The following is a 288358-nucleotide window of genomic DNA, read 5'->3' on the forward strand; positions in this document are numbered from 1 at the left end:
TTTATAAAGACGGACACAGAGAATTCATTAAGAACCATGCCCACATCTCCCACCTCCACAGGTAGGAAGAAGGAGGAGAGGCAATCTAAACTAAAGGATATAGTTATAAAGGGGCTAACACTCTCTGCCTCTTCCTTTGCTCTAATATAATCCTTGATTTCTATCATTAACAATGGTTGGAACAATTAACTGAGGTTCTGTCAAAGCTTACTCACATTCTTTATCTGTGTCTCTCTGTCCCAGAGAGATGGTGAAGAAACTATTGATGTGTTTCGTTCAGTTAAGTTTGATGTCAATGTTTCCCCAGGATGTTGACGCTGGGTGATTCAGTGATGGGATAATGCTTTGAATGCCAAGGGGAGGTGGTTGGATTCTCTCTTGTTGCAGATGGTCATTGCCTGGCACTTGTGTGACGTGAATGTTACTTGTCACTGGTCGGCCCAAGCCTGAATGTTGTCTGGGTCTTGGTGCATGTGGCTCTGGATTGCTTCATTATCTGAGGCAAAATACTGTGGATGCTGGAAATCTGGAAAGCATCGAGCTGAATCACTAACTCTGTTTCTCTCTCCACAGATGCTGCTTGACCTGCTCAGTATTTAAATCACTTTCTGCTGGGATCTCAGCTGAAGATGGTTGGGCTGAGGACACTACCCTGATAAACTCCTGCAGTGATGTCCTGGGACTGAGATGATTGACTTCCAACAACCAAAACCATCTTCCTTTGTGCTCGGTATGATTCCAACCAGTGGAGAGATTTCCCCCGATTCCCACTGACTTCAGTTTTACTCGGGCTCCTCGGTGTCACACTCGGTCAAACACTGCCTTAATGTTAAGGTCAGTCTCTCTTCCCAGTAGCAGACAGGAGTGAATCGTTCCCTTTGACCCTTTGTACACTGAAGAAGCTGTGTTTCTTCACAGCCTGATACAGGACTGTACACGGCCGATTAATGTAGCCCATCAAATACTCTCAGAGCAGCTTCAGCACAGCTTAGGAACAGAGTACAGTTCCTTCAACATTCTCTCTCTGTCTCTCCCTCCTGCTATCTCTGACACTAGGACCGAGACAGAGGGAGAGAGGGTTAGTTATGAAGGCAGAGAGAGGGCTGTAGAGAGGGACAAAGTTGGAGAGAGAGAGGTTGTTGAGGTGGATGAAAAGGATAATGTAAGATATATTAATTTGATGTAATCCTTCACTGCTGTGTACACAAACATATAAGAGATAGATATGGAGAGAAAAAAAACATCAGGAGAGGGGGAAATGCAGACAATGTTGGGGCCCAGGCGTATACGTTTGATGATCCAGAAGGAATAGCCTCCATTTTAAACATCCAGCAAGCTATTCCACTGTGGGAGCCATCACACCCAAACAGGCATAGACACAAACACAAACACACAGAAATACCCACACAATGATATGGTTTGTGGAAATTTCATGCTGGCTTATTGGTTAATTTTTAAATCTGTGATTGATAGATTCTTGTTAACCAAAGGTATTTAGAGATAAGGGGCAAAGGCAGGATATATGGTGTAAGTTACATCACAGATCAGCCAAGATCACATTGGATGCCGGAACAGGATTGTGGGGTTAAATTGCATCCTCCTCTTCCGATATCCCCTGTTAAATATCCTTCTTTCTCTTTTAGTCACCCTGTCAGTCTATGTCTCTCTGTTTCTCTCTTTCTGTCTCTCTCTGTCTGTCTCTATCGGACAGTGTAGAGTGAGATTCACTCTGTATCCACCCCATGATGTTCCTGCCCTGGGAGTGTGTGATGGGACAGTGTAGAGGGAAATTTACTCTGTGTCAAACCCAACATTGTGCTTAGCTTGGGAATGTTTAATGGGACAGTGTAGCTGGAGATTTACTCTGTATCCCTGGAATTTCGAAGGCTCAGGTGTGATTTGATGATTGTTTTCAAGATAATAAGGGAAACTGATGGGGTAGACAGAGAGTAACAATTCCCACTGGCTGCAGAGTCTAGAACATGGGGGCATAGTCTAAAAATATAAACCTAGTCTAAAAACCTTTCAGGAGTGAAATGAAGAAACACTTCAACACACCAGGTGTGGTATCAGTTTGGAACTCTCTTCCACAAACAGCAATTGATGCTGAGATACTTGTTAATTTTTAAATCTGAGTTTGATAGATTTTTGTTAACCAAAGGTATTAAGGGGCAAAGATAGGTACATGGAGTTAGATCACACATCAGCCATGAGCTCATTGAATGACAGAACAAGGTTGAGGGGCCAAATGGCCTCCTCCTCTTCCTCTGTCCTACGCCCAATATCCTGCGATCACGCTCTGTGTCTTGGTCTCTGTCTCCCTCTTTGTCTCTCTTTCTGTCTGTCTGTCTGTCTCTCTCTCTCTCCTCTCATCTGTGGAAATCCACACACATCAGTCAGCCATTTTAGGTTCATTTTCAGTGGCCATTTTATGTTCCCACAACACTGGGACATTTATCGCTGTCTATCCCAAACCATCTCTCTTTGTAGTCTATTTGTGTTCTCCTCACAGCTTATTGTCCCACCTAACCTAGTATCTCTCTCCTTTGCTCCGTCTCACTCACGCACTCTCCCCCATCTCTCTCCCCCCCCCATTTCTCTCTCCCCCCATTTCTCTCTTTCCCCCCCACCCCTCCGCAATCTCTCTTTCAGTGTCCTGTTATCACATCCTTTATTATAGATTCGACCATTTTCCCAATGACTGATGTTAGACGAACAGGTCTTTAGTTCCCTATTTTCTCCCTCCTTCCTTTTGTAAATAGTGGGGTTACATTTGCTACCTTCTAATCTGCCTCTCTCACTCTGCCTCTCTCACACTGCCTCTCTCACAATGCCTCTGTCCCTCGCTATCTGTCTTTCCCCCTCTCTCTCTCTCTATCTCTCCCTCTCTGTCTTTTTCCCTCTCTCGCTCTATCTCTCCCTCTCTCTCTCTCTACCTCTGTCCACGACTCAATTTGTGCCTCCCTCACACCATCGCTCCCTCTCTCTCTGTCTCTCTCTATCTTTCTGTCTGCCTCTCTCTCTCTCTCTCTCTGCCTCACTCTCTTTCTGCGTCTCTCTCTCTCTCTGTCTCTCTCTCTCTCTCTCTGCCTCTCTCTCTCTCTCTCTGTCACTCCCTCTCTCTCTTTCGCTGCCTCTGTCCACGTCTGAGTTTGTGTCGACTCCACACCATCTCTCCCTCCCTCTCTCCCTCCCTCTCTCTCTCTCTTTCTCCCTCTCTCCCTCCCTCTCTCTCTCTGTCTCTGTCTCAGAGTTACAGCTCAGATGATTAACCTCTTTATCCATGTGTTATGAACACGGGACTTTGTCTCTCTCCCATTTTCTCGGATGTTGCCAGGACTGGAGAATTGTAGCTATGAGGATAGGCAGGGATTGTTGTCCTTGGAAAAGAGAAGGCTGAGGGGAGATCTGATTGAAATGTACAAAATGTTGAGGGTCCTGGATAGAGTGGAGGTGAAGGGCAGAGAACCATAGCAGAAAGGTCAGTGACGAGGGGGCATAGATTTAAAGTGATTGGTAGAAAAATTAGAGGGGAGTTGAGGAAAATCTTTTTCTCCCAGAGGGTCACGATGGTCTGGAACTCACTGCCTGAAAGGGTAGTTGAGGCAGAGATCCTCAACTCATTCAGAAGGAATCTGGATAGGCACCTCAAGTGCGGTAAGCTGCAGGGCTCCAACCAAATGCTGGAAGGTGGGATTAGAATCGGTTGATCGTTTTTCGGCTGGCACAGAGAGGATGGGCCAAGTGGCCGCTTTCTGTGCCTTAAAATTTCTATGTTGCCCTCGCCAACTCTATTTTTCCCTCTGTTACCCTCTGAATCCCAGTCTCTCCCTCTCTGTTACCCTCTGAATCCCAGTCTCTCCCTCTCTGTTACCCTCTGAATCCCAGTCTTTCCTGCTCTGTTACCCTCTGAATCTCAGTCTCTCCCTCTCTGTTACCCTCTGAATCCCAGACTCTCCCTCTCTGTTACCTTGTGAATCCCAGTCTTTTCCTCTCTGTTATCCTCTGAATCTTAGTCTCTCCCCCTCTGTTACCCTCTGTATCCCAGCCTCTCCCTCTCTATTACACTCTGAATCCCAGTCTCTCCCTTTCTGTTACCCTCTGAATCCCATTCTTTCCTGCTCTGTTACCCTCTGAATCTCAGTCTCTCCCTCTCTGTTACCCTGTGAATCCCAGTCTTTCCCTCTCTGTTACCCTCTGAATCCCAGTCTCTCCCTTTCTGTTAACATCTGAATCCCAGTCTTGCCCTCTCTGTTACCTTGTGAATCCCAGTCTCGCCCTCTCTGTTACCCTCTGAATCCCATTCTTTCCTGCTCTGTTTCCCTCTGAATCCGAGTCTCTCTATCTCTGTTACCCTGTGAATCCCAGTCTCGCCCTCTCTGTTACACTCTGAATCCCAGTCTCTCCCTCTCTGTTACTCTCTGAATCCCAGTCTCTCCCTCTCTGTTACCCTCTGAATCCCAGTCTCTCCCTCTCTGTTACCCTGTGAATCCCAGACTCTCCCTCTCTGTTACCTGACCAGAGCTTTATAAATGTTCAGCACACCCTCTCTGCTTTTGTACTCACTGTGTACAGTGTAAATTGTTGTACAGTGGTATTCCCCAGGGGTTTTGATTAGGACCACTGATCGTTTTGATATATGAATGAATTAGACTTGGGTTTACAGGGCATAACTTCAACATTGTGTCATTTAGTTTAGTTTAGTTTCGAGATACAGCACTGAAACAGGCCCTTCGGCCCACCAAGTCTGTGCCGAGCATCAACCATCCATTTATACTAATCCTACACTAATTCCACATTACTACCACATCCCCACATTTCCCGACCACCTACCTATACTTGGGGCAATTTATAAAGGCCAATTAACCTGTCAACCAGCAAGTCTTTGGGATGTGGGAGGAAACCGGAGCACCCGGAGGAAACCCACGCAGACACAGGGAGAACTTGCAAACTCCACACAGGCAGTACCCAGAATTGAACCCGGGTCGCTGGAGGTCTGAGGCTGCGGTGCTAACCACTGCACCACTGTGCCACCCAATGTAATTTGCAATGTAATAAACAGGGAAGGGAATAGGAGTAGACTTCAGGAGGATAGAGGCAGTCTGGTGAAATGGTCAGACACATAGCAGGTTAACTTCAATGCTGAGAAATGTCAAATGATGCATTTAGGAAGGAAGACTGAGGAGAAGCGATATAAACTAAATGGTACAATGTTAAAATGGGTGCAGGGACAGAGAGATCTGGAATTTCATTTGTGTCACTTTTTACATCTAAAAGATTCAATTTGGGGCTTGCAATCTCTAAGTTGAATTTAGCTTCATTTAGTCAGCAAGCTATTCCACTGTGGGAACCATCACACCCTCATGATATTGTTTGTGGAAATTTCATGCTGGCTTATTGGTTAACTTTTAAACCTGTGATTGATAGATTCTTGTCAAACAAATGTATTAAGAGATAAGGGGCAAAGGTAGGATATATGGTGTAAGTTTGATCACAGATCAGCCATGATCTCATTGAATGCCGGGACGATGGTGTGGGGTTAAATTGCATCCTCCTCTTCCAATATCCCCTGTGAAATATCCTTCTTTCTCTCTCAGTCACCCTGTCAGTCTATGTCTCTCTGTTTCTCTCTTTCTGCCTCTCTCTCCATGTCTCTATCGGACAGTGTAGAGTGAGATTCACTCTGTATCCACCCCATGATGTTCCTGTCCTGGGACTGTTGGACGGGACAGTGTAGAAGGAGCAATACTCTGTATCTAATCCATGCTGTACCTGTCTGGGGAATGTTGATGGGAGAGTGGAAACAGAGAGGTCTGGGACCAGGGTCCTCATGGGGAGGACTTAATGGTGCCTCCTAATTGACCAGTTAGCAATATTGGTGCTCCAGGGATGAAAGGGACATTGGCTGAGTGGATACGACATTGGCTGAGAGAGTGGACAATGGTTGTTTCAGACTGGAGGGAGGTATACAGTGGAGGTTTATATTAGGACCACTGATCTTTTTGATATATACTAATGACTTGGACTTGTGTTTACAGGGCATAACTTCAATGTTTGCCAATGTTTGTGTCATCTGCAATGTAATAAACAGGGAATGGACTAGAAGCAGACTTCAGGAGGAGAGAGGCAGTCTGGTGAAATGGAACACACAAGAACAAATGAATTAGGAGCAGGAGTAGGCCATTCGGCCCCTCGAGCCTGCTCTGCCATTCAATGGCTGATCTGATTGTGAACTCAACTCCACTTTCCTGTCTGTGTCCCATAACCCTTGACTCCCTAATTGATCAAAAATCTATCGAACTCAGCCTTGAATATATTCAATGATCCAGCCTCCACTGCTCTCTGGGGAAGAGAATTCCACAGACTAACCACCCTCTGAGAGAAACACATTTCTCCTCATCTCAGTCTTAAATGGGAGAGCCCTCATTTTAAACTGTGTCCCCTCGTTCTAGACTCCCCGACAAGGGGAAACATCCTCTCAGCATCTACCCTGTCCAGTCCCCTCGGGACCTGAGATGTTTCACTCAGATCACCTCTCATTCTTCTAAACTCCAGTGGGTATAGACCCAACCTGTTCAACCTTTCCTCATAAGATAACCCCTTCATCCCAGGAATCAGCCCAGTGAACCTTCTCTGAACTACTTCGAATGCAATTATAGAATTTCTTCAGTAAGGAGGCCAAAAGTGTCCACATTCCTGCAGACGTCGTCTAACTTATGCCCTGTACAGCTGTAACAACACTTCCCTACTTTGATATTCTATTCACCTTGCAATAAACAACAACATTCCATTTGCCTTCCTAATCACTCGCTGTAGCTACACGGTAACATTTTGTGATTCATGTACCAGGACACCCAGATCCCTCTGTACCGTACAGTTCTGCAGTCTCTCTCCATTTCAATAATATACTGATTTTTATTCTTCCTGCTAAAGTGGACAAGCTCACATTTTCCCACATTGTACTCCATCTGCCAATTTTTTGCTCACTCACTTAACCTTTGGAAATCTCTTTGTCGACACTTTATGTCCTCTTGACAGCTTACTATCCAACCTATCATTGGACAGACACAGGGCAGGTTAACTTCAATGCTGAGAAATGTGAAGTGATGCATTTTGGAAGGAAGACTGAGTGATATAAACTAAATGGTACAATGTTAGAATGGGTGACAGGACAGAGAGATCTGGGATTTCATCAATGTTACCTGTTCTACCCAAAAGCTCAATTTGGGGCTTGGAATCTGTGAGTTGAATTTAGCTTCATCCTGAAAAGTGTTACCAAACGTGTTGGGAAATGTGTCAAAAGCTGTTTCCATTCAGACATTCCTGCATTGTGGAAGTGTGAGCTATCTTTGCAGAGACAGGAAATAGAGTTGTTTGAATGGACCTGCAGGTTTTAGTTGATGCAATAAGGTGAGAATTTGAATTGTGTCCCTTCCAGATACACAGAATTGAAGGTATTTACAGAACACCACATGAAGTAGTTTACCAATGTCTGACAAACTTCAAAGACTTCAAACACATGGAAGAAGAGGAGAAGGGAACAATATACAAAACCTCAGTCAGTCAGACAACAGCAGGAGGAAAATGAATCTCTTTTTATGGGTTTTAATTTGAAGGCCTGAGCTGATGATTGAAAAAGTAGGAGTTCAAATCCCACACTGGGCTGTTGTGAATTTGAATTCTCTTTTTTCTAAAAATAAGCATAAATCTGGAATTAAAAAACTTCTAGGTTGGAATGATTCACTCCTGTCTACTAGTGCAAAGCCCGTGTGTGTCTCAGTTTAGCTGTATTTATTAACGATTTAAGATGATGTGGTAGAATGCAACATACCCAAGTTTACCAATGACACAAAAATAGGCAGCATTGTAAGCTGTGTAGCTGGAAGCAGAACAATGCAAAGAGATATCTGAAGTGAATGGGCAAAACTGTGGTAGATAGATTTCAATGTCAGTTAAAAAGACTAGAACAGAGTATTTTATAAATGGTGAAAAGATAGAAACACTGGAGGTTCAAAGAGACTTGAGGGGTCCATGTCCATTTGAGTGCAGTGTAGATTTACCAGAATGATAACTGGACTCCAAGGGTTAAATTACGAGGTGATATTACACAAACTGGGGATTTATTCCCTGGAATTTAGGAGGATCAAGGTGATTTGATCAAAGATGTTGAGATATTAAGGGGTCCTGATGGGGTAGTTTGCGAGAAACTATTTCTGCAGCTTTGGAATATAGGAACAGGAGTAGGCCATTCAGCCCACCTAGCCGGCTCCGCCATTCAATACTATCATGGCTGATCATCCACTTCAATGTGTTTTTCCCAGACTATCCTCATATCCCTTTATGTCATTGGTATTCAGCAATCTGTCAATCTCTGCTTTAAACATACTCAATGACTGAGCTTCCACAGCCCTCTGGGATAGAGAATTCCTAAGATTCACAACCCTCTGAGTAATGACATTTCTCCTCATCTCTGTCCCAAGTGGCTTCCCCCTTATTTTGAAATTGTGTCCCCTGGTTCTAGACTCCTCAACCAGGAGAAACATCTTACCGACATCTACCCTGTCTATCTATAATGTTACCCCAGGGTCCCCACACAGCCTGTCTCCCCGTCCCCCTGCTTCTAAAGTGTCTCAGGGTCTCCTGGCACTTTCTATCTCTCTGCTTCTGTCTCTATCCCTCACTATCTCTCTGTTCTCTCTCCATTTCTATCTCTCCCTATCTCTGTGTTACTCTACCTCTGTTCCTCTCTCTCTGTCTATCACTCTCTCCCACCATGTTGGTTATCATTGGGGGTTGAGTTAAATCACAGACAAAATAAACACTTCACCTGTCTGCCCCGGAATAAATAGCAAAATGTGTGGATATTTTATGTCTGTATTCAGACAATATAGACAGGAGTGTATATTATATGATGGGATGCTGCAAATCGATTTACACTAGTACTGTCGGAAAAACAACTTAAAAAGAATTATTCACAAGTCTAGTCCAACTTAACGAAAGATTTGACCCGATAAGGTAATAAATGCCAAAAGTCTGGAGTTTTTTGGAAAACGTTAAGCTTTACTCTGTCTGGCTTTCAGAAATTAAACATGACACATGCACTGCAAGATTAAAGATTATACATAGGTTAGGTTACATAGAATTTTGGAAGGACTAACAAGGCTAGGGAATATCCAATGAATGGTAGGATCATAGGAAGTACCGAGTGTCAGAGGGATCTTGGTGTACTTGTCCATAGATCACTGAAGGCTGCAGCGCAGGTAGACAAGGTGGTTAGGAAGGTATATGGGATACTTGCCTTTATTAGTTGAGGCATAGAATATAAGAACAGGGGAGGTTATGATGGAGCTATATAAAACACTGGTTAGGCCACAGCTGGAGTACTGTGTACAGTTCTGGGCACCACACTATAGGAAGGATGTGATTGCACTGGAGAGGATGCAGAGGAGATTGACCAGGATGTTGCCTGGGCTGGAGCATTTCAGCTATGAAGAGAGACTGAAAAGGCTGGAGTTGTTTTCCTCAGAGCAGAGAAGGCTGAGGGGGGACCTGATTGAGGTGTACAAAATTATGAGGGGCATTGATAGGTTAGATAGGAAGAAACTTTTTCCCTTAGCGGAGGGGTCAATAACCAGGGGGCATAGATTGAAGGTAAGGGGCAGGAGGTTTAGAGGGGATTTGAGGAAAAGATTTTTCTCCTGGAAGGTTATTGGGTGATTTGATGAAGGTTTACAAAATAATAAGGGAAACTGATAGGGTGGACTGAGAGTAAATATTCCCTTTGGCTGCAGAGTCAGGAACTTGGGGCATAGTCTAAAAATATAAACAGTGGCCACTTTGACTTCATCCCATCGTGTCGTATGTACATTCTCACATATAGCAGGTATAGCAGCACATATATAACAGGATAGCAGGTATAACTGTAGTCATAGTATTCAGCTGAAAATTGATCAGTTACATTGTTATTTCAGTCCATATTTACAGTACACACGGTACCTTACTGTTGTAATAAAGTCATATAGTGTCTATTCATCCCACTGGGGCAAAATGTCACTGGCTCAACATTCTCACCAAATACTAAAGCATTCCACAATGCAAGACTCACAAATTCAACACAAGTTTCCTTTTCTGAGTCTCGCTGGTCTGTTCTGATTCTCTGAGGGATTACTGATGCTTATCCTCCACATGAGCAGTCGTCCTAATCCCGTGTGCCTGTCCTGCTCCCAAACCCGGCATCCGCTTACATTAAGGCAAGTGATACAGGAGCGTCTCAGTGACTGAGGCAGGTGAGTCTTGAGGCTGAGCCGGGCACAGTGAGTGACCCGGGTTAATCCGACACTCGAGGGACAGTTTAAACGGAGCTATACTCTGTATCTAACCTGTGCTGTACCTTCTCTGAGATTGTTTGATGGGGCAGTGCAGACGAGGAGAGTTATTCCTTACCCATTTTAAATATAGAGAAGTGAATATCCAAGAGATTGTTTTAAATGTGATGAGGGTTTCTGCCTCTACCATCCTTTAGAGTCATCGAGAGACACAGCACTTATACAGGCCCTTCGGCCCACCCAGTCTGTGCCGGCCATCAACCACCCATTTTATACTAATCCTTTCAGGCAGAGAGTTCCAGACACCCACCAGCCACTGGGTGAAGAAACTATTGATGTGTTTCGTTCTGTTAAGTTTGATGTCAATGTTTCCCCAGGATGTTGACGCTGGGTGATTCAGCGATGGGATAATGCTTTGAATGCCAAGGGGAGGTGGTTGGATTCTCTCTTGTTGCAGATGGTCATTGCCTGGCACTTGTGTGACGTGAATGTTACTTGCCACTGGTCGGCCCAAACCTGAATGTTGTCCGGGTCTTGGTGCATGTGGCTATGGATTGCTTCATTATCTGAGGCAAAATACTGTGGATGCTGGAAATCTGGAAAGCATCGAGCTGAATCACTAACTCTGTTTCTCTCTCCACAGATGCTGCTTGACCTGCTCAGTATTTCCAGTATTTTCTCCTGGGATCTCAGCTGAAGATGGTTGAGCCTCGGACATTACCCTGAGGAACTCCTGCAGTGATGTCCTGGGACTGAGATGATTGACCTCCAACAACCACAACCATCTTCCTTTGTGCTCGGGAAGAGTCCAACCAGCGGATTCCCACTGACTTCAGTTTTACTCGGGCTCCTCGATGTCACACTCGGTCAAACGCTGCCTTGATGTTAAGGTCAGTCTCTCTTCCCAGTAGCAGACAGGAGTGAATCGTTCCCTTTGACCCGTTGTACACTGAACAAGCTGTGTTTCTTCACAGCCTGATACAGGACTGTACACGGCCGATTAATGTAGCCCATCAAACACTCCCAGAGCAGGTTGAGCACAGTTTAGGAACAGAGTACAGTTCCTTCAACATTCTCTCTCTGTCTCTCCCTCCTGCTATCTCTGACATTAGGAGAGAGACAGAGGGAGAGAGGGTTAGTTATGAAGGCAGAGGGAGGGCTGAAGAGAGGGACAACGTTGGAGAGAGAGAGATTGTTGAGGTGGATGAAAAGGATAATGTAAGATATATTAATTTGATGTAATCTTTCACTGCTGTGTACACAAACAGAAAGAGATAGATTTGGCAGAAAAACACATCGGCAGAGAGGGAAATGTAGATGAAGTTGGGGCACAGGCAGATACATTTGATGATCCAGAAGGAACAGCCTCCATTTTAAACATCCAGCAAGCTATTCCACTGTGGGAGCCATCACACCCTCATGATATTTGATGTGCAAATTTCTTGCTGGCATATTGGTTAATTTTTAAATCTGTGATTGATAGATTCTTGTTTACCAAAGGTATTAAGAGATAAGGGGCAAAGGCAGGATATATGGTGTAAGTTACATCACAGATCAGCCAAGATCACATTGGATGCCGGAACAGGATTGTGGGGTTAAATTGCATCCTCCTCTTCCGATATCCCCTGTTAAATATCCTTCTTTCTCTTTTAGTCACCCTGTCAGTCTATTTCTCTCTGTTTCTCTCTTTCTCTCTCTCTCTCTGTCTCTATCGGACAGTGTAGAGTGAGATTCACTCTGTATCCACCCCATGATGTTCCTGCCCTGGGAGTGTGTGATGGGACAGTGTAGAGGGAAATTCACTCTGTGTCAAACCCAGCATTGTGCTTAGCTTGGGAATGTTTAATGGGACAGTGTAGCTGGAGATTTACTCTGTATCCCTGGAATTTTGAAGGCTCAGGTGTGATTTGATGATTGTTTTCAAGATAATAAGGGAAACTGATGGGGTAGACAGAGAGTAACAATTCCCACTGGCTGCAGAGTCTAGAACATGGGGGCATAGTCTAAAAATATAAACCGAGTCTAAAAACCTTTCAGGAGTGAAATGAAGAAACACTTCAACACACCAGGTGTGGTATCAGTTTGGAACTCTCTTCCACAAACAGCAATTGATGCTGAGACACTTGTTAATTTTTAAATCTGAGTTTGATAGATTTTTATGAAACCTCTCTGTCACTCCCTCTCTCTTCTCCCATCTCTGCCTCTCTCTGTCTCTCCATCTGCCTTTCCATCTCTGTTGCTCTCACTCTCTCCTTCTCTCCCTGTCTCTCTCTCTCTCTCTCTCTGTCTCTCCATCAGTCTCCCCACCCATCACTCCCTCTCTCTCCTCCTATCTCTGCTTCTCTCTCTATCCCTCCATCTGTCCGTCCCTCCCTGTCACTCCATCTCTCTCTGTCTCTCACTCTGTCCCTCCATCTGTTTTTCCCTCCCTCTGTCACTCCCTCTCTCTCCTTCTATCTCTCTCTCTCTGTCGCTCTATCCCTCCATCTATCCTTCCCTCCCTGTCACTCCATCTCTCTCCTTCTCTCTTTGTCTCTATCTCCGTCTCTCCATCTGTCTTTCCCTTCCTGTCGCTCCCTCTCTCTCCTTCTATCTCTGTCTCTCACTCTCTGTCTCTTCATCTGCCTTCCCAACCCCCTGACAATCCCTCTCTCTCCTTCCATCTCTGTCTCTGCATCTCTCTCTGCCTCTCTCTCTGCCTCTCTCTCTGTCTCTCTCTCTTTCCCTCCATCTGCCTTTCCCTCTCTGTCACGCCCACTCTTTCCGTCTTTCTCTGTCTCTCTCTCTCTCTATCCATCCATCTGTCCTTCCCTCCCTGTCACTCCTTCTCTCTCTGTCTCTCTCTCTGTCCCTCCATCTGTCTTTCTCTCCATGACACTGCCTCACTCTCCTTCTATCTCTGTCTTTCTCTCTGTCTCTCCATCTGTCTTTCCCTCTCTGTCTCTCCGTCTCTCTTCTATCTCTGTCTCTGCCTCTCTCCTTCGATCTCTGTCTCTGCCTCTCTCTCTGTCTCTCTCTCTGTCCCTCCATCTATCCTTCCCTCCCTGTCACTCCATCTCTCTCCTTCTCTCTCTGTCTCTCACTCTTTCCCTCCATCTGTCTTTCCCTCTCTGTCTCTCCGTCTCTCTTCTTCTATCTCTGTCTCTGCCTCTCTCTCTGTTTCTCTCTCTGTCCCTCCATCTGTCTTTCCCTCTCTGTCTCTCCCACTCTCTCCGTTTCTCTCTGTCTCTCTCTCTGTCCCTTCATCTCTCTCCTTCTATCTCTGTCTGTCTCTCACTGTCCCTCCATCTGTCTTTCCCTCTCTGTCTCTCCATCTCTCTCCTCTCTCGGTCTCTTTCTTTGCTCCTCCATCTGTCTTTCCCTCTCTGTCTCTCCCTCTCTCTCCTTCTCTCTCTGTCTCTCTCTCTGTCCCGCCATCTGTCCATCAGGCTCCTCGATGCCGCACTCGGTCAAACGCTGCCTTGATGTTCAGGTCAGTCTCTCTTCCCAGTCGCAGACAGGAGTGAATCGTTCCCTTTGACCTGTTGTGTACTGAACAAGCTGTGTTTCTTCACAGCCTGATACAGGACTGTACACGGGCGATTAATGTAGCCCATCAAACACTCCCAGAGCAGGTTCAGCACAGCTTAGGAACAGAGTATAGTTCCTTCAACATTCTCTCTCTGTCTCTCCCTCCTGCTATCTCTGACACTAGGACAGAGACAGAGGGAGAGAGGGTTAGTTATGAAGGCAGAGAGAGGGCTGTAGAGAGGGACAAAGTTGGAGAGAGAGAGATTGTTGAGGTGGATGAAAAGGATAATGTAAGAGATTTTAATTTGATGTAATCCTTCACTGCTGTGGACACAAACATATAAGAGATAGATATGGAGAGAAAAAAACATCGGGAGAGGGGGAAATGTCGATGATGTTGGGGCCCAGGCAGATACTTTTGATGATCCAGAAGAAATAGCCTCCATTTTAAACATCCAGTAAGCTATTCCACTGTGGGAGCCATCACACTCTCATGATATTGTTTGTGGAAATTTCATGCTGGATTACTGGTTAATTTTTAAACCTGTGATTGATAGATTCTTGTTAAACAAAGATAGTAAGAGATAAGGGGCAAAGGCAGGATATATGGTGTAAGATAGATCACAGATCAGCCCTGATCTCATTGAATGCCGGAACAGGGTTGTGGGGTTAAATTACATCCAATATCCGATGTTAAATATCCTTCTTTCTCTGTCAGTCACCCTGTCAGTCTATGTCTCTCTGTCTAAACTAAATGGTACAATGTTAAAATGGGTGAAGGAACAGAGAATCCTTCCCCATCCAGGAGCTGACAGTGTCTCTCTCTCTCTCTCTCTCTCTCTCGACCCCCTCTCTCACTCCCCCCTTTTTACTGTCTCTCTTTCTCTTTCAATCTGATTCTGACTTTTCTCGGAATCCTTCTTGGTTGACCAGTACCCTGAAATGTTTCAGTCTCACTGTGACAAGGAACAAGCCACATTTCTGTGGTATTTTCGATATCTTAATGATTCAATTTGGAGCTTGGATTGTGTCAGGTAAATGTGGTTTCTCATTCGGACATTTCTGCATTGTGGAACTGTCAGTTATCTGTGCAGGGACAGGATATCGGGGTGTCTGAATGGAGTTGAAGATTTTGGTTGCTTGAATAGGGTGTGAATTAGATTGTGGATTGTGTCCCTGAAGGTATTTAAGCCGATGACCTGAGAGAATGAAGTGGTTTACCAATGTCTGAATAACATCAAAGTCTTCAAACACATGAAAGAACAAGATTGGAAACAATACACAAAAGCTGAGACAGTCAGGTCACAACAGGAGGAAGGTGAATGTCTTTTACAGTTTGTAATCTGAAAGCCTGAGGTAATGACTGAAAAAGTCGGAGTTCAAATCCCACATTGGGCTCTTGTGAATTTGAATTTCTCTGAAAATAAAAAATAACTCTGGAATAATAAATCCTCCAGGATGAAATGATTCAATCTCACTGCTCTGACACTGATTTACCTTCAAGTAGCGTTTTCCAGTCCACCTTTTCTAAATCGCCTTCCACCGGCCCAGCTTCATTCCCTAAAACTAAGTGTCAAACTGACCCATCTCTTGTTGACCTTGCTACGTACTGGCCTAAAAAACTTCCCCTGAATGTATATTTAGAATTCTGTATCCTTGATACCTTTTACACTAGTCTCAGATATCAATGCACCAGTTAGGTCTGCACTAGACCCTGTCTCTGTTTATATTACACATGGACCTGTCTCTGCTATAAAAATGGTTTAAAAAGTGGAGAGCAAACCCTCCAATTTATACACTAGATCCGAAGAAATAGGAGCAGGAGTAGGCCATTCAGCCCCTTGAGCCTGTTCTGTCAGTCAATATGATCATGATTGATCTGATAGTGACTTTAACTCCATTTTCCTGCCTGCCCCCCCATAACCCTTGACTCCCTTGTAAATTCATTGACCCAACCTCCACTGCTCTCTGGGGAAGAGAATTCCAAAGCCTAACCAACCTCTGGGAGAAAGAAGTCTTCCTTAGCTCAGTCTTAAATGGCAGACCCTTTATTTTTAAACGGTGCCCCCTAGTTCAAGACTCCTCCACAAGGGAAACATCCTCCCAACATCCGCCCTGTCAAGTCCCCTCAGAATCTTGTATGTTTCAATAAGATCGCCTCTCATTCTTCTAAACTCCAATAAGTATAGGCCCAACCTGTTCAACTATTCCTCATAAGATAACCCCTTCATCCCAGGAATCAGCCAAGTGAACCTTCTCTGAACTGATTCCAATACATCCAGGCCTGACCATTTATTCACTTTCAAAGATGCTAAACACCTTAATATTTCCCTCTCACCCTGTTTATCCCATCCAATATTTCACACTCCTCCTCTTTAACTACAATGTCTGCATTGTTCCCCCTCTTTTATAAAGACGGAGACAAAGTATTCATTAAGAACCATGCCCACATCTCCCACCTCCATACACACATTCCCTTTTTGGTCCCTGAAACTCTATCCTTAGTTATCCTCTTGCTCTTCATGTATTTATAAAACATCTTTGTGCTTTCCTTGATTTTACTTGGTAATATTATTTTCCGACTATCTTTTTGCTTTCCTAATTTGATTTTTAATTTCACCCCTGCACTTTCTTCACTCCTCTCGGCTTTCTGTGGTATTGAGCTCTCGGTATCTGACATAAGTTTCCCTTTTGTGCCTTATTCTACCTGGTTTGATTCTTGCTATCTAAGGGGCTCTAGATTTGGGAGTCTCACCCTGTTTGTCTTTGTGGGAAAATATTTGTTCTCAACCCTCTCAGGGAGTCGAGGGTTCTGCAGAGCAGGCCTGAAAGAGGAGTTGAGTGTTGGGACAGATCAGTCATGATCTTATTGAATGGCAGGGCAGGCTCGAGGGGCTGAATGGCCTACTCCTGCTCCTACTTCTTGTGTTCTTGTGTCCAGTTCAATATCTCCTTTAGTGACTTGGTGCCAAATTGTTATTATTTTTTATTCATTTGTTGGATGTGTTCATTACTGGCTATGCCAGCATTTTATTGCCCATCACCAATTGCCGTTGAACCTTCTTGAACCACTGCAGTCCATGTGGGGTAGGTACACCCACAGTGCTGTTAGGAAGTGAGATCCAGGATTTTGACCTAGTGACAGTGAAGGAATGGTGATATAGTTCCAAGTCAGGATGGTGTGAGACTGGAAGGGAAACTTGCAGGTGGTGGTGTTCCCATATGTGTTTCCTGTTTGTTTGCTCTCTCTCCCCCTCATTATTTCTAGACCTCCCTGTCCCTCTCTGTCATGGGAACCTAAGAACAGAAGGAAGTGGGTGCAGGAACAGAGAGACCTGGGGATGTCTGTGCACAAATTGAAGGTGGCAGAGCTAGTTAAGAAAGTGATTAAAAGGCATATGGGATCCTAGGCTTTGTAACTGGAGGCTGAGAGTATAAAAGCAAGGAGGTTATGATGAAGCTTTATAAAACACTGCTTCATCCTCATCTAGTATTGTGTCCAATTCTGGACACCGTACTTTAGGAAGGATGGGGAGGCATTAGAGAGGATGCAGAAAAGATTCACGAGCAAGGTTCCAGGGATGAGGGACTTGAGTTGCGTGGATAGATTGGAGAAGCTGGGGTTGTTCTCTGTGTCTTTCTCTGTCTTCCTCTCTCTATCTCTCCCTCCTGCTATCTCTGACACGAGGAGAGAGACAGAGGGAGAGGGGGTTAGTTATGAAGCGAGGAGAAAAAGACCAACAAATTCAGCAACCATTTCGGTGGGAGAAAAGCCAATAACAATCACAAGCTGATGGAGGGACGGGAAATCATTTACGAAGGGACAGAGTATCTGATCACACCCGGGATGGTGTAATCGATGCCGACAAAGCCCCATTTCAGCCTGCAATATGAAAAGGAGGGAGGGAGAGCTGAGAGGGAATGAGTTAATTTTGACTGAGTTAATGAGGGGGCAATGGCGTCCTGCGCCTCCCACAATGCCCCGCGAGTGGGAACGGCCCCTTTCTGCGGTACAGGCCGCGCTGCACTCTGGGAGGAGGCTCCGCACATGCGCATCTCCACAAGCGCGTTAACCGCCGCTTTTTTATATTCTCCCCCCGGCTCAGACATTCAACTTTCCTCCATTGAGATCGACAGCTGAAGCCGCTTCTCCTTTTCCTTTCAGCTGCTGTTTGCGGAAAGAAGAGGCCGGCGGGTGACGTCACGCAAACATGGCGGCTGAGGACACCTCCCTCCCGCCAGGGCGTCGGTGAGGTCTCATTGGCTGCCTCGCCCCACGTGTCTGGAGGTCAAGGGGTCAAAAGCTGCCTGCAGCCTCCGCGCAGCCGCGGTTTGGGCGACTTGTAACCCCGCCCCTGGGGTGGGGGAGGGGGGTCAGCACCAGACTCTTAAAGGGACCCTGCACCACCAGAACTGTCCCAAACTCTTAAAGGGACCCAACATGGACAGAAAGTGCAAGAGACTTGGAGAGCAAGTAATAGAGAGGGAAATAGAAAAGAGAGAGTGATGGGGAGAGAGAGAGAGGAAGAACTGAGCTTGAAAGAATCATAGAGAGATGGAGAGACCGAGAGAAAATAGGTGAGAGGGAGGGAGTGAGAGAGCAAGAGAAATGGAGGGAGAATCTCCTCAATTGGACAGAGATGGAGAGAGAGTGATAGAGAGATGTGAAGAGAGATCAAGGAGAAAGGAAGGTGGAGAGTGAGGGAGAGGTGGAGTTTGAGAGTGAGGAAACAGATAAATGGAAAGATAAAGGTGAGGAGAGAGTAACAGAGCAGAAGAGAGAGAGAAAGAGAGATGGAGAGAGAGAGAGAGTGGGAAGGAAAATGAGAAATTAGAGGAAAAGAGCAGACACAGGTTGTACAGAAAGTGTGAAAAATGAATGAGAGATAGAGTGTCCGTCAGAGAGAGAGGGAAAGTCTGGGATATATGTGGGCAGAGAGAGAGGCAGATCGTGTGTGTGTGAGAGAGAGAGAGAGACATCAGCACACGTTCACAGGAAAGAAAGTCTCGCCATGTCAAACAGTCATTTAATTGGATGCACAATCAGACAAAAGTAACTTTATCCCCGGGAGAATGAGTGGAGTCAGACATATAAAAACAGATTGCAGGTTAATGCCCAGATAAGCTTGATTAAAGATTAAAAGTTGCAGAGAGAAATCACCCAGTAATCCTAGTTGCAACCCATTGGACTCAATACAATGGTCCAAAAATATTATCACTGCCAATCAAACAATTTCATCAGCTCAACAGCAAACAGTGAAATGATCCACAAACTGCAGTGTTCAATGATTCAAGGAAGATTACAGAGCATGAGAGAGAACATAAAGACAGACACAGAGTATTTGTTTAGCTTCTCTGCCATTGTCCTATGATGAGAGGCTGAGTAAATAGGACCTGTATTCTCTGCAGTTTAGAAGAATGAGAGGTGATCTCATTGAAACATATCAGATTCTAAAGGGACTGGATAGGGTCGACACTGAGAGATTATTTCCGCTGGTCGGGAAATGAAAGTCTCCCTTATCCCTTCCTAACCAGCTTATCCACCTGTCCTGTCAGCCTCAGGAATCAGTGAGCATTCACTCCAAGGTCCCGCTGTTCACAGACACAGAGATAATGTTGGAGACAGTCATGTTGTTGGTTAGATCAAAATTGCAAATGACAAATGTGATCATAGTTTGATGTAATTCTGTGTACACAGAGGTACAAGAAATAGGTGTAGAGTGTGAAACACCAGGAGAGAGGGAGGAATATAGATGGAGAGAGGGTAACAGTGAGAAAGGGAGAGATATGCATGGAGAGAGAAGTGGAGAGCTACTCTTACTGGTAATCTCTCTCCATCTCCGTCTTCCCCTCTCTCTTACTCACTCAATCAATCACTAGTTCCCCTCTCTGCTACTCTCTCCTTGTTTATTTCTCTCTCTGTGCCCTCTTAATCTCAATCTCTCACTGTGTCATACCTTCCAGGATGCTGCACACAGCTTTGCGGGAACACTGACCGACACTCTCCATCCCAATTTCGTCCTCTTTCTCTCTGCTGATCTCTCCCCATTGCTATCCTTCCCTCTCCCTGTTCTTCCCTCTCTATATCTATCCCTGTCTTTCTCACTGTTACTCTCTCCATCTGGATGGAGGAGGAGAAAGAGAGGCATATCTCACTCTCTCCCTCTATCTGTCTCTCCCCCCTCTATCTCCCTCTCCCCCTCTATCCCCCACACCCCCTCTATCTCACACACAGCCTCTATCCCACACACCCCCTCTATCTCACTCTTCCCCTCTATCTCACTCTCCCCCTCTATCTCACTCGTCCCCTCTATCTGTCTTTCCCTCCACTATCTCACACACCCCCAATATCTCCCTCTCCCCCTCTATCTCACTCTCCCCCTCTATCTCACTCTCCCCCTCGATCTCACTCTTCCCCTCTATCTCACTCTCGCCCTCTATCTCACTCTCTCCCTCTATCTGTCTCTCCCCCTCTATCTCCCTCTCTCCCGCTCTCTCTCCCTCTCCCCCCCTATCTCCCCCTCCCCCTCTATCTCCCACTCCCCCTCGATTTGTCTCTCGCCCTCTATCTCACACACCCCCAATATGTCCCTCTCCCCCTATATCTCCCTCTCCCCCCTCTCTCTCCCTCTGCCCCCCTATATCTCCCTCTCCCCGTCTCTCTACCTCTGCCCCTCTCTCTCCCTCTGCCCCTCACTCTCCCTCTGCCCCTCTATCTCACTCCCCCCTCTATCTCACTCGTCCCCTCTATCTGTCTCTCCCCCCAATCTCTCACAGACCCCCAATATCTCCCTCTCCCCCTATATCTCCCTCTCCCCCCTCTCTCTCCCTCTGCCCCCCTATATCTCCCTCTCCCCGTCTCTCTCCCTCTGCCCGTCTCTCTCCCTCTGCCCCCTCTCTCCCTCTGCACCTCTATCTCACTCTGCCCCTCTATCTCACTCTCCCCCTGTATCTCACTCTCCCCCTCTATCTGTCTGTCTCTCGCTCTATCTGTCTGTCTCTCCATCTATCTGTCTGTCTCTCTCCCTCTATCTCCCTCTCTCCCTCTATCTGCCTCTCCCCCTCTATCTCACACACCCCCTCTATCTCAATCTTCCCCTCTATCTCAATCTTCCCCTCTATCTCACTCTTCCCCTCTATCTCACTCTCCCTCTCTCTCTCACTCTCCCCCTCTATCTCACTCTCCCCCTCTATCTCACTCTCCCCCTCGATCTCCCTCTCCCTCTCTCTCTGTCTCTCTCACTGCCTCTCTCTCTACCTCTTCCTGTCTCTCTCTCTCTGTTTCTCTCACTCTTTGTGTCTCTCTGTCTGTTGCTCTCTCTCTGTCGCTCCTCTCTCTATCTGTCCATGACTCTGTTTGTGTCTCTCTCACACCATTTCTCTCTCTCTGTCTCTATCTCTCTCTCTGTGTCTCAGTTTCCCCAATCTCTCACCATAGGACAGTCCCGTCATCCCGGGAACAAGTCTGGTGAACCTTCATTGCACTCCCTCTCTGGCAATAATATCCTTCCTAAGGTAAGGGGACCAAAACTGCACACAGTACTCCAGGTGTGGTCTAACCAAGGTTCTATGTGATTGAAGCAAGACTTCACTACTCCTGTACTCAAATCCTCTTGTGATAAAGACTAACATCCCATTAGCCTTCTGAATTGCATTCTGCACCTGCATGTTAGTTTTCAGTGACTTATTGACGGGGACACCCAGGTCGCTTTGTACATCTACGCTTTCTAATCTCTTACCATTTAATAAATACTCAATTCCACCATCCCGGGTGTGATCAGATACTCTGTCCCTTCGTAAACCATTTCCTGTCCCTCCAACAGCTTGTGCCACTGCCCTATTTATCGGTGTGTTTTCCCCTTCTGATGATGTTGAATTTGTTAGTGGCTTTTCTCCTACTGAAGTTGTTGTATTTGTTAGGTTTTTTTATCCTTGGGAAGCTGTTCTTTTCCTGTTGAAATTGTTGCATTTGTTGGTGTTTTTTTCTCCTGTTGAGGTTGTTGTTGCATTTGTTGGTGTTTTTTCCCCCTGCTGAGATTGTTGTTGCCTTTGTCGGTGTTTTTTCTCATGTTGAAGTTGTTGTTGCATTTGTTGGTGTTTTTCCTCCTGTTGAGGTTGTTGTTGCATTTGTCGGTGGTTTTTTTCTCATGTTGAAGTTGTTGTTGCATTTGTTGGTGTTTTTTTCTCCTGTTGAGGTTGTTGTTGCATTTGTCGGTGGTTTTTTTTCTCCTGTTGAAGTTGTTGTTGCATTTGTTGGTGTTTTTCCTCCTGTTGAGGTTGTTGCGGAATTGATTTGGAAAACACATTTGCTAACACTTTTCGGGATGAGAAGCTACATTCAACTGAACCCCAGGACCCGTTTCTCTGTCACGTTTAAAGCACTAACCTTGCATTAGTGAGGAGTCAGTCTCTGAAATAAATGTCCCAGTGCTGCTGTAACATAAAATGGCCACCGTGAACAAACCTAAAATGGCTGACTGATGTTCTGAGAGAGGAGGGAACGAGAGACAGACAGACAGACAGAAAGAAAGACAATCTGTAACCTCATGGCCCGGCATATCCCCCACTCTACCATTACCATCAAGCCAGGAGACCAACTCCGGTTCAGTGAAGTGTGCAGGAGGGCATGCCAGGAGCAGCACCAGGCATACCTCAAAATGAGGTGTCAACCTGGTGAAGCTACAACCCAGGACTATCTGCGTGCCAAACTGCGTAAGCAGCATGCGATAGACAGAGCTAAGCGATCCCATAACCAACGGATCAGATCTAAGCTCTGCAATCCTGCCACATCCAGAGAAAAGGAGTGATCAGCATGAAGAGACTGCTGGAGATTTATGTTCCTGGTAATCTCTCCATCTCTATCTCTCCTTCCTCTGTCTTTTACTCTCTCAAGCCCTGTCTCAACTCTCTGTTCCTCTTTATCCATGTGTTACGAACACTGGACTTTGTCTTTCTCCCATCTTCACTCTTCATCTCTACTTCTCCCTCTGTTACCCTCTGAATCCCAGTCTCTCCCTCTCCGTTACCCTCTGAATCCCAGTCTCTCCCTCTCCGTTATCCTCTGAATCCCAGTCTCTCCCTCTCCGTTACCTTCTGAATCCCAGTCTCTCCCTCTCTGTTAGCCTCTGAATCCCAGTCTCTCCCTCTCCGTTATCCTCTGAATCCCAGTCTCTCCCTCTCCATTACCCTCTGAATCCCAGTCTCTCCCTCTCTGTTAACCTCTGAATCCCAGTCTCTCCCTCTCTGTTACCCTCTGAATCCCAGTCTCTCCCTCTCTGTTAGCCTCTGAATCCCAGTCTCTCCCTCTCCATTACCCTCTGAATCACAGTCTCTCCCTCTCCGTTATCCTCTGAATCACAGTCTCTTCATCTCTGATACCCTCTGAATCCCAGTCTCTCCCTCTCTGTTACCCTCTGAATCCCAGTCTCTCCCTCTCCGTTACCCTCTGAATCACAGACTCTCCCTGTCCGTTACCCTCTGAATCCCAGTCTCTCCCTCTCTGTTACCCTCTGAATCCCAGTCTCTCCCTCTCTGTTACCCTCTGAATCCAAGTCTCTCCCTCTCTGTTACCCTCTGAATCCCGATCTCTCCCTCTCTGTTACCCTCTGAATCCCAGTCTCTCCCTCTCTGTCTCTCTCTCCCTCCCTCTCTGTTTCTTTCTCTCTCGCTGTCTCTCTCTGTCTCTCAGTGTCTCTCCCTCTCTCTCTCTGCCTCTGTCCATGCCTCTGTCTCTCTCACACCATCTCGCCCTCCCTCTCTCTGTCTCTCCCTCTCTCTGCCTCTCCATCTCTCTCTCTCGCTCTACTTCTTTTACTTTGTCTCTCCCTATCTTTCTTTCTCACCCTCTGTCCATGACTCTGTTTACATCGCTCTCTCTCTCTCTCTCTCTCTGTCTCTTTCCATGACTCCATTTGTGCCTCCCTTAGACCATCTCTCCCACTCACTCTGTCTCTCCCTCTCTCTCTCTGTATCTCCCTCTTCCTCTCTGTCTCTCCCTCTCCCTCTCTGTATCTCCCTCTCCCTCTCTGTCTCTCCCTCTCCCTCTCTGTATCTGCTTTCTCTCTCTGTCTCTCCCTCTCTCTGCCTCCATCTCTCTCTCTCTCTCCTTCTTTTACTTTGTCTCTCCCTATCTCTCTTTCTCACCCTCTGTCCATGACTCTGTTTACATCTCTCTCATTCTCTGTCTCTGCCTATCTCTCTCTCTCTCTCTTTCCATGACTCCATTTGTGCCTCCCTTACACCATCTCTCCCACTCTCTCTGTCTCTCTGTCTCTCTCTCTCTGTATCTCGCTCTCTCTGTCTCTCTCTCTTTCCCTTCACCTGTCTTTCCCTCTCTGTCACTCCTCCTCTCTCCTTCTCTCTCTGTCTCTCACTTTGTCTCTCCATCTGTCTTTCCCTCTCTGTCTCTCCTCCTCTCTCCTATCTCTGTCTCTCTCTCTCTATCCCTCCATCTTTCCTTCCCTCCCTGTCACTCCATCTCTCTACTCTCTCTCTGTCTCTCACTTTGTCCCTCCATCGGGCATTCCCTTCCTGACACTCCCTCTCTCTCCCTCTCTCTCTCTGTCTCTGCCACTCTCTCTGTCTCCAGCTCTGTCCCTCCATCTGTCTTTCCCTCTCTGTCTCTCCGTCTCACTCCTTCTATCTCTCTCACTCTCGCTCTCTGTCTGTCTCTCTCTCTGTCCCTCCATCTGTCTTTCCTTCTCTGTCTCTCCCTCTCTCTCCTTCTATCTCTGTCTCTCCATCTGTCTTTCCTTCATTGTCTGTCCCTCTCTCTCCTTCTCTCTCTGCCTCTCTCTCTGCCTCTCTCTCTCTGTCCCTCCATCTGTCTTTCACTGTCTGTCACTCCCTCTCTCTCCTTCTATCTCTGTCTCTGTCTCTCTGTCTGTCCCTCTGTCTGTCTTTCCCTCTCTGTCACTACCTCACTCTCCTATCTCTGTCTCTCTCTCTCCATCGCTCCATCTGTCTTTCCCTCTCTGTCTCTCCACACTCTCCTTCTATCTCTGTCTCTCTCGCTCTCTGTCTTTCCATCTGTCATTCCCTCCCTGTCCCTCCCTCTCTCTCCTTCCATCGCTGCCTCTCTCTCTGTCTCTCCAACTGCCTTACCCTCTCTGTCTCTCCCACTCATCCTTCTCTCTCTGTCTCTGCCTCTCTCTATCCCTCCATCTGTCCTTCCCTCCCTGTCATTCCATCTCTCTCCTTCTCTCTGTTTCTCACTCTGTCCCTCCATCGGTCTTTCCCTCTCTGTCACTCCCTCTCTCCTTCCCTCTGTCTCTCCCTCTCTCTCCTTCTCTCTCACTCTGTCCCTCCATCTGTCTTCCCCCCCCCTCACTCCCTCTCGCTCCTTCTATCTCTGTCTCTGCCACTCTCTCTGTCCCGCCATCTGTCTTTCCCTCTCTGTCACTCCCTCTCTCTCCAACTATCTCTGTCTCTGCCACTCTGTCTGTCTCTCTCTCTGTCCCTCCATCTGTCTTTCCTTCTCTGTCTCTCCCACTCTCTCCTTCGATCTCTGTCACTCCCGCTCTCTGTCTGTCTCTCTCTCTGTCCCTCCATCTGTCTTTCCTTCTCTGTCTCTCCCTTTCTCTCCTTCTATCTCTGTCTCTCCATCTGTCTTTCCCTCTCTGTCTCTCCATCTCTCTCCTTTCATCTCTGTCTCTCTCTGTGTCCCTCCATCTGTCTTTCCCCCCCTGTCACTCCCTCTCTCTCCTTCTATCACTGTCTCTGTCTCTCTGTCTGTCCCTCTGACTGTCTTTCCCTCTCCGACACTCACTCACTCTCCTATCTCTGTCTCTCTCTCACTATCCCTCCATCTGTCCTTCCCCCCATGTCACTCCCTCTCTCTCCGTCTATCTCAGTTTCTGCCTCTTCCTCTCTCTCTCTCTCTCTCTCTCTCTCTCTGTCCCTCCATCTGTCTTTCCCTTTCTGTCACTCCCTCTCTCTCCTTCTATCTCTGTCTCTCTCTCTCTATCCCTCCATCTGTCCCTCCCTCCCTGTCATTCCATCTCTCTCCTTCTCTCTCTGTCCCTCACTTTGTCCCTCCATCTGTCCTTCCCTCCCTGTCACGCCATCTCTCTCCTTCGCTCACTCTCCCTCACTTTGTCCCTCCATCAGTCTTTCCCTCTCTGTTGCTCCCTCGCTCTCCTTCTATCTCTGTCTCTCTCTCTGTTCCACCATTTGTCTTTCCCTCTCTGTCACTCCCACTCTCCTTCTCTCTGTCTCTCCCTCTCCCTCCTTCACTTTCTCGCCGTCCCTCCATCTGTCTTTCCCATCATGTCACTCCCTCTCGCTCCTTCTATCTCAGTCTCTCTCTCAATCCCTCCATCTGTCTTTCCTTGCTGTCACTCCCTCTCTCTCCTTCTATCTCTGACCCTCTCTCTCTCTGTCCATCTGTCCTTCCCTCTCTGTCTCTCCCTCTCTCTCCTTCTCTCTCTGTCTCTCACTTTGTCCCTCCATCTGTCTTTCCCTCTCTGTTGCTCCCTCTCTCTCCTTCTATCTCTGTCTCTCTGTCTGTTCCACCATTTGTCTTTCCCTCTCTGTCACTCCCACTCTCTTTCTCTCTGTCTCTCCCTCTCCCTCCTTCTCTCTCTCTCTATCCCTCCATCTGTCTTTCCCCCAATGTAACTCCCTCTCTCTCCTTCTATCTTTGTCTCTGCCTCTTCCTCTGTCTCTCTCTCTCTCTCGCTGTCCCTCCATCTGTCTTTCCCTCCCTGTCACTCCATCTCTCTCCTTCGCTCTCTCTCCCTCACTTTGTCCCTCCATCAGTCTTTCCCTCTCTGACACTCCCTCTCTCTCCTTCTATCTCTGTATCTCTCTCTGTCCCTCCATCTGTTTTTCCCTCTGTCAGCACCATTCTCCTTCTCTGTCTCTCCCTCTCTCTCACTCTGTCCCTCCATCCGTCTTTCCCTCCCTGTCACTCCCTCGCTCTCCTGTCTCTATCTTTCTCCCTGTCTTTCCATCTGTATTTCCCTCCCTATCACTCCCTCTCACTCGTTCCATCTCTGCCTCTCTCCCTGTCCCTCCATCTGTCTTCCCACACCCCACCCATCACCCCATCTCTCTCCTTCTATCTCTGTCTCTATCTCTCTATCCCTCCATATGTCTTTCCCTCCCTGACACTCCCTCTCACTCCTCTCTCTGTCTCTCTCTCTGTCTCTCCATCTGTCTTTCCCTCTCTGTCTGTCCCTTTCTCTCCTTCCATCTCTGCCTCTCTCTCTCTCTCTGCCCATCCATCTGTCTTTACCTCTCTGTCTCTCCCTCTCTCTCCATCTATCTCTGTCTCTCTCTCGCTCTGTCCCTCCAACTGCCTTTCCTTCTCTGTCTCATCCACACTCTCCTTCTCTCTCTTTCTCTGCCTCTCCCTCTGTCTCTCTCTCTCTCTGTCCCTCTATCTGCCTTTCCCTCCCAGTCACTCCCTCTCTCTCCTTCCATCTCTGCCCCTCTCTCTCTCTGTCCCTCCAACTGCCTTTCCCTCTCTGTCTCATCCACACTCTCCTTCTCTCTCTTTCTCTGCCTCTCCCTCTGTCTCTCTGTCTCTCTGTCTCTGTCCCTCTATCTGCCTTTCCCTCCCAGTCACTCCCTCTCTCTCCTTCTATCTCTTTCTCTCTCACTGTCCCTCCATTTGTCTTTCCCTCTCTGTTGCTCCCTCTCTCTCCTTCTATCTCTGCCTCTCTCTGTTCCACCATTTGTCTTTCCCTCTCTGTCACTCCCACTCTCCTTCTCTCTATCTCTCCCTCTCCCTCCACTTTCTCGCCGTCCCTCCATCTGTCTTTCCCCCCATGTCACTCCCTCTCGCTCCTTCTATCTCAGTCTCTCTCTCTGTCCCTCCATTTGTCTTTCCCTCTCTGTTGCTCCCTCTCTCTCCTTCTATCTCTGTCTCTCTCTCTGTTCCACCATTTGTCTTACCCTCTCTGTCAATCCCACTCTCCTTCTCTCTATCTCTCCCTCTCCCTCCTTCACTTTCTCACCGTCCCTCCATCTGTGTTTCCCCCCATGTCACTCCCTCTCTCTCCTTCTATCTCTGACCCTCTCTCTCTCCGTCCGTCTGTCCTTCCCTCCCTGTCTCTCCATCTCTCTCCTTTTATCTCTATCTCTCCATCTGTCTGTCCCTCTCTGTCTCTCCCTCTCTCTCCTACTCTCTCTGTCTCTCACTTTGTCCCTCCGTCTGTCTTTCCCTCCCTGTCACTCCCTCTCTCTCCTTCTATCTCTGTCTTTCTCTCTGTCTCTCCATCTGTCTTTCCCTCCCCATCACTCCCTCTCTCTCCTTCCATCTCTGTCTCTCCATCTGTCTTTCCCTCCCTGTCACTCCCTCTCTCTCCTTCCATCTCTGCCTCTCTCTGTTTCTCTGTCTCTCCAACTGCCTTTCCCTCTCTGTTTCTCCCAATCTCTCCTTCTCTCTCTGTCTCTGTCTCTGTCCCTCCATCTGTCTTTCCCTCTCTGTCTCACCCTCTCTCTCCTTCTCTCTCTGTCCCTCCATCTGTCTTTCCCTCCCAGTCTCTCCCTCTCTCTCCTTCCATCTCTGTCTCTCCATCTGTCTTTCCCTTCCTGACATTCCCTCTCCCTCCTTCCATCTATGCCACTCTCTCTCTCGCTCTGTCTCTCCAACTGCCTTTCCCTCTCTGTCTCTCCCAATCTCTCCTTCTCTCTTTGTCTCTGTCTCTCTCTCTGTCTCTCTCTCTCTGTCCCTCCATCTGTCTTTCCCTCTCTGTCTCTCCCTCTCTCTCCTTCAATCTCTGTCTCTCTCTCTCTCTATCTCTCCATCTCTCTTTCCCTCCCAGTCACTCCCTCTCACTCTTTCAATCTCTGTCTCTTCCTCTCTCTCCTTCTATCACTGTCTCTCTCACTGTCTTTCCATCTGTCCTTCCCTCCCTGTCACTCCCTCTCTCTCCTTCCATCTCTGCCTCTCTCTCTTTTTCTGTCTCTCCAACTGCCTTTCCCTCTCCGTCTCTCCCAATCTCTCCTTCTCTCTCTGCCTCTGCATCTCTCTCTGTCCCTCCATCTGCCTTTCCCTCTCTGACTCTCCCTCTCTCTCCTTCTATCTCTGTCTCTCTCTGTCAATCCCTCCATCTGTCCATCCGTCCTTCCCTGCCTGACACTCCCTCTCTCTCCTTCTCTCTCTGTCTCTCTCTCTGTCCCTCCATCTGTCTTTCCCTCCCTGTCACTCCCTCTGTCTCCTTCTATCTCTGTCTCTCTCTCTCTATCTCTCCATCTCTCTTTCCCTCCAAGTCACTCCCTCTCACTCTTTCTGTCTCTCCCTCTCTCTCCTTCTATCACTGTCTCTCTCACTGTCTTTCCATCTGTCCTTCCCTCCCTGACACTCCCTCTCTCTCCTTCTCTCTCTGTCTCTCTCTCTGTCCATCCATTTGTCTTTCCCTCCCTGTCTCTCCCTCTGTCTCCTTCCATCTCTGCACCTCTCTCTGTCTCTCCATCTGTCTTTCCCTCTCTGTCTCTCCCTCTCTCTCCTTCTACCACTGTCACCCTCTCTCTGTCTTTCCATCTGTCATTCCCTCCCTGTCACTCCCTATCTCTCCTTCCATCTCTGCCCCTCTCTCTCTCTCTGTCTCCAACTGCCTTTCCCTCTCTGTCTCTCCCAATCTCTCCTTCTCTCTCTGTCTCTGCCTCTCTCTCTGTCTCTCTCTCTGTCCCTCCATCTGTCTTTCCCTCTCTGTCTCTCTCTCTCTATCTCTCCATCTCTCTTTCCCTCCCAGTCACTCCCTCTCTCTCCTTCAATCTCTGTCTCTCCCTCTCTCTCCTTCTATCACTGTCTCTCCATCTGTCTCTCCATCTGTCTTTCCCTCCCCGTCACTCCCTCTCTCTCCTTCTTTCACTGTCTCTCTCCCTCTGTCTTTCCATCTGTCTTTCCCTCCCTGTCTCTCCCTCTCTCTCCTTCCATCTCTGCCTCTCTCTCTCTCTCTGTCCCTCCATCTGCCTTTCCCTCTCTGTCTCTCCCAATCTCTCCTTCTCTCTCGTTCTCTGCCTATCTGTCTCTCTCTCTGTCCCTCCATCTGCCTTTCCCTCTCTGTCTCTCCCTCTCCCTCCTTCTATCTCTGTCTGTCACTCTCAATCCCTCCAGCTGTCCATCCGTCCTTCCCTCCCTGACACTCCCTCTCTCTCCTTCTCTCTCTGTCTCTCCAAATGCCTTTCCTCTCTATCTCTCCCAAACTCTCCTTCTCTCTCTCTCTCTGCCTCTCTCTCTGTCTCTCTCTCTCTATCTCTCCATCTCTCTTTCCCTCCCAGTCACTCCCTCTCACTCTTTCAATCTCTGTCTCTTCCTCTCTCTCCTTCCATCTCTGCCTCTCTCTGTTTCTCTGTCTCTCCAACTGCCTTTCCCTCTCTGTTTCTCCCAATCTCTCCTTCTCTCTCTGTCTCTGCCTCTCTCTCTGTCTCTGTCTCTGTCCCTCCATCTGTCTTTCCCTCTCTGTCTCACCCTCTCTCTCCTTCTCTCTCTGTCCCTCCATCTGTCTTTCCCTCCCAGTCTCTCCCTCTCTCTCCTTCCATCTCTGTCTCTCCATCTGTCTTTCCCTTCCTGACATTCCCTCTCCCTCCTTCCATCTATGCCACTCTCTCTCTCGCTCTGTCTCTCCAACTGCCTTTCCCTCTCTGTCTCTCCCAATCTCTCCTTCTCTCTTTGTCTCTGTCTCTCTCTCTGTCTCTCTCTCTCTGTCCCACCATCTGTCTTTCCCTCTCTGTCTCTCCCTCTCTCTCCTTCAATCTCTGTCTCTCTCTCTCTCTATCTCTCCATCTCTCTTTCCCTCCCAGTCACTCCCTCTCACTCTTTCAATCTCTGTCTCTTCCTCTCTCTCCTTCTATCACTGTCTCTCTCACTGTCTTTCCATCTGTCCTTCCCTCCCTGTCACTCCCTCTCTCTCCTTCCATCTCTGCCTCTCTCTCTTTTTCTGTCTCTCCAACTGCCTTTCCCTCTCTGTCTCTCCCAATCTCTCCTTCTCTCTCTGCCTCTGCATCTCTCTCTGTCCCTCCATCTGTCTTTCCCTCTCTGACTCTCCCTCTCTCTCCTTCTATCTCTGTCTCTCTCTGTCAATCCCTCCATCTGTCCATCCGTCCTTCCCTGCCTGACACTCCCTCTCTCTCCTTCTCTCTCTGTCTCTCTCTCTGTCCCTCCATCTGTCTTTCCCTCCCTGTCACTCCCTCTGTCTCCTTCTATCTCTGTCTCTCTCTCTCTATCTCTCCATCTCTCTTTCCCTCCAAGTCACTCCCTCTCACTCTTTCTGTCTCTCCCTCTCTCTCCTTCTATCACTGTCTCTCTCACTATCTTTCCATCTGTCCTTCCCTCCCTGACACTCCCTCTCTCTCCTTCTCTCTCTGTCTCTCTCTCTGTCCATCCATTTGTCTTTCCCTCCCTGTCTCTCCCTCTGTCTCCTTCCATCTCTGCACCTCTCTCTGTCTCTCCATCTGTCTTTCCCTCTCTGTCTCTCCCTCTCTCTCCTTCTACCACTGTCTCCCTCTCTCTGTCTTTCCATCTGTCATTCCCTCCCTGTCACTCCCTATCTCTCCTTCCATCTCTGCCCCTCTCTCTCTCTCTGTCTCCAACTGCCTTTCCCTCTCTGTCTCTCCCAATCTCTCCTTCTCTCTCTGTCTCTGCCTCTCTCTCTGTCTCTCTCTCTGTCCCTCCATCTGTCTTTCCCTCTCTGTCTCTCTCTCTCTATCTCTCCATCTCTCTTTCCCTCCCAGTCACTCCCTCTCTCTCCTTCAATCTCTGTCTCTCCCTCTCTCTCCTTCTATCACTGTCTCTCCATCTGTCTCTCCATCTGTCTTTCCCTCCCCGTCACTCCCTCTCTCTCCTTCTTTCACTGTCTCTCTCCCTCTGTCTTTCCATCTGTCTTTCCCTCCCTGTCTCTCCCTCTCTCTCCTTCCATCTCTGCCTCTCTCTCTCTCTCTGTCCCTCCATCTGCCTTTCCCTCTCTGTCTCTCCCAATCTCTCCTTCTCTCTCGTTCTCTGCCTATCTGTCTCTCTCTCTGTCCCTCCATCTGCCTTTCCCTCTCTGTCTCTCCCTCTCCCTCCTTCTATCTCTGTCTGTCACTCTCAATCCCTCCAGCTGTCCATCCGTCCTTCCCTCCCTGACAGTCCCTCTCTCTCCTTCTCTCTCTGTCTCTCCAAATGCCTTTCCTCTCTATCTCTCCCAAACTCTCCTTCTCTCTCTCTCTCTGCCTCTCTCTCTGTCTCTCTCTCTCTATCTCTCCATCTCTCTTTCCCTCCCAGTCACTCCCTCTCACTCTTTCAATCTCTGTCTCTTCCTCTCTCTCCTTCTATCACTGTCTCTCTCACTGTCTTTCCATCTGTCCTTCCCTCCCTGTCACTCCCTCTCTCTCCTTCCATCTCTGCCTCTCTATCTTTTTCTGTCTCTCCAACTGCCTTTCCCTCTCTGTCTCTCCCAATCTCTCCTTCTCTCTCTGCCTCTGCATCTCTCTCTGTCCCTCCATCTGTCTTTCCCTCCCAGTCACTCCCTCTCTCTCCTTCAATCTCGGTCTCTCCCTCTCTATCCTTCTATCACAGTCTCTCCCTCTCTGTCTTTCCATCTGTCTTTCCGTCCCTGTCACTCCCCCTCTCTCCTTCCATCTCTGCCCCTCTCTCTTTCTCTCTGTCTCTCCAACTGCCTTTCCCTCTCTGTCTCTCTCTCTGTCTCTCTCTCTGTCCCTCCATCTGTCTTTCCCTCTCTCTCTCCCTCTCTCTCCTTCTGTCTCTGTCTCTCTCTCTCTCCATCCCTCCATCTGTCCATCGGTCCTTCCCTTCCTGTCACTCCATCTCTCTCCTTCTCTCTCTGTCTCTCTCTTGGTCTCTCCATCTGTCTTCCCACCCAGCCCCATCACTCCATCTCTCTCCTTCTATCTCTGTCTCTCTCTCTCTCTATCCCTCCATCTGCCCTTCCTTCACTGTCACTCCATCTCTCTCCTCTCTCTGTCTCTCACTTTGTCCCTCCATCTGTCTTTCCCTCTCTGTCACTCCCCCCCTCTCCTTCTATCTCTGTCTCTATCTCTGCTATCACTGACACAAGGAGAGAGACAGAGGGACGGAGGGTTAGATATGAAGGCATAGAGAGGGCTGTTGAGAGAGACAAACGTGGAGAGAGAGAGAGATTGTTGAGTTGGATGAAGAGGATAATGTAAGATATATTAACTTGATTTAATCCTTCACTGCTGTGTACACAAACATATTTGAGATAGGTATGGAGAGAAAAAAAACATCGGGAGAGGGAGGAATGCAGATGAAGTTGGGGCCCAGGCGGACACTTTTGATGTTCCAGAAGGAATAGCCTCCATTTTAAATATTCAGCCAGCTATTCCACTGTGGGAACCATCATACCCTCATGATATTGTTTGTGGAAATTTCATGCTGGCTTATTGGTTAATTTTTAAACCTGTGATTGATAGATTCTTGTTAACCAAAGGTATTAAGAGATAAGGAGCAAAGGTAGGATATATGGTGTAAGTTTGATCACAGATCAGCCATGATCTCATTGAATGCAGGAACAGAGAGGCAGTCTGGTGAAATGGAACACACAAGAACAAATGAATTAGGAGCAGGAGTAGGCCATTCGGCCCCTCGAGCCTGCTCTGCCATTCAATGGCTGATCTGATTGTGAACTCAACTCCACTTTCCTGTCTGTGTCCCATAACCCTTGACTCCCTAATTCATCAAAAATCTATCGAACTCAGCCTTGAATATATTCAATGATCCAGCCTCAACTGCTCTCTGGGGAAGAGAATTCAACAGACTGACCCCCCTCTGAGAGAAACACATTTCTCCTCAGCTCAATTTTAAATGGAACGTCCCTAATTTTTAAACTGTGTCCCCTAGTTCTAGTCTCCCCAACAAGGGGAAACATCCTCTCAGCATCCACCCTGTCCAGTCCCCTCGGGACCTGAGATGTTTCACTCAGATCACCTCTCATTCTTCTAAACTCCAGTGGGTATAGACCCAACCTGTTCAACCTTTCCTCATAAGATAACCCCTTAATCCCAGGAATCAGCCCAGTGAACCTTCTCTGAACTACTTCGAATGCAATTATAGAATTTCTTCAGTAAGGAGACCAAAAGTGTCCACAATCCTGCAGACGTCGTCTAACTTATGCCCTGTACAGCTGTAACAACACTTCCCTACTTTGATATTCTATTCACCTTGCAATAAACAACAACATTCCATTTGCCTTCCTAATCACTCGCTGTAGCTACACGGTAACATTTTGTGATTCATGTACCAGGACACCCAGATCCCTCTGTACCGTCCAGTTCTGCAGTCTCTCTCCATTTCAATGATATACTGATTTTTATTCCTCCTGCGAAAGTGGACAAGCTCACATTTTCCCACATTGTACTCCATCTGCCAATTTTTTGCTGACTCTTTGGAGACACTTTATGTCCTCTTGACAGCTTACTATCCAACCTATCATTGGACAGACACAGGGCAGGTTAACTTCAATGCTGAGAAATGTGAAGTGATGCATTTTGGAAGGAAGACTGAGTGATATAAACTAAATGGTACAATGTTAGAATGGGTGACAGGACAGAGAGATCTGGGATTTCATCAATGTTCCCTGTTCTACCCAAAAGCTCAATTTGGGGCTTGGAATCTGTGAGTTGAATTTAGCTTCATCCTGAAAAGTGTTAGCAAACGTGTTGGGAAATGTGTCAAAAGCTGTTTCCATTCAGACATTCCTGCATTGTGGAAGTGTGAGCTCTCTTTGCAGAGACAGGAAATAGAGTTGTTTGAATGGACCTGCAGGTTTTGGTTGATGCAATAAGGTGAGAATTTGAATTGTGTCCCTTCCAGATACACAGAATTGAAGGTATTTACAGAACACCACATGAAGTAGTTTACCAATGTCTGACAAACTTCAAAGACTTCAAACACATGGAAGAAGAGGAGAAGGGAACAATATACAAAACCTCAGTCAGTCAGACAACAGCAGGAGGAAAATGAATCTCTTTTTATGGGTTTTAATTTGAAGGCCTGAGCTGATGATTGAAAAAGTAGGAGTTCAAATCCCACGCTGGGCTGTTGTGAATTTGAATTTTGTTTTTTCTAAAAATAAACATAAATCTGGAATTAAAAAACCTCGAGGATGGAATGATTCACTCCTGTCTACTAGTGCAAAGCCCGTGTGTGTCTCAGTTTTGCTGTATTTATTAACGATTTAAGATGATGTGGTAGAATGCAACATACCCAAGTTTACCAATGACACAAAAATAGGCAGCATTGTAAGCAGTGTAGCTGGAAGCAGAACAATGCAAAGAGATATCTGAAGTGAATGGTTAAAACTGTGGTAGATAGATTTCCATGTCAGTAAAAAAGACCAGAACAGAGTACTTTATAAATGGTGAAAAGATAGAAACACTGGAGGTTCAAAGAGACTTGAGGGGTCCGTGTCCATTTGAGTGCAGTGTAGATTTACCAGAATGATAACTGGACTCCAAGGGTTAAATTACAAGGTGACATTACACAAACTGGGGGATTTATTACCTGGAATTTAGGAGGTTCAAGGTGATTTGATCAAAGTTGTTGAGATATTAAGGGGAACTGATGGGGAGGTTTGCGAGAAACTATTTCGGCAGCTTTGGAATATATGAACAGGAGTAGGCCATTCAGCCCATCTAGCCTGCTCCGCCATTCAATACGATCATGGCTGATCATCCACTTCAATGTGTTTTTCCCAGACTATCCTCATATCCCTTTATGTCATTGGTATTCAGCAATCTGTCAATCTCTGCTTTAAACATACTCAATGACTGAGCTTCCACAGCCCTCTGGGATAGAGAATTCCTAAGATTCACAACCCTCTGAGTAATGACATTTCTCCTCATCTCTGTCCCAAGTGGCTTCCCCCTTATTTTGAAATTGTGTCCCCTGGTTCTAGACTCCTCAACCAGGAGAAACATCTTACCTACATCTACCCTGTCTATCTGTAACGTTACCCCAGGGTCTCCACAAAGCCTGTCTCCCCGTCCCCCTGCTTCTAAAGTGTCTCAGGGTCTCCTGGCACTTTCTATCTCTCTGCTTCTGTCTCTATTCCTCAGTATCTCTCTGTTGCTCTACCTCTGTTCCTCTCTCTCTGTCTATCACTCTCTCCCACCATGTTGGTTATCATTGGGGGTTGAGTTAAATCACAGACAAAATAAACACTTCACCTGTCTGCCCCGGAATAAATAGCAAAATTTGTGGATATTTTATGTCTGTATTCAGACAATATAGACAGGAGTGTATATTATATGATGGGATGCTGCAAATCGATTTACACTGGTACTGTTGGAAAAACAACTTAAAAAGAATTATTCACAAGTCTAGTCCAATTTAACGAAAGATTTGACCCGATAAGGTAATAAATGCCAAAAGTCTGGAGTTTTTTGGAAAACGTTAAGCTTTACTCTGTCTGGCTTTCAGAAATTAAACATGACACATGCACTGCAAGATTAAAGATTATACATAGGTGAGGTTACATAGAATTTTGGAAGGACTAACAAGGCTAGGGAATATCCAATGAATGGTAGGATCATAGGAAGTACCGAGTGTCAGAGGGATCTTGGTGTACTTGTCCATAGATCACTGAAGGCTGCAGCGCAGGTAGACAAGGTGGTTAGGAAGGTATATGGGATACTTGCCTTTATTAGTTGAGGCATAGAATATAAGAACAGGGAGGTTATGATGGAGCTGTATAAAACACTGGTTAGGCCACAGCTGGAGTACTGTGTACAGTTCTGGGCACCACACTATAGGAAGGATGTGATTGCACTGGAGAGGATGCAGAGGAGATTGACCAGGATGTTGCCTGGGCTGGAGCATTTCAGCTATGAAGAGAGACTGAAAAGGCTGGAGTTGTTTTCCTTAGAGCAGAGAAGGCTGAGGGGGGACCTGATTGAGGTGTACAAAATTATGAGGGGCATTGATAGGTTAGATAGGAAGAAACTTTTTCCCTCAGTGGAGGGGTCAATAACCAGGGGGCATAGATTGAAGGCAAGGGGCAGGAGGTTTAGAGGGGATTTGAGGAAAAGATTTTTCTCCTGGAAGGTTATTGGGTGCTTTGATGAAGGTTTACAAAATAATAAGGGAAACTGATAGGGTGGACTGAGAGTAAATATTCCCTTTGGCTGCAGAGTCAGGAACTTGGGGTATAGTCAAAAATATAAACAGTGGCCACTTTGACTTCATCCCATCGTGTCGTATGTACATTCTCACATATAGCAGGTATAGCAGCACATATATAACAGGATAACAGGTATAACTGTAGTTATAGTATTCAGCTGAAAATTGATCAGTTACATTGTTATTTCAGTCCATATTTACAGTACACACGGTACCTTACTGTTGTAATCAAGTCATATAGTGTCTATTCATCCCACTGGGGCAAAATGTCACTGGCTCAACATTCTCACCAAATACTAAAGCATTCCACAATGCAAGACTCACAAATTCAACACAAGTTTCCTTTTCTGAGTCTCGCTGGTCTGTTCTGATTCTCTGAGGGATTACTGATGCTTATCCTCCACATGAGCAGTCGTCCTAATCCCGTGTGCCTGTCCTGCTCCCAAACCCGGCATCTGCTTACATTAAGGCAAGTGATACAGGAGCGTCTCAGTGACTGAGGCAGGTGAGTCTTGAGGCTGAGCCGGGCACAGTGAGTGACCCGGGTTAATCCGACACTCCAGGGACAGTTTAAACTGAACTGTACTCTGTATCTGACCCGTGCTGTACCTTCTCTGAGATTGTTCGATGGGGCAGTGCAGACAAGGAGACTCTGATCGGGTGGACTCTCTTCCACAAACAGCAATTGATGCTGAGACACTTGTAAATTTTTAAATCTGAGACTGATAGATTTTTTTAACCAGCGGTATTAAGAGATAAGGGGCAAAGGTGGGATATATGGTGTTAGTTAGATCACAGATCAGCCCTGATCTCACTGAATGCTGGAACAGGGTCGAGGGGTTAAATTGCCTCCTCACCTTCCTATGTCTGATGTTAAATATCCTTCTTTCACTCTCAGACACCCTGTCTGTCTGTGTCTCCCTCTATTTCTCTCATTCTCTCTCTCTCTCTGTCTGTTTCGGACAGTGCAGAGTGAGATTCACTCTGTATCCACCCCATGATGTTCCTGTCCTGGGACTGTTGGATGGGACAGTGTAGAAGGAGCATTACTCTGTATCTAATCCATGCTGTACCTGTCTGGGGAATGTTGTTGGGAGAGTGGAAACAGAGAGGTCTGGGACCAGGGTCCTCATGGGGAGGACTTAATGGTGCCTCCCAATTGACCAGTTAGCAATGTTGGTGCTCCAGGGATGAAAGGGACATTGGCTGAGTGGGTACGACATTGGCTGAGAGAGTGGACAATGGTTGTTTCAGACTGGAGGGAGGTATACAGTGGAGGTTTATATTAGGACCACTGATCTTTTTGATATATACTAATGATTTGGGCTTGTGTTTACAGGGCATAACTTCAATGTTTGCCAATGTTTGTGACATCTGCAATGTAATAAAAGGAAAGGGACGAGTAGCAGACTTCAGGAGGATAGAGGCAGTCTGGTGAAATGGAACACACAAGAACAAATGAATTAGGAGCAGGAGTAGGCCATTCGGCCCTTCGAGCCTGCTCTGCCATTCAATGGCTGATCTGATTGTGAACTCAACTCCACTTTCCTGTCTGTGTCCCATAACCCTTGACTCCCTAATTGATCAAAAATCTATCGAACTCAGCCTTGAATATATTCAATGATCCAGCCTCCACTGCTCTCTGGGGAAGAGAATTCCACAGACTAACCACCCTCTGAGAGAAAAACATTTCTCCTCATCTCAGTCTTAAATGGGAGAGCCCTCATTTTAAACTGTGTCCCCTCGTTCTAGACTCCCCGACAAGGGGAAACATCCTCTCAGCATCCACCCTGTCCAGTCCCCCTCAGGACCTGAGATGTTTCACTCAGATCACCTCTCATTCTTCTAAACTCCAGTGGGTATGGACCCAACCTGTTCAACCTTTCCTCATAAGATAACCCCTTCATCCCAGGAATCAGCCCAGTGAACCTTCTCTGAACTACTTCGAATGCAATTATATAATTTCTTCAGTAAGGAGACCAAAAGTGTCCACAATCCTGCAGACGTCGTCTAACTTATGCCCTGTACAGCTGGAACAACACTTCCCTACTTTGATATTCTATTCACCTTGCAATAAACAACAACATTCCATTTGACTTCCTAATCACTCGCTGTAGCTACACGGTAACATTTTGTGATTCATGTACCAGGACACCCAGATCCCTCTGTACCGTACAGTTCTGCAGTCTCTCTCCATTTCAATAATATACTGATTTTTATTCTTCCTGCTAAAGTGGACAACCTCACATTTTCCCACATTGTACTCCATCTGACAATTTTTTGCTCACTCACTTAACCTATGGAAATCTCTTTGCAGACACTTTATGTCCTCTTGACAGCTTACTATCCAACCTATCATTGGACAGACACAGGGCAGGTTAACTTCAATGCTGAGAAATGTGAAGTGATGCATTTTGGAAGGGAGACTGAGTGATATAAACTAAATGGTACAATGTTAGAATGGGTGACAGGACAGAGAGATTTGGGATTTCATCAATGTTCCCTGTTCTACCCAAAAGATCAATTTGGGGCTTGGAATCTGTGAGTTGAATTTAGCTTCATCCTGAAAAGTGTTAGCAAACGTGTTGGGAAATGTGTCAAAAGCTGTTTCCATTCAGACATTCCTGCATTGTGGAAGTGTGAGCTATCTTTGCAGAGACAGGAAATAGAGTTGTTTGAATGGACCTGCAGGTTTTGGTTGATGCAATAAGGTGAGAATTTGAATTGTGTCCCTTCCAGATACACAGAATTGAAGGTATTTACAGAACACCACATGAAGTAGTTTACCAATGTCTGACAAACTTCAAAGACTTCAAACACATGGAAGAGGAGGAGAAGGGAACAATATACAAAACCTCAGTCAGTCAGACAACAGCAGGAGGAAAATGAATCTCTTTTTATGGGTTTTAATTTGAAGGCCTGAGCTGATGATTGAAAAAGTAGGAGTTCAAATCCCACGCTGGGCTGTTGTGAATTTGAATTTTGTTTTTTCTAAAAATAAACATAAATCTGGAATTAAAAAACCTCAAGGATGGAATGATTCACTCCTGTCTACTCGTGCAAAGCCCGTGTGTTTCTCAGTTTTGCTGTATTTATTAACGATTTAAGATGATGTGGTAGAATGCAACATACCCAAGTTAACCAATGACACAAAAATAGGCAGCATTGTAAGCAGTGTAGCTGGAAGCAGAACAATGCAAAGAGATATCTGAAGTGAATGGTTAAAACTGTGGTGATAGATTTCAATGTCAGTTAAAAAGACGAGAACAGAGTACTTTATAAATGGTGTAAAGATAGAAACACTCGAGGTCCAAAGAGAGTTGAGGGGTCCGTGTCCATTTGAGTGCAGTGTAGATTTACCAGAATGATAACTGGACTCCAAGGGTTAAATTACAAGGTGATATTACACAAACTGGGGATTTATTGCCTGGAATTTAGGAGGATCAAGGTGATTTGATCAAAGATGTTGAGATAGTAAGGGGAACTGATGGGGTAGTTTGCGAGAAACTATTTCTGCAGCTTTGGAATATATGAACAGGAGTAGGCCATTCAGCCCATCGAGCCTGCTCCGCCATTCAATACTATCATGGCTGATCATCCACTTCAATGTGTTTTTCCCAGACTATCCTCATATCCCTTTATGTCATTGGTATTCAGCAATCTGTCAATCTCTGCTTTAAACATACTCAATGACTGAGCTTCCACAGCCCTCTGGGATAGAGAATTCCGAAGATTCACAACCCTCTGAGTAATGACATTTCTCCTCATCTCTGTCCCAAGTGGCTTCCCCCTTATTTTGAAATTGTGTCCCCTGTTTCTAGACTCCTCAACCATGAGAAACATCTTACCTACATCTACCCTGTCTATCTATAATGTTACCCCAGGGTCCCCACACAGCCTGTCTCCCCGTCCCCCTGCTTCTAAAGTGTCTCAGGGTCTCCTGGCACTTTCTATCTCTCTGCTTCTTTCTCTATCCCTCACTATCTCTCTGTTCTCTCTCCATTTCTATCTCTCCCTATCTCTCTGTTACTCTACCTCTGTTCCTCTCTCTCTGTCTATCACTCTCTCCCACCATGTTGGTTATCATTGGGGGTTGAGTTAAATCACAGACAAAATAAACACTTCACCTGTCTGCCCCGGAATAAATAGCAAAATTTGTGGATATTTTATGTCTGTATTCAGACAATATCGACAGGAGTGTATATTATATGATGGGATGCTGCAAATCGATTTACACTAGTACTGTCGGAAAAACAACTTAAAAAGAATTATTCACAAGTCTAGTCCAACTTAACGAAAGATTTGACCCGATAAGGTAATAAATGCCAAAAGTCTGGAGTTTTTTGGAGTACGTTAAGCTTTACTCTGTCTGGCTTTCAGAAATTAAACATTACACATGCACTGCAAGATTAAAGATTATACATAGGTTAGGTTACACAGAATTTTGGAAGGACTAACAAGGCTAGGGAATATCCAATGAATGGTAGGATCATAAGAAGTACCGAGTGTCAGAGGGATCTTGGTGTACTTGTCCATAGATCACTGAAGGCTGCAGCGCAGGTAGACAAGGTGGTTAGGAAGGTATATGGGATACTTGCCTTTATTAGTTGAGGCATAGAATATAAGAACAGGGAGGTTATGATGGAGCTGTATAAAACACTGGTTAGGCCACAGCTGGAGTACTGTGTACAGTTCTGGGCACCACACTATAGGAAGGATGTGATTGCACTGGAGAGGATGCAGAGGAGATTGACCAGGATGTTGCCTGGGCTGGAGCATTTCAGCTATGAAGAGAGACTGAAAAGGCTGGAGTTGTTTTCCTCAGAGCAGAGAAGGCTGAGGGGGGACCTGATTGAGGTGTACAAAATTATGAGGGGCATTGATAGGTTAGATAGGAAGAAACTTTTTCCCTTAGCAGAGGGGTCAATAACCAGGGGGCATAGATTGAAGTTGAGGGGCAGGAGGTTTAGAGGGGATTTGAGGAAAAGATTCTTCTCCTGGAAGGTTATTGGATGATTTGATGAAGGTTTACAAAATAATAAGGGAAACTGATAGGGTGGACTGAGAGTAAATATTCCCTTTGGCTGCAGAGTCAGGAACTTGGGGCATAGTCAAAAATATAAACAGTGGCCACTTTGACTTCATCCCATCGTGTCGTATGTACATTCTCACATATAGCAGGTATAGCAGCACATATATAACAGGATAGCAGGTATAACTGTAGTTATAGTATTCAGCTGAAAATTGATCAGTTACATTGTTATTTCAGTCCATATTTACAGTACACACGGTACCTTACTGTTGTAATCAAGTCATATAGTGTCTATTCATCCCACTGGGGCAAAATGTCACTGGCTCAACATTCTCACCAAATACTAAAGCATTCCACAATGCAAGACTCACAAATTCAACACAAGTTTCCTTTTCTGAGTCTCGCTGGTCTGTTCTGATTCTCTGAGGGATTACTGATGCTTATCCTCCACATGAGCAGTCGTCCTAATCCCGTGTGCCTGTCCTGCTCCCAAACCCGGCATCCACTAACATTAAGGCAAGTGATACAGGAGCGTCTCAGTGACTGAGGCAGGTGAGTCTTGAGGCTGAGCCGGGCACAGTGAGTGACCCGGGTTAATCCGACACTCCAGGGACAGTTTAAACGGAGCTTTACTCTGTATCTAATCCGTGCTGTACCTTCTCTGAGATTGTTTGATGGGGCAGTGCAGACGAGGAGAGTTATTCCTTACCCATTTTAAATATCGAGAAGTGAATATCCAAGAGATTGTTTTGAATGTGATGAGGGTTTCTGCCTCTACCATCCTTTAGAGTCATAGAGAGATACAGCACTTATACAGGCCCTTCGGCCCGCCCAGTCTGTGCCGGCCATCAACCACCCATTTTATACTAATCCTTTCAGGCAGTGAGTTCCAGACACCCACCAGCCACTGGGTGAAGAAACTATTGATGTGTTTCGTTCTGTTAAGTTTGATGTCAATGTTTCCCCAGGATGTTGATGCTGGGTGATTCAGTGATGGGATAATGCTTTGAATGCCAAGGGGAGGTGGTTGGATTCTCTCTTGTTGAAGATGGTCATTGCCTGGCACTTGTGTGACGTGAATGTTACTTGCCACTGGTCGGCCCAAGTCTGAATGTTGTCCGGGTCTTGGTGCATGTGGCTCTGGATTGCTTCATTATCTGAGGCAAAATACTGTGGATGCTGGAAATCTGGAAAGCATCGAGCTGAATCACTAACTCTGTTTTTCTCTCCACAGATGCTGCTTGACCTGCTCAGTATTTCCAGTATTCTCTCCTGTGATCTCAGCTGAAGATGGTTGAGCCTCGGTCACTACCCTGAGGAACTCCTGCAGTGATGTCCTGGGACTGAGATGATTTACCTCCAACAACCACAACCATCTTCTTTGTGCTCGGTATGACTCGAACCAGCGGATTCCCACTGACTTCAGTTTTACTCGGCTCCTCGATGTCACACTCAGTCAAACGCTGCCTTGATGTTAAGGTCAGTCTCTCTTCCCAGCAGCAGACAGGAGTGAATCATTCCCTTTGACCCGTTGTACACTGAACAAGCTGTGTTTCTTCACAGCCTGATACAGGACTGTACACGGCCGATTAATGTAGCCCATCAAACACTCCCAGAGCAGCTTCAGCACAGCTTAGGAATAGAGGATAGTTCCTTCAACTTTCTTTCTCTGTCTTCCTCTCTCTGTCTCTCCCTCCTGCGATCTCTGACACGAGGAGAGAGACAGAGGGAGAGAGGGTTAGATATGCAGAAAGAGGGAGTGCTGTGGAGAGGGACAAGGTTGGAGAGAGAGAGATTGCGGGGTCGATTGAAAGGGAGAATGTAAGAGAAATTAATTTGATGTAATCCTTCACTGCTGTGTGCACAAACATTTAAGAGATAGGTATGGAGACGGAAACATCGGGAGATATCTCTGTCTCTCTCTCTGTCTCTCCATCTGTCTTTCGCTCTCTGTCTCTCCCACTCTCTCCTTCTCTCTCTGTCTCTCTCTCTGTCCCTCCATCTGACTTTCCCTCTCTGTCTCTCCATCTCTCTCCTATCTTTGTTTCTCTCTCTGTCCTTCCGTCTGTATTTCTCTCCCTGTCAATCCCATTCTCTCCTTACATCTCTGCCTCTCTCTCTCTCTCGCTCTCTGTCTCTCCATCTGTCTATCCCTCCCTGTCAATCGCTCTCTCCCATTCTATCTCTGCCTCTCTCTCTGTCTCTCTCTCTCGGTCTCTCTCTCTCTCTGTCCCTCCATCTGTCTTTCCCTGTCTGTTTCTCCCTTTCTCTCCTTCCATCTCTGCCTCTCTCTCTCTCTGTCCCTCCATCTGTCTTTCCCTCTCTGTCTCTCACTCTCTCGCCTTCTCTCTCTGTCTCTCTCTCTCTGTCTTTCCATCTGTCGTTCCCTCTCTGTCTCTCCCTCTCTTTCCTTATCTCTCTGTCTCTCTCTCTCTCTCTCTCTCTCCATCTACCTTCCCCACCCCATGTCACTCCCTCTCTCTCCTTCTAACTCTATCTCTGCCTTTCTCTCTGTCTCTCTCTCTGTCCCATCATCTGTCCTTCCCTCCCTGTCACTCCATCTCTCTCCTTCTCTCTCTGTCTCTCACTTTGTCCCTCCATCTGTATTTCCCTTCCTGAAACTCCCTCTCTCTCCTCTCTCTGTCTCTCTCTCTCAATCCCTCCATCTGTCCTTCCCTCCCTGTCAATCCGTCTCTCTCCTTCCCTCTCTGTCTCTCACTTTGTCCCTCCATCTGTCTTTCCCTTCCTGACACTCCCTCTCACTACTTCTATCTCTGTCTCTGCCACTCTCTCTGTCTCTCTCTCTTGTCCCTCCATCAGTCTTTCCCTCTCTGTCTCTCCATCTCTCTCCTTCTCTCTCTGTCCCTCCATCTGTCTTTCCCTTCCTGACACTCCCTCTCACTACTTCTATCTCTGTCTCTGCCACTCTCTCTGTCTCTCTCTCTTGTCCCTCCATCTGTCTTTCCCTCCCTATCACTCCCTCTCTCTCCTTCCATCTCTACTTCTCTCTCTCTGTCCCTCCATCAGTCTTCCCACCCCCCCCCCCCCCCGTCACACCATCTCTCTCCTTCTCTCCCTGTCTCTCTCTCTCTGTCACTCCATCTGTCTTTCCCTCCCTGTCACTCACTCTCTCTCCTTCTATCTCTGTCTTTCTCTCTGTCTCTCCATCTGTCTTTCCCTCCCTATCACTCTCTCTCTCTCCTTCCATCTCTGCCTCTCTCTCTCTGTCCCTCCATCTGTCTTCCCACCCCCACCCCCATCATTCCATCTCTCTCCTAACTCTGTTCCTCTCTCTGTATCCCACCATCTGTCCTTCCCTTTATGTCACTCCATCTCTCTCCCTGTCTATCTCTCTCTGTCCCTCCATCTGTCTATCCCTCTCTGTCTCTCCCTCTCCCTCCTTCTATCTCTGTCTCTCTCTGTCTTTCCATCTGTATTTCCCTCCCTGTCACTCCCTCCCTCTCCTTCCATCTCTGCCTCTCTCTCTCTCTCTCTCTGTCTCTCTCTCCAACTGCCTTTCCCTCTCTGTCTCTCCCACTCTCTCCTTCTTTCTCTCTCTGCCTCTCTCTCTGTCCCACCATCAGTCTTTCCCTCTCTGTCACTCCCTCTCTCTCCTTCTATCTCTGTCTTTCTCTGTCCCTCCATCTGTCTTTCCTTCTCTGTCTCTCCCTCTCTCTATCTCTGTCTCTCTCTCTCTGTCTCTCGATCTGTCTTTCCCTCCCTGTCACTACCTCTCTCTCCTTTCCTCTCTGTCTCTCTCTCTATCCCTCCATCTGTCATTCCCTCCGTCACTCCATCTCTCTCCTTCTCTCTCTGTCTCTCACTCTGTCCCTCCATCTGTCTTTCCCTCCCTGTCGCTCCCTCTCTCTCATTCTCTTTCTGTCTCTCTCTCTGTCCCTCTGTCTGTCTTTCCCTCTATGACACTCCCTCTCACTCCTTCTATCTCTGTCTCTCTCTCTGTCCCTCTATCTGTCTTTCCCTGTCTGTTTCTCCCTTTCTCTCCTTCCATCTCTGCCTCTCTCTCTCTCTCTGTCCCTCCATCTGTCTTTCCCTCTCTGTCTCTCACTCTCTCGCCTTCTCTCTCTGTCTCTCTCTCTCTGTCTTTCCATCTGTCGTTCCCTCTCTGTCTCTCCCTCTCTTTCCATCTCTCTCTGTCTCTCTCTCTCTCTCTGTCTCTCCATCTATCTTCCCCACCCCCTGTCACTCCCTCTCTCTCCTTCTATCTCTATCTCTGCCTTTCTCTCTGTCTCTCTCTCTGTCCCACCATCTGTCTTTCCCTGTGCTGTCACTCCCTCTCTCTCCTTCTATCTCTGTCTCTCTCTCTCTCTCTCTATCCCTCCATCTGTCCTTCCCTCCCTGTCACTCCATCTCTCTCCTGTTCTCTCTGTCTCTCACTTCGTCCCTCCATCTGTCTTTCCCTTCCTGACACTCCCTCTCTCTCCTTCTCTCTCTGTCTCTCTCTCTCTCTATCCCTCCATCTGTCCTTCCCTCCCTGTCACTCCGTCTCTCTCCTTCTCTCTCTGTCTTTCACTTTGTCCCTCCATCTGTCTTTCCCTTCCTGACACTCCCTCTCACTACTTCTATCTCTGTCTCTGCCACTCTCTCTGTCTCTCTCTCTTGTCCCTCCATCAGTCTTTCCATCTCTGTCTCTCCATCTCTCTCCTTCTCTATCTGTCTCTCTCTCTCTGTCCCTCCATCTGTCTTTCCCTCCCTGTCACTCCCTCTCTCTCCTTCTATCTCTGTCTTTCTCTCTGTCTCTCCATCTGTCTTTCCCTCCCGATCACTCCCTCCCTCTCCTTCCATCTCTGCCTCTCTCTCTCTCTGTCCCTCCATCTGTCTCGCCACCCCCACCCCCATCATTCCATCTCTCTCCTATCTCTGTTCCTCTCTCTGTATCCCACCATCTGTCTTTCCCTCCATGTCACTCCATCTGTCTCCCTGTCTCTCTCTCTGTGTCCTTCCATCTGTCTTTCCCTCTCTGTCTCTCCCTCTCCCTCCTTCTATCTCTGTCTCTCTCTGTCTTTCCATCTGTATTTCCCTCCCTGTCACTCCCTCCCTCTCCTTCCATCTCTGCCTCTCTCTCTCTCTGTCTCTCTCTCCAACTACCTTTCCCTCTCTGTCTCTCCCACTCTCTCCTTCTTTCTCTCTCTGCCTCTCTCTCTGCCTCTCTCTCTGTCCCTCCATCTGTCTTTCCCTCTCTGTCAATCCCTCTCTCTCCTTCTGTCTCTGTCTCTCTCTGTCCCTCCATCTGTCTTTCCCTCTCTGTCAATCCCCCTCTCTCCTTCTGTCTCTGTCTTTCTCTGTCGCTCCATCTGTCTTTACTTCTCTGTCTCTCCCTCTTTCTATCTCTGCCTCTCTCCCTCTGTCTCTCGATCTGTCTTTCCCTCCCTGTCACTCCATCTCTCTCCTTCTCTCTCAGTCTCTAACTCTATCCCTCCATCTGTCTTTCCCTCTCTGACACTCCCTCTCTCTCCTTCTATCTCTGTATCTCTCTCCGTCCCTCCATCTGTCTTTTCTTCCCTGTCTCTCCCTCTCTCACCTTCCCTCTCTGTCTCTCCCTCTCTCTCCTTCCATCTCTGTCTCTCTCTCTGTCTCTCCATCTGTCTTTTCTTCTCTGTCTCTCCCTCTTTCTATCTCTGCCTCTCTCCCTCTGTCTCTCGATCTGTCTTTCCCTCCCTGTCACTCCATCTCTCTCCTTCTCTCTCAGTCTCTAACTCTATCCCTCCATCTGTCTTTCCCTCTCTGACACTCCCTCTCTCTCCTTCTATCTCTGTATCTCTCTCCGTCCCTCCATCTGTCTTTTCTTCCCTGTCTCTCCCTCTCTCACCTTCTCTCTCTGTCTCTCCCTCTCTCTCCTTCTCTCTCTGTCTCTGTCTCTCTCTCTGTCCCTCCATCTGTCCATCAGGCTCCTCGATGTCACACTCGGTCAAACACTGCCTTGATGTTAAGGTCAGTCTCTCTTCCCAGTAGCAGACAGGAGTGAATCGTTCCCTTTGACCCGTTGTACACTGAACAAGCTGTGCTTCTTCACAGCCTGATACAGGACTGTACACGGCCGATTAATGTAGCCCATCAAACACTCCCAGAGCAGGTTCAGCACAGCTTAGGAACAGAGTACAGTTCCTTCAACATTCTCTCTCTGTCTCTCCCTCCTGCTATCTCTGACACTAGGACCGAGACAGAGGGAGAGAGGGTTAGATATGAAGGCAGAGAGAGGGCTGTAGAGAGGGACAAAGTTGGAGAGAGAGAGGTTGTTGAGGTGGATGAAAAGGATAATGTAAGATATATTAATTTAATGTAATCCTTCACTGCTGTGGACACAAACATATAAGAGATAGATATGGAGAGAAAAAAAACATGGGGAGAGGGGGAAATGTCGATGATGTTGGGGCCCAGGCAGATACTTTTGATGATCCAGAAGAAATAGCCTCCATTTTAAACATCCAGTAAGCTATTCCACTGTGGGAGCCATCACACCCTCATGATATTGTTTGTGGAAATTTCATGCTGGATTATTGGTTAATTTTTAAACCTGTGATTGATAGATTCTTGTTAAACAAAGATAGTAAGAGATAAGGGGCAAAGGCAGGATATATGGTGTAAGATAGATCACAGATCAGCCCTGATCTCATTGAATGCCGGAACAGGGTTGTGGGGTTAAATTACATCCAATATCCGATGTTAAATATCCTTCTTTCTCTGTCAGTCACCCTGTCAGTCTATGTCTCTCTGTCTAAACTAAATGGTACAATGTTAAAATGGGTGAAGGAACAGAGAATCCTTCCCCATCCAGGAGCTGACAGTGTCTCTCTCTCTCTCTCTCTCTCTCTCTACCCCCTCTCTCACTCCCCCCTTTTTGCTGTCTCTCTTCCTCTTTCAATCCTGATCCTGACTTTTCTCGGAATCCTTCTTGGTTGAATAGTACCCTGAAATGTTTCAGTCTCACTGTTACAAGGAACAAGTCACATTTCTGTGGTATTTTCGATATCTTAATGATTCAATTTGGAGCTTGGATTGTGTCAGGTAAATGTGGTTTCTCATTCAGACATTTCTGCATTGTGGAACTGTCAGTTATCTGTGCAGGGACAGGATATCGGGGTGTCTGAATGGAGTTGAAGATTTTGGTTGCTTGAATAGGGTGTGAATTAGATTGTGGATTGTGTCCCTGAAGGTATTTAAGCCGATGACCTGAGAGAATGAAGTGGTTTACCAATGTCTGAATAACATCAAAGTCTTCAAACACATGAAAGAACAAGATTGGAGACAATACACAAAAGCTGAGACAGTCAGGTCACAACAGGAGGAAGGTGAATGTCTTTTACAGTTTGTAATCTGAAAGCCTGAGCTAATGACTGAAAAAGTCGGAGTTCAAATCCCACATTGGGCTCTTGTGAATTTGAATTTCTCTGAAAATAAAAAATAACTCTGGAGTAATAAATCCTCCAGGATGAAATGATTCAATCTCACTGCTCTGACACCGATTTACCTTCAAGTACCGTTTTCCAGTCCACCTTTTCTAAATCACCTTCCACCGGCCCAGCTTCATTCCCTAAAACTAAGTGTCAAACTGACCCATCTCTTGTTGACCTTGCTACGTACTGGCCTAAAAAAACTTCCCCTGAATGTATATTTAGAATTCTGTATCCTTGATACCTTTTACACTAGTCTCAGATATCAATGCACTAGTTAGGTCTGCACTAGACCCTGTCTCTGTTTATATTACACATGGACCTGTCTCTTCTATAAAAATGGTTTAAAAAGTGGAGAGCAAACCCTCCAATTTATACACTCGATCTGAAGAAATAGGAGCAGGAGTAGGCCATTCAGCCTCTTGAGCCTGTTCTGTCAGTCAATACGATCATGATTGATCTGATAGTGACTTTCACTCCATTTTCCTGCCTGCCCCCCCATAACCCTTGACTCCCTTGTAAATTCATTGACCCAACCTCCACTGCTCTCTGGGGAAGAGAATTCCAAAGCCTAACCAACCTCTGGGAGAAAGAAGTCTTCCTCAGCTCAGTCTTAAATGGCAGACCCTTTATTTTTAAACGGTGCCCCCGAGTTCAAGACTCCTCCACAAGGGAAACATCCTCCCAACATCCGCCCTGTCAAGTCCCCTCAGAATCTTGTATGTTTCAATAAGATCACCTCTCATTCTTCTAAACTCCAATGAGTATAGGCCCAACCTGTTCAACTATTCCTCATGAGATAACCCCTTCATCCCAGGAATCAGCCTAGTGAACCTTCTCTGAACTGATTCCAATGCATCCAGGCCTGACCATTTATTCACTTTCAAAGATGCTAAACACCTTAATATTTCCCTCTCACCCTGTTTATCCCATCCAATATTTCACACTCCTCCTCTTTAACTACAATGTCTGCATTGTTCCCCCTCTTTTATAAAGACGGAGACAAAGTATTCATTAAGAACCGTGCCCACATTTCCCACCTCCATACACACATTCCCTTTTTGGTCCCTAATACTCTATCCTTAGTTATCCTCTTGCTCTTCATGTATTTATAAAACATCTTTGTGCTTTCCTTGATTTTACTTGGTAATATTATTTTCCGACTATCTTTTTGCTTTCCTAATTTTCTTTTTAATTTCACCCCTGCACTTTCTTCACTCCTCTCGGCTTTCTGTGGTATTGAGCTCTCGGTATCTGACATAAGCTTCCCTTTTGTGCCTTATTCTACCTGGTTTGATTCTTGCTTTCTAAGGGGCTCTAGATTTGGGAGTCTCACCCTGTTTGTCTTTGTGGGAAAATATTTGTTCTCAACTATGGATTGCTTCATTATCTGAGGCAAAATACTGTGGATGCTGGAAATCTGGAAAGCATCGAGCTGAATCACTAACTCTGTTTCTCCCCCCAGAGATGCTGCTTGACCTGCTCAGTATTTCCAGCATTCTCTCCTGGGATCTCAGCTGAAGATGGTTGAGCCTCGGACACTACCCTGAGGAACTCCTGCAGTGATGTCCTGGGACTGAGATGATTGACCTCCAACAACCACAACCATCTTCCTTTGTGCTCGGTATGTGTCCAACCAGCGGATTCCCACTGACTTCAGTTTTACTCGGGCTCCTCGATGTCACACTCGGTCAAACACTGCCTTAATGTTAAGGTCAGTCTCTCTTCCCAGTAGCAGACAGGAGTGAATCGTTCCCTTTGACCCGTTGTACACTGAACTTGCTCTGTTTCTTCACAGCCTGATACAGGACTGTACACGGCCCATTAATGTAGCCCATCAAACACTCCCAGAGCAGCTTCAGCACAGCTTAGGAACAGAGTACAGTTCCGTCAACATTCTCTCTCTGTCTCTCCCTCCTGCTATCTCTGACACTAGGAGAGAGACAGAGGGAGAGAGGGTTAGATATGAAGGCAGAGAGAGTGCTGTAGAGAGGGACAAAGTTGGAGAGAGAGAGGTTGTTGAGGTGGATGAAAAGGATAATGTAAGATATATTAATTTGATGTAATCCTTCACTGCTGTGGACACAAACATATTAGAGATAGATATGGAGAGAAAAAAACATCGGGAGAGTGGGAAATGCAGACAATGTTGGGGCCCAGGCGGATAATGTTGATGATCCAGAAGGAACAGTCTCCATTTTAAACATCCAGCAAGCTATTCCACTGTGGGAGCCATCACACCCAAACAGACATAGACACACACACAAATACACAGAAATACCCACACAATGATATTGTTTGTGCAAATTTCATGCTGGCTTATTGGTTAATTTTTAAATCTGTGATTGATAGATTCTTGTTAACCAAAGGTATTAAGAGATAAGGGGCAAAGGCAGGATATATGGTGTAAGTTACATCACAGATCAGCCAAGATCTCATTGGATGCCGGAACAGGATTGTGGGGTTAAATTGCATCCTCCTCTTCCAATATCCCCTGTGAAGTATCCTTCCATCTCTTTTAGTTACCCTGTCAGTCTATGTCTCTCTGTTTCTCTCTTTCTGTCTCTCTCTGTGTCTCTATCGGACAGTGCAGAGTGAGATTCACTCTGTATCCACCCCATGATGTTCCTGCCCTGGGAGTGTGTGATGGGACAGTGCAGAGGGAAATTTACTCTGTGTCAAACCCAACATTGTGCTTGGCTTGGGAATGTTTAATGGGACAGTGTAGCTGGAGCTTTACTCTGTATCCCTGGAATTTTGAAGGCTCAGGTGTGATTTGATGATTGTTTTCAAGGTGATAAGGGAAACTGATGGGGTAGACAGAGAGTAACAATTCCCACTGGCTGCAGAGTCTAGAACATGGGGGCATAGTCTAAAAATATAAACCTAGTCTAAAAACCTTTCAGGAGTGAAATGAAGAAACACTTCAACACACCAGGTGTGGTATCAGTTTGGAACTGTCTTCCACAAACAGAAATTGATGCAGAGACACTTGTTAATTTTTAAATCTGAGTTTGATAGATTTTTGTTGACCAAAGGTATTAAGGGTCAAAGATAGGTACATGGAGTGAGATCACACATCAGCCATGAGCTCCTTGAATGACAGAACAGGGTTGAGGGGCCAAATGGCCTCCTCCTCTTCCTCTGTCCGACGACAAATATCCTGCGATCACGCTCTGTGTCTTGGTCACTGTCTCCCTCTTTGTCTCTCTTTCTGTCTGTCTGTCTGTCTCTCTCTCTCTCCTCTCATCTGTGGAAATCCACACACATCAGTCAGCCATTTTAGGTTCATTTTCAGTGGCCATTTTATGTTCCCACAACACTGGGACATTTATCGCTGTCTATCCCAAACCATCTCTCTTTGTAGTCTATTTGTGTTCTCCTCACAGCTTATTGTCCCACCTAACCTAGTATCTCTCTCCTTTGCTCCGTCTCACTCACGCACTCTCCCCCCTCTCTCTCCCCCCCCCATTTCTCTCTCCCCCCACCCCCTGCAATCTCTCTTTAAGTGTCCTGTTATCACATCCTTTATTATAGATTCGACCATTTTCCTATTGACTGATGTTTGACGAACAGGTCTTTAGTTCCCCATTTTCTCTTTCTTTCCTTTTGTAAATAGTGGAGTTACATTTGCTACCTTCTAATCTGCCTCTCTCACTCTGCCTCTCTCACACTGCCTCTGTCCCTCCCTATCTGTCTTTCCCACCCCCTCTCTCTCTCTATCTCTCCCTCTCTCTCTTTTTCTCTCTCTCGCTCGATCTCTACCTCTCTCTCTCTACCTCTGTCCACGTCTCAATTTGTGCCTCCCTCACACCATCTCTCCCTCTCTCTGTCTCTCTCTAGCTCTCTGTCTGCCTCTCTATGTCTGCCTCTCTGTGTCGTCTTCTCTCTCTGTGCCTCTCTCTCTCTATCTCTCCCTCTCTCTCTTTCACTGCCTCTGTCCACGTCTGAGTTTGTGTCGACTCCACACCATCTCTCCCTCCCCCTCTCTCTCTCTTTCTCCCTCTCTCCCTCTCTCTCTGTCTCGATCTCAGAGTTACAGCTCAGATGATTAACCTCTTTATCCATGTGTTATGAACACGGGACTTTGTCTCTCTCCCATTTTCTAGGATGTTGCCAGGACTGGAGAATTGCAGCTATGAGGATAGGCAGGGGTTGTTGTCCTTGGAACAGAGAAGGCCCTCTCCAACTATCTCTGTCTCTGCCACTCTCTCTGTCTTTCTCTCTGTCCCTTCATCTGTCTTTCCCTCTCTGTCACTCCTCCTCTCTCCTTCGATCTCTGTCTCGCTCTCTCTGTCCCTCCATCTTTACTTCCCTCCCTGTCACTACATCTCTCTCCTTCTCTCTCTGTCTCTCACTTTGTCCCTCCATCTGGCTTTCCCTTCCTAACACTCCCTCTCTCTCCTTCTCTCTCTGTCTCTGCCACTCTCTCTGTCTCTCTCTCTCTGTCCCTCCATCTGTCTTTCCCTCTCTGTCTCTCCGTCTCACTCCTTCTATCTCTGTCACTCCCGCTCTCTCTCTGTCTCTCTCTCTCTGTCCCTCCATCTGTCTTTCCTTCTCTGTCTCTCCCTCTCTCTCCTTCTATCTCTGCCTCTCCATCTGCCTTTCCCTCTCTGTCTCTCCCTCTCTCTCCTTCTCTCTCTGTCTCTCTCTCTGTCTCTCTCTCTCTGTCCCTCCATCTGTCTTTCCCTCTCTGTCTCTCCCTCTCTCTCCTTCTCTCTCTGCCTCTCTCTCTGTCTCTCTCTCTGTCCCTCCATCTGTCCTTCCCTCCCTGTAACTCCATCTCTCTCCCTGTCTCTCTCTGTCTGTCCCTCCATCTGTCTTTCCCTTTCTTTCTCTCCACACTCTCCTTCTATCTCTGTCTCTCTCGCTCTCTGTCTTTCCATCAGTCTTTCCCTTCCTGTCACTCCCTCTCTCTCCTTCCATCGATGCCTCTCTCACTCTCTGTCTCTCCATTTGCCTTTCCCTCTCTGTCGCTCCCATTCTCTCCTTCTCTCTCTGTCTCTGCCTCTCTTTATCCCTCCATCTGTCCTTCCCTCCCTGTCACTCCATCTCTCTCCTTCTCTTTATCTCTCACTCTGTCCTTCCATCTGTCTTCCCCTCTCTGCCACACCCTCTCTCGCCTTCTCTCTCTGTCTCTGCCACTCTCTCTGTCTCTCTCTCTGTCCCTCCATCGGTCTTTCCCTCTCTGTCACTCCCTCTCTCCTTCTCTCTTTCTCTCCCTCTCTCTCCTTCTCTCTCTCTCTATCCCTCCATCTGACCTTCCCTCCCTGTCACTCCATCTCTCTCCTTCTCTCTCCATCTCTCACTTTGTCCCTCCATCTGGCTTTCCCTCTCTGTCGCTGCCTCTCCTTCCTTCTATCTCTGTCTGCAAATCTGTCTTTCCCTCTCTGACACTCCCTCTCTCTCCATCTCTCTCTGTCTCTGCCACTCTTTCTGTCTCACTCTCTGTACCTCCATCAGTCTTTCCATCTCTGTCACTCCCTCTCTCCTTCTCTCTGTCTCTCCCTCTCTCTCCTTCTCTCTCTCTCTGTCCCTCCATCTGTCTTCCCACACCCGTCACTCCCTCTCTCTCTGTCTCTCTCTCTATCCCTCCATCTGACCTGCCCTCCCTGTCACTCCATCTCTCTCTGTCTCTCACTGTGTCCCTCCATCTGTCTTTCCCTCTCTGTCTCTCCCTCTCTCTCCTTCTATCTCTGTCTGTCCATCTGTCTTTCCCTCTCTGTCTCTCCATCTCTCCTTCTCTCTGTCTCTGCCTCTCTCTCTGTCTCTCTCTCTGTCCCTCCATCTGTCTTTCCCTCTCTTGCAGTCCCTCTCTCTCCTTCTATCTCTGTCTCTCACTTTGTCCCTCCTTCTGTCTTTCCCTCTCTGTCACCCTCTCTCTCCTTCTCTCTCTCTCTCTGTCCCTCCATCTGTCTTTCCCTCCCTGTCAATCCCTCTCTCTCCTTACATCTCTATCTCGTCCTCTCTCTCTGTCTCTCTCTCTGTCCCTCCATCTGTCTTTCCCTCCCTGTCACTCTATCTCTCTCCTTCTCTCTCTGTCTCTCACTCTGTTCCTCCATTTGTCTTTTCCTCCCTGTCATTGCCTCTCTCTCCTTCTCTCTCTCTCTGTCCCTCGATCTGTCTTTCCCTCCCTCCCTGACACTCCCTCTCACTCCTTCTCTCTCTGTCTCTCTCTCTGCTATCACTGACACTAGGAGAGCGACAGAGGGAGGGAGGGTTAGATATGACGGCATGGAGAGGGCTGTAGTGAGGGACAAATGTGGAGAGAGAGAGATTGTTGAGGTGGATGAAGAGGATAATGTAAGATATATTAATTTGATGAAATCCTTCACTGCTGTGTACACAAACATATAAGAGATAGGTATGGAGAGAAAACAAACATCGGGAGAGGGAGGAATGCAGATGAAGTTGGGTCCAGGCAGACACTTTTGATGATCCAGAAAGAATAGCCTCCATTTTAAATATTCTGTTAGCTATTCCACTGTGGTAGCCATCACACCCTCGTGACATTGTTTGTGGAAATTTCATGCTGGCTTATTGGTTAATTTTTAAACCTGTGATTGATAGATTCTTGTTAACCAAATGTATTAAGAGATAAGGGGCAAAGGTGGGATATATGGTGTAAGTTTGATCACAGATCAGCCATGATCTCATTGAATGCCGGGACGGAGGTGTGGGGTTAAATTGCATCCTCCTCTTCCAATATCCCCTGTTAAATATACTTCTTTCTCTGTCAGTCACCCTGTCAGTCTATGTCTCTCTGTTTCTCTTTTTCTCTCTCTCTCTCTGTCTGTTTCAGACAGTGTAGAGTGAGATTCACTCTGTATCCACCCCATGATGTTCCTGTCCTGGGAGTGTTGGACGGGACAGTGCAGAAGGAGCATTACTCTGTATCTAATCCATGCTGTACCTGTCTGGGGAATGTTGTTGGGAGAGTGGAAACAGAGAGGCCTGGGACCAGGGTCCTCATGGGGAGGACTTAATGGTGCCTCCTAATTGACCAGTTAGCAATATTGGTGCTCCAGGGATGAAAGGGACATTGGCTGAGTGGATACGACATTGGCTGAGAGAGTGGACAATGGTTGTTTCAGACTGGAGGGAGGTATACAGTGGAGGTTTATATTAGGACCACTGATCTTTTTGATATATACTAATGACTTGGACTTGTGTTTACAGGGCATAACTTCAATGTTTGCCAATGTTTGTGTCATCTGCAATGTAATAAACAGGGAAGGGACTAGTAGCAGACTTCAGGAGGATAGAGGCAGTCTGGTGAAATGGAACACACAAGAACAAATGAATTAGGAGCAGGAGTAGGCCATTCGGCCCCTTGAGCCTGCTCTGCCATTCAATGGCTGATCTGATAGTGAACTCAACTCCACTTTCCTGTCTGTGTCCCATAACCCTTGACTCACTAATTGATCAAAAATCTATCGAACTCAGCCTTGAATATATTCAATGATCCAGCCTCCACTGGTCTCTGGGGAAGAGAATTCCACAGACTAACCACCCTCTGAGAGAAAAACATTTCTCCTCATCTCAGTCTTCAATGGGAGAGCCCTCATTTTAAACTGTGTCCCCTCGTTCTAGACTCCCCGACAAGGGGAAACATCCTCTCAGCATCCACCCTGTCCAGTCCCCTCGGGACCTGAGATGTTTCACACAGATCACCTCTCATTCTTCTAAACTCCAGTGGGTATAGACCCAACCTGTTCAACCTTTCCTCATAACATAACCCCTTCATCCCAGGAATCAGCCCAGTGAACCTTCTCTGAACTACTTCGAATGCAATTATATAATTTCTTCAGTAAGGAGACCAAAAGTGTCCACAATCCTGCAGACGTCGTCTAACTTATGCCCTGTACAGCTGTAACAACACTTCCCTACTTTGATATTCTATTCACCTTGCAATAAACAACAACATTCCATTTGCCTTCCTAATCACTCGCTGTAGCTACACGGTAACATTTTGTGATTCATGTACCAGGACACCCAGATCCCTCTGTACCGTACAGTTCTGCAGTCTCTCTCCATTTCAATAATATACTGATTTTTATTCCTCCTGCTAAAGTGGACAAGCTCACATTTTCCCACATTGTACTCCATCTGACAATGTTTTGCTCACTCACTTAACCTATGGAAATCTCTTTGCAGACACTTTATGTCCTCTTGACAGCTTACTATCCAACCTATCATTGGACAGACACAGGGCAGGTTAACTTCAATGCTGAGAAATGTGAAGTGATGCATTTTGGAAGGAAGACTAAGTGATATAAACTAAATGGTACAATGTTAGAATGGGTGACAGGACAGAGAGATCTGGGATTTCATCAATGTTCCCTGTTCTACCCAAAAGCTCAATTTGGGGCTTGGAATCTGTGAGTTGAATTTAGCTTCATCCTGAAAAGTGTTCGCAAACGTGTTGGGAAATGTGTCAAAAGCTGTTTCCATTCAGACATTCCTGCATTGTGGAAGTGTGAGCTGTCTTTGCAGAGACAGGAAATAGAGTTGTTTGAATGGACCTGCAGGTTTTAGTTGATGCAATAAGGTGAGAATTTGAATTGTGTCCCTTCCAGATACACAGAATTGAAGGTATTTACAGAACACCACATGAAGTAGTTTACCAATGTCTGACAAACTTCAAAGACTTCAAACACATGGAAGAAGAGGAGAAGGGAACAATATACAAAACCTCAGTCAGTCAGACAACAGCAGGAGGAAAATGAATCTCATTTTATGGGTTTTAATTTGAAGGCCTGAGCTGATGATTGAAAAAGTAGGAGTTCAAATCCCACACTGGGCTGTTGTGAATTTGAATTCTCTTTTTTCTAAAAATAAGCATAAATCTGGAATTAAAAAACCTCAAGGATGGAATGATTCACTCCTGTCTACTAGTGCAAAGCCCGTGTGTGTCTCAGTTTTGCTGTATTTATTAACGATTTAAGATGATGTGGTAGAATGCAACATACCCAAGTTTACCAATGACACAAAAATAGGCAGCATTGTAAGCAGTGTAGCTGGAAGCAGAACAATGCAAAGAGATATCTGAAGTGAATGGTTAAAACTGTGGTAGATAGATTTCAATGTCAGTAAAAAAGACCAGAACAGAGTACTTTATAAATGGTGAAAAGCTAGAAATACTGGAGGTTCAAAGAGACTTTGGGGGGTCCATGTCCATTTGAGTGCAGTGTAGATTTACCAGAATAATAACTGGACTCCAAGGGTTAAATTACGAGGTGATATTACACAAACTAGGGATTTATTGCCTGGAATTTAGGAGGATCAAGGTGAATTGTTCAAAGGTGTTGAGATATTAAGGGGAACTGATGGGGTAGTTTGGGAGAAACTATTTCAGCAGCTTGGGAACATAGGAACAGCAGTAGGCCATTCAGCCCATCGAGCCTGCTCCGTCATTCAATACGATCATGGCTGATCATCCACTTCAATGCCTTTTTCCCAGACTGAGTTTCCACAGCCCACTGGAGTAGAGAATTCCAAAGCTTCACAACCCTCTGAGCAAAGACATTTCTCCCCATCTCTGACCTAAGTGGCTTCCCCCTTATTTTGAAATTGTGTCCCCTGGTTCTAGACTCCCGAACCAAAGGAGACATCTTACCTGCATCTAACCTGTCTATCCCTTTAAGTATTTAGTATGTTTCAATAAGATCACCTCTCATTCTTCTAAACTCCAATGAGTTTAGGCCCACCCTATTCAACCATTCCTCATAAGACAACCCCTTCATCCCAGGAATCAGCCGAGTGAACCTTCGCTGAACTGGTTCCAATGCATCCAGGCCTGACCATTTATCCACTTTGAAAGTTGCCAAAAACCTTAATATTTCCCTCTCACCCTGTTTATCCCATCCAATATTTCACACTCCTCCTCTTTAACTACAATATCTGCATCGCTCCCCCTCTTTTATAAAGAGGGAGACAAAGTATTCATTAAGAACCATGCCCACATCTCCCACCTCCACACACACATTCCCTTTTTGGTCCCTAATACTCTATCCTTAATTATCCTCTTGCTCTTCATTTATTTATAAAACATCTTTGTGATTTCTTTGATTTAATGGTAATATAATTTTCCGGCCATTTCTTTGCTCTCCTAATTTGATTTTTAATTTCACCCTTGTACTTTCTCCACTCATCTCGGCCTCTGTGGTATTGAGCTCTCGGTATCCGACATAAGCTTCCCTCTTGTGCCTTATCGTACCCGGTTTGATCCTTGACATCCAAGGGGCTCTAGATTTGGGAGTCCCACCCTGCTTGACTTTGTCTGAACATATTTGATCTCAACCCTCAGTAACTCTCACTGCTCTGACACTGATTGACCTTCAAGTAGCTGTTTCCAGTCCACTTTGCTAAAATCCCCCATCTCTGGATCCACCATCCCCTCTGCTCCCTACAATGGACTCTCACATCCTTCTGAAAGTGTGGTCACCAGAATTGGATGCAGTATTCTGGTCGAGGCCTAACCAGAGGTTTATAAACATTCAGCATAACTTTCATGCTTTTGTACTCAAAATCTCTATTTATGAAGCCTGAGATCCCATATGCTTTGCTGACTACTTTCTCAATATGTCCTGCCACCTTCAAAGATGTATGTACATGTATCCCCAGGTCTCTCTGTCCCTGCACACTCCCTAGAACTGGGCCATTAAGTCTATATTCCCTCTCCCTATCCCTTCTGCCCATCTCACATTTCCCTGTATTAAATTCCTTCTGCCACTTGTCTGCCCATCCCGCTCACCTATCTATGTCCTGTTGTAGTCGATTGGTGTCACCCTCACTGTTTGCATCTCCTCCAAGTTCGTTAACGGCAAATATTAAAATTTTACAAGAAGCACTGACTTTTGGGGAACACTGTTGTCTACCATCTTCCAGTCTGAAAAACAACCATTTACCACAACTCCCTGTTTTCTGTCCTTTCACCAATTTTTGATCCAAGCTGACACTGGCCCTCCTATCCCACGAGCCTCAGTTTTGTTAACCAGATTTTTCTGTGCCACTTTGTCAAACGCTTTCTTCAAATCCATATAAAATCCATTGCATTCCCTTCATCAACCTTCTCTGTTACTTCATCAAATTCTTGCTGGCTTTCCCTAATGAACTCAAACCTCTCCAAGTGCCTGTTGATTTTTTTCTCTTTCAATGATTTCTCCAATTCTCCTTTTGAAAGCTACTATTGAATCTGTCTCCACCACGATCAGACATTGCATTTCAAATCTGAAGCACTTGTGTGGAAAAAAAATCCTTTCCCTCATGTCACCAATGTTTGTTTTTGCCGATCACCTTCAATCTGTGCTCTCTGGTTATCAATCCTTCAGCCATTGGAAACACTTTCTCTTTGTTTCCTCCATCGAAAGCTTTCATGATTTTATACACCTCGATCAAATCTCCTTTTAATCTTCTCTGCTCTAAGGAGAACAAGCCCAGTTTCTCCAGTCTATCAGTGTAACTGTAATAATCTCATCCAGGAACCGTTCCAGTAAATCTCTTCTGTACATTCACCAAAGCCTCCATGTCTTTCCTAAAGTGTGGTTCCAGAATTGGACACAATACTGCAGCCGAGGACAAACTATTATTTTATAAATGTTTAGCATCACTTCCTGACTTTTACACTCTATACCTGTTTATAAAGCTCAGGATCCCATCGGCTTTATTAACCCATCAACAAAGGGGGAAATTCTACCAGAACAATTGATCAGTTCCCTTGGACATGAATCCGTGAGTCGTTCCAAGGCTGGCGGGAGAGTTTAGAGAGAACCCCAAACTGGTCATTTTTTGAAGCAGAAAACCATCAATGCATTGGCAGGGATATTAATAAAGCCCTTCGGAAGACAGGAGGAGGCCATTCGTCCCCTCGAGACTGTCCTGCCCATTCATTCAGGTCATGGCTGATTTGCTCCTTATCCACATCGAGCTGTCTCTGCTCCGAAAACATTAATACCCTTTCCGAACAAATCTCTACCGACAATCAGGAATTAATGTCACTGCCTGTTAATACTGGGGAATTCCTTCCCTAAACCTCTCCGTCTCTCTATCTCTCATTCCGGCTTAAAGACATTCCTTAAAACTAACCTCTTTGACCAAACATTTGGTCATCACACTTAATCTCAACTTCTGTGGGTTTGGTGTCAGATTTTGTTTTAGAATGCACCCTGTGCAACGTCTTTGGGACTTTTTATTCCTCACCTTCTCCTTCACTCCGTCTCTCTCTCTCTCTCTCTCTCTCTCCCCCTTCCCCCCCCCATCTCCCCCTCTCGCTCTCTCTTCATCCCCCCACCCCCCTCTCTCTTTTTCTCCCCCTCACCCCCTCTTTCCCTCTCTCTCTCTTTATACCCCCTGCCCCTCTCTCTCTCTCTCTCTTTCTCCCCCTCACCCCCTGTCTCTCTCTCTATCTCTTTGAAAAATTCAGCGATGGGATAATGCTTTGAATGCCAAGGGGAGGTGGTTGGATTCTCTCTTGTTGCAGATGGTCATTGCCTGGCACTTGTGTGACGTGAATGTTACTTGTCACTGGTCGGTCCAAACCTGAATGTTGTCTGGGTCTTGGTGCATGTGGCTATGGATTGCTTCATTATCTGAGGCAAAATACTGTGGATGCTGGAAATCTGGAAAGCATCGAGCTGAATCACTAACTCTGTTTCTCTCTCCACAGATGCTGCTTGACCTGCTCAGTATTTAAAGCACTTTCTGCTGGGATCTCAGTTGAAGATGGCTGGGCTGAGGACACTACCCTGATAAACTCCTGCAGTGATGTCCTGGGACTGAGATGATTGACCTCCAACAACCAAAACCATCTTCCTTTGTGCTCGGTATGATTCCAACCAGTGGAGAGATTCCCCCCGATTCCCACTGACTTCAGTTTTACTCGGGTTCCTCGATGTCACACTCGGTCAAACGCTGCCTTGATGTTAAGGTCAGTCTCTCTTCCCAGTAGCAGACAGGAGTGAATCGTTCCCTTTGACCCGTTGTACACTGAACATGCTCTGCTTCTTCACAGCCTGATACAGGACTGTACACGGCCGATTAATGTAGCCCATCAAACACTCCCAGAGCAGCTTCAGCACAGCTTAGGAACAGAGTACAGTTCCTTCAACATTCTCTCTCTGTCTCTCCCTCCTGCTATCTCTGACACGAGGAGAGAGACAGAGGGAGAGAGGGTTAGATATGAAGGCAGAGAGAGGGCTGTAGAGAGGGACAAAGTTGGAGAGAGAGAGATTGTTGAGGTGGATGAAAAGGATAATGTAAGATATATTAATTTGATGTAATCCTTCACTGCTGTGGACACAAACATATAAGAGTTAGATATGGAGAGAAAAAAACATCAGGAGATGGGGAAATGTAGTTGAAGTTGGGGCCCAGGCAGATACGTTTGATGATCCAGAAGGAACAGTCTCCATTTTAAACATCCAGCAAGCTATTCCACTGTGGGAGCCATCACACCCTCATGATATTTGTTGCGCAAATTTCTTGCTGGCATATTGGTTACTTTTTAAATCTGTGATTGATAGATTCTTGTTAACCAAAGGTATTAAGAGATAAAGGGCAAAGGCAGGATATATGGTGTAAATTACATCACAGATCAGCCAAGATCACATTGGATGCCGGAACAGGATTGTGGGGTTGAATTGCATCCTCCTCTTCCAATATCCCCTGTTAAATATCCTTCTATCTCTTTTAGTCACCCTGTCAGTCTATGTCTCTCTGTTTCTCTCTGTCTGTCTCCATCGGACAGTGTAGAGTGAGATTCACTCTGTATCCACCCCATGATGTTCCTGCCCTGGGAGTGTGTGATGGGACAGTGCAGAGGGAAATTTACTCTGTGTCAAACCCAACATTGTGCTTGGCTTGGGAATATTTAATGGGACAGTGTAGCTGGAGATTTACTCTGTATCCCTGGAATTTTGAAGGCTCAGGTGTGATTTGATGATTGTTTTCAAGATAATAAGGGAAACTGATGGGGTAGACAGAGAGTAACAATTCCCACTGGCTGCAGAGTCTAGAACATGGGGGCATAGTCTAAAAATATAAACCTAGTCTAAAAACCTTTCAGGAGTGAAATGAAGAAACACTTCAACACACCAGGTGTGGTATCACTTTGGAACTCTCTTCCACAAACAGCAATTGATGCTGAGACACTTGTTAATTTTTAAATCTGAGTTTGATAGATTTTTGTTAACCAAAGGTATTAAGGGACAAAGATAGGTACATGGAGTTAGATCACACATCAGCCATGAGCTCATTGAATGACAGAACAGGGTTGAGGGGCCAAATGGCCTCCTCCTCTTCCTCTGTCCTACGCCCAATATCCTGCGATCACTCTCTGTGTCTTGGTCTCTGTCTCCCTCTTTGTCTCTCTTTCTGTCTGTCTGTCTCTCTCTCTCTCCTCTCATCTGTGGAAATCCACACACATCAGTCAGCCATTTTAGGTTCATTTTCAGTGGCCATTTTATGTTCCCACAACACTGGGACATTTATCGCTGTCTATCCCAAACCATCTCTCTTTGTAGTCTATTTGTGTCCTCCTCACAGCTTATTGTCCCACCTAACCTAGTATCTCTCTCCTTTGCTCCGTCTCACTCACGCACTCTCCCCCCTCTCTCCCCCCCCCATTTCTCTCTCCCCCCATTTCTCTCTCCCCCCATTTCTCTCTTTCCCCCCCACCCCCCCGCAATCTCTCTTTAAGTGTCCTGTTATCACATCCTTTATTATAGATTCGAGCATTTTCCCAATGACTGATGTTAGACGAACAGGTCTTTAGTTCCCTATTTTCTCCCTCCTTCCTTTTGTAAATAGTGGGGTTACATTTGCTACCTTCTAATCTGACTCTCTCACTCTGCCTCCCTCACACTGCCTCTGTCCCTCGCTATCTGTCTTACCCCCCTCTCTCTCTCGCTATCTCTCCCTCTCTCTCTTTTTCTCTCTCTCGCTCGATCTCTCCCTCTCTCTACCTCTGTCCACGTCTCAATTTGTGCCTCCCTCACACCATCTCTCCCTCTCTCTGTCTCTCTCTCGCTCTCTGTCTGCCTCTCTATGTCTGCCTCTCTGTGTCGTCTTCTCTCTCTGTGCCTCTCTCACTCTCTATCTGTCTCTCCCCCAGCTCTCTCTGTCTGTCTCTCACTCTCTCTCTTTCTCAACCTCTGTCCATGTCTCAATTTGTGCCTCCCTCACACCATCGCTCCCTCTCTCTGTCTCTCTCTAGCTCTCTGTCTGCCTCTCTGTGTCGGCCTCTCTGTGTCTCCTTCTCTCTCTGTGCCTCTCTCACTCTCTATCTGTCTCTCCCCCAGCACTCTCTCTGTGTCTCTCCCTGTCTCTCTTTCTCAACCTCTGTCCATGTCTCAATTTGTGCCTCCCTCACACCATCGCTCCCTCTCTCTGTCTCTCTCTAGCTCTCTGTCTGCCTCTCTCTCCCTTTCTCTGCCTCCCTGTCTCTGCCTCCCTCTCTCTGCCTCCCTCTCTCTGCCTCTCTCTCTCTGTCTCTCTCTCTCTGTCTCTCTCTCTCTGCCTCTCTCTCTCTGCTTCTCTCTCTCCGTCTCACCCTCTCTCTCTCTCTGTCTCTCTCTGCATCTCTCTCTCTGCATCTCTCTCTCTCTCTGCCTCTCTCTCTCTCTGCCTCTCTCTCTCTATCTCTCCCTCTCTCTCTTTCACTGCCTCTGTCCACGTCTCAGTTTGTGTCTCCCCCACACCATCTCTCCCTCCCTCTCTCCCTCCCCCTCTCTCTCTCTTTCTCCATCTCTCCCTCCCTGTCTCTCTCCCTCTCTCTCTCTCTTTCTCCCTCTCTCCCTCCCTCTCTCTCTCTCTTTCTCCCTCTCTCCCTCCCCCTCTCTCTCTCTTTCTCCATCTCTCCCTCCCTCTCTCCCTCCCTCTCTCTCTCTCTTTCTCCCTCTCTCCCTCCCTCTCTCCCTCCCTCTCTCTCTCTCTTTCTCCCTCTCTCCCTCCCTCTCTCTCTCTGTCTCTGTCTCAGAGTTACAGCTCAGATGATTAACCTCTTTATCCATGTGTTATGAACACGGGACTTTGTCTCTCTCCCATTTTCCAGGATGTTGCCAGGACTGGAGAATTGTAGCTATGAGGATAGGCAGGGGTTGTTGTCCTTGGAACAGAGAAGGCTGAGGGGAGATCTGATTGAAATGTACAAAATGTTGAGGGTCCTGGATAGAGTGGAGGTGAAGGGCAGAGAACCATAGCAGAAAGGTCAGTGACGAGGGGGCATAGATTTAAAGTGATTGGTCGAAAAATTAGAGGGGAGTTGAGGAAAATCTTTTTCACCCAGAGGGTCGCGATGGTCTGGAACTCACTGCCTGAAAGGGTAGTTGAGGCAGAGACCCTCAACTCATTCAGAAGGAGTCTGGATAGACACCTCAAGTGCGGTAAGCTGCAGTGCTCGGACCAAATGCTGGAAGGTGGGATGATCGTTTTTCGGCTGGCACAGAGAGGATGGGTGAAGTGGCCGCTTTCTGTGCCTTAAAATTTCTATGTTGCCCTCGCCAACTCTATTTTACCCTCTGTTACCCTCTGAATCCCAGTCTCTCCCTCTCTGTTACCCTCTGAATCCCAGTCTCTCCCTCTCTGTTACCATCTGAATTCCAGTCTCTCCCTCTCTGTTACCCTCTGAATCCCTGTCTCTCCTTCTCTCTCTGTCTCTCACTCTGTCCCTCCATCTGTCTTTCCCTCTCTGTCTCTCCGTCTCTCTCCTTCTATCTCTGTCTCTCTCTCTCTGTCTCTCCATCTGTCTTTCCCTCCCTGACTCTCCCTCTCTCTCCGTCTGTCTCTGCTTCTCTCTCTCTCTGTCTCTCCAACTGCCTTTGCCTCTGTTTCTCTCCCACTCCCTCCTTCTCTCTCTGTCTCTCCCTCTCTCTCTATCTCTCTGTCTCTCCATCTGTCTTTCCCTCCCTGACACTCCCTCTCTGTCCTTCAATCTCTGTCTCTCTCTCTATCCCTCTATCCCTCCATCTGTCCTTCCCTCCCTGTCTCTCCATCTCTCTCCTTCTATCTCTGTCTCTCTCTCTTTCCCTCCATCTGTCTTTCCCTCTCTGTCGCTCCCTCTCTCTCCTTCTATCTCTGTCTCTCTGTCTCTGTCCCTCCATCTGTCTTTCCCTCCCTGACACTCCCTCTCCCTCCTTCTATTGCTGTCTCTCTCTCTATCCCTCTATCCCTCCATCTGTCCTTCCCTCCCTGTCTCTCCTTCTCTCCCTCTCTTTCTCTCTGTCTCTCCATCTGTCTTTCCCTCCCTATCACTCCCTTCCTCTCCTTCCATCTCTGCCTCTCTCTCTCTGTCTCTCCATCTGTCTTTCCCTCTCTGCCTCTCCCTCTCTCTCCTTCTATCTCTGTCTCTCTCTCTGTCTTTCCATCTGTCTTTCCCTCCCTGTCACTCCCTCTCTCTCCTTCTATCTCTGTCTCTCTCTCTCAGTCCTTCCATCTGTCTTTCCCTCCCTGCCACTCCCTCTCCCTCCTTCCATTACTGCCTCTCTCTCTCTCAATCTTTCCATCTGTCTTTCCCTCCATGTCACTCCCTCTCTCTCCTTCTATCTCTGTCTCTCTGTCTCTGTCCCTCCATCTGTCTTTCCCTCCCTGACACTCCCTCTCCCTCCTTCTATTGCTGTCTCTCTCTCTATCCCTCTATCCCTCCATCTGTCCTTCCCTCCCTGTCTCTCCTTCTCTCCCTCTCTTTCTCTCTGTCTCTCCATCTGTCTTTCCCTCCCTATCACTCCCTTCCTCTCCTTCCATCTCTGCCTCTCTCTCTCTGTCTCTCCATCTGTCTTTCCCTCTCTGCCTCTCCCTCTCTCTCCTTCTATCTCTGTCTCTCTCTCTGTCTTTCCATCTGTCTTTCCCTCCCTGTCACTCCCTCTCTCTCCTTCTATCTCTGTCTCTCTCTCTCAGTCCTTCCATCTGTCTTTCCCTCCCTGCCACTCCCTCTCCCTCCTTCCATTACTGCCTCTCTCTCTCTCAATCTTTCCATCTGTCTTTCCCTCCATGTCACTCCCTCTCTCTCCTTCTATCTCTGTCTCTCGCTCTCTGTCTCTCCATCTGTCCTTCCCTCCCTGTCACTCCATTTCTCTCCTTCTATCTCTGTCTCTCTCTCCCAGTCTTTCCATCTGTCTTTCCCTCCCTGTCACTCCCTCTCTCTCCTTCTATCTCTGTCTCTCTCTCTCTCAGTTTTTCCATCTGTCTTTCCCTCCCTGCCACTCCCTCCCCCTCCTTCCATCTCTGCCTCTCTCTCTCTCAATCTTTCCATCTGTCTTTCCCTCCATGTCACTCCCTCTCTCTCCTTCTATCTCTGTCTCTCGCTCTCTGTCTCTCCATCTGTCCTTCCCTCCCTGTCACTCCATTTCTCTCCTTCTATCTCTGTCTCTCTCTCCCAGTCTTTCCATCTGTCTTTCCCTCCATGTCACTCCCTCTCCCTCCTTCCATCTCTGCCTCTCTCTCTCTCAATCTTTCCATCTGTCTTTCCCTCCATGTCACTCCCTCTCTCTCCTTCTATCTCTGTCTCTCGCTCTCTGTCTCTCCATCTGTCCTTCCCTCCCTGTCACTCCATTTCTCTCCTTCCATCTCTGCCTCTCTCTCTCTTAGTCTTTCCATCTGTCTTTCCCTCCATGTCACTCCCTCTCTCTCCATCTATCTCTGTCTCTCTCTCTCTCAGTCTTTCCATCTGTCTTTCCCTCCCTGTCACTCCCTTTCTCTCCTTCCATCTCTGTCTCTCGCTCTCAGTCTTTCCATCTGTCCTTCCCGCCCTGTCACTACCTCTCTGTCCTTCTATCTCGTTCTATCTCACTCTGTCCCTCCATCTGTCTTTCCCTCCCTGTCACTCCATCTCTCTCCACTCTCTGTCCCTCACTCTGTCCCTCCATCTGTCTCTCCTTCTGTCTTTCCCTCCCTGTCACTCCCTCTCTCTCCTTCTATCTCTGTCTCTCGCTCTCTGTCTCTCCATCTGTCCTTCCCTCCCTGTCACTCCATCTCTCTCCTCTCTCTGTCTCTCACTCTGTCCCTCCATCTGTCATTCCCTCCCTGTCACTCCATCTCTCTCCTTCCATCTCTGCGTCTCTCTCTCTCTCTGTCTCTCCAACTGCCTTTCCCTCTCTGGTTGACTAACAGGAAGCAGAGAGTGGGGATAAATGAGTGCTATTCTGGCTGGCAATCAGTCACGAGTGGTGTGCCTCAGGGATCGGTGTTGGGACCACAATTATTTACAATTTATATCGATGATTTGGAGTTGGGGACCACGTGTAGGGTGTTAAAGTTTGCAGATGACACTAAGATGAGTGGCAGAGCAAAGTGTGCAGATGACTGTGAAACTTTGCAGAGGAACATAGATACATTGAGTGAGTGGGCAAAGGTCTGGCAGATGGAATACAATGTTAATAAATGTGAAGTTATTCATTTCGGTAGGAGTAACAGTAAAAAGGATTATTACTTGAATGGTAAAAAGTTGCAGCATGCTGCTATGCAGAGGGACCTGGGTGTCCTTGTGCATGAATCGCAAAAGGTTGGTCTGCAGGTACAGCAAGTAATTAGGAAGGCAAATGGAATTTTGTCCTTCATTGCTAAAGGGATTGAGTTTAAAAGCAGAGAGGTTATGTTGCAGCTGTATAAGGTACTGGTGAGGCCGCACCTGGAGTACTGTGTGCAGTTTTGGTCCCCTTACTTGAGAAAGGATGTACTGGCACTGGAGAGGGTGCAGAGGAGGTTCACTAGGTTGATTCCAGAGTTGAGGGGGTTGGCTTATGAGGAGAGACTGAGTAGATTGGGATTATATTCATTGGAGTTCAGAAGAATGAGGGGGGATCTTATAGAAACTGAAATTGAGATATTATAGAAATTGAAATATTCTTCTGTCACTCTCTGTCCCTTGGGCAGTCTGTTTGTGTGTGTGTCTGTGCATGTCGGTCTCTGTGTCTGTGTGTCTGTGCATGTCGGTCTCTGTGTCTGTGTGTCTGTGCATGTCGGTCTGTGTGTGTGGTTCTCTGTGTGTGTGTTTCTCTGTGTGTGGGTGTGTGTCTGTCTGAGTCTATGCCTGTTTCTCTCTCCTCTCTCAGAACCTCAGTAAAACTCCACATACATCAATTTGCTATTTTAATTTGGCTGCTTTTGGTGATACCACAACTGCAGAGGGTGCACTTCCTTCTGCAGGCTGGTAGGAAACCCATATCCCGCTCTTTAACAGCATATTCTGTCTGCTTTGTATACTAAATTGATTAATCCCTAATAATTGATCAAATCTGACATTGATTACTGTTTGAAAGTCTCCAGGTTTACTTTCCTCCCAGGGCTGATTAAAAGTTCGAGTTTCCCTCAGTGTTTTGGAAATATCAAACCCTGATCCCACACCCAGTAAAGTATTTTACATGATGGGACGCTGCAAATGTTGTTATACTCAGTGCGCACGGTCCCTTCATGTTGTAATAAGATGTTATAATCTGTATTCAGATAACTCTCATGCCACAGGGGCAAAATTTCACTGGGTCAACATTCTGACCAAACACTAAAACATTACAGAAAGCGAGGCTCACAAATTCAACACAAGTTTCCTTTTCTGTGTCTCGCTGGTCTGTTCTGATTTTCTGTTGGGTGACATCAGCCTAGATTTTGTGTTCAGACCTGAACCCACAAACGTATAACTCAGAGGCAGGATTATTACCCACTGAGCTACAGCTGGCTCCAATGTTCCCAGAAAATTTAGTTGTTGTGCACGGCAAGTTTTTTTTGACCCATGTGCAGTCCCTTTAAATTTTTAAGAATCTTCGAAGACGTGTGTTATTTATCACGGAACAGGACCTGCGTGGTACCTTCCAGGCTGCTGCACACAGCTTTGCAGGAACACTGACCGACACTCTCCATCCCAATCTCTTCCTCTCTGGTAATCTCTCCCCATTGCTATCCTTCCCTCTCTCTGTTCTTCTCTCTCTATATCTATCCCTGTCTTTCTCACTGTTACACTCTCCATCTGGATGGAGGAGGAGAAAGAGAGGCATATATAGAGGCAGCTTTACTCGGTATCTAACCCCACACTGTACCTGTCCTGCGAGTGTTTTATAGAACAGAGAGGACAGAGATTTGCTCTGTAGATAACTCCATTCTGTACTTGGCTTGGCAGCATTTGAAGGGACAGTTCAGATGGAGCTTTACTCTGTGTCCCTGGAATTTTGAAGTGTAAGGGGTGTTTAGTTCAGTTTAGTTTAGAGATACAGCACTGAAACAGGCCCTTCGGCCCACCGAGTCTGTGCTGACCATCAACCACCCATTTATACTAATCCTACACTAATTCCATATTCCTACCACATCCCCACCTGTCCCCATATTTCCCTACAACCTACCTATACTAGGGGCAATTGCTGATGGCCAATTTACCTATCAACCTGCAAGTCTTTGGCATGTGGGAGGAAACCGGAGCACCTGGTGGAAACCCACGCAGACACAGGCAGAACTTGCAAACTCCACACAGGGAGTACCCAGAATTGAACCCGGGTCACTGGAGCTGTGAGGCTGCGGTGCTAACCACTGCGCCACTGTGCTGGGTGAATTGATCAAAGTTTACAAGACAATACTGGAAACTGATGGGGTAGATAGAGAGAAACTCTTCTCAATGGTTGGAGGAGTCTCGGACGAGGGGCACAGTCGAAAAATCGAACATTAGTCGAAGACCCTTTCAAGGGTGAAATTTATTAACACTTCTACACACAAAGGATGGTGGAATTTTGGAATTGTCTTCCACAAATGACCCCTCCCTATCTCTGCAATCTCCTCCAGCTCCACAATCCACCAATATCTGCCATCCTCTAATTCTGACCTCTTGAACATCCCCAATTTGAATCGTTCCACCATTGGTGGCCGTGCCTTCAAGCTGCCAAGGCCCTAACTCTGGAATTCCTTTCCGAAACCTCTCCATCTCACTAACTCTCTTTCCTCTTTGAAGATTCTCCCTCAAACCAACCTCTGACCAAGTTTTTGGTCATCTGGTCTAATATCTCCTGAAGTGACTCGGTGTCAAATTTTTATTTTCTTGATTCATTTGTTGGATGTGTGTGTTAGTGGCCAGGACAGCATTTATTGCCCATTCATAATTGCCCTTGAGAAGGTGGTGTTGAGCCTCCTTCTTGAACCGCTGCAGTCCATGTGGGGTAGGTACACCCACAGTGCTGTTAGGAAGGGAGATCCAGGATTTTGACCCAGTCACAGTGAAGGAGCAGTGATATAGTTCCAAGTCAGGATGGTGAGTGACTTCAGGGAAACTTGCAGGTGGTGGTGTTCCCATACGTGTTTCCTGTTTGTTTGCTCTCTCTCCCCCTCATTATTTCTAGACCTCCCTGTCCTTCTGTCCCTCTCTGTCATGGGAACCTAAGAACAGAAGGGAGTGGGTGCAGGAACAGAGAGACCTGGGGATGTCTGTGCACAAACTGAAGGTGGCAGAGCTAGTTGAGAAAGTGGTTAAAAGGCATATGGGATGCTAGGCTTTGTAAATGGAGGCTTAGAGTATAAAAGCAAGGAGGTTATGATGAAGCTTTATAAAACACTGCTTCATCCTCAACTAGTATTGTGTCCAATTCTGGACACCGTACTTTCGGAAGGATGTGGAGGCTTTAGAGAGGATGTAGAAAAGATTCACGAGCAAGGTTCCAGGGATGAGGGACTTCAGTTATGTGGATAGATTGGAGAAACTGGTGTTGTTCTCCATGGAGAAGAGAAACTTGAGATGAGATTTGACAGAGGTGTTCAAAATCATGAGGGGTCCTGACAGAGTAGATGTAGGAGTAGGAATGCAGTACATAGGACATTCCAGACCCATATCTGTTCAGTGTTTACTTAAACAAGCGAATTGACCATTTAATATTTTTAACTTACTTAACCCTTGTGTTCCCACAAAGATCAAGCTAGTAAATTCAACAGTGGCCACTTTGACTTCATCCCATCGTGTCTTATGTACATTCTGACAGGATTGCAGGTATAACTGTAGTCTTAAAATTCAGCTGAAAATTGATCATTTACATTGTTATTTCAGTCCATATTTACAGTACACACGGTACCTTACTGTTGTAATAAAGTCATATAGTGTCTATTCATCCCACTGGGGCAAAATGTCACTGGTTCAACATTCTCACCAAATACTAAAGCATTCCACAATGCAAGACTCACAAATTCAACACAAGTTTCCTTTTCTGAGTCTCGCTGGTCTGTTCTGATTCTCTGAGGGATTACTGATGCTTATCCTCCACATGAGCAGTCGTCCTAATCCCGTGTGCCTGTCCTGCTCCCAAACCCGGCATCCGCTTACATTAAGGCAAGTGATACAGGAGCGTCTCAGTGACTGAGGCAGGTGAGTCTTGAGGCTGAGCCGGGCACAGTGAGTGACCCGGGTTAATCCGACACTCCAGGGAATGTTTAAACGGAGCTTTACTCTCTATCTAAGCCATGCTGCACCTTCTCTGAGAGTGTTCGATGGGGCAGTGTAGACGAGGAGAGTTATTCCTTACCCATTTTAAACATGGAGAAGTGAATATCCAAGAGATTGTTTTAAATGTGATGAGGGTTTCTGCCTCTACCACCCTTTCAGGCAGAGAGTTCCAGACACCCACCAGCCACTGGGTGAAGAAACTATTGATGTGTTTCGTTCTGTTAAGTTTGATGTCAATATTTCCCCAGGATGTGGACGCTGGGGGATTCAGTGATGGGATAATGCTTTGAATGCCAAGGGGAGGTGGTTGGATTCTCTCTTGTTGCAGATGGTCATTGCCTGGCACTTGTGTGACGTGAATGTTCCTTCCCACTGGTCGGCCCAAACCTGAATGTTGTCCGGGTCTTGGTGCATGTGGCTATGGATTGCTTCATTATGATTAGAGAGATACAGCACTGAAACAGGCCCTTCGGCCCACCGAGTCTGTGCCGACCATCAACCACCCATTTATACTAATCCTACATTCCTACCAAACATCCCCATCTGTCCCTATATTTCCCTACCACCTACCTACACTAGTGACAATTTATAATGGCCAATTTACCTACCAACCTGCAAGTCTTTTTGGCTTGTGGGAGGAAACCGGAGCACCCGGAGAAAACCCACGCAGACACAGGGAGAACTTGCAAACTCCACACAGGCAGTGCCCAGAATCGAACCCGGGTCCCTGGAGCTGTGAGGCTGCAGTGCTAACCACTGCGCCACTGTGAGGCAAAATACTGTGGATGCTGGAAATCTGGAAAGCATCGAGCTGAATCACTAACTCTGTTTTTCTCTCCACAGATGCTGCCTGACCTGCTCAGTATTTAAAGCACTTTCTGCTGGGATCTCAGCTGAAGATGGTTGGGCTGAGGACACTACCCTGAGGAACTCCTGCAGTGAAGGCCTGGGACTGAGATGATTGACTTCCAACAACCAAAACCATCTTCCTTTGTGCTCGGTATGATTCCAACCAGTGGAGAGATTTCCCCCGATTCCCACTGACTTCAGTTTTACTCGGGTTCCTCGATACCACACTCGGTCAAACGCTGCCTTGATGTTAAGGTCAGTCTCACTTCCCAGTAGCAGACAGGAGTGAATCATTCCCTTTGACCCGTTGTACACTGAACAAGCTGTGCTTCTTCACAGCCTGATACAGGACTGTACACGGCCGATTAATGTAGCCCATCAAACACTCCCAGAGCAGGTTCAGCACAGCTTAGGAACAGAGTACAGTTCCTTCAACATTCTCTCTCTGTCTCTCCCTCCTGCTATGTCTGACACGAGGAGAGAGACTGAGGGAGAGAGGGTTAGTTATGAAGGCAGAGAGAGGGCTGTAGAGAGGGACAAAGTTGGAGAGAGAGAGATTGTTGAGGTGGATGAAAAGGATAATGTAAGATATATTAATTTGATGTAATCCTTCACTGCTGTGTACACACACATATGAGAGATAGATATGGAGAGAAAGAAACATCAGGAGAGGGGGAAATGCAGACAATGTTGGGACCCAGGCGTATACGTTTGATGATCCAGAAGGAATAGCCTCCATTTTAAACATCCAGCAAGCTATTCCACTGTGGGAGCCATCACACCCAAACAGACATAGACACACACACAAACACACAGAAATACCCACACAATGATATTGGTTGTGCAAATTTCATGCTGGCTTATTGGTTAATTTTTAAATCTGTGATTGATAGATTCTTGTTAACCAAAGGTATTAAGAGATAAGGGGCAAAGGCAGGATATATGGTGTAAGTTACATCACAGATCAGCCAAGATCACATTGGATGCCGGAACAGGATTGTGGGGTTAAATTGCATCCTCCTCTTCCAATATCCCCTGTTAAATATCCTTCTTTCTCTTTTAGTCACCCTGTCAGTCCATGTCTCTCTGTTTCTCTCTTTCTGTCTCTATCGGACAGTGTAGAGTGAGATTCACTCTGTATCCACCCCATGATGTTCCTGCCCTGGGAGTGTGTGATGGGACAGTGTAGAGGGAAATTTACTCTGTGTCAAACCCAACATTGTGCTTAGCTTGGGAATATTTAATGGGACAGTGTAGCTGGAGATTTACTCTGTATCCCTGGAATTTTGAAGGCTCAGGTGTGATTTGATGATGGTTTTCAAGATAATAAGGGAAACTGATAGGGTAGACAGAGAGTAACAATTCCCACTGGCTGCAGAGTCTAGAACATGGGGGCATAGTCTAAAAATATAAACCTAGTCTAAAAACCTTTCAGGAGTGAAATGAAGAAACACTTCAACACACCAGGTGTGGTATCAGTTTGGAACTCTCTTCCACAAACAGCAATTGATGCTGAGACACTTGTTAATTTTTAAATCTGAGTTTGATAGATTTTTGTTAACCAAAGGTATTAAGGGGCAAAGATAGGTACATGGAGTTAGATCACACATCAGCCATGAGCTCCTTGAATTACAGAACAGGGTTGAGGGGCCAAATGGCCTCCTCCTCTTCCTCTGTCCTACGCCCAATATCCTGCGATCACGCTCTGTGTCTTGGCCTCTGTCTCCCTCTTTGTCTCTCTTTCTGTCTGTCTGTCTGTCTCTCTCTCTCTCCTCTCATCTGTGGAAATCCACACACATCAGTCAGCCATTTTAGGTTCATTTTCAGTGGCCATTTTATGTTACCACAACACTGGGACATTTATCGCTGTCTATCCCAAACCATCTCTCTTTGTCGTCTATTTGTGTCCTCCTCACAGCTTATTGTCCCACCTAACCTAGTATCTCTCTCCTTTGCTCCGTCTCACTCACACACTCTCCCTCATCTCTCTCACCCCCCTCCATTTCTCTCTCCCCCCATTTCTCTCTCCCCCCACCCCCTGCAATGTCTCTTTAAGTGTCCTGTTATCACATCCTTTATTATAGATTCGATCATTTTCCCTATGACTGATGTTAGACGAACAGGTCTTTAGTTCCCCATTTTTTCTCTCCTTCCTTTTGTAAATAGTGGGGTTACATTTGCTACCTTCTCATCTGTCTCTCTCACACTGCCTCTCTCACAATGCCTCTGTCCCTCGCTATCTGTCTTACCCCCCTCTCTCTCTCGCTATCTATACCTCTCTGTCTTTTTCTCTCTCTCGCTCTATCTCTCCCTCTCTCTCTCTACCTCTGTCCACGTCTCAATTTGTGCCTCCCTCACACCAGCGCTCCCCCTCTCTCTCTGTCTCTCTCTATCTTTCTGTCTGCCTCTCTCTCTCTCTCTGCCTCTCTCTCTCTCTGTCTCTCTCTCTCTCTCTCTGCCTCTCTCTCTCTCTCTCTCTGTCACTCCCTCTCTCTCTTTCGCTGCCTCTGTCCACGTCTGAGTTTGTGTCGACTCCACACCATCTCTCCCTCCCTCTCTCCCTCCCTCTCTCCCTCACTCCCTCCCTCTCTCCCTCCCTCTCTCCCTCCCTCTCTCCCTCCCTCTCTCTCTCTCTTTCTCCCTCTCTCCCTCCCTCTCTGTCTCTGTCTCAGAGTTACAGCTCAGATGATTAACCTCTTTATCCATGTGTTATGAACACGGGACTTTGTCTCTCTCCCATTTTCTAGGATGTTGCCAGGACTGGAGAATTGTAGCGATGAGGATAGGCAGGGGTTGTTGTCCTTGGAAAAGCGAAGGCTGAGGGGAGATCTGATTGAAATGTACAAAATGTTGAGGGTCCTGGATAGAGTGGAGGTGAAGGGCAGAGAACCATAGCAGAATGGTCAGTGACGAGGGGGCATAGATTTAAAGTGATTGGCAGAAAAATTAGAGGGGAGTTGAGGAAAATCTTTTTCACCCAGGGGGTCGCGATGGTCTGGAACTCACTGCCTGAAAGGGTAGTTGAGGCAGAGACCCTCAACTCATTCAGAAGGAGTCTGGATAGACACCTCAAGTGCGGTAAGCTGCAGGGCTCAGACCAAATGCTGGAAGGTGGGATGAGAATCGGTTGATCGTTTTTCGGCTGGCACAGAGAGGATGGGCCAAGTGGCCTCTTTCTGTGCCTTAAAATTTCTATGTTGCCCTCGCCAACTCTATTTTTCCCTCTGTTACCCTCTGAATCCCAGTCTCTCCCTCTCTGTTACCCTCTGAATCCCAGTCTTTCCTGCTCTGTTACCCTCTGAATCCCAGTATCTCCCTCTCTGTTACCCTCTGAATCTCAGTCTCTCCCTCTCTGTTACCCTCTGAATCCCAGTCTCTCCCTCTCTGTTACTCTCTGAATCCCAGTCTCTCCCTCTCTGTTACCCTCTGAATCCCAGTCTCTCCCTCTCTGTTACCCTCTGAATCCCAGTCTTTCCTGCTCTGTTACCCTCTGAATCCCAGACTCTCCCTCTCTGTTACCCTCTGAATCCCAGTCTTTCCTGCTCTGTTACCCTCTGAATCCCAGACTCTCCCTCTCTGTTACCCTCTGAATCTCAGTCTCTCCCTCTCTGTTACCCTCTGAATCCCAGTCTCTCCCTCTCTGTTACTCTCTGAATCCCAGTCTCTCCCTCTCTGTTACTCTCTGAATCCCAGTCTCTCCCTCTCTGTTACCCTCTGAATCCCAGTCTCTCCCTCTCTGTTACCCTCTGAATCTCAGTCTCTCCCTCTCTGTTACCCTCTGAATCCCAGTCTCTCCCTCTCTGTTACTCTCTGAATCCCAGTCTCTCCCTCTCTGTTACCCTCTGAATCCCAATCTCTCCCTCTCTGTTACCCTCTGAATCCCAGTCTTTCCTGCTCTGTTACCCTCTGAATCCCAGACTCTCCCTCTCTGTTACCCTCTGAATCCCAGTCTCTCCCTCTCTGTTACCCTCTGAATCCCAGTCTTTCCTGCTCTGTTACCCTCTGAATCCCAGACTCTCCCTCTCTGTTACCCTCTGAATCCCAGTCTCTCCCTCTCTGTTACCCTCTGAATCCCAGTCTCTCCCGCTCTGTTATCCTCTGAATCCCAGTCTCTCCCTCTCTGTTACCCTCTGAATCCCAGACTCTCCCTCTCTGTTACCCTCTGAATCCCAGACTCCCCCTCTCTTTTACCCTCTGAATTCCAGTCTCTCCCTCTCTGTTACCCTCTGAATCCCAGTCTCTCCCTCTATGTTTCCCTCTGAATCCCAGTCTCTTCCTCTCTGTTACCCTCTGAATCCAAGTCTCTCCCTCTCTGTTACCCTCTGAATCGCAGTCTCTCCCTCTCTTTCTCTCTCTCATTCCCTGTCTGTTTCTTTCTCTCTCGCAGTCTCTCTCTGTCTCTCAGTGTCTCTCCCTCTCTCTCTCTCTGCCTCTGTCCACACCTCTGTCTCTCTCACACCATCTTGCCCTCCCTCTCTCTGTCTCTCCCTCTCTCTGCCTCTCCATCTCACTCTCTCTCTCTCCTTTTATTTTGTCTCTCCCTATCTCCCTTTCTCACCCTCTGTCCATGACTCTGTTTGCATCTCTCTCATTCTCTGTCTCTGCCTATCTCCCTCTCTCTCTCTCTCTGTCTCTGTCCATGACTCCATTTGTGCCTCCCTTACACCATCTCTCCCACTCTCTCTGTCTCTCTCTCTGCCCCTCCATCTGTCTTTCCCTCTCTGTCACTCCTCCTCTCTCCTTCTATCTCTGTCTCTCTCTCTCTATCCCTCCATCTTTCCTTCCCTCCCTGTCACTCCATCTCTCTCCTTCTCTCTCTGTCTCTCACTTTGTCCCTGTATCTGGCTTTCCCTTCCTGACACTCCCTCTCTCTCCTTCGCTTTCTGTCTCTGCCACTCTCTCTGTCTCCCTCTCTGTCTCTCCGTCTCTCTCCTGCTATCTCTGTCACTCCCGCTCTCTCTCTGTCTCTGTCTCTGTCCAACCATCTGTCTTTCCTTCTCTGTCTCTCCCTCTCTCTCCTTCTCTCTCTGCCTCTCTCTCTGCCTCTCTCTCTGTCCCTCCATCTGTCTTTTACTCTCTGTCACTCCCTCTCTCTCCTTCCATCTCTGTCTCTCTCTCTGTCCCTCCATCTGTCTCCCCCCCCCCCCGTCACTCCCTCTCTCGCCTTCTATCTCTGTCTCTGTCTCTGTCTCTCTGTCTGTCCCTCAGTCTGTCTTTCCCTCTCTGTCACTCCCTCACTCTCCTATCTCTGTCTCTCTCTCTCTATCCCTCCATCTGTCCTTCCCTCCCTGTGACACCATTTCTCTCCCTGTCTCTCTCTCTGTCCCTCCAACTGTCTTTCCCTCTCTGTCTCTCCACACTCTCCTTCTATCTCTGCCTCTCTCTCTCTCTGTCTCTCCAACTGCCTTTCCCTCTCTGTCTCTCCCACCCTCTCCTTCTCTCTCAGTCTCTGCCTCTCTCTATCCCTCCATCTGTCCTTCCCTCCCTGCCACTCCATCTCTCTCCTTCTCTCTCTCTCTCTGTCCCTCCATCTGTCTTCCACCCCCCATCACTCCCTCTCTCTCCTTCTCTCTCTCTCTATCCCTCCATCTGACCTTCCCTCCCTGTCACTCCATCTCTCTCCTTCTCTCTCCGTCTCTCACTTTGTCCCTCCATCTATCTTTCCCTCTCTGTCTCTCCCTCTCACTCCTTCTATCTCTGTCTCTCACTGTGTTCCTCCATCTGTCTTTCCCTCTCTGTCTCTCCCTCTCTCTACTTCTCTCTGTCTCTGCCTCTCTCTCTGTCTCTCTCTCTGCCCCTCCATCGGTCTTTCCCTCTGTCTCTCCTTCTATCTCTGTCTGTCCATCTGTCTTTCCCTCTCTGTCTCTCCCTCTCTCTACTTATCTCTGTCTCTGCCTCTCTCTCTGCCCCTCCATAGGTCTTTCCCTCTCTGTCACTCCCTCTCTCCTTCTCTCTGTCACTCCCTCTCTCTCCTACTCTCTCTCTCTGTCCCTCCATCTGTCTTCCCCCCGTCACTCCCTCTCTCTCCGTCTCCCTCTCTCTATCCCTCCATCTGACCTTCCCTCCCTGTCACTCCATCTCTCTCCTTCTCTCTGTGTCTCTCACTTTGTCCCTCCATCTTTCTTTCCCTCTCTGTCTCTCCCTCTCACGCCTACTCTCTCTGTCTCTCACTGTGTCCCTCCATCTGTCTTTCCCTCTCTGTCTCTCCCTCTCTCTCCTTCTATCTCTGTCTGTCCATCTGTCTTTCCCTCTCTGTCTCTCCCTCTCTCTCCTACTCTCTGTTTCTGCCTCTCTCTCTGTCTCTCTCTGTCTCTGACCCTCCATCTGTCTTTCCCTCACTTGCACTCCCTGTCTCTCTCCTTCTATCTCTGTCTCTCTCTTTGTCCCTCCATCTGTCTTTCCCTCCCTGTCAATCCCTCTCTCTCCTTACATCTCTGCCTCACTCTCTCTGTCCCTCCATCTGTCTTTCCCTCTCTGGCTCTCCGTCTCTCTCCTTCTCTCACTGTCTCTGCCTCTCTCTCTGTCCCTCCATCTGTCTTTCCCTCCCTGACACTCCCTCTCACTCCTTCTCTCTCTGTCTCTCTCTCTGCTATCACTGACACTAGGAGAACGACAGAGGGAGGGAGGGTTCGATATGACGGCATAGGGAGGGCTGCAGTGAGGGACTAACGTGGAGAGAGAGAGATTGTTGAGGTGGATGAAGAGGATAATGTAAGATATATTAATTTGATGAAATCCTTCACTGCTGTGTACACAAACATATTTGAGATAGGTATGGAGAGAAAATCCATGCTGTACCTGTCTGGGGAATGTTGATGGGAGAGTGGAAACAGAGAGGTCTGGGACCAGGGTCCTCATGGGGAGGACTTAATGGTGCCTCCTAATTGACCAGTTAGCAATGTTGGTGCTCCAGGGATGAAAGGGACATTGGCTGAGTGGATACGACATTGGCTGAGAGAGTGGACAATGGTTGTTTCAGACTGGAGGGAGGTATACAGTGGAGGTTTATATTAGGATCACTGATCTTTTTGATATATACTAATGACTTGGACTTGTGTTTACAGGGCATAACTTCAATGTTTGCCAATGTTTGTGACATCTGCAATGTAATAAACCGGGAAGGGACTAGTAGCAGACTTCAGGAGGATAGAGGCAGTCTGGTGAAATGGAACACACAAGAACAAATGAATTAGGAGCAGGAGTAGGCCATTCGGCCCCTCGAGCCTGCTCTGCCATTCAATGGCTGATCTGATTGTGAACTCAACTCCACTTTCCTGTCTGTGTCCCATAACCCTTGACTCCCTAATTGATCAAAAATCTATCTAACTCAGCCTTGAATATATTCAATGATCCAGCCTCAACTGCTCTCTGGGGAAGAGAATTCCACAGACTGACCCCCCTCTGAGAGAAACACATTTCTCCTCATCTCAGTTTTAAATGGAATGTCCCTAATTTTTAAACTGTGTCCCCTAGTTCTAGTCTCCCCAACAAGGGGAAACATCCTCTCAGCATCCACCCTGTCCAGTCCCCTCGGGACCTGAGATGTTTCACTCAGATCACCTCTCATTCTTCTAAACTCCAGTGGGTATAGACCCAACCTGTTCAACCTTTCCTCATAAGATAACCCCTTCATCCCAGGAATCAGCCCCGTGAACCTTCTCTGAACTACTTCGAATGCAATGAAATAATTTCTTCAGTAAGGAGACCAAAAGTGTCCACAATCCTGCAGACGTCGTCTAACTTATGCCTTGTACAGCTGTAACAACACTTCCCTACTTTGATATTCTATTCACCTTGCAATAAACAACAATATTCCATTTGCCTTCCTAATCACTCGCTGTAGCTACACGGTAACATTTTGTGATTCATGTACCAGGACACCCAGATCCCTCTGTACCGTACAGTTCTGCAGTCTCTCTCCATTTCAATAATATACTGATTTTTATTCTTCCTGCTAAAGTGGACAAGCTCACATTTTCCCACATTGTACTCCATCTGACAATTTTTTGCTCACTCACTTAACCTATGGAAATCTCTTTGTAGACACTTTATGTCCTCTTGACAGCTTACTATCCAACCTATCATTGGACAGACACAGGGCAGGTTAACTTCAATGCTGAGAAATGTGAAGTGATGCATTTTGGAAGGAAGACTGAGTGATATAAACTAAATGGTACAATGTTAGAATGGGTGACAGGACAGAGAGATCTGGGATTTCATCAAGGTTTACCTGTTCTACCCAAAAGCTCAATTTGGGGCTTGGAATCTGTGAGTTGAATTTAGCTTCATCCTGAAAAGTGTTAGCAAACGTGTTGGGAAATGTGTCAAAAGCTGTTTCCATTCAGACATTCCTGCATTGTGGAAGTGTGAGCTCTCTTTGCAGAGACAGGAAATAGAGTTGTTTGAATGGACCTGCAGGTTTTAGTTGATGCAATAAGGTGAGAATTTGAATTGTGTCCCTTCCAGATACACAGAATTGAAGGTATTTACAGAACACCACATGAAGTAGTTTACCAATGTCTGACAAAGTTCAAAGACTTCAAACACATGGAAGAAGAGGAGAAGGGAACAATATACAAAACCTCAGTCAGTCAGACAACAGCAGGAGGAAAATGAATCTCTTTTTATGGGTTTTAATTTGAAGGCCTGAGCTGATGATTGAAAAAGTAGGAGTTCAAATCCCACGCTGGGCTGTTGTGAATTTGAATTTTGTTTTTTCTAAAAATAAACATAAATCTGGAATTAAAAAGCCTCTGGGATGGAATGATTCACTCCTGTCTACTAGTGCAAATCCCGTGTGTGTCTCAGTTTTGCTGTATTTATTAACGATTTAAGATGATGTGGTAGAATGCAACATACCCAAGTTTACCAATGACACAAAAATAGGCAGCATTGTAAGCAGTGTAGCTGGAAGCAGAACAATGCAAAGAGATATCTGAAGTGAATGGTTAAAACTGTGGTAGATAGATTTCCATGTCAGTAAAAAAGACCAGAACAGAGTACTTTATAAATGGTGAAAAGATAGAAACACTGGAGGTTCAAAGAGACTTGAGGGGTCCATGTCCATTTGAGTGCAGTGTAGATTTACCAGAATGATAACTGGACTCCAAGGGTTAAATTACAAGGTGATATTACACAAACTGGTAATAATTCCCTGGAATTTAGGAGGATCAAGGTGATTTGATCTAAGTTGTTGAGATATTAAGGGGAACTGATGAGGTAGTTTGCGAGAAACTATTTCGGCAGCTTTGGAATATATGAACAGGAGTAGGCCATTCAGCCCATCGAGCCTGCTCCGCCATTCAAGACGATCATGGCTGATCATCCACTTCAATGTGTTTTACCCAGACTAGCCTCATATCCCTTTATGTCATTGGTATTCAGCAATCTGTCAATCTCTGCTTTAAACATACTCAATGACTGAGATTCCACAGCCCTCTGGGGTAGAGAATTCCTAAGATTCACAACCCTCTGAGTAATGACATTTCTCCTCATCTCTGTCCCAAGTGGCTTCCCCCTTATTTTGAAATTGTGTCCCCTGGTTCTAGACTCCTCAACCAGGAGAAACATCTTACCTACATCTACCCTGTCTATCTATAATGTTACCCCAGGGTCTCCACACAGCCTGTCTCCCCGTCCCCCTGCTTCTAAAGTGTCTCAGGGTCTCCTGGCACTTTCTATCTCTCTGCTTCTGTCTCTTTCCCTCACTATCTCTCTGTTCTCTCTCCATTTCTATCTCTCCCTATCTCTCTGTTACTCTCCCTCTGTTCCTCTCTCTCTGTCTATCACTCTCTCCCACCATGTTGGTTATCATTGGGGGTTGAGTTAAATCACAGACAAAATAAACACTTCACCTGTCTGCCCCAGAATAAATAGCAAAATGTGTGGATATTTTATGTCTGTATTCAGACAATATAGACAGGAGTGTATATTATATGATGGGATGCTGCAAATCGATTTACACTAGTACTGTCGGAAAAACGACTTAAAAAGAATTATTCACAAGTCTAGTCCAACTTAACGACAGATTTGACCCGATAAGGTAATAAATGCCAAAAGTCTGGAGTTTTTTGGAGTACGTTAAGCTTTACTCTGTCTGGCTTTCAGAAATTAAACATTACACATGCACTGCAAGATTAAAGATTATACATAGGTTAGGTTACATAGAATTTTGGAAGGACTAACAAGGCTAGGGAATATCCAATGAATGGTAGGATCATAGGAAGTACCGAGTGTCAGAGGGATCTTGGTGTACTTGTCCATAGATCACTGAAGGCTGCAGCGCAGGTAGACAAGGTGGTGAGGAAGGTATATAGGATACTTGCCTTTATTAGTTGAGGCATAGAATATAAGAACAGGGAGGTTATGATGGAGCTGTATAAAACACTGGTTAGGCCACAGCTGGAGTACTGTGTACAGTTCTGGGCACCACACTATAGGAAGGATGTGATTGCACTGGAGAGGATGCAGAGGAGATTGACCAGGATGTTGCCTGGGCTGGAGCATTTCAGCTATGAAGAGAGACTGAAAAGGCTGGAGTTGTTTTCCTCAGAGCAGAGAAGGCTGAGGGGGGACCTGATTGAGGTGTACAAAATTATGAGGGGCATTGATAGGTTAGATAGGAAGAAACTTTTTCCCTCAGTGGAGGGGTCAATAACCAGGGGGCATAGATTGAAGGCAAGGGGCAGGAGGTTTAGAGGGGATTTGAGGAAAAGATTTTTCTCCTGGAAGGTTATTGGATGCTTTGATGAAGGTTTACAAAATAATAAGGGAAACTGATAGGGTGGACTGAGAGTAAATATTCCCTTTGGCTGCAGAGTCAGGAACTTGGGGTATAGTCAAAAATATAAACAGTGGCCACTTTGACTTCATCCCATCGTGTCGTATGTACATTCTCACATATAGCAGGTATAGCAGCACATATATAACAGGATAGCAGGTATAACTGTAGTCATAGAATTCAGCTGAAAATTGATCAGTTACATTGTTATTTCAGTCCATATTTACAGTACACACGGTACCTTACTGTTGTAATCAAGTCATATAGTGTCTATTCATCCCACTGGGGCAAAATGTCACTGGCTCAACATTCTCACCAAATACTAAAGCATTCCACTATGCAAGACTCACAAATTCAACACAAGTTTCCTTTTCTGAGTCTCGCTGGTCTGTTCTGATTCTCTGAGGGATTACTGATGCTTATCCTCCACATGAGCAGTCGTCCTAATCCCGTGTGCCTGTCCTGCTCCCAAACCCGGCATCCGCTTACATTAAGGCAAGTGATACAGGAGCGTCTCAGTGACTGAGGCAGGTTAGTCTTGAGGCTGAGCCGGGCACAGTGAGTGACCCGGGTTAATCCGACACTCCAGGGACAGTTTAAACTGAACTGTACTCTGTATCTGACCCGTGCTGTACCTTCTCTGAGATTGTTCGATGGGGCAGTGCAGACAAGGAGACTCTGATAGGGTGGACTCTCTTCCACAGACAGCAATTGATGCTGAGACACTTGTAAATTTTTAAATCTGAGACTGATAGATTTTTTTAACCAGCGGTATTAAGAGATAAGGGGCAAAGGTGGGATATATGGTGTTAGTTAGATCACAGATCAGCCCTGATCTCACTGAATGCTGGAACAGGGTCGAGGGGTTAAATTGCCTCCTCACCTTCCTATGTCTGATGTTAAATATCCTTCTTTCACTCTCAGACACCCTGTCTGTCTGTGTCTCCCTCTATTTCTCTCATTCTCTCTCTCTCTCTGTCTCTATCGGACAGTGTAGAGTGAGATTCACTCTGTATCCACCCCATGATGTTCCTGTCCTGGGACTGTTGGATGGGACAGTGTAGAAGGAGCATTACTCTGTATCTAATCCATGCTGTACCTGTCTGGGGAATGTTGTTGGGAGAGTGGAAACAGAGAGGTCTGGGACCAGGGTCCTCATGGGGAGGACTTAATGGTGCCTCCTAATTGACCAGTTAGCAATATTGGTGCTCCAGGGATGAAAGGGACATTGGCTGAGTGGATACGACATTGGCTGAGAGAGTGGACAATGGTTGTTTCAGACTGGAGGGAGGTATACAGTGGAGGTTTATATTAGGACCACTGCTCTTTTTGATATATACTAATGACTTGGACTTGTGTTTACAGGGCATAACTTCAATGTTTGCCAATGTTTGTGACATCTGCAATGTAATAAACCGGGAAGGGACTAGTAGCAGAATTCAGGAGGATAGAGGCAGTCTGGTGAAATGGAACACACAAGAACAAATGAATTAGGAGCAGGAGTAGGCCATTCGGCCCCTCGAGCCTGCTCTGTCAGTCAATATGATCATGATTGATCTGATAGTGACTTTAACTCCATTTTCCTGCCTGCCCTCCATAACCCTTGACTCCCTTGTAAATTCATTGACCCAACCTCCACTGCTCTCTGGGGAAGAGAATTCCAAAGCCTAACCAACCTCTGGGAGAAAGAAGTCTTCCTTAGCTCAGTCTTAAATGGCAGACCCTTTATTTTTCAACGGTGCCCCCTCGTTCAAGACTCCTCCACAAGGGAAACATCCTCCCAACATCCGCCCTGTCAAGTCCCCTCAGAATCTTGTATGTTTCAATAAGATCACCTCTCATTCTTCTAAACTCCAATGAGTATAGGCCCAACCTGTTCAACTATTCCTTATGAGATAACCCCTTCATCCCAGGAATCAGCCTAGTGAACCTTCTCTGAACTGATTCCAATGCATCCAGGCCTGACCATTTATTCACTTTCAAAGATGCTAAACACCTTAATATTTCCCTCTCACCCTGTTTATCCCATCCAATATTTCACACTCCTCCTCTTTAACTACAATGTCTGCATAGTTCCCCCTCTTTTATAAAGACGGAGACAAAGTATTCATTAAGAACCATGCCCACATCTCCCACCTCCATACACACATTCCCTTTTTGGTCCCTAATACTCTATCCTTAGTTATCCTCTTGCTCTTCATGTATTTATAAAACATCTTTGTGCTTTCCTTGATTTTACTTGGTAATATTATTTTCCGACTATCTTTTTGCTTTCCTAATTTTCTTTTTAATTTCACCCCTGCACTTTCTTCACTCCTCTCGGCTTTCTGTGGTATTGAGCTCTCGGTATCTGACATAAGCTTCCCTTTTGTGCCTTATTCTACCTGGTTTGATTCTTGCTATCTAAGGGGCTCTAGATTTGGGAGTCTCACCCTGCTTGTCTTTGTGGGAAAATATTTGTTCTCAACCCTCTCAGGGAGTCGAGGGTTCTGCAGAGCAGGCCTGAAAGAGGAGTTGAGTGTTGATACAGATCAGTCATGATCTTATTGAATGGCAGGGCAGGCTCGAGGGGCTGAATGGCTTACTCCTGCTCCTACTTCTTGTGTTCTTGTGTCCAGTTCAATATCTCCTTTAGTGACTTGGTGCCAAATTGTTATTATGTTTTATTCATTTGTTGGATGTGTTCATTACTGGCTATGCCAGCATTTTATTGCCCATCACCAATTGCCGTTGAACCTTCTTGAACCGCTGCAGTCCATGTGGGGTAGGTACACCCACAGTGCTGTTAGGAAGTGAGATCCAGGATTTTGACCTGGTGACAGTGAAGGAATGGTGATATAGTTCCAAGTCAGGATGGTGTGAGACTGGAAGGGAAACTTGCAGGTGGTGGTGTTCCCATATGTGTTTCCTGCTTGTTTGCTCTCTCTCCCCCTCCTTCTTTCTAGACCTCCCTGTCCTCCTGTCCCTCTCTGTGATGGGAACCTAAGAACAGAAGGGAGTGGGTGCAGGAACAGAGAGACCTGGGGATGTCTGTGCACAAATTGAAGGTGGCAGAGCTAGTTGAGAAAGTGGTTAAAAGGCATATGGGATCCTCGGCTTTGTAAATGGAGGCTGAGAGTATAAAAGCAAGGAGGTTATGATGAAGCTTTATAAAACACTGCTTCATCCTCAACTAGTATTGTGTCCAATTCTGGACACCGTACTTTCAGAAGGATGTGGGGGCATTAGAGAGGATGCAGAAAAGATTCACGAGCAAGGTTCCAGGGATGAGGGACTTCAGTTACGTGGATAGATTGGAGAAACTGGTGTTGTTCTCCACAGAGAAGAGAAACTTGAGATTAGATTTGACAGAGGTGTTCAAAATCATGAGGGGTCCTGACAGAGTAGATGTAGGAGTAGGAATGCAGCACATAGGACATTCCAGACCCATTTCTGTTCAGTGTTTACTTAAACAAGCGAATTGACCATTTAATATTTTTAACTTACTTAACCCTTGTGTTCCCACAAAGATCAAGCTGGTAAATTCAACAGTGGTCACTTTGACTTCATCCCATCGTGTCTTATGTACATTCTGACAGGATTGCAGGTATAACTGTAGTTATAAAATTCAGCTGAAAATTGATCAGTTACATTGTTATTTCAGTCCATATTTACAGTACACACGGTACCTTACTGTTGTAATCAAGTCATATAGTGTCTATTCATCCCACTGGGGCAAAATGTCACTGGCTCAACATTCTCACCAAATACTAAAGCATTCCACAATGCAAGACTCACAAATTCAACACAAGTTTCCTTTTCTGAGTCTCGCTGGTCTGTTCTGATTCTCTGAGGGATTACTGATGCTTATCCTCCACATGAGCAGTCGTCCTAATCCCGTGTGCCTGTCCTGCTCCCAAACCCAGCATCCACTTATGTTAAGGCAAGTGATACAGGAGCGTCTCAGTGACTGAGGCAGGTGAGTCTTGAGGCTGAGCCGGGGGCAGTGAGTGACCCGGGTTAATCCGACACTCCAGGGAATGTTTTAACGGAGCTTTACTCTCTATCTAAGCCATGCTGTACCTTCTCTGAGAGTGTTCGATGGGGCAGTGTAGAAGAGGAGAGTTATTCCTTACCCATTTTAAACATGGAGAAGTGAATATCCAAGAGATTGTTTTAAATGTGATGAGGGTTTCTGCCTCTACCACCCTTTCAGGCAGAGAGTTCCAGACACCCACCAGCCACTGGGTGAAGAAACTATTGATGTGTTTCGTTCAGTTAAGTTTGATGTCAATGTTTGCCCAGGATGTTGATGCTGGGGGATTCAGCGATGGGATAATGCTTTGAATGCCAAGGGGAGGTGGTTGGATTCTCTCTTGTTGCAGATGGTCATTGCCTGGCACTTGTGTGACGTGAATGTTACTTGTCACTGGTCGGCCCAAGCCCGAATGTTGTCCGGGTCTTGGTGCATGTGGCTCTGGATTGCTTCATTATCTGAGGCAAAATACTGCGGATGCTGGAAATCTGGAAAGCATCGAGCTGAATCACTAACTCTGTTTTTCTCTCCACAGATGCTGCCTGACCTGCTCAGTATTTAAAGCACTTTCTGCTGGGATCTCAGCTGAAGATGGTTGCGCTGAGGACACTACCCTGATAAACTCCTGCAATGAAGGCCTGGGACTGAGATGATTGACTTCCAACAACCAAAACCATCTTCCTTTGTGCTCGGTATGATTCCAACCAGTGGAGAGATTTCCCACGATTCCCACTGACTTCAGTTTTACTCGGGCTCCTCGATACCACACTCGGTCAAACGCTGCCTTGATGTTAAGGTCAGTCTCTCTTCCCAGTAGCAGACAGGAGTGAATCGTTCCCTTTGACCCGTTGTACACTGAACAAGCTGTGTTTCTTCACAGCCTGATACAGGACTGTACACGGCCGATTAATGTAGCCCATCAAACACTCCCAGAGCAGGTTCAGCACAGCTTAGGAACAGAGTACAGTTCCTTCAACATTCTCTCTCTGTCTCTCCCTCCTGCTATCTCTGACATTAGGAGAGAGACAGAGGGAGAGAGGGTTAGATATGAAGGCAGAGAGAGGGCTGTAGAGAGGGACAAAGTTGGAGAGAGAGAGAGATTGTTGAGGTGGATGAAAAGGATAATGTAAGATATATTAATTTGATGTAATCCTTCACTGCTGTGTACACACACATAGAAGAGATAGATATGGAGAGAAAAAAAACATCAGGAGAGGGGGAAATGCAGACAATGTTGGGGCCCAGGCGGATACGTTTGATGATCCAGAAGGAATAGCCTCCATTTTAAACATCCAGCAAGCTATTCCACTGTGGGAGCCATCACACCCAAACAGGCATAGACACACACACAAACACACAGAAATACCCACACAATGATATTGTTTGTGCAAATTTCATGCTGACTTATTGGTTAATTTTTAAATCTGTGATTGATAGATTCTTGTTAACCAAAGGTATTAAGAGATAAGGGGCAAAGGCAGGATATATGGTGTAAGTTACATCACAGATCAGCCAAGATCACATTGGATGCCGGAACAGGATTGTGGGGTTAAATTGCATCCTCCTCTTCCAGTATCCCCTGTTAAATATCCTTCTTTCTCTTTTAGTCACCCTGTCAGTCTATGTCTCTCTGTTTCTCTCTCTCTGTCTCTATCGGACAGTGCAGAGTGAGATTCACTCTGTATCCACCCCATGATGTTCCTGCCCTGGGAGTGTGTGATGGGACAGTGTAGAGGGAAATTTACTCTGTGTCAAACCCAACATTGTGCTTGACTTGGGAATATTTAATGGGACAGTGTAGTTGGAGATTTACTCTGTATCCCTGGAATTTTGAAGGCTCAGGTGTGATTTGATGATTGTTTTCAAGATAATAAGGGAAACTGATGGGGTAGACAGAGAGTAACAATTCCCACTGGCTGCAGAGTCTAGAACATGGGGGCATAGTCTAAAAATATAAACCTAGTCTAAAAACCTATCAGGAGTGAAATGAAGAAACACTTCACACACCAGGTGTGGTATCAGTTTGGAACTCTCTTCCACAAACAGCAATTGATGCTGAGACACTTGTTAATTTTTAAATCTGAGTTTGATAGATTTTTGTTCACCAAAGGTATTAAGGGGCAAAGATAGGTACATGGAGTTAGATCACACATCAGCCATGAGCTCATTGAATGACAGAACAGGGTTGAGGGGCCAAATGGCCTCCTCCTCTTCCTCTGTCCTACGCCCAATATCCTGCGATCACTCTCTGTGTCTTGGTCTCTGTCTCCCTCTTTGTCTCTCTTTCTGTCTGTCTGTCTGTCTCTCTCTCTCTCCTCTCATCTGTGGAAATCCACACACATCAGTCAGCCATTTTAGGTTCATTTTCAGTGGCCATTTTATGTTCCCACAACACTGGGACATTTATCGCTGTCTATCCCAAACCATCTCTCTTTGTAGTCTATTTGTGTTCTCCACACAGCTTATTGTCACTCCTAACCTAGTATCTCTCTCCTTTGCTCTGTCTCACTCACGCACTCTCCCCCCTCTCTCTCCCCCCCATTTCTCTCTCCCCCCATTTCTCTCTTTCCCCCCCACACCCCCGCAATCTCTCTTTAAGTGTCCTGTTATCACATCCTTTATTATAGATTCGACCATTTTCCCTATGACTGATGTTAGACGAACAGGTCTTTAGTTCCCTATTTTCTCCCTCCTTCCTTTTGTAAATAGTGGGGTTACATTTGCTACCTTCTAATCTGACTCTCTCACTCTGCCTCTCTCACACTGCCTCTGTCCCTCGCTATCTGACTTTCCCCCCTCTCTCTCTCTCTATCTCTCCCTCTCTCTCTCTCTACCTCTGTCCATGACTCAATTTGTGCCTCCCTCACACCAGCGCTCCCTCTCTCTCTGTCTCTCTCTATCTTTCTGTCTGCCTCTCTCTCTCTCTCTGCCTCTCTCTCTCTCTCTGCCTCTCTCTCTCTCTGCCTCTCTCTCTCTCTCTCTGCCTCTCTCTCTCTCTCTCTCTGTCACTCCCTCTCTCTCTTTCGCTGCCTCTGTCCACGTCTGAGTTTGTGTCGACCCCACACCATCTCTCCCTCCCTCTCTCCCTCCCTCTCTCTCTCTCTTTCTCCCTCTCTCCCTCCCTCTCTCTCTCTGTCTCCCTCTCAGAGTTACAGCTCAGATGATTAACCTCTTTATCCATGTGTTATGAACACGGGACTTTGTCTCTCTCCCATTTTCTAGGATGTTGCCAGGACTGGAGAATTGTAGCTATGAGGATAGGCAGGGGTTGTTGTCCTTGGAACAGAGAAGGCTGAGGGGAGATCTGATTGAAATGTACAAAATGTTGAGGGTCCTGGATAGAGTGGAGGTGAAGGGCAGAGAACCATAGCAGAAAGGTCAGTGACGAGGGGGCATAGATTTAAAGTGATTGGCAGAAAAATTAGAGGGGAGTTGAGGAAAATCTTTTTCACCCAGAGGGTCGCGATGGTCTGGAACTCACTGCCTGAAAGGATAGTTGAGGCAGAGACCCTCAACTCATTCAGAAGGAGTCTGGATAGACACCTCAAGTGCGGTAAGCTGCAGGGCTCCAACCAAATGCTGGAAGGTGGGATTAGAATCGGTTGAACGTTTTTCGGCTGGCACAAAGAGGATGGGCCAAGTGGCCTCTTTCTGTGTCTTAAAATTTCTATGTTGCCCTCGCCAACTCTATTTTTCCCTCTGTTATCCTCTGAATCCCAGTCTCTCCCTCTCTGTTACCCTCTGAATCCCAGTCTTTCCTGCTCTGTTACCCTCTGAATCCCAGTCTCTCCCTATCTGTTACCCTCTGAATCCCAGACTATCCCTCTGTTACCCTCTGAATCCCAGGAGCTCCCTCTCTGTTACCCTCTGAATCCCAGTCTCTCCCTCTCTGTTCCCCTCTGAATCCCAGACTCTCCCTCTCTGTTCCCCTCTGAATCCCAGTCTCTCCCTCTCTGTTACCCTCTGAATCCCAGTCTTTCCCTCTCTGTTACCCTCTGAATCCCAGTCTCTCCCTCTCTGTTACCCTCTGAATCCCAGTCTCTCCCTCTCCGTTACCCTCTGAATCCCAGACTCTCCCTCTCCGTTACCCTCTGAGTCCCAGTCTCTCCCTCTCCGTTACCCTCTGAGTCCCAGTCTCTCCCTCTCTGTTACCCTCTGAATCCCATTCTCTCCCTCTCCGTTACCCTCTGAATCCCAGTCTCTCCCTCTCTGTTACCCCCTGAATTGCAGTCTCTCCCTCTCTGTTACCCTCTGAATCCAAGTCTCTCCCTCTCTGTTACCCTCTGAATCCCAGACTCTCCCTCTCTGTTACCCTCTGAATCCCAGTCTCTCCCTCTCTGTCTCTCTCTCCCTCCCTCTCTGTTTCTTTCTCTCTCGCTGTCTCTCTCTGTCTCTCAGTGTCTCTCCCTCTCTCTCTCTCTGCCTCTGTCCACACCTCTGTCTCTCTCACACCATCTCGCCCTCCCTCTCTCTGTCTATCCCTCTCTCTGCCTCTCCATCTCTCTCTCTCTCTCTCCTTTTACTTTGTCTCTCCCTATCTCCCTTTCTCACCCTCTGTCCATGACTCTGTTTACATCTCTCTCATTCTCTGTCTCTGCCTATCTCTCTTTCTCTCTCTCTCTCTCTCTGTCCATGACTCCATTTGTGCCTCCCTTACACCATCTCTCCCACTCTCTCTCTCTCTCTCTCTGTCCCTCCATCTGTCTTTCCCTCCCTGTCACTCCCTCCCTCTCTGTCTCTCTCTCTGTCCCTCCATCTGTCTTTCCCTCTCTGACACTCCCTCTCACTCCTTCTCTCTCTGTCTCTCTCTCTGCTATCACTGACACCATGAGAGCGACAGAGGGAGGGAGTGTTAGATATGACGGCATGGAGAGGGCTGCAGTGAGGGACAAACGTGGAGAGAGAGAGATTGTTGAGGTGGATGAAGAGGATAATGTAAGATATATTAATTGGATGAAATCCTTCACTGCTGTGTACACAAACATATTTGAGATAGGTATGGAGAGAAAACGAACATCGGGAGAGGGGGAAATGCAGATGAAGTTGGGGCCCAGGCAGACACTTTTGATGATCCAGAAGGAATAGCCTCCATTTTAAATATTCAGTAAGCTATTCCACTGTGGTAGCCATCACACCCTCATGATATTGTTTGTGGAAATTTCATGCTGGCTTATTGGCTAATTTTTAAACCTGTGATTGATAGATTCTTGTTAACCAAATGTATTAAGAGATAAGGAGCAAAGGTAGGATATATGGTGCAAGTTAGATCACAGATCAGCCATGATCTCATTGGATGCCGGAATAGAGTTGTGGGGTTAAATTGCATCCTCCTCTTCCAAAATCCCCTGTGAAATATCCTTCTTTCTCTGTCAGTCACCCTGTCTGTCTATGTCTCTCTGTTTCTCTCTTTCTCTCTCTCTCTCTGTCTCTATCGGACAGTGTAGAGTGAGATTCACTCTGTATCCACCCCATGATGTTCCTGTCCTGGGACTGTTGGATGGGACAGTGTAGAAGGAGCATTACTCTGTATCTCATCCATGCTGTACCTGTCTGGGGAATGTTGATGGGAGAGTGGAAACAGAGAGGTCTGGGACCAGGGTCCTCATGGGGAGGACTTAATGGTGCCTCCTAATTGACCAGTTAGCAATATTGGTGCTCCAGGGATGAAAGGGACATTGGCTGAGTGGATACGACATTGGCTGAGAGAGTGGACAATGGTTGTTTCAGACTGGAGGGAGGTATACAGTGGAGGTTTATATTAGGATCACTGATCTTTTTGATATATACTAATGACTTGGACTTGTGTTTGCAGGGCATAACTTCAATGTTAGCCAATGTTTGTGACATCTGCAATGTAATAAACCGGGAAGGGACTAGTAGCAGACTTCAGGAGAAAGAGGCAGTCTGGTGAAATGGAACACACAAGAACAAATGAATTAGGAGCAGGAGTAGGCCATTCGGCCCCTCGAGCCTGCTCTGCCATTCAATGGCTGATCTGATAGTGAACTCAACTCCACTTTCCTGTCTGTGTCCCATAACCCTTGACTCCCTAATTGATCAAAAATCTATCGAACTCAGCCTTGAATATATTCAATGATCCAGCCTCCACTGCTCTCTGGGGAAGAGAATTCCACAGACTGACCCCCCTCTGAGAGAAACACATTTCTCCTCATCTCAGTTTTAAATGGAACGTCCCTAATTTTTAAACTGTGTCCCCCAGTTCTAGTCTCCCCAACAAGTGAAAACATCCTCTCAGCATCCACCCTGTCCAGTCCCCTCGGGACCTGAGATGTTTCACTCAGATCACCTCTCATTCTTCTAAACTCCAGTGGGTATAGACCCAACCTGTTCAACCTTTCCTCATAAGATAACCCCTTCATCCCAGGAATCAGCCCCGTGAACCTTCTCTGAACTACTTCGAATGCAATTATATAATTTCTTCAGTAAGGAGACCAAAAGTGTCCACAATCCTGCAGACGTCGTCTAACTTATGCCCTGTACAGCTGGAACAACACTTCCCTACTTTGATATTCTATTCACCTTGCAATAAACAACAACATTCCATTTGCCTTCCTAATCACTCGCTGTAGCTACACGGAAACATTTTGTGATTCATGTACCAGGACACCCAGATCCCTCTGTACCGTACAGTTCTGCAGTCTCTCTCCATTTCAATAATATACTGATTTTTATTCTTCCTGCTAAAGTGGACAAGCTCACATTTTCCCACATTGTACTCCATCTGCCAATGTTTTGCTCACTCACATAACCTATGGAAATCTCTTTGCAGACACTTTATGTCCTCTTGACAGCTTACTATCCAACCTATCATTGGACAGACACAGGGCAGGTTAACTTCAATGCTGAGAAATGTGAAGTGATGCATTTTGGAAGGAAGACTGAGTGATATAAACTAAATGGTACAATGTTAGAATGGGTGACAGGACAGAGAGATCTGGGATTTCATCAATGTTACCTGTTCTACCCAAAAGCTCAATTTGGGGCTTGGAATCTGTGAGTTGAATTTAGCTTCATCCTGAAAAGTGTTAGCAAACGTGTTGGGAAATGTGTCAAAAGCTGTTTCCATTCAGACATTCCTGCATTGTGGAAGTGTGAGCTATCTTTGCAGAGACAGGAAATAGAGTTGTTTGAATGGACCTGCAGGTTTTGGTTGATGCAATAAGGTGAGAATTTGAATTGTGTCCCTTCCAGATACACAGAATTGAAGGTATTTACAGAACACCACATGAAGTAGTTTACCAATGTCTGACAAACTTCAAAGACTTCAAACACATGGAAGAAGAGGCGAAGGGAACAATATACAAAACCTGAGACCGTCAGACAACAGCAGTAGGAAAATGAATCTCTTTTTATGGGTTTTAATTTGAAGGCCTGAGCTGATGATTGAAAAATTAGGAGTTCAAATCCCACGCTGGGCTGTTGTGAATTTGAATTGTGTTTTTTCTAAAAATAAACATAAATCTGGAATTAAAAAACCTCTGGGATGGAATGATTCACTCCTGTCTACTAGTGCAAAGCCCGTGTGTGTCTCAGTTTTGCTGTATTTATTAACGATTTAAGATGATGTGGTAGAATGCAACATACCCAAGTTTACCAATGACACAAAAATAGGCAGCATTGTAAGCAGTGTAGCTGGAAGCAGAACAATGCAAAGAGATATCTGAAGTGAATGGTTAAAACTGTGGTAGATAGATTTCAATGTCAGTAAAAAAGACTAGAACAGAGTACTTTATAAATGGTGAAAAGATAGAAACACTGGAGGTTCAAAGAGACTTGAGGGGTCCGTGTCCATTTGAGTGCAGTGTAGATTTACCAGAATGATAACTGGACTCCAAGGGTTAAATTACAAGGTGATATTACACAAACTGGGAATAATTCCCTGGAATTTAGGAGGATCAAGGTGATTTGATCAAAGTTGTTGAGATATTAAGGGGAACTGATGGGGTAGTTTGAGAGAAACTATTTCTGCAGCTTTGGAATATATGAACAGGAGTAGGCCATTCAGCCCATCGAGCCTGCTCCGCCATTCAATACTATCATGGCTGATCATCCACTTCAATGTGTTTTTCCCAGACTATCCTCATATCCCTTTATGTCATTGGTATTCAGCAATCTGTCAATCTCTGCTTTAAACATACTCAATGACTGAGCTTCCACAGCCCTCTGGGATAGAGAATTCCTAAGATTCACAACCATCTGAGTATTGAAATTTCTCCTCATCTCTGTCCCAAGTGGCTTCCCCCTTATTTTGAAATTGTGTCCCCTGGTTCTAGACTCCCGAACCAAAGGAGACATCTTACCTACATCTAACCTGTCTATCCCTTTAAGTATTTAGTATGTTTCAATAAGATCACCTCTCATTCTTCTAAACTCCAATGAGTATCGGCCCAACCTGTTCAACCATTCCTCATAAGACAACCCCTTCATCCCAGGAATCAGCCGAGTGAACCTTCTCTGAAGTGGTTCCAATGCATCCAGGCCTGACCATTTATCCACTTTGAAAGTTGCCGAACACCTTAATATTTCCCTCTCACTCTGTTTATCCCATCCAATATTTCACACTCCTCCTCTTTAACTACAATATCTGTATCGTTCCCACTCTTTTATAAAGAGGGAGACAATGTATTCATTAAGAACCATGCCCACATCTCCCACCTCCACACACACATTCCCTTTTTGGTCCCTAATACTCTATCCTTAATTATCCTCTTGCTCTTCATGTATTTATAAAACATCTTTGTGATTTCTTTGATTTAATGGTAATATTATTTTCCGGCCATTTCTTTGCTCTCCTAATTTGATTTTTAATTTCACCCTTGTACTTTCTCCACTCATCTCGGCCTCTGTGGTATTGAGCTCTCGGTATCCGACATAAGCTTCCCTCTTGTGCCTTATCGTACCCGGTTTGATCCTTGACATCCAAGGAGCTCTAGATTTCGGAGTACCACCCTGTTTGTCTTTGTGTGAACATATTTGACATATACCCACAATACAGGACTGGGCAGATAATGGGGATTGTTTCTGAGGTTGTGTTTGGGGATTTTTACTGACATCAGTGTGGATTTTAAAGTGTGTCTCCCCTTCCCTCACATCTAAAGTCTCTCAGTGTTGTTGTTGTGTGTTGACAGCTTTTCCAGTGTCCAGTCCCTTTCAACTTTTAATAAAATCTGTGGAACACAAATAAATGTAAAGTTTCTCCCACAAGCTGTTTTGTCCTCCCTCTTTCACTGTCTTTCTCTGTCACTGCCCTATCTCTCTCTCTGTCTCTCTCAGGACTGGGCAGACACTGGGGATTGTTACTGAGGTTCTGTTGGTCATTTTTACTGACATCCGTGTGGATTGTAAAATCTGTGTGTGTGTGTGTGTGTGTGTGTGTGTGTGTGTGTGTCTGTGTGTGTGTCTCTGTGTGTGTCTGTGTCTGTGTGTGTGTGTGTGTCTCTGTGTGTCTCTGTGTGTGTGTGTGTGTGTGTCTGTGTGTGTGTCTCTGTGTGTGTCTGTGTCTGTGTGTGTGTGTGTGTCTCTGTGTGTGTCTGTGTGTGTGTCTCTGTGTGTGTGTGTGTGTCTCTGTCTGTCCCTTCATGTATGTGTCTGTGTGTGTCTGGATGTGTGTGTGTGAGAGAGAGATAATCAGGGTCACCTCACTCCATCTCTGTCTCTCCTCCTCTCTCTGTTTCTCCTTCTCTCTCCCTCTCTCAATCCGCCTCTCTCATAGAAACAGAGAAAATAGGAGCAGGAGCAGGCCATTCGGCCCTTTGGGCCTGCTCCGTCTTTCAATAAAGATCATGACCGATGGTCTAATTCAGTACCCTGTTCCACTTTCTCCCCATACCCCTTGATCCCTTTGACATTAAGAAATATATCTCTCTCCTCCATGAATATATTTAATGACTTGGCCTCCACTGCCTTCTGCGGTAGAGAATTCCACATGTTCACCACCCTCTACCCCATCCATCTCTCCCCCTCTATCTCCGTCTCCACCCTCTATCTCCGTCTCCACCCTCTATCTCCGTCTCCACCCTCTATCTCCCTCTCCCCCTCTATCTCCCTCTCCCCCTCTATCTGCGTCTCCATCCTCTATCTGCGTCTCCATCCTCTATCTCCGTCTCCACCCTCTATCTCCCTCTCCCCCTCTATCTCCCTCTCCCCCTCTATCTGCGTCTCCATCCTCTATCTCCGTCTCCACCCTCTATCTCCCTCTCCCCCCTCTATCTCCCTCACACCCTCTATCTCCCTCTCCCCCTCTATCTCCCAATCCCCCTCTATCTCCCTCACCCGCTCACTCTCCCTCACCCCCCCTCTATCTCCCTCTCCCCCTCTATCTCCCTCTGCCCCTTTATCTCCCTCTCCCTCTCTATCTCACACATCTCCTCGATCTCACACATCCCCTCGATCTCACTCTTCCCCTCTATCTCACTCTTCCCCTCTATCTCACTCTCCCCCTCTATCTCACTCTCCCCTCTATCTCACTCTTCACCTCTATCTCACTCTCTCCCTCTATCTCACTCTCTCCCTCTATCTGTCTCTCCCCCCTCTATCTCCCTCTCCCCCTCTATCTCCCTCTCTCCCTCTATCTGTCTCTCCCCCCTCTATCTCCCTCTCCCCCTCTATCTCCCTCTCCCCCTCTATCTCCCTCTCCCCCTCTATCTCCCTCTCTCCCTCTATCTGTCTCTCCCCCCTCTATCTCCCTCTCCCCCTCTATCTCCCTCTCCCCCTCTATCTCCCTCTCCCCCTCTATCTCCCTCTCCCCCTCTATCTCCCTCTCTCCCTCTATCTGTCTCTCCCCCCTCTATCTCACACACACCCTCTATCTCCCTCTCCCCCTCTATCTCCCTCTCCCCCTCTATCTCACACACACCCTCTATCTCCCTCTCCCCCTCTATCTCACACACACCCTCTATCTCACACACCCCCTCTATCTCACTCTTCCCCTCTATCTCACTCTCGCCCTCTATCTGTCTCTCCCCCTCTATCTCCCTCTCTCCCTCTCCCACTCTCTCTCCCTCTCCCCCCTATCTCCCTCTCCCCCTCTATCTCCCACTCCCCCTCAATCTGTCTCTCGCCCTCTATCTCACACACCCCAAATATCTCCCTCTCCCCCTACATCTCCCTCTCCCCCCTCTGCCCCCTATATCTCCCTCTCCCCGTCTCTCTCCCTCTGCCCCTCTCTCTCCCTCTGCCCCTCTCTCTCCCTTTACCCCTCTATCTCACTCCCCCCTCTATCTCACTCGTCCCCTCTATCTGTCTCTCCCCCCTCTCTCTCCCTCTGCCCCTCTATCTCACTCTGCCCCTCTATCTCACTCTCCCCCTACATCTCCCTCTCCCCCCTCTGCCCCCTATATCTCCCTCTCCCCGTCTCTCTCCCTCTGCCCGTCTCTCTCCCTCTGCCCGTCTCTCTCCCTCTGCCCGTCTCTCTCACTCTCCCCCTCTATCTCACTCTCCCCCTCTATCTCACTCTCCCCCTCTATCTGTCTGTCTCTCCCTCTATCTGTCTGTCTCTCCATCTATCTGTCTGTCTCTCTCCCTCTATCTGTCTCTCTCCCTCTATCTGTTTCTCCCCCCTCTATCTCACTCTCCCCCTCCTCCTGACACTCACTCTCTCTCCATCTACCTCTGTCTCTGCCACTCTCTCTGTCTCTCTCTCTGTCCCTCCTTCTGTCTTTCCCTCTCTATCTCTATGTCTTTCTCCTTCTATCTCTCTCTCTGTCGCTCTATCTTAATCTCTCTCTCTCTGCCCCTCCATCTGCCTTTTCCTCTCTGTCTCTCCCTCTCTCTCCTTCTATCTGTGTGTCTCTCTCTCTGTCTCTCCATCTGTCTTTCCCTTTCTGTCTCTCCCTCTCTCTCCATCTCTCTGTCTCTGCCTCTCTCTCTGTCCCTCCATCTGTCTTTCCCTCTCGGTCACTACCTCTCTCTCCTTCTATCTCTGTCTCGCTCTCTGTTCCTCCAAATGTCTTTCGCTCTCTGCCAATCCCTCTCTCCTTCTCTCTGTCTATCCCTCTCTCTCCTTCTCTCTCTCTCGGTCCCTCCATCTGTATTCCCCCCCCCCCCAACCACCTGTCACTCCCTCTCTCTCCTATCTATGTCTCTCGCTCTCTATCCCTCCATCTATCCTTCCCTCTCTGTCACTCCATCTCTCTCCTTCTCTCCCTTTCTCTCCCTTACTCTCTCTCTCTGTCTTTCCATCTGTCTTTCTCTCCCTGTCACTCCCTCTCTCTCCGTCCATCTCTGCCTCTCTCTATCTCTGTCTCTCCATCTGTCTTTCCCTCTCTATGTCTGTCCATCGATCTCCTCTCTCTCTCTGTCCCTCCATTTGTCGTTCCCTCTCTGTCACTTCCTCTCTCTCCTTCTATCTCTGCCTCTCACTCTCTGTCCCTCCATCTGTCTTTCCCTCTCTGTCTCTCCATATCTCTCCTTCTATCTCTGTCTCTCCATCTGTCTTTCCCTTTCTATCACTCCGTCTCTCTCTCCTTCCATCTCTGCCTCTCTCTGTCTCTCCATCAGTCTTTCCCTTTCTGTCACTCCCTCTATGTCCTTCTATCTCTCTCTCTCTCTCTCTCTATCCCTCCATCAGTCCTTCCCTCCCTGTCACTCCATCACTCTCTCTGTCTCTCAGTCTGTCCCTCTATCTGTCTTAGCCTCCCTGACACTCCCTCTCTCTCCTTCTATCTCTGTATCTCTCTGTCTCTCCATCTGTTTTTCCCTCTAACCCCTCTCTCCTTCTCTGTCACTCCCTCTCTCTCCTTCTCTCTCACTCTGTCCCTCCATCCGTCTTTCCCACCCTGTCACTCCCACTCTCTCCTATCTCTGTCTTTCTCTCTGTCTTTCCTTGTGAATTTCCCTCCCTATCACTCCCTCTCACTCGTTCTATCCCTGCCTCTCTCCCTGTCCCTCCATCTGTCTTCCCACACCCCACCCATCACTCCGTCTCTCTCCTTCTATCTCTGTCTCTATCTCTCCATCAGTCCTTCCCTCCCTGTCACTCCATCACTCTCTCTGTCTCTCAGTCTGTCCCTCTATCTGTCTTAGCCTCCCTGACACTCCCTCTCTCTCCTTCTATCTCTGTATCTCTCTGTCTCTCCATCTGTTTTTCCCTCTAACCCCTCTCTCCTTCTCTGTCACTCCCTCTCTCTCCTTCTCTCTCACTCGGTCCCTCCATCCGTCTTTCAATCCCTGTCACTCCCACTCTCTCCTATCTCTGTCTTTCTCTCCGTCTTTCCATTTGAATTTCCCTCCCTATCTCTCCCTCTCACTCGTTCTATCCCTGCCTCTCTCCCTGTCCCTCCATCTGTCTTCCCACACCCCACCCATCACTCCGTCTCTCTCCTTCTATCTCTGTCTCTATCTCTCTATCCCTCCATCTGTCCTTCCCTCCCTGTGACTCCATTTCTCTCCCTTTCTCTCTCTCTCTCTCTCTCTCTCTGTCCCACCAAATGTCTTTCCCTCTCTGTCTCTCCCTCTCTCTCCTTCCATCTCTGCCTCTCTCTCTCTGTCCATCCATCTGTCTTTACCTCTCTGTCTCTCCCTCTCTCTCCATCTATCTCTGTCTCTCTCTCTCTGTCTTTCCGTATGTCTTTCCCTTCCTGTCACTCCCTCTCTCTCCTTCCATCTCTGCCTCTCTCTCTCTCTGTCCCTCCATCTGCCTTTCCCTCTCTGTTGCTCCCTCTCTCTCCTTCTATCTCTGTCTCTCTCTCTGTTCCACCATTTGTCTTACCCTCTCTGTCACTCCCACTCTCCTCCTCTCTATCTCTCCCTCTCCCTCCTTCACTTTCTCACCGTCCCTCCATCTGTCTTTCCCCCCGTGTCACTCCCTCTCTCTCCTTCTATCTCTGACCCTCTCTCTCTCCGTCCGTCTGTCATTCCCTCCCTGTCTCTCCATCTCTCTCCTTTTATCTCTATCTCTCCATCTTTCTGTCCCTCTCTGTCTCTCCCTATCTCTCCTTCTCTCTCTGTCTCTCACTTTGTCCCTCTGTCTGTCTTTCCCTCCCTGTCACTCCCTCTCTCTCCTTCTATCGCTGTCTTTCTCTCTGTCTCTCCATCTGTCTTTCCCTCCCCATCACTCCCTCTCTCTCCTTCCATCTCTGTCTCTCCAACTGCCTTTCCCTCTCTGTCTCACACTCTCTCTCCTGCTATCTCTGTCTCTCTCTCTCAATCCCTCCATCTGTCCATCTGTCCTTCCCTCCCTGACACTCCCTCTCTCTCCTTCTCTCCCTGTCCCTCCATCTGTCTTTCCCTCCCAGTCTCTCCCCCTCTCTCCTTCTATCACTGTCTCTCTCTCTCTGTCTTTCCATCTGTCTTTCCCTTCCTGACATTCCCTCTCCCTCCTTCCATCTCTGCCACTCTCTCTCTCGCTCTGTCTCTCCAACTGCCTTTCCCTCTCTGTCTCTCCCAATCTCTCCTTCTCTCTTTGTCTCTGCCTCGCTCTCTGTCCCTCCATCTGTCTTTCCCTCTCTGTCTCTCCCCTCTCTGCTTCCATCTCTGTCTCTCTCTCTCTATCTCTCCATCTCTCTTTCCCTCCCAGTCACTCCCTCTCACTCTTTCAATCTCTGTCTCCCCCTCTCTCTCCTTCTATCACTGTCTCTCTCACTGTCTTTCCATCTGTCCTTCCCTCCCTGTCACTCCCTCTCTCTCCTTCCATCTCTGCCTCTCTCTCTTTTTCTGTCTCTCCAACTGCCTTTCCCTCTCTGTCTCTCCCAATCTCTCCTTCTCTCTCTGTCTCTGCCTCTCTCTCTGTCCCTCCATCTGTCTTTCCCTCTCTGTCTCTCCCTCTCTCTCCTTCTATCTCTGTCTCTCTCTGTCAATCCCTCCATCTGTCCATCCGTCCTTCCCTGCCTGACACTCCATCTCTCTCCTTCTCTCTCTGTCTCTCTCTCTGTCCGTCCATCTGTCTTTCCCTCGCTGTCACTCCCTCTGTCTCCTTCCATCTCTGCCTCTCTCTCTATCTGTCTTTCCCTCTCTGTCTCTCCCTCTCTCTTCTTCTACCACTGTCTCTCTTTCTCTCTTTGAATCTGTCATTCCCTCCCTGTCACTCCCTCTCTCTCCTTCCATCTCTGCCCCTCTCTCTCTCTCTGTCTCCAACTGCCTTTCCCTCTCTGTCTCTCCCTCTCTCTCCTTCTATCTCTGTCTCTCTCTCTCTATCTCTCCATCTCTCTTTCCCTCCCAGTCACTCCCTCTCACTCTTTCAATCTCTGTCTCTCCCTCTCTCTCCTTCTATCACTGTCTCTCTCACTGTCTTTCCATCTGTCCTTGCCTCCCTGTCACTCCCTCTCTCTCCTTCCATCTCTGCCCCTCTCTCTCTCTCTGTCTCCAACTGCCTTTCCCTCTCTGTCTCTCCCTCTCTCTCCTTCTATCTCTGTCTCTCTCTCTCTATCTCTCCATCTCTCTTTCCCTCCCAGTCACTCCCTCTCACTCTTTCAATCTCTGTCTCTCCCTCTCTCTCCTTCTATCACTGTCTCTCTCACTGTCTTTCCATCTGTCCTTGCCTCCCTGTCACTCCCTCTCTCTCCTTCCATCTCTGCCTCTCTCTCTTTCTCTGTCTCTCCAACTGCCTTTCCCTCTCTGTCTCTCCCTCTCTCTCCTTCTATCTCTTTCTCTCTCTCTCAATCCCTCCATCTGTCAATCCATCCTTCCATGCCTGACACTCCCTCTCTCTCCTTCTCTCTCTGTCTCTCTCTCTGTCCATCCATCTGTCTTTCCCTCCCTGTCTCTCCCTCTGTCTCCTTCCATCTCTGCCCCTCTCTCTCTCTCTCCATCTGTCTTTCCCTCCCTGTCACTCCCTCTCTCTCCTTCCATCTCTGCCCCTCTCTCTCTTTCTGTCTCCAACTGCCTTTCCCTCTCTGTCTCTCCCAATCTCTCCTTCTGTCTCTGTCTCTGCCTCTCTCTCTGTCTCTCTCTCTGTCCCTCCATCTGTCTTTCCCTCTCTGTCTCTCTCTCTCTATCTCTCCATCTCTCTTTCCCTCCCAGTCACTCCCTCTCTCTCCTTCAATCTCTGTCTCTCCCTCTCTCTCCTTCTATCACTGTCTCTCCATCTGTCTTTCCCTCCCCATCACTCCCTCTCTGTACTTCCATCTCTGCCTCTCTCGCTGTCTCTCCATCTGTCTTTCCCTCTCTGTCTCTCCCTCTCTCTCCTTCTTTCACTGTCTCTCTCCCTCTGTCTTTCCATCTGTCTTCCCCTCCCTGTCACTCCCTCATTCTCCTTCCATCTCTGCCTCTCTCTCTCTCTCTCTGTCCCTCCATCTGCCTTTCCCTCTCTGCCTCTCCCAATCTTTCCTTCTCTCTCTGTCTCTGCCTCTCTCTCTGTCCCTCCATCTGTCTTTCCCTCTCTGTCTCTCCCTCTCTCTCCTTCCATCTCTTTCTCTCTCTGTCAATCCCTCCATCTGTCCATCCATCCTTCCCTGCCTGACACTCCCTCTCTCTCCTTCTGATCTGTCTCTCTCTCTGTCCATCCATCTGTCTTTCCCTCCCTGTCTCTCCCTCTGTCTCCTTCCATCTCTGCACCTCTCTCTGTCTCTCCATCTGCCTTTCCCTCTCTGTCTCTCCCTCTCTCTCCTTCTACCACTGTCTCCCTCTCTCTGTCTTTCCATCTGTCATTCCCTCCCTGTCACTCCCTCTCTCCTTCCATCTCTGCCCCTCGCTCTCTCTCTGTCTCCAACTGCCTTTCCCTCTCTGTCTCTCCCAACCTCTCCTTTTCTCTCTGTCTCTGTCTCTCTCTCTGTCCCTCCATCTGTCTTTCCCTCTCTGTCTCTCTCTCTCTATCTCTCCATCTCTCTTTCCCTCCCAGTCACTCCCTCTCTCTCCTTCAATCTCTGTCACTCCCTCTCTCTCCTTCCATCACTGTCTCTCCATCTGTCTCTCCATCTGTCTTTCCCTCCCCATCACTCCCTCTCGCTACTTCCATCTCTGCCTCTCTCGCTGTCTCTCCATCTGTCTTTCCATATCTGTCTCACCCTCTCTCTACTTCTTTCACTGTCTCTCTCCCTCTGTCTTTCCATCTGTCTTTCCCTCCCTGTCACTCCCTCACTCTCCCTCCATCTCTCTGTCTCTCTCTCTCTGTCCCTCCATCTGCCTTTCCCTCTCTGTCTCTCCCAATCTCTCCTCCTCTCTCGTTCTCTGCCTATCAGTCTCTCTCTCTGTCCCTCCATCTGCCTTTCCCTCTCTGTCTCTCCCAATCTCTCCTTCTCTCTCGTTCTCTGCCTATCAGTCTCTCTCTCTGTCCCTCCATCTGCCTTTCCCTCTCTGTCTCTCCCTCTCTCTCCTTCTATCTCTGTCTCTCTCTTTCAATCCCTCCAGCTGTCCATCCGTCCTTCCCTCCCTGACAGTCCCTCTCTCTCCTTCTCTCTCTTTCTCTCCAAATGCCTTTCCCTCTCTGTCTCTCCCAAACACTCCTTCTCTCTCTCTCTCTCTGCCTCTCTCTCTGTCTCTCTCTCTGTCCCTCCATCTGTCTTTGCCTCTCTGTCTCTCCCTCTCTCTCCTTCTATCACTGTCTCTCCCTCTCTGTCTTTCCATCTGTCTTTCCCTCCTTGTCACTCCCCCTCTCTCCTTCCATCTCTGCCCCTCTCTCTTTCTCTCTGTCTCTCCAACTGCCTTTCCCTCTCTGTCTCTCCCAATCTCTCCTTCTCTCTCTCTCTCTGTCTCTCTCTCTGTCTCTCTCTCTGTCCCTCCATCTGTCTTTCCCTCTCTGTCTCTCCCTCTCTCTCCTTCTGTCTCTGTCTCTCTCTCTCTCCATCCCTCCACCTGTCCATCGGTCCTTCCCTTCCTGTCACTCCATCTCTCTCCATCTCTCTCTGTCTCTCTCTTGGTCTCTCCATCTGTCTTCCCACCCACCCCCATCACTCCATCTCTCTCCTTCTATCTCTGTCTCTCTCTCTCTCTATCCCTCCATCTGTCCTTCCTTCACTGTCACTCCATCTCTCTCCTCTCTCTGTCTCTCACTCTGTCCCTCCATCTGTCTTTCCCTCTCTGTCACTCCCTCCCTCTCCTTCTATCTCTGTCACTCCCTCTCTGTCTTTCTATTTCTATCTCTGTCTCTCTCTCTCTGTCTCTCCATCTGTCCTTCCCTCACTGTCACTCCATCTCTCTCCTCTCTCTTTCTCTCACTCTGCCCCTCCATCTGTCTTTCCCTCTCTGTCACTCCCTCCCTCTCCTTCTATCTCTGTCTCTCTCTCTGCTATCACTGACACTGGGAGAGAGACAGAGGGACGGAGGGTTAGATATGAAGGCGTAGAGAGGGACAAACTTGGAGAGAGAGAGAGAATGTTGAGTTGGATGAAGAGGATAATGTAAGATATATTAACTTGATTTAATCCTTCACTGCTGTGTACACAAACATATTTGAGATAGGTATGGAGAGAAAACGAACATCGGGAGAGGGAGGAATGCAGATGAAGTTGGGGCCCAGGCGGACACTTTTGATGATCCAGAAGGAATAGCCTCCATTATAAATATTCAGCCAGCTATTCCACTGTGGGAACCATCACACCCTCATGATATTGTTTGCGGAAATTTCATGCTGGCTTATTGGTTAATTTTTAAACCTGTGATTGATAGATTCTTGTTAACCAAAGGTATTAAGAGATAAAGGGCAAAGGTGGGATATATGGTGTTAGTTAGATCACAGATCAGCCCTGATCTCACTGAATGCTGGAACAGGGTCGAGGGGTTAAATTGCCTCCTCATCTTCCTATGTCTGATGTTAAATATCCTTCTTTCACTCTCAGACACCCTGTCTGTCTGTGTCTCCCTCTATTTCTCTCATTCTCTCTCTCTCTCTGTCTGTTTCGGACAGTGCAGAGTGAGATTCACTCTGTATCCACCCCATGATGTTCCTGTCCTGGGACTGTTGGATGGGACAGTGTGGAAGGAAATTTACTCTGTGTCAAACCCAACATTGTGCTTGGCTTGGGAATATTTAATGGGACAGTGTAGCTGGAGATTTACTCTGTATCCCTGGAATTTTGAAGGCTCAGGTGTGATTTGATGATTGTTTTCAAGATAATAAGGGAAACTGATGGGGTAGACAGAGAGTAACAATTCCCACTGGCTGCAGAGTCTAGAACATGGGGGCATAGTCTAAAAATATAAACCTAGTCTAAAAACCTTTCAGGAGTGAAATGAAGAAACACTTCAACACACCAGGTGTGGTATCACTTTGGAACTCTCTTCCACAAACAGCAATTGATGCTGAGACACTTGTTAATTTTTAAATCTGAGTTTGATAGATTTTTGTTAACCAAAGGTATTAAGGGGCAAAGATAGGTACATGGAGTTAGATCACACATCAGCCATGAGCTCATGGAATGACAGAACAGGGTTGAGGGGCCAAATGGCCTCCTCCTCTTCCTCTGTCCTACGACAAATATCCTGCGATCACTCTCTGTGTCTTGGTCTCTGTCTCCCTCTTTGTCTCTCTTTCTGTCTGTCTGTCTGTCTCTCTCTCTCTCCTCTCATCTGTGGAAATCCACACACATCAGTCAGCCATTTTAGGTTCATTTTCAGTGGCCATTTTATGTTACCACAACACTGGGACATTTATCGCTGTCTATCCCAAACCATCTCTCTTTGTAGTCTATTTGTGTTCTCCTCACAGCTTATTGTCCCACCGAACCTAGTATCTCTCTCCTTTGCTCCGTCTCACTCACGCACTCTCCCCCCTCTCTCTCCCCCCCCATTTCTCTCTCCCCCCATTTCTCTCTTCCCCCCCACCCCCCCCCCCCCCCCGCAATCTCTCTTTAAGTGTCCTGTTATCACATCCTTTATTATAGATTTGACCATTTTCCCTATGACTGATGTTAGACGAACAGGTCTTTAGTTCCCTATTTTCTCCCTCCTTCCTTTTGTAAATAGTGGGGTTACATTTGCTCCCTTCTAATCTGACTCTCTCACTCTGCCTCTCTCACACTGCCTCTGTCCCTCGCTATCTGACTTTCCCCCCTCTCTCTCTCTCTATCTCTCCCTCTCTGTCTTTTTCTCTCTCTCGCTCTATCTCTCCCTCTCTCTCTCTCTACCTCTGTCCACGTCTCAATTTGTGCCTCCCTCACACCGTCACTCCCTCTCTCTCTGTCTCTCTCTATCTTTCTGTCTGCCTCTCTCTCTCTCTCTGCCTCTCTCTCTCTCTGCCTCTCTCTCTCTCTCTCTCTCTGTCACTCGCTCTCTCTCTTTCGCTGCCTCTGTCCACGTCTGAGTTTGTGTCGACTCCACACCATCTCTCCCTCCCTCTCTCCCTACCTCTCTCTCTCTCTTTCTCCCTCTCTCCCTCCCTCTCTCTCTCTGTCTCTGTCTCAGAGTTACAGCTCAGATGATTAACCTCTTTATCCATGTGTTATGAACACGGGACTTTGTCTCTCTCCCATTTTCTAGGATATTGCCAGGACTGGAGAATTGTAGCTGTGAGGATAGGCAGGGGTTGTTGTCCTTGGAAAAGAGAAGGCCGAGGGGAGATCTGATTGAAATGTACAAAATGTTGAGGGTCCTGGATAGAGTGGAGGTGAAGGGCAGAGAACCATAGCAGAAAGGTCAGTGACGAGGGGGCATAGATTTAAAGTGATTGGCAGAAAAATTAGAGGGGAGTTGAGGAAAATCTTTTTCACCCAGAGGGTCGCGATGGTCTGGAACTCACTGCCTGAAAGGGTAGTTGAGGCAGAGACCCTCAACTCATTCAGAAGGAGTCTAGATAGGCACCTCAAGTGGGGTAAGCTGCAGAGCTCAGACCAAATGCTGGAAGGTGGGATTAGAATAGGTTGATCGTTTTTCGGCTGTCACAGAGAGGATGGGCCAAGTGGCCGCTTTCTGTGCCTTAAAATTTCTATGTTGCCCTCGCCAACTCTATTTTTCCCTCTGTTACCCTCTGAATCCCAGTCTCTCCCTCTCTGTTACTCTCTGAATCCCAGTCTCTCCCTCTCTGTTACCCTCTGAATCCCAGTCTCTCCCTCTCTGTTACTCTCTGAATCCCAGTCTCTCCCTCTCTGTTACCCTCTGAATCCCAGTCTCTCCCTCTCTGTTACTCTCTGAATCCCAGTCTCTCCCTCTCTGTTCCCCTCTGAATTCCAGTCTCTCCCTCTCTGTTACCCTCTGCATTCTAGTCTCTCCCTCTCTGTTGCCCTCTGAATCCCAGTCTCACCCTCTCTGTTACCCTCTGAATCCCAGTCTCTCCCTCTCCGTTACCCTCTGAATCCCAGTCCCTCCCTCTCTGTTACCCTCTGAATCCCAGACTCTCCCTCTCTGTTACCCTCTGAATTCCAGTCTCTCCCTCTCTGTTACCCTCTGCATTCTAGTCTCTCCCTCTCTGTTGCCCTCTGAATCCCAGTCTCACCCTCTCTGTTACCCTCTGAATCCCAGTCTCTCCCTCTCCGTTACCCTCTGAATCCCAGTCTCACCCTCTCTGTTACCCTCTGAATCCCAGTCTCTCCCTCTCTGTTACCCTCTGAATCCCAGACTCTCCCTCTCTGTTACCCTCTGAATTCCAGTCTCTCCCTCTCTGTTACCCTCTGCATTCTAGTCTCTCCCTCTCTGTTGCCCTCTGAATCCCAGTCTCACCCTCTCTGTTACCCTCTGAATCCCAGTCTCTCCCTCTCCGTTACCCTCTGAATCCCAGTCTCACCCTCTCTGTTACCCTCTGAATCCCAGTCTCTCCCTCTCCGTTACCCTCTGAATCCCATTCTCTCCCCCTCTGTTACTCTCTGAATCCCAGTCTCTCCCTCCATGTTTCCCTCTGAATCCCAGAATCTCCCTCTCTGTTACCCTGTGAATCCCAGTCTCTCCCTCTCTCTTACCCTCTGAGTCCCAGACTCTCCCTCTCCGTTACCCTGTGAATCCCAGACTCTCCCTCTCTGTTACCGTCTGAATCCCAGTCTCTCCCTCTCCGTTACCCTCTGAATCCCAGTCTCTCCCTCTCTGTTACCTGACCAGAGCTTTATAAATGTTCAGCGCACCCTCTCGGCTTTTGTACTCACTGTACACAGTGTAAATTGTGGTATTCCCCAGGGGTTTTGATTAGGACCACTGATCTTATTGATATATCAATGACTTAGACTGGGGTAAACAGGGCATAACTTCAACATTGTGCCATTTGCAATGTAATAAACAGTGAAGGGAATAGGAGTAGACTTCAGGAGGATAGAGGCAGTCTGGTGAAATGGTCAGACACATAGCAGGTTAACTTCAATGCTGAGAAATGTCAAATGATGCATTTAGGAAGGAAGACTGAGGAGAAGCGATATAAACTAAATGGTACAATGTTAAAATGGGTGCAGGGACAGAGAGATCTGGGATTTCATTTGTGTCACTTTTTACATCTAAAAGATTCAATTTGGGGCTTGCAATCTCTAAGTTGAATTTAGCTTCATCCTGAAAAGTGTTAGCAAACGTGTTGGGAAATGTGTCAAAAGCTGTTTCCATTCAGACATTCCTGCATTGTGGAAGTGTGAGTTATCTTTGCAGAGACAGGAAATAGAGTTGTTTGAATGGACCTGCAGGTTTTAGTTGATGCAATAAGGTGAGAATTTGAATTGTGTCCCTTCCAGATACACAGAATTGAAGGTATTTACAGAACACCACATGAAGTAGTTTACCAATGTCTGACAAACTTCAAAGACTTCAAACACATGGAAGAAGAGGAGAAGGGAACAATATACAAAACCTCAGTCAGTCAGACAACAGCAGGAGGAAAATGAATCTCTTTTTATGGGTTTTAATTTGAAGGCCTGAGCTGATGATTGAAAAAGTAGGAGTTCAAATCCCACACTGGGCTGTTGTGAATTTGAATTCTATTTTTTCTTTAAAAAAACATAAATCTGGAATTAAAAAACCTCTAGGTTGGAATGATTCACTCCTGTCTACTAGTGCAAAGCCTGTGTGTGTCTCAGTTTGCTGTATTTATTAATGATTTAAGATGATGTGGTAGAATGCAACATACCCAAGTTTACCAATGACACAAAAATAGGCAGCATTGTAAGCAGTGTAGCTGGAAGCAGAACATTGCAAAGAGATATTAATATCTTAAATAAATGGGCAAAACTGTGGTAGTTAGATTTCAATGTCAGCAAAAAAAGACTAGAACAGAGTACTTTATAAATGGTGAAAAGATAGAAACACTGGAGGTTGAAAGAGACTTTGGGGGGGTCCATGTCCATTTGAGTGCAGTGTAGATTTACCAGAATGATAACTGGACTCCAAGGGTTAAATTAGAAGGTGACATTACACAAACTAGGGATATATTGCCTGGAATTTAGGAGGATCAAGGTAATTTGTTCAAAGCTGTTGAGATATTAAGGGGAACTGATGGGGTAGTTTGGGAGAAACTATTTCAGCAGCTTGGGAACATAGGAACAGGAGTAGGCCATTCAGCCCATCGAGCCTGCTCCGCCATTCAATACGATCCTGGCTGATCATCCACTTCAATGCCTTTTTCCCAGACTGAGTTTCCACAGCCCACTGGAGTAGAGAATTCCAAAGATTCACAACCCTCTGAGTAAAAATCCGCCACTCCAGGCTAAAGGTGGTAGTAGTTTGGAACGTGTCTTCTGCACGCAAACATTGATGCAAAATCAATTGTCATTTTTAAATCGAAGGTTGATCTCATCAAATGCCTTTTGAAAATTGAAATATTCTTCTTTCGCTCTCTGTCCCTGAGTCACTCTGTTTCTGTGTGTGTTTCTCTGTGTGTGTGTGTGTGTTTCTGTGTGTGTTTCTGTGTTTGTGTGTGTGTTTCTGTGTGTGTGTGTGTGTTTCTGTGTGTGTGTGTTTCTGTGTGTGTGTGTTTCTGTGTGTGTGTTTCTGTGTGTTTCTGTGTGTCTGTGTGTTTCTGTGTGTGTGTGTTTCTGTCTGTTTCTGTCTGTGTGTGTGTGTGTGTCTGTGTGTTTCTGTCTGTGTGTTTCTGTGTGTGTGTGTTTCTGTGTGTGTTTCTGTCTGTGTGTGTGTTTCTGTCTGTGTGTGTGTCTCTGTGTGTGTGTGTGTGTCTATGTCTGTTTCTCTCTCCTCTCTCAGACCCTTTGTAAAGCTCCACATACATCAGTTTGCCATTTGAAGTCAGCTTCTTTTGGTTTCACCGCATCTGCAGAGGTTACACTTCCTTATGCAGGCTGGTAAAAAACATGTATTCCGCAGTTGGCTCCAATGTTCCCGTGAAACTTTAGATGTTGTGCGTGCCCAGTTTTTTTAACGTGAGCTGTCCCTTGAAATCTTTGAAGAATCTTTGAAGACGTGTGCTATTTATTGTGGAACAGGATCTGCGTGGGACCTTTGAGGCTGCTGCACGCAGATTTGCAGGAACATTGACCAACACTCTCCATCCCAATCTCTTCCTCTTTCTCTCTGGTACTCTCTCCCCATTGCAATCCTTCCCTCTCTCTCTTATTCTCCATATCTATCCCTGTTCTTTCTCACTGTTACTCTCTCCATCTGGATGGAGGAGGAGAAAGAGAGGCATATACAGAGGCAGCTTTACTCTGTATCAAACCCCACAGTGTACCTGCCCCCTAGATCTAGACTTCCCCACAAGGGGAACATCCTCCCAGCATCCGCCCTGTAAAGTCCCCTCAGAATCTTGTATGTTTCAATAAGATCACCTCTCATTCTTCTGAACTCCAATGAGTGTAGGCCCAACCTGTTCCACCATTCCTCAAAGATAACCCCTTCATCCCAGGAATCAGCCGAGTGAATCTTCTCTGAACTGATTCCAATGCATCCAGGCCTGACCATTTATCCACTTTCAAAGCTGCCAAACGCCTTCATATTTCCCCTCTCACTCTGTTTATCCCATCCAATATTTCACACTCCTCCTCTTTAACTACAATCTCTGTATCGTTCCCACTCTTTTATAAAGACGGACACAGAGAATTCATTAAGAACCATGCCCACATCTCCCACCTCCACAGGTAGGAAGAAGGAGGAGAGGCAATCTAAACTAAAGGATATAGTTCTAAAGGGGCTAACATTCTCTGCCTCTTCCTTTGCTCTAATATAATCCTTGATTTCTATCATTAACAATGGTTGGAACAATTAACTGAGGTTCTGTCAAAGCTTACTCACATTCTTTATCTGTGTCTCTCTGTCCCAGAGAGATGGTGAAGAAACTATTGATGTGTTTCGTTCTGTTAAGTTTGATGTCAATGTTTCCCCAGGATGTTGACGCTGGGTGATTCAGTGATGGGATAATGCTTTGAATGCCAAGGGGAGGTGGTTGGATTCTCTCATGTTGCAGATGGTCATTGCCTGGCACTTGTGTGACGTGAATGTTACTTGTCACTGGTCGGCCCAAACCTGAATGTTGTCTGGGTCTTGGTGCATGTGGCTCTGGATTGCTTCATTATCTGAGGCAAAATACTGTGGATGCTGGAAATCTGGAAAGCATCGAGCTGAATCACTAACTCTGTTTCTCTCTCCACAGATGCTGCCTGACCTGCTCAGTATTTCCAGCACTTCCTGCTGGGATTTCATTATCTGAGGAGGTGTGAATGGAACTGAACACTGTGCAATCAACAGTGAACATCCCTACTTCTGACCTTACGATGGAGGGCAGGTCATTGAGGAAGCAGCTGAAGATGGATGGGCCGAGGACACTACCCTGAGGAACTCCTGCAGTGATGTCCGGGGACTGAGATGATTGACTTCCAACAACCACAACCATCTTCCTTTGTGCTCGGTATGAGTCCAACCAGCGGATTCCCACTGACTTCAGTTTTACTCGGGCTCCTCGATGTCACACTCGTTCAAACACTGCCTTGATGATAAGGTCAGTCTCTCTTCCCAGTAGCAGACAGGAGTGAATCATTCCCTTTGACCCGTTGTACACTGAACAAGCTGTGTTTCTTCACAGCCTGATACAGGACTGTACACGGCCGATTAATGTAGCCCATCAAACACTCCCAGAGCAGGTTCAGCACAGCTTAGGAACAGAGTACAGTTCCTTCAACATTCTCTCTCTGTCTCTCCCTCCTGCTATGTCTGACACGAGGAGAGAGACAGAGGGAGAGAGGGTTAGTTATGAAGGCAGAGAGAGGGCTGTAGAGAGGGACAAAGTTGGAGAGAGAGAGATTGTTGAGGTGGATGAAAAGGATAATGTAAGATATATTAATTTGATGTAATCCTTCACTGCTGTGTACACAAACAGAAAGAGATAGATATGGCAGAAAAACACATCGGCAGAGAGGGTAATGTAGATGAAGTTGGGGCACAGGCAGATACATTTGATGATCCAGAAGGAACAGCCTCCATTTTAAACATCCAGTAAGCTATTCCACTGTGGGAGCCATCACACCCTCATGTTATTTGTTGTGCAAATTTCTTGCTGGCATATTGGTTAATTTTTAAAGCTGTGATTGATAGATTCTTGTTAACCAAAGGTATTAAGAGATAAGGGGCAAAGGCAGGATATATGGTGTAAGTTACATCACAGATCAGCCAAGATCACATTGGATGCCGGAACAGAGTTGTGGGGTTAAATTGCATCCTCCTCTTCCAATATCCCCTGTTAAATATCCTTCTTTCTCTTTTAGTCACCCTGTCAGTCTATGTCTCTCTGTCTCTCTCTCTCTGTCTCTATCGGACAGTGTAGAGTGAGATTCACTCTGTATCCACCCCATGATGTTCCTGCCCTGGGAGTGTGTGATGGGGCAGCGTAGAGGGAAATTTACTCTGTGTCAAACCCAACATTGTGCTTGACTTGGGAATATTTAATGGGACAGTGTAGCTGGAGATTTACCCTTTATCCCTGGAATTTTGAAGGCTCAGGTGTGATTTGATGATTGTTTTCAAGGTAATAAGGGAAACTGATGGGGTAGACAGAGAGTAACAATTCCCACTGGCTGCAGAGTCTAGAACATGGGGGCATAGTCTAAAAATATAAACCTAGTCTAAAAACCTTTCAGGAGTGAAATGAAGAAACACTTCAACACACCAGGTGTGGTATCAGTTTGGAACTCTCTTCCACAAACAGCAATTGATGCTGAGACACTTGTTAATTTTTAAATCTGAGTTTGATAGATTTTTATGAAACCTCTCTGTCACTCCCTCTCTCTTCTCCCATCTCTGCCTCTCTCTGTCTCTCCATCTGCCTTTCCATCTCTGTTGCTCTCACTCTCTCCTTCTCTCTCTGTCTCTCTCTCTCTCTCTCTCTCTGTCTCTCCATCAGTCTCCCCACCCATCACTCCCTCTCTCTCCTCCTATCTCTGCTTCTCTCTCTATCCCTCCATCTGTCCGTCCCTCCCTGTCACTCCATCTCTCTCTGTCTCTCACTCTGTTCCTCCATCTGTTTTTCCCTCCCTCTGTCACTCCCTCTCTCTCCTTCTATCTCTCTCTCTCTGTCGCTCTATCCCTCCATCTATCCTTCCCTCCCTGTCACTCCATCTCTCTCCTTCTCTCTTTGTCTCTATCTCCGTCTCTCCATCTGTCTTTCCCTTCCTGTCGCTCCCTCTCTCTCATTCTATCTCTGTCTCTCACTCTCTGTCTCTTCATCTGCCTTCCCAACCCCCTGACAATCCCTCTCTCTCCTTCCATCTCTGTCTCTGCATCTCTCTCTGCCTCTCTCTCTGCCTCTCTCTCTTTCCCTCCATCTGCCTTTCCCTCTCTGTCACGCCCACTCTCTCCGTCTTTCTCTGTCTCTCTCTCTCTCTATCCATCCATCTGTCCTTCCCTCTCTGTCACTCCTTCTCTCTCTGTCTCTCTCTCTCTCTGTCCCTCCATCTGTCTTTCTCTCCATGACACTCCCTCACTCTCCTTCTATCTCTGTCTTTCTCTCTGTCTCTCCATCTGTCTTTCCCTCTCTGTCTCTCCGTCTCTCTTCTTCTATCTCTGTCTCTGCCTCTCTCCTTCTATCTCTGTCTCTGCCTCTCTCTCTGTCTCTCTCTCTGTCCCTCCATCTATCCTTCCCTCCCTGTCACTCCATCTCTCTCCTTCTCTCTCTGTCTCTCACTCTCTCCCTCCTTCTGTCTTTCCCTCTCTGTCTCTCCGTCTCTCTTCTTCTATCTCTGTCTCTGCCTCTCTCTCTGTTTCTCTCTCTGTCCCTCCATCTGTCTTTCCCTCTCTGTCTCTCCCTCTCTCTCCGTCTCTCTCTGTCTCTCTCTCTGTCCCTCCATCTGTCAAAGAACAAAGAACAGTACAGCACAGGAACAGGCCATTAGGCCCTCCAAGACTGCGCCGATCTTGATGCCTGCCGAAACTAAAACCTTCTGCACTTCCGGGGTCCGTATCCCTCTATTCCCATCCTATTCATGTATTTGTCAAGATGTCTCTTAAACATCTCTATGGTCCCTGCTTCCACCACCTCCCCCGGCAACACGTTCCAGGCACTCACCACCCTCTGTGTAAGGAACTTGCCTCGCACATCCCCTCTAAACTTTGCCCCCTCTCACCTTAAACCTCTGTCCCCTAGTAACTGACTCTTCCACCCTGGGAAAAAGCTTCTGACTATCCACTCTGTCCATGCCACTTATAACTTTGTAAACCTCTATCATGTCGCCCCTCCACCTCCGTCGTTCCAGTGAAAACAATCCGAGTTTATCCAACCTCTCCTCATCGCTAATGCCCTCCAGACCAGGCAACATCCTGGTAAACCTCTTCTGTACCCTCTCCAAAGTCTCCACGTCCTTCTGGTAGTGTGACGACCAGAATTCTAAGTGTGGCCTAACTAAAGTTCTGTACAGCTTCAACATGACTTGCCTATTTATATACGCTGTGCCCTGACCGATGAAGGCAAGCATGCTGTATGCCTTCTTGACTACCTTATCCACCTGTTTTTCCCTACTTGACACTCCCTCTCTCTCCTTCTATCGCTGTCTCTCTCTCTCTGTCTCCCATCTGTCTTTCCCTCCCTGTCACTCCCTCTCTCTCCTTCTATCTCTGTCTCTGTTCTATCCCTCCATCTGACCTTCCCTCCCAGTTACTCCATCTCTCTCCTTCTCTCTCTGTCTCTCTCTCTGTCCCTCCATCTGTCTTTCCCTCCCTGACAATCCCTCTCTCTCCTTCTATCTCTGTCTGCCTCTCACTCTGTCCCTCCATCTCTCTTTTCCTCTCTGTCTCTCCATCTCTCTCCTTCTATCTCTGTCTGCCTCTCACTCTGTCCCTCCATCCGTCTTTCCTTCTCTGTCTCTCCGTCTCTCTCCTTCTCTCTCTCTCTCTCTGCCTCTCTCTCTGTCTCTCTCCCTCTGTCTCTCTCTCTCTGTCCCTCCATCTCTTTCCCTCTCTGTCTCTCCCTCTCTCTCCTTCTATCTCTGTCTCGCCATCTGTCTTTCCCTCTCTGTCTCTCCCTCTCTCTCCTTCTCTCTCTGTCTCTCTCTCTCTCTCTGTCCCTCCATCTGTCCATCAGGCTCCTCGATGTCACACTCGGTCAAACGCTGCCTTGATGTTCAGGTCAGTCTCTCTTCCCAGTAGCAGACAGGAGTGAATCGTTCCCTTTGACCCGTTGTACACTGAACAAGCTGTGTTTCTTCACAGCCTGATACAGGACTGTACACGGCCGATTAATGTAGCCCATCAAACACTCCCAGAGCAGGTTCAGCACAGCTTAGGAACAGAGTACAGTTCCTTCAACATTCTCTCTCTGTCTCTCCCTCCTGCTATCTCTGACACTAGGACCGAGACAGAGGGAGAGAGGGTTAGTTATGAAGGCAGAGAGAGGGCTGTAGAGAGGGACAAAGTTGGAGAGAGAGAGGTTGTTGAGGTGGATGAAAAGGATAATGTAAGATATTTTAATTTGATGTAATCCTTCACTGCTGTGGACACAAACATATAAGAGATAGATATGGAGAGAAAAAAACATGGGAAGAGGGGGAAATGTCGATGATGTTGGGGCCCAGGCAGATACTTTTGATGATCCAGAAGAAATAGCCTCCATTTTAAACATCCAGTAAGCTATTCCACTGTGGGAGCCATCACACCCTCATGATATTGTTTGTGGAAATTTCATGCTGGATTATTGGTTAATTTTTAAACCTGTGATTGATAGATTCTTGTTAAACAAAGATAGTAAGAGATAAGGGGCAAAGGCAGGATATATGGTGTAAGATAGATCACAGATCAGCCCTGATCTCATTGAATGCCGGAACAGGGTTGTGGGGTTAAATTACATCCAATATCCGATGTTAAATATCCTTCTTTCTCTGTCAGTCACCCTGTCAGTCTATGTCTCTCTGTCTAAACTAAATGGTACAATGTTAAAATGGGTGAAGGAACAGAGAATCCTTCCCCATCCAGGAGCTGACAGTGTCTCTCTCTCTCTCTCTCTCTCTCTCTCTCTCTCTACCCCCTCTCTCACTCACCCCTTTTTGCTGTCTCTCTTCCTCTTTCAATCCTGATCCTGACTTTTCTCGGAATCCTTCTTGGTTGAATAGTACCCTGAAATGTTTCAGTCTCACTGTTACAAGGAACAAGTCACATTTCTGTGGTATTTTCGATATCTTAATGATTCAATTTGGAGCTTGGATTGTGTCAGGTAAATGTGGTTTCTCATTCAGACATTTCTGCATTGTGGAACTGTCAGTTATCTGTGCAGGGACAGGATATCGGGGTGTCTGAATGGAGTTGAAGATTTTGGTTGCTTGAATAGGGTGTGAATTAGATTGTGGATCGTGTCCCTGAAGGTATTTAAGCCGATGACCTGAGAGAATGAAGTGGTTTACCAATGTCTGAATAACATCAAAGTCTTCAAACACATGAAAGAACAAGATTGGAGACAATACACAAAAGCTGAGACAGTCAGGTCACAACAGGAGGAAGGTGAATGTCTTTTACAGTTTGTAATCTGAAAGCCTGAGGTAATGACTGAAAAAGTCGGAGTTCAAATCCCACATTGGGCTCTTGTGAATTTGAATTTCTCTGAAAATAAAAAATAACTCTGGAGTAATAAATCCTCCAGGATGAAATGATTCAATCTCACTGCTCTGACACTGATTTACCTTCAAGTACCGTTTTCCAGTCCACCTTTTCTAAATCACCTTCCACTGGCCCAGCTTCATTCCCTAAAACTAAGTGTCAAACTGACCCATCTCTTGTTGACCTTGCTACGTACTGGCCTAAAAAACTTCCCCTGAATGTATATTTAGAATTCTGTATCCTTGATACCTTTTACACTAGTCTCAGTTATCAATGCACTAGTTAGGTCTGCACTAGACCCTGTCTCTGTTTATATTACACATGGACCTGTCTCTGCTATAAAAATGGTTTAAAAAGTGGAGAGCAAACCCTCCAATTTATACACTAGATCTGAAGAAATAGGAGCAGGAGTAGGCCATTCAGCCTCTTGAGCCTGTTCTGTCAGTCAATATGATCATGATTGATCTGATAGTGACTTTCACTCCATTTTCCTGCCTGCCCCCCATAACCCTTGACTCCCTTGTAAATTCATTGACCCAACCTCCACTGCTCTCTGGGGAAGAGAATTCCAAAGCCTAACCAACCTCTGGGAGAAAGAAGTCTTCCTTAGCTCAGTCTTAAATGGCAGACCCTTTATTTTTCAACGGTGCCCCCTCGTTCAAGACTCCTCCACAAGATAAACATCCTCCCAACATCCGCCCTGTCAAGTCCCCTCAGAATCTTGTATGTTTCAATAAGATCACCTCTCATTCTTCTAAACTCCAATGAGTATCGGCCCAACCTGTTCAACTATTCCTCATGAGATAACCCCTTCATCCCAGGAATCAGCCGAGTGAACCTTCTCTGAACTGATTCCAATGCATCCAGGCCTGACCATTTATTCACTTTCAAAGATGCTGAACACCTTAATATTTCCCTCTCACTCTGTTTATCCCATCCAATATTTCACACTCTTCCTCTTTAACTACAATGTCTGCATTGTTCCCCCTCTTTTATAAAGACGGAGACAAAGTATTCATTAAGAACCGTGCCCACATCTCCCACCTCCACACACACATTCCCTTTTTGGTCCCTAATACTCTATCCTTAGTTATCCTCTTGCTCTTCATGTATTTATAAAACATCTTTGTGCTTTCCTTGATTTTACTTGGTAATATTATTTTCCGACTATCTTTTTGCTTTCCTAATTTTCTTTTTAATTTCACCCCTGCACTTTCTTCACTCCTCTCGGCTTTCTGTGGTATTGAGCTCTCGGTATCTGACATAAGCTTGCCTTTTGTGCCTTATTCTACCTGGTTCGATTCTTGCTATCGACGGGGCTCTAGATTTGGGAGTCTCACCCTGTTTGTCTTTGTGGGAAAATATTTGTTCTCAACCCTCTCAGGGAGTCGAGGGTTCTGCAGAGCAGGCCTGAATGAGGAGTTGAGTGTTGATACAGATCAGTCATGATCTTATTGAATGGCAGGGCAGGCTCGAGGGGCTGAATGGCCTACTCCTGCTCCTACTTCTTGTGTTCTTGTGTCCAGTTCAATATCTCCTTTAGTGACTTGGTGCCAAATTGTTATTATGTTTTATTCATTTGTTGGATGTGTTCATTACTGGCTATGCCAGCATTTTATTGCCCATCACCAATTGCCGTTGAACCTTCTTGAACCGCTGCAGTCCATGTGGGGTAGGTACACCCACAGTGCTGTTAGGAAGGGAGATCCAGGATTTTGACCTAGTGACAGTGAAGGAATGGTGATATAGTTCCAAGTCAGGATGGTGTGAGACTGGAAGGGAAACTTGCAGGTGGTGGTGTTCCCATATGTGTTTCCTGTTTGTTTGCTCTCTCTCCCCCTCATTATTTCTAGACCTCCCTGTCCTTCTGTCCCTCTCTGTCATGGGAACCTAAGAACAGAAGGAAGTGGGTGCAGGAACAGAGAGACCTGGGGATGTCTGTGCACAAATTGAAGGTGGCAGAGCTAGTTGAGAAAGTGGTTAAAAGGCATATGGGATCCTAGGCTTTGTAAATGGAGGCTGAGAGTATAAAAGCAAGGAGGTTATGATGAAGCTTTATAAAACACTGCTTCATCCTCATCTAGTATTGTGTCCAATTCTGGACACCGTACTTTAGGTAGGATGTGGGGGCATTAGAGAGGATGCAGAAAAGACTCACGAGCAAGGTTCCAGGATGAGGGACTTCAGTTGCGTGGATAGATTGGAGAAGCTGGGGTTGTTCTCTGTCTTCCTCTCTCTATCTCTCCCTCCTGCTATCTCTGACACGAGGAGAGAGACAGAGGGAGAGGGGGTCAGTTATGAAGCCAGGAGAAAAAGACCAACAAATTCAGCAACCATTTCGGTGGGAGAAAAGCCAATAACAATCACAAGCTGATGGAGGGACGGGAAATCATTTACGAAGGGACAGAGTATCTGATCACACCCGGGATGGTGTAATCGATGCCGACAAAGCCCATTTCAGCCTGCAATATGAAAAGGAGGGATAGAGAGCTGAGAGGGAATGAGTTAAATTTGACTGAGTTAATGAGGGGGCAATGGCGTCCTGCGCCTCCCACAATGCCCCGCGAGTTGGAAAGGCCCCTTTCTGCGGTACAGGCCGCGCTGCACTCTGGGAGGATGCTCCGCACATGCGCATCTCCACAAGAGCGTTAACCGCCGCTTTTTTATATTCTCCCCCGGCTCAGACATTCAACTTTCCTCCATTGAGATCGACAGCTGAAGCCGCTTCTCCTTTTCCTTTCAACTGCTGTTTGCGGAAATAAGCGGCCGGTGGGTGACGTCACGCAAACATGGCGGCTGAGGACACCTCCCTCCCGCCACGGCGTCGGTGAGGTCTCATTGGCTGCCTCGCCCCACGTGTCTGGAGGTCAAGGGGTCAAAAGCTGCCTGCAGCCTCCGCGCAGCCGCGGTTTGGGTGACTTGTAACCCCGCCCCTGGGGTGGGGGAGGGGGGTCAGCACCAGACTCTTAAAGGGACCCTGCACCACCAGAACTCTCCCAAACTCTTAAAGGGACCCAACATGGACAGAAAGAGCAAGAGACTTGGAGAGCAAGTAATAGAGAGGGAAATAGAAAAGAGAGAGTGATGGGGAGAGAGAGAGAGGAAGAACTGAGCTTGAAAGAATCATAGAGAGATGGAGAGACTGAGAGAAAATAGGTGAGAGGGAGAGAGTGAGAGAGCAAGAGATGGTGAGAAATGGAGGGAGAATCTCCTCAATTGGACAGAGACGGAGAGAGAGTGATAGAGAGATGTGAAGAGAGATCAAGGAGAAAGGAAGGTGGAGAGTGAGGGAGAGGTGGAGTTTGAGAGTGAGGAAACAGATAAATGGAGAGATAAAGGTGAGGAGAGAGTAACAGAGCAGAAGAGAGAGAGAGAGAGCGATGGAGAGAGATAGTGGGAAGGAAAATGAGAAATTAGAGGAAAAGAGCAGACACAGGATGTACAGAAAGTGTGAAAAATGAATGAGAGATAGAGTGTCCGTCAGAGAGAGAGGGAAAGTCTGGGATATATGTGGGCAGAGAGAGAGAGGCAGATAGTGTGTGTGTGTGAGAGAGAGAGAGACATCAGCACACGTTCACAGGAAAGAAAGTCTCGCCGTGTCAAACAGTCATTTAATTGGATGCACAACCAGACAAAAGTAACTTTATCCCCGGGAGAATGAGTGGAGTCAGACATATAAAAACAGATTGCAGGTTAATGCCCAGATAAGCTTGATTAAAGATTAAAAGTTGCAGAGAGAAATCACCCAGTAATCCTAGTTGCAACCCATTGGACTCAATACAATGGTCCAAAAATATTATCACTGCCAATCAAACAATTTCATCAGCTCAACAGCAAACAGTGAAATGATCCACAAACTGCAGTGTTCAATGATTCAAGGAAGATTACAGAGCATGAGAGAGAACATAAAGACAGACAGAGAGTATTTGTTTAGCTTCTCTGCCATTGTCCTATGATGAGAGGCTGAGTAAATAGGACCTGTATTCTCTGCAGTTTAGAAGAATGAGAGGTGATCTCATTGAAACATATCAGATTCTAAAGGGACTGGATAGGGTGGACACTGAGAGATTATTTCCGCTGGTCGGGAAATGAAAGTCTCCCTTATCCCTTCCTAACCAGCTTATCCACCTGTCCTGTCAGCCTCAGGAATCAGTGAGCATTCACTCCAAGGTCCCGCTGTTCACAGACACAGAGATAATGTTGGAGACAGTCATGTTGTTAGGTTAGATCAAAAGTGCAAATGACAAATGTTATCATAGTTTGATGTAATCCTGTGTGCACAGAGATACAAGAAATAGGTGTAGAGTGTGAAACACCAGGAGAGAGGGAGGAATATAGATGGAGAGAGGGTAACAGTGAGAAAGGGAGAGATATGCATGGAGAGAGAAGTGGAGAGCTACTCTTACTGGTAATCTCTCTCCATCTCCGTCTTCCCCTCTCTCTTACTCACTCAATCAATCACTAGTTCCCCTCTCTGCTACTCTCTCCTTGTTTATTTCTCTCTCTGTACCCTCTTAATCTCAATCTCGCACTGTGTCATACCTTCCAGGATGCTGCACACAGCTTTGCGGGAATGCTGACCGACACTCTCCATGCCAATCTCGTCCTCTTTCTCTCTGGTAATCTCTCCCCATTGCTATCCTTCCCTCTCCCTGTTCTTCCCTCTCTATATCTGTCCCTGTCTTTCTCACTGTTAACCTCTCCATCTGGATGGAGGAGGAGAAAGAGAGGCATATATAGAGGCAGCTTTACTCTGTATCTAACCCCACACTGTACCTTCCCTGGGAGTGTTTTATAGAACAGAGAAGACAGAGATTTACTCAATAGCTAACTAATAGCTTGGCAGCATTTGATGGGACAGTGTAGACGGAGCTTTACTCTGTATCCCTGGAATTTAGAAGGGTAAGGGGTGATCTGATCAAAGTTTAAAGTGGTGGATGGGGTACCAATCAGGTGGACTGCTTTGTCCTGGATGGTGTCGAGCCTCTGGAGTGATGTCGATGTTACACACATCCAGGCAAGTGGAGAGATACCATCACACACCTGACTTGTGTCTTGTAGGTGGTTGAAAGGCTTTGGGGAGTCAGGGGGTGAGTCACTTGTAGCCACAGTACTGATGTGATTACTTCAGCTCAGTTCCTGGTCAATGTCTCCCTAGGATGTTGATGCTGGGTGATTCAGCGATGGGATAATGCTTTGAATGCCATGGGGAGGTGGTTGGATTCTCTCTTGTTGCAGATGGTCATTGCCTGTCTGTGTGTGTTTTTCTGTGCTCTGGGAACAATTTCCTCAATGGGAGGTCATAATGCTGCCTCATAATTGACTAATTCACGAAAGGAATGCTGATGGAATGAACGGGACAGGGACAGAGTGGATACAACATTGGCTAAGGGACAGGACACAGAGAGTAGTGGTGAATGGTTGCTTCAGACTGGAGGGCGGTATCTTTGACTGACATAATCTTATACACTTCTATTCAATCTCCCCTCTATCTCCTTTGTTCTAAGGAGATCAAACCCAGCTTTTCCAACCTAACCTTGTAGCTAAAATCCCCCATCTCTGAAACCATTCTGGTAAATCTCTGCACCCTCTCAAGGAACCTCACATCCTTCCTAAAGTGTGGTGACCAGAACTGGACACAGTTCTCCAGTTGGGGCTGAAATAGAGCTTTATAAATGTTCAGCATAACCTGCCTGCTTTTGTACTGACTGTATACAGTGTACATTGTGGTACAGTGGTATTCCCCAGGGGTTTGGATTAGGACCACTGATCTTTTTGATATATATTAATGACTTGGACTTGGGTTTTACAGGGCATAACTTCAACATTGTACCATCTGAAATGTAATAAACAGAGAAGGGAATAGTTGTAGTAAATCTCTGTCTTCTCTGTTCTATAAAACACTGTCAGGGCAGGTACAGTGTGGGGTTCAGGAGGATAGAGGCAGTCTGGTGAAATGGTCAGACACATGGCAGGTTAACTTCAATGCTGAGAAATGTAAAATGATGCATTTAGGAAGGAAGGCTGAGGAGAAGCGATATAAACTAAATAGTACAATGTTAAAATGGGTGCTGGTTCAGAGAGATCTGGAATCTGGAGAGATCTGCGTCAGTTTTTATATCTGAAAGATTCAATTTGGGACTTCGAGTCTTGTCAGTTGAATTTAGCTTCATCCTGAAAAGTGTTAGCAAACGTGTTGGGAAATGTGTCAAAAGCTGTTTCCATTCAGACATTCCTGCATTGTGGAAGTGTGAGCTGTCTTTGCAGAGACAGGAAATAGAGTTGTTTGAATGGACCTGCAGGTTTTAGTTGATGCAATAAGGTGAGAATTTGAATTGTGTCCCTTCCAGATACACAGAATTGAAGGTATTTACAGAACACCACATGAAGTAGTTTACCAATGTCTGACAAACTTCAAAGACTTCAAACACATGGAAGAAGAGGAGAAGGGAACAATATACAAAACCTCAGTCAGTCAGACAACAGCAGCAGGAAAATGAATCTCTTTTTATGGGTTTTAATTTGAAGGCCTGAGCTGATGATTGAAAAAGTAGGAGTTCAAATCCCACACTGGGCTGTTGTGAATTTGAATTCTCTTTTTTCTAAAAATAAGCATAAATCTGGAATTAAAAAACCTCTGGGATGGAATGATTCACTCCTGTCTACTAGTGCAAAGCCCGTGTGTGTCTCAGTTTTGCTGTATTTATTAACGATTTAAGATGATGTGGTAGAATGCAACATACCCAAGTTTACCAATGACACAAAAATAGGCAGCATTGTAAGCAGTGTAGCTGGAAGCAGAACAATGCAAAGAGATATCTGAAGTGAATGGTTAAAACTGTGGTAGATAGATTTCCATGTCAGTAAAAAAGACCAGAACAGAGTACTTTATAAATCTTGAAAAGATAGAAACACTGGAGGTTCAAAGAGATTTGAGGGGTCCATGTCCATTTGAGTGCAGTGTAGATTTACCAGAATGATAACTGGACTCCAAGGGTTAAATTACAAGGTGATATTACACAAACTAGGGATTTATTCCCTGGAATTTAGGAGGATCAAGGTGATTTTATCAAAGTTGTTGAGATATTAAGGGGAACTGATGGGGTAGTTTGCGAGAAACTATTTCGGCAGCTTTGGAATATATGAACAGGAGTAGGCCATTCAGCCCATCGAGCCTGCTCCGCCATTCAATACTATCATGGCTGATCATCCACTTCAATGTGTTTTTCCCAGACTATCCTCATATCCCTTTATGTCATTGGTATTCAGCAATCTGTCAATCTCTGCTTTAAACATACTCAATGACTGAGCTTCCACAGCCCTCTGGGATCGAGAATTCCTAAGATTCACAACCCTCTGAGTAATGACATTTCTCCTCATCTCTGTCCCAAGTGGCTTCCCCCTTATTTTGAAATTGTGTCCCCTGGTTCTAGACTCCTCAACCAGGAGAAACATCTTACCTACATCTACCCTGTCTATCTATAATGTTACCCCAGGGTCTCCACACAGCCTGTCTCCCCGTCCCCCTGCTTCTAAAGTGTCTAAGGGTCTCCTGGCACTTTCTATCTCTCTGCTTCTGTCTCTATCCCTCACTATCTCTCTGTTCTCTCTCCATTTCTATCTCTCCCTATCTCTCTGTTCCTCTACCTCTGTTCCTCTCTCTCTGTCTATCACTCTCTCCCACCATGTTGGTTATCATTGGGGGTTGAGTTAAATCACAGACAAAATAAACACTTCACCTGTCTGCCCCGGAATAAATAGCAAAATTTGTGGATATTTTATGTCTGTATTCAGACAATATAGACAGGAGTGTATATTATATGATGGGATGCTGCAAATCGATTTACACTCCTACTGTTGGAAAAACAACTTCAAAAGAATTATTCACAAGTTCAGTCCAACTTAACGACAGATTTGACCCGATAAGGTAATAAATGACAAAAGTCTGGAGTTTTTTGGAGTACGTTAAGCTTTACTCTGTCTGGCTTTCAGAAATTAAACATTACACATGCACTGCAAGATTAAAGATTATACATAGGTTAGGTTACATAGAATTTTGGAAGGACTAACAAGGCTAGGGAATATCCAATGAATGGTAGGATCATAGGAAGTACCGAGTGTCAGAGGGATCTTGGTGTACTTGTCCATAGATCACTGAAGGCTGCAGCGCAGGGAGACAAGGTGGTTAGGAAGGTATATGGGATACTTGCCTTTATTAGTTGAGGCATAGAATATAAGAACAGGGAGGTTATGATGGAGCTGTATAAAACACTGGTTAGGCCACAGCTGGAGTACTGTGTACAGTTCTGGGCACCACACTATAGGAAGGATGTAATTGCACTGGAGAGGATGCAGAGGAGATTGACCAGGATGTTGCCTGGGCTGGAGCATTTCAGCTATGAAGAGAGACTGAAAAGGCTGGAGTTGTTTTCCTTAGAGCAGAGAAGGCTGAGGGGGGACCTGATTGAGGTGTACAAAATTATGAGGGGCATTGATAGGTTAGATAGGAAGAAACTTTTTCCCTTAGCGGAGGGGTCAATAACCAGGGGGCATAGATTGAAGGCAAGGGGCAGGAGGTTTAGAGGGGATTTGAGGAATAGATTTTTCACCCGGAAGGTTATTGGGTGATTTGATGAAGGTTTTAAATGTGATGAGGGTTTCTGCCTCTACCATCCTTTAGAGTCATAGAGAGATGCAGCACTTATACAGGCCCTTCAGCCCGCCCAGTCTGTGCCGGCCATCAACCACCCATTTTATACTAATCCTTTCAGGCAGTGAGTTCCAGACACCCACCAGCCACTGGGTGAAGAAACTATTGATGTGTTTCGTTCAGTTAAGTTTGATGTCAATATTTCCCCAGGATGTTGACGCTGGGTGATTCAGCGATGGGATAATGCTTTGAATACCAAGGGGAGGTGGTTGGATTCTCTCTTGTTGCAGATGGTCATTGCCTGGCACTTGTGTGACGTGAATGTTACTTGCCACTGGTCGGCCCAAACCTGAATGTTGTCTGGGTCTTGGTGCATGTGGCTCTGGATTGCTTCATTATCTGAGGCAAAATACTGTGGATGCTGGAAATCTGGAAAGCATCGAGCTGAATCACTAACTCTGTTTTTCTCTCCACAGATGCTGCTTGACCTGCTCAGTATTTCCAGTATTCTCTCCTGGGATCTCAGCTGAAGATGGTTGAGCCTCGGACACTACCCTGAGGAACTCCTGCAGTGATGTCCTGGGACTGAGATGATTGACCTCCAACAACCACAACCATCTTCCTTTGTGCTCGGTATGAGTCCAACCAGCGGATTCCCACTGACTTCAGTTTTACTAGGGCTCCTCGATGTCACACTCGGTCAAATGCTGCCTTGATGTTAAGGTCAGTCTCTCTTCCCAGTAGCAGACAGGAGTGAATCTTTCCCTTTGACCCGTTGTGTACTGAACAAGCTGTGTTTCTTCACAGCCTGATACAGGACTGTACACGGCCGATTAATGTAGCCCATCAAACACTCCCAGAGCAGGTTCAGCACAGCTTAGGAACAGAGTACAGTTCCTTCAACATTCTCTCTCTGTCTCTCCCTCCTGCGATCTCTGACACGGGGAGAGAGACAGAGGGAGAGAGGGTTAGATATGCAGACAGAGAGAGTGTTGTGGAGAGGGACAAGGTTGGAGAGAGAGAGATTGCGGGGTCGATTGAAAGGGAGAATGTAAGATAAATTAATTTGATGTAATCCTTCACTGCTGTGTGCACAAACATTTAAGAGCTAGGTATGGAGACAGAAACATCGGGAGAGATCTCTTTCTCTCTCTCTGTCTCTCCATTTGTCTTTCCCTCTCTGTCACTCCCACTCTCTCCTTCCCTCTCTATCTGTCTCACTGTCCCTCCATCTGTCTTTCCCTCTGTCTCTCCCACTCTCTCCTTCTATCTCTGTCTCTCTCTCTGTCCCTCCATTTGTCTTTCCCTCTCTGTCTCTCCCACTCTCTCCTTCTCTCTCTGTCTCTCTCTCTGTCCCTCCATCTGTCTTTCCATCTCTGTCTCGCCAACTCTCTCCTTCTATCTCTGTCTCTCTATCTGTCTCTCCATCTGTATTTCCCTCCCTGTCACTCCCTCTCTATCCTTCCATCGCTGCCTCTCTCTCTCTCTCTGGCCCTCCATCTGTCATTCCCTTTCTCCCTTTTCCACACTATCCTTCTCTCTCTGTCTTTCTCTCTCTGTCTCTCCATCAGTCTCCCACCCCCCACTACGTCACTCCCAATCTCTCCTTCTATCTCTGTCTCTCTCTCTGTCCCTCCATCAGTCTTTCCCACCCTGACACTCCTCTCTCTCCTTCTCTCTCTGTCTCACACTCTGTCCCTCCATCTGTCTTTCTCTCCCTGTCACTCCCTCTCTCTCCTTCCAAATGTGCCTCCCTCTCTCTGTCTCACCATCTGTCTTTCCCCCTGTCACTCCCTCTCCCTCCTTCTATCCCTGCCTCTCACTCTGTCCCTCTCTCTGTCCCTCCATCTGTCTTTCCCTCTCTGTCACTCCCTCTCTCTCCTTCTGCCTCTGTTTTTCTCCCTCCATCACTCCATCTATCCATCCCTCCCTGTCACTCCATCTCTCTCCTTCTCTCTGTGTCTCTCACTCTGTCCCTCCATTTGTCTTTCCCATCCTGACACTCCCTCTCTCTCTCCGTCTCTGCCACTCTCTCTGTCTCTCTCTCTGTCCCTCCATCTGTCTTTCCCTCTCTGTCACTCCTTCTCTCTCTGTCTCTCACTTTGTCCCTCCATATGTCTTTCCATTCCTGACACTCCCTCTCTCTCCTTCTATCCTTGTTTCTGCCACTTTCTCTGTCTCTCTCTCTGTCCCTCCTTCTGTCTTTCACTCTCTGTCTCTCCCTCTCTCTCCTTATATCTCTGTCTCTCTCTTTATCCCTCCATTTGTCCTTCCCTCCATGTCACTCCATCTCTCTCCTTCTCACTCTGTGTCTCACCTTGTCCCACCATCTGTCTTTCCCTTCCTGACAATCCCTCTCTCTCCTTCTCTCTCTGTCTCACACTCTGTCCCTGCATCTGTCTTTCTCTCCCTGTCACTCCCTCTCTCTCCTTCTATCCCTGCCTCTCACTCTGTCCCTCTCTCTGTCCCTGCATCTGTCTTTCCCTCTCTGTCACTCCCTCTCTCTCCTTCTGCCTCTGTTTTTCTCCCTCCATCACTCCATCTATCCATCCCTCCCTGTCACTCCATCTCTCTCCTTCTCTCTGTGTCTCTCACTCTGTCCCTCCATTTGTCTTTCCCTTCCTGACACTCCCTCTCTCTCTCCGTCTCTGCCACTCTTTCTGTCTCTCTCTCTGTCCCTCCATCGGTCTTTCCCTCTCTGTCTCTCTGTCTTTATGCTTCTATCTCTGTCTCTGCCTCTCTCACGGTCTCTGTCTGTAACTCCATCTGTCTTTCCCTCTCTGTCACTCCCTCTCTCTCCTTCTATCTCTGTCTCGCTCTCTGTTCCTCCAACTGTCTTTCCCTCTTTGCCAATCCCTCTCTCCTTCTCTCTGTCTCTCCCTCTCTCTCCTTCTCTCTCTCTCGGTCCCTCCATCTGTATCCACCCCCCCTCCCCCACCATCTGTCACTCCCTCTCTCTCCTTCTATCTATGTCTCTCGCTCTCTATCCCTCCATCTATCCTTCCCTCTCTGTCACTCCATCTCTCTCCTTCTCTCCCTTTCTTTCTCTCTCTGTCTTTCCATCTGTCTTTCTCTCTCTCTGTCTGTCCATCTCTCTCCTCTCACTCTCTATCCCTCCATCTGTCCTTCCCTCCCTGTCACTCCATCTCTCTCCTTCTATCTCTGTCTCTCTCTCTGTCCCTCCATCTGTCTTTCCCTTTCTCTCACTGTCTCTCTCTCCTTCCATCTCTGCCTCTCTCTGTCTCTCTATCTGTCTTTCCCTCTCTGTCACTCCCTCTATGTCCTTCTATCTCTCTCTCTATCCCTCCATCTGTCCTTTTCTCCCTGTCACTCCATCTCTCTCCTTCTCTCTCTGTCTCTGAGTCTGTCCCTCTATCTGTCATTGCCTCCCTGACACTCCCTCTCTCTCCTTCTATCTCTGTATCTCTCTGTGTCTCTCCATCTGTTTTTCCCTCAGTCACCCTCTCTCTCCTTCTCTGTCTCTCCCTCTCTCTCCTTCTCTCTCACTCTGTCCCTCCATCCATCTTTCCCTCCCTGTCACTCCCTCTCTCTCCTATCTCTATCTTTCTCTCTGTCTTTCCATCTGTATTTCCCTCCCTATCACTCCCTCTCTCTCCTTCCATCTCTGCCCCTCTCTCTTTCTCTCTGTCTCTCCAACTGCCTTTCCCTCTCTGTCTCTCCCAATCTCTCCTTCTCTCTCTCTCTCTGTCTCTCTCTCTGTCTCTCTCTCTGTCTCTCTCTCTGTCCCTCCATCTGTCTTTCCCTCCCCATCACTCCCTCTCTCTACTTCCATCTCTGCCTCCCTCTCTGTCCCTCCATCTGTCTTCCCACCCCCACCCCATCACTCCATCTCTCTCCTATCTCTGTCTCTCTCTCTCTGTCTCTCCCTCTCTCTCCTTCTATCACTGTCTCTCCATCTGTCTGTCCCTCTCTGTCTCTCTCTCTCTCTCTCTCTCCTTCTCTCTGTCTCTCACTTTGTCCCTCCGTCTGTCTTTCCCTCCCTGTCACTCCCTCTCTCTCCTTCCGTCTCTGCCTCTCTGTCTGTCTCTCCATCTGTCTCTCCCTCTCTCTCCTTCTTTCACTGTCTCTCTCTCTCTGTCTTTCCATCTGTCTGTCCCTCCCTGTCACTCCCTCCCACTCCTTCTATCACTGTCTCTCTCTCTGCGATCACTGACACTAGGAGAGAGACGGAGGGACGGAGGTTTAGATATGAAGGCAAAGAGGGCTGGAGAGAGGGACAAACTTGGAGAGAGAGAGAGATTGTTGAGTTGGATGAAGAGGATAATGTAAGATATATTAACTTGATTTAATCCTTCACTGCTGTGTACACAAACATATTTGAGATAGGTATGGAGAGAAAAAAAACATCGGGAGAGGGAGGAATGCAGATGAAGTTGGGGCCCAGGCGGACACTTGTGATGATCCAGAAGGAATAGCCTCCATTTTAAATATTCAGCCAGCTATTCCACTGTGGGAACCATCACACCCTCATGATATTGTTTGTGGAAATTTCATGCTGGCTTATTGGTCAATTTTTAAACCTGTGATTGATAGATTCTTGTTAACCAAAGGTATTAAGAGATAAGGGGCAAAGGTGGGATATATGGTGTTAGTTAGATCACAGATCAGCCCTGATCTCACTGAATGCTGGAACAGGGTCGAGGGGGTAAATTGCCTCCTCATCTTCCTATGACTGGTGTCAAATATCCTTCTTTCTCTCTCAGTCACCCTGTCAGTCTGTTTCTCTCTTTCTGTCTCTCACTGTTTCTGCTTCGGACAGTGTAGAGTGAGATTCACTCTGTATCCACCCCATGATGTTCCTGTCCTGGGACTGTTGGATGGGACAGTGTAGAAGGAGCATTACTCTGTATCTAATCCATGCTGTACCTGTCTGGGGAATGTTGATGGGAGAGTGGAAACAGAGAGGTCTGGGACCAGGGTCCTCATGGGAAGGACTTAATGGTGCCTCCTAATTGACCAGTTAGCAATATTGGTGCTCCAGGGATGAAAGGGACATTGGCTGAGTGGATACGACATTGGCTGAGAGAGTGGACAATGGTTGTTTCAGACTGGAGGGAGGTATACAGTGGAGGTTTATATTAGGATCACTGATCTTTTTGATATATACTAATGACTTGGACTTGTGTTTACAGGGCATAACTTCAATGTTTGCCAATGTTTGTGACATCTGCAATGTAATAAACCGGGAAGGGACTAGTCGCAGACTTCAGGAGGAGAGAGGCAGTCTGGTGAAATGGAACACACAAGAACAAATGAATTAGGAGCAGGAGTAGGCCATTCGGCCCCTCGAGCCTGCTCTGCCATTCAATGGCTGATCTGATTGTGAACTCAACTCCACTTTCCTGTCTGTGTCCCATAACCCTTGACTCCCTAATTGATCAAAAATCTATCGAACTCAGCCTTGAATATATTCAATGATCCAGCCTCCACTGGTCTCTGGGGAAGAGAATTCCACAGACTGACCCCCCTCTGAGAGAAACACATTTCTCCTCATCTCAATTTTAAATGGGACGTCCCTAATTTTTAAACTGTGTCCCCTAGTTCTAGTCTCCCCAACAAGGGGAAACATCCTCTCAGCATCCACCCTGTCCAGTCCCCTCGGGACCTGAGATGTTTCACTCAGATCACCTCTCATTCTTCTAAACTCCAGTGGGTATAGACCCAACCTGTTCAACCTTTCCTCATAACATAACTCCTTCATCCCAGGAATCAGCCCAGTGAACCTTCTCTGAACTACTTCGAATGCAATTATATAATTTCTTCAGTAAGGAGACCAAAAGTGTCCACAATCCTGCAGACGTCGTCTAACTTATGCCCTGTACAGCTGTAACAACACTTCCCTACTTTGATATTCTATTCATCTTGCAATAAACAACAACATTCCATTTGCCTTCCTAATCACTCGCTGTAGCTACACGGTAACATTTTGTGATTCATGTACCAGGACACCCAGATCCCTCTGTACCATACAGTTCTGCAGTCTCTCTCCATTTCAATAATATACTGATTTTTATTCTTCCTGCTAAAGTGGACAAGCTCACATTTTCCCACATTGTACTCCATCTGACAATGTTTTGCTCACTCACTTAACCTATGGAAATCTCTTTGTAGACACTTTATGTCCTCTTGACAGCTTACTATCCAACCTATCATTGGACAGACACAGGGCAGGTTAACTTCAATGCTGAGAAATGTGAAGTGATGCATTTTGGAAGGAAGACTGAGTGATATAAACTAAATGGTACAATGTTAGAATGGGTGACAGGACAGAGAGATCTGGGATTTCATCAATGTTACCTGTTCTACCCAAAAGCTCAATTTGGGGCTTGGAATCTGTGAGTTGAATTTAGCTTCATCCTGAAAAGTGTTTACAAACGTGTTGGGAAATGTGTCAAAAGCTGTTTCCATTCAGACATTCCTGCATTGTGGAAGTGTGAGCTATCTTTGCAGAGACAGGAAATAGAGTTGTTTGAATGGACCTGCAGGTTTTAGTTGATGCAATAAGGTGAGAATTTGAATTGTGTCCCTTCCAGATACACAGAATTGAAGGTATTTACAGAACACCACATGAAGTAGTTTACCAATGTCTGACAAACTTCAAAGACTTCAAACACATGGAAGAAGAGGAGAAGGGAACAATATACAAAATCTCAGTCAGTCAGACAACAGCAGTAGGAAAATGAATCTCTTTTTATGGGTTTTAATTTGAAGGCCTGAGCTGATGATTGAAAAAGTAGGAGTTCAAATCCCACGCTGGGCTGTTGTGAATTTGAATTTTGTTTTTTCGAAAAATAAACATAAATCTGGAATTAAAAAACCTCAAGGTTGGAATGATTCACTCCTGTCTACTAGTGCAAAGCCCGTGTGTGTCTCAGTTTTGCTGTATTTATTAACGATTTAAGATGATGTGGTAGAATGCAACATACCCAAGTTTACCAATGACACAAAAATAGGCAGCATTGTAAGCAGTGTAGCTGGAAGCAGAACAATGCAAAGAGATATCTGAAGTGAATGGTTAAAACTGTGGTAGATAGATTTCAATGTCAGTAAAAAAGACTAGAACAGAGTACTTTATAAATGGTGAAAAGATAGAAACACTGGAGGTTCAAAGACACTTGAGGGGTCCGTGTCCATTTGAGTGCAGTGTAGATTTACCAGAATGATAACTGGACTCCAAGGGTTAAATTACAAGGTGATATTACACAAACTGGGAATAATTCCCTGGAATTTAGGAGGATCAAGGTGATTTGATCAAAGTTGTTGAGATATTAAGGGGAACTGATGGGGTAGTTTGAGAGAAACTATTTCTGCAGCTTTGGAATATATGAACAGGAGTAGGCCATTCAGCCCATCGAGCCTGCTCCGCCATTCAAGATGATCATGGCTGATCATCCACTTCAATGTGTTTTTCCCAGACTATCCTCATATCCCTTTATGTCATTGGTATTCAGCAATCTGTCAATCTCTGCTTTAAACATACTCAATGACTGAGCTTCCACAGCCCTCTGGGATCGAGAATTCCTAAGATTCACAACCCTCTGAGTAATGACATTTCTCCTCATCTCTGTCCCAAGTGGCTTCCCCCTTATTTTGAAATTGTGTCCCCTGGTTCTAGACTCCTCAACCAGGAGAAACATCTTACCTACATCTACCCTGTCTATTTGTAACGTTACCCCAGGGTCTCCACACAGCCTGTCTCCCCGTCCCCCTGCTTCTAAAGTGTCTCAGGGTCTCCTGGCACTTTCTATCTCTCTGCTTCTGTCTCTATCCCTCACTATCTCTCTGTTCTCTCTCCATTTCTATCTCTCCCTATCTCTCTGTTACTCTACCTCTGTTCCTCTCTCTCTCTCTATCACTCTCTCCCACCATGTTGGTTATCATTGGGGGTTGAGTTAAATCACAGACAAAATAAACACTTCACCTGTCTGCCCCGGAATAAATAGCAAAATTTGTGGATATTTTATGTCTGTATTCAGACAATATAGACAGGAGTGTATATTATATGATGGGATGCTGCAAATCGATTTACACTAGTATTGTCGGAAAAACAACTTAAAAAGAATTATTCACAAGTCTAGTCCAACTTAACGACAGATATGATCCGATAAGGTAATAAATGCCAAAAGTCTGGAGTTTTTTGGAGTACGTTAAGCTTTACTCTGTCTGGCTTTCAGAAATTAAACATTACACATGCACTGCAAGATTAAAGATTATACATAGGTTAGGTTACATAGAATTTTGGAAGGACTAACAAGGCTAGGGAATATCCAATGAATGGTAGGATCATAGGAAGTACCGAGTGTCAGAGGGATCTTGGTGTACTTGTCCATAGATCACTGAAGGCTGCAGCGCAGGTAGACAAGGTGGTTAGGAAGGTATATGGGATACTTGCCTTTATTAGTTGAGGCATAGAATTTAAGAACAGGGAGGTTATGATGGAGCAATATAAAACACTGGTTAGGCCACAGCTGGAGTACTGTGTACAGTTCTGGGCACCACACTATAGGAAGGATGTGATTGCACTGGAGAGGATGCAGAGGAGATTGACCAGGATGTTGCCTGGGCTGGAGCATTTCAGCTATGAAGAGAGACTGAAAAGGCTGGAGTTGTTTTCCTTCAAGCAGAGAAGGCTGAGGGGGGACCTGATTGAGGTGTACACAATTATGAGGGGCATTGATAGGTTAGATAGGAAGAAACTTTTTCCCTTAGTGGAGGGGTCAATAACCAGGGGGCATAGATTGAACGTAAGGGGCAGGAGGTTTAGAGGGGATTTGAGGAAAAGATTTTTCACCCGAAAGGTTATTGGGTGATTTGATGAAGGTTGACAAAATAATAAGGGAAACTGATAGGGTGGACTGAGAGTAAATATTCCCTTTGGCTGCAGAGTCAGGAACTTGGGGCATAGTCTAAAAATATAAACAGTGGCCACTTTGACTTCATCCCATCGTGTCGTATGTACCTGCCACCATTTGGTCCGTAGCCCTGTAGATAATGGCCCTTGTGGTGCATATCCAGACTCCTTTTGAATGAGTTGAGATTTTCCGCCTCAACTCCCCTTTCAGGCCATTTGTTCCAGACCCTCACCACCCTCTGGGTGAAAAACATTTTTCTCATCACCCATCTAATATTTCTACCAATCACTTTAAGTCTATGCCCCTTTGTCACTGAGCGCTCTGCTAAGGTGAATAGACCCTTCACCTCCACTCTATCCAAGCCCTTCACATTTCAATCAGATCTCCCCTCTGACTTCTCTGTTCCAGGGAGAACAAGCCTATCCAATCTTTCCTCTTAGCTACATTTTTCCAGTTCTGGCAACATCCTCATAATTCTCCTCTGTTCCCTCTCCATTGCAATTACATCCTTTCTGTAATGATGTGACCAGAACTGCACACAGTACTTGAGTTGTGGTTGAACCAATGGGTTATACAGTTTCAGCGTAACCTCCCTGCTCTTCTATTCTATACCTGCCTTGTTGGAAAGGTCACTGCAGTGTGAAAATATCAAACACTGAACCAACACTCACCCGTAAAACATTCACACTAAACTCCCAATACAGGATTGGGCAAGTAATGAGGATAGTTACTGACTGTTACATCTTGTCTCATCCTCTATCTGTCTCTCCCTCCCATGTCTGTCTTTCTCCACCTCTCTCTCCCTCTATCTTCTTCTCACTCTTTCTCCGCCTCAGTCTATGACTGTGCCTGTGCATCTCTCACACCATCTCTCCCTCTATCTCTCCTTGGACAGAAATGTTTAAATCCATTTCTTGGTTAATTTTGAACCTGTAAATCTTGCCCTTGCTGGGAACGTCACTGCAGTTTGAAAATATCAAACACTGATCAACACTCGCCCCCTAAACTCTCACACTAAACCCCCAATACAGGACTGTGCAGATAATGGGGATTGTTACTGAGGTTCTGTCAAGGTCCAATCACACCCTGTCTCCCCTCTCCCCTATTTCTGGAACACAAATAAATGTAAAGTTTCTCCTACAAGCTGTTTTGTCCTCCCTCTTTCACTGTCTTTCTCTGTCACTGCCCGATCTCTCTCTCTGTCTCTCTCAGGACTGGGCAGACACTGGGGATTGTTACTGAGGTTCTGTTGGTCATTTTTACTGACATCAGTGCGGATTGTAAAATCTGTGTGTGTGTGTGTGTCTGTGTGTGTGTGTGTGTGTGTGTGTGTGAGAGAGAGAGAATATCAGGGTCAACTCGCTCCATCTCTATCTCTCCTTCTTTCTCTGTTCCTCCTTCTCTCTCCCTCTCTCAATCCACCTCTCTCATAGAAACATAGAAAATAGGAGCAGGAGCAGGCAATACGGCCCTTTGGGCCTGCTCCGTCATTCAATAAAGATCATGACCGATGGTCTAATTCAGTACCCTGTTCCCACTTTCTCCCCATACCCCTTGATCCCTTTGACATTAAGAAATATATCTCTCTCCTCCATGAATATATTTAATGACTTGTCCTCCACTGCCTTCTGCGGTAGAGAATTCCACAGGTTCACCACCCTCTACCCCATCCATCTCTCCCCCTCTATCTCCGTCTCCCCCTCTATCTCCGTCTCCCCCTCTATCTCCGTCTCCCCCTCTGTCTCCCTATCCCCCTCTATCTCCCTCTCCCCCTCTATCTCCCACTCCCCCTCTATCTCCCTCTCCCCCTCTATCTCCCTCTCCCCCTCTATCTCACACATCCCCTCTATCTCACACATCCCCTCCATCTCACACATCCCCTCCATCTCACTCTCCCCCTCCATCTCACTCTCCCCCTCTATCTCACACTCCCCCTCTATCTCACTCTCCCCCTCTATCTCCCTCTCCCTCTCTCTCTGTCTCTCTCACTGCCTCTCTCTCTATCTCTTCCTGTCTCTCTCTCTCTGTTTCTCTCTCTCTTTGTGTCTCTCTGTCTGTTGCTCTCTCTCTCTGTCTCTCCTCTCTCTCTCTGTCCATGACTCTGTTTGTGTCTCTCTCACACCATTTCTCTCTCTCTGCCTCTGTCTCTCTGCCTCTCACTGTCTCTATCTCTCTCTCTGTGTCTCAGTTTCCCCAATCTCTCACCATAGGACAGTCCAGTCATCCCAGGAACAAGTCTGGTGAACCTTCATTGCACTCCCTCTCTGGCAATAATATCCTTCCTAAGGTAAGGGGACCAAAACTGCACACAGTACTCCAGGTGTGGTCTAACCAAGGTTCTATGTGATTGAAGCAAGACTTCACTACTCCTGTACTCAAATCCTCTTGTGATAAAGACTAACATCCCATTAGCCTTCTGAATTGCATTCTGCACCTGCATGTTAGTTTTCAGTGACTTATTGACGGGGACACCCAGGTCGCTTTGTACATCTACGCTTTCTAATCTCTTACCATTTAATAAATACTCAATTCCACCATCCCGGGTGTGATCAGATACTCTGTCCCTTCGTAAACCATTTCCTGTCCCTCCAACAGCTTGTGCCACTGCCCTATTTATCGGTGTGTTTTCCCCTTCTGATGATGTTGAATTTGTTAGTGGCTTTTCTCCGACTGAAGTTGTTGTATTTGTTAGGTTTTTTTAGTCCTCGGGAAGATGTTCTTTTCCTGTTGAACTAACCTTGCATTAGGGAGGAGTCAGTCTCTGAAATAAATGTCCCAGTGCTGCTGTAACATAAAATGGCCACCGTGAACAAACCTAAAATGGCTGACTGATGTTCTGAGCGAGGAGGGAACGAGAGACAGACAGACAGACAGAAAGAAAGACAATCTGTAACCTCATGGCCCGGCATATCCCCCACTCTACCATTACCATCAAGCCAGGATACCAACCCCGGTTCAGTGAAGTGTGCAGGAGGGCATGCCAGGAGCAGCACCAGGCATACCTCAAAATGAGGTGTCAACCTGGTGAAGCTACAACCCAGGACTATCTGCGTGCCAAACTGCGTAAGCAGCATGCGATAGACAGAGCTAAGCGATCCCATAACCAACGGATCAGATCTAAGCTCTGCAATCCTGCCACATCCAGAGAAAAGGAGTGATCAGCATGAAGAGACTGCTGGAGATTTATGTTCCTGGTAATCTCTCCATCTCTATCTCTCCTTCCTCTGTCTTTTACTCTCTCAAGCCCTGTCTCACCTCTCTGTTCCTCTTTATCCATGTGTTACGAACACTGGACTTTGTCTTTCTCCCATCTTCACTCTTCATCTCTACTTCTCCCTCTGTTACCCTCTGAATCCCAGTCTCTCCCTCTCCGTTACCCTCTGAATCCCAGTCTCTCCCTCTCTGTTATCCTCTGAATCCCAGTCTCTCCCTCTCCGTTACCCTCTGAATCCCAGTCTCTCCCTCTCTGTTATCCTCTGAATCCCAGTCTCTCCCTCTCCGTTACCCTCTGAATCACAGTCTCTCCCTCTCTGTTACCTTCTGAATCCCAGTCTCTCCCTCTCCATTACCCTCTGAATCATAGTCTCTCCCTCTCCGTTATCCTCTGAATCCCAGTCTCTTCATCTCTGATACCCTCTGAATCCCAGTCTCTCCCTCTCTGATACCCTCTGAATCCCAGTCTCTCCCTCTCCGTTACCCTCTGAATCACAGACTCTCCCTGTCCGTTACCCTCTGAATCCCAGTCTCTCCCTCTCTGTTACCCTCTGAATCCAAGTCTCTCCCTCTCTGTTACCCTCTGAATCCCGGTCTCTCCCTCTCTGTTACCCTCTGAATCCCGGTCTCTCCCTCTCTGTTACCCTCTGAATCCCAGTCTCTCCCTCTCTGTCTCTCTCTCCCTCCCTCTCTGTTTCTTTCTCTCTCGCTGTCTCTCTCTGTCTCTCAGTGTCTCTCCCTCTCTCTCTCTGCCTCTGTCCATGCCTCTGTCTCTCTCACACCATCTCGCCCTCCCTCTCTCTGTCTCTCCCTCTCTCTGCCTCTCCATCTCTCTCTCTCTCTCTACTTCTTTTACTTTGTCTCTCCCTATCTTTCTTTCTCACCCTCTGTCCATGACTCTGTTTACATCTCTCTCTCTCTCTCTCTCTCTCTCTGTCTCTTTCCATGACTCCATTTGTGCCTCCCTTAGACCATCTCTCCCACTCACTCTGTATCTCCCTCTCTCTCTCTGTATCTCCCTCTCCCTCTCTGTCTCTCCCTCTCCCTCTCTGTATCTCCCTCTCCCTCTCTGTATCTCCCTCTCCCTCTCTGTCTCTCCCTCTCCCTCTCTGTATCTGCTTTCTCTCTCTGTCTCTCCCTCTCTCTGCCTCCATCTCTCTCTCTCTCTCCTTCTTTTACTTTGTCTCTCCCTATCTCTCTTTCTCACCCTCTGTCCATGACTCTGTTTACATCTCTCTCATTCTCTGTCTCTGCCTATCTCTCTCTCTCTCTCTCTCTCTCTCTGTCTCTTTCCATGACTCCATTTGTGCCTCCCTTAGACCATCTCTCCCACTCACTCTGTATCTCCCTCTCTCTCTCTGTATCTCCCTCTCCCTCTCTGTCTCTCCCTCTCCCTCTCTGTCTCTCCCTCTCCCTCTCTGTATCTCCCTCTCCCTCTCTGTCTCTCCCTCTCCCTCTCTGTATCTGCTTTCTCTCTCTGTCTCTCCCTCTCTCTGCCTCCATCTCTCTCTCTCTCTCCTTCTTTTACTTTGTCTCTCCCTATCTCTCTTTCTCACCCTCTGTCCATGACTCTGTTTACATCTCTCTCATTCTCTGTCTCTGCCTATCTCTCTCTCTCTCTCTCTCTCTCTGTCTCTTTCCATGACTCCATTTGTGCCTCCCTTACACCATCTCTCCCACTCTCTCTGTCTCTCTCTCTCTGTATCTCGCTCTCTCTGTCTCTCTCTCTTTCCCTTCACCTGTCTTTCCCTCTCTGTCTCTCCTCCTCTCTCCTTCTAACTCTCACTCTCTCTCTCTCTGTCTCTCTCTCTCTGTCTCTCTCTCTGTCCCTTCATCTGTCTTTCCCTCTCTGTCACTCCTCCTCTCTCCTTCTCTCTCTGTCTCTCACTTTGTCTCTCCATCTGTCTTTCCCTCTCTGTCTCTCCTCCTCTCTCCTATCTCTGTCTCTCTCTCTCTATCCCTCCATCTTTCCTTCCCTCCCTGTCACTCCATCTCTCTACTCTCTCTCTGTCTCTCACTTTGTCCCTCCATCGGGCATTCCCTTCCTGACACTCCCTCTCTCTCCCTCTCTCTCTCTGTCTCTGCCACTCTCTCTGTCTCCAGCTCTGTCCCTCCATCTGTCTTTCCCTCTCTGTCTCTCCGTCTCACTCCTTCTATCTCTCTCACTCTCGCTCTCTGTCTGTCTCTCTCTCTGTCCCTCCATCTGTCTTTCCTTCTCTGTCTCTCCCTCTCTCTCCTTCTATCTCTGTCTCTCCATCTGTCTTTCCTTCATTGTCTGTCCCTCTCTCTCCTTCTCTCTCTGCCTCTCTCTCTGTCTCTCTCTCTGTCCCTCCATCTGTCTTTCACTGTCTGTCACTCCCTCTCTCTCCTTCTATCTCTGTCTCTGTCTCTCTGTCTGTCCCTCTGTCTGTCTTTCCCTCTCTGTCACTACCTCACTCTCCTATCTCTGTCTCTCTCTCTCCATCGCTCCATCTGTCTTTCCCTCTCTGTCTCTCCACACTCTCCTTCTATCTCTGTCTCTCTCGCTCTCTGTCTTTCCATCTGTCTTTCCCTCCCTGTCACTCCCTCTCTCTCCTTCCATCGCTGCCTCTCTCTCTGTCTCTCCAACTGCCTTACCCTCTCTGTCTCTCCCACTCATCCTTCTCTCTCTGTCTCTGCCTCTCTCTATCCCTCCATCTGTCCTTCCCTCCCTGTCATTCCATCTCTCTCCTTCTCTCTGTTTCTCACTCTGTCCCTCCATCGGTCTTTCCCTCTCTGTCACTCCCTCTCTCCTTCCCTCTGTCTCTCCCTCTCTCTCCTTCTCTCTCACTCTGTCCCTCCATCTGTCTTCCCCCTCCCCCCCTCACTCCCTCTCGCTCCTTCTATCTCTGTCTCTGCCACTCTCTCTGTCCCGCCATCTGTCTTTCCCTCTCTGTCACTCCCTCTCTCTCCAACTATCTCTGTCTCTGCCACTCTGTCTGTCTCTCTCTCTGTCCCTCCATCTGTCTTTCCTTCTCTGTCTCTCCCACTCTCTCCTTCTATCTCTGTCACTCCCGCTCTCTGTCTGTCTCTCTCTCTGTCCCTCCATCTGTCTTTCCTTCTCTGTCTCTCCCTTTCTCTCCTTCTATCTCTGTCTCTCCATCTGTCTTTCCCTCTCTGTCTCTCCATCTCTCTCCTTTCATCTCTGTCTCTCTCTGTGTCCCTCCATCTGTCTTTCCCCCCCGTCACTCCCTCTCTCTCCTTCTATCACTGTCTCTGTCTCTCTGTCTGTCCCTCTGACTGTCTTTCCCTCTCCGACACTCCCTCACTCTCCTATCTCTGTCTCTCTCTCACTATCCCTCCATCTGTCCTTCCCCCCATGTCACTCCCTCTCTCTCCGTCTATCTCAGTTTCTGCCTCTTCCTCTCTCTCTCTCTCTCTCTCTCTCTGTCCCTCCATCTGTCTTTCCCTTTCTGTCACTCCCTCTCTCTCCTTCTATCTCTGTCTCTCTCTCTCTATCCCTCCATCTGTCCCTCCCTCCCTGTCATTCCATCTCTCTCCTTCTCTCTCTGTCCCTCACTTTGTCCCTCCATCTGTCCTTCCCTCCCTGTCACGCCATCTCTCTCCTTCGCTCACTCTCCCTCACTTTGTCCCTCCATCAGTCTTTCCCTCTCTGTTGCTCCCTCGCTCTCCTTCTATCTCTGTCTCTCTCTCTGTTCCACCATTTGTCTTTCCCTCTCTGTCACTCCCACTCTCCTTCTCTCTGTCTCTCCCTCTCCCTCCTTCATTTTCTCGCCGTCCCTCCATCTGTCTTTCCCATCATGTCACTCCCTCTCGCTCCTTCTATCTCAGTCTCTCTCTCAATCCCTCCATCTGTCTTTCCTTGCTGTCACTCCCTCTCTCTCCTTCTATCTCTGACCCTCTCTCTCTCTGTCCATCTGTCCTTCTCTCTCTGTCTCTCACTTTGTCCCTCCGTCTGTCTTTCCCTCCCTGTCACTCCCTCTCTCTCCTTCTATCTCTGTCTTTCTCTCTGTCTCTCCATCTGTCTTTCCCTCCCCATCACTCCCTCTCTCTCCTTCCATCTCTGCCTCTCTCTCTGTCTTTCCCTCCCAGTCACTCCTTCTCTCTCCTTCCATCTCTGCCTCTCTCTCTGTCCCTCCATCTGTCTTTCCCTCTCTGTTGCTCCCGCTCTCTCCTTCTATCTCTGTCTCTCTGTCTGTCCCTCCATCTGTCTTTCCCTCTCTGTCACTCCCACTCTCTTTCTCTCTGTCTCTCCCTCTCCCTCCTTCTCTCTCTCTCTATCCCTCCATCTGTCTTTCCCCCAATGTCACTCCCTCTCTCTCCTTCTATCTCTGTCTCTGCCTCTTCCTCTGTCTCTCTCTCTCTCGCTGTCCCTCCATCTGTCTTTCCCTTTCTGTCACTCCCTCTCTCTCCTTCTATCTCTGTCTCTCTCTCTCTATCCCTCCATCTGTCCTTCCCTCCCTGTCACTCCATCTCTCTCCTTCGCTCTCTCTCCCTCATTTTGTCCCTCCATCAGTCTTTCCCTCTCTGACACTCCCTCTCTCTCCTTCTATCTCTGTATCTCTCTCTGTCCCTCCATCTGTTTTTCCCTCTGTCAGCCCCATTCTCCTTCTCTGTCTCTCCCTCTCTCTCACTCTGTCCCTCCATCCATCTTTCCCTCCCTGTCACTCCCTCGCTCTCCTGTCTCTATCTTTCTCCCTGTCTTTCCATCTGTATTTCCCTCCCTATCACTCCCTCTCACTCGTTCCATCTCTGCCTCTCTCCCTGTCCCTCCATCTGTCTTCCCACACCCCACCCATCACCCCATCTCTCTCCTTCTATCTCTGTCTCTATCTCTCTATCCCTCCATATGTCTTTCCCTCCCTGACACTCCCTCTCACTCCTCTCTCTGTCTCTCTCTCTGTCTCTCCATCTGTCTTGACCTCTCTGTCTCTCCCTCTCTCTCCATCTATCTCTGTCTCTCTCTCTCTCTGTCCCTCCAACTGCCTTTCCTTCTCTGTCTCATCCACACTCTCCTTCTCTCTCTTTCTCTGCCTCTCCCTCTGTCTCTCTCTCTCTCTGTCCCTCTATCTGCCTTTCCCTCGCAGTCACTCCCTCTCTCTCCTTCTATCTCTTTCTCTCTCTCTGTCCCTCCATTTGTCTTTCCCTCTCTGTTGCTCCCTCTCTCTCCTTCTATCTCTGTCTCTCTCTCTGTTCCACCATTTGTCTTTCCCTCTCTGTCACTCCCACTCTCCTTCTCTCTATCTCTCCCTCTCCCTCCTTCACTTTCTCGCCGTCCCTCCATCTGTCTTTCCCCCCATGTCACTCCCTCTCGCTCCTTCTATCTCAGTCTCTCTCTCTGTCCCTCCATTTGTCTTTCCCTCTCTGTTGCTCCCTCTCTCTCCTTCTATCTCTGTCTCTCTCTCTGTTCCACCATTTGTCTTACCCTCTCTGTCAATCCCACTCTCCTTCTCTCTATCTCTCCCTCTCCCTCCTTCACTTTCTCACCGTCCCTCCATCTGTGTTTCCCCCCATGTCACTCCCTCTCTCTCCTTCTATCTCTGACCCTCTCTCTCTCCGTCCGTCTGTCCTTCCCTCCCTGTCTCTCCATCTCTCTCCTTTTATCTCTATCTCTCCATCTGTCTGTCCCTCTCTGTCTCTCCCTCTCTCTCCTTCTCTCTCTGTCTCTCACTTTGTCCCTCCGTCTGTCTTTCCCTCCCTGTCACTCCCTCTCTCTCCTTCTATCTCTGTCTTTCTCTCTGTCTCTCCATCTGTCTTTCCCTCCCCATCACTCCCTCTCTCTCCTTCCATCTCTGTCTCTCCATCTGTCTTTCCCTCCCCATCACTCCCTCTCTCTCCTTCCATCTCTGCCTCTCTCTGTTTCTCTGTCTCTCCAACTGCCTTTCCCTCTCTGTTTCTCCCAATCTCTCCTTCTCTCTCTGCCTCTGCCTCTCTCTCTGTCTCTGTCTCTGTCCCTCCATCTGCCTTTCCCTCTCTGTCTCACACTCTCTCTCCTGCTATCTCTGTCTCTCTCTCTCTCAATCCCTCCATCTGTCCATTTGTCCTTCCCTCCCTGACACTCCCTCTCTCTCCTTCTCTCTCTGTCCCTCCATCTGTCTTTCCCTCCCAGTCTCTCCCTCTCTCTCCTTCTATCACTGTCTCTCTCTCTCTGTCTTTCCATCTGTCTTTCCCTTCCTGACATTCCCTCTCCCTCCTTCCATCTCTGCCACTCTCTCTCTCGCTCTGTCTCTCCAACTGCCTTTCCCTCTCTGTCTCTCCCAATCTCTCCTTCTCTCTTTGTCTCTGCCTCTCTCTCTGTCTCTCTCTCTCTGTCCCTCCATCTGTCTTTCCCTCTCTGTCTCTCCCTCTCTCTCCTTCCATCTCTGTCTCTCTCTCTCTATCTCTCCATCTCTCTTTCCCTCCCAGTCACTCCCTCTCACTCTTTCAATCTCTGTCTCTTCCTCTCTCTCCTTCTATCACTGTCTCTTTCACTGTCTTTCCATCTGTCCTTCCCTCCCTGTCACTCCCTCTCTCTCCTTCCATCTCTGCCTCTCTCTCTTTTTCTGTCTCTCCAACTGCCTTTCCCTCTCTGTCTCTCCCAATCTCTCCTTCTCTCTCTGCCTCTGCATCTCTCTCTGTCCCTCCATCTGTCTTTCCCTCTCTGACTCTCCCTCTCTCTCCTTCTATCTCTGTCTCTCTCTGTCAATCCCTCCATCTGTCCATCCGTCCTTCCCTGCCTGACACTCCCTCTCTCTCCTTCTCTCTCTCTCTCTCTCTGTCCCTCCATCTGTCTTTCCCTCCCTGTCACTCCCTCTGTCTCCTTCTATCTCTGTCTCTCTCGCTCTATCTCTCCATCTCTCTTTCCCTCCCAGTCACTCCCTCTCACTCTTTCTGTCTCTCCCTCTCTCTCCTTCTATCACTGTCTCTCTCACGGTCTTTCCATCTGTCCTTCCCTCCCTGACACTCCCTCTCTCTCCTTCTCTCTCTGTCTCTCTCTCTGTCCATCCATTTGTCTTTCCCTCCCTGTCTCTCCCTCTGTCTCCTTCCATCTCTGCACCTCTCTCTGTCTCTTCTTCTGTCTTTCCCTCTCTGTCTCTCCCTCTCTCTCCTTCTACCACTGTCTCCCTCTCTCTGTCTTTCCATCTGTCATTCCCTCCCTGTCACTCCCTATCTCTCCTTCCATCTCTGCCCCTCTCTCTCTCTCTCTGTCTCCAACTGCCTTTGCCTCTCTGTCTCTCCCAATCTCTCCTTCTCTCTCTGTCTCTGCCTCTCTCTCTGTCTCTCTCTCTGTCCCTCCATCTGTCTTTCCCTCTCTGTCTCTCTCTCTCTATCTCTCCATCTCTCTTTCCCTCCCAGTCACTCCCTCTCTCTCCTTCAATCTCTGTCTCTCCCTCTCTCTCCTTCTATCACTGTCTCTCCATCTGTCTCTCCATCTGTCTTTCCCTCCCCGTCACGCCCTCTCTCTCCTTCTTTCACTGTCTCTCTCCCTCTGTCTTTCCATCTGTCTTTCCCTCCCTGTCTCTCCCTCTCTCTCCTTCCATCTCTGCCTCTCTCTCTCTCTCTGTCCCTCCACCTGCCTTTCCCTCTCTGTCTCTCCCAATCTCTCCTTCTCTCTCGTTCTCTGCCTATCTGTCTCTCTCTCTGTCCCTCCATCTGCCTTTCCCTCTCCCTTCTTCTATCTCTGTCTGTCTCTCTCAATCCCTGCAGCTGTCCATCCGTCCTTCCCTCCCTGACACTCCCTCTCTCTCCTTCTCTCTCTGTCTCTCCAAATGCCTTTCCTCTCTGTCTCTCCCAAACTCTCCTTCTCTCTCTCTCTCTGCCTCTCTCTCTGTCTCTCTCTCTGTCCCCCCATCTGTCTTTGCCTCTCTGTCTCTCCCTCTCTCTATCTCTCCATCTCTCTTTCCCTCCCAGTCACTCCCTCTCACTCTTTCAATCTCTGTCTCTTCCTCTCTCTCCTTCTATCACTGTCTCTCTCACTGTCTTTCCATCTGTCCTTCCCTCCCTGTCACTCCCTCTCTCTCCTTCCATCTCTGCCTCTCTCTCTTTTTCTGTCTCTCCAACTGCCTTTCCCTCTCTGTCTCTCCCTCTCTCTCCTTCTCTCTCTGCCTCTGCATCTCTCTCTGTCCCTCCATCTGTCTTTCCCGCCCAGTCACTCCATCTCTCTCTCCTTCAATCTCGGTCTCTCCCTCTCTATCCTTCTATCACAGTCTCTCCCTCTCTGTCTTTCCATCTGTCTTTCCGTCCCTGTCACTCCCCCTCTCTCCTTCCATCTCTGCCCCTCTCTCTTTCTCTCTGTCTCTCCAACTGCCTTTCCCTCTCTGTCTCTCCCAATCTCTCCTTCTCTCTCTCTCTCTCTGTCTCTCTCTCTGTCTCTCTCTCTGTCCCTCCATCTGTCTTTCCCTCTCTGTCTCTCCCTCTCTCTCCTTCTGTCTCTGTCTCTCTCTCTCTCCATCCCTCCATCTGTCCATCGGTCCTTCCCTTCCTGTCACTCCATCTCTCTCCTTCTCTCTCTGTCTCTCTCTTGGTCTCTCCATCTGTCTTCCCACCCAGCCCCATCACTCCATCTCTCTCCTTCTATCTCTGTCTCTCTCTCTCTCTATCCCTCCATCTGCCCTTCCTTCACTGTCACTCCATCTCTCTCCTCTCTCTGTCTCTCACTCTGTCCCTCCATCTGTCTTTCCCTCTCTGTCTCTCACTCCCCCTCCTTCTATCTCTGTCTCTATCTCTGCTATCACTGACACTAGGAGAGAGACAGAGGGACGGAGGGTTAGATATGAAGGCATAGAGAGGGCTGTTGAGAGAGACAAACTTGGAGAGAGAGAGAGATTGTTGAGTTGGATGAAGAGGATAATGTAAGATATATTAACTTGATTTAATCCTTCACTGCTGTGCACACAAACATATTTGAGATAGGTATGGAGAGAAAAAAAACATCGGGAGAGGGAGGAATGCAGATGAAGTTGGGGCCCAGGCGGACACTTTTGATGATCTAGAAGGAATAGCCTCCATTTTAAATATTCAGCCAGCTATTCCACTGTGGGAACCATCACACCCTCGTGACATTGTTTGTGGAAATTTCATGCTGGCTTATTGGTTAATTTTTAAACCTGTGATTGATAGATTCTTGTTAAACAAATGTACTAAGAGATAAGGGGCAAAGGTAGGATATATGGTGTAATTTTGATCACAGATCAGCCCTGATCTCATTGAATGCAGGAACAGAGTTGTGAATTGCATCCTCCTCTTCCAATATCCCCTGTTAAATATCCTTCTTTCTCTGTCAGTCACCCTGTCAGTCTATGTCTCTCTGTTTCTCTCTTTCTGTCTCTCTCTCTGTCTCTATCGGACAGTGCAGAGTGAGATTCACTCTGTATCCACCCATGATGTTCCTGTCCTGGGACTGTTGGATGGGACAGTGTAGAAGGAGCATTACTCTGTATCGAATCCATGCTGTACCTGTCTGGGGAATGTTGATGGGAGAGTGGAAACAGAGAGGTCTGGGACCAGGGTCCTCATGGGGAGGACTTAATGGTGCCTCCTAATTGACCAGTTAGCAATATTGGTGCTCCAGGGATGAAAGGGACATTGGCTGAGTGGATACGACATTGGCTGAGAGAGTGGACAATGGTTGTTTCAGACTGGAGGGAGGTATACAGTGGAGGTTTATATTAGGACCACTGATCTTTTTGATATATACTAATGACTTGGACTTGTGTTTACAGGGCATAACTTCAATGTTTGCCAATGTTTGTGTCATCTGCAATGTAATAAACCGGGAAGGGACTAGTAGCAGACTTCAGGAGGATAGAGGCAATCTGGTGAAATGGAACACACAAGAACAAATGAATTAGGAGCAGGAGTAGGCCATTCGGCCCCTCGAGCCTGCTCTGCCATTCAATGGCTGATCTGATTGTGAACTCAACTCCACTTTCCTGTCTGTGTCCCATAACCCTTGACTCCCTAATTGATCAAAAATCTATCGAACTCAGCCTTGAATATATTCAATGATCCAGCCTCCACTGGTCTCTGGGGAAGAGAATTCCACAGACTGACCCCCCTCTGAGAGAAACACATTTCTCCTCAGCTCAGTTTTAAATGGAACGACCCTAATTTTTAAACTGTGTCCCCTCGTTCTAGTCTCCCCAACAAGGGGAAACATCCTCTCAGCATCCACCCTGTCCAGTCCCCTCGGGACCTGAGATGTTTCACTCAGATCACCTCTCATTCTTCTAAACTCCAGTGGGTACAGACCCAACCTGTTCAACCTTTCCTCATAAGATAATCCCTTCATCCCAGGAATCAGCCCAGTGAACCTTCTCTGAACTACTTCGAATGCAATTATAGAATTTCTTCAGTAAGGAGACCAAAAGTGTCCACATTCCTGCAGACGTCGTCTAACTTATGCCCTGTACAGCTGTAACAACACTTCCCTACTTTCATATTCTATTCACCTTGCAATAAACAACAATATTCCATTTGCCTTCCTAATCACTCGCTGTAGCTACACGGTAACATTTTGTGATTCATGTACCAGGACACCCAGATCCCTCTGTACCGTACAGTTCTGCAGTCTCTCTCCATTTCAATAATATACTGATTTTTATTCTTCCTGCTAAAGTGGACAAGCTCACATTTTCCCACATTGTACTCCATCTGACAATGTTTTGCTCACTCACTTAACCTCTGGAAATCTCTTTGAAGACACTTTATGTCGTCTTGACAGCTTACTATCCAACCTATCATTGGACAGACACAGGGCAGGTTAACTTCAATGCTGAGAAATGTGAAGTGATGCATTTTGGAAGGAAGACTGAGTGATATAAACTAAATGGTACAATGTTAGAATGGGTGACAGGACAGAGAGATCTGGGATTTCATCAATGTTACCTGCTCTACCCAAAAGCTCAATTTGGCGCTTGGAATCTGAGTTGAATTTAGCTTCATCCTGAAAAGTGTCAGCAAACGTGTTGGGAAATGTGTCAAAAGCTGTTTCCATTCAGACATTCCTGCATTGTGCAAGTGTGAGCGATCTTTGCAGAGACAGGAAATAGAGTTGTTTGAATGGACCTGCAGGTTTTAGTTGATGCAATAAGATGAGAATTTGAATTGTGTCCCTTCCAGATACACAGAATTGAAGGTATTTACAGAACACCACATGAAGTAGTTTACCAATGTCTGACAAACTTCAAAGACTTCAAACACATGGAAGAAGAGGAGAAGGGAACAATATACAAAACCTGAGACAGTCAGACAACAGCAGGAGGAAAATGAATCTCTTTTTATGGGTTTTAATTTGAAGGCCTGAGCTGATGATTGAAAAAGTAGGAGTTCAAATCCCACGCTGGGCTGTTGTGAATTTGAATTCTCTTTTTTCTAAAAATAAGCATAAATCTGGAATTAAAAAACCTCTAGGTTGGAATGATTCACTCCTGTCTACTAGTGCAAAGCCCGTGTGTGTCTCAGTTTTGCTGTATTTATTAATGATTTAAGATGATGGGCTAGAATGCAACATACCCAAGTTTACCAATGACACAAAAATAGGCAGCATTGTAAGCAGTGTAGCTGGAAGCAGAACAATGCAAAGAGATATCTGAAGTGAATGGTTAAAACTGTGGTAGATAGATTTCAATGTCAGTAAAAAAGACTGGAACAGAGTACTTTATAAATGGTGAAAAGATAGAAAAACTGGAGGTTCAAAGAGACTTGAGGGGTCCGTGTCCATTTGAGTGCTGTGTCGATTTACCAGAATGGTAACTGGACTCCAAGGGTTAAATTACAAGGTGATATTACACAAACTGGGGATTTATTCCCTGGAATTTAGGAGGATCAAGGTGATTTGATCAAAGTTGTTGAGATATTAAGGGGAACTGATGGGGTCGTTTGAGAGAAACTATTTCGGCAGCTTTGGAATATAGGGACAGGATTAGGCCATTCAGCCCATCGAGCCTGCTCTGCCATTCAATACTATCATGGCTGATCATCCACTTCAATGTGTTTTTCCCAGACTATCCTCATACCCTTTATGTCATTGGTATTCAGCAATCTGTCAATCTCTGCTTTAAACATACTCAATGACTGAGCTTCCACAGCCCTCTGGGATAGAGAATTCCGAAGATTCACAACCCTCTGAGTAATGACATTTCTCCTCATCTCTGTCCCAAGTGGCTTCCCCCTTATTTTGAAATTGTGTCCCCTGGTTCTAGACTCCTCAACCAGGAGAAACATCTTACTTACATCTACCCTGTCTATCTGTAATGTTCCCCAAGGGTCTCCACACAGCCTGTCTCCCCGTCCCCCTGCTTCTAAAGTGTCTCAGGGTCTCCTGGCACTTTCTATCTCTCTGCTTCTGTCTCTATTCCTCAGTATCTCTCTGTTGCTCTACCTCTGTTCCTCTCTCTCTGTCTATCACTCTCTCCCACCATGTTGGTTATCATTGGGGGTTGAGTTAAATCACAGACAAAATAAACACTTCACCTGTCTGCCCCGGAATAAATAGCAAAATGTGTGGATATTTTATGTCTGTCTTCAGACAATATAGACAGGAGTGTATATTATATGATGGGATGCTGCAAATCGATTTACACTGGTACTGTTGGAAAAACAACTTAAAAAGAATTATTCACAAGTCTAGTCCAACTTAACGACAGATTTGACCCGATAAGGTAATAAATGCCAAAAGTCTGGAGTTTTTTGGAAAACGTTAAGCTTTACTCTGTCTGGCTTTCAGAAATTAAACATGACACATGCACTGCAAGATTAAAGATTATACATAGGTGAGGTTACATAGAATTTTGGAAGGACTAACAAGGCTAGGGAATATCCAATGAATGGTAGGATCATAGGAAGTACCGAGTGTCAGAGGGATCTTGGTGTACTTGTCCATAGATCACTGAAGGCTGCAGCGCAGGTAGACAAGGTGGTTAGGAAGGTATATGGGATACTTGCCTTTATTAGTTGAGGCATAGAATATAAGAACAGGGAGGTTATGATGGAGCTGTATAAAACACTGGTTAGGCCACAGCTGGAGTACTGTGTACAGTTCTGGGCACCACACTATAGGAAGGATGTGATTGCACTGGAGAGGATGCAGAGGAGATTGACCAGGATGTTGCCTGGGCTGGAGCATTTCAGCTATGAAGAGAGACTGAAAAGGCTGGAGTTGTTTTCCTTAGAGCAGAGAAGGCTGAGGGGGGACCTGATTGAGGTGTACAAAATTATGAGGGGCATTGATAGGTTAGATAGGAAGAAACTTTTTCCCTCAGTGGAGGGGTCAATAACCAGGGGGCATAGATTGAAGGCAAGGGGCAGGAGGTTTAGAGGGGATTTGAGGAAAAGATTTTTCTCCTGGAAGGTTATTGGGTGCTTTGATGAAGGTTTACAAAATAATAAGGGAAACTGATAGGGTGGACTGAGAGTAAATATTCCCTTTGGCTGCAGAGTCAGGAACTTGGGGTATAGTCAAAAATATAAACAGTGGCCACTTTGACTTCATCCCATCGTGTCGTATGTACATTCTCACATATAGCAGGTATAGCAGCACATATATAACAGGATAACAGGTATAACTGTAGTTATAGTATTCAGCTGAAAATTGATCAGTTACATTGTTATTTCAGTCCATATTTACAGTACACACGGTACCTTACTGTTGTAATCAAGTCATATAGTGTCTATTCATCCCACTGGGGCAAAATGTCACTGGCTCAACATTCTCACCAAATACTAAAGCATTCCACAATGCAAGACTCACAAATTCAACACAAGTTTCCTTTTCTGAGTCTCGCTGGTCTGTTCTGATTCTCTGAGGGATTACTGATGCTTATCCTCCACATGAGCAGTCGTCCTAATCCCGTGTGCCTGTCCTGCTCCCAAACCCGGCATCCGCTTACATTAAGGCAAGTGATACAGGAGCGTCTCAGTGACTGAGGCAGGTGAGTCTTGAGGCTGAGCCGGGCACAGTGAGTGACCCGGGTTAATCCGACACTCCAGGGACAGTTTAAACTGAACTGTACTCTGTATCTGACCCGTGCTGTACCTTCTCTGAGATTGTTCGATGGGGCAGTGCAGACAAGGAGACTCTGATAGGGTGGACTCTCTTCCACAAACAGCAATTGATGCTGAGACACTTGTAAATTTTTAAATCTGAGACTGATAGATTTTTTTAACCAGCGGTATTAAGAGATAAGGGGCAAAGGTGGGATATATGGTGTTAGTTAGATCACAGATCAGCCCTGATCTCACTGAATGCTGGAACAGGGTCGAGGGGTTAAATTGCCTCCTCACCTTCCTATGTCTGATGTTAAATATCCTTCTTTCACTCTCAGACACCCTGTCTGTCTGTGTCTCCCTCTATTTCTCTCATTCTCTCTCTCTCTCTGTCTGTTTCGGACAGTGCAGAGTGAGATTCACTCTGTATCCACCCCATGATGTTCCTGTCCTGGGACTGTTGGATGGGACAGTGTAGAAGGAGCATTACTCTGTATCTAATCCATGCTGTACCTGTCTGGGGAATGTTGTTGGGAGAGTGGAAACAGAGAGGTCTGGGACCAGGGTCCTTATGGGGAGGACTTAATGGTGCCTCCTAATTGACCAGTTAGCAATATTGGTGCTCCAGGGATGAAAGGGACATTGGCTGAGTGGATACGACATTGGCTGAGCGAGTGGACAATGGTTGTTTCAGACTGGAGGGAGGTATACAGTGGAGGTTTATATTAGGACCACTGATCTTTTTGATATATACTAATGACTTGGACTTGTGTTTACAGGGCATAACTTCAATGTTTGCCAATGTTTGTGACATCTGCAATGTAATAAACCGGGAAGGGACTAGTAGCAGACTTCAGGAGGATAGAGGCAGTCTGGTGAAATGGAACACACAAGAACAAATGAATAAGGAGCAGGAGTAGGCCATTCGGCCCCTCGTGCCTGCTCTGTCAGTCAATATGATCATGATTGATCTGATAGTGACTTTAACTCCATTTTCCTGCCTACCCCCCATAACCCTTGACTCCCTTGTAAATTCATTGACCCAACCTCCACTGCTCTCTGGGGAAGAGAATTCCAAAGCCTAACCAACCTCTGGGAGAAAGAAGTCTTCCTTAGCTCAGTCTTAAATGGCAGACCCTTTATTTTTAAAAGGTGCCCCCTCGTTCAAGACTCCTCCACAAGGGAAACATCCTCCCAACATCCGCCCTGTCAAGTCCCCTCAGAATCTTGTATGTTTCAATAAGATCACCTCTCATTCTTCTAAACTCCAATGAGTATCGGCCCAACCTGTTCAACTATTCCTCATAAGATAACCCCTTCATCCCAGGAATCAGCCTAGTGAACCTTCTCTGAACTGATTCCAATGCATCCAGGCCTGACCATTTATTCACTTTCAAAGATGCTAAACACCTTAATATTTCCCTCTCACCCTGTTTATCCCATCCAATATTTCACACTCCTCCTCTTTAACTACAATGTCTGCATTGTTCCCACTCTTTTATAAAGACGGAGACAAAGTATTCATTAAGAACCGTGCCCACATCTCCCACCTCCATACACACATTCCCTTTTTGGTCCCTAATACTCTATCCTTAGTTATCCTCTTGCTCTTCATGTATTTATAAAACATCTTTGTGCTTTCCTTGATTTTACTTGGCAATATTATTTTCCGACTATCTTTTTGCTTTCCTAATTTTCTTTTTAATTTCACCCCTGCACTTTCTTCACTCCTCTCGGCTTTCTGTGGTATTGAGCTCTCGGTATCTGACATAAGCTTCCCTTTTGTGCCTTATTCTACCTGGTTTGATTCTTGCTATCTAAGGGGCTCTAGATTTGGGAGTCTCACCCTGCTTGTCTTTGTGGGAAAATATTTGTTCTCAACCCTCTCAGGGAGTCGAGGGTTCTGCAGAGCAGGCCTGAAAGAGGAGTTGAGTGTTGATACAGATCAGTCATGATCTTATTGAATGGCAGGGCAGGCTCGAGGGGCAGAATGGCCTACTCCTGCTCCTACGTCTTGTGTTCTTGTGTCCAGTTCAATATCTCCTTTAGTGACTTGGTGCCAAATTGTTATTATGTTTTATTCATTTGTTGGATGTGTTCATTACTGGCTATGCCAGCATTTTATTGCCCATCACCAATTGCCGTTGAACCTTCTTGAACCGCTGCAGTCCATGTGGGGTAGGTACACCCACAGTGCTGTTAGGAAGTGAGATCCAGGATTTTGACCTAGTGACAGTGAAGGAATGGTGATATAGTTCCAAGTCAGGATGGTGTGTGACTTCAGGGAAACTTGCAGGTGGTGGTGTTCCCATACGTGTTTCCTGTTTGTTTGCTCTCTCTCCCCCTCATTATTTCTAGACCTCCCTGTCCTCCTGTCCCTCTGTGTTATGGGAACCTAAGAACAGAAGGAAGTGGGTGCAGGAACAGAGAGACCTGGGGATGTCTGTGCACAAATTGAAGGTGGCAGAGCTAGTTGAGAAAGTGGTTAAAAGGCATATGGGATCCTCGGCTTTGCAAATGGAGGCTGAGAGTATAAAAGCAAGGAGTTTATGATGAAGCTTTATAAAACACTGCTTCATCCTCAACTAGTATTGTGTCCAATTCTGGACACCGTACTTTCGGAAGGATGTGGGGGCTTTAGAGAGGATGCAGAAAAGATTCACGAGCAAGGTTCCAGGGATGAGGGACTTCAGTTACGTGGATAGATTGGAGAAACTGGTGTTGTTCTCCATAGAGAAGAGAAACTTGAGATGAGATTTGATAGAGGTGTTCAAAATCATGAGGGGTCCTGACAGAGTAGATGTAGGAGTAGGAATGCAGTACATAGGACATTCCAGACCCATTTCTGTTCAGTGTTTACTTAAACAAGTGAATTGACCATTTAATATTTTTAACTTACTTAACCCTTGTGTTCCCACAAAGATCAAGCTAGTAAATTCAACAGTGGTCACTTTGACTTCATCCCATCGTGTCTTATGTATATTCTGACAGGATTGCAGGTATAACTGTAGTCATAAAATTCAGCTGAAAATTGATCAGTTACATTGTGATTTCAGTCCATATTTACAGTACACACGGTACCTTACTGTTGTAATCAAGTCATATAGTGTCTATTCATCCCACTGGGGCAAAATGTCACTGGCTCAACACTCTCACCAAATACTAAAGCATTCCACAATGCAAGACTCTCAAATTCAACACAAGTTTCCATTTCTGAGTCTCGCTGGTCTGTTCTGATTCTCTGAGGGATTACTGATGCTTATCCTCCACATGAGCAGTCGTCCTAATCCCGTGTGCCTGTCCTGCTCCCAAACCCGGCATCCGCTTATGTTAAGGCAAGTGATACAGGAGCGTCTCAGTGACTGAGGCAGGTGAGTCTTGAGGCTGAGCCGGGCACAGTGAGTGACCCGGGTTAATCCGACACTCGAGGGACAGTTTAAACGGAGCTTTACTCTGTATCTAAGCCGTGCTGTACCTTCTCTGAGAGTGTTCGATGGGGCAGTGTAGACGAGGAGAGTTATTCCTTACCCATTTTAAACATGGAGAAGTGAATATCCAAGAGATTGTTTTAAATGTGATGAGGGTTTCTGCCTCTACCACCCTTTCAGGCAGTGAGTTCCAGACACCCACCAGCCACTGGGTGAAGAAACTATTGATGTGTTTCGTTCTGTTAAGTTTGATGTCAATGTTTCCCCAGGATGTTGACGCTGGGTGATTCAGTGATGGGATAATGCTTTGAATGCCAAGGGGAGGTGGTTGGATTCTCTCTTGTTGCAGATGATCATTGCCTGGCACTTGTGTGACGTGAATGTTACTTGCCACTGGTCGGCCCAAACCTGAATGTTGTCTGGGTCTTGGTGCATGTGGCTATGGATTGCTTCATTATCTGAGGCAAAATACTGTGGATGCTGGAAATCTGGAAAGCATCGAGCTGAATCACTAACTCTGTTTCTCTCTCCACAGATGCTGCCTGACCTGCTCAGTATTTAAAGCACTTTCTGCTGGGATCTCAGCTGAAGATGGTTGGGCTGAGGACACTACCCTGATAAACTCCTGCAATGAAGGCCTGGGACTGAGATGATTGACTTCCAGCAACCAAAACCATCTTCCTTTGTGCTCGGTATGTGTCCAACCAGTGGAGAGATTTCCCCCGATTCCCACTGACTTCAGTTTTACTCGGGCTCCTCGATGTCACACTCGGTCAAACGCTGCCTTGATGTTAAGGTCAGTCTCTCTTCCCAGTAGCAGACAGGAGTGAATCGTTCCCTTTGACCCGTTGTACACTGAACAAGCTGTGCTTCTTCACAGCCTGATACAGGACTGGACACGGCCCATTAATGTAGCCCATCAAACACTCCCAGAGCAGGTTCAGCACAGCTTAGGAACAGAGTACAGTTCCTTCAACATTCTCTCTCTGTCTCTCCCTCCTGCTATCTCTGACATTAGGAGAGAGACAGAGGGAGAGAGGGTTAGATATGAAGGCAGAGAGAGGGCTGTAGAGAGGGACAAAGATGGAGAGAGAGAGATTGTTGAGGTGGATGAAAAGGATAATGTAAGATATATTAATTTGATGTAATCCTTCACTGCTGTGGACACAAACATATTAGAGATAGATATGGAGAGAAAAAAACATCGGGAGAGTGGGAAATGCAGACAATGTTGGGGCCCAGGCGGATAATGTTGATGATCCAGAAGGAACAGTCTCCATTTTAAACATCCAGCAAGCTATTCCACTGTGGGAGCCATCACACCCAAACAGACATAGACACACACACAAGCACACAGAAATACCCACACAATGATATTGGTTGTGCAAATTTCATGCTGACTTATTGGTTAATTTTTAAATCTGTGATTGATAGATTCTTGTTAACCAAAGGTATTAAGAGATAAGGGGCAAAGGCAGGATATATGGTGTAAGTTACATCACAGATCAGCCAAGATCACATTGGATGCCGGAACAGAGGTGTGGGGTTGAATTGCATCCTCCTCTTCCAATATCCCCTGTGAAGTATCCTTCCATCTCTTTTAGTCACCCTGTCAGTCCATGTCTCTCTGTTTCTCTCTTTCTGTCTCTCTCTCTGTCTCTATCGGACAGTGTAGAGTGAGATTCACTCTGTATCCACCCCATGATGTTCCTGCCCTGGGAGTGTGTGATGGGACAGTGTAGAGGGAAATTTACTCTGTGTCAAACCCAACATTGTGCTTAGCTTGGGAATGTTTAATGGGACAGTGTAGCTGGAGATTTACTCTGTATCCCTGGAATTTTGAAGGCTCAGGTGTGATTTGATGATTGTTTTCAAGGTAATAAGGGAAACTGATGGGGTAGACAGAGAGTAACAATTCCCACTGGCTGCAGAGTCTAGAACATGGGGGCATAGTCTAAAAATATAAACCGAGTCTAAAAACCTTTCAGGAGTGAAATGAAGAAACACTTCAACACACCAGGTGTGGTATCAGTTTGGAACTCTCTTCCACAAACAGCAATTGATGCTGAGACACTTGTTAATTTTTAAATCTGAGTTTGATAGATTTTTGTTAACCAAAGGTATTAAGGGGCAAAGATAGGTACATGGAGTTAGATCACACATCAGCCATGAGCTCATTGAATGACAGAACAGGGTTGAGGGGCCAAATGGCCTCCTCCTCTTCCTCTGTCCTACGCCCAATATCCTGCGATCACGCTCTGTGTCTTGGTCTCTGTCTCCCTCTTTGTCTCTCTTTCTGTCTGTCTGTCTGTCTCTCTCTCTCTCCTCTCATCTGTGGAAATCCACACACATCAGTCAGCTATTTTAGGTTCATTTTCAGTGGCCATTTTATGTACCCACAACACTGGGACATTTATCGCTGTCTATCCCAAACCATCTCTCTTTGTAGTCTATTTGTGTCCTCCTCACAGCTTATTGTCCCACCTAACCTAGTATCTCTCTCCTTTGCTCCGTCTCACTCACGCACTCTCCCCCCTCTCTCTCCCCCCCATTTCTCTCTTTCCCCCCCACCCCCCCGCAATCTCTCTTTAAGTGTCCTGTTATCACATCCTTTATTATAGATTCGACCATTTTCCCTATGACTGATGTTAGACGAACAGGTCTTTAGTTCCCTATTTTCTCCCTCCTTCCTTTTGTAAATAGTGGGGTTACATTTGCTACCTTCTAATCTGCCTCTCTCACACTGCCTCTCTCACACTGCCTCTGTCCCTCGCTATCTGTCTTTTTCTCTCTCTCGCTCTATCTCTCCCTCTCTCTCTCTCGACCTCTGTCCACGTCTCAATTTGTGCCTCCCTCACACCATCGCTCCCTCTCTCTCTGTCTCTCTCTATCTTTCTGTCTGCCTCTCTCTCTCTCTCTGCCTCTCTCTCTCTCTGCCTCTCTCTCTCTCTGCCTCTCTCTCTCTCTCTCTGTCACTCCCTCTCTCTCTTTCGCTGCCTCTGTCCATGTCTGAGTTTGTGTCGACTCCACACCATCTCTCCCTCCCTCTCTCCCTCCCCCTCTCTCTCTCTCCCTCCCTCTCTCCCTCCCTCTCTCCCTCCCTCTCTCTCTCTCTTTCTCCCTCTCTCCCTCCCTCTCTCTCTCTGTCTCTATCTCAGAGTTACAGCTCAGATGATTAACCTCTTTATCCATGTGTTATGAACACGGGACTTTGTCTCTCTCCCATTTTCCAGGATGTTGCCAGGACTGGAGAATTGTAGCTGTGAGGATAGGCAGGGGTTGTTGTCCTTGGAACAGAGAAGGCTGAGGGGAGATCTGATTGAAATGTACAAAATGTTGAGGGTCCTGGATGGAGTGGAGGTGAAGGGCAGAGAACCATAGCAGAAAGGTCAGTGACGAGGGGGCATAGATTTAAAGTGATTGGGAGAAAAATTAGAGGGGAGTTGAGGAAAATCTTTTTCACCCAGGGGGTCGCGATGGTCTGGAACTCACTGCCTGAAAGGGTAGTTGAGGCAGAGACCCTCAACTCATTCAGAAGGAGTCTGGATCGGCACCTCAAGTGCGGTAAGCTGCAGTGCTCGGACCAAATGCTGGAAGGTGGGATGAGAATAGGTTGATCGTTTTTCGGCTGGCACAGAGAGGATGGGCCAAGTGGCCGCTTTCAGTGCCTTAAAATTTCTATGTTGCCCTCGCCAACTCGATTTTACCCTCTGTTACCCTCTGAATCTCAGTCTCTCCCTCTCTGTTACCCTCTGAATTCCAGTCTCTCCCTCTCTGTTACCCTCTGAATCCCAGTCTCTCCCTCTCTGTTACCCTCTGAATCTCAGTCTCTCCCTCTCTGTTACCCTCTGAATCCCAGTCTCTCCCTCTCTGTTACTCTCTGAATCCCAGTCTCTCCCTCTCTGTTACCCTCTGAATCCCAGTCTCTCCCTCTCTGTTACCCTCTGAATCCCAGTCTCTCCCTCTCTGTTACCCTCTGAACCCCAGTCTCTCCCTCTCTGTTACCATCTGAATCCCAGACTCTCCCTCTCTGTTACCCTCTGAATTCCAGTCTCTCCCTCTCTGTTACCCTCTGAATCCCAGTCTCTCCCTCTCTGTTACCCTCTGAATTCCAGTCTCTCCCTCTCTGTTACCCTCTGAATCCCAGTCTCTCGCTCTCTGTTACCCTCTGAATCCCAGTCTCTCCCTCTCTGTTACCCTCTGAATCCCAGTCTCTCCCTCTCCGTTACCCTCTGAATCCCATTCTCTCCCCCTCTGTTACTCTCTGAATCCCAGTCTCTCCCTCCATGTTTCCCTCTGAATCCCAGACTCTCCCTCTCTGTTACCCTCTGAATCCCAGACTCTCCCTCTCTGTTACCGTCTGAATCCCAGTCTCTCCATCTCTGTTTCCGTCTGAATCCCAGCCTCTCCCTCTCTGTTACCATCTGAATCCCAGTCTCTCCCTCTCTCTTACCCTCTGAGTCACAGTCTCTCCCTCTCATTTACCCTCTGAGTCCCAGTCTCTCCCTCTCCGTTACCCTCTGAATCCCAGTCTCTCCCTCTCTCTTACCCTCTGAGTCCCAGTCTCTCCCTCTCCGTTACCCTCTGAATCCCAGTCTCTCCCTCTCTGTTGCCTGACCAGAGCTTTATAAATGTTCAGCACACCCTCTCGGCTTTTGTACTCACTGTATACAGTGTAAATTGTGGTATTCCCCAGGGGTTTTGATTAGGACCACTGATCTTATTGATATATCAATGACTTAGACTGGGGTAAACAGGGCATAACTTCAACATTGTGCCATTTGCAATGTAATAAACAGTGAAGGGAATAGGAGTAGACTTCAGGAGGATAGAGGCAGTCTGGTGAAATGGTCAGACACATAGCAGGTTAACTTCAATGCTGAGAAATGTAAAATGATGCATTTTGGAAGGAAAGCTGAGGAGAAGCGATATAAACTAAATGGTACAATGTTAGAATGGGTGACAGGACAGAGAGATCTGGGATTTCATCAATGTTCCCTGTTCTACCCAAAAGCTCAATTTGGGGCTTGGAATCTGTGAGTTGAATTTAGCTTCATCCTGAAAAGTGTTAGCAAACGTGTTGGGAAATGTGTCAAAAGCTGTTTCCATTCAGACATTCCTGCATTGTGGAAGTGTGAGCTGTCTTTGCAGAGACAGGAAATAGAGTTGTTTGAATGGACCTGTAGGTTTTGGTTGATGCAATAAGGTGAGAATTTGAATTGTGTCCCTTCCAGATACACAGAATTGAAGGTATTTACAGAACACCACATGAAGTAGTTTACCAATGTCTGACAAACTTCAAAGACTTCAAACACATGGAAGAAGAGGCGAAGGGAACAATATACAAAACCTCAGTCAGTCAGACAACAGCAGGAGGAAAATGAATCTCTTTTTATGGGTTTTAATTTGAAGGCCTGAGCTGATGATTGAAAAAGCAGGAGTTCAAATCCCACACAGGGCTGTTGTGAATTTGAATTTTTTTTTAAACATTAATGTGGAGTTAAAAAGCCTCTAGGTTGGAATGATTCACTCCTGTCTACTAGTGCAAAGCCCGTGTGTGTCTCAGTTTTGCTGTATTTATTAATGATTTAAGATGATGTGGTAGAATGCAACATACCCAAGTTTACCAATGACACAAAAATAGGCAGCATTGTAAGCAGTGTAGCTGGAAGCATCAAATTACAAAGAGATATTAATATCTTAAATAAATGGGCAAAACTGTGGTAGTTAGATTTCAATGTCAGTAAAAAAGACTAGAACAGAGTACTTGATAAATGGTGAAAAGATAGAAATACTGGAGGTTGAAAGAGACTTTGGGGGGTCCATGTCCATTTGAGTGCAGAGTAAATTTACCAGAATAATAACTGGACTCCAAGGGTTAAATTACGAGGTGATATTACACAAACTAGGGATTTATTGCCTGGAATTTAGGAGGATCAAGGTGATTTGTTCAAAGATGTAGAGATATTAAGGGGAACTGATGGGGTAGTTTGGGAGAAACTATTTCAGCAGCTTGGGAACATAGGAACAGGAGTAGGCCATTCAGCCCATCGAGCCTGTTCCGCCATTCAATACGATCATGGCTGATCATCCACTTCAATGCCTTTTTCCCAGACTGAGTTTCCACAGTCCACTGGAGTAGAGAATTCCAAAGATTCACAACACTCTGAGTAAAAATCCGCCACTCCAGGCTAAAGGTGGTAGTAGTTTGGAACGTGTCTTCTGCAGGCAAACATTGATGCAAAATCAATTGTCATTTTTAAATCGAAGGTTGATCTCATCAAATGCCTTTTGAAAATTGAAATATTCTTCTTTCGCTCTCTGTCCCTGAGTCACTCTGTTTCTGTGTGTGTGTGTTTCTGTGTGTGTGTGTTTCTGTCTGTTTCTGTGTGTGTGTGTGTGTCTGTGTGTTTCTGTGTGTGTGTGTTTCTGTCTGTTTCTGTGTGTGTGTGTGTGTCTGTGTGTTTCTGTGTGTGTGTTTCTGTGTGTGTGTGTTTCTGTGTGTGTGTTTCTGTCTGTGTGTGTGTTTCTGTGTGTCTGTGTGTTTCTGTGTGTGTGTGTTTCTGTCTGTTTCTGTGTGTGTGTGTGTGTCTGTGTGTTTCTGTGTGTGTGTTTCTGTGTGTGTGTGTTTCTGTGTGTGTGTTTCTGTCTGTGTGTGTGTTTCTGTCTGTGTGTGTGTTTCTGTCTGTGTGTGTGTCTATGTCTGTTTCTCTCTCCTCTCTCAGACCCTTTGTAAAGCTCCACATACATCAGTTTGCCATTTGAATTCAGCTGCTTTTGGTTTCACCGCATCTGCAGAGGTTACACTTCCTTATGCAGGCTGGTAAAAAACATGTATTCCGCAGTTGGCTCCAATGTTCCCGTGAAAATTTAGATGTTGTGCGTGCCCAGTTTTTTTAACGTGAGCTGTCCCTTGAAATCTTTGAAGAATCTTTGAAGACGTGTGCTATTTATTGTGGAACAGGATCTGCATGGGACCTTTGAGGCTGCTGCACGCAGATTTGCAGGAACATTGACCAACTCTCTCCATCCCAATCTCTTCCTCTTTCTCTCTGGTACTCTCTCCCCATTGCAATCCTTCCCTCTCTCTCTTATTCTCCATATCTATCCCTGTTCTTTCTCACTGTTACTCTCTCCATCTGGATGGAGGAGGAGAAAGAGAGGCATATACAGAGGCAGCTTTACTCTGTATCAAACCCCACAGTGTACCTGCTCCCTAGATCTAGCCTTCCCCACAAGGGGAACATCCTCCCAGCATCCGCCCTGTAAAGTCCCCTCAGAATCTTGTATGTTTCAATAAGATCACCTCTCATTCTTCTGAACTCCAATGAGTATAGGCCCAACCTGTTCCACCATTCCTCAAAGATAACCCCTTCATCCCAGGAATCAGCCGAGTGAACCTTCTCTGAACTGATTCCAATGCATCCAGGCCTGACCATTTATCCACTTTCAAAGCTGCCAAACACCTTCATATTTCCCCTCTCACTCTGTTTATCCCATCCAATATTTCACACTCCTCCTCTTTAACTACAATCTCTGTATCGTTCCCACTCTTTTATAAAGACGGACACAGAGAATTCATTAAGAACCATGCCCACATCTCCCACCTCCACAGGTAGGAAGAAGGAGGAGAGGCAATCTAAACTAAAGGATATAGTTATAAAGGGGCTAACATTCTCTGCCTCTTCCTTTGCTCTAATATAATCCTTGATTTCTATCATTAACAATAGTTGGAACAATTTACTGAGGTTCTGTCAAGGCTTACTCACATTCTTTATCTGTGTCTCTCTGTCCCAGAGAGATGGTGAAGAAACTATTGATGTGTTTCGTTCAGTTAAGTTTGATGTCCATGTTTCCCCAGGATGTTGATGCTGGGTGATTCAGTGATGGGATAATGCTTTGAATGCCAAGGGGAGGTGGTTGGATTCTCTCATGTTGCAGATGGTCATTGCCTGGCACTTGTGTGACGTGAATGTTACTTGTCACTGGTCGGCCCAAACCTGAATGATGTCTGGGTCTTGGTGCATGTGGCTCTGGATTACTTCATTATCTGAGGCAAAATACTGTGGATGCTGGAAATCTGGAAAGCATCGAGCTGAATCACTAACTCTGTTTCTCTCTCCACAGATGCTGCCTGACCTGCTCAGTATTTCCAGCACTTCCTGCTGGGATTTCATTATCTGAGGAGGTGTGAATGGAACTGAACACTGTGCAATCAACAGTGAACATCCCTACTTCTGACCTTACGATGGAGGGCAGGTCATTGAGGAAGCAGCTGAAGATGGATGGGCCGAGGACACTACCCTGAGGAACTCCTGCAGTGATGTCCTGAGACTGAGATGATTGACTTCCAACAACCACAACCATCTTCCTTTGTGCTCGGTATGATTCCAACCAGCGAATTCCCACTGACTTCAGTTTTACTCGGGCTCCTCGATGTCACACTCGGTCAAACACTGCCTTGATGTTAAGGTCAGTCTCTCTTCCCAGTAGCAGACAGGAGTGAATCGTTCCCTTTGACCCTTTGTACACTGAACAAGCTGTGTTTCTTCACAGCCTGATACAGGACTGTACACGGCCGATTAATGTAGCCCATCAAACACTCCCAGAGCAGGTTCAGCACAGCTTAGGAACAGAGTACAGTTCCGTCAACATTCTCTCTCTGTCTCTCCCTCCTGCTATCTCTGACACTAGGAGAGAGACAGAGGGAGAGAGGGTTAGATATGGAGACAGAGAGTGTTGTGGAGAGGGACAAGGTTGGAGAGAGAGAGATTGTTGAGGTGGATGAAAAGGATAATGTAAGATATATTAATTTGATGTAATCCTTCACTGCTGTGTACACAAACAGAAAGAGATAGATATGGAGAGAAAAAAAACATCAGGAGAGGGGGAAATGCAGACAATGTTGGGGCCCAGGCGTATACGTTTGATGATCCAGAAGGAATAGCCTCCATTTTAAACATCCAGCAAGCTATTCCACTGTGGGAGCCATCACACCCAAACAGGCATAGACACAAACACAAACACACAGAAATACCCACACAATGATATTTGTTGTGCAAATTTCATGCTGGCTTATTGGTTAATTTTTAAATCTGTGATTGATAGATTCTTGTTAACCAAAGGTATTAAGAGATAAGGGGCAAAGGCAGGATATATGGTGTAAGTTACATCACAGATCAGCCAAGATCACATTGGATGCCGGAACAGGATTGTGGGGTTAAATTGCATCCTCCTCTTCCAATATCCCCTGTTAAATATCCTTCTTTCTCTGTCAGTCACCCTGTCAGTCCATGTCTCTCTGTTTCTCTCTTTCTGTCTCTTTCGGACAGTGCAGAGTGAGATTCACTCTGTATCCACCCCATGATGTTCCTGCCCTGGGAGTGTGTGATGGGACAGTGTAGAGGGAAATTTACTCTGTGTCAAACCCAACATTGTGCTTGGCTTGGGAATGTTTAATGGGACAGTGTAGCTGGAGATTTACTCTGTATCCCTGGAATTTTGAAGGCTCAGGTGTGATTTGATGATTGTTTTCAAGATAATAAGGGAAACTGATGGGGTAGACAGAGAGTAACAATTCCCACTGGCTGCAGAGTCTAGAACATGGGGGCATAGTCTAAAAATATAAACCTAGTCTAAAAACCTTTCAGGAGTGAAATGAAGAAACACTTCAACACACCAGGTGTGGTATCAGTTTGGAACTCTCTTCCACAAACAGCAATTGATGCTGAGACACTTGTTAATTTTTAAATCTGAGTTTGATAGATTTTTGTTAACCAAAGGTATTAAGGGGCAAAGTTAGGTACATGGAGTTAGATCACACATCAGCCATGAGCTCATTGAATGACAGAACAGGGTTGAGGGGCCAAATGGCCTCCTCCTCTTCCTCTGTCCTACGACAAATATCCTGCGATCACTCTCTGTGTCTTGGTCTCTGTCTCCCTCTTTGTCTCTCTTTCTGTCTGTCTGTCTGTCTCTCTCTCTCTCCTCTCATCTGTGGAAATCCACACACATCAGTCAGCCATTTTAGGTTCATTTTCAGTGGCCATTTTATGTTACCACAACACTAGGACATTTATCGCTGTCTATCCCAAACCATCTCTCTTTGTAGTCTATTTGTGTCCTCCTCACAGCTTATTGTCCCACCTAACCTAGTATCTCTCTCCTTTGCTCCGTCTCACTCACGCACTCTCCCCCCTCTCTCTCCCCCCTCTCTCTCCCCCCCCATTTCTCTCTCCTCCCGCAATCTCTCTTTAAGTGTCCTGTTATCACATCCTTTATTATAGATTCGACCATTTTCCCTATGACTGATGTTAGACGAACAGGTCTTTAGTTCCCTATTTTCTCCCTCCTTCCTTTTGTAAATAGTGGGGTTACATTTGCTACCTTCTAATCTGCCTCTCTCACACTGCCTCTCTCACACTGCCTCTGTCCCTCGCTATCTGTCTTACCCCCTCTCTCTCTCGCTATCTATCCCTCTCTGTCTTTTTCTCTCTCTCGCTCTATCTCTCCCTCTCTCTCTCTACCTCTGTCCATGTCTCAATTTGTGCCTCCCTCACACCATCTCTCCCTCTCTCTCTGTCTCTCTCTAGCTCTCTGTCTGCCTCTCTATGTCTGCCTCTCTGTGTCTCCTTCTCTCTCTGTGCCTCTCTCACTCTCTATCTGTCTCTCCCCCAGCTCTCTCTCTCTGTCTCTCCCTCTCTCTCTTTCTCAACCTCTGTCCATGTCTCAATTTGTGCCTCCCTCACACCATCGCTCCCTCTCTCTCTGTCTCTCTCTATCTCTCTCTCTGCCTCTCTCTCTCTCTGCCTCTCTCTCTTCAGCCTCTCCCTCTCTATCTCTCCCTCTCTCTCGCTGCCTCTGTCCACGTCTCAGTTTGTGTCTCCCCCACACTATCTCTCCCTCCCTCTCTCCCTCCCTCTCTCCCTCCCTCTCTCCCTCCCTCTCTCCCTCCCTCTCTCCCTCCCTCTCTCCCTCCCTCTCCCTCTCACATTCTCCCTCTCTCCCTCCCTCTCTCCCTCCCTCTCTCCCTCCCTCTCTCCCTCCCCCTCTCTCTCTCTTTCTCCCTCTCTCCCTCCCTCTCTGTCTCTGTCTCAGAGTTACAGCTCAGATGATTAACCTCTTTATCCATGTGTTATGAACACGGGACTTTGTCTCTCTCCCATTTTCCAGGATGTTGCCAGGACTGGAGAATTGTAGCTATGAGGATAGGCAGGGGTTGTTGTCCTTGGAAAAGAGAAGGCTGAGGGGAGATCTGATTGAAATGTACAAAATGTTGAGGGTCCTGGATAGAGTGGAGGTGAAGGGCAGAGAACCATAGCAGAAAGGTCAGTGACGAGGGGGCATAGATTTAAAGTGATTGGCAGAAAAATTAGAGGGGAGTTGAGGAAAATCTTTTTCACCCAGAGGGTCGCGATGGTCTGGAACTCACTGCCTGAAAGGGTAGTTGAGGCAGAGACCCTCAACTCATTCAGAAGGAGTCTGGATCGGCACCTCAAGTGCGGTAAGCTGCAGAGCTCAGACCAAATGCTGGAAGGTGGGATTAGAATAGGTTGATCGTTTTTCGGCTGGCACAGAGAGGATGGGCCAAGTGGCCGCTTTCTGTGCCTTAAAATTTCTATGTTGCCCTCGCCAACTCTATTTTTCCCTCTGTTACCCTCTGAATCCCAGTCTCTCCCTCTCTGTTACTCTCTGAATCCCAGTCTCTCCCTCTCTGTTACCCTCTGAATCCCAGTCTCTCCCTCTCTGTTACCCTCTGAATCCCAGACTCTCCCTCTCTGTTACCCTCTGAATTCCAGTCTCTCCCTCTCTGTTACCCTCTGAATCCCAGTCTCTCCCTCTCTGTTACCCTCTGAATCCCAGTCTCTCGCTCTCTGTTACCCTCTGAATCCCAGTCTCTCGCTCTCTGTTACCCTCTGAATCCCAGTCTCTCCCTCTCCGTTACCCTCTGAATCCCATTCTCTCCCCCTCTGTTACTCTCTGAATCCCAGTCTCTCCCTCCATGTTTCCCTCTGAATCCCAGAATCTCCCTCTCTGTTACCCTCTGAATTCCAGTCTCTCCCTCTCTGTTACCCTCTGAATCCCAGTCTCTCCCTCTCTCTTACCCTCTGAGTCCCAGACTCTCCCTCTCTGTTACCCTGTGAATCCCAGACTCTCCCTCTCTGTTACCGTCTGAATCCCAGTCTCTCCCTCTCTGTTTCCCTCTGAATCCCAGACTCTCCCTCTCTGTTACCGTCTGAATCCCAGACTCTCCCTCTCTGTTACCGTCTGAATCCCAGTCTCTCCCTCTCTGTTTCCCTCTGAATCCCAGCCTCTCCCTCTCTGTTACCATCTGAATCCCAGTCTCTCCCTCTCTCTTCCCCTCTGAGTCCCAGTCTCTCCCTCTCATTTACCCTCTGAGTCCCAGTCTCTCCCTCTCCGTTACCCTCTGAATCCCAGTCTCTCCCTCTCTCTTACCCTCTGAGTCCCAGTCTCTCCCTCTCCGTTACCCTCTGAATCCCAGTCTCTCCCTCTCTGTTACCTGACCAGAGCTTTATAAATGTTCAGCGCACCCTCTCGGCTTTTGTACTCACTGTATACAGTGTAAATTGTGGTATTCCCCAGGGGTTTTGATTAGGACCACTGATCTTATTGATATATGAATGACTCAGACTGGGGTATACAGGGCATAACTTCAACCTTGTGCCATCTGCAATGTAAGAAACAGTGAAGGGAATAGGAGTAGACTTCAGGAGGATAGAGGCAGTCTGGTGAAATGGTCAGACACATAGCAGGTTAACTTCAATGCTGAGAAATGTAAAATGATGCATTTTGGAAGGAAAGCTGAGGAGAAGCGATATAAACTAAATGGTACAATGTTAAAATGGGTGCTGGTTCAGAGAGATCTGGGATTTCATTTGTGTCACTTTTTACACCTAAAAGATTCAATTTGGGGCTTGGAATCTCTAAGTTGAATTTAGCTTCATCCTGAAAAGTGTTAGCAAACGTGTTGGGAAATGTGTCAAAAGCTGTTTCCATTCAGACATTCCTGCATTGTGGAAGTGTGAGCTATCTTTGCAGAGACAGGAAATAGAGTTGTTTGAATGGACCTGCAGGTTTTAGTTGATGCAATAAGGTGAGAATTTGAATTGTGTCCCTTCCAGATACACAGAATTGAAGGTATTTACAGAACACCACATGAAGTAGTTTACCAATGTCTGACAAACTTCAAAGACTTCAAACACATGGAAGAAGAGGAGAAGGGAACAATATACAAAACCTCAGTCAGTCAGACATCAGCAGGAGGAAAATGAATCTCTTTTTATGGGTTTTAATTTGAAGGCCTGAGCTGATGACTGAAAAAGTAGGAGTTCAAATCCCACGCTGGGCTGTTGTGAATTTGAATTCTATTTTTTCTTTAAAAAAACATAAATCTGGAATTAAAAAACCTCTGGGATGGAATGATTCACTCCTGTCTACTCGTGCAAAGCCCGTGTGTGTCTCAGTTTGCTGTATTTATTAATGATTTAAGATGTTGTGGTAGAATGCAACATACCCAAGTTTACCAATGACACAAAAATAGGCAGCATTGTAAGCAGTGTAGCTGGAAGCAGAACAATGCAAAGAGATATCTGAAGTGAATGGTTAAAACTGTGGTAGATAGATTTCAATGTCAGTAAAAAAGACCAGAACAGAGTACTTTATAAATGGTGAAAAGATAGAAACACTGGAGGTTCAAAGAGACTTTGGGGGGTCCATGTCCATTTGAGTGCAGTGTCGATTTACCAGAATAATAACTGGACTCCAAGGGTTAAATTACGAGGTGATATTACACAAACTAGGGATTTATTGCCTGGAATTTAGGAGGATCAAGGTGATTTGTTCCAAGATGTAGAGATATTAAGGGGAACTGATGGCATAGTTTGGGAGAAACTATTTCAGCAGCTTGGGAACATAGGAACAGGAGTAGGCCATTCAGCCCATCGAGCCTGTTCCGCCATTCAATACGATCATGGCTGATCATCCACTTCAATGCCTTTTTCCCAGACTGAGCTTCCACAGCCCACTGGAGTCGAGAATTCCAAAGATTCACAACACTCTGAGCAAAGACATTTCTCCCCATCTCAGACCTAAGTGGCTTCCTCCTTATTTTGAAATTGTGTCCCCTGGTTCTCGACTCCCGAACCAAAGGAGACATCTTACCTACATCTAACCTGTCTATCCCTTTTAGTATTTAGTATGTTTCAATAAGATCACCTCTCATTCTTCTAAACTCCAATGAGTATCGGCCCAACCTGTTCAACCATTGCTCATAAGACAACCCCTTCATCCCAGGAATCAGCCGAGTGAACCTTCTCTGAACTGGTTCCAATGCATCCAGGCCTGACCATTTATCCACTTTGAAAGTTGCCAAACACCTTAATATTTCCCTCTCACTCTGTTTATCCCATCCAATATTTCACACTCCTCCTCTTTAACTACAATATCTGCATCGTTCCCACTCTTTTATAAAGATGGAGACAAAGTATTCATTAAGAACCGTGCCCACATCTCCCAACTCCACAGGTAAACATTCAGCATAATTTTCATGCTTTTGTACTCAAAGTCTCTATTTATGAAGCCTAAGATCCCATATGCTTTGCTGACTACTTTCTCAATATGTCCTGCCACCTTCAAAGATGTATGTACATGTATCCCCAGGTCTCTCTGTCCCTGCACACTCCCTAGAACTGGGCCATTAAGTCTATATTCCCTCTCCCTATCCCTTCTGCCCATCTCACATTTCCCTGTATTAAATTCCTTCTGACACTTGTCTGCCCATCCCACTCACCTATCTATGTCCTGTTGGAGTCGATTGGTGTCACCTTCACTGTTTGCATCTCCTCCAAGTTTGTTAACGGCAAATATTAAAATTTTACAAGAAGCACTGACTTTTGGGGAACACTGCTGTCTACCATCTTCCAGTCTGAAAAACAACCATTTACCACAACTCCCTGTTTTCTGTCCTTTCACCAATTTTTGATCCAAGCTGACACTGGCCCTCCTATCCCATGAGCCTCAGTTTTGTTAACCAGAATTTTATGTGCTACTTTGTCAAACGCTTTCTTCAAATCCATATAAAATCCATTGCATTCCCTTCATCAACCTTCTCTGTTACTTCATCAAATTCTTGCTGGCTTTCCCTAATGAACTCAAACCTCTCCAAGTGCCTGTTGATTTTTTTTCTCTTTCAATGATTTCTCCAATTGTCCTTTTGAAAGCTACTATTGAATCTGTCTCCACCACGATCAGACATTGCATTTCAAATCTGAAGCACTTGTGTGGAAAAAAAATCCTTTCCCTCATGTCACCAATGTTTGTTTTTGCCAATCACCTTCAATCTGTGCTCTCTGGTTATCAATCCTTCAGCCATTGGAAACACTTTCTCTTTATTTCCTCCATCTAAAGCTTTCATGATTTGATACACCTTGATCAAATCTCCTTTTAATCTTCTCTGCTCTAAGGAGAACAAGCCCAGTTTCTCCAGTCTATCAGTGTAACTGTAATAATCTCATCCAGGAACCGTTCTAGTAAATCTCTTCTGTACATTCACCAAAGCCTCCATGTCTTTCCTAAAGTGTGGTTCCAGAATTGGACACAATACTGCAGCTGAGGACAAACTATTATTTTATAAATGTTTAGCATCACTTCCTGACTTTTACACTCTATACCTGTTTATAAAGCTCAGGATCCCATCGGCTTTATTAACCCATCAACAAAGGGGGAAATTCTACCAGAACAATTGATCAGTTCCCTTAGACATGAATCCGTGAGTCGTTCCAAGGCTGGCGGGAGAGTTTAGAGAGAACCCCAAACTGGTCATTTTTTGAAGCAGAAAACCATCAATGCATTGGCAGGGATATTAATAAAGCCCTTCGGAAGACAGGAGGAGGCCATTCGTCCCCTCGAGACTGTCCTGCCCATTCATTCAGGTCATGGCTGATTTGCTCCTTATCCACATTGAGCTGTCTTGGCTCCGAAAACATTAATACCCTTTCCGAACAAATCTCGACCGACAATCAGGAATTAATGTCACTGCCTGTTAATACTGGGGAATTCCTTCCCTAAACCTCTCCGTCTCTCTATCTCTCATTCCGGCTTAAAGACGTTCCTTAAAACTAACCTCTTTGACCAAACATTTGGTCATCACACTTAATCTCAACTTCTGTGGGTTTGGTGTCAGATTTTGTTTTAGAATGCACCCTGTGCAACGTCTTTGGGACTTTTTATTCCTCACCTTCTCCTTCACTCCGTCTCTCTCTCTCTCTCTCTCTCTCTCTCCCCCTTCCCACCCCCCCATCTCCCCCTCTCGCTCTCTCTTCATCCCCCCACCCCCCTCTCTCTTTTTCTCCCCCTCACCCCCTCTTTCCCTCTCTCTCTCTTTATACCCCCTGCCCCTCTCTCTCTCTCTCTCTTTCTCCCCCTCACCCCCTGTCTCTCTCTCTATCTCTTTGAAAAATTCAGCGATGGGATAATGCTTTGAATGCCAAGGGGAGGTGGTTGGATTCTCTCTTGTTGCAGATGGTCATTGCCTGGCACTTGTGTGACGTGAATGTTACTTGTCACTGGTCGGTCCAAACCTGAATGTTGTCCGGGTCTCGGTGCATGTGGCTCTGGATTGCTTCATTATCTGAGGCAAAATACTGTGGATGCTGGAAATCTGGAAAGCATCGAGCTGAATCACTAACTCTGTTTCTCTCTCCACAGATGCTGCCTGACCTGCTCAGTATTTAAAGCACTTTCTGCTGGGATCTCAGTTGAAGATGGCTGGGCTGAGGACACTACCCTGATAAACTCCTGCAGTGATGTCCTGGGACTGAGATGATTGACCTCCAACAACCAAAACCATCTTCCATTGTGCTCGGTATGATTCCAACCAGTGGAGAGATTTCCCCCGATTCCCACTGACTTCAGTTTTACTCGGGCTCCTCGATGTCACACTCGTTCAAACAATGCCTTAATGTTAAGGTCAGTCTCTCTTCCCAGTAGCAGACAGGAGTGAATCATTCCCTTTGACCCGTTGTACACTGAACAAGCTCTGCTTCTTCACAGCCTGATACAGGACTGTACACGGCCGATTAATGTAGCCCATCAAACACTCCCAGAGCAGGTTCAGCACAGCTTAGGAACAGAGTACAGTTCCTTCAACATTCTCTCTCTGTCTCTCCCTCCTGCTATGTCTGACACGAGGAGAGAGACAGAGGGAGAGAGGGTTAGTTATGAAGGCAGAGAGAGGGCTGTAGAGAGGGACAAAGTTGGAGAGAGAGAGGTTGTTGAGGTGGATGAAAAGGATAATGTAAGATATATTAATTTGATGTAATCCTTCACTGCTGTGTACACAAACATATAAGAGATAGATATGGAGAGAAAAAAAACATCAGGAGAGGGGGAAATGCAGACAATGTTGGGGCCCAGGCGTATACGTTTGATGATCCAGAAGGAATAGCCTCCATTTTAAACATCCAGCAAGCTATTCCACTGTGGGAGCCATCACACCCAAACAGGCATAGACACACACACAAACACACAGAAATACCCACACAATGATATTTGTTGTGCAAATTTCATGCTGGCTTATTGGTTAATTTTTAAATCTGTGATTGATAGATTCTTGTTAACCAAAGGTATGAAGAGATAAGGGGCAAAGGCAGGATATATGGTGTAAGTTACATCACAGATCAGCCAAGATCACATTGGATGCCGGAACAGGATTGTGGGGTTAAATTGCATCCTCCTCTTCCAATATCCCCTGTTAAATATCCTTCTTTCTCTTTTAGTCACCCTGTCAGTCTATGTCTCTCTGTTTCTCTCTTTCTGTCTCTATCGGACAGTGCAGAGTGAGATTCACTCTGTATCCACCCCATGATGTTCCTGCCCTGGGAGTGTGTGATGGGACAGTGCAGAGGGAAATTTACTCTGTGTCAAACCCAACATTGTGCTTAGCTTGGGAATGTTTAATGGGACAGTGTAACTGGAGATTTACTCTGTATCCCTGGAATTTTGAAGGCTCAGGTGTGATTTGATGATTGTTTTCAAGATAATAAGGGAAACTGATGGGGTGGACAGAGAGTAACAATTCCCACTGGCTGCAGAGTCTAGAACATGGGGGCATAGTCTAAAAATATAAACCTAGTCTAAAAACCTTTCAGGAGTGAAATGAAGAAACACTTCAACACACCAGGTGTGGTATCAGTTTGGAACTCTCTTCCACAAACAGCAATTGATGCTGAGACACTTGTTAATTTTTAAATCTGAGTTTGATAGATTTTTGTTAACCAAAGGTATTAAGGGGCAAAGATAGGTACATGGAGTTAGATCACACATCAGCCATGAGCTCATTGAATGACAGAACAGGGTTGAGGGGCCAAATGGCCTCCTCCTCTTTCTCTGTCCTACGCCCAATATCCTGCGATCACTCTCTGTGTCTTGGTCTCTGTCTCCCTCTTTGTCTCTCTTTCTGTCTGTCTGTCTGTCTGTCTCTCTCTCCTCTCATCTGTGGAAATCCACACACATCAGTCAGCCATTTTAGGTTCATTTTCAGTGGCCATTTTATGTTCCCACAACACTGGGACATTTATCGCTGTCTATCCCAAACCATCTCTCTTTGTAGTCTATTTGTGTTCTCCTCACAGCTTATTGTCCCACCTAACCTAGTATCTCTCTCCTTTGCTCTGTCTCACTCACGCACTCTCCCCCCTCTCTCTCCCCCCCATTTCTCTCTCCCCCCATTTCTCTCTTCCCCCCCGCACCCCCCCCGCAATCTCTCTTTAAGTGTCCTGTTATCGCATCCTTTATTATAGATTCGACCATTTTCCCAATGACTGATGTTAGACGAACAGGTCTTTAGTTCCCTATTTTCTCCCTCCTTCCTTTTGTAGATAGTGGGGTTACATTTGCTACCTTCTAATCTGACTCTCTCACTCTGCCTCTCTCACACTGCCTCTGTCCCTCGCTATCTGTCTTTCCCCCCTCTCTCTCTCTCTATCTCTCCCTCTCTCTCTTTTTCTCTCTCTCGCTCGATCTCTACCTCTCTCTCTCTACCTCTGTCCACGTCTCAATTTGTGCCTCCCTCACACCATCTCTCCCTCTCTCTGTCTCTCTCTAGCTCTCTGTCTGCCTCTCTCTCTCTGCCTCTCTCTCTCTCTGCCTCTCTCTCTCTCTCTCTGGTCACTCCCTCTCTCTCTTTCGCTGCCTCTGTCCACGTCTGAGTTTGTGTCGACTCCACACCATCTCTCCCTCCCTCTCTCCCTCCCTCTCTCCCTCCCTCTCTCTCTCTCTTTCTCCCTCTCTCCCTCCCTCTCTCTCTCTGTCTCTGTCTCAGAGTTACAGCTCAGATGATTAACCTCTTTATCCATGTGTTATGAACACGGGACTTTGTCTCTCTCCCATTTTCCAGGATGTTGCCAGGACTGGAGAATTGTAGCTATGAGGATAGGCAGGGGTTGTTGTCCTTGGAAAAGAGAAGGCTGAGGGGAGATCTGATTGAAATGTACAAAATGTTGAGGGTCCTGGATAGAGTGGAGGTGAAGGGCAGAGAACCATAGCAGAAAGGTCAGTGACGAAGGGGCATAGATTTAAAGTGATTAGCAGAAAAATTAGAGGGGAGTTGAGGAAAATCTTTTTCACCCAGGGGGTCGTGATGGTCTGGAACTCACTGCCTGAAAGGGTAGTTGAGGCAGAGACCCTCAACTCATTCAGAAGGAGTCTGGATAGACACCTCAAGTGCGGTAAGCTGCAGGGCTCCAACCAAATGCTGGAAGGTGGGATTAGAATCGGTTGATCGTTTTTCGGCTGGCACAGAGAGGATGGGCCAAGTGGCCTCTTTCTGTGCCTTAAAATTTCTATGTTGCCCTCGCCAACTCTATTTTTCCCTCTGTTACCCTCTGAATCCCAGTCTCTCCCTCTCTGTTACCCTCTGAATCCCAGACTCTCCCTCTCTGTTACTCTCTGAATTCCAGTCTCTCCCTCTCTGTTACCCTCTGAATCCCAGTCTCTCCCTCTCTGTTCCCCTCTGAATCCCAGTCTCTCCCTCTCTGTTACCCTCTGAATCCCAGTCTCTCCCTCTGTTACCCTCTGAATCCCAGACTCTCCCTCTCTGTTACCCTCTGAATCCTAGACTCTCCCTCTCTGTTACCCTCTGAATCCCAGTCTCTCCCTCTCCATTACCCTCTGAATCCCAGTCTCTCCCTCTCTGTTACCCTCTGAATCCCAGTCTCTCCCTCTCTGTTACCCTCCCGATCCCAGTCTTTCCCGCTCTGTTACCCTCTGAATCCCAGACTCTCCCTCTCTGTTACCCTCTGAATCCCAGTCTCTCCCTCTCTGTTACCCTCTGAATCCCAGCCTCTCCCTCTCTGTTACCCTCTGAATCCCAGTCTCTCCCTCTATGTTACCCTCTGAATCCCAGTCTCTCCCTCTATGTTTCCCTCTGAATCCCAGTCTCTCCCTCTCCATTACCCTCTGAATCGCAGTCTCTCCCTCTCTGTTACCCTCCCGATCCCAGTCTTTCCCGCTCTGTTACCCTCTGAATCCCAGACTCTCCCTCTCTGTTACCCTCTGAATCCCAGTCTCTCCCTCTCTGTTACCCTCTGAATCCCAGTCTCTCCCTCTCTGTTACCCTCTGAATCCCAGTCTCTCCCTCTATGTTTCCCTCTGAATCCCCGTCTCTCCCTCTCCGTTACCCTCTGAATCCCAGCCGCTCCCTCTCTGTTACCCTCTGAATCCAAGTCTCTCCCTCTCTGTTACCCTCTGAATCCCAGACTCTCCCTCTCTGTTACCCTCTGAATCCCAGTCTCTCCCTCTCTGTCTCTCTCTCCCTCCCTCTCTGTTTCTTTCTCTCTCGCTGTCTCTCTTTGTCTCTCAGTGTCTCTCCCTCTCTCTCTCTCTGCCTCTGTCCACACCTCTGTCTCTCTCACACCATCTCGCCCTCCCTCTCTCTGTCTCTCCCTCTCTCTATCTCTCTCTCTCTCTCTCCTTTTACTTTGTCTCTCCCTATCTCCCTTTCTCACCCTCTGTCCATGACTCTGTTTACATCTCTCTCATTCTCTGTCTCTGCCTATCTCCCTCTCTCTCTCTCTCTGTCTCAGTCCATGACTCCATTTGTGGCTCCCTTACACCATCTCTCCCACTCTCTCTGTCTCTCTCTCTGTCCCTCCATCTGTCTTTCCCTCCCTGTCACTCCATCTCTCTCCTCTCTCTGTCTCTCACTTTGTCCCTGTATCTGGCTTTCCCTTCCTGACACTCCCTCTCTCTCCTTCGCTTTCTGTCTCTGCCACTCTCTCTGTCTCCCTCTCTGTCTCTCCGTCTCACTCCTTCTATCTCTGTCACTCCCGCTCTCTCTCTGTCTCTCGCTCTGTCCAACCATCTGTCTTTCCTTCTCTGTCTCTCCGTCTCTCTCCTTCTATCTGTCTCTCCATCTGTCTTTCCCTCTCTGTCTCTCCCTCTCTCTCCTTCTCTCTCTGCCTCTCTCTCTGTCTCTCTCTCTGTCCCTCCATCTGTCTTTCACTCTCTGTCACTCCCTCTCTCTCCTTCCATCTCTGTCTCTCTCTCTGTTCCTCCATCTGTCTTCCCCCCGCGTCACTCCCTCTCTCTCCTTCTATCTCTTTCTCTGTCTCTCTGTCTGTCCCTCAGTCTGTCTTTCCCTCTCTGTCACTCCCTCACTCTCCTATCTCTGTCTCTCTCTCTCTATCCCTCCATCTGTCCTTCCCTCCCTGTGACTCCATTTCTCTCCCTGTCTCTCTCTCTGTCACTCCATCTGTCTTTCCCTCTCTGTCTCTCCACACTCTCCTTCTATCTCTGTCTCTCTCACTCTCTGTCTTTCCATCTGTCTTTCCCTCCCTGTCACTCCCTCTCTCTCCTTCCATCGCTGCCTCTCTCTCTCTCTGTCTCTCCAACTGCCTTTCCCTCTCTGTCTCTCCAACCCTCTCCTTCTCTCTCAGTCTCTGCCTCTCTCTATCCCTCCATCTGTCCTTCCCTCCCTGTCACTCCATCTCTCTCCTCTCTCTCTCTCTGTCCCTCCATCTGCCTTCCACCCCCCATCACTCCCTCTCTCTCCGTCTCTCTCTCTCTATCCCTTCATCTGACCTTCCCTCCCTGTCACTCCATCTCTCTCCTTCTCTCTCCGTCTCTCACTTTGTCCCTCCATCTCTCTTTCCCTCTCTGTCTCTCCCTCTCACTCCTTCTATCTCTGTCTCTCACTGTGTTCCTCCATCTGTCTTTCCCTCTCTGTCTCTCCCTCTCTCTACTTCTCTCTGTCTCTGCCTCTCTCTCTGTCTCTATCTCTGCCCCTCCAGCGGTCTTTCCCTCTCTGTCTCTCCTTCTATCTCTGTCTGTCCATCTGTCTTTCCCTCTCTGTCTCTCCCTCTCTCTACTTCTCTCTGTCTCTGCCTCTCTCTCTGCTCCTCCATCGGTCTTTCCCTCTCTGTCACTCCCTCTCTCCTTCTCTCTGTCTCTCCCTCTCTCTCCTTCTCTCTCTCTCTGTCCCTCCATCTGTCTTCCCCCCCGACTCTCCCTCTCTCTCCGTCTCTCTCTTTCTATTCCTCCATCTGACCTTCCCTCCCTGTCACTCCATCTCCCTCCTTCTCTCTCTGTCTCTCACTTTGTCCCTCCATCTGTCTTTCCCTCTCTGTCTCTCCCTCTCACTCCTACTCTCTCTGTCTCTCACTGTGTCCCTCCATCTGTCTTTCCCTCTCTGTCTCTCCCTCTCTCTCCTTCTATCTCTGTCTGTCCATCTGCCTTTCCCTCTCTGTCTCTCCCTCTCTCTCCTACTCTCTGTCTCTGCCTCTCCCTCTGTCTCTCTCTCTGTCTCTGTCCCTCCATCTGTCTATCCCTCACTTGCACTCCCTCTCTCTCTCCTTCTATCTCTGTCTCTCTCTTTGTCCCTCCATCTGTCTTTCACTCTCTGTCACCCTCTCTCTCCTTCTCTCTCACTCTGTCCCTCCATCTGTCTTTCCCTCCCTGTCAATCCCTCTCTCTCCTTACTTCTCTGCCTCACTCTCTCTGTCCCTCCATCTGTCTTTCCCTCTCTGGCTCTCCGTCTCTCTCCTTCTCTCACTGTCTCTGCCTCTCTCTCTGTCCCTCCATCTGTCTTTCCCTCCCTGTCACTCTATCTCGCTCCTTCTCTCTTTGTCTTACACTCTGTCCCTCCATCTGTCTTTCCCTCCCTGACACTCCCTCTCACTCCTTCTCTCTCTGTCTCTCTCTCTGCTATCACTGACACTAGGAGAGCGACAGAGGGAGGGAGGGTTAGATATGACGGCATAGAGAGGGCTGCAGTGAGGGACAAACGTGGAGAGAGAGAGATTGTTGAGGTGGATGAAGAGGATAATGTAAGATATATTAATTTGATGAAATCCTTCACTGCTGTGTACACAAACATATTTGAGATAGGTATGGAGAGAAAACGAACATCGGGAGAGGGAGGAATGCAGATGAATTTGGGGCCCAGGCGGTCACTTTTGATGATCCAGAAGGAATAGCCTCCATTTTAAATAGTCAGCAAGCTATTCCACTGTGGGAACCATCACACCCTCATGATATTGTTTGTGGAAATTTCATGCTGGCTTATTGGTTAACTTTTAAACCTGTGATTGATAGATTCTTGTTAAACAAATGTATTAAGAGATAAGGGGCAAAGGTAGGATATATGGTGTAAGTTTGATCACAGATCAGCCAAGATCACATTGGATGCCGGGACGGAGGTGTGGGGTTAAATTGCATCCTCCTCTTCCAATATCCCCTGTGAAATATCCTTCTTTCTCTCTCAGTCACCCTGTCAGTCTATGTCTCTCTGTTTCTCTCTTTCTGCCTCTCTCTCCATGTCTCTATCGGACAGTGTAGAGTGAGATTCACTCTGTATCCACCCCATGATGTTCCTGTCCTGGGACTGTTGGATGGGACAGTGTAGAAGGAGCATTACTCTGTATCTAATCCATGCTGTACCTGTCTGGGGAATGTTGATGGGAGAGTGGAAACAGAGAGGTCTGGGACCAGGGTCCTCATGGGGAGGACTTAATGGTGCCTCCTAATTGACCAGTTAGCAATATTGGTGCTCCAGGGATGAAAGGGACATTGGCTGAGTGGATACGACATTGGCTGAGAGAGTGGACAATGGTTGTTTCAGACTGGAGGGAGGTATACAGTGGAGGTTTATATTAGGACCACTGATCTTTTTGATATATACTAATGACTTGGACTTGTGTTTACAGGGCATAACTTCAATGTTTGCCAATGTTTGTGTCATCTGCAATGTAATAAACCGGGAAGGGACTAGTAGCAGACTTCAGGAGGAGAGAGGCAGTCTGGTGAAATGGAACACACAAGAACAAATGAATTAGGAGCAGGAGTAGGCCATTCGGCCCCTCGAGCCTGCTCTGCCATTCAATGGCTGATCTGATTGTGAACTCAACTCCACTTTCCTGTCTGTGTCCCATAACCCTTGACTCCCTAATTGATCAAAAATCTATCGAACGCTGCCTTGAATATATTCAATGATCCAGCCTCCACTGCTCTCTGGGGAAGAGAATTCCACAGACTGACCCCCCTCTGAGAGAAACACATTTCTCCTCATCTCAGTTTTAAATGGAACGTCCCTAATTTTTAAACTGTGTCCCCTCGTTCTAGTCTCCCCAACAAGGGGAAACATCCTCTCAGCATCCACCCTGTCCAGTCCCCTCGGGACCTGAGATGTTTCACTCAGATCACCTCTCATTCTTCTAAACTCCAGTGTGTATAGACCCAACCTGTTCAACCTTTCCTCATAAGATAACCCCTTCATCCCAGGAATCAGCCCAGTGAACCTTCTCTGAACTACTTCGAATGCAATTATATAATTTCTTCAGTCAGGAGACCAAAAGTGTCCACAATCCTGCAGACGTCGTCTAACTTATGCCCTGTACAGCTGTAACAACACTTCCCTACTTTGATATTCTATTCACCTTGCAATAAACAACAACATTCCATTTGCCTTCCTAATCACTCGCTGTAGCTACACGGTAACATTTTGTGATTCATGTACCAGGACACCCAGATCCCTCTGTACCGTACAGTTCTGCAGTCTCTCTCCATTTCAATAATATACTGATTTTTATTCTTCCTGCTAAAGTGGACAAGCTCACATTTTCCCACATTGTACTCCATCTGACAATGTTTTGCTCACTCACTTAACCTCTGGAAATCTCTTTGAAGACACTTTATGTCCTCTTGACAGCTTACTATCCAACCTATCATTGGACAGACACAGGGCAGGTTAACTTCAATGCTGAGAAATGTGAAGTGATGCATTTTGGAAGGAAGACTGAGTGATATAAACTAAATGGTACAATGTTAGAATGGGTGACAGGACAGAGAGATCTGGGATTTCATCAATGTTCCCTGTTCTACCCAAAAGCTCAATTTGGCGCTTGGAATCTGTGAGTTGAATTTAGCTTCATCCTGAAAAGTGTTAGCAAACGTGTTGGGAAATGTGTCAAAAGCTGTTTCCATTCAGACATTCCTGCATTGTGGAAGTGTGAGCTATCTTTGCAGAGACAGGAAATAGAGTTGTTTGAATGGACCTGCAGGTTTTGGTTGATGCAATAAGGTGAGAATTTGAATTGTGTCCCTTCCAGATACACAGAATTGAAGGTATTTACAGAACACCACATGAAGTAGTTTACCAATGTCTGACAAACTTCAAAGACTTCAAACACATGGAAGAAGAGGAGAAGGGAACAATATACAAAACCTGAGACCGTCAGACAACAGCAGTAGGAAAATGAATCTCTTTTTATGGGTTTTAATTTGAAGGCCTGAGCTGATGATTGAAAAGGTAGGAGTTCAAATCCCACACTGGGCTGTTGTGAATTTGAATTCTGTTTTTTCTATGTCAGTAAAAAAGACCAGAACAGAGTACTTTATAAATGGTGAAAAGATAGAAACACTGGAGGTTCAAAGAGACTTGAGGGGTCCATGTCCATTTGAGTGCAGTGTAGATTTACCAGAATGATAACTGGACTCCAAGGGTTAAATTACAAGGTGATATTACACAAACTGGGAATAATTCCCTAGAATTTAGGAGGATCATGGTGATTTGATCCAAGTTGTTGAGATATTAAGGGGAACTGATGGGGTAGTTTGAGAGAAACTATTTCTGCAGCTTTGGAATATATGAACAGAAGTAGGCCATTCAGCCCATCTAGCCTGCTCTGCCATTCAAGATGATCATGGCTGATCATCCACTTCAATGTGTTTTTCCCAGACTATCCTCATATCCCTTTATGTCATTGGTATTCAGCAATCTGTCAATCTCTGCTTTAAACATACTCAATGACTGAGCTTCCACAGCCCTCTGGGATAGAGAATTCCTAAGATTCACAACCCTCTGAGTAATGACATTTCTCCTCATCTCTGTCCCAAGTGGCTTCCCCCTTATTTTGAAATTGTGTCCCCTGGTTCTAGACTCCTCAACCAGGAGAAACATCTTACCTACATCTACCCTGTCTATCTATAACATTACCCCAGGGTCTCCACACAGCCTGTCTCCCCGTCCCCCTGCTTCTAAAGTCTCTCAGGGTCTCCTGACACTTTCTATCTCTCTGCTTCTGTCTCTATCCCTCACTATCTCTCTGTTCTCTCTCCATTTCTATCTCTCCCTATATCTCTGTTACTCTACCTCTGTTCCTCTCTCACTGTCTATCACTCTCTCCCACCATGTTGGTTATCATTGGGGGTTGAGTTAAATCACAGACAAAATAAACACTTCACCTGTCTGCCCCGGAATAAATAGCAAAATTTGTGGATATTTTATGTCTGTATTCAGACAATATGGACAGGAGTGTATATTATATGATGGGATGCTGCAAATCGATTTACACTAGTACTGTCGGAAAAACAACATAAAAATAATTATTCACAAGTCTAGTCCAATTTAACGACAGATTTGACCCGATAAGGTAATAAATGCCAAAAGTCTGGAGTTTTTTGGAGTACGTTAAGCTTTACTCTGTCTGGCTTTCAGAAATTAAACATTACACATGCACTGCAAGATTAAAGATTATACATAGGTTAGGTTACACAGAATTTTGGAAGGACTAACAAGGCTAGGGAATATCCAATGAATGGTCGGATCATAGGAAGTACCGAGTGTCAGAGGGATCTTGGTGTACTTGTCCATAGATCACTGAAGGCTGCAGCGCAGGTAGACAAGGTGGTTAGGAAGGTATATGGGATACTTGTCTTTATTAGTTGAGGCATAGAATATCAGAACAGGGAGGTTATGATGGAGCTGTATAAAACACTGGTTAGGCCACAGCTGGAGTACTGTGTACAGTTCTGGGCACCACACTATAGGAAGGATGTGATTGCACTGGAGAGGATGCAGAGGAGATTGACCAGGATGTTGCCTGGGCTGGAGCATTTCAGCTATGAAGAGAGACTGAAAAGGCTGGAGTTGTTTTCCTTAGAGCAGAGAAGGCTGAGGGGGGACCTGATTGAGGGGTGTACAAAATTATGAGGGGCATTGATAGGTTAGCTAGGAAGAAACATTTTCCCTTAGCGGAGGGGTCAATAACCAGGGGGCATAGATTGAAGGCAAGGGGCAGGAGGTTTAGAGGGGATTTGAGGAAAAGATTTTTCTCCTGGAAGGTTATTGGATGATTTGATGAAGGTTTACAAAATAATAAGGGAAACTGATAGGGTGGACTGAGAGTAAATATTCCCTTTGGCTGCAGAGTCAGGAACTTGGGGCATAGTCAAAAATATAAACAGTGGCCACTTTGACTTCATCCCATTGTGTCGTATGTACATTCTCACATATAGCAGGTATAGCAGCACATATATACAGGATAACAGGTATAACTGTAGTTATAGTATTCAGCTGAAAATTGATCAGTTACATTGTTATTTCAGTCCATATTTACAGTACACACGGTACCTTACTGTTGTAATCAAGTCATATAGTGTCTATTCATCCCACTGGGGCAAAATGTCACTGGCTCAACATTCTCACCAAATACTAAAGCATTCCACAATGCAAGACTCACAAATTCAACACAAGTTTCCTTTTCTGAGTCTCGCTGGTCTGTTCTGATTCTCTGAGGGATTACTGATGCTTATCCTCCACATGAGCAGTCGTCCTAATCCCGTGTGCCTGTCCTGCTCCCAAACCCGGCATCCGCTTACATTAAGGCAAGTGATACAGGAGCGTCTCAGTGACTGAGGCAGGTGAGTCTTGAGGCTGAGCCGGGCACAGTGAGTGACCCGGGTTAATCCGACACTCCAGGGACAGTTTAAACGGAGCTTTACTCTGTATCTAACCTGTGCTGTACCTTCTCTGAGAGTGTTTGATGGGGCAGTGCAGACGAGGAGAGTTATTCCTTACCCATTTTAAATATAGAGAAGTGAATATCCAAGAGATTGTTTTAAATGTGATGAGGGTTTCTGCCTCTACCATCCTTTCGAGTCATCGAGAGATACAGCTCTTATACAGGCCCTTCGGCCCGCCCGGTCTGTGCCGGCCATCAACCACCCATTTTATACTAATCCTTTCAGGCAGTGAGTTCCAGACACCCACCAGCCACTGGGTGAAGAAACTATTGATGTGTTTCGTTCAGTTAAGTTTGATGTCAATGTTTCTCCAGGATGTTGATGCTGGGTGATTCAGTGATGGGATAATGCTTTGAATGCCAAGGGGAGGTGGTTGGATTCTCTCTTGTTGCAGATGGTCATTGCCTGGCACTTGTGTGACGTGAATGTTACTTCCCACTGGTCGGCCCAAACCTGAATGTTGTCTGGGTCTTGGTGCATGTGGCTCTGGATTGCTTCATTATCTGAGGCAAAAGACTGTGGATGCTGGAAATCTGGAAAGCATCGAGCTGAATCACTAACTCTGTTTCTCTCTCCACAGATGCAGCTTGACCTGCTCAGTATTTCCAGCATTCTCTCCTGGGATCTCAGCTGAAGATGGTTGAGCCTCGGACACTACCCTGAGGAACTCCTGCAGTGATGTCCTGGGACTGAGATGATTGACCTCCAACAACCACAACCATCTTCCTTTGTGCTCGGTATGAGTCCAACCAGCGGATTCCCACTGACTTCAGTTTTACTCGGGCTCCTCGATGTCACACTCGGTCAAACGCTGCCTTGATGTTAAGGTCAGTCTCTCTTCCCAGTAGCAGACAGGAGTGAATCATTCCCTTTGACCCGTTGTACACTGAACAAGCTGTGTTTCTTCACAGTCTGATACAGGACTGTACACGGCCGATTAATGTAGCCCATCAAACACTCCCAGAGCAGGTTCAGCACAGCTTAGGAACAGAGTACAGTTCCTTCAACTTTCTCACTCTGTCTTCCTCTCTTTGTCTCTCCCTCCTGCTATCTCTGACACGAGGAGAGAGACAGAGGGAGAGAGGGTTAGATATGCAGACAGAGAGAGTGTTGTGGAGAGGGACAAGGTTGGAGAGAGAGAGATTGCGGGGTCGATTGAAAGGGAGAATGTAAGAGAATTTAATTTGATGTAATCCTTCACTGCTGTGTGCACAAACATTTAAGAGATAGGTATGGAGACAGAAACATCGGGAGAGATCTCTTTCTCTCTCTCTGTCTCTCCATTTGTCTTTCCCTCTCTGTCAGTCCCACTCTCTCCTTCCCTCTCTGTCTGTCTCTCTGTCCCTCCATCTGTCTTTCCCTCTGTCTCTCCCACTCTATCCTTCTATCTCTGTCTCTCTCTCTGTCCCTCCATTTGTCTTTCCCTCTCTGTCTCTCCCACTCTCTCCTTCTCTCTCTGTCTCTCTCTCTGTCCCTCCATCTGTCTTTCCCTCTCTGTCTCGCCAACTCTCTCCTTCTATCTCTGTCTCTCTCTCTGTCTCTCCATCTGTATTTCCCTCCCTGTCACTCCCTCTCTATCCTTCCATCGCTGCCTCTCTCTCTCTCTGTCCCTCCATCTGTCATTCCCTCTCTGTCTTTTCCACACTATCCTTCTCTCTCTGTCTTTCTCTGTCTCTCCATCAGTCTCCCACCCCCCACTACGTCACTCCCACTCTCTCCTTCTATCTCTGTCTCTCTCTATGTCCCTCCATCAGTCTTTCCCACCCTGACACTCCCTCTCTCTCTTTCTCTCTCTGTCTCACACTCTGTCCCTCCATCTGTCTTTCTCTCCCTGTCAGTCCCTCTCTCTCCTTCCAAATGTGCCTCTCTCTCTCTGTCTCACCATCTGTCTTTCCCCCCTGTCACTCCCTCTCCCTCCTTCTATCCCTGCCTCTCACTCTGTCCCTCTCTCTGTCCCTCCATCTGTCTTTCCCTCTCTGTCACTCCCTCTCTCTCCTTCTGCCTCTGTTTTCTCCCTCTATCACTCCATCTATCCATCCCTCCCTGTCATTCCATCTCTCTCCTTCTCTCTGTGTCTCAAACTCTGTCCCTCCATTTGTCTTTCCCATCCTGACACTCCCTCTCTCTCTCCGTCTCTGCCACTCTCTCTGTCTCTCTCTCTGTCCCTCCATCTGTCTTTCCCTCTCTGTCACTCCTTCTCTCTCTGTCTCTCACTTTGTCCCTCCATATGTCTTTCCATTCCTGACACTCCCTCTCTCTCCTTCTATCCTTGTTTCTGCCACTTTCTCTGTCTCTGTCTCTGTCCCTCCTTCTGTCTTTCACTCTCTGTCTCTCCCTCTCTCTCCTTATATCTCTGTCTCTCTCTTTATCCCTCCATTTGTCCTTCCCTCCATGTCACACCATCTCTCTCCTTCTCTCTCTGTGTCTCACCTTGTCCCACCATCTGTCTTTCCCTTCCTGACACTCCCTCTCTCTCCTTCTCTCTCTGCCTCTCACTCTGTCCCTCCCTCTGTCCCTGCATCTGTCTTTCCCTCTCTGTCACTCCCTCTCTCTCCTTCTGCCTCTGTTTTTCTCCCTCTATCACTCCATCTATCCATCCCTCCCTGTCACTCCATCTCTCTCCTTCTCTCTGTTTCTCTCACTCTGTCCCTCCATTTGTCTTTCCCTTCCTGACACTCCCTCTCTCTCTCCGTCTCTGCCACTCTTTCTGTCTCTCTCTCTGTCCCTCCATCGGTCTTTCCCTCTCTGTCTCTCCCTCTCTCTGCTTCTATCTCTGTCCCTCCATCTGTCTTCCCCTCCCTGTCTCTCCTTCTCTCTCCTTCTATCTCTCTCTCTACATCTGTCTTTCCCTCTCTGTCACTCCCTCTCTCTCCTTCTATCTCTGTCTCGCTCTCTGTTCCTCCAACTGTCTTTCCCTCTTTGCCAATCCCTCTCTCCTTGTCTCTGTCTCTCCCTCTCTCTCCTTCTCTCTCTCTCGGTCCCTCCATCTGTATCCCCCCCCCACCACCTGTCACTCCCTCTCTCTCCTTCTATCTATGTCTCTCGCTCTCTATCCCTCCATCTATCCTTCCCTCTGTGTCACTCCATCTCTCTCCTTTTCTCCCTTTCTATCGCTCTCTGTCTTTCCATCTGTCTTTCTCTCCCTGTCACTCCCTCTCTCTCCGTCCATATCTGCCTCTCTCTATCTCTGTCTCTCCATCTCTCTCCTCTCACTCTCTATCCCTCCATCTGTCCTTCCCTCCCTGTCACTCCATCTCTCTCCTTCTATCTCTGTCTCTCTCTCTGTCCCTCCATCTGTCTTTCCCTTTCTCTCACTGTCTCTCTCTCCTTCCATCTCTGCCTCTCTCTGTCTCTCTATCTGTCTTTCCCTCTCTGTCACTCCCTCTATGTCCTTCTCTCTCTCTCTCTCTCTCTCTATCCCTCCATCTGTCCTTGCCTCCCTGTCACTCCATCTTTCTCCTTCGCTCTCTGTCTCTCAGTCTGTCCCTCTATCTGTCTTTGCCTCCCTGACACTCCCTCTCTCTCCTTCTATCTCTGTATCTCTCTCTGTCTCTCCATCTGTTTTTCCCTCAGTCACCCCCTCTCTCCTTCTCTGTCTCTCCCTCTCTCTCCTTCTCTCTCACTCTGTCCCTCCATCCATCTTTCCCTCCCTGTCACTCCCTCTCTCTCCTATCTCTGTCTTTCTCTCTGTCTTTCCATCTGTATTTCCCTCCCTATCACTCCCTCTCACTCGTTTCATCTCTGCCTCTCTCCCTGTCCCTCCGTCTGTCTTCCCACCCCACCCATCACTCCATCTCTCTCCTTCTATCTCTGACTCTGTCTCTCTGGCCCTCCATCTGTCTTTCGCTCCCTGACACTCCCTCTCTCTCCTTCAATCTCTGTCTCTCCCTCTCTCTCCTTCTATCACTGTCTCTCCCTCTCTGTCTTTCCATCTGTCTTTCCCTCCTTGTCACTCCCCCCTCTCCTTCCATCTCTGCCCCTCTCTCTTTCTCTCTGTCTCTCCAACTGCCTTTCCCTCTCTGTCTCTCCCAATCTCTCCTCTCTCTCTCACTCTCTGTCTCTCTCTCTGTCCCTCCATCTGTCTTTCCCTCCCCATCACTCCCTCTCTCTACTTCCATCTCTGCCTCTCTCTCTGTCCCTCCATCTGTCTTCCCACCCCCACCCCATCACTCCATCTCTCTCCTATCTCTGTCTCTCTCTCTCTATCTCTCCATCTCTCTTTCCCTCCCAGTCACTCCCTCTCTCTCCTTCAATCTCTGTCTCTCCCTCTCTCTCCTTCTATCACTGTCTCTCCATCTGTCTGTCCCTCTCTGTCTCTCTCTCTCTCTCTCCTTCTCTCTGTCTCTCACTTTGTCCCTCCGTCTGTCTTTCCCTCCCTGTCACTCCCTCTCCTTCCATCTCTGCCTCTCTCTCTGTCTCTCCATCTGTCTCTCCCTCTCTCTCCTTCTTTCACTGTCTCTCTCTCTCTGTCTTTCCATCTGTCTGTCCCTCCCTGTCACTCCCTCCCACTCCTTCTATCACTGTCTCTCTCTCTGCTATCACTGACACTAGGAGAGAGACGGAGGGACGGAGGTTTAGATATGAAGGCAAAGAGGGCTGGAGAGAGGGACACACTTGGAGAGAGAGAGAATGTTGAGTTGGATGAAGAGGATAATGTAAGATATATTAACTTGATTTAATCCTTCACTGCTGTGTCCACAAACATATTTGAGATAGGTTTGGAGAGATAGAAAACATCGGGAGAGGGAGGAATGCAGATGAAGTTGGGGCCCAGGCGGACACTTTTGATGATCCAGAAGGAACAGCCTCCATTTTAAATATTCAGCCAGCTATTCCACTGTGGGAACCATCACACCCTCATGATATTGTTTGTGGAAATTTCATGCTGGCTTATTGGTCAATTTTTAAACCTGTGATTGATAGATTCTTGTTAACCAAAGGTATTAAGAGATAAAGGGCAAAGGTGGGATATATGGTGTTAGTTAGATCACAGATCAGCCCTGATCTCACTGAATGCTGGAACAGGGTCGAGGGGTTAAATTGCCTCCTCATCTTCCTATGTCTGATGTTTTATATCCTTCTTTCACTCTCAGACACCCTGTCTGTCTGTGTCTCCCTCTATTTCTCTCTTTCTGTCTCTCTCTCTGTCTGTTTCGGACAGTGTAGAGTGAGATTCACTCTGTATCCACCCCATGATGTTCCTGCCCTGGGAGTGTGTGATGGGACAGTGTAGAAGGAGCATTACTCTGTATCTAATCCATGCTGTACCTGTCTGGGGAATGTTGATGGGAGAGTGGAAACAGAGAGGTCTGGGACCAGGGTCCTCATGGGGAGGACTTAATGGTGCCTCCTAATTGACCAGTTGGCAATATTGGTGCTCCAGGGATGAAAGGGACATTGGCTGAGTGGATACGACATTGGCTGAGAGAGTGGACAATGGTTGTTTCAGACTGGAGGGAGGTATACAGTGGAGGTTTATATTAGGATCACTGATCTTTTTGATATATACTAATGACTTGGACTTGTGTTTACAGGGCATAACTTCAATGTTTGCCAATGTTTGTGTCATCTGCAATGTAATAAAAGGGAAGGGACTAGTAGCAGACTTCAGGAGGAGAGAGGCAGTCTGGTGAAATGGAACACACAAGAACAAATGAATTAGGAGCAGGAGTAGGCCATTCGGCCCCTCGAGCCTGCTCTGCCATTCAATGGCTGATCTGATAGTGAACTCAACTCCACTTTCCTGTCTGTGTCCCATAACCCTTGACTCCCTAATTGATCAAAAATCTATCGAACTCAGCCTTGAATATATTCTATGATACAGCCTCAACTGCTCTCTGGGGAAGAGAATTCTACAGACTGACCCCCCTCTGAGAGAAACACATTTCTCCTCATCTCAGTTTTAAATGGGACGTCCCTAATTTTTAAACTGTGTCCCCTAGTTCTAGTCTCCCCAACAAGGGGAAACATCCTCTCAGCATCCACCCTGTCCAGTCCCCTCGGGACCTGAGATGTTTCACTCTGATCATCTCTCATTCTTCTAAACTCCAGTGGGTATAGACCCAACCTGTTCAACCTTTCCTCATAAGATAACCCCTTCATCCCAGGAATCAGCCCAGTGAACCTTCTCTGAACTACTTCGAATGCAATTATATAATTTCTTCAGTAAGGAGACCAAAAGTGTCCACAATCCTGCAGACGTCGTCTAACTTATGCCCTGTACAGCTGGAACAACACTTCCCTACTTTGATATTCTATTCACCTTGCAATAAACAACAACATTCCATTTGCCTTCCTAATCACTCGCTGTAGCTACACGGTAACATTTTGTGATTCATGTACCAGGACACCCAGATCCCTCTGTACCGTACAGTTCTGCAGTCTCTCTCCATTTCAATAATAAACTGATTTTTATTCTTCCTGCTAAAGTGGACAAGCTCACATTTTCCCACATTGTACTCCATCTGACAATGTTTTGCTCACTCACTTAACCTCTGGAAATCTCTTTGTCGACACTTTATGTCCTCTTGACAGCTTACTATCCAACCTATCATTGGACAGACACAGGGCAGGTTAACTTCAATGCTGAGAAATGTGAAGTGATGCATTTTGGAAGGAAGACTGAGTGATATAAACTAAATGGTACAATGTTAGAATGGGTGACAGGACAGAGAGATCTGGGATTTCATCAATGTTCCCTGTTCTACCCAAAAGCTCAATTTGGGGCTTGGAATCTGTGAGTTGAATTTAGCTTCATCCTGAAAAGTGTTAGCAAACGTGTTGGGAAATGTGTCAAAAGCTGTTTCCATTCAGACATTCCTGCATTGTGGAAGTGTGAGCTGTCTTTGCAGAGACAGGAAATAGAGTTGTTTGAATGGACCTGCAGGTTTTAGTTGATGCAATAAGGTGAGAATTTGAATTGTGTCCCTTCCAGATACACAGAATTGAAGGTATTTACACAACACCACATGAAGTAGTTTACCAATGTCTGACAAACTTCAAAGACTTCAAACACATGGAAGAAGAGGAGAAGGGAACAATATACAAAACCTCAGTCAGTCAGACAACAGCAGGAGGAAAATGAATCTCTTTTTATGGGTTTTAATTTGAAGGCCTGAGCTGATGATTGAAAAAGTAAGAGTTCAAATCCCACGCTGGGCTGTAGTGAATTTGAATTTTCTTTTTTCTAAAAATAAACATAAATCTGGAATTAAAAAACCTCTAGGTTGGAATGATTCACTCCTGTCTACTAGTGCAAAGCCCGTGTGTGTCTCAGTTTTGCTGTATTTATTAACGATTTAAGATGATGTGGTAGAATGCAACATACCCAAGTTTACCAATGACACAAAAATAGGCAGCATTGTAAGCAGTGTAGCTGGAAGCAGAACAATGCAAAGAGATATCTGAAGTGAATGGTTAAAACTGTGGTAGATAGATTTCAATGTCAGTAAAAAAGACCAGAACAGAGTACTTTATAAATGGTGAAAAGATAGAAACACTGGAGGTTCAAAGAGACTTGAGGGGTCTGTGTCCATTTGAGTGCAGTGTAGATTTACCAGAATGATAACTGGACTCCAAGGGTTAAATTACGAGGTGATATTACACAAACTGGGAATAATTCCCTGGAATTTAGGAGATTCAAGGTGATTTGATCAAAGTTGTTGAGATATTAAGGGGAACTGATGGGGTAGTTTGCTAGAAACTATTTCGGCAGCTTTGGAATATAGGAACAGGAGGAGGCCATTCAGCCCATCTAGCCTGCTCCGCCATTCAAGATGATCATGGCTGATCATCCACTTCAATGTGTTTTTCCCAGACTATCCTCTTACCCTTTATGTCATTGGTATTCAGCAATCTGTCAATCTCTGCTTTAAACATACTCAATGACTGAGCTTCCACAGCCCTCTGGGATAGAGAATTCCTAAGATTCACAACCCTCTGAGTAATGACATTTTTCCTCATCTCTGTCCCAAGTGGCTTCCCCCTTATTTTGAAATTGTGTCCCCTGGTTCTAGACTCCTCAACCAGGAGAAACATCTTACCTACATCTACCCTGTCTATCTATAATGTTACCCCAGAGTCTCCACACAGCCTGTCTCCCCTCCCCCTGCTTCTAAAGTGTCTCAGGGTCTCCTGGCACTTTCTATCTCTCTGCTTCTGTCTCTATCCCTCACTATCTCTCTGTTCTCTCTCCATTTCTATCTCTCCCTATCTCTCTGTTACTCTACCTCTGTTCCTCTCTCTCTGTCTATCACTCTCTCCCACCATGTTGGTTATCATTGGGGGTTGAGTTAAATCACAGACAAAATAAACACTTCACCTGTCTGCCCCGGAATAAATAGCAAAATGTGTGGATATTTTATGTCTGTATTCAGACAATATAGACAGGAGTGTAAATTATATGATGGGATGTTGCAAATCGATTTACACTAGTACGGTCGGAAAAACAACTTAAAAAGAATTATTCACAAGTTCAGTCCAACTTAACGACAGATTTGACCCGATAAGGTAATAAATGCCAAAAGTCTGGAGTTTTTTGGAGTACGTTAAGCTTTACTCTGTCTGGCTTTCAGAAATTAAACATTACACATGCACTGCAAGATTAAAGATTATACATAGGTTAGGTTACATAGAATTTTGGAAGGACTAACAAGGCTAGGGAATATCCAATGAATGGTAGGATCATAGGAAGTACCGAGTGTCAGAGGGATCTTGGTGTACTTGTCCATAGATCACTGAAGGCTGCAGCGCAGGTAGACAAGGTGGTTAGGAAGGTATATGGGATACTTGCCTTTATTAGTTGAGGCATAGAATATAAGAACAGGGAGGTTATGATGGAGCTGTATAAAACACTGGTTAAGCCACAGCTGGAGTACTGTGTATAGTTCTGGGCACCACACTATAGGAAGGATGTGATTGCACTGGAGAGGATGCAGAGGAGATTGACCAGGATGTTGCCTGGGCTGGAGCATTTCAGCTATGAAGAGAGACTGAAAAGGCTGGGGTTGTTTTCCTTAGAGCAGAGAAGGCTGAGGGGGGACCTGATTGAGGTCTACAAAATTATGAGGGGCATTGATAGGTTAGATAGGAAGAAACTTTTTCCCTCAGCGGAGGGGTCAATAACCAGGGGGCATAGATTGAAGGTAAGGGGCAGGAGGTTTAGAAGGGATTTGAGGAAAAGATTCTTCTCCTGGAATGTTATTGGGTGATTTGATGAAGGTTTACAAAATAATAAGGGAAACTGATAGGGTGGACTGAGAGTAAATATTCCCTTTGGCTGCAGAGTCAGGAACTTGGGGCATAGTCTAAAAATATAAACAGTGGCCACTTTGACTTCATCCCATCGTGTCGTATGTACATTCTCACATATAGCAGGTATAGCAGCACATATATAACAGGATAGCAGGTATAACTGTAGTTATAGTATTCAGCTGAAAATTGATCAGTTACATTGTTATTTCAGTCCATATTTACAGTACACACGGTACCTTAGTGTTGTAATAAAGTCATATAGTGTCTATTCATCCCACTGGGGCAAAATGTCACTGGCTCAACATTCTCACCAAATACTAAAGCATTCCACAATGCAAGACTCACAAATTCAACACAAGTTTCCTTTTCTGAGTCTCGCTGGTCTGTTCTGATTCTCTGAGGGATTACTGATGCTTATCCTCCACATGAGGAATCGTCCTAATCCCGTGTGCCTGTCCTGCTCCCAAACCCGGCATCCGCTTACATAAAGGCAAGTGATACAGGAGCGTCTCAGTGACTGAGGCAGGTGAGTCTTGAGGCTGAGCCGGGCACAGTGAGTGACCCGGGTTAATCCGACACTCGAGGGACAGTTTAAACGGAGCTTTACTCTGTATCTAACCTGTGCTGTACCTTCTCTGAGATTGTTTGATGGGGCAGTGCAGATGAGGAGAGTTATTCCTTACCCATTTTAAATATAGAGAAGTGAATATCCAAGAGATTGTTTTAAGTGAGATGAGGGTTTCTGCCTCTACCATCCTTTAGAGTCATAGAGAGATGCAGCACTTATACAGGCCCTTCGGCCTGCCCAGTCTGTGCCGGCCATCAACCACCCATTTTATACTAATCCTTTCAGGCAGTGAGTTCCAGACACCCACCAGCCACTGGGTGAAAAAACTATTGATGTGTTTCGTTCTGTTAAGTTTGATGTCAATGTTTCCCCAGGATGTTGACGCTGGGTGATTCAGTGATGGGATAATGCTTTGAATGCCAAGGGGAGGTGGTTGGATTCTCTCTTGTTGCAGATGGTCATTGCCTGGCACTTGTGTGACGTGAATGTTACTTGCCACTGGTCGGCCCAAACCTGAATGTTGTCCGGGTCTTGGTGCATGTGGCTATGGATTGCTTCATTATCTGAGGCAAAATACTGTGGATGCTGGAAATCTGGAAAGCATCGAGCTGAATCACTAACTCTGTTTCTCTCTCCACAGATGCTGCCTGACCTGCTCAGTATTTAAAGCACTTTCTGCTGGGATCTCAGCTGAAGATGGTTGGGCTGAGGACACGACCCTGATAAACTCCTGCAGTGAAGGCCTGGGACTGAGATGATTGACTTCCAACAACCACAACCATCTTCCTTTGTGCTCGGTATGATTCCAACCAGTGGAGAGATTTCCCCCGATTCCCACTGACTTCAGTTTTACTCGGGCTCCTCGATGTCACACTCGGTCAAACGCTGCCTTAATGTTAAGGTCAGTCTCTCTTCCCAGTAGCAGACAGGAGTGAATCGTTCCCTTTGACCCGTTGTACACTGAACAAGCTGTGCTTCTTCACAGCCTGATACAGGACTGTACACGGCCGATTAATGTAGCCCATCAAACACTCCCAGAGCAGGTTCAGCACAGCTTAGGAATAGAGTACAGTTCCTTCAACATTCTCTCTCTGTCTCTCCCTCCTGCTATCTCTGACACTAGGACCGAGACAGAGGGAGAGAGGGTTAGTTATGAAGGCAGAGAGAGGGCTGTAGAGAGGGACAAAGTTGGAGAGAGAGAGAGATTGTTGAGGTGGATGAAAAGGATAATGTAAGATATATTAATTTGATGTAATCCTTCACTGCTGTGTACACACACACAGAAGAGATAGATATGGAGAGAAAAAAAACATCAGGAGAGGGGGAAATGCAGACAATGTTGGGGCCCAGGCGTATACGTTTGATGATCCAGAAGGAATAGCCTCCATTTTAAACATCCAGCAAGCTATTCCACTGTGGGAGCCATCACACCCAAACAGGCATAGACACAAACACAAACACAAACACACAGAAATACCCACACAATGATATGGTTTGTGGAAATTTCATGCTGGCTTATTGGTTAATTTTTAAATCTGTGATTGATAGATTCTTGTTAACCAAAGGTATTTAGAGATAAGGGGCAAAGGCAGGATATATGGTGTAAGTTACATCACAGATCAGCCAAGATCACATTGGATGCCGGAACAGGATTGTGGGGTTAAATTGCATCCTCCTCTTCCAATATCCCCTGTTAAATATCCTTCTTTCTCTTTTAGTCACCCTGTCAGTCTATGTCTTTCTGTTTCTCTCTTTCTGTCTCTCTCTCTGTCTCTATCGGACAGTGTAGAGTGAGAATCACTCTGTATCCACCCCATGATGTTCCTGCCCTGGGAGTGTGTGATGGGACAGTGTAGAGGGAAATTTACTCTGTGTCAAACCCAACATTGTGCTTAGCTTGGGAATGTTTAATGGGACAGTGTAGCTGGAGATTTACTCTGTATCCCTGGAATTTCGAAGGCTCAGGTGTGATTTGATGATTGTTTTCAAGATAATAAGGGAAACTGATGGGGTAGACAGAGAGTAACAATTCCCACTGGCTGCAGAGTCTAGAACATGGGGGCATAGTCTAAAAATATAAACCGAGTCTAAAAACCTTTCAGGAGTGAAATGAAGAAACACTTCAACACACCAGGTGTGGTATCAGTTTGGAACTCTCTTCCACAAACAGCAATTGATGCTGAGACACTTGTTAATTTTTAAATCTGAGTTTGATAGATTTTTGTTAACCAAAGATATTAAGGGGCAAAGATAGGTACATGGAGTTAGAGCACACATCAGCCATGAGCTCATTGAATGACAGAACAGGGTTGAGGGGCCAAATGGCCTCCTCCTCTTCCTCTGTCCTACGCCCAATATCCTGCGATCACTCTCTGTGTCTTGGTCTCTGTCTCCCTCTTTGTCTCTCTTTCTGTCTGTCTGTCTGTCTCTCTCTCTCTCCTCTCATCTGTGGAAATCCACACACATCAGTCAGCCATTTTAGGTTCATTTTCAGTGGCCATTTTATGTTACCACAACACTGGGACATTTATCGCTGTCTATCCCAAACCATCTCTCTTTGTAGTCTATTTGTGTTCTCCTCACAGCTTATTGTCCCACCTAACCTAGTATCTCTCTCCTTTGCTCCGTCTCACTCACGCACTCTCCCCCCTCTCTCTCCCCCCCCATTTCTCTCTCCCCCCATTTCTCTCTCTCTCCCCCACCCCCCCGCAATCTCTCTTTAAGTGTCCTGTTATCACATCCTTTATTATAGATTCGACCATTTTCCCTATGACTGATGTTAGACGAACAGGTCTTTAGTTCCCCATTTTCTCTTTCTTTCCTTTTGTAAATAGTGGAGTTACATTTGCGACCTTCTAATCTGCCTCTCTCACTCTGCCTCTCTCACACTGCCTCTGTCCCTCCCTATCTGTCGTTCCCACCCCCTCTCTCTCTCTATCTCTCCCTCTCTCTCTTTTTCTCTCTCTCGCTCGATCTCTACCTCTCTCTCTCTACCTCTGTCCACGTCTCAATTTGTGCCTCCCTCACACCATCTCTCCCTCTCTCTGTCTCTCTCTAGCTCTCTGTCTGCCTCTCTATGTCTGCCTCTCTGTGTCGTCTTCTCTCTCTGTGCCTCTCTCACTCTCTATCTGTCTCTCCCCCAGCACTCTCTCTCTGTCTCTCCCTCTCTCTCTTTCTCAACCTCTGTCCATGTCTCAATTTGTGCCTCCCTCACACCATCGCTCCCTCTCTCTCTGTCTCTCTCTAGCTCTCTGTCTGCCTCTCTCTCCCTCTCTCTGCCTCCCTCTCTCTGCCTCCCTCTCTCTGCCTCTCTCTCTCTGCCTCTCTCTCTCCGTCTCTCCCTCTCTCTCTTTCGCTGCCTCTGTCCACGTCTCAGTTTGTGTCTCCCCCACACCATCTCTCCCTCCCTCTCTCTCTGTCTCTCTCTGCCTCTCTCTCTTTGCATCTCACTCTCTCTCTGCATCTCTCTCTCTCTCTGCCTCTCTCTCTCTCTGCCTCGCTCTCTCTGACTCTCCCTCTCTATCTCTCCCTCTCTCTCTTTCACTGCCTCTGTCCACGTCTCAGTTTGTGTCTCCCCCACACCATCTCTCCCTCCCTCTCTCCCTCCCTCTCTCCCTCCCTCTCTCCCTCCCTCTCTCCCTCCCTCTCTGTCTCTGTCTCAGAGTTACAGCTCAGATGATTAACCTCTTTATCCATGTGTTATGAACACGGGACTTTGTCTCTCTCCCATTTTCTAGGATGTTGCCAGGACTGGAGAATTGTAGCTATGAGGATAGGCAGGGGTTGCTGTCCTTGGAACAGAGAAGGCCCTCTCCAACTATCTCTGTCTCTGCCACTCTCTCTGTCTTTCTCTCTGTCCCTTCATCTGTCTTTCCCTCTCTGTCACTCCTCCTCTCTCCTTCGATCTCTGTCTCGCTCTCTCTGTCCCTCCATCTTTCCTTCCCTCCCTGTCACTACATCTCTCTCCTTCTCTCTCTGTCTCTCACTTTGTCCCTCCATCTGGCTTTCCCTTCCTAACACTCCCTCTCTCTCCTTCTCTCTCTGTCTCTGCCACTCTCTCTGTCTCTCTCTCTCTGTCCCTCCATCTGTCTTTCCCTCTCTGTCTCTCCGTCTCACTCCTTCTATCTCTGTCACTCCCGCTCTCTCTCTGTCTCTCTCTCTGTCCCTCCATCTGTCTTTCCTTCTCTGTCTCTCCCTCTCTCTCCTTCTCTCTCTGCCTCTCCATCTGCCTTTCCCTCTCTGTCTCTCCCTCTCTCTCCTTCTCTCTCTGTCTCTCTCTCTGTCTCTCTCTCTCTGTCCCTCCATCTGTCTTTCGCTCTCTGTCTCTCCCTCTCTCTCCTTCTCTCTCTGCCTCTCTCTCTGTCTCTCTCTCTGTCCCTCCATCTGTCCTTCCCTCCCTGTAACTCCATCTCTCTCCCTGTCTCTCTCTGTCTGTCCCTCCATCTGTCTTTCCCTTTCTTTCTCTCCACACTCTCCTTCTATCTCTGTCTCTCTCGCTCTCTGTCTTTCCATCAGTCTTTCCCTTCCTGTCACTCCCTCTCTCTCCTTCCATCGATGCCTCTCTCACTCTCTGTCTCTCCAACTGCCTTTCCCTCTCTGTCGCTCCCATTCTCTCCTTCTCTCTCTGTCTCTGCCTCTCTTTATCCCTCCATCTGTCCTTCCCTCCCTGTCACTCCATCTCTCTCCTTCTCTTTATCTCTCACTCTGTCCTTCCACCTGTCTTCCCCTCTCTGCCACACCCTCTCTCGCCTTCTCTCTCTGTCTCTGCCACTCTCTCTGTCTCTCTCTCTGTCCCTCCATCGGTCTTTCCCTCTCTGTCACTCCCTCTCTCCTTCTCTCTTTCTCTCCCTCTCTCTCCTTCTCTCTCTCTCTATCCCTCCATCTGACCTTCCCTCCCTGTCACTCCATCTCTCTCCTTCTCTCTCCATCTCTCATTTTGTCCCTCCATCTGGCTTTCCCTCTCTGTCGCTGCCTCTCCTTCCTTCTATCTCTGTCTGCAAATCTGTCTTTCCCTCTCTGACACTCCCTCTCTCTCCATCTCTCTCTGTCTCTGCCACTCTTTCTGTCTCACTCTCTGTACCTCCATCGGTCTTTCCCTCTCTGTCACTCCCTCTCTCCTTCTCTCTGTCTCTCCCTCTCTCTCCTTCTCTCTCTCTCTGTCCCTCCATCTGTCTTCCCACACCCGTCACTCCCTCTCTCTCTGTCTCTCTCTCTCTCTATCCCTCCATCTGACCTGCCCTCCCTGTCACTCCATCTCTCTCTGTCTCGCACTGTGTCCCTCCATCTGTCTTTCCCTCTCTGTCTCTCCCTCTCTCTCCTTCTATCTCTGTCTGTCCATCTGTCTTTCCCTCTCTGTCTCTCCATCTCTCCTTCTCTCTGTCTCTGCCTCTCTCTCTGTCTCTCTCTCTGTCCCTCCATCTGTCTTTCCCTCTCTTGCAGTCCCTCTCTCTCCTTCTATCTCTGTCTCTCACTTTGTCCCTTCTTCTGTCTTTCCCTCTCTGTCACCCTCTCTCTCCTTCTCTCTCTCTCTCTCTCCCTCCATCTGTCTTTCCCTCCCTGTCAATCCCTCTCTCTCCTTCCATCTCTATCTCGTCCTCTCTCTCTGTCTCTCTCTCTGTCCCTCCATCTGTCTTTCCCTCCCTGTCACTCTATCTCTCTCCTTCTCTCTCTGTCTCTCACTCTGTCCCTCCATTTGTCTTTTCCTCCCTGTCATTGCCTCTCTCTCCTTCTCTCTCTCTCTGTCCCTCGATCTGTCTTTCCCTCCCTCCCTGACACTCCCTCTCACTCCTTCTCTCTCTGTCTCTCTCTCTGCTATCACTGACACTGGGAGAGCGACAGAGGGAGGGAGGGTTAGATATGACGGCATAGAGAGGGCTGTAGTGAGGGACAAATGTGGAGAGAGAGAGATTGTTGAGGTGGATGAAGAGGATAATGTAAGATATATTAATTTGATGAAATCCTTCACTGCTGTGCGCACAAACATATAAGAGATAGGTATGGAGAGAAAACAAACATCGGGAGAGGGAGGAATGCAGATGAAGTTGGGTCCAGGCAGACACTTTTGATGATCCAGAAAGAATAGCCTCCATTTTAAATATTCTGTTAGCTATTCCACTGTGGTAGCCATCACACCCTCGTGACATTGTTTGTGGAAATTTCATGCTGGCTTATTGGTTAATTTTTAAACCTGTGATTGATAGATTCTTGTTAACCAAAGGTATTAAGAGATAAGGGGCAAAAGTGGGATATATGGTGTAAGTTTGATCACAGATCAGCCATGATCTCATTGAATGCCAGGACGAAGGTGTGGGGTTAAATTGCATCCTCCTCTTCCAATATCCCCTGTTAAATATCCTTCTTTCTCTGTCAGTCACCCTGTCAGTCTATGTCTCTCTGTTTCTCTCTTTCTGTCTCTCTCTCTGTCTCTATCGGACAGTGTAGAGTGAGATTCACTCTGTATCCACCCCATGATGTTCCTGTCCTGGGAGTGTTGGACGGGACAGTGTAGAAGGAGCATTACTCTGTATCTAATCCATGCTGTACCTGTCTGGGGAATGTTGTTGGGAGAGTGGAAACAGAGAGATCTGGGACCAGGGTGCTCATGGGGAGGACTTAATGGTGCCTCCTAATTGACCAGTTAGCAATATTGGTGCTCCAGGGATGAAAGGGACATTGGCTGAGTGGATACGACATTGGCTGAGAGAGTGGACAATGGTTGTTTCAGACTGGAGGGAGGTATACAGTGGAGGTTTATATTAGGACCACTGATCTTTTTGATATATACTAATGACTTGGACTTGTGTTTACAGGGCATAACTTCAATGTTTGCCAATGTTTGTGACATCTGCAATGTAATAAAAGGGAAGGGACTAGTAGCAGACTTCAGGAGGATAGAGGCAGTCTGGTGAAATGGAACACACAAGAACAGATGAATTAGGAGCAGGAGTAGGCCATTCGGCCCTTCGAGCCTGCTCTGCCATTCAATGGCTGATCTGATAGTGAACTCAACTCCACTTTCCTGTCTGTGTCCCATAACCCTTGACTCCCTCATTGATCAAAAATCTATCGAACTCAGCCTTGAATATATTCAATGATCCAGCCTCCACTGGTCTCTGGGGAAGAGAATTCCACAGACTGACCCCCCTCTGAGAGAAACACATTTCTCCTCATCTCAGTTTTAAATGGGACGTCCCTAATTTTTAAACTGTGTCCCCTCGTTCTAGTCTCCCCAACAAGGGGAAACATCCTCTCAGCATCCACCCTGTCCAGTCCCCTCGGGACCTGAGATGTTTCACTCAGATCACCTCTCATTCTTCTAAACTCCAGTGGGTATAGACCCAACCTGTTCAACCTTTCCTCATAAGATAACCCCTTCATCCCAGGAATCAGCCCAGTGAACCTTCTCTGAACTACTTCGAATGCAATTATATAATTTCTTCAGTAAGGAGACCAAAAGTGTCCACAATCCTGCAGACGTCGTCTAACTTATGCCCTGTACAGCTGTAACAACACTTCCCTACTTTGATATTCTATTCACCTTGCAATAAACAACAATATTCCATTTGCCTTCCTAATCACTCGCTGTAGCTACACGGTAACATTTTGTGATTCATGTACCAGGACACCCAGATCCCTCTGTACCGTACAGTTCTGCAGTCTCTCTCCATTTCAATAATATGCTGATTTTTATTCTTCCTGCTAAAGTGGACAAGCTCACATTTTCCCACATTGTACTCCATCTGCCAATTTTTTGCTCACTCACTTAACCTGTGGAAATCTCTTTGAAGACACTTTATGTCCTCTTGACAGCTTACTATCCAACCTATCATTGGACAGACACAGGGCAGGTTAACTTCAATGCTGAGAAATGTGAAGTGATGCATTTTGGAAGGAAGACTGAGTGATATAAACTAAATGGTACAATGTTAGAATGGGTGGCAGCACAGAGAGATCTGGGATTTCATCAATGTTCCCTGTTCTACCCAAAAGCTCAATTTGGGGCTTGGAATCTGTGAGTTGAATTTAGCTTCATCTTGAAAAGTGTTAGCAAACGTGTTGGGAAATGTGTCAAAAGCTGTTTCCATTCAGACATTCCTGCATTGTGGAAGTGTGAGCTATCTTTGCAGAGACAGGAAATAGAGTTGTTTGAATGGACCTGCAGGTTTTAGTTGATGCAATAAGGTGAGAATTTGAATTGTGTCCCTTCCAGATACACAGAATTGAAGGTATTTACAGAACACCACATGAAGTAGTTTACCAATGTCTGACAAACTTCAAAGACTTCAAACACATGGAAGAAGAGGAGAAGGGAACAATATACAAAACGTCAGTCAGTCAGACAACAGCAGGAGGAAAATGAATCTCTTTTTATGGGTTTTAATTTGAAGGCCTGAGCTGATGATTGAAAAAGTAGGAGTTCAAATCCCACGCTGGGCTGTTGTGAATTTGAATTTTGTTTTTTCTAAAAATAAGCATAAATCTGGAATTAAAAAGCCTCTGGGATGGAATGATTCACTCCTGTCTACTAGTGCAAAGCCCGTGTGTGTCTCAGTTTTGCTGTATTTATTAACGATTTAAGATGATGTGGTAGAATGCAACATACCCAAGTTTACCAATGACACAAAAATAGGCAGCATTGTAAGCAGTGTAGCTGGAAGCAGAACAATGCAAAGAGATATCTGAAGTGAATGGGCAAAACTGTGGTAGATAGATTTCAATGTCAGTAAAAAAGACTAGAACAGAGTACTTTATAAATGGTGAAAAGATAGAAACACTGGAGGTTCAAAGAGACTTGAGGGGTCCGTGTCCATTTGAGTGCAGTGTAGATTTACCAGAATGATAACTGGACTCCAAGGGTTAAATTACAAGGTGATATTACACAAACTGGGAATAATTCCCTGGAATTTAGGAGGATCAAGGTGATTTGATCAAAGTTGTTGAGATATTAAGGGGAACTGATGGGGTAGTTTGCGAGAAACTATTTCGGCAGCTTTGGAATATAGGAACAGGAGTAGGCCATTCAGCCCATCGAGCCTGCTCTGCCATTCAATACTATCATGGCTGATCATCCACTTCAATGTGTTTTTCCCAGACTATCCTCATATCCCTTTATGTCATTGGTATTCAGCAATCTGTCAATCTCTGCTTTAAACATACTCAATGACTGAGCTTCCACAGCCCTCTGGGATAGAGAATTCCTAAGATTCACAACCCTCTGAGTAATGACATTTCTCCTCATCTCTGTCCCAAGTGGCTTCCCGCTTATTTTGAAATTGTGTCCCCTGGTCCTAGACTCCTCAACCAGGAGAAACATCTTACCTACATCTACCCTGTCTATCTATAATGTTACCCCAGGGTCTCCACACAGCCTGTCTCCCCGTCCCCCTGCTTCTAAAGTGTCTCAGGGTCTCCTGGCACTTTCTATCTCTCTGCTTCTGTCTCTACCCCTCACTATCTCTCTGTTCTCTCTCCATTTCTATCTCTCCCTATCTCTTTGTTACTCTACCTCTGTTCCCCTCTCTCTCTCTCTATCACTCTCTCCCACCATGTTGGTTATCATTGGGGGTTGAGTTAAATCACAGACAAAATAAACACTTCACCTGTCTGCCCCGGAATAAATAGCAAAATTTGTGGATATTTTATGTCTGTATTCAGACAATATAGACAGAAGTGTATATTATATGATGGGATGCTGCAAATCGATTTACACTAGTACTGTCGGAAAAACAACTTAAAAAGAATTATTCACAAGTCTAGTCCAACTTAACGACAGATTTGACCCGATAAGGTAATAAATGCCAAAAGTCTGGAGTTTTTTGGAGTACGTTAAGCTTTACTCTGTCTGGCTTTCAGAAATTAAACATTACACATGCACTGCAAGATTAAAGATTATACATAGGTTACTTTACATAGAATTTTGGAAGGACTAACAAGGCTAGGGAATATCCAATGAATGGTAGGACCATAGGAAGTACCGAGTGTCAGAGGGATCTTGGTGTACTTGTCCATAGATCACTGAAGGCTGCAGCGCAGGTAGACAAGGTGGTTAGGAAGGTATATGGGATACTTGCCTTTATTAGTTGAGGCATAGAATATAAGAACAGGGAGGATCTGATGGAGCTATATAAAACACTGGTTAGGCCACAGCTGGAGTACTGTGTACAGTTCTGGGCACCACACTATAGGAAGGATGTGATTGCACTGGAGAGGATGCAGAGGAGATTGACCAGGATGTTGCCTGGGCTGGAGCATTTCAGCTATGAAGAGAGACTGAAAAGGCTGGAGTTGTTTTCCTTAGAGCAGAGAAGGCTGAGGGGGGACCTGATTGAGGTGTACAAAATTATGAGGGGCATTGATAGGTTAGATAGGAAGAAACTTTTTCCCTTAGCGGAGGGGTCAATAACCAGGGGGCATAGATTGAAGGTAAGGGGCAGGAGGTTTAGAGGGGATTTGAGGAAAAGATTTATCTCCCGGAAGGTTATTGGGTGATTTGTTGAAGGTTTACAAAATAATAAGGGAAACTGATAGGGTGGACTGAGAGTAAATATTCCCTTTGGCTGCAGAGTCAGGAACTTGGGGCATAGTCAAAAAATATAAACAGTGGCCACTTTGACTTCATCCCATCGTGTCGTATGTACATTCTCACATATAGCAGGTATAGCAGCACATATATAACAGGATAACAGGTATAACTGTAGTTATAGTATTCAGCTGAAAATTGATCAGTTACATTGTTATTTCAGTCCATATTTACAGTACACACGGTACCTTACTGTTGTAATCAAGTCATATAGTGTCTATTCATCCCACTGGGGCAAAATGTCACTGACTCAACATTCTCACCAAATACTAAAGCATTCCACAATGCAAGACTCACAAATTCAACACAAGTTTCCTTTTCTGAGTCTCGCTGGTCTGTTCTGATTCTCTGAGGGATTACTGATGCTTATCCTCCACATGAGCAGTCGTCCTAATCCCGTGTGCCTGTCCTGCTCCCAAACCCGGCATCCACTTACATTAAGGCAAGTGATACAGGAGCGTCTCAGTGACTGAGGCAGATGAGTCTTGAGGCTGAGCCGGGGACAGAGAGTGACCCGGGTTAATCCGACACTCCAGGGAATGTTTAAACTGAACTGTACTCTGTATCTAACCTGTGCTGTACCTTCTCTGAGATTGTTTGATGGGGCAGTGCAGATGAGGAGAGTTATTCCTTACCCATTTTAAATATAGAGAAGTGAATATCCAAGAGATTGTTTTAAATGTGATGAGGGTTTCTGCCTCTACCATCCTTTAGAGTCATAGAGAGATACAGCACTTATACAGGCCCTTCGGCCCGCCCAGTCTGTGCCGGCCATCAACCACCCATTTTATACTAATCCTTTCAGGCAGTGAGTTCCAGACACCCACCAGCCACTGGGTGAAGAAACTATTGATGTGTTTCGTTCAGTTAAGTTTGATGTCAATGTTTCCCCAGGATGTTGATGCTGGGGGATTCAGTGATGGGATAATGCTTTGAATGCCAAGGGGAGGTGGTTGGATTCTCTCTTGTTGCAGATGGTCATTGCCTGGCACTTGTGTGACGTGAATGTTACTTGTCACTGGTCGGCCCAAGCCTGAATGTTGTCTGGGTCTTGGTGCATGTGGCTCTGGATTGCTTCATTATCTGAGGCAAAATACTGTGGATGCTGGAAATCTGGAAAGCATCGAGCTGAATCACTAACTCTGTTTTTCTCTCCACAGATGCTGCTTGACCTGCTCAGTATTTCCAGTATTTCCTCCTGGGACCTCAGCTGAAGATGGTTGAGCCTCGGACACTACCCTGAGGAACTCCTGCAGTGATGTCCTGGGACTGAGATGATTGACCTCCAACAACCACAACCATCTTCCTTTGTGCTCGGTATGACTCGAACCAGCGGATTCCCACTGACTTCAGTTTTACTCGGGCTCCTCGATGTCACACTCGGTCAAACGCTGCCTTGATGTTAAGGTCAGTCTCTCTTCCCAGTAGCAGACAGGAGTGAATCATTCCCTTTGACCCTTTGTACACTGAACAAGCTGTGCTTCTTCACAGCCTGATACAGGACTGTACACGGGCGATTAATGTAGCCCATCAAACACTCCCAGAGCAGCTTCAGCACAGCTTAGGAACAGAGTACAGTTCCTTCAACATTCTCTCTCTGTCTCTCCCTCCTGCTATGTCTGACACGAGGAGAGAGACAGAGGGAGAGAGGGTTAGTTATGAAGGCAGAGAGAGGGCTGTAGAGAGGGACAAAGTTGGAGAGAGAGAGATTGTTGAGGTGGATGAAAAGGATAATGTAAGATATATTAATTTGATGTAATCCTTCACTGCTGTGTACACAAACAGAAAGAGATAGATATGGCAGAAAAACACATCGGCAGAGAGGGAAATGTAGATGAAGTTGGGGCACAGGCAGATACATTTGATGATCCAGAAGGAACAGCCTCCATTTTAAACATCCAGTAAGCTATTCCACTGTGGGTGCCATCACACCCTCATGTTATTTGTTGTGCAAATTTCTTGCTGGCATATTGGTTAATTTTTAAATCTGTGTTTGATAGATTCTTGTTAACCAAAGGTATTAAGAGATAAGGGGCAAAGGCAGGATATATGGTGTAAGTTACATCACAGATCAGCCAAGATCTCATTGAATGCCGGAACAGGATTGTGGGGTTAAATCGCATCCTCCTCTTCCAGTATCCCCTGTGAAGTATCCTTCTTTCTCTTTTAGTCACCCTGTCAGTCCATGTCTCTCTGTTTCTCTCTTTCTGTCTCTCTCTCTGTCTCTATCGGACAGTGCAGAGTGAGATTCACTCTGTATCCACCCCATGATGTTCCTGCCCTGGGAGTGTGTGATGGGACAGTGTAGAGGGAAATTTACTCTGTGTCAAACCCAACATTGTGCTTAGCTTGGGAATATTTAATGGGACAGTGTAGCTGGAGATTTACTCTGTATCCCTGGAATTTTGAAGGCTCAGGTGTGATTTGATGATTGTTTTCAAGATAATAAGGGAAACTGATGGGGTAGACAGAGAGTAACAATTCCCACTGGCTGCAGAGTCTAGAACATGGGGGCATAGTCTAAAAATATAAACCTAGTCTAAAAACCTTTCAGGAGTGAAATGAAGAAACACTTCAACACACCAGGTGTGGTATCAGTTTGGAACTCTCTTCCACAAACAGCATTTGATGCTGAGACACTTGTTAATTTTTAAATCTGAGTTTGATAGATTTTTATGAAACCTCTCTGTCACTCCCTCTCTCTTCTCCCATCTCTGCCTCTCTCTCTCTCTCTCTCCATCTGTCTTTCCATCTCTGTCGCTCTCACTCTCTCCTTCTCTCTCTGTATCTCTCTCTGTCCCTCCATCTGTCAAAGAACAAAGAACAGTACAGCACAGGAACAGGCCATTCGGCCCTCCAAAACTGCGCCGATCTTGATGCCTGCCTAAACTAAAACCTTCTGCACTTCCGGGGTCCGTATCCCTCTATTCCCATCCTATTCATGTATTTGTCAAGATGTCTCTTAAACATCTCTATGGTACCTGCTTCCACCACCTCCCCAGCAACACGTTCCAGGCACTCACCACCCTCTGTGTAAGGAACTTGCCTCGCACATCCCCTCCAAACTTTGCCCCCTCTCACCTTAAACGTCTGTCCCCTAGTAACTGACTCTTCCACCCTGGGAAAAAGCTTCTGACTATCCACTCTGTCCATGCCACTTATAACTTTGTAAACCTCTATCATGTCGCCCCTCCACCTCCGTCGTTCCAGTGAAAACAATCCGAGTTTATCCAACCTCTCCTCATAGCTAATGCCCTCCAGACCAGGCAACATCCTGGTAAACCTCTTTGGTACCCTCTCCAAAGTCTCCACGTCCTTCTGGTAGTGTGACGACCAGAATTCTAAGTGTGGCCTAACTAAAGTTCTGTACAGCTGCAACATGACTTGCCTATTTTTATACTCTATTCCCCGACCGATGAAGGCAAGCATGCTGTATGCCTTCTTGACTACCTTATCCACCTGTTTTTCCCCACTTGACACTCCCTCTCTCTCCTTCTATCGCTGTCTCTCTCTCTCTGTATCCCATCTGTCTTTCCCTCCCTGTCACTCCCTCTCTCTCCTTCTATCTCTGTCTCTGTTCTATCCCTCCATCTGTCCTTCCCTCCCAGTTACTCCATCTCTCTGCTTCTCTCTCTGTCTCTCTCTCTCTGTCCCTCCATCTGTCTTTCCCTCCCTGACACAACCTCTCTCTCCTTCTATCTCTGTCTGCCTCTCACTCTGTCCCTCCATCTGTCTTTCCCTCTCTGTCTCTCCATCTCTCTCCTTCTATCTCTGTCTGCCTCTCACTCTGTCCCTCCATCTGTCTTTCCCTCTCTGTCTCTCCATCTCTCTCCTCTCTCTGTCTCTTTCTTTGCCCCTCCATCTGTCTTTCCCTCTCTGTCTCTCCGTCTCTCTCCTTCTCTCTCTCTGTCCCTCTCACTCTGTCTCTCTCTCTCTCTCTCTCTCTGTCTCTCTCTCTCTGTCCCTCCATCTCTTTCCCTCTCTGTCTCTCCCTCTCTCTCCTTCTATCTCTGTCTCGCCATCTGTCTTTCCCTCTCTGTCAGTCCCTCTCTCTCCTTCTCTCTCTGTCTCTGTCTCTCTCTCTGTCCCTCCATCTCTCCATCAGGCTCTTCGATGCCACACTCGGTCAAACACTGCCTTGATGTTCAGGTCAGTCTCTCTTCCCAGTAGCAGACAGGAGTGAATCGTTCCCTTTGACCCGTTGTACACTGAACATGCTCTGCTTCTTCACAGCCTGATACAGGACTGTACACGGCCGATTAATGCAGCCCATCAAACACTCCCAGAACAGCTTCAGCACAGCTAAGGAACAGAGTACAGTTCCTTCAACATTCTCTCTCTGTCTCTCCCTCCTGCTATCTCTGACACTAGGACCGAGACAGAGGGAGAGAGGGTTAGTTATGAAGGCAGAGAGAGGGCTGTAGAGAGGGACAAAGTTGGAGAGAGAGAGATTGTTGAGGTGGATGAAAAGGATAATGTAAGATATTTTAATTTGATGTAATCCTTCACTGCTGTGGACACAAACATATAAGAGATAGATATGGAGAGAAAAAAACATCGGGAGAGGGGGAAATGTCGATGATGTTGGGGCCCAGGCAGATACTTTTGATGATCCAGAAGAAATAGCCTCCATTTTAAACATCCAGTAAGCTATTCCACTGTGGGAGCCATCACACCCTCATGATATTGTTTGTGGAAATTTCATGCTGGATTATTGGTTAATTTTTAAAGCTGTGATTGATAGATTCTTGTTAAACAAAGATAGTAAGAGATAAGGGGCAAAGGCAGGATATATGGTGTAAGATAGATCACAGATCAGCCCTGATCTCATTGAATGCCGGAACAGGGTTGTGGGGTTAAATTACATCCAATATCCGATGTTAAATATCCTTCTTTCTCTGTCAGTCACCCTGTCAGTCTATGTCTCTCTGTCTAAACTAAATGGTACAATGTTAAAATGGGTGAAGGAACAGAGAATCCTTCCCCATCCAGGAGCTGACAGTGTCTCTCCCTCTCTCTCTCTCTCTGTACCCCCTCTCTCACTCCCCGCTTTTTGCTGTCTCTCTTCCTCTTTCAATCCTGATCCTGACTTTTCTCGGAATCCTTCTTGGTTGAATAGTACCCTGAAATGTTTCAGTCTCACTGTTACAAGGAACAAGTCACATTTCTGTGGTATTTTCCATATCTTAATGATTCAATTTGGAGCTTGGATTGTGTCAGGTAAATGTGGTTTCTCATTCAGACATTTCTGCATTGTGGAACTGTCAGTTATCTGTGCAGGGACAGGATATCGGGGTGTCTGAATGGAGTTGAAGATTTTGGTTGCTTGAATAGGGTGTGAATTAGATTGTGGATTGTGTCCCTGAAGGTATTTAAGCCGATGTCCTGAGAGAATGAAGTGGTTTACCAATGTCTGAATAACATCAAAGTCTTCAAACACATGAAAGAACAAGATTGGAGACAATACACAAAAGCTGAGACAGTCAGGTCACAACAGGAGGAAGGTGAATGTCTTTTACAGTTTGTAATCTGAAAGCCTGAGGTAATGACTGAAAAAGTCGGAGTTCAAATCCCACATTGGGCTCTTGTGAATTTGAATTTCTCTGAAAATAAAAAATAACTCTGGAGTAATAAATCCTCCAGGATGAAATGATTCAATCTCACTGCTCTGACACTGATTTACCTTCAAGTAGCGTTTTCCAGTCCACCTTTTCTAAATCACCTTCCACCGGCCCAGCTTCATTCCCTAAAACTAAGTGTCAAACTGACCCATTTCTTGTTGACCTTGCTACGTACTGGCCTAAAAAACTTCCCCTGAATGTATATTTAGAATTCTGTATCCTTGATACCTTTTACACTAGTCTCAGATATCAATGCACTAGTTAGGTCTGCACGAGACCCTGTCTCTGTTTATATTACACATGGACCTGTCTCTGCTATAAAAATGGTTTAAAAAGTGGAGAGCAAACCCTCCAATTTATACACTAGATCCCAAGAAATAGGAGCAGGAGTAGGCCATTCAGCCTCTTGAGCCTGTTCTGTCAGTCAATATGATCATGATTGATCTGATAGTGACTTTAACTCCATTTTCCTGCCTGCCCCCCCATAACCCTTGACTCCCTTGTAAATTCATTGACCCAACCTCCACTGCTCTCTGGGGAAGAGAATGCCAAAGCCTAACCAACCTCTGGGAGAAAGAAGTCTTCCTTAGCTCAGTCTTAAATGGCAGACCCTTTATTTTTCAACGGTGCCCCCGAGTTCAAGACTCCTCCACAAGGGAACATCCTCCCAACATCCGCCCTGTCAAGTCCCCTCAGAATCTTGTATGTTTCAATAAGATCACCTCTCATTCTTCTAAACTCCAATGAGTATAGGCCCAACATGTTCAACTATTCCTTATAAGATAACCCCTTCATCCCCTTCATCATTTAAGGGCGGCACAGTGACGCAGTGGTTAGCACTGCAGCCTCACAGCTCCAGGGACCCGGGTTCGATTCTGGGTACTGCCTGTGTGGAGTTTGCCAGTTCTCCTTGTGTCTGCGTGGGTTTTCTCCGGGTGCTCCGGTTTCCTCCCACACGCCAAAAGTCTTGCAGGTTGGTCGGTAAATTGACCATTATAAATTGTCACTAGTATAGGTAGGTGGTAGGGAAATATAAGGACAGGTGGGGATGTTTGGTAGGAATATGGGATTAGTGTAGGATTAGTATAAATGGGTGGTTGATGGTCGGCACAGACTCGGTGGGCCGAAGGGCCTGTTTCAGTGCTGTATCCCTAATCTAATCCCAGGAATCAGCCTAGTGAACCTTCTCTGAACTGATTCCAATGCATCCAGGCCTGACCATTTATTCACTTTCAAAGATGCTAAACACCTTAATATTTCCCTCTCACCCTGTTTATCCCATCCAATATTTCACACTCCTCCTCTTTAACTACAATGTCTGCATTGTTCCCCCTCTTTTATAAAGACGGATACAAAGTATTCATTAGGAACCGTGCCCACATCTCCCACCTCCATACACACATTCCCTTTTTGGTCCCTAATACTCTATCCTTAGTTATCCTCTTGCTCTTCATGTATTTATAAAACATCTTTGTGCTTTCCTTGATTTTACTTGGTAATATTATTTTCCGACTATCTTTTTGCTTTCCTAATTTTCTTTTTAATTTCACCCCTGCACTTTCTTCACTCCTCTCGGCTTTCTGTGGTATTGAGCTCTCGGTATCTGACATAAGCTTGCCTTTTGTGCCTTATTCTACCTGGTTTGATTCTTGCGATCTAAGGGGCTCCAGATTTGGGACTCTCACCCTGTTTGTCTTTGTGGGAAAATATTTGTTCTCAACCCTCTCAGGGAGTCGAGGGTTCTGCAGAGCAGGCCTGAAAGAGGAGTTGAGTGTTGATACAGATCAGTCATGATCTTATTGAATGGCAGGGCAGGCTCGAGGGGCTGAATGGCCTACTCCTGCTCCTACTTCTTGTGTTCTTGTGTCCAGTTCAATATCTCCTTTAGTGACTTGGTGCCAAATTGTTATTATGTTTTATTCATTTGTTGGATGTGTTCATTACTGGCTATGCCAGCATTTTATTGCCCATCACCAATTGCCGTTGAACCTTCTTGAACCGCTGCAGTCCATGTGGGGTAGGTACACCCACAGTGCTGTTAGGAAGTGAGATCCAGGATTTTGACCTAGTGACAGTGAAGGAATGGTGATATAGTTCCAAGTCAGGATGGTGTGAGACTGGAAGGGAAACTTGCAGGTGGTGGTGTTCCCATATGTGTTTCCTGTTTGTTTGCTCTCTCTCCCCATCATTATTTCTAGACCTCCCTGTCCTCTGTCCCTCTCTGTCATGGGAACCTAAGAACAGACGGAAGTGGGTGCAGGAACAGAGAGACCTGGGGATGCCTATGCACAAATTGAAGGTGGCAGAGCTAGTTGAGAAAGTGGTTAAAAGGCGTATGGGATCCTAGGCTTTGTAAATAGAGGCTCAGAGTATAAAAGCAAGGAGGTTATGAGGAAGTTTTCTTCATCCTCATCTAGTATTGTGTCCAATTCTGAACACCGTACTTTAGGTAGGATGTGGAGGCATTAGAGAGGATGCAGAACAGATTCACGAGCAAGGTTCCAGGATGAGGGACTTCAGTTGCGTGGATAGATTGGAGAAACTGGGGTTGTTCTCTGTGTCTTTCTCTGTCTTCCTCTCTCTATCTCTCCCTCCTGCTATCTCTGACACGAGGAGAGAGACAGAGGGAGAGGGGGTCAGTTATGAAGCCAGGAGAAAAAGACCAACAAATTCAGCAACCATTTCGGTGGGAGAAAAGCCAATAACAATCACAAGCTGATGGAGGGACGGGAAATCATTTACGAAGGGACAGAGTATCTGATCACACCCGGGATGGTGTAATGGATGCCAACAAAGCCCCATTTCAGCCTGCAATATGAAAAGGAGGGATAGAGAGCTGAGAGGGAGTGAGTTAATTTTGACTGAGTTAATGAGGGGGCAATGGCGTCCTGCGCCTCCCACAATGCCCCGCGAGTGGGAAAGGCCCCTTTCTGCGGTACAGGCCGCGCTGCACTCTGGGAGGATGCTCCGCACATGCGCATCTCCACAAGAGCGTTAACCGCCGCTTTTTTATATTCTCCCCCCGGCTCAGACATTCAACTTTCCTCCATTGAGATCGACAGCTGAAGCCGCTTCTCCTTTTCCTTTCAGCTGCTGTTTGCGGAAAGAAGAGGCCGGCGGGTAACGTCGCGCAAACATGGCGGCTGAGGACACCTCCCTCCCGCCAGGGCGTCAGTGAGGTCTCATTGGCTGCCTCGCCCCACGTGTCTGGAGGTCAAGGGGTCAAAAGCTGCCTGCAGCCTCCGCGCAGCCGCGGTTTGGGCGACTTGTTACCCCGCCCCTGGGGTGGGGGAGGGGGGTCAGCACCAGACTCTTAAAGGGACCCTGCACCACCAGAACTCTCCCAAACTCTTAAAGGGACCCAACATGGACAGAAAGAGCAAGAGACTTGGAGAGCAAATAATAGAGAGGGAAATAGAAAAGAGAGAGTGATGGGGAGAGAGAGAGAGAGGAAGAACTGAGCTTGAAAGAATCATAGAGAGATGGAGAGACTGAGAGAAAATAGGTGAGAGGGAGAGAGTGAGAGAGCAAGAGATGGTGAGAAATGGAGGGAGAATCTCCTCAATTGGACAGAGATGGAGAGAGAGTGATAGAGAGATGTGAAGAGAGATCAAGGAGAAAGGAAGGTGGAGAGTGAGGGAGAGGTGGGGTTTGAGAGTGAGGAAACAGATAAATGGAAAGATGAAGGTGAGGAGAGAGTAACAGAGCAGAAGAGAGAGAGAGAGATGGAGAGAGAGAGAGAGTGGGAAGGAAAATGAGAAATTAGAGGAAAAGAGCAGACACAGGATGTACAGAAAGTGCGAAAAATGAATGAGAGATAGAGTGTCCGTCAGAGAGAGAGGGAAAGTCTGGGATATATGTGGGCAGAGAGAGAGGCAGATCGTGTGTGTGTGTGAGAGAGAGAGAGACATCAGCACACGTTCACAGGAAAGAAAGTCTCGCCATGTCAAACAGTCATTTAATTGGATGCACAATCAGACAAAAGTAACTTTATCCCCGGGAGAATGAGTGGAGTCAGACATATAAAAACAGATTGCAGGTTAATGCCCAGATAAGCTTAATTAAAGATTAAAAGTTGCAGAGAGAAATCACCCAGTAATCCTAGTTGCAACCCATTGGACTCAATACAATGGTCCAAAAATATTATCACTGCCAATCAAACAATTTCATCAGCTCAACAGCAAACAGTGAAATGATCCACAAACTGCAGTGTTCAATGATTGAAGGAAGATTACAGAGCATGAGAGAGAACATAAAGACAGACAGAGAGTATTTGTTTAGCTTCTCTGCCATTGTCCTGTGATGAGAGGCTGAGTAAATAGGACCTGTATTCTCTGCAGTTTAGAAGAATGAGAGGTGATCTCATTGAAACATATCAGATTCTAAAGGGACTGGATAGGGTGGACACTGAGAGATTATTTCCGCTGGTCGGGAAATGAAAGTCTCCCTTATCCCTTCCTAACCAGCTTATCCACCTGTCCTGTCAGCCTCAGGAATCAGTGAGCATTCACTCCAAGGTCCCGCTGTTCACAGACACAGAGATAATGTTGGAGACAGTCATGTTGTTGGTTAGATCAAAATTGCAAATGACAAATGTGATCATAGTTTGATGTAATTCTGTGTACACAGAGGTACAAGAAATAGGTGTAGAGTGTGAAACACCAGGAGAGAGGGAGGAATATAGATGGAGAGAGGGTAACAGTGAGAAAGGGAGAGATATGCATGGAGAGAGAAGTGGAGAGCTACTCTTACTGGTAATCTCTCTCCATCTCCGTCTTCCCCTCTCTCTTACTCACTCAATCAATCACTAGTTCCCCTCTCTGCTACTCTCTCCTTGTTTATTTCTCTCTCTGTACCCTCTTAATCTCAATCTCTCACTGTGTCATACCTTCCAGGATGCTGCACACAGCTTTGCGGGAATGCTGACCGACACTCTCCGTGCCAATCTCGTCCTCTTTCTCTCTGGTAATCTCTCCCCATTGCTATCCTTCCCTCTCCCTTTTCTTCCCTCTCTATATCTATCCCTGTCTTTCTCACTGTTACTCTCTCCATCTGGATGGAGGAGGAGAAAGAGAGGCATATATAGAGGCAGCTTTACTCTGTATCTAACCCCACACTGTACCTTCCCTGGGAGTGTTTTATAGAACAGAGAAGACAGAGATTTACTCAATAGCTAACTAATAGCTTGGCAGCATTTGATGGGACAGTGTAGACGGAGCTTTACTCTGTATCCCTGGAATTTAGAAGGGTAAGGGGTGATCTGATCAAAGTTTAAAGTGGTGGATGGGGTACCAATCAGGTGGACTGCTTTGTCCTGGATGGTGTCGAGCCTCTGGAGTGTTGTCGATGTTACACACATCCAGGCAAGTGGAGAGATGCCATCACACACCTGACTTGTGTCTTGCAGGTGGTTGAAAGGCTTTGGGGAGTCAGGGGGTGAGTCACTTGTAGCCACAGTACTGATGTGATTACTTCAGCTCAGTTCCTGGTCAATGTCTCCCTAGGATGTTGATGCTGGGTGATTCAGCGATGAGATAATGCTTTGAATGCCATGGGGAGGTGGTTGGATTCTCTCTTGTTACAGATGGTCATTGCCTGTCTGTGTGTGTTTTTCTGTGCTCTGGGAACAATTTCCTCAATGGGAGGTCAGAATGCTGCCTCATAATTGACTAATTCACGAAAGGAATGCTGATGGAATAAACGGGACAGGGACAGAGTGGATACAACATTGGCTAAGGGACAGGACACAGAGAGTAGTGGTGAATGGTTGCTTCAGACTGGAGGGCGGTATCTTTGACTGACATAATCTTATACACTTCTATTCAATCTCCCCTCTATCTCCTTTGTTCTCAGGAGATCAAACCCAGCTTTTCCAACCTAACCTTGTAGCTAAAATCCCCCATCTCTGAAACCATTCTGGTAAATCTCTGCACCCTCTCAAGGAACCTCACATCCTTCCTAAAGTGTGGTGACCAGAACTGGACACAATTCTCCAGTTGGGGCTGAAATAGAGCTTTATAAATGTTCAGCATAACCTCCCTGCTTTTGTACTGACTGTATACAGTGCACATTGTGGTACAGTGGTATTCCCCAGGGGTTTGGATTAGGATCACTGATCTTTTTGATATATATTAATGAATTGGACTTGGGTTTTACAGGGCATAACTTCAACATTGTACCATCTGAAATGTAATAAACAGAGAAGGGAATAGTAGTAGTAAATCTCTGTCTTCTCTGTTCCATAAAACACTGTCAGGGCAGGTACAGTGTGGGGTTCAGGAGGATAGAGGCAGTCTGGTGAAATGGTCAGACACATGGCAGGTTAACTTCAATGCTGAGAAATGTAAAATGATGCATTTAGGAAGGAAGGCTGAGGAGAAGCGATATAAACTAAATAGTACAATGTTAAAATGGGTGCTGGTTCAGAGAGATCTGGAATCTGGAGAGATCTGCGTCAGTTTTTATATCTGACAGATTCAATTTGGGGCTTCGAGTCTTGTCAGTTGAATTTAGCTTCATCCTGAAAAGTGTTAGCAAACGTGTTGGGAAATGTGTCAAAAGCTGTTTCCATTCAGACATTCCTGCATTGTGGAAGTGTGAGCTATCTTTGCAGAGACAGGAAATAGAGTTGTTTGAATGGACCTGCAGGTTTTAGTTGATGCAATAAGGTGAGAATTTGAATTGTGTCCCTTCCAGATACACAGAATTGAAGGTATTTACACAACACCACATGAAGTAGTTTACCAATGTCTGACAAACTTCAAAGACTTCAAACACATGGAAGAAGAGGAGAAGGGAACAATATACAAAACCTCAGTCAGTCAGAAAACAGCAGTAGGAAAATGAATCTCTTTTTAAGGGTTTTAATTTGAAGGCCTGAGCTGATGATTGAAAAAGTAGGAGTTCAAATCCCACGCTGGGCTGTTGTGAATTTGAATTTTGTTTTTTCTTTCAAAAAACATAAATCTGGAATTAAAAAGCCTCTAGGTTGGAATGATTCACTCCTGTCTACTAGTGCAAAGCCCGTGTGTGTCTCAGTTTTGCTGTATTTATTAACGATTTAAGATGATGTGGTAGAATGCAACATACCCAAGTTTACCAATGACACAAAAATAGGCAGCATTGTAAGCAGTGTAGCTGGAAGCAGAACAATGCAAAGAGATATCTGAAGTGAATGGGCAAAACTGTGGTAGATAGATTTCAATGTCAGTAAAAAAGACTAGAACTGAGTACTTTATAAATGGTGAAAAGATAGAAACACTGGAGGTTCAAAGAGACTTGAGGGGTCCGTGTCCATTTGAGTGCTGTGTAGATTTACCAGAATGATAACTGGACTCCAAGGGTTAAATTACAGGGTGATATTACACAAACTAGGGATTTATTCCCTGGAATTTAGGAGGTTCAAGGTGATTTGATCAAAGATGTTGAGATTTTCAGGGGAACTGATGGGGTAGTTTGCGAGAAACTATTTCGGCAGCTTTGGAATATATGAACAGGAGTAGGCCATTCAGCCCATCTAGCCTGCTCCGCCATTCAATACTATCATGGCTGATCATCCACTTCAATGTGTTTTTCCCAGACTATCCTCATATCCCTTTAGGTCATTGGTATTCAGCAATCTGTCAATCTCTGCTTTAAACATACTCAATGACTGAGCTTCCACAGCCCTCTGGGATAGAGAATTCCTAAGATTCACAACCCTCTGAGTAATGACATTTCTCCTCATCTCTGTCCCAAGTGGCTTCCCCCTTATTTTGAAATTGTGTCCCCTGGTTCTAGACTCCTCAACCAGGAGAAACATCTTACCTACATCTACCCTGTCTATCTATAATGTTACCCCAAGGTCTCCACACAGCCTGTCTCCCCGTCCCCCTGCTTCTAAAGTGTCTCAGGGTCTCCTGACACTTTCTATCTCTCTGCTTCTGTCTCTATCCCTCACTATCTCTCTGTTCTCTCTCCATTTCTATCTCTCCCTATCTCTCTGTTACTCTCCCTCTGTTCCTCTCTCTCTGTCTATCACTCTCTCCCACCATGTTGGTTATCATTGGGGGTTGAGTTAAATCACAGACAAAATAAACACTTCACCTGTCTGCCCCGAAATAAATAGCAAAATGTGTGGATATTTTATGTCTGTATTCAGACAATATAGACAGGAGTGTATATTATATGATGGGATGCTGCAAATCGATTTACACTAGTACTGTCGGAAAAACAACTTAAAAAGAATTATTCACAAGTCTAGTCCAACTTAACGACAGATTTGACCCGATAAGATAATAAATGCCAAAAGTCTGGAGTTTTTTGGAGTACGTTAAGCTTTACTCTGTCTGGCTTTCAGAAATTAAACATTACACATGCACTGCAAGATTAAAGATTATACATAGGTTAGGTTACATAGAATTTTGGAAGGACTAATAAGGCTAGGGAATATCCAATGAATGGTAGGATCATAGGAAGTACCGAGTGTCAGAGGGATCTTGGTGTACTTGTCCATAGATCACTGAAGGCTGCAGCGCAGGTAGACAAGGTGGTTAGGAAGGTATATGGGATACTTGCCTTTATTGTTTGAGGCATAGTATATAAGAACAGGGAGGTTATGATGGAGCAATATAAAACACTGGTTAGGCCACAGATGGAGTACTGTGTACAGTTCTGGGCACCACACTATAGAAAGGATGTGATTGCACTGGAGAGGATGCAGAGGAGATTGACCAGGATGTTGCCTGGGCTGGAACATTTCAGCTATGAAGAGAGACTGAAAAGGCTGGAGTTGTTTTCCTTAGAGCAGAGAAGGCTGAGGGGGGACCTGATTGAGGTGTACAAAATTATGAGGGGCATTGATAGGTTAGATAGGAAGAAACTTTTTCCCTTCGCGGAGGGGTCAATAACCAGGGGGCATAGATTGAAGGCGAGGGGCAGGAGGTTTAGAGGGGATTTGAGGAAAAGATTCTTCTCCTGGAAGGTTATTGGGTGATTTGATGAAGGTTTACAAAATAATAAGGGAAACTGATAGGGTGGACTGAGAGTAAATATTCCCTTTGGCTGCAGAGTCAGGAACTTGGGGCATAGTCTAAAAATATAAACAGTGGCCACTTTGACTTCATCCCATTGTGTCGTATGTACATTCTCACATATAGCAGGTATAGCAGCACATATATAACAGGATAGCAGGTATAACTGTAGTTATAGTATTCAGCTGAAAATTGATCAGTTACATTGTTATTTCAGTCCATATTTACAGTACACACGGTACCTTACTGTTGTAATCAAGTCATATAGTGTCTATTCATCCCACTGGGGCAAAATGTCACTGGCTCAACATTCTCACCAAATACTAAAGCATTCCACAATGCAAGACTCACAAATTCAACACAAGTTTCCTTTTCTGAGTCTCGCTGGTCTGTTCTGATTCTCTGAGGGATTACTGATGCTTATCCTCCACATGAGCAGTCGTCCTAATCCCGTGTGCCTGTCCTGCTCCCAAACCCGGCATCCGCTTACATTAAGGCAAGTGATACAGGAGCGTCTCAGTGACTGAGGCAGGTGAGTCTTGAGGCTGAGCCGGGCACAGTGAGTGACCCGGGTTAATCCGACACTCCAGGGACAGTTTAAACTGAACTGTACTCTGTATCTGACCCGTGCTGTACCTTCTCTGAGATTGTTCGATGGGGCAGTGCAGACAAGGAGACTCTGATAGGGTGGACTCTCTTCCACAAACAGCAATTGATGCTGAGACACTTGTAAATTTTTAAATCTGAGACTGATAGATTTTTTTAACCAGCGGTATTAATAGATAAGGGGCAAAGGTGGGATATATGGTGTTAGTTAGATCACAGATCAGCCCTGATCTCACTGAATGCTGGAACAGGGTCGAGGGGTTAAATTGCCTCCTCACCTTCCTATGTCTGATGTTAAATATCCTTCTTTCACTCTCAGACACCCTGTCTGTCTGTGTCTCCCTCTATTTCTCTCATTCTCTCTCTCTCTCTGTCTCTATCGGACAGTGCAGAGTGAGATTCACTCTGTATCCACCCCATGATGTTCCTGTCCTGGGACTGTTGGATGGGACAGTGTAGAAGGAGCATTACTCTGTATCTAATCCATGCTGTACCTGTCTGGGGAATGTTGTTGGGAGAGTGGAAACAGAGAGGTCTGGGACCAGGGTCCTCATGGGGAGGACTTAATGGTGCCTCCTAATTGACCAGTTAGCAATATTGGTGCTCCAGGGATGAAAGGGACATTGGCTGAGTGGATACGACATTGGCTGAGAGAGTGGACAATGGTTGTTTCAGACTGGAGGGAGGTATACAGTGGAGGTTTATATTAGGACCACTGATCTTTTTGATATATACTAATGACTTGGACTTGTGTTTACAGGGCATAACTTCAATGTTTGCCAATGTTTGTGACATCTGCAATGTAATAAACCGGGAAGGGACTAGTAGCAGACTTCAGGAGGATAGAGGCAGTCTGGTGAAATGGAACACACAAGAACAAATGAATAAGGAGCAGGAGTAGGCCATTCGGCCCCTCGAGCCTGCTCTGTCAGTCAATATGATCATGATTGATCTGATAGTGACTTTAACTCCATTTTCCTGCCTGCCCTCCATAACCCTTGACTCCCTTGTAAATTCATTGACCCAACCTCCACTGCTCTCTGGGGAAGAGAATTCCAAAGCCTAACCAACCTCTGGGAGAAAGAAGTCTTCCTTAGCTCAGTCTTAAATGGCAGACCCTTTATTTTTAAAAGGTGCCCCCTCGTTCAAGACTCCTCCACAAGGGAAACATCCTCCCAACATCCGCCCTGTCAAGTCCCCTCAGAATCTTGTATGTTTCAATAAGATCACCTCTCATTCTTCTAAACTCCAATGAGTATAGGCCCAACCTGTTCAACTATTCCTCATAAGATAACCCCTTCATCCCAGGAATCAGCCTAGTGAACCTTCTCTGAACTGATTCCAATGCATCCAGGCCTGACCATTTATTCACTTTCAAAGATGCTAAACACCTTAATATTTCCCTCTCACCCTGTTTATCCCATCCAATATTTCACACTCCTCCTCTTTAACTACAATGTCTGCATTGTTCCCCCTCTTTTATAAAGACGGAGACAAAGTATTCATTAAGAACCGTGCCCACATCTGCCACCTCCATACACACATTCCCTTTTTGGTCCCTAATACTCTATCCTTAGTTATCCTCTTGCTCTTCATGTATTTATAAAACATCTTTGTGCTTTCCTTGATTTTACTTGGTAATATTATTTTCCGACTATCTTTTTGCTTTCCTAATTTTCTTTTTAATTTCACCCCTGCACTTTCTTCACTCCTCTCGGCTTTCTGTGGTATTGAGCTCTCGGTATCTGACATAAGCTTCCCTTTTGTGCCTTATTCTACCTGGTTTGATTCTTGCTATCTAAGGGGCTCTAGATTTGGGAGTCTCACCCTGTTTGTCTTTGTGGGAAAATATTTGTTCTCAACCCTCTCAGGGAGTCGAGGGTTCTGCAGAGCAGGCCTGAAAGAGGAGTTGAGTGTTGATACAGATCAGTCATGATCTTATTGAATGGCAGGGCAGGCTCGAGGGGCTGAATGGCCTACTCCTGCTCCTACTTCTTGTGTTCTTGTGTCCAGTTCAATATCTCCTTTAGTGACTTGGTGCCAAATTGTTATTATGTTTTATTCATTTGTTGGATGTGTTCATTACTGGCTATGCCAGCATTTTATTGCCCATCACCAATTACCGTTGAACCTTCTTGAACCGCTGCAGTCCATGTGGGGTAGGTACACCCACAGTGCTGTTCGGAAGTGAGATCCAGGATTTTGACCTAGTGACAGTGAAGGAATGGTGATATAGTTCCAAGTCAAGATGGTGTGAGACTGGAAGGGAAACTTGCAGGTGGTGGTGTTCCCATATGTGTTTCCTGTTTGTTTGCTCTCTCTCCCCCTCATTATTTCTAGACCTCCCTGTCCTTCTGTCCCTCTCTGTCATGGGAGCCTAAGAACAGAAGGAAGTGGGTGCAGGAACAGAGAGACCTGGGGATGTCTATGCACAAATTGAAGGTGGCAGAGCGAGTTGAGAAAGTGGTTAAAAGGCATATGGGATCCTCGGCTTTGTAAATGGAGGCTGAGAGTATAAAAGCAAGGAGGTTATGATGAAGCTTTATAAAACACTGCTTCATCCTCAACTAGTATTGTGTCCAATTCTGGACACCGTACTTTCGGAAGGATGTGGGGGCTTTAGAGAGGATGCAGAAAAGATTCACGAGCAAGGTTCCAGGGATGAGGGACTTCAGTTACGTGGATAGATTGGAGAAACTGGTGTTGTTCTCCATAGAGAAGAGAAACTTGAGATTAGATTTGATAGAGGTGTTCAAAATCATGAGGGGTCCTGACAGAGTAGATGTAGGAGTAGGAATGCAGCACATAGGACATTCCAGACCCATTTCTGTTCAGTGTTTACTTAAACAAGTGAATTGACCATTTAATATTTTTAACTTACTTAACCCTTGTGTTCCCACAAAGATCAAGCTAGTAAATTCAACAGTGGTCACTTTGACTTCATCCCATCGTGTCTCATGTACATTCTGACAGGATTGCAGGTATAACTGTAGTCATAAAATTCAGCTGAAAATTGATCAGTTACATTGTTATTTCAGTCCATATTTACAGTACACACGGTACCTTACTGTTGTAATCAAGTCATATAGTGTCTATTCATCCCACTGGGGCAAAATGTCACTGGCTCAACATTCTCACCAAATACTAAAGCATTCCACAATGCAAGACTCACAAATTCAACACAAGTTTCCTTTTCTGAGTCTCGCTGGTCTGTTCTGATTCTCTGAGGGATTACTGATGCTTATCCTCCACATGAGCAGTCGTCCTAATCCCGTGTGCCTGTCCTGCTCCCAAACCCGGCATCCACTTATGTTAAGGCAAGTGATACAGGAGCGTCTCAGTGACTGAGGCAGGTGAGTCTTGAGGCTGAGCCGGGCACAGTGAGTGACCCGGGTTAATCCGACACTCCAGGGAATGTTTAAACGGAGCTTTACTCTCTATCTGAGCCATGCTGTACCTTCTCTGAGACTGTTCGATGGGGCAGTGTAGACGAGGAGAGTTATTCCTTACCCATTTTAAACATGGAGAAGTGAATATCCAAGAGATTGTTTTAAATGTGATGAGGGTTTCTGCCTCTGCCACCCTTTCAGGCAGTGAGTTCCAGACACCCACCAGCCACTGGGTGAAGAAACTATTGATGTGTTTCGTTCTGTTAAGTTTGATGTCAATGTTTCCCCAGGAAGTTGATGCTGGGTGATTCAGCGATGGGATAATGCTTTGAATGCCAAGGGGAGGTGGTTGGATTCTCTCTTGTTGCAGATGGTCATTGCCTGGCACTTGTGTGACGTGAATGTTACTTCCCACTGGTCGGCCCAAGCCTGAATGTTGTCCGGGTCTTGGTGCATGTGGCTCTGGATTGCTTCATTATCTGAGGAAAAATACTGTGGATGCTGGAAATCTGGAAAGCATCGAGCTGAATCACTAACTCTGTTTCTCTCTCCACAGATGCTGCCTGACCTGCTCAGTATTTAAAGCACTTTCTGCTGGGATCTCAGCTGAAGATGGCTGGGCTGAGGACACTACCCTGATAAACTCCTGCAATGAAGGCCTGGGACTGAGATGATTGACTTCCAACAACCAAAACCATCTTCCTTTGTGCTCGGTATGATTCCAACCAGTGGAGAGATTTCCCCCGATTCCCACTGACTTCAGTTTTACTCAGGCTCCTCGATGTCACACTCGGTCAAACACTGCCTTGATGTTCAGGTCAGTCTCTCTTCCCAGTAGCAGACAGGAGTGAATCGTTCCCTTTGACCCGTTGTACACTGAACAAGCTGTGTTTCTTCACAGCCTGATACAGGACTGTACACGGCCGATTAATGTAGCCCATCAAACACTCCCAGAGCAGGTTCAGCACAGCTTAGGAACAGAGTACAGTTCCTTCAACATTCTCTCTCTGTCTCTCCCTCCTGCTATGTCTGACACGAGGAGAGAGACTGAGGGAGAGAGGGTTAGATATGAAGGCAGAGAGAGGGCTGTAGAGAGGGACAAAGTTGGAGAGAGAGAGATTGTTGAGGTGGATGAAAAGGATAATGTAAGATATATTAATTTGATGTAATCCTTCACCGCTGTGTACACAAACATATAAGAGATAGATATGGAGAGAAAAAAAACATCAGGAGAGGGGGAAATGCAGACAATGTTGGGGCCCAGGCGTATACGTTTGATGATCCAGAAGGAATAGCCTCCATTTTAAACATCCAGCAAGCTATTCCACTGTGGGAGCCATCACACCCAAACAGGCATAGACACACACACAAACACACAGAAATACCCACACAATGATATTGTTTGTGGAAATTTCATGCTGGCTTATTGGTTAATTTTTAAATCTGTGATTGATAGATTCTTGTTAACCAAAGGTATTAAGAGATAAGGGGCAAAGGCAGGATATATGGTGTAAGTTACATCACAGATCAGCCAAGATCACATTGGATGCCGGAACAGGATTGTGGGGTTAAATTGCATCCTCCTCTTCCAATATCCCCTGTTAAATATCCTTCTTTCTCTTTTAGTCACCCTGTCAGTCTATGTCTCTCTGTTTCTCTCTTTCTGTCTCTATCAGACAGTGCAGAGTGAGATTCACTCTGTATCCACCCCATGATGTTCCTGCCCTGGGAGTGTGTGATGGGACAGTGTAGAGGGAAATTTACTCTGTGTCAAACCCAACATTGTGCTTAGCTTGGGAATGTTTAATGGGACAGTGTAGCTGGAGATTTACTCTGTATCCCTGGAATTTTGAAGGCTCAGGTGTGATTTGATGATTGTTTTCAAGATAATAAGGGAAACTGATGGGGTGGACAGAGAGTAACAATTCCCACTGGCTGCAGAGTCTAGAACATGGGGGCATAGTCTAAAAATATAAACCTAGTCTAAAAACCTTTCAGGAGTGAAATGAAGAAACACTTCAACACACCAGGTGTGGTATCAGTTTGGAACTCTCTTCCACAAACAGCAATTGATGCTGAGACACTTGTTAATTTTTAAATCTGAGTTTGATAGATTTTTGTTAACCAAAGGTATTAAGGGGCGAAGATAGGTACATGGAGTTAGATCACACATCAGCCATGAGCTCATTGAATGACAGAACAGGGTTGAGGGGCCAAATGGCCTCCTCCTCTTCCTCTGTCCTACGCCCAATATCCTGCGATCACTCTCTGTGTCTTGGTCTCTGTCTCCCTCTTTGTCTCTCTGTCTGTCTGTCTGTCTGTCTCTCTCTCTCTCCTCTCATCTGTGGAAATCCACACACATCAGTCAGCCATTTTAGGTTCATTTTCAGTGGCCATTTTATGTTCCCACAACACTGGGACATTTATCGCTGTCTATCCCAAACCATCTCTCTTTGTAGTCTATTTGTGTTCTCCTCACAGCTTATTGTCCCACCTAACCTAGTATCTCTCTCCTTTGCTCCGTCTCACTCACGCACTCTCCCCCCTCTCTCTCCCCCCCCATTTCTCTCTCCTCCCATTTCTCTCTTCCCCCCCCACCCCCCCTGCAATCTCTCTTTAAGTGTCCTGTTATCACATCCTTTATTATAGATTCGACCATTTTCCCAATGACTGATGTTAGACGAACAGGTCTTTAGTTCCCATTTTCTCTCTCCTTCCTTTTGTAAATAGTGGGGTTACATTTGCTACCTTCTAATCTGCCTCTCTCACTCTGCCTCTCTCACACTGCCTCTGTCCCTCCCTATCTGTCTTTCCCACCCCCTCTCTCTCTCTATCTCTCCCTCTCTCTCTTTTTCTCTCTCTCGCTCGATCTCTACCTCTCTCTCTCTACCTCTGTCCACGTCTCAATTTGTGCCTCCCTCACACCATCTCTCCCTCTCTCTGTCTCTCTCTAGCTCTCTGTCTGCCTCTCTATGTCTGCCTCTCTGTGTCGTCTTCTCTCTCTGTGCCTCTCTCACTCTCTATCTGTCTCTCCCCCAGAACTCTCTCTCTGTCTCTCCCTCTCTCTCTTTCTCAACCTCTGTCCATGTCTCAATTTGTGCCTCCCTCACACCATCGCTCCCTCTCTCTCTGTCTCTCTCTAGCTCTCTGTCTGCCTCTCTCTCCCTCTCTCTGCCTCCCTCTCTCTGCCTCCCTCTCTCTGCCTCTCTCTCTCTGCCTCTCTCTCTCTGTCTCTCTCTCTCTGCCTCTCTCTCTCCGTCTCTCCCTCTCTCTCTTTCGCTGCCTCTGTCCACGTCTCAGTTTGTGTCTCCCCCACACCATCTCTCCCTCCCTCTCTCTCTGTCTCTCTCTGTCTCTCTCTGCCTCTCTCTCTCTGCATCTCTCTCTCTCTCTGCATCTCTCTCTCTCTGCCTCTCTCTCTCTCTGCCTCGCTCTCTCTGACTCTCCCTCTCTATCTCTCCCTCTCTCTCTTTCACTGCCTCTGTCCACGTCTCAGTTTGTGTCTCCCCCACACCATCTCTCCCTCCCTCTCTCCCTCCCCCTCTCTCTCTCTTTCTCCCTCTCTCCCTCCCTCTCTGTCTCTGTCTCAGAGTTACAGCTCAGATGATTAACCTCTTTATCCATGTGTTATGAACACGGGACTTTGTCTCTCTCCCATTTTCTAGGATGTTGCCAGGACTGGAGAATTGTAGCTATGAGGATAGGCAGGGGTTGTTGTCCTTGGAACAGAGAAGGCCCTCTGCAACTATCTCTGTCTCTGCCACTCTCTCTGTCTTTCTCTCTGGCCCTTCATCTGTCTTTCCCTCTCTGTCACTCCTCCTCTCTCCTTCGATCTCTGTCTCGCTCTCTCTGTCCCTCCATCTTTCCTTCCCTCCCTGTCACTACATCTCTCTCCTTCTCTCTCTGTCTCTCACTTTGTCCCTCCATCTGGCTTTCCCTTCCTAACACTCCCTCTCTCTCCTTCTCTCTCTGTCTCTGCCACTCTCTCTGTCTCTCTCTCTCTGTCCCTCCATCTGTCTTTCCCTCTCTGTCTCTCCGTCTCACTCCTTCTATCTCTGTCACTCCCGCTCTCTCTCTGTCTCTCTCTCTGTCCCTCCATCTGTCTTTCCTTCTCTGTCTCTCCCTCTCTCTCCTTCTATCTCTGCCTCTCCATCTGCCTTTCCCTCTCTGTCTCTCCCTCTCTCTCCTTCTCTCTCTGTCTCTCTCTCTGTCTCTCTCTCTCTGTCCCTCCATCTGTCTTTCCCTCTCTGTCTCTCCCTCTCTCTCCTTCTCTCTCTGCCTCTCTCTCTGTCTCTCTCTCTGTCCCTCCATCTGTCCTTCCCTCCCTGTAACTCCATCTCTCTCCCTGTCTCTCTCTGTCTGTCCCTCCATCTGTCTTTCCCTTTCTTTCTCTCCACACTCTCCTTCTATCTCTGTCTCTCTCGCTCTCTGTCTTTCCATCAGTCTTTCCCTTCCTGTCACTCCCTCTCTCTCCTTCCATCGATGCCTCTCTCACTCTCTGTCTCTCCAACTGCCTTTCCCTCTCTGTCGCTCCCATTCTCTCCTTCTCTCTCTGTCTCTGCCTCTCTTTATCCCTCCATCTGTCCTTCCCTCCCTGTCACTCCATCTCTCTCCTTCTCTTTATCTCTCACTCTGTCCTTCCATCTGTCTTCCCCTCTCTGCCACACCCTCTCTCGCCTTCTCTCTCTGTCTCTGCCACTCTCTCTGTCTCTCTCTCTGTCCCTCCATCGGTCTTTCCCTCTCTGTCACTCCCTCTCTCCTTCTCTCTTTCTCTCCCTCTCTCTCCTTCTCTCTCTCTCTATCCCTCCATCTGACCTTCCCTCCCTGTCACTCCATATCTCTCCTTCTCTCTCCATCTCTCACTTTGTCCCTCCATCTGGCTTTCCCTCTCTGTCGCTGCCTCTCCTTCCTTCTATCTCTGTCTGCAAATCTGTCTTTCCCTCTCTGACACTCCCTCTCTCTCCATCTCCCTCTGTCTCTGCCACTCTTTCTGTCTCACTCTCTGTACCTCCATCGGTCTTTCCCTCTCTGTCACTCCCTCTCTCCTTCTCTCTGTCTCTCCCTCTCTCTCCTTCTCTCTCTCTCTGTCCCTCCATCTGTCTTCCCACACCCGTCACTCCCTCTCTCTCTGTCTCTCTCTCTCTATCCCTCCATCTGACCTGCCCTCCCTGTCACTCCATCTCTCTCTGTCTCTCACTGTGTCCCTCCATCTGTCTTTCCCTCTCTGTCTCTCCCTCTCTCTCCTTCTATCTCTGTCTGTCCATCTGTCTTTCCCTCTCTGTCTCTCCATCTCTCCTTCTCTCTGTCTCTGCCTCTCTCTCTGTCTCTCTCTCTGTCCCTCCATCTGTCTTTCCCTCTCTTGCAGTCCCTCTCTCTCCTTCTATCTCTGTCTCTCACTTTGTCCCTCCTTCTGTCTTTCCCTCTCTGTCACCCTCTCTCTCCTTCTCTCTCTCTCTCTGTCCCTCCATCTGTCTTTCCCTCCCTGTCAATCCCTCTCTCTCCTTACATCTCTATCTCGTCCTCTCTCTCTGTCTCTCTCTCTGTCCCTCCATCTGTCTTTCCCTCTCTTGCAGTCCCTCTCTCTCCTTCTATCTCTGTCTCTCACTTTGTCCCTCCTTCTGTCTTTCCCTCTCTGTCACCCTCTCTCTCCTTCTCTCTCTCTCTCTGTCCCTCCATCTGTCTTTCCCTCCCTGTCAATCCCTCTCTGTCCTTACATCTCTATCTCGTCCTCTCTCTCTGTCTCTCTCTCTGTCCCTCCATCTGTCTTTCCCTCCCTGTCAGTCTATCTCTCTCCTTCTCTCTCTGTCTCTCACTCTGTCCCTCCATTTGTCTTTTCCTCCCTGTCATTGCCTCTCTCTCCTTCTCTCTCTCTCTGTCCCTCGATCTGTCTTTCCCTCCCTCCCTGACACTCCCTCTCACTCCTTCTCTCTCTGTCTCTCTCTCTGCTATCACTGACACTAGGAGAGCGACAGAGGGAGGGAGGGTTAGATATGACGGCATAGAGAGGGCTGTAGTGAGGGACAAATGTGGAGAGAGAGAGATTGTTGAGGTGGATGAAGAGGATAATGTAAGATATATTAATTTGATGAAATCCTTCACTGCTGTGTACACAAACATATAAGAGATAGGTATGGAGAGAAAACAAACATCGGGAGAGGGAGGAATGCAGATGAAGTTGGGTCCAGGCAGACACTTTTGATGATCCAGAAAGAATAGCCTCCATTTTAAATATTCTGTTAGCTATTCCACTGTGGTAGCCATCACACCCTCATGATATTGTTTGTGGAAATTTCATGCTAGCTTATTGGTTAATTTTTAAACCTGTGATTGATAGATTCTTGTTAACCAAATGTATTAAGAGATAAGGGGCAAAGGTGGGATATATGGTGTAAGTTTGATCACAGATCAGCCATGATCTCATTGAATGCCGGGACGGAGGTGTGGGGTTAAATTGCATCCTCCTCTTCCAATATCCCCTGTTAAATATCCTTCTTTCTCTGTCAGTCACCCTGTCAGTCTATGTCTCTCTGTTTCTCTTTTTCTGTCTCTCACTCTGTCTCTATCGGACAGTGCAGAGTGAGATTCACTCTGTATCCACCCCATGATGTTCCTGTCCTGGGAGTGTTGGACGGGACAGTGTGGAAGGAGCAATACTCTGTATCTAATCCATGCTGTACCTGTCTGGGGAATGTTGATGGGAGAGTGGAAACAGAGAGATCTGGGACCAGGGTCCTCATGGGGAGGACTTAATGGTGCCTCCTAATTGACCAGTTAGCAATATTGGTGCTCCAGGGATGAAAGGGACATTGGCTGAGTGGATACGACATTGGCTGAGAGAGTGGACAATGGTTGTTTCAGACTGGAGGGAGGTATACAGTGGAGGTTTATATTAGGACCACTGATCTTTTTGATATATACTAATGACTTGGACTTGTGTTTACAGGGCATAACTTCAATGTTTGCCAATGTTTGTGTCATCTGCAATGTAATAAACCGTGAAGGGACTAGTAGCAGACTTCAGGAGGATAGAGGCAGTCTGGTGAAATGGAACACACAAGAACAAATGAATTAGGAGCAGGAGTAGGCCATTCGGCCCTTCGAGCCTGCTCTGCCATTCAATGGCTGATCTGATTGTGAACTCAACTCCACTTTCCTGTCTGTGTCCCATAACCCTTGATTCCCTAATTGATCAAAAATCTATCTAACTCAGCCTTGAATATATTCAATGATCCAGCCTCCACTGGTCTCTGGGGAAGAGAATTCCACAGACTGACCTCCCTCTGAGAGAAACACATTTCTTCTCATCTCTGTTTTAAATGGAACGACCCTAATTTTTAAACCGTGTCCCCTAGTTCTAGTCTCCCCAACAAGGGGAAACATCCTCTCAGCATCCACCCTGTCCAGTCCCCTCGGGACCTGAGATGTTTCACTCAGATCACCTCTCATTCTTCTAAACTCCAGTGGGTATAGACCCAACCTGTTCAACCTTTCCTCATAAGATAACCCCTTCATCCCAGGAATCAGCCCAGTGAACCTTCTCTGAACTACTTCGAATGCAATTATATAATTTCTTCAGTAAGGAGACCAAAAGTGTCCACATTCCTGCAGACGTCGTCTAACTTATGCCCTGTACAGCTGGAACAACACTTCCCTACTTTGATATTCTATTCACCTTGCAATAAACAACAACATTCCATTTGCCTTCCTAATCACTCGCTGTAGCTACACGGTAACATTTTGTGATTCATGTACCAGGACACCCAGATCCCTCTGTACCGTACAGTTCTGCAGTCTCTCTCCATTTCAATAATATACTGATTTTTATTCTTCCTGCTAAAGTGGACAAGCTCCCATTTTCCCACATTGTCCTCCATCTGACAATGTTTTGCTCACTCACTTAACCAATGGAAATCTCTTTGTAGACACTTTATGTCCTCTTGACAGCTTACTATCCAACCTATCATTGGACAGACACAGGGCAGGTTAACTTCAATGCTGAGAAATGTGAAGTGATGCATTTTGGAAGGAAGACTGAGTGATATAAACTAAATGGTACAATGTTAGAATGGGTGACAGGACAGAGAGATCTGGGATTTCATCAATGTTCCCTGTTCTACCCAAAAGCTCAATTTGGGGCTTGGAATCTGTGAGTTGAATTTAGCTTCATCCTGAAAAGTGTTAGCAAACGTGTTGGGAAATGTGTCAAAAGCTGTTTCCATTCAGACATTCCTGCATCGTGGAAGTGTGAGCTATCTTTGCAGAGACAGGAAATAGAGTTGTTTGAATGGACCTGCAGGTTTTAGTTGATGGAATAAGGTGAGAATTTGAATTGTGTCCCTTCCAGATACACAGAATTGAAGGTATTTACAGAACACCACATGAAGTAGTTTACCAAGTCTGACAAACTTCAAAGACTTCAAACACATGGAAGAAGAGGAGAAGGGAACAATATACAAAACCTCAGTCAGTCAGACAACAGCAGGAGGAAAATGAATCTCTTTTTATGGGTTTTAATTTGAAGGCCTGAGCTGATGATTGAAAAAGTAGGAGTTCAAATCCCACGCTGGGCTGTTGTGAATTTGAATTTTGTTTTTTCTAAAAATAAACATAAATCTGGAATTAAAAAACCTCTAGGTTGGAATGATTCACTCCTGTCTACTAGTGCAAAGCCCGTGTGTGTCTCAGTTTTGCTGTATTTATTAACGATTTAAGATGATGTGGTAGAATGCAACATACCCAAGTTTACCAATGACACAAAAATAGGCAGCATTGTAAGCAGTGTAGCTGGAAGCAGAACAATGCAAAGAGATATCTGAAGTGAATGGTTAAAACTGTGGTAGATAGATTTCAATGTCAGTAAAAAAGACTAGAACAGAGTACTTTATAAATGGTGAAAAGATAGAAACACTGGAGGTTCAAAGAGACTTGAGGGGTCCGTGTCCATTTGAGTGCAGTGTAGATTTACCAGAATGATAACTGGACTCCAAGGGTTAAATTACGAGGTGATATTACACAAACTGGGAATAATTCCCTGGAATTTAGGAGGATCAAGGTGATTTGATCAAAGTTGTTGAGATATTAAGGGGAACTGATGGGGTAGTTTGAGAGAAACTATTTCGGCAGCTTTGGAATGTCGGAACAGGAGTAGGCCATTCAGCCCATCTAGCCTGCTCCGCCATTCAATACTATCATGGCTGATCATCCACTTCAATGTGTTTTTCCCAGACTATCCTCATATCCCTTTATGTCATTGGTATTCAGCAATCTGTCAATCTCTGCTTTAAACATACTCAATGACTGAGCTTCCACAGCCCTCTGGGATAGAGAATTCCTAAGATTCACAACCCTCTGAGTAATGACATTTCTCCTCATCTCTGTCCCAAGTGGCTTCCCCCTTATTTTGAAATTGTGTCCCCTGGTTCTAGACTCCTGAACCAAAGGAGACATCTTACCTGCATCTAACCTGTCTATCCCTTTAAGTATTTAGTATGTTTCAATAAGATCACCTCTCATTCTTCTAAACTCCAATGAGTATCGGCCCAACCTGTTCAACTATTCCTCATAAGACAACCCCTTCATCCCGGGAATCAGCCGAGTGAACCTTCTCTGAACTGGTTCCAATACATCCAGGCCTGACCATTTATCCACTTTGAAAGTTGCCGAACACCTTAATATTTCCCTCTCACTCTGTTTATCCCATCCAATATTTCACACTCCTCCTCTTTAACTACAATATCTGCATTGTTCCCCCTCTTTTATAAAGATGGAGACAAAGTATTCATTAAGAACCGTGCCCACATCTCCCACCTCCACACACACATTCCCTTTTTGGTCTCTAATACTCAATCCTTAATTATCCTCTTGCTCTTCATTTATTTATAAAACATCTTTGTGATTTCTTTGATTTAATGGTAATATTATTTTCCGGCCATTTCTTTGCTCTCCTAATTTGATTTTTAATTTCACCCTTGTACTTTCTCCACTCATCTCGGCCTCTGTGGTATTGAGCTCTCGGTATCCGACATAAGCTTCCCTCTTGCGCCTTCTCGTACCCGGTTTGAACCTTGACATCCAAGGAGCTCTAGATTTGGGAGTACCACCCTGTTTGTCTTTGTGTGAACATATTTGTCATATACCCACAAAACAGGACTGGGCCGATAATGGGGATTGTTACTGAGGTTGTGTTTGGGGATTTTTACTGACATCAGTGTGGATTTTAAAGTGTGTCTCCCCTTCCCTCACATCTAAAGTCTCTCAGTGTTGTTGTTGTGTGTTGACAGCTTTTCCAGTGTCCAGTCCCTTTCAACTTTTAATAAAATCTGTGGAACACAAAGAAATGTAAAGTTTCTCCCACAAGCTGTTTTGTCCTCCCTCTTTCACTGTCTTTCTCTGTCACTGCCCTATCTCTCTCTCTGTCTCTCTCAGGACTGGGCAGACACTGGGGATTGTTACTGAGGTTCTGTTGGTCATTTTTACTGACATCAGTGTGGATTGTAAAATCTGTGTGTCTGTGTGTGTGTGTGTGTGTGTGTCTCTGTGTGTGTGTCTGTGTGTGTGTCTCTCTGTCTGTCCCTTTATGTATGTGTCTGTGTGTTTCTGGATGTGTGTGTGTGAGAGAGAGAGAATATCAGGGTCACCTCGCTCCATCTCTATCTCTCCTTCTCTCTCTGTTTCTCCTTCTCTCTCCCTCTGTCAATCCGCCTCTCTCATAGAAACATAGAAAATAGGAGCAGGAGCAGGCCATTCGGCCCTTTGGGCCTGCTCCGTCATTCAATAAAGATCATGACCGATGGTCTAATTCAGTACCCTGTTCCCACTTTCTCCCCATACCCCTTGATCCCTTTGACATTTAGAAATATATATCTCTCCTCCATGAATATATTTAATGACTTGGCCTCCACTGCCTTCTGCGGTAGAGAATTCCACAAGTTCACCACCCTCTACCCCATCCATCTCTCCCCCTCTATCTCACTCTCCCCCTCTATCTCACTCTCCCCCTCTATCTCACTCTTCCCCTCTATCTCACTCTCCCCCTCTATCTCACTCGTCCCCTCTATCTGTCTCTCCCTCCACTATCTCACACACCCCCAATATCTCCCTCTCCCCCTCTATCTCACTCTCCCCCTCTATCCCACTCTCCCCCTCTATCTCACTCTCGCCCTCTATCTCACTCTCTCCCTCTATCTGTCTCTCCCCCTCTATCTCCCTCTCTCCCTCTCCCGCTCTCTCTCCCTCTCCCCCCCCATCTCCCTCTCCCTCTCTATCTCCCACTCCCCCTCGATCTGTCTCTCGCCCTCTATCTCACACACCCCCAATATCTCCCTCTCCCCCTATATCCCCCTCTCCCCCCTCTCTCCCTCTGCCCACCTATATCTCCCTCTCCCCGTCTCTCTCCCTCTGCCCCTCTCTCTCCCTCTGCCCCTCTATCTCCCCCTCCCCCTCTATCTCCCACTCCCCCTCGATCTGTCTCTCGCCCTCTATCTCACATACCCCCAATATCTCCCTCTCCCCCTATATCTCCCTCTCCCCCCTCTCTCTCCCTCTGCCCCCCTATATCTCCCTCTCCCCGTCTCTCTCCCTCTGCCCCTCTCTCTCCCTCTGCCCCTCTCTCTCCCTCTGCCCCTCTATCTCACTCCCCCCTCTATCTCACTCGTCCCCTCGATCTGTCTCTCCCCCCACTATCTCACATACCCCCAATATCTCACTCTCCCCCTATATCTCCCTCTCCCCCCTCTCTCTCCCTCTGCCCCCTTTATCTCCCTCTCCCCATCTCTCTCCCTCTGCCCCTCTCTCTCCCTCTGCCCCTCTATCTCACTCTGCCCCTCTATCTCACTCTCCCCCTCTATCTCACTCTCCCCCTCTATCTGTCTGTCTCTCCCTCTATCTGTCTGTCTCTCCATCTATCTGTCTGTCTCTCTCCCTCTATCTGTCTCTCTCCATCTATCTGTCTCTCCCCCCTCTATCTCCCTCTCCCCCTCCTCCTGACACTCACTCTCTCTCCATCTACCTCTGTCTCTGCCACTCTCTCTGTCTCTCTCTCTGTCCCTCCTTCTGTCTTTCCCTCTCTATCTCTATGTCTTTCTCCTTCTATCTCTCTCTCTGTCGCTCTATCTTAATCTCTCTCTCTCTGCCCCTCCATCTGCCTTTTCCTCTCTGTCTCTCCCTCTCTCTCCTTCTATCTGTGTCTCTCTCTCTCTCTGTCTCTCCATCTGTCTTTCCCTTTCTGTCTCTCCCTCTCTCTCCATCTCTCTGTCTCTGCCTCTCTCTCTGTCCCTCCATCTGTCTTTCCCTCTCGGTCACTACCTCTCCTTCTATCTCTGTCTCGCTCTCTGTTCCTCCAAATGTCTTTCGCTCTCTGCCAATCCCTCTCTCCTTCTCTCTGTCTATCCCTCTCTCTCCTTCTCTCTCTCTCGGTCCCTCCATCTGTATCCACCCCCCACCACCTGTCACTCCCTCTCTCTCCTATCTATGTCTCTCGCTCTCTATCCCTCCATCTATCCTTCCCTCTCTGTCACTCCATCTCTCTCCTTCTCTCCCTTTCTCTCCCTTACTCTCTCTCTGTCTTTCCATCTGTCTTTCTCTCCCTGTCACTCCCTCTCTCTCCGTCCATCTCTGCCTCTCTCTATCTCTGTCTCTCCATCTGTCTTTCCCTCTCTATGTCTGTCCATCGATCTCCTCTCTCTCTCTGTCCCTCCATTTGTCGTTCCCTCTCTGTCACTTCCTCTCTCTCCTTCTATCTCTGCCTCTCACTCTCTGTCCCTCCATCTGTCTTTCCCTCTCTGTCTCTCCATCTCTCTCCTTCTATCTCTTTCTCTCCATCTGTCTTTTCCTTTCTATCACTCCCTCTCTCTCTCCTTCCATCTCTGCCTCTCTCTGTCTCTCCATCTGTCTTTCCCTTTCTGTCACTCCCTCTATGTCCTTCTATCTCTCTCTCTCTCTCTCTCTATCCCTCCATCAGTCCTTCCCTCCCTGTCACTCCATCACTCTCTCTGTCTCTCAGTCTGTCCCTCTATCTGTCTTAGCCTCCCTGACACTCCCTCTCTCTCCTTCTATCTCTGTATCTCTCTCTGTCTCTCCATCTGTTATTTCCTCTCACCCCTCTCTCCTTCTCTGTCACTCCCTCTCTCTCCTTCTCTCTCACTCTGTCCCTCCATCCGTCTTTCCCTCCCTGTCACTCCCACTCTCTCCTATCTCTCTGTCTTTCCTTGTGAATTTCCCTCCCTATCACTCCCTCTCACTCGTTCTATCCCTGCCTCTCTCCCTGTCCCTCCATCTGTCTTCCCACACCCCACCCAGCACTCTGTCTCTCTCCTTCTATCTCTGTCTCTATCTCTCTATCCCTCCATCTGTCCTTCCCTCCCTGTGACTCCATTTCTCTCCCTTTCTCTCTCTCTCTCTCTCTCTCTCTGTCCCACCATCTGTCTTTCCCTCTCTGTCTCTCCCTCTCTCTCCTTCCATCTCTGCCTCTCAGTCTCTCTGTCCATCCATCTGTCTTTACCTCTCTGTCTCTCCCTCTCTCTCCATCTATCTCTGTCTCTCTCTCTCTGTCTTTCCATATGTCTTTCCCTTCCTGTCACTCCCTCTCTCTCCTTCCATCTCTGCCTCTCTCTCTCTCTGTCTCTCCAACTGCCTTTCCCTCTCTGTCTCACCCACACTCTGCTTCTCTCTCTGTCTCTGCCTCTCTCTCTGTCTATCTGTCTCTCTCCCTCTGTCCCTCCATCTGCCTTTCCCTCCCAGTCACTCCTTCTCTCTCCTTCTATCTCTGTCTCACTCTCTGTCCCTCCATCTGTCATTCCCTCTCTGTTGCTCCCTCTCTCTCCTTCTATCTCAGTCTCTCTCTCTGTTCCACCATTTGTCTTTCCCTTTCTGTTGCTCCCTCTCTCTCCTTCTATCTCTGTCTCTCTCTCTGTTCCACCATTTGTCTTTCCCTCTCTGTCACTCCCACTCTCTTTCTCTCTGTCCCTCCATCTGTCTTTACCCCCATGTCACTCCCTCTCTCTCCTTCTATCTCAGTCTCTCTCTCTCTATCCCTCCATCTGTCCCTCCCTCCCTGTCATTCCATCTCTCTCCTTCTCTCTCTGTCCCTCACTTTGTCCCTCCATCTGTCCTTCCCTCCCTGTCACGCCATCTCTCTCCTTCGCTCTCTCTCCCTCACTTTGTCCCTCCATCAGTCTTTCCCTCTCTGTTGCACCCTCGCTCTCCTTCTATCTCTGTCTCTCTCTCTGTTCCACCATTTGTCTTTCCCTCTCTGTCACTCCCACTCTCCTTCTCTCTATCTCTCCCTCTCCCTCCTTCGCTTTCTCGCCGTCCCTCCATCTGTCTTTCCCATCATGTCACTCCCTCTCGCTCCTTCCATCTCAGTCTCTCTCTCTATCACTCCATCTGTCTTTCCTTGCTGTCACTCCCTCTCTCTCCTTCTATCTCTGACCCTCTCTCTCTCTGTCCATCTGTCCTTCCCTCTCTGTCTCTCCCTCTCTCTCCTTCTCTCTCTGTCTCTCACTTTGTCCCTCCGTCTGTCTTTCCCTCCCTGTCACTCCCTCTCTCTCCTTCTATCTCTGTCTTTCTCTCTGTCTCTCCATCTGTCTTTCCCTCCCTGTCACTCCCTCTCTCTCCTTCCATCTCTGCCTCTCTCTCTGTCTTTCCCTCCCAGTCACTCCTTCTCTCTCCTTCCATCTCTGCCTCTCTCTCTGTCTTTCCCGCCCAGTCACTCCTTCTCTCTCCTTCCATCTCTGTCTCTCTCTCTGTCCCTCCATCTGTCTTTCCCTCTCTGGTGCTCCCTCTCTCTCCTTCTATATCTGTCTCTCTGTCTGTCCCTCCATCTGTCTTTCCCTCTCTGTTGCTCCCTCTCTCTCCTTCTATCTCTGTCTCTCTGTCTGTTCCACCATTTGTCTTTCCCTCTGTCACTCCCACTCTCTTTCTCTCCCTCTCCCTCCTTCTCTCTCTCTATCCCTCCATCTGTCTTTCCCCCAATGTCACTCCCTCTCTCTCCTTCAATCTCAGTCTCTGCCTCTTCCATTCTCTCTCTCTCTCTCTCTCTGTCCCTCCATCCGTCTTTCCCTTTCTGTCACTCCCTCTCTCTCCTTCTATCTCTGTCTCTCTCTCTCTATCCCTCCATCTGTCCCTCCCTCCCTGTCATTCCATCTCTCTCCTTCTCTCTCTGTCCCTCACTTTGTCCCTCCATCTGTCCTTCCCTCCCTGTCATGCCATCTCTCTCCTTCACTCTCTCTCCCTCACTTTGTCCCTCCATCAGTCTTTCCCTCTCTGTTGCTCCCTCTCTCTCCTTCTATCTCTGTCTCTCTCTCTGTTCCACCATTTGTCTTTCCCTCTCTGTTACTCCCACTCTCTTTCTCTCTGTCTCTCCCTCTCCCTCCTTCTCTCTCTCTCTATCCCTCCATCTGTCTTTCCCCCAATGTCACTCCCTCTCTCTCCTTCTATCTCTGTCTCTGCCTCTTCCTCTGTCTCTCGCTCTCTCGCTGTCCCTCCATCTGTCTTTCCCTTTCTGTCACTCCCTCTCTCTCCTTCTATCTCTGTCTCTCTCTCTCTATCCCTCCATCTGTCCTTCCCTCCCTGTCACTCCATCTCTCTCCTTCGCTCTCTGTCCCTCACTTTGTCCCTCCATCAGTCTTTCCCTCTCTGACACTCCCTCTCTCTCCTTCTATCTCTGTATCTCTCTCTGTCCCTCCATCTGTTTTTCCCTCTGTCAGCCCCATTCTCCTTCTCTGTCTCTCCCTCTCTCTCACTCTGTCCCTCCATCCGTCTTTCCCTCCCTGTCACTCCCTCGCTCTCCTATCTCTATCTTTCTCTCTGTCTTTACATCTGTATTTCCCTCCCTATCACTCCCTCTCACTCGTTCCATCTCTGCCTCTCTCCCTGTTCCTCCATCTGTCTTCCCACACCCCACCCATCACCCCATCTCTCTCCTTCTATCTCTGTCTCTATCTCTCTATCCCTCCATCTGTCCTTCCCTCCCTGTCACTCCATTTCACTCCCTGTCTCTCTCTCTCTATCCCTCCATCTGTCCTTCCCTCCCTGTCACTCCATTTCACTCCCTGTCTCTCTCTCTGTCCCTCCATCTGTCTTTCCCTCCCTGACATTCCCTCTCTCTCCTTCTCTCTCTGTCTCTCTCTCTGTCCCTCCATCTGTCTTTCCCTCCCTGACATTCCCTCTCTCTCCTTCTCTCTCTGTCTCTCCCTCTCTCTCCCCCTCTCTGACGCTCCCGCCCTTCTCTTCCATCTCTGCCTCTCTCTCTCTCTGTCTCTCCATCTGTCTTTCCCTCTCTGTCTCTCCCTTTCTCTCCTTCCATCTCTGCCTCTCTCTCTCTCTCTGCCCATCCATCTGTCTTTACCTCTCTGTCTCTCCCTCTCTCTCCATCTATCTCTGTCTCTCTCTCTCTGTCTTTCCATATGTCTTTCCCTTCCTGTCACTCCCTCTCTCTCCTTCCATCTCTGCCTCTCTCTCTCTGTCCCTCCAACTGCCTTTCCCTCTCTGTCTCATCCACACTCTCCTTCTCTCTCTGTCTCTGCCTCTCTCTCTGTCTCTCTGTCTCTCTCTCTCTGTCCCTCCATCTGCCTTTCCCTCTCTGTTGCTCCCAATCTCTCCTACTATCTCTGTCTCTCTCTCTGTTCCACCATTTGTCTTACCCTCTCTGTCACTCCCACTCTCCTCCTCTCTATCTCTCCCTCTCCCTCCTTCACTTTCTCACCGTCCCTCCATCTGTCCTTCCCCTCGTGTCACTCCCTCTCCTTCTATCTCTGACCCTCTCTCTCTCCATCCGTCTGTCATTCCCTCCCTGTCTCTCCATCTCTCTCCTTTTATCTCTATCTCTCCATCTTTCTGTCCCTCTCTGTCTCTCCCTATCTCTCCTTCTCTCTCTGTCTCTCACTTTGTCCCTCTGTCTGTCTTTCCCTCCCTGTCACTCCCTCTCTCTCCTTCTATCGCTGTCTTTCTCTCTGTCTCTCCATCTGTCTTTCCCTCCCCATCACTCCCTCTCTCTCCTTCCATCTCTGTCTCTCCAACTGCCTTTCCCTCTCTGTTTCTCCCAATCTCTCCTTCTATCTCTGTCTCTCTCTCTCAATCTATCCATCTGTCCATCTGTCCTTCCCTCCCTGACACTCCCTCTCTCTCCTTCTCTCTCTGTCCCTCCATCTGTCTTTCCCTCCCAGTCTCTCCCTCTCTCTCCTTCTATCACTGTCTCTCTCTCTCTGTCTTTCCATCTGTCTTTCCCTTCCTGACATTCCCTCTCCCTCCTTCCATCTCTGCCACTCTCTCTCTCGCTCTGTCTCTCCAACTGCCTTTCCCTCTCTGTCTCTCCCCTCTCTGCTTCCATCTCTGTCTCTCTCTCTCTATCTCTCCATCTCTCTTTCCCTCCCAGTCACTCCCTCTCACTCTTTCAATCTCTGTCTCCCCCTCTCTCTCCTTCTATCACTGTCTCTCTCACTGTCTTTCCATCTGTCCTTCCCTCCCTGTCACTCCCTCTCTCTCCTTCCATCTCTGCCTCTCTCTCTTTTTCTGTCTCTCCAACTGCCTTTCCCTCTCTGTCTCTCCCAATCTCTCCTTCTCTCTCTGTCTCTGCCTCTCTCTCTGTCCCTCCATCTGTCTTTCCCTCTCTGTCTCTCCCTCTCTGTCCTTCTATCTCTGTCTCTCTCTGTCAATCCCTCCATCTGTCCATCCGTCCTTCCCTGCCTGACACTCCATCTCTCTCCTTCTATCTCTGTCTGTCTCTCTGTCCGTCCATCTGTCTTTCCCTCGCTGTCACTCCCTCTCTCTCCTTCCATCTCTGCCTCTCTCTCTTTCTCTGTCTCTCCAACTGCCTTTCCCTCTCTGTCTCTCCCAATCTTTCCTTCTCTCTCTGTCTCTGCCTCTCTCTCTGTCCCTCCATCTGTCTTTCCCTCTCTGTCTCTCCCTCTCTCTCCTTCTATCTCTGTCTCTCTCTGTCAATCCCTCCATCTGTCCATCCGTCCTTCCCTGCCTGACACTCCCTCTCTCTCCTTCTCTCTCTCTCTCTCTCTGTCCCTCCATCTGTCTTTCCCTCCCTGTCACTCCCTCTGTCTCCTTCTATCTCTGTCTCTCTCGTTCTATCTCTCCATCTCTCTTTCCCTCCCAGTCACTCCCTCTCACTCTTTCTGTCTCTCCCTCTCTCTCCTTCTATCACTGTCTCTCTCACGGTCTTTCCATCTGTCCTTCCCTCCCTGACACTCCCTCTCTCTCCTTCTCTCTCTGTCTCTCTCTCTGTCCATCCATTTGTCTTTCCCTCCCTGTCTCTCCCTCTGTCTCCTTCCATCTCTGCACCTCTCTCTGTCTCTTCTTCTGTCTTTCCCTCTCTGTCTCTCCCTCTCTCTCCTTCTACCACTGTCTCCCTCTCTCTGTCTTTCCATCTGTCATTCCCTCCCTGTCACTCCCTATCTCTCCTTCCATCTCTGCCCCTCTCTCTCTCTCTCTCTGTCTCCAACTGCCTTTGCCTCTCTGTCTCTCCCAATCTCTCCTTCTCTCTCTGTCTCTGCCTCTCTCTCTGTCTCTCTCTCTGTCCCTCCATCTGTCTTTCCCTCTCTGTCTCTCTCTCTCTATCTCTCCATCTCTCTTTCCCTCCCAGTCACTCCCTCTCTCTCCTTCAATCTCTGTCTCTCCCTCTCTCTCCTTCTATCACTGTCTCTCCATCTGTCTCTCCATCTGTCTTTCCCTCCCCGTCACGCCCTCTCTCTCCTTCTTTCACTGTCTCTCTCCCTCTGTCTTTCCATCTGTCTTTCCCTCCCTGTCTCTCCCTCTCTCTCCTTCCATCTCTGCCTCTCTCTCTCTCTCTGTCCCTCCATCTGCCTTTCCCTCTCTGTCTCTCCCAATCTCTCCTTCTCTCTCGTTCTCTGCCTATCTGTCTCTCTCTCTGTCCCTCCATCTGCCTTTCCCTCTCCCTTCTTCTATCTCTGTCTGTCTCTCTCAATCCCTCCAGCTGTCCATCCGTCCTTCCCTCCCTGACACTCCCTCTCTCTCCTTCTCTCTCTGTCTCTCCAAATGCCTTTCCTCTCTGTCTCTCCCAAACTCTCCTTCTCTCTCTCTCTCTGCCTCTCTCTCTGTCTCTCTCTCTGTCCCCCCATCTGTCTTTGCCTCTCTGTCTCTCCCTCTCTCTATCTCTCCATCTCTCTTTCCCTCCCAGTCACTCCCTCTCACTCTTTCAATCTCTGTCTCTTCCTCTCTCTCCTTCTATCACTGTCTCTCTCACTGTCTTTCCATCTGTCCTTCCCTCCCTGTCACTCCCTCTCTCTCCTTCCATCTCTGCCTCTCTCTCTCTCTCTGTCTCTCCAACTGCCTTTCCCTCTCTGTCTCTCCCAATCTCTCCTTCTCTCTCTGCCTCTGCATCTCTCTCTGTCCCTCCATCTGTCTTTCCCTCCCAGTCACTCCATCTCTCTCTCCTTCAATCTCGGTCTCTCCCTCTCTATCCTTCTATCACAGTCTCTCCCTCTCTGTCTTTCCATCTGTCTTTCCGTCCCTGTCACTCCCCCTCTCTCCTTCCATCTCTGCCCCTCTCTCTTTCTCTCTGTCTCTCCAACTGCCTTTCCCTCTCTGTCTCTCCCAATCTCTCCTTCTCTCTCTCTCTCTCTGTCTCTCTCTCTGTCTCTCTCTCTGTCCCTCCATCTGTCTTTCCCTCTCTGTCTCTCCCTCTCTCTCCTTCTGTCTCTGTCTCTCTCTCTCTCCATCCCTCCATCTGTCCATCGGTCCTTCCCTTCCTGTCACTCCATCTCTCTCCTTCTCTCTCTGTCTCTCTCTTGGTCTCTCCATCTGTCTTCCCACCCAGCCCCATCACTCCATCTCTCTCCTTCTATCTCTGTCTCTCTCTCTCTCTATCCCTCCATCTGCCCTTCCTTCACTGTCACTCCATCTCTCTCCTCTCTCTGTCTCTCACTCTGTCCCTCCATCTGTCTTTCCCTCTCTGTCTCTCACTCCCCCTCCTTCTATCTCTGTCTCTATCTCTGCTATCACTGACACTAGGAGAGAGACAGAGGGACGGAGGGTTAGATATGAAGGCATAGAGAGGGCTGTTGAGAGAGACAAACTTGGAGAGAGAGAGAGATTGTTGAGTTGGATGAAGAGGATAATGTAAGATATATTAACTTGATTTAATCCTTCACTGCTGTGCACACAAACATATTTGAGATAGGTATGGAGAGAAAAAAAACATCGGGAGAGGGAGGAATGCAGATGAAGTTGGGGCCCAGGCGGACACTTTTGATGATCTAGAAGGAATAGCCTCCATTTTAAATATTCAGCCAGCTATTCCACTGTGGGAACCATCACACCCTCGTGACATTGTTTGTGGAAATTTCATGCTGGCTTATTGGTTAATTTTTAAACCTGTGATTGATAGATTCTTGTTAAACAAATGTACTAAGAGATAAGGGGCAAAGGTAGGATATATGGTGTAATTTTGATCACAGATCAGCCCTGATCTCATTGAATGCAGGAACAGAGTTGTGAATTGCATCCTCCTCTTCCAATATCCCCTGTTAAATATCCTTCTTTCTCTGTCAGTCACCCTGTCAGTCTATGTCTCTCTGTTTCTCTCTTTCTGTCTCTCTCTCTGTCTCTATCGGACAGTGCAGAGTGAGATTCACTCTGTATCCACCCATGATGTTCCTGTCCTGGGACTGTTGGATGGGACAGTGTAGAAGGAGCATTACTCTGTATCGAATCCATGCTGTACCTGTCTGGGGAATGTTGATGGGAGAGTGGAAACAGAGAGGTCTGGGACCAGGGTCCTCATGGGGAGGACTTAATGGTGCCTCCTAATTGACCAGTTAGCAATATTGGTGCTCCAGGGATGAAAGGGACATTGGCTGAGTGGATACGACATTGGCTGAGAGAGTGGACAATGGTTGTTTCAGACTGGAGGGAGGTATACAGTGGAGGTTTATATTAGGACCACTGATCTTTTTGATATATACTAATGACTTGGACTTGTGTTTACAGGGCATAACTTCAATGTTTGCCAATGTTTGTGTCATCTGCAATGTAATAAACCGGGAAGGGACTAGTAGCAGACTTCAGGAGGATAGAGGCAATCTGGTGAAATGGAACACACAAGAACAAATGAATTAGGAGCAGGAGTAGGCCATTCGGCCCCTCGAGCCTGCTCTGCCATTCAATGGCTGATCTGATTGTGAACTCAACTCCACTTTCCTGTCTGTGTCCCATAACCCTTGACTCCCTAATTGATCAAAAATCTATCGAACTCAGCCTTGAATATATTCAATGATCCAGCCTCCACTGGTCTCTGGGGAAGAGAATTCCACAGACTGACCCCCCTCTGAGAGAAACACATTTCTCCTCAGCTCAGTTTTAAATGGAACGACCCTAATTTTTAAACTGTGTCCCCTCGTTCTAGTCTCCCCAACAAGGGGAAACATCCTCTCAGCATCCACCCTGTCCAGTCCCCTCGGGACCTGAGATGTTTCACTCAGATCACCTCTCATTCTTCTAAACTCCAGTGGGTACAGACCCAACCTGTTCAACCTTTCCTCATAAGATAATCCCTTCATCCCAGGAATCAGCCCAGTGAACCTTCTCTGAACTACTTCGAATGCAATTATAGAATTTCTTCAGTAAGGAGACCAAAAGTGTCCACATTCCTGCAGACGTCGTCTAACTTATGCCCTGTACAGCTGTAACAACACTTCCCTACTTTCATATTCTATTCACCTTGCAATAAACAACAATATTCCATTTGCCTTCCTAATCACTCGCTGTAGCTACACGGTAACATTTTGTGATTCATGTACCAGGACACCCAGATCCCTCTGTACCGTACAGTTCTGCAGTCTCTCTCCATTTCAATAATATACTGATTTTTATTCTTCCTGCTAAAGTGGACAAGCTCACATTTTCCCACATTGTACTCCATCTGACAATGTTTTGCTCACTCACTTAACCTCTGGAAATCTCTTTGAAGACACTTTATGTCCTCTTGACAGCTTACTATCCAACCTATCATTGGACAAACACAGGGGAGGTTAACTTCAATGCTGAGAAATGTGAAGTGATGCATTTTGGAAGGAAGACTGAGTGATATAAACTAAATGGTACAATGTTAGAATGGGTGACAGGACAGAGAGATCTGGGATTTCATCAATGTTACCTGCTCTACCCAAAAGATCAATTTGGGGCTTGGAATCTGTGAGTTGAATTTAGCTTCATCCTGAAAAGTGTTAGCAAACGTGTTGGGAAATGTGTCAAAAGCTGTTTCCATTCAGACATTCCTGCATTGTGGAAGTGTGAGCTGTCTTTGCAGAGACAGGAAATAGAGTTGTTTGAATGGACCTGCAGGTTTTAGTTGATGCAATAAGGTGAGAATTTGAATTGTGTCCCTTCCAGATACACAGAATTGAAGGTATTTACAGAACACCACATGAAGTAGTTTACCAATGTCTGACAAACTTCAAAGACTTCAAACACATGGAAGAAGAGGAGAAGGGAACAATATACAAAACCTCAGTCAGTCAGACAACAGCAGGAGGAAAATGAATCTCTTTTTATGGGTTTTAATTTGAAGGCCTGAGCTGATGATTGAAAAAGTAGGAGTTCAAATCCCACGCTGGGCTGTTGTGAATTTGAATTTTGTTTTTTCTAAAAATAAGCATAAATCTGGAATTAAAAAACCTCTAGGTTGGAATGATTCACTCCTGTCTACTAGTGCAAAGCCCGTGTGTGTCTCAGTTTTGCTGTATTTATTAACGATTTAAGATGATGTGGTAGAATGCAACATACCCAAGTTTACCAATGACACAAAAATAGGCAGCATTGTAAGCAGTGTAGCTGGAAGCAGAACAATGCAAAGAGATATCTGAAGTGAATGGTTAAAACTGTGGTAGATAGATTTCCATGTCAGTAAAAAAGACCAGAACAGAGTACTTTATAAATGGTGAAAAGATAGAAACACTGGAGGTTCAAAGAGACTTGAGGGGTCCGTGTCCATTTGAGTGCAGTGTAGATTTACCAGAATGATAACTGGACTCCAAGGGTTAAATTACAAGGTGATATTACACAAACTGGGGATTTATTCCCTGGAATTTAGGAGGATCAAGGTGATTTGATCAAAGTTGTTGAGATATTAAGGGGAACTGATGGGGTCGTTTGAGAGAAACTATTTCGGCAGCTTTGGAATATAGGGACAGGATTAGGCCATTCAGCCCATCGAGCCTGCTCTGCCATTCAATACTATCATGGCTGATCATCCACTTCAATGTGTTTTTCCCAGACTATCCTCATATCCCTTTATGTCATTGGTATTCAGCAATCTGTCAATCTCTGCTTTAAACATACTCAATGACTGAGCTTCCACAGCCCTCTGGGATAGAGAATTCCGAAGATTCACAACCCTCTGAGTAATGACATTTCTCCTCATCTCTGTCCCAAGTGGCTTCCCCCTTATATTGAAATTGTGTCCCCTGGTTCTAGACTCCTCAACCAGGAGAAACATCTTACTTACATCTACCCTGTCTATCTGTAATGTTCCCCAAGGGTCTCCACACAGCCTGTCTCCCCGTCCCCCTGCTTCTAAAGTGTCTCAGGGTCTCCTGGCACTTTCTATCTCTCTGCTTCTGTCTCTATCCCTCAGTATCTCTCTGTTGCTCTACCTCTGTTCCTCTCTCTCTGTCTATCACTCTCTCCCACCATGTTGGTTATCATTGGGGGTTGAGTTAAATCACAGACAAAATAAACACTTCACCTGTCTGCCCCGGAATAAATAGCAAAATGTGTGGATATTTTATGTCTGTATTCAGACAATATAGACAGGAGTGTATATTATATGATGGGATGCTGCAAATCGATTTACACTAGTACTGTTGGAAAAACAACTTAAAAAGAATTATTCACAAGTCTAGTCCAACTTAACGACAGATTTGACCCGATAAGGTAATAAATGCCAAAAGTCTGGAGTTTTTTGGAAAACGTTAAGCTTTACTCTGTCTGGCTTTCAGAAATTAAACATTACACATGCACTGCAAGATTAAAGATTATACATAGGTGAGGTTACATAGAATTTTGGAAGGACTAACAAGGCTAGGGAATATCCAATGAATGGTAGGATCATAGGAAGTACCGAGTGTCAGAGGGATCTTGGTGTACTTGTCCATAGATCACTGAAGGCTGCAGCGCAGGTAGACAAGGTGGTGAGGAAGGTATATGGGATACTTGCCTTTATTAGTTGAGGCATAGAATATAAGAACAGGGAGGTTATGATGGATCTGTATAAAACACTGGTTAGGCCACAGCTGGAGTACTGTGAACAGTTCTGGGCACCACACTATAGGAAGGATGTGATTGCACTGGAGAGGATGCAGAGGAGATTGACCAGGATGTTGCCTGGGCTGGAGCATTTCAGCTATGAAGAGAGACTGAAAAGGCTGGAGTTGTTTTCCGAAGAGCAGAGAAGGCTGAGGGGGGACCTGATTGAGGTGTACAAAATTATGAGGGGCATTGATAGGTTAGATAGGAAGAAACTTTTTCCCTCAGTGGAGGGGTCAATAACCTGGGGCATAGATTGAAGGCAAGGGGCAGGAGGTTTGGAGGGGATTTGAGGAAAAGATTTTTCTCCTGGAACGTTATTGGGTGATTTGATGAAGGTTTACAAAATAATAAGGGAAACTGATAGGGTGGACTGAGAGTTAATATTCCCTTTGGCTGCAGAGTCAGGAACTTGGGGCATAGTCAAAAATATAAACAGTGGCCACTTTGACTTCATCCCATCGTGTCGTATGTACACTCTCACATATAGCAGGTATAGCAGCACATATATAACAGGATAACAGGTATAACTGTAGTTATAGTATTCAGCTGAAAATTGATCAGTTACATTGTTATTTCAGTCCATATTTACAGTACACACGGTACCTTACTGTTGTAATAAAGTCATATAGTGTCTATTCATCCCACTGGGGCAAAATGTCACTGGCTCAACATTCTCACCAAATACTAAAGCATTCCACAATGCAAGACTCACAAATTCAACACAAGTTTCCTTTTCTGAGTCTCGCTGGTCTGTTCTGATTCTCTGAGGGATTACTGATGCTTATCCTCCACATGAGCAATCGTCCTAATCCCGTGTGCCTGTCCTGCTCCCAAACCCGGCATCTGCTTACATTAAGGCAAGTGATACAGGAGCGTCTCAGTGACTGAGGCAGGTGAGTCTTGAGGCTGAGCCGGGCACAGTGAGTGACCCGGGTTAATCCGACACTCCAGGGACAGTTTAAACTGAACTGTACTCTGTATCTGACCCGTGCTGTACCTTCTCTGAGATTGTTCGATGGGGCAGTGCAGACAAGGAGACTCTGATAGGGTGGACTCTCTTCCACAAACAGCAATTGATGCTGAGACACTTGTAAATTTTTAAATCTGAGACTGATAGATTTTTTTAACCAGCGGTGTTAAGAGATAAGGGGCAAAGGTGGGATATATGGTGTTAGTTAGATCACAGATCAGCCCTGATCTCACTGAATACTGGAACAGGGTCGAGGGGTTAAATTGCCTCCTCACCTTCCTATGTCTGATGTTAAATATCCTTCTTTCACTCTCAGACACCCTGTCTGTCTGTGTCTCCCTCTATTTCTCTCATTCTCTCTCTCTCTCTGTCTGTTTCGGACAGTGCAGAGTGAGATTCACTCTGTATCCACCCCATGATGTTCCTGTCCTGGGACTGTTGGATGGGACAGTGTAGAAGGAGCATTACTCTGTATCTAATCCATGCTGTACCTGTCTGGGGAATGTTGTTGGGAGAGTGGAAACAGAGAGGTCTGGGACCAGGGTCCTCATGGGGAGGACTTAATGGTGCCTCCTAATTGACCAGTTAGCAATATTGGTGCTCCAGGGATGAAAGGGACATTGGCTGAGTGGATACGACATTGGCTGAGCGAGTGGACAATGGTTGTTTCAGACTGGAGGGAGGTATACAGTGGAGGTTTATATTAGGACCACTGATCTTTTTGATATATACTAATGACTTGGACTTGTGTTTACAGGGCATAACTTCAATGTTTGCCAATGTTTGTGACATCTGCAATGAAATAAACCGGGAAGGGACTAGTAGCAGACTTCAGGAGGAGAGAGGCAGTCTGGTGAAATGGAACACACAAGAACAAATGAATTAGGAGCAGGAGTAGGCCATTCGGCCCCTCGTGCTGCTCTGTCAGTCAATATGATCATGATTGATCTGATAGTGACTTTAACTCCATTTTCCTGCCTGCCCCCCATAACCCTTGACTCCCTTGTAAATTCATTGACCCAACCTCCACTGCTCTCTGGGGAAGAGAATTCCAAAGCCTAACCAACCTCTGGGAGAAAGAAGTCTTCCTTAGCTCAGTCTTAAATGGCAGACCCTTTATTTTTAAAAGGTGCCCCCTCGTTCAAGACTCCTCCACAAGGGAAACATCCTCCCAACATCCGCCCTGTCAAGTCCCCTCAGAATCTTGTATGTTTCAATAAGATCACCTCTCATTCTTCTAAACTCCAATGAGTATAGGCCCAACCTGTTCAACTATTCCTCATAAGATAACCCCTTCATCCCAGGAATCAGCCTAGTGAACCTTCTCTGAACTGATTCCAATGCATCCAGGCCTGACCATTTATTCACTTTCAAAGATGCTAAACACCTTAATATTTCCCTCTCACCCTGTTTATCCCATCCAATATTTCACACTCCTCCTCTTTAACTACAATGTCTGCATTGTTCCCACTCTTTTATAAAGACGGAGACAAAGTATTCATTAAGAACCGTGCCCACATCTCCCACCTCCATACACACATTCCCTTTTTGGTCCCTAATACTCTATCCTTAGTTATCCTCTTGCTCTTCATGTATTTATAAAACATCTTTGTGCTTTCCTTGATTTTACTTGGTAATATTATTTTCCGACTATCTTTTTGCTTTCCTAATTTTCTTTTTAATTTCACCCCTGCACTTTCTTCACTCCTCTCGGCTTTCTGTGGTATTGAGCTCTCGGTATCTGACATAAGCTTGCCTTTTGTGCCTTATTCTACCTGGTTTGATTCTTGCTATCTAAGGGGCTCTAGATTTGGGAGTCTCACCCTGTTTGTCTTTGTGGGAAAATATTTGTTCTCAACCCTCTCAGGGAGTCGAGGGTTCTGCAGAGCAGGCCTGAATGAGGAGTTGAGTGTTGATACAGATCAGTCATGATCTTATTGAATGGCAGGGCAGGCTCGAGGGGCTGAATGGCCTACTCCTGCTCCTACTTCTTGTGTTCTTGTGTCCAGTTCAATATCTCCTTTAGTGACTTGGTGCCAAATTGTTATAATGTTTTATTCATTTGTTGGATGTGTTCATTACTGGCGATGCCAGCATTTTATTGCCCATCACCAATTGCCGTTGAACCTTCTTGAACCGCTGCAGTCCATGTGGGGGAGGTACACCCACAGTGCTGTTAGGAAGGGAGATCCAGGATTTTGACCCAGTCACAGTGAAGGAATGGTGATATAGTTCCAAGTCAGGATGGTGTGAGACTGGAAGGGAAACTTGCAGGTGGTGGTGTTCCCATATGTGTTTCCTGTTTGTTTGCTCTCTCTCCCCCTCATTATTTCTAGACCTCCCTGTCCTTCTGTCCCTCTCTGTCATGGGAGCCTAAGAACAGAAGGAAGTGGGTGCAGGAACAGAGAGACCTGGGGATGTCTATGCACAAATTGAAGGTGGCAGAGCGAGTTGAGAAAGTGGTTAAAAGGCATATGGGATCCTCGGCTTTGTAAATGGAGGCTGAGAGTATAAAAGCAAGGAGGTTATGATGAAGCTTTATAAAACACTGCTTCATCCTCAACTAGTATTGTGTCCAATTCTGGACACCGTACTTTCGGAAGGATGTGGGGGCTTTAGAGAGGATGCAGAAAAGATTCACGAGCAAGGTTCCAGGGATGAGGGACTTCAGTTACGTGGATAGATTGGAGAAACTGGTGTTGTTCTCCATAGAGAAGAGAAACTTGAGATTAGATTTGATAGAGGTGTTCAAAATCATGAGGGGTCCTGACAGAGTAGATGTAGGAGTAGGAATGCAGCACATAGGACATTCCAGACCCATTTCTGTTCAGTGTTTACTTAAACAAGTGAATTGACCATTTAATATTTTTAACTTACTTAACCCTTGTGTTCCCACAAAGATCAAGCTAGCAAATTCAACAGTGGTCACTTTGACTTCATCCCATCGTGTCTTATGTACATTCTGACAGGATTGCAGGTATAACTGTAGTCATAAAATTCAGCTGAAAATTGATCAGTTACATTGTTATTTCAGTCCATATTTACAGTACACACGGTACCTTACTGTTGTAATCAAGTCATATAGTGTCTATTCATCCCACTGGGGCAAAATGTCACTGGCTCAACATTCTCACCAAATACTAAAGCATTCCACAATGCAAGACTCACAAATTCAACACAAGTTTCCTTTTCTGAGTCTCGCTGGTCTGTTCTGATTCTCTGAGGGATTACTGATGCTTATCCTCCACATGAGCAGTCGTCCTAATCCCGTGTGCCTGTCCTGCTCCCAAACCCGGCATCCGCTTACATTAAGGCAAGTGATGCAGGAGCGTCTCAGTGACTGAGGCAGGTGAGTCTTGAGGCTGAGCCGGGCACAGTGAGTGACCCGGGTTAATCCGACACTCCGGGGAATGTTTAAACGGAGCTTTACTCTGGATTTAAGCCATGCTGTACCTTCTCTGAGAGTGTTCGATGGGGCAGTGTAGACGAGGAGAGTTATTCCTTACCCATTTTAAATATAGAGAAGTGAATATCCAAGAGATTGTTTTAAATGTGATGAGGGTTTCTGCCTCTACCATTCTTTAGAGTCATAGAGAGATACAGCACTTATACAGGCCCTTCGGCCCGCCCAGTCTGTGCCGGCCATCAACCACCCATTTTATACTAATCCTTTCAGACAGTGAGTTCCAGACACCCACCAGCCACTGGGTGAAGAAACTATTGATGTGTTTCGTTCTGTTAAGTTTGATGTCAATGTTTCCCCAGGATGTTGACGCTGGGGGATTCAGCGATGGGATAATGCTTTGAATGCCAAGGGGAGGTGGTTGGATTCTCTCTTGTTGCAGATGGTCATTGCCTGGCACTTGTGTGACGTGAATGTTACTTGTCACTGGTCGGCCCAAACCTGAATGTTGTCCGGGTCTTGGTGCATGTGGCTCTGGATTGCTTCATTATCTGAGGCAAAATACTGTGGATGCTGGAAATCTGGAAAGCATCGAGCTGAATCACTAACTCTGTTTCTCTCTCCACAGATGCTGCTTGACCTGCTCAGTATTTCCAGTATTTTCTCCTGGGATCTCAGCTGAAGATGGTTGAGCCTCGGACACTACCCTGAGGAACTCCTGCAGTGATGTCCTGGGACTGAGATGATTGACCTCCAACAACCACAACCATCTTCCTTTGTGCTCGGTATGAGTCCAACCAGTGGATTCCCACTGACTTCAGTTTTACTCGGGCTCCTCGATGTCACACTCGGTCAAACACTGCCTTGATGTTAAGGTCAGTCTCTCTTCCCAGTAGCAGACAGGAGTGAATCGTTCCCTTTGACCCGTTGTACACTGAACAAGCTGTGTTTCTTCACAGCCTGATACAGGACTGTACACGGCCGATTAATGTAGCCCATCAAACACTCCCAGAGCAGGTTCAGCACAGCTTAGGAACAGAGTACAGTTCCTTCAACATTCTCTATCTGTCTTCCTCTCTCTGTCTCTCCCTCCTGCGATCTCTGACACGAGGAGAGAGACAGAGGGAGAGAGGGTTAGTTATGCAGACAGAGAGAGTGTTGTGGAGAGGGACAAGGTTGGAGAGAGAGAGATTGCGGGGTCAATTGAAAGGGAGAATGTAAGAGAAATTAATTTGATGTAATCCTTCACTGCTGTGTGCACAAACATTTCAGAGATAGGTATGGAGACAGAAACATCGGGAGATATCTCTGTCTCTCTCTCTCTCTGTCTCTCCATTTGTCTTTCCCTCTCTGTCTCTCCCACTCTCTCCATCTCTCTCTGTCTCTCTCTCTCTCCCTGCATCTGTCTTTCCCTCTCTGTCTCTCCCACATTCTCCATCTCTCTCTGTCTCTCCATCTGTCTTTCCCTCCCTGACACTCCCTCTCTCTCCTTCTATCTCTGTCTCTCTCTCTCTGTGCCTCCTTCTGTGTTTCCCTCTCTGTCTCTCCCACTCTCTCCTTCTCTCTCTGTCTTTCTCTCTCTGTCTCTCCATCTGTCTCCGCCCCCAACCCCCGTCACACGCTCTCTCTCTTTCTGTCTCTGTGGCACTCTCTCTATCCCTCCATCTGTCTTTCCCTCCCTGTCTCTCCATCTCTCTCGTTCTCACTGTCTCTCTCTCTCTGTCTCTCCATCTGTCCTTCTCTCCCTGTCACACCGTCTCTCTCCTCTCTCTGTCTCTCTCTCTCTGTCCTTCCATCTGTATTTTCCTCCCTGTCACTCCCTCTCTCCCCTTCTGTCTCTGCCTCTCTGTCTGTCTCTCTCTCTCTCTGCCTCTCTCTCTGTCCCTCCATCTGTCTTTCCCTGTCAGTTTCTCCCTCTCTCTCCTTCCATCTCTGCATCTCTCTCTCTGTCCCTTCATCTGTCTTTCCATCTCTGTCTCTCACTCTCCCTCCTTCTCTCTCTGTCTCTCTCTCTCTGTCTTTCCATCTGTCGTTCCTTCTCTGTCTCTCGCTCTCTCTCCTTCCCTCTCTGTCTATCTCTCTCTCTCTGTCTCACCATCTATCTTGCCCACCCCCTGTCACTCCCTCTATCTCCTTCTATCTCTATCTCTGCCTCTCTCTCTGTCTCTCTCTCTGTCCCACCATCAGTCTTTCCCTGCCCTGTCTCTCCATCTCTCTCCTTCTCTCTTTCTCGCTGCCTCTCTCTCTGTCTGTCTCTCTGTCCCTCCATCTGTCTTTCCCTCTCTTTCACTCCCTCTCTCTCCTTCCATCTCTGTCTCTCTCTCTCTGTTCCTCCATCTGTCTTTCGCTATCTGTCACTGCCTCTCTCCTTCTCACTGTCTCTCCGTCTCTCTCCTTCTCTCTCTGTCTCTGCCTCTCTCTCTGTCTCTCTCTCTGTCCCTCCATCTGTCTTTCCCTCCCTGTCACTCCCTGTCACTCCTTCTATCTCTGTCTCTCTCTCTGTCCCTCCATCTGTCTTTCCCTCCCTGTCACTCCCTCTCTCTCCTTCTATCTCTGTCTCTCTCTCTCTGTCCCTCCATCTGTCTTTCCCTCCCTAACACTACCTCTCTCTCCTTCTATCTCTGTTTCTCTCTGTCCCTCCATGTGTCGCTCCCCCCCCACCGTCACTCCATCTCTCTCCTTCTGTCTCTGTCTCTCTCTCTCTATCGCTCCATCTGTCTTTCCCTCCCTGTCACTCCATCTCTCTCCCTGTCTCACTCTCTCTGTCTCTCTCTCTGTCCCTCCATCTGTCTTTCCCTCCCTGTCACTCCATCTCTCTCTCTGTCTCTCTCTCTGTCCCTCCATCTGTCTTTCCCTCCCTATCACTACCTCTCTCTTCTACTATCTCTGTCTCTCTCTGTCCCTCCATCTGTCGCTCCCCCCCCCCACCGTCACTCCATCTCTCTCCTTCTGTCTCTGTCTCTCTCTCTCTATCGCTCCATCTGTCTTTCCCTCCCTGTCACTCCCTCTCTCTCCTTCTATCTCTGTCTCTCTCTCTCTGTCCCTCCATCTGTCTTTCCCTCCCTAACACTACCTCTCTCTCCTTCTATCTCTGTTTCTCTCTGTCCCTCCATGTGTCGCTCCCCCCCCACCGTCACTCCATCTCTCTCCTTCTGTCTCTGTCTCTCTCTCTCTATCGCTCCATCTGTCTTTCCCTCCCTGTCACTCCATCTCTCTCCCTGTCTCACTCTCTCTGTCTCTCTCTCTGTCCCTCCATCTGTCTTTCCCTCCCTGTCACTCCATCTCTCTCTCTGTCTCTCTCTCTGTCCCTCCATCTGTCTTTCCCTCCCTATCACTACCTCTCTCTTCTACTATCTCTGTCTCTCTCTGTCCCTCCATCTGTCGCTCCCCCCCCACCGTCACTCCATCTCTCTCCTTCTGTCTCTGTCTCTCTCTCTCTATCGCTCCATCTGTCTTTCCCTCCCTGTCACTCCATCTCTCTCCCTGTCTCACTCTCTCTGTCTCTCCATCTGTCTTTCCCATAGAACATAGAACATTACAGCGCAGTGCAGGCCCTTCAGCCCTCGATGTTGCGCCGATCATCTGACCTACACTATTCCATTTTCATCCATATGTCTATCCAATGACCACTTAAATGCCCTTAAAGTTGGCGAGTCTACTACTGTTGCAGGCAGGGCGTTCCACGCCCCTACTACTCTCTGAGTAAAGAAACTACCTCTGACATCTGTCCTATATCTTTCACCCCTCAACTTAAAGCAATGTCCCCTCGTGTTTGCCATCCTCATCCAAGGAAAAAGACTCTCACTATCCACCCTGTCCAACCCTCTGATTATCTTATATGTCTCTATTAAGTCACCTCTTCTCCTCCTTCTCTCTAACGAAAACAACCTCAAGTCCCTCAGCCTTCCCTCGTAAGACCTTCCCTCCATACCAGGCAACATCCTAGTAAATCTCCTCTGCACCTTTTCCAAAGCTTCCACATCCTTCCTATAATGCGGTGACCAGAACTGCACGCAATACTCCAGGTGCGGCCGCACCAGAGTTTTGTACAGCTGCAGCATGACCTCGTGGCTCCGAAACTCGACCCCCCTACTCATAAAAGCTAACACACCATATGCCTTCTTAACAGCTCTATTAACCTGGGTGGCAACTTTCAGGGATTTATGTACCTGGACACCAAGATCTCTCTGTTCATCTACACTACCAAGAATCTTCCCATTAGCCCAGTACTCTGCAATCCTGTTACTCCTTCTATCTCTATCTCTGCCTCTCTCTCTGTCTCTCACTTTGTCCCTCCATCTGTCTTTCCCTTCCTGACACTCCCTCTCTCTCCTTCTAACTCTGTCTCTGCCACTCTCTCTGTCTGTCTCTCTTGTCCCTCCATCTGTCTTTCCCTCTCTGACTCTCCCTTTCTCTCCTTCTATCTCTGCCTCTCTCTCTGCCTCTCTCTCTCTGTCTCTCCATCTGTCATTCCCTTCCTGTCACTCCCTCTCTCTCCTTCCATCACTGCCTCTCTCTCTCTCTGTTTCTCCATCTGTCTTTCCCTCTCTTTCTCTCCCTCTCGTTCCTTCTATCTCCGTCTATCACTCTCTGTCTTTCCATCTATCTCTCTCTCCATGACACTCCCTCACTCTCCTTCTATCTCTGTCTCTCTTTCTGTTCCTCCATCTGTCCTTCCCTCTCTGTCACTCCCTTTCTCCTTCTCTCTCTCTTTCCCTCCATCTGTCTTCGCCTCCCTGTCTCGCCATCTCTCTCCTTCTTACTCTGTCTCTCCCTCTCCGTGTCTCCATCTGTTCTTCCCTCCCTGTCACACCGTCTCTCTCCTTCTCTCTCCGTCTCTCTCTCTCTGTCCCTTCTTCTGCCTTTCCTTCACTGACACTCCCTCACTCTCCTTCTATCTCTGTCTCTCTCTCTGTCCCTCCATCTGTCTTTCCCTCTCTGTCTCTCCCTCTCTCTCCTTCTATCTCTGTCTCTCTTTCAGTTCCTCCATCTGTCTTTCCCTCTCTGTCACTCCTTTTCTCCTTCTCTTTCTCTTTCCTTCCATCTGCCTTCCCCTCCCTGTCTCTCCATCTCTCTCCTTCTCACTCTGTCTCTCTCTCTCTGTCTCTAAATTTGTCCTTCCCTCCCTGTCACACCGTCTCTCTCCTTCTATCTCTGTCTCTCTCTCTCTCTGTCTGTCTCTGTCTGTCCCTCCATCTGTCTTTCCCTCCCTGACACTCCCTCTCTCTCCTTCTATCTCTGCCTCTCTCTCTGTCTGTCTCTCTCTGTCCCTCCATCTGTCTTTCCCTCCCTGACACTCCCTCTCTCTCCTTCTATCGCTGCCACTCTCCCTGTCTCTCTCTCTGCCTCTCTCTCTCTGTCCCTCCATCTGTCTTTCCCTCTCTGTCTCTCACTCTCTTTCCTACTCTCTCTGTCTCTCTCTCTCTGTCTCTCCATCTATCTTCCCCACCGCCTGTCACTCCCTCTCTCTCCTTCTATCTCGATCTCTGCCTCTCTCTCTGTCCCACCATCTGTCTTTCCCTGCCCTGTCACTCCCTCTCTCTCCTTCTATCTCTGTCTCTTTCTCTCTATCGCTCCATCTTTCCACCCTCCCTGTCACTCCATCTTTCTCCTTCTCTCTCTGTCTCTCACTTTGTCCCTCCATCTGTCTTTCCCTTCCTGACACTCCCTCTCTCTCCTTCTATCTCTGTCTCTGCCACTCTCTCTGTCTGTCTCTCTTGTCCCTCCATCTGTCTTTCCCTCTCTGACACTCCCTCTCTCTCCTTCTATCTCTGCCTCTCTCTCTGTCTCTCTCTCTCTGTCTCTCCATCTGTCTTTCCCTCCCTGACACTCCCTCTCTGTCCTTCTATCTCTCCTTCTCTCTCTGTCTCTCTCTCTCTGTCTCTCCATCTATCTTCCCCACCGCCTGTCACTCCCTCTCTCTCCTTCTATCTCTATCTCTGCCTCTCTCTCTGTCTGTCTCTCTCTGTCCCTCCATCTGTCTTTCCCTCCCTGACACTCCCTCTCTCTCCTTCTATCTCTGCCTCTCTCTCTGCCTCTCTCTCTCTGTCCCTCCATTTGTCTTTCCCTCTCTGTCTCACTGTCTCTCTGCTTCTATCTCTGTCTCTCTCTCTATCTCTCCATCTGTCCTTCCCTCCCTGTCACTCCCTCTCTCTACTTCTCTCTCTGCCTCTCTCTCTCTGTCTCTCCATCTGTCATTCCCTTCCTGTCTCTCCCTCTCTCTCCTTCCATCTCTGCCTCTCTCTCTCTCTGTCTCTCCATCTGTCATTCCCTTCCTGTCTCTCCCTCTCTCTCCTTCCATCTCTGCCTCTCTCTCTCTCTGTCTCTCCATCTGTCTTTCCCTCTCTTTCTCTCCTTCTCTTTCCTTCTATCTCCGTCTATCACTCTCTGTCTTTCCATCTGTCTTTCTCTCCATGACACTCCCTCACTCTCCTTCTATCTCTGTCTCTCTTTCTGTTCCTCCATCTGTCCTTCCCTCTCTGTCACTCGTTTTCTCCTTCTCTTTTTCCTTCCATCTGTCTTCCCCTCCCTGTCTCTCCATCTCTCTCCTTCTCACTCTGTCTCTCTCTCTCTGTCTCCAAATGTGTTATTCCCTCCCTGTCACACCGTCTCTCTCCTTCTATCTCTGCCTCTCTCTCTGTCTGTCTCTCTCTGTCCCTCCATCTGTCTTTCCTTCCCTGACACTCCCTCTCTGTCCTTCTATTGCTGCCACTCTCTCTGTCTCTCTCTCTGTCCCTCCATCTGTCTTTCCCTCTCTGTCTCTCCACACTCTCCCTCTATCTCAGTCTCTCTCACTCTCTGTCTTTCCATCTGTCTTTCCCTCCCTGTCACTCCCTCTCTCTCCTTCCATCGCTGCCTCTCTCTCTCTCTGTCTCTCCAACTGCCTTTCCCTCTCTGTCTCTCCCACCCTCTCCTTCTCTCTCAGTCTCTGCCTCTCTCTATCCTTCCATCTGTCCTTCCCTCCCTGTCACTCTATCTCTCTCCTTCTCTCTCTCTCTGTCCCTCCATCTGTCTTCCACCCCCCATCACTCCCTCTCTCTCCGTCTCTCTCTCTCTATCCCTCCATCTGACCTTTCCTCCCTGTCACTCCATCTCTCTCCTTCTCTCTCCGTCTCTCACTTTGTCCCTCCATCTATCTTTCCCTCTCTGTCTCTCCCTCTCACTCCTTCTATCTCTGTCTCTCACTGTGTTCCTCCATCTGTCTTTCCCTCTCTGTCTCTCCCTCTCTCTCCTTCTCTCTGTCTCTCCCTCTCTCTACTTCTCTCTGTCTCTGCCTCTCTCTCTGTCTCTCTCTCTGCCCCTCCATCGGTCTTTCCCTCTCTGTCTCTCCTTCTATCTCTGTCTGTCCATCTGTCTTTCCCTCTCTGTCTCTCCCTCTCTCTCCTTCTCTCTGTCTCTCCCTCTCTCTCCTTCTCTCTCTCTCTGTCCCTCCATCTGTCTTCCCCCCCCCCGTCACACCCTCTCTCTCCGTCTCTCTCTCTCTATCCCTCCATCTGACCTTCCCTCCCTGTCACTCCATCTCTCTCCTTCTCTCTCTGTCTCTCACTTTGTCCCTCCATCTGTCTTTCCCTCTCTGTCTCTCCCTCTCACTCCTACTCTCTCTGTCTCTCACTGTGTCCCTCCATCTGTCTTTCCCTCTCTGTCTCTCCCTCTCTCTCCTTCTATCTCTGTCTGTCCATCTGTCTTTCCCTCTCTGTCTCTCCCTCTCTCTCCTTCTATCTCTGTCTGTCCATCTGTCTTTCCCTCTCTGTCTCTGCCTCTCTCTCTGTCTCTCTCTCTGTCTCTGTCCCTCCATCTGTCTTTCCCTCTCTGTCACTCCCTCTCACTCCTTCTCTCTCTCTGTCTCTGTCCCTCCATCTGTCTTTCCCTCCCTGACACTCCCTCTCACTCCTTCTCTCTCTGTCTCTCTCTCTGCTATCACTGACACTAGGAGAGCGACAGAGGGAGGGAGGGTTAGATATGACGGCATAGAGAGGGCTGTAGTGAGGGACAAATGTGGAGAGAGAGAGATTGTTGAGGTGGATGAAGAGGATAATGTAAGATATATTAATTTGATGAAATCCTTCACTGCTGTGTCCACAAACATATAAGAGATAGATATGGAGAGAAAACAAACATCGGGAGAGGGAGGAATGCAGATGAAGTTGGGTCCAGGCAGACACTTTTGATGATCTTGAAGGAATAGCCTCCATTTTAAATATTCTGTTAGCTATTCCACTGTGGTAGCCATCACACCCTCGTGACATTGTTTGTGGAAATTTCATGCTGGCTTATTGGTTAATTTTTAAACCTGTGATTGATAGATTCTTGTTAACCAAATGTATTAAGAGATAAGGGGCAAAGGTAGGATATATGGTGTAAGTTTGATCACAGATCAGCCATGATCACATTGAATGCCGGAACAGAGTTGTGGGGTTAAATTACATCCTCGTCTTCCAATATCCCCTGTTAAATATCCTTCTTTCTCTGTCAGTCACCCTGTCAGTCTATGTCTCTCTGTTTCTCTCTTTCTGTCTCTCACTCTGTCTCTATCGGACAGTGCAGAGTGAGATTCACTCTGTATCCACCCCATGATGTTCCTATCCTGGGACTGTTGGATGGGACAGTGTGGAAGGAGCATTACTCTGTATCTAATCCATGCTGTACCTGTCTGGGGAATGTTGATGGGAGAGTGGAAACAGAGAGGTCTGGGACCAGGGTCCTCATGGGGAGGACTTAATGGTGCCTCCTAATTGACCAGTTAGCAATATTGGTGCTCCAGGGATGAAAGGGACATTGGCTGAGTGGATACGACATTGGCTGAGAGAGTGGACAATGGTTGTTTCAGACTGGAGGGAGGTATACAGTGGAGGTTTATATTAGGATCACTGATCTTTTTGATATATACTAATGACTTGGACTTGTGTTTACAGGGCATAACTGCAATGTTTGCCAATGTTTGTGACATCTGCAATGTAATAAAAGGGAAGGGACTAGAAGCAGACTTCAGGAGGAGAGAGGCAGTCTGGTGAAATGGAACACACAAGAACAAATGAATTAGGAGCAGGAGTAGGCCATTCGGCCCCTCGAGCCTGCTCTGCCATTCAATGGCTGATCTGATAGTGAACTCAACTCCACTTTCCTGTCTGTGTCCCATAACCCTTGACTCTCTAATTGATCAAAAATCTATCGAACTCAGCCTTGAATATATTCAATGATCCAGCCTCCACTGGACTCTGGGGAAGAGAGTTCCACAGACTGACCCCCCCTCTGAGAGAAACACATTTCTCCTCAGCTCAGTTTTAAATGGGACGTCCCTAATTTTTAAACTGTGTCCCCTAGTTCTAGTCTCCCCAACAAGGGGAAACATCCTCTCAGCATCCACCCTGTCCAGTCCCCTCGGGACCTGAGATGTTTCACTCAGATCACCTCTCATTCTTCTAAACTCCAGTGGGTATAGACCCAACCTGTTCAACCTTTCCTCATAAGATAACCCCTTCATCCCAGGAATCAGCCCAGTGAACCTTCTCTGAACTTCTTCAAATACAATTATATAATTTCTTCAGTAAGGAGACCAAAAGTGTCCACAATCCTGCAGACGTCGTCTGACTTTCTGTCTTTTTCTGACTTTCTGTCTTTTCTCAATTTCTGTCTTTTTCTGACTTTGTCTTTTCTCTATTTCTGACTCTGTCTTTTTCTGACTTTGTCTTTTCTCTATTTCTGACTCTGTCTTTTCTCTGTCTTTTCTCTATTTCTATCTTCTGACTCTATCTTTTCTCTCATTCTTTTTCTATCCCTTCTTTGTCTCTTTCTTTCTCTATCTGTTCGCTCCTTCTTTCTCGCCCATTCTATCTTTTCTCTCGTGCTTTTTCCAAATATCCCCCCCCCCGCAATTAATACCCCCCGCAATTAATACCCCCCGCAATTAATACCCCCCCGCAATTATTCCCCCCCGCAATTATTCCCCCCCCGCAATTATTCCCCCCCGCAATTTATCCCCCCCGCAATTTATCCCCCCCCGCAATTTATTCCCCCCCGCAATATACCCCCCCCTGCAATATACCCCCCCCGCAATATATCCCCCCCCCTGCAATATATCCCCCCCCTGCAATATATCCCCCCCCTGCAATTTATCCCCCCCCCGCAATTTATTCCCCACCCGCAATTATTCCCCCCCCCGCAATTATTCCCCCCCCGCATTTATTTTCCCCCCCTGCAATTTATCCCCCCCCTGCAATTTATCCCCCCCCGCAATCTACCCCCCCGCAATTTATTCCCCCCCGCAATTTATTTCCCCCCCCGCAATTTATTTCCCCCCCCGCAATTTATTTCCCCCCCCGCAATTATTTCCCCCCCCGCAATTATTTCCCCCCCGCACTTATTTCCCCTGCAATATTTCTCCCCCCCCCCCACACCCCGGATAACATTCCCCTTTTGTACAGACCCCCACCCAATCTAAATAATCCTCATCTACAGACCCCTATCTGATATCTCAAGTTAACTGACCCCCATCTAATACCCTCACTATCAACAGACCCAGGAACGGACCCCCATCTAATTATCCCCATCCAGGACCGAGTCCCATCTAGATACCCCCCCCCCAGGAACAGACTCCCATCTAGATACCCCCCCCCAGGACCGACTCCCATCTAGATACCCCCCCCCAGGACCGAGTCCCATCTAGAAAGTCCCCCCCCAGGAACAGACTCCCATCTAGATACCCCCCCAGGAACAGACTCCCATCTAGATACCCCCCCCCAGGACCGAGTCCCATCTAGATACCCCCCCCCAGGACCGAGTCCCATCTACATACCCCCCCCCAGGAACAGGCACCCATCTACATACCCCCCCCAGGACCGAGTCCCATCTACATACCCCCCCCAGGAACAGGCTCCCATCTAGATACCCCCCCAGGAACAGACTCCCATCTAGAAAGCCCCCCCCCAGGACCGAGTCCCATCTAGAAAGCCCCCCCCCAGGAACAGACTCCCATCTAGATAGCCCCCCCCCCAGGAACAGGCTCCCATCTAGATACCCCCCCCCAGGACCGAGTCCCATCTAGAAAGCCCCCCCCCAGGAACAGACTCCCATCTAGATACCCCCCCAGGAACAGACTCCCATCTAAATACCCCCCCCCAGGACCGAGTCCCATCTAGAAAGCCCCCCCCCAGGACCGAGTCCCATCTAGAAAGCCCCCCCCCAGGAACAGACCCCCATCTAGAAAGCCCCCCCCCCCCAGGAACAGGCTCCCAACTAGATACCCCCCCCCCAGGACCGAGTCCCATCTACATACCCCCCCAGGACCGAGTCCCATCTAGATACCCCCCCCAGGAACAGGCACCCATCTAGATACCCCCCCAGGAACAGACTCCCATCTAGATACCCCCCCAGGACCGAGTCCCATCTAGATACCCCCCCAGGACCGAGTCCCATCTCGATAACCCCCCACAGGAACAGACTCCCATCTAGATACCCCTCCAGGGACAGACTCCCATCTAAATACCCCGCCAATAACAGACTCCCATCTGGATACCCCCCCGGGGACAGACTTCCCTCTAGATACCCCCCCGGGGACAGACTCCCAACTAACTACCCCCCGGGGACAGACCCCCATCTAATTATACCCTTATAATACCCCTATTACAAATACATCCCCGGGGACAGACCCCCATCTAAATACATACCAGGATACAGACCGCCATCTAAATACATACCAGGATACAGACCCCCATCTAAATACATCCCCGGGGACAGACCGCCACCTAAATACATCCCCGGGGACAGACCCCCATCTAAATATACCCTTATAATACCCCTATTACAAATACCTGACTGGAACAGACCCCCATCTAAATACCGCATCTAGATGCCCCCCCGCCCCCCCCAGGACCGAGTCACATCTAGATACCCCCCAGGACCGAGTCACATCTAGATAACCCCCCAGGACCGAGTCCCATCTAGATAACCCCCCAGGACCGAGTCCCATCTAGATAACCCCCCAGGACCGAGTCTCATCTAGATACCTCCCCAGGACCGAGTCCCATCTCGATAACCCCCCACAGGAACAGACTCCCATCTAAATATCCCCTTCAGGAACAGACTCCACCCCCCCGACAGGAACAGAACCCCATCTAATTATCCCATTCCCCCTGTTACAAGACAACCCATATAGATACCCCCCCCAGGACCGAGTCCCATATAGATACACCCCCAGGAGCAGACTCCCATCTAGATAGCCCCCCAGGACCAAGTCCCATCTAAATACCCCCCCAGGAACAGACTCCCATCTAAATACCCCGCCAATAACAGACTCCCATCTGGATACCCCCCCCGGGGACAGACTCCCAACTAACTACCCCCCGGGGACAGACCCCCATCTAATTATACCCTTATAATACCCCTATTACAAATACATCCCCGGGGACAGACTCCCATCTAAATACCCCGCCAATAACAGACCGCCATCTAAATACCCCACCCGGGGACAGACCCCCATCTAAATACATCCCCGGGGACAGACCGCCACCTAAATACATCCCCGGGGACAGACCGCCACCTAAATACATCCCCGGGGACAGACCCCCATCTAAATACATCCCCGGGGACAGACCCCCATCTAATTATACCCTTATAATACCCCTATTACAAATACATCCCCGGGGACAGACCGCCATCTAAATACATACCAGGATACAGACCGCCATCTAAATACATCCCCGGGGACAGACCCCCATCTAAATACCCCACCCGGGGACAGACCGCCATCTAAATACATCCCCGGGGACAGACCCCCATCTAAATACCCCACCCGGGGACAGACCCCCATCTAAATACATCCCCGGGGACAGACCGCCATCTAAATACATCCCCGGGGACAGACCCCCATCTAAATACTAATCACGGGAACAGACCCCGATCTAAATACATGCCCGGGAACAGACCCCCATCCAGATACCCCACCCGGGGACAGACTCCCATCTAAATACTAACCCGGGGACAGAGCCCCATCTAAATAAATCCCCGGGGACAGACCCTCATCTAAATACATCCCCGGGGACAGACCCCTATTTAGATAGCCCACCCGGGGACAGACCCCCAACTAAATAAAACCCCGGGGACAGAGCCCCATCTAAATACAGTCCCCCATCTAAATACAGACCCCCATCTAAATACATCCCCGGGGACAGACCCCTATTTAGATAGCCCACCCGGGGGCAGACCCCCATCTAATTATACCCTTATAATACCCCTGTTACAAATACCTGATGGGAACAGACCCCCATCTAAATACTAACCCCGGGGACAGACCCCCATGTAAATAAATCCCCGGGGGACAGACCCCCATCTAAATACCCCCCGCCCCGGGACAGATCCCCATCTAAATACTAACCCCGGGGACAGACCCCCATCTAACTACAGACCCCCATCTAAATACCCCCCGCCCCGGGACAGATCCCCATCTAAATACAGACCCCCATCTAAATACCCCCCCGGGGACAGACCCCGATCTAAATAGGTCCCCGGGGACAGACCCCCATCTAAATACCCCCCCGGGGACAGACCCCGATCTAAATAGATCCCCGGGGACAGACCACCATCAAAATAAATCCCCGGGGACAGACCCCCATGTAAATAAATCCCCGGGGACAGACCCCCATGTAAATAAATCCCCGGGGGACAGACCCCCATCGAAATAAATCCCCGGGGGACAGAACACCATCTAAATAAATCCCCGGGGACAGACCCCCATGTAAATACATCCCCGGGGACAGACCACCATGTAAATAAATCCCCGGGGACAGACCGCCATGTAAATAAATCCCCGGGGACAGACCGCCATGTAAATAAATCCCCGGGGACAGACCGCCATGTAAATAAATCCCCGGGGACAGACCCCCATCTAAATACATCCCCGGGGACAGACCCCCATGTAAATAAATCCCCGGGGGACAGACCCCCATCTAAATACATCCCCGGGGACAGACCCCCATGTAAATAAATCCCCGGGGGACAGACCCCCATCTAAATAAATCCCCGGGGGACAGACCCCCAACTAAATAAAACCCCGGGGACAGACCCCCATTTAGATAGCCCACCCGGGGACAGACCCCAATCTAATTATACACTTATAATACCCCTGTTACAAATACCTCCCGGGACAGACCCCCATCTATCTTCCCCCCCCCCCCCCGCCTCCGGGGACAGACCCCCATCTAAATACCATCGAAATATGCAGAGACAGAAAGAGGTGGAGGGGCAGAGATACAAAGTAAGATGTGTTCACAGAATAGAGAGGGGTGTCCCGGGACAGGTCGGAGGGAAATGCAGAGATAATCTTGCAGGAAAGGAGGAGCAGAGATGGAAAGATTCAGGGATTTGGAAGTGAGTGAGAGAAGAAATGGACTGAGAGAGAGACAGATAAAGATGCAGAGAGTTGCAGAAAGAGAATGACAATGGAAACCTGTGAGACTTTAGAGAGAGGCAAAGATAGAAAGGATGTTGTGAGATACAGAGATAGGGATTTAAAGATGTGAAGAAACAGAGTTAGGAACAAAGAGGAAGGTGCAGGGAACAAGTTGCAGCAAGAGATGGAGAGAGGGAAATCTATGGGATTACATTGACTGTTCTGGAGCAGCGATTCCCAAACTATTCCCTTCGGAGCACCATCCAGCCCCCTCCCTTGTGTTAAAATAAAATCCACAGACCCCCAAAAACACAAAATCAAAATACTGCAGATGCTGGAAATCTGAAATAAAAACTGTTCTGGAATTACTGAGCATTTCCAGCACTTTGTTTTTCTATCAGCCCCGAAATCACACAGTCTTCTTTTCTGGATCTAGAAATTAATTTGACAATGACAAATATATTTTTATTATTACTTTCCCTCTCCGGTTAAAGCTCTTGTCGGAGAATTCCACGTGGCCAAAAGATTCTCCCTCTGCATCATCACAGCTGCAGCTTCCGAAAAGATTCTCCTTGGGAATAAGAGAAATAAAATTGATTCAAACAAAGCAAAGCATTTTTGCACAGAAATAAAACACAGCGAGAGCCCAGGACTCTCTCTCCAACTCACTGACATAAAACAATCTCTCAGTGACTTACAAACACATCCCCTGACACAGAGCCAGAGACTGGGAAGTGTAGATGTGTTTACCCTGTCATTTCCTGCTGTCTCTCTCTCCCTCTCTCTCTCTATTTCTCTGTGTGTCTCTCTACATCTGTTTCTGCCTCATTGTAAAAGCACACAAACACTGGTGACCCCCATCCCCTCTCCTGTAGAAGGATAGAGAGAGAAATCCACATTCCCATCCCTGAAAATCTGAATTCAAATGGTCCCCCGGTGTTTCATTTCACTGTCAAATTCAGCCCACAGCCTAAAACACCAGCAATATTCGGGAATGAGAACAAGCCTTTACAAACCTTCACATTTCACCCATTTCATTGCTGATTCACAGAAGTATTTGACACTCAATGAATCCATTTTTAAAGTGCTCGTCACTGTTGCAACGTTGGAAATGCTGTCGGCCATTGATGCACAGCAAGATCCCACAAGCAGCAGTCTGATAACAGTGGGCTACCCCTTCTCCGCCCCCTCTTGATTCCCTCCATGTTTCCCTCACTCTCCTGCATCTCTCTCCCTCCTGTTACTCTCATTCAGAGAGACAGATGGAGAGAGAGAGAGAAATTCACGTCACTGCCCAAAACACCAGCATTATTCGGGAATTATACCGGCTTCAAGCTCCGGACTTAAATTCCAGGCCTTCAGGAGAGCTTTACACACAATGAATTCACTTCTAAAATGCACTCACTGTCACAATGCAGGGAATTCTGCAGGCAAGCTGGGCACAGCAAGATCCCAGCAATGGTGACACTTCAAAATTCAGTTTACCAAGATTTTGAGTGTGGATTTCTCTCTCTCTCTGTCTTTCTCCATCTTTCTCTGCCTTCCCTCCCTCATCCACACTCCGCCTGTCTCTCTCTCTCTCTCTCTCTGATTTACCTGCCACCTCCAGCTGTTTCTCTCTCTCCCTCTTTTTCTCTCCATCTGTTCCTGCCTCAGTGTTGTAATGTAAGAATTGATGCAGGGAATGTATGCACAGCGGGATCCCACAATGTGATCATAGCCAGATATCCTATCACAGTCCTCTGAAAATGCTGAACTCCATCTTTAAACTTTTCACAAGCCTTTATACAGCTTCACGTTCAGCTCTTGTAATTATTGGCCCTCAGGAGCAGTTGAGAATCAATGAACTAATTTTTAAAGTGGTCCTCACTGTTACAATGCAGGAAACCTGTAGGCAATCTGTGCACAGCAAGATCCCAAAGGCAACAATATGCTAATATGCAGATAATCTGTTTTCAGTGATGTAAGTTTCGAGAAATCAGAGGGAGGGACATTCCTGCAGTTTGAAAATCTCAAACACCCCTCCCCCTGTCTTTCTCCTGCTCCCTCCCCCCTGCACCCCATCCACATCTGTTTCTTTTTCTCTCGATCTGGGATTTAATCTAGATTGAAACGTCCGCTGAAATGTTTCTGTCACCGTTTAAAATAACCACACGTCACATTCGATTCATAGAGAGATACAGCACTAAAACAGGCCCTTCGGCCCAACGCTGACCATCAGCCACCCATTTATGCTAATCCTACATTAATGCCATTTTTCCCCCTCTCACATCCCCACCTTCCCTCAATTCTCCCACCACCTACCTACACGAGGGGCAATTTTTATAATGGCCAATTTACCTATCGACCCGCAAGTCTTTGGCATGTGGCAGGAAACCAGAGCACCCGGAGGAAACCCACACGGAGAACTTACAAACTCCGCACAGGCGGTACCCAGAAACCAACCTGGGTTACTGGAGCTGTGAGGCTGCGGTACTAACCACTTAGCCGCTGCAGGAAAGTCCCTCCCTCTGCGATCCCGAAACTTACATCACTGAAAACACATTATCTGTATATCATCATATTGCTGCCTGTGGGATCCTGCTGTGCACACATTGTGGCACCTATTGATTAATGGTTAAAATAGAGAAAGTGCGGGGGAGAGAAAAGCAGAGGAAGATGGAGAGAAAACAGAGAAATCCACACTACACCCTCAGGAAGGTGAATTTTAAAGTGTCCTCATTACTGTGCAGGAAATGTTGCTGGGCACGAGATGCACAGCAAGATCCCACGAGCAGCAATGTGATAAAAGCTAGATTTCAGTCCCCAGAAAGGGCAAAACTCCCTCTTTAAACTGGGAACAAGCTGCTGATTTTGTTTCACCATTTCAAATAACGACAATTCACATTGCTGTGTGTGGCATGTTTTTTATTTATTAAAGGTTTAATTGGAGAAGGTGAGTGTGAAACCGAGACAGAGAAGAGAAAGCATGGGGGGAGATAGAGACACAGGGAAAGAAGGTGGAGACAGAGAGAAAGGTCAGACCTACAGTAAAATGAATTAAAATGGGCACTGTGCATCTTATTTAACTGTTAGCTTCATAGCATTGACCAAAACACCAGCAAACCTCACAGACAGGGCTGGAAGGAGCAAGGGGCAAATGGGACTCCCTCCTGGGGCTGCTCCTTTAACCCCAGGCTTTCAATCTGTATAAAACACCAGGAGCCCCAATCCAACATGAAATGGTTAACCCAGGGCCCCAGAGAGGAAATTAAACCTCAGGGTCATAAACAGACACAACTCACGTGGGCCCTTTGGGTGCAGCCTGTGGACAAGGCCTCAGTCCGTCCCCTCTGGAGGAAGCTCCTGTCCAAGGATTCCTCGTCCGGGACTTTCCCTCTTTTCATCTTCACCATGCAGTTTTCAGAAAGAAATTTCCTAAGGCAAGAGGGGGGGGGAGAGAAAATTGATGAAAAGGCATTGTTAAACAAAATAGCACAGCAAGAGCCCAGGAATTGCCCTCGGTTACACAGACACTCTCTCAGCAACACCCAAATACAAACAAATCACAGTTAATAAACCAGAGGATAAAAGGATTGTGACAGCAAACTCCACCTCTGTGTGTGTGTGTGTGTGTCTGTCTCTGTATCTCTCTCTCCCCTGTCTCTGTATCTCTCTCTGTTCCTGTCACATTCGTCCCCTGTCTCTCTTTCTCTTTGTCCATATCTGTTCTTGTCCCTCTATCTCATATGTAATGTTGACTGAAAATAGCTGTGAAATATTTCTGTCTCACCATTGAAAACAACAACAAATCACACAGCTGTGTGTGTTTTTAACTATTAAAGGTTTAAAGAGAGAGACAGAGAGAGAAATCGAAACTCAGAACTTCAGTCAAATGAACTGAAATGAATCGGGAACATTTGACACTCAGTGAATTGATTGTTAAAGTGTTCGTCACTGTTGCAATGTTGGAAACGCTGAATGCCATTTGTGCACAGCAAGATCCCACAATTTCATTTCACCCTCAAATTCACGGCACTGCCCAAAACACCATCATTACTCGGGAATTATACCAGCTTCAAGCTCAGGACTTTAATTCCAAGCCTTCAGATAATGCAAATATGCAGATAATCTGTTTTTAGTGCACAGAAAGATCCCAGCAATGGCGACACTTCAATATTCAGTGTACCAAGCTTTTGAGTGTGGATTTCTCTCTCTCTCTCTCTCTCTCTCTCTCTGTCTTTCTCGATCTTTCTCTGCATTCGCTCCCTCACACACACTCTGCCTGTTTCTCCCTCTCTCTCTCTGTTTAACCTGCCACCTCCAGCTGTTACTCACTCTCCCTCTTTTTCTCTCCATCTGTTTCTGCCTCAGTGTTGGATGAAGGAATTGATGCAGAGAATGTATGCACAGCAGGATCCCACAATGTGATCATAGCCAGATATCCCATCACAGTCCTCAGAAAATGCTAAACACCATCTTTAAACTTAGAACAAGTCTTTATCCAGCTTCACGTTCAGCTCTTGTAATTATTATAAAATTCTTGTAAAAACACAGAGAAATCCACATTCAGACCCTCAGGAAGCTGAATTTTAAACTGTTGTCATGGACAAAATGCTGGAGGGCGCTATAAGCACAGCAAGATCCCACAAGCAGCAATGTGATAATAGCCAGATTTCAGTTCCCAGAAAGAGCAAATCCCTCTTTAAACTGGGAACAAGCTGCTGATTTTGTCTCACCATTTCAAATAACGACAAATCACATTGCTGTGTGTGGCATGTTTTTAGTTAAATTTATTAAAGGTTTAATTGGAGAAGGTGAGTGTGAAACCGAGACAGAGAAGAGAAAGCATGGGGGGAGATAGAGACACAGGGAAAGAAGGTGGAGACAGAGAGAAAGCTCAGACCTACAGTAAAATGAATTAAAATGGGCACTGTGCATCTTATTTAACTGTTAGCTTCATAGCATTGACCAAAACACCAGCAAACCTCACAGACAGGGCTGGAAGGAGCAAGGGGCAAATGGGACTCCCTCCTGGGGCTGCTCCTTTAACCCCAGGCTTTCAATCTGTATAAAACACCAGGAGCCCCAATCCAACATGAAATGGTTAACCCAGGGCCCCAGAGAGGAAATTAAACCTCAGGCTAATAAACAGACACAACTCACGTGGGCCCTTTGGGTGCAGCCTGTGGACAAGGCCTCAGTCCATCCCCTCTGGAGGAAGCTCCTGTCCAAGGATTCCTCGTCCGGGACTTTCCCTCTTTTCACCTTCACCGTGCAGTTTTCAGAATGAAAATTCCTCAGGGGAAAGAAGGAGAAGAAAATTGGATTAAAATACAAAGCGAGGACATTTTTAAACAAAATTGCACAGCAAGAGCCCAGAGTTTCCTCTCTCAGTTACACAGACAATCAGCAATATTCAAATACAATCAAATCACAGTTATAAAGCAGATTGAGACAGAGAGAGCACAAACACAGATACACAGACACACACACTGAATCAGACTGGGGAATGTGTCCACTCTCTGCAGACAGAGAGTGAAAGGTGGGTTTTGTGATTGGAACTGAGATCTTCAAACCCAGTTTATATCCTGAGTGAGCTGTTTGCAAACTCCACCCCTTGAGCGTTTGACATGTTGGGCTGTCTCTCAATCTCCTGCCTCGGGGGCGGGGGAGGGGGCCTGTCCATTGATATGTTAATCCCAGGACAGGACCTTCCTGACTTTTACAGTCCATTGATATGTTAATCCCAGGACAGGACCTTCCTGACTTTTACAGTCCATTGATATGTTAATCCCAGGACAGGACCTTCCTGACTTTTACAGTCCATATATATGTTAATCCCAGCACAGCAATGCTTTCAGACATCTCTTAGTTCATTTTAAACCTTTAATTCTTTCCCTGCAGTTTCAAAATATCAAACACTGATCCAAACCTCCCCCCTCAAACCCTCACACCAAACCCACGAAAAAGACAGAGGCGCAAGGGAAGAGCCAACTGTGTAACAGCCCCGACAATCACATTTCTCTGCAGCACCTGTGGAAGAAGAGCTTGTCACTCTAGAATTGGTCTTTATAGCCACTCCAGGCGCTGCTCCACACACCACTGATCCACCTCCAGGCACTTACCCATTGTCTCTCGAGATAAGGAGGCCAAAGAAGAAAACCCACAATACAGGACTGGGCAGATAATGGGGATTGTTTCTGAGGTTGTGTTTGGGGATTTTTACTGACATCAGTGTGGATTTTAAAGTGTGTCTCCCCTTCCCTCACATCTAAAGTCTCTCAGTGTTGTTGTTGTGTGTTGACAGCTTTTCCAGTGTCCAGTCCCTTTCAACTTTTAATAAAATCTGTGGAACACAAAGAAATGTAAAGTTTCTCCTACAAGCTGTTTTGTCCTCCCTCTTTCACTGTCTTTCTCTGTCACTGCCCGATCTCTCTCTCTGTCTCTCTCAGGACTGGGCAGACACTGGGGATTGTTACTGAGGATCTGTTGGTCATTTTTACTGACATCCGTGTGGATTGTAAAATCTGTCTGGGTGTGTGTGTGTGTGTGTGTGTGTGTGTGTGTGTGTGTCTCTGTGTGTGTGTGTGTGTCTCTGTGTGTGTGTGTGTGTCTCTGTCTGTCCCTTTATGGATGTGTCTGTGTGTGTCTGGATGTGTGTGTGTGAGAGAGAGAATATCAGGGTCACCTCGCTCCATCTCTATCTCTCCTTCTCTCTCTGTTTCTCCTTCTCTCTCTATCTCTCCCTCTCTCAATCCACCTCTCTCATAGAAACATAGAAAATAGCAGCAGGAGCAGGCCATTCGGCCCTTTGGGCCTGCTCCGTCATTCAATAAAGATCATGACCGATGGTCTAATTCAGTACCCTGTTCCCACTTTCTCCCCATACCCCTTGATCCCTTTGACATTAAGAAATATATCTCTCTCCTCCATGAATATATTTAATGACTTGGCCTCCACTGCCTTCTGCGGGAGAGAATTCCACAGGTTCACCACCCTCTACCCCATCCATCTCTCCCCCTCTATCTCCGTCTCCACCCTCTATCTCCGTCTCCACCCTCTATCTCCCAATTCCCCTCTATCTCCCTCTCCCCCCTCTACTTCCCTCTCCCCCTCTATCTCCCAATCCCCCTCTATCTCCCTCTCCCGCTCACTCTCCCTCACCCCCTCTATCTCCCTCTCCCCCTCTATCTCCCTCTGCCCCTCTATCTCCCTCTCCCTCTCTATCTCACACATCCCCTCGATCTCACACATCCCCTCTATCTCACTCTTCCCCTCTATCTCACTCTTCCCCTCTATCTCACTCTCTCCCTCTATCTCACTCTCTCCCTCTATCTGTCTCTCCCCCCTCTATCTCCCTCTCCCCCTCTATCTCCCTCTCCCCATCTATCTCCCTCTCCCCCTCTATCTCCCTCTCCCCCTCTATCTCCCACACCCCCTCTATCTCCCACACCCCCTGTATCTCCCACACCCCCTCTATCACACACAGCCTCTATCTCACACACCCCCTCTATCTCACACACCCCCTCTATCTCACACACCCCCTCTATCTCACACACCCCCTCTATCTCACTCTTCCCCTCTATCTCACTCTCCCCCTCTATCTCACTCTCGCCCTCTATCTCACTCACTCCCTCTATCTGTCTCTCCCCCTCTATCTCCCTCTCTCCCTCTCCCGCTCTCTCTCCCTCTCCCCCCCTATCTCCCTCTCCCCCTCTATCTCCCACTCCCCCTCGATCTGTCTCTCGCCCTCTATCTCACACACCCCCTATATCTCCCTCTCCCCCTATATCTCCCTCTCCCCCTCTATATCTCCCTCTCCCCGTCTCTCTCCCTCTGCCCCTCTATCTCACTCCCCCCTCTATCTCACTCGTCCCCTCTATCTGTCTCTCCCCCCACTATCTCACATACCCCCAATATCTCCCTCTCCCCCTATATCTCCCTCTCCCCCCTCTCTCCCTCTGCCCGTCTCTCTCCCTCTGCCCGTCTCTCTCCCTCTGCCCCTCTCTCTCCCTCTGCCCCTTTATCTCACTCTGCCCCTCTATCTCACTCTCCCCCTCTATCTCACTCTCCCCCTCTATCTGTCTGTCTCTCCCTCTATCTGTCTGTCTCTCCATCTATCTGTCTGTCTCTCTCCCTCTATCTGTCTCTCTCCATCTATCTGTCTCTCCCCCCTCTATCTCCCTCTCCCCCTCCTCCTGACACTCACTCTCTCTTCATCTACCTCTGTCTCTGCCACTCTCTCTGTCTCTCTCTCTGTCCCTCCTTCTGTCTTTCCGTCTCTATCTCTATGTATTTCTCCTTCTATCTCTCTCTCTGCCCCTCCATCTGCCTTTTCCTCTCTGTCTCTCCCTCTCTCTCCTTCTATCTGTGTCTCTCTCTCTCTCTGTCTCTCCATCTGTCTTTCCCTTTCTGTCTCTCCCTCTCTCTCCATCTCTCTCTGTCACTGCCTCTCTCTCTGTTCCTCCATCTGTCTTTGCCTCTCGGTCACTCCCTCTCTCTCCTTCTATCTCTGTCTCACTCTCTGTTCCTCCAAATGTCTTTCCCTCTCTGTCAATCCCTCTCTCCTTCTCTCTGTCTATCCCTCTCTCTCCTTCTCTCTCTCTCGGTCCCTCCATCTGTATCCAACCCCCCCCACCACCTGTCACTCCCTCTCTCTCCTTCTATCTATGTCTCTCTCTCTGTCACTCCATCTCTCTCCTTCTCTCCCTTTCTCTCCCTTACTCTCTCTCTCTGTCTTTCCATCTGTCTTTCTCTCTCTGTCACTCCCTCTCTCTCCGTCCATCTCTGCCTCTCTCTATCTCTGTCTCTCCATCTGTCTTTCCCTCTCTATGTCTGTCCATCGATCTCCTCTCTCTTTCTGTCCCTCCATTTGTCGTTCCCTCTCTGTCACTTCCTCTCTCTCCTTCTATCTCTGCCTCTCACTCTCTGTCCCTCCATCTGTCTTTCCCTCTCTGTCTCTCCATCTCTCTCCTTCTATCTCTGTCTCTCTCTCCATCTGTCTTTCCCTTTCTATCACTCCCTCTCTCTCTCCTTCCACCTCTGCCTCTCTCTGTCTCTCCATCTGTCTTTCCCTTTCTGTCACTCCCTCTAAGTCCTTCTATCTCTCTCTCTCTCTCTCTCTATCCCTCCATCAGTCCTTCCCTCCCTGTCACTCCATCACTCTCTCTGTCTGTCAGTCTGTCCCTCTATCTGTCTTAGCCTCCCTGACACTCCCTCTCTCTCCTTCCATCTCTGTCTCTCCATCTGTTTTTTCCTCTGTCAACCCCTCTCTCCTTCTCTGTCACTCCCTCTCTCTCCTTCTCTCTCACTCTGTCCCTCCATCCGTCTTTCCCTCCCTGTCACTCCCACTCTCTCCTATCTCTGTCTTTCTCTCTGTCTTTCCATTTGAATTTCCCTCCCTATCACTCCCTCTCACTCGTTCTATCCCTGCCTCTCTCCCTGTCCCTCCATCTGTCTTCCCACACCCCACCCATCACTCCATCTCGCTCCTTCTATCTCTGTCTCTATCTCTCTATCCCTCCATCTGTCCTTCCCACCCTGTGACTCCATTTCTCTCCCTTTCTCTCTCTCTCTGTCCCTCCATCTGTCTTTCCCTCTCTGTCTCTCCCGCTCTCTCCCCCTCTCTGTCTCTCCCTCTCTCTCCTTCCATCTCTGCCTCTCTGTCTCTCTGTCCATCCATCTGTCTTTACCTCTCTGTCTCTCCCTCTCTCTCCATCTATCTCTGTCTCTCTCTCTCTGTCTTTCCATATGTCTTTCCCTTCCTGTCACTCCCTCTCTCTCCTTCCATCTCTGCCTCTCTCTCTCTGTCTCTCCAACTGCCTTTCCCTCTCTGTCTCACCCACACTCTCCTTCTCTCTCTGTCTCTGCCTGTCTCTCTGTCTCTCTCCCTCTGTCCCTCCATCTGCCTTTCCCTCCCAGTCACTCCTTCTCTCTCCTTCTATCTCTGTCTCAATCTCTGTCCCTCCATCTGTCATTCCCTCTCTGTTGCTCCCTCTCTCTCCTTCTATCTCAGTCTCTCTCTCTGTTCCACCATTTGTCTTTCCCTTTCTGTTGCTCCCTCTCTCTCCTTCTATCTCTGTCTCTCTCTCTGTTCCACCATTTGTCTTTCCCTCTCTGTCACTCCCACACTCTTTCTCTCTGTCCCTCCATCTGTCTTTCCCCCCATGTCACTCCGTCTCTCTCCTTCTATCTCAGTCTCTGCCTCTTCCTCTCTCTCTCTCTCTCTGTCCCTCCATCTGTCTTTCCCTTTCTGTCACTCCCTCTCTCTCCTTCTATCTCTGTCTCTCTCTCTCTATCCCTCCATCTGTCCTTCCCTCCCTGTCACGCCATCTCTCTCCTTCGCTCTCTCGCCCTCACTTTGTCCCTCCATCAGTCTTTCCCTCTCTGTTGCTCCCTCGCTCTCCTTCTATCTCTGTCTCTCTCTCTGTTCCACCATTTGTCTTTCCCTCTCTGTCACTCCCACTCTCTTTCTCTCTGTCTCTCCCTCTCCCTCCTTCACTTTCTCGCTGTCCCTCCATCTGTCTTTCCCATCATGTCACTCCCTCTCGCTCCTTCTATCTCAGTCTCTCTCTCAATCCCTCCATCTGTCTTTCCTTGCTGTCACTCCCTCTCTCTCCTTCTATCTCTGACCCTCTCTCTCTCTGTCCATCTGTCCTTCCCTCTCTGTCTCTCCCTCTTTCTCCTTCTCTCTCTGTCTCTCACTTTGTCCCTCCGTCTGTCTTTCCCTCCCTGTCACTCCCTCTCTCTCCTTCTATCTCTGTCTTTCTCTCTGTCTCTCCATCTGTCTTTCCCTCCCATCACTCCCTCTCTCTCCTTCCATCTCTGCATCTCTCTCTGTCTTTCCCTCCCAGTCACTCCTTCTCTCTCCTTCCATCTCTGCCTCTGCCTCTGTCTTTCCCTCCCAGTTACTCCTTCTCTCACCTTCCATCTCTGTCTCTCTCTCTGTCCTTCCATCTGTCTTTCCCTCTCTGTTGCTCCCTCTCTCTCCTTCTATCTCTGTCTCTCTCTGTCTGTCCCTCCATCTGTCTTTCCCTCTCTGTTGCTCCCTCTCTCTCCTTCTATCTCTGTCTCTCTGTCTGTTCCACCATTTGTCCTTCCCTCTCTGTCACTCCCACTCTCTTTCTCTCTGTCTCTCCCTCTCCCTCCTTCTCTCTCTGTCTCTCACTTTGTCCCTCCGTCTGTCTTTGCCTCCCTGTCACTCCCTCTCTCTCCTTCCATCTCTGCCTCTCTCTCTGTCTTTCCCTCCCAGTCACTCCCTGCCTCTCCTTCTATCTCTGTCTCTGACTCTTCCTCTGTCTCTCTCTCTCTTGCTGTCCCTCCATCTGTCTTTCCCTTTCTGTCACTCCCTCTCTCTCCTTCTATCTCTGTCTCTCTCTCTCTCTATCCCTCCATCTGTCCTTCCCTCCCTGTCACTCCATCTCTCTCCTTCGCTCTCTGTCCCTCACTTTGTCCTTCCATCAGTCTTTCCCTCTCTGACACTCCCTCTCTCTCCTTCTATCTCTGTATCTCTCTCTGTCCCTCCATCTGTTTTTCCCTCTGTCAGCCCCATTCTCCTTCTCTGTCTCTCCCTCTCTCTCACCCTGTCCCTCCATCCGTCTTTCCCTCCCTGTCACTCCCTCGCTCTCCTATCTCTTTCTTTCTCTCTGTCTTTCCATCTGTATTTCCCTCCCTATCACTCCCTCTCACTCGTTCCATCTCTGCCTCTCTCCCTGTCCCTCCATCAGTCTTCCCACACCCCACCCATCACCCCATCTCTCTCCTTCTATCTCTGTCTCTATCTCTCTATCCCTCCATCTGTCCTTCCCTCCCTGTCTCTCCCGCTCTCTCCCCCTCTCTGACGCTCCCGCTCTTCTCTTCCATCTCTGCCTCTCTCTCTCTCTGTCTTTCCATATGTCTTTCCCTCTCTGTCTCTCCCTTTCTCTCCTTCCATCTCTGCCTCTCTCTCTCTGTCCCTCCAACTGCCTTTCCCTCTCTGTCTCATCCTCACTCTCCTTGTCTCTCTGTCTCTGCCTCTCTCTCTGTCTCTCTCTCTCTGTCCCTCCATCTGCCTTTCCCTCCCAGTCACTCCCTCTCTCTCCTTCCATCTCTGCCTCTTTCTCTCTCTGTCCCTCCATTTGTCTTTCCCTCTCTGTTGCTCCCTCTCTCTCCTTCTATCTCTGTCTCTCTCTCTGTTCCACCATTTGTCTTTCCCTCTCTGTCACTCCCACTCTCCTTCTCTCTATCTCTCCCTCTCCCTCCTTCACTTTCTCGCCGTCCCTCCATCTGTCTTTCCCCCCATGTCACTCCCTCTCGCTCCTTCTATCTCAGTCTCTCTCTCTGTCCCTCCATTTGCCTTTCCCTCTCTGTTGCTCCCTCTCTCTCCTTCTATCTCTGTCTCTCTCTCTGTTCCACCATTTGTCTTACCCTCTCTGTCACTCCCACTCTCCTTCTCTCCATCTATCCCTCTCCTTCACTTTCTCACCGTCCCTCCATCCGTCTTTCCCCCCATGTCACTCCCTCTCTCTCCTTCTATCTCTGACCCTCTCTCTCTCTCCGTCCGTCTGTCCTTCCCTCCCTGTCTCTCCATCTCTCTCCTTTTATCTCTATCTCTCCATCTGTCTGTCCCTCTCTGTCTCTCCCTCTCTCTCCTTCTCTCTCTGTCTCTCACTTTGTCCCTCCGTCTGTCTTTCCCTCCCTGTCACTCCCTCTCTCTCCTTCTATCTCTGTCTTTCTCTCTGTCTCTCCATCTGTCTTTCCCTCCCCATCACTCCCTCTCTCTCCTTCCATCTCTGTCTCTCCATCTGTCTTTCCCTCCCTGTCACTCCTTCTCTCTCCTTCTATCTCTGTCTCTCTCTCTGTTCCACCATTTGTCTTACCCTCTCTGTCACTCCCACTCTCCTTCTCTCCATCTATCCCTCTCCTTCACTTTCTCACCGTCCCTCCATCCGTCTTTCCCCCCATGTCACTCCCTCTCTCTCCTTCTATCTCTGACCCTCTCTCTCTCTCCGTCCGTCTGTCCTTCCCTCCCTGTCTCTCCATCTCTCTCCTTTTATCTCTATCTCTCCATCTGTCTGTCCCTCTCTGTCTCTCCCTCTCTCTCCTTCTCTCTCTGTCTCTCACTTTGTCCCTCCGTCTGTCTTTCCCTCCCTGTCACTCCCTCTCTCTCCTTCTATCTCTGTCTTTCTCTCTGTCTCTCCATCTGTCTTTCCCTCCCCATCACTCCCTCTCTCTCCTTCCATCTCTGTCTCTCCATCTGTCTTTCCCTCCCTGTCACTCCCTCTCTCTCCTTCCATCTCTGCCTCTCTCTGTTTCTCGGTCTCTCCAACTGCCTTTCCCTCTCTGTTTCTCCCAATCTCTCCTTCTCTCTCTGTCTCTGCCTCTCTCTCTGTCTCTCTCTCTGTCCCTCCATCTGTCTTTCCCTCTCTGTCTCACCCTCTCTCTCCTTCTATCTCTGTCTCTCTCTCTCAATCCCTCCATCTGTCCATCTGTCCTTCCCTCCCTGACACTCCCTCTCTCTCCTTCTCTCTCTGTCCCTCCATCTGTCTTTCCCTCCCAGTCTCTCCCTCTCTCTCCTTCGATCACTGTCTCTCTCTCTCTGTCTTTCCATCTGTCTTTCCCTCCCTGACATTCCCTCTCTCTCCTTCCATCTCTGTCTCTCTCTCTCTTTCTCTCCATCTCTCTTTCCCTCCCAGTCACTCCCTCTCACTCTTTCAATCTCTGTCTCCCCCTCTCTCTCCTTCTGTCACTGTCTCTCTCCCTGTCTTTCCATCTGTCCTTCCCTCCCTGTCACTGCCTCTCTCTCCTTCCATCTCTGCCTCTCTCTCTTTTTCTGTCTCTCCAACTGCCTTTCCCTCTCTGTCTCTCCCAATCTCTCCTCTCTCTGTCTCTGCCTCTCTCTCTGTCCCTCCATCTGTCTTTCCCTCCCTGTCACTCCCTCTGTCTCCTTCCATCTCTGCCTCTCTCTCTGTCTCTCCATCTGTCTTTCCCTCTCTGTCTCTCCCTCTCTCTCCTTCTACCACTGTCTCTCTCTCTCTGTCTTTCCATCTGTCATTCCCTCCCTGTCACTCCCTCTCTCTCCTTCCATCTCTGCCCCTCTCTCTCTGTCCCTCCAACTGCCTTTCCCTCTCTGTCTCATCCACACTCTCCTTCTCTCTCTGTCTCTGCCTCTCTCGCTCTCTCTCTGTCTCTCTCTCTGTCCCTCCATCTGTCTTTCCCTCTCTGTCTCTCCCTCTCTCTCCTTCCATCTCTGTCTCTCTCTCTCTATCTCTCCATCTCTCTTTCCCTCCCAGTCGCTCCCTCTCACTCTTTCAATCTCTGTCTCTCCCTCACTCTCCTTCTATCACTGTCTCTCTCACTGTCTTTCCATCTGTCCTTCCCTCCCTGTCACTCCCTCTCTCTCCTTCCATCTCTGCCTCTCTCTCTTTCTCTGTCTCTCCAACTGCCTTTCCCTCTCTGTCTCTCCCAATCTTTCCTTCTCTCTCTGTCTCTGCCTCTCTCTCTGTCCCTCCATCTGTCTTTCCCTCTCTGTCTCTCCCTCTCTCTCCTTCTATCTCTTTCGCTCTCTGTCAATCCCTCCATCTGTCCATCCGTCCTTCCCTGCCTGACACTCCCTCTCTCTCCTTCTCTCTCTGTATCTCTCTCTGTCCATCCATCTGTCTTTCCCTCCCTGTCTCTCCCTCTGTCTCCTTCCATCTCTGCACCTCTCTCTGTCTCTCCATCTGTCTTTCCCTCTCTGTCTCTCCCTCTCTCTCCTTCTACCACTGTCTCCCACTCTCTGTCTTTCCATCTGTCTTTCCCTCCCTGTCACTCCCTCTCTCTCCTTCCATCTCTGCACCTCTCTCTGTCTTTCCATCTGTCTTTCCCTCCCAGTCTCTCCCTCTGTCTCCTTCCATCTCTGCACCTCTCTCTGTCTTTCCATCTGTCTTTCCCTCCCTGTCACTCCCTCTCTCTCCTTCCATCTCTGCCCCTCTCTCTCTGTCTGTCTCCAACTGCCTTTCCCGCTCTGTCTCACCCAATCTCTCCTTCTCTCTCTCTCTCTGCCTCTCTCTGTCTCTCTCTCTGTCCCTCCATCTGTCTTTCCCTCTCTGTCTCTCTCTCTCTCGATCTCTCCATCTCTCTTTCCCTCCCAGTCACTCCCTCTCTCTCCTTCAATCTCTGTCTCTCCCTCTCTCTCCTTCTATCACTGTCTCTCCATCTGTCTTTCCCTCCCCATCACTCACTCTCTCTACTTCCATCTCTGCCTCTCTCGCTGTCTCTCCATCTGTCTTTCCCTCTCTGTCTCTCCCTCTCTCTCCTTCCATCTCTGCCTCTCTCTCTCTCTCTGTCCCTCCATCTGCCTTTCCCTCTCTGTCTCTCCCAATCTCTCCTTCTCTCTCGTTCTCTGCCGATCTGTCTCTCTCTCTGTCCCTCCATCTGCCTTTCCCTCTCTGTCTCTCCCTCTCTCTCCTTCTATCTCTGTCTCTCTCTCTCAATCCCTCCAGCTGTCCATCCGTCCTTCCCTCCCTGACACTCCCTCTCTCTCCTTCTCTCTCTGTCTCTCCAAATGCCTTTCCCTCTCTGTCTCTCCCAAACACTCCTTCTCTCTCTCTCTGCCTCTCTCTCTGTCTCTCTCTCTGTCCCTCCATCTGTCTTTGCCTCTCTGTCTCTCCCTCTCTCTCCTTCTATCTGTCTCTCTCTCTCTATCTCTCCATCTCTCTTTCCCTCCCAGTCACTCCATCTCTCTCCTTCAATCTCTGTCTCTCCCTCTCTCTCCTTCTATCACTGTCTCTCCCTCTCTGTCTTTCCATCTGTCTTTCCCTCCTTGTCACTCCCCCTCTCTCCTTCCATCTCTGCCCCTCTCTCTTTCTCTCTGTCTCTCCAACTGCCTTTCCCTCTCTGTCTCTCCCTATCTCTCCTTCTCTCTCTGTCTCTCTCTCTGTCTTTCCATCTGTCTTTCCCTCCCTGTCACTCCCCCTCTCTCCTTCCATCTCTGCCCATCTCTCTCTCTCTCTGTCTCTCTCTCTGTCCCTCCATCTGCCTTTCCCTCTCTGTCTCACCCTCTCTGTCCTTCTATCTCTGTCTCTCTCTCTCAATCCCTCCAGCTGTCCATCCGTCCTTCCCTCCCTGACACTCCCTCTCTCTCCTTCTCTCTCTGTCTCTCCAAATGCCTTTCCCTCTCTGTCTCTCCCAAACTCTCCTTCTCTCTCTCTCTCTGCCTCTCTCTCTGTCTCTCTCTCTGTCCCTCCATCTGTCTTTGCCTCTCTGTCTCTCCCTCTCTCTCCTTCTCTCTCTGTCTCTCTCTCTCTATCTCTCCATCTCTCTTTCCCTCCCAGTCACTCCCTCTCTCTCCTTCAATCTCTGTCTCTCCCTCTCTCTCCTTCTATCACTGTCTCTCCCTCTCTGTCTTTCCCTCCTTGTCACTCCCCCTCTCTCCTTCCATCTCTGCCCCTCTCTCTTTCTCTCTGTCTCTCCAACTGTCTTTCCCTCTCTGTCTCTCCCTCTCTCACCTTCTGTCTCTGTCTCTCTCTCTCTCCATCCCTCCATCTGTCCATCGGTCCTTCCCTTCCTGTCACTCCATCTCTCTCCTTCTCTCTCTGTCTCTCTCTTGGTCTCTCCATCTGTCTTCCCACATACCCCCATCACTCCATCTCTCTCCTTCTCTCTCTGTCTCTCTCTCTCTCTATCCCTCCATCTGTCCTTCCTTCACTGTCACTCCATCTCTCTCCTCTCTCTGTCTCTCACTCTGTCCCTCCATCTGTCTTTCCCTCTCTGTCACTCCCTCCCTCTCCTTCTCACTCTGTCTCTCTCTCTGCTATGACTGACACTGGGAGAGAGACAGAGGGAGGGAGGGTTAGATATGAAGGCATAGAGAGGGCCCTAGAGAGGGACAAACTTGGAGAGAGAGCGAGATTGTTGAGTTGGATGAACAGGATAATGTAAGATATGTTAACTTGATTTAATCCTTCACTGCTGTGTACACAAATATATTTGAGATCGATATGGAGAAAAAAAAAACATCGGGAGAGGGAGGAATGCAGATGAAGTTGGGGCCCAGGCAGACACTTTTGATGATCCAGAAGGAATAGCCTCCATTTTAAATATTAAGCCAGCTATTCCACTGTGGGAACCATCACACCCTCATGATATTGTTTGTGGAAATTTCATGCTGGCTTATTGGTCAATTTTTAAACCGGGGATTGATAGATTCTTGTTAACCAAAGGTATTAAGAGATAAGGGGCAAAGGTGGGATATATGGTGTTAGTTAGATCACAGATCAGCCCTGATCTCACTGAATGCTGGAACAGGGTCGAGGGGTTAAATTGCCTCCTCCTCTTCCTATGTCTGATGTTAAATATCCTTCTTTCACTCTCAGACACCCTGAATGTCTGTGTCTCCCTCTATTTCTCTCATTCTCTCTCTCTCTCTGTCTGTTTCAGACAGTGTCGAGTGAGATTCACTCTGTATCCACCCCATGATGTTCCTGTCCTGGGAGTGTTGGATGGGACAGTGTAGAAGGAGCATTACTCTGTATCTAATCCATGCTGTCCCTGTCTGAGGAATGTTGATGGGAGAGTGGAAACAGAGAGGTGTGGGACCAGGGTCCTCATGGGGAGGACTTAATGGTGCCTCCCAATTGACCAGTTAGCAATGTTGGTGCTCCAGGGATGAAAGGGACATTGGCTGAGTGGATACGACATTGGCTGAGAGAGTGGACAATGGTTGTTTCAGACTGGAGGGAGGTATACAGTGGAGGTTTATATTAGGACCACTGATCTTTTTGATATATACTAATGACTTGGACTTGTGTTTACAGGGCATAACTTCAATGTTTGCCAATGTTTGTGTCATCTGCAATGTAATAAACCGGGAAGGGACTAGTAGCAGACTTCAGGAGGAGAGAGGCAGTCTGGTGAAATGGAACACACAAGAACAAATGAATTAGGAGCAGGAGTAGGCCATTCGGCCCCTCGAGCCTGCTCTGCCATTCAATGGCTGATCTGATTGTGAACTCAACTCCACTTTCCTGTCTGTGTCCCATAACCCTTGACTCCCTAATTGATCAAAAATCTATCGAACTCAGCCTTGAATATATTCAATGATCCAGCCTCCACTGCTCTCTGGGGAAGTGAATTCCACAGACTAACCACCCTCTGAGAGAAACACATTTCTCCTCATCTCAGTTTTAAATGGGACGTCCCTAATTTTTAAACTGTGTCCCCTAGTTCTAGTCTCCCCAACAAGGGGAAACATCCTCTCAGCATCCACCCTGTCCAGTCCCCTCGGGACCTGAGATGTTTCACTCTGATCACCTCTCATTCTTCTAAACTCCAGTGGGTACAGACCCAACCTGTTCAACCTTTCCTCATAAGATAACCCCTTCATCCCAGGAATCAGCCCAGTGAACCTTCTCTGAACTACTTCGAATGCAATTATAGAATTTCTTCAGTAAGGAGACCAAAAGTGTCCACAATCCTGCAGACGTCGTCTAACTTATGCCCTGTACAGCTGTAACAACACTTCCCTACTTTGATATTCTATTCACCTTGCAATAAACAACAACATTCCATTTGCCTTCCTAATCACTCGCTGGAGCTACACGGTAACATTTTGTGATTCATGTACCAGGACACCCAGATCCCTCTGTACCGTACAGTTCTGCAGTCTCTCTCCATTTCAATAATATACTGATTTTTATTCTTCCTGCTAAAGTGGACAAGCTCACATTTTCCCACATTGTACTCCATCTGACAATTTTTTGCTCACTCACTTAACCTATGGAAATCTCTTTGGAGACACTTTATGTCCTCTTGACAGCTTACTATCCAACCTATCATTGGACAGACACAGGGCAGGTTAACTTCAATGCTGAGAAATGTGAAGTGATGCATTTTGGAAGGAAGACTGAGTGATATAAACTAAATGGTACAATGTTAGAATGGGTGACAGGACAGAGAGATCTGGGATTTCATCAATGTTCCCTGTTCTACCCAAAAGCTCAATTTGGCGCTTGGAATCTGTGAGTTGAATTTAGCTTCATCCTGAAAAGTGTTAGCAAACGTGTTGGGAAATGTGTCAAAAGCTGTTTCCATTCAGACATTCCTGCATTGTGGAAGTGTGAGCTATCTTTGCAGAGACAGGAAATAGAGTTGTTTGAATGGACCTGCAGGTTTTAGTTGATGCAATAAGGTGAGAATTTGAATTGTGTCCCTTCCAGATACACAGAATTGAAGGTATTTACAGAACACCACATGAAGTAGTTTACCAATGTCTGACAAACTTCAAAGACTTCAAACACATGGAAGAAGAGGAGAAGGGAACAATATACAAAACCTCAGTCAGTCAGACAACAGCAGGAGGAAAATGAATCTCTTTTTATGGGTTTTAATTTGAAGGCCTGAGCTGATGATTGAAAAAGTAGGAGTTCAAATCCCACGCTGGGCTGTTGTGAATTTGAATTTTGTTTTTTCTAAAAATAAACATAAATCTGGAATTAAAAAACCTCGAGGTTGGAATGATTCACTCCTGTCTACTAGTGCAAAGCCCGTGTGTGTCTCAGTTTTGCTGTATTTATTAACGATTTAAGATGATGTGGTAGAATGCAACATACCCAAGTTTACCAATGACACAAAAATAGGCAGCATTGTAAGCAGTGTAGCTGGAAGCAGAACAATGCAAAGAGATATCTGAAGTGAATGGTTAAAACTGTCGTAGATAGATTTCAATGTCAGTCAAAAAGACTGGAACAGAGTACTTTATAAATGGTGTAAAGATAGAAACACTGGAGGTTCATAGAGACTTGAGGGGTCCGTGTCCATTTGAGTGCAGTGTAGATTTACCAGAATGATAACTGGACTCCAAGGGTTAAATTACAAGGTGATATTACACAAACTGGGAATAATTCCCTGGAATTTAGGAGGATCAAGGTGATTTGATCAAAGTTGTTGAGATATTAAGGGGAACTGATGGGGTAGTTTGAGAGAAACTATTTCGGCAGCTTTGGAATATATGAACAGGAGTAGGCCATTCAGCCCATCGAGCCTGCTCCGCCATTCAATACTATCATGGCTGATCATCCACTTCAATGTGTTTTTCCCAGACTATCCTCATATCCCTTTATGTCATTGGTATTCAGCAATCTGTCAATCTCTGCTTTAAACATACTCAATGACTGAGCTTCCACAGCCCTCTGGGATAGAGAATTCCTAAGATTCACAACCCTCTGAGTAATGACATTTCTCCTCATCTCTGTCCCAAGTGGCTTCCCCCTTATTTTGAAATTGTGTCCCCTGGTTCTAGACTCCTGAACCAAAGGAGACATCTTACCTGCATCTAACCTGTCTATCCCTTTAAGTATTTCGTATGTTTCAATGAGATCACCTCTCATTCTTCTAAACTCCAATGAGTATCGGCCCAACCTGTTCAACCATTCCTCATAAGACAACCCCTTCATCCCAGGAATCAGCCGAGTGAACCTTCTCTGAACTGGTTCCAATGCATCCAGGCCTGACCATTTATCCACTTTGAAAGTTGCCGAACACCTTAATATTTCCCTCTCACTCTGTTTATCCCATCCAATATTTCACACTCCTCCTCTTTAACTACAATATCTGCATTGTTCCCCCTCTTTGATAAAGATGGAGACAAAGTATTCATTAAGAACCGTGCCCACATCTCCCACCTCCACACACACATTCCCTTTTTGGTCCCTAATACTC

Source organism: Heterodontus francisci, unplaced genomic scaffold (assembly GCF_036365525.1).
Source record: "Heterodontus francisci isolate sHetFra1 unplaced genomic scaffold, sHetFra1.hap1 HAP1_SCAFFOLD_228, whole genome shotgun sequence".
Classification (NCBI taxonomy): domain Eukaryota; kingdom Metazoa; phylum Chordata; class Chondrichthyes; order Heterodontiformes; family Heterodontidae; genus Heterodontus; species Heterodontus francisci.